The 288,358-nt window shown below is 32.6% G+C and overlaps 1 pseudogene; it reads right to left on the reverse strand.

The window, feature by feature from the left end:
• Positions 1 to 250,628: 250,628 nt before the first annotated feature.
• LOC109445535 (protein BTG4 pseudogene) lies at positions 250,629 to 251,290 on the reverse strand (annotated as a pseudogene).
• Positions 251,291 to 288,358: the final 37,068 nt, after the last annotated feature.

Consider the following 288,358-nt stretch of genomic DNA (forward strand, 5'->3'; position numbering starts at 1 on the left):
GTCTGCATAGCAAACACCATGAAAAATTAAAAAATGGTGTCTCCCCCCAGAGCAGAGGACAGAGCTGTTTGCTGCTGAGATAATAAAGATAATGTCTCCCTCTGGGGTACTTATTGGGCAAGTTTGCCAGTAGTCTCCTTTAAAAGATTGTGCATTCTTGAGCTTGGATTTCTTCAGCTGTGATGCAAATTCACTTCATATGCCCCCATTGAAGCTGGGAGCAACTTCAATGGGGACTTGGCAAACTGATGAGATAAAGAGCTCTGTCTCTGTCATAGGAATCCCTTGTCTTCTACCAGCATCTGTAAAACTGTGGCAGACTAACTAATATCAAGAATTAAAGCGTGGACATCACTACAGATTATAGGCATTATAGGAAGATTTTATGAACAACTTAGGGCCGAAGATTCAAAAATTCACATAAAAAGGAATGGTATTATAAAAGGAAAAAACCAAAACAAAATAAAACAAAACTACCAATTCTCATTCGCGGAAAACTCGATTATCCTAGGATGCTAGATTATCCTAGGTATCTGAATTACTCTATATTTTTAAATAAAAGTAAAATGAAATTTGAAATAAAACACTCCCATAATGACAATCCCCAGCATGCCTAGGTGCTTTCACTAGTGAATTAACTAAACATTTAAGGAAGAAATAATATGATTTTTACACAAACTCTTCTGGAAAATAAAAGAAAGCAAAACATTTTCTCATTCATCTTATGAGTCCAATCCTAAAACCAGACAGACATTAACAACAAAACAAAGCAAAATACCATAAACCAATTTTATTCATGACCATAGGTGTGATAATTCTTAATAATATTTTACCAAATCAAATCCAATAATATATAAAATTGATAAGACATCATGACCAAGTTTGGCTTATTCTAGAATGAAAACTTGCTTAGACATTTAAAAAAACAATATATATAACTTACCATAACAGACTAAAAAAGGAAAATCATATGATATTATCAGATGTAGAAAACTCACATGATAAAATTCAACTTTCCTTCATGATAAAAATTCTGAGCTAATTAAAAATAAATACTAACTTCCCTAGCCTTCTAAAGCAATATATATAAAAAAATTAGGCCTAGCATTCTACTTTATTTTAAAAGGGTGAATGATTTTCCCCTAAGATTGGGACCAAGATGAAAATAATTTCTCTCATCACTTGTATTCAGCATGGACCTGGAGGTTTTACTAAATAGGTGGGATAATGCAAGACACAAAGAGTAGGAACTTGTATTCTAATTTTGTTTAATCAGCTTTCTCAAATTCAACCTTTCCTTCACAAGTGCCATGCTATCCATTGCCCCATTTGCCTCATTGTGTCCATTCTCAGTGGTATCAAAATATATATTGAGAAGTGATTTATAAAATATTTCTATCAGGATAGGCCAGATTATGCTGCACCAATAACAAAGCCCAAAATACCATTGTGTTTAGAATGACAATATTTTATTTCTTTTCAATATATGACAGGGGTGCCAAAAAACGTATCCAAGTAGATACTTTGGTCAATGTTGCTCAAGCAGTAATTCGCTATAATCAGAAGTGTCTGAACGCTTATGGTAACCACTTTGTGCATCTCTTGTAATTGCAGAAGTCAAACGTGACTTGTAGTCATCTTTTGCTATTGGTATATATATTATTAGAATTTTAATATTTTTTTTTCCTTTCTTAAAATGTGTATACATTTTTTTTGGCACCATGTGTACATTCAGATTATCATGTAAAGCAACTTAATAAATAAAAATTTAATATCAAAAAATCTGTAATCTCAATTGGTAAATGCATAATGAATAAACATATTTTAGTTAAACTACCCTTATTTTTTCATAGTTCTATATATTCTAAGTTTAATGTATAATTCCTCATAATTTGCTCACATAAAAAGGACGGGTCTCATAATAAATATTTTAAATTTTGCATGTGAATTTTTGTGATTTCATGTATTCTAAAAGATGGCAAGCAATAGATTAAGGTGAAACTAAATGAATAGTATTAATATTTTTTATTTTATGCTGAAAAATTAATATTCACACACAAATGTATGCATATATACATACACAAATGTATGCATTGGATATATATATATATATACATATATAGATGTATATACAAGTGTGTGTGTACATATATATATATATATATAGAGAGAGAGAGAGAGAGAGAGAGAAAGAGAGAGAGACAGTGAGAGAGAGAAAGAGAGAGAGGAAGAGAGAGTAAATGTTACTACAATTTTTTTCGTTGATTTTTCTCCTGATACTTATTTTCCTTAATTATATCATTAGGGTAATTTTTAGTATATACTAAAATTTGGGGCATATGCAGTGATTAATTTAACTACAATAATTTTCTATTTGGATCATGGATATAAATATACATTAATTAAAGCCTAGTTTATAAAAATATTCATTTATGAATATGTCAGAACTCTGATGTTGCTAAGCTATTCAAGCACCATTTGCAACTACTTTCATGCCAAATGTAACAAATAATTTTCATGGTTAATTTAGTTTCAACTAAGTTTATATACAAAAAAGTCTTGTCTAAGAAAAATACACCAACCATTTCTATCATGTAACACTCAATTTACTTTGTATCTTTATATGCATAACTCTATATATGCATGTTATAGATTAGGTTTCTTCAGAATTAGAAGATTAATACTGTTATCACGTTGTCAATTAATTCTTGTTATTTGTTTTCATGGCAATACTATTTACTCTCTATATATGTATATGAATATATGTGTGTGTGTGTGCGAGCGCGAGCGCGCGTGCGTATGGGTGTGTCTCTTTTATTTTCCACTATTAGAAATGAAAGAGAAACTAGTGAAAAGAGGAATGAGAATTGGGGAAAAATAGATGAAAGTGGTTATAGAAGGAGCAGTTAAAAGAAGAAAGCAGGATAGATTCATATTGTGTCTCACAAAAAATTTTGAAAAATATATGTTTATAAAATTAACTTGTAAACAAAACTTTACAAATTAACATTACAAAATTAAACTTGGTAATACAGTTACGGTTTAATTTTGCTCTACGCAATATGAAATAATGTGTAAACTTTCCATTATTTTTTGATAGCATGAATGTGATTTAAGGTCATTAAGTGATAGATAACTTCTGGCTGATAATCTCTTAATTTATGGGCAATAGACGTAAAGATATATACTTTTTAATCATGTGCATGACATTTTTACTTAATATTTGTAATATGTACTCTGAAATAAAATTAATCTCATATATAAAAATTATATTAATATTTTTGCAATGATATAAATGATTGGATATAAATGGTTCTTCAACTTCATATCACTTATTTGTCTCCTTTCAGCAATGCATATCTGATGGTATCTGCATTTGTGCCCCAGATGCTGTTTTAAGGTATAAACTTATTGTTGGTGTCAAGTGAATTCTCCTCTGTGAAGCTGAGGATGTTACACATATAGTACATGCTCTTTCTTCCCTTCCTTCTTCTCCCAGTATTTAGAGATTCTGTTGGTTCATTTTGCAATTTAAATAATTACATCTATGTTTTAAAATCATAAGTATGATTGGCTGTTTGTGCATGTGCGTGCTAATGTGTCTCTGTATGTATAAAGGAGTCTCAACTGTTTGAAAATTGGAAGCAGATTTCCAAGGTGTTTTATATCCTCAGATGTTAGTAAATGAAGGAATCCATATGGGGTTGTAAAAATCAGCAATGTCAAACATCAGAATATCTGATTGAAAAGAGAAGGAAACTTTAAAAACTTTCCTTGACAAGAAGATGAATTAATGCAGCTCACCCTGCTGTCTAACATATGTGATGAGACCATAACATCTTTTGCTGCTTTTTCAGTGAAACTGAAGGCAGCTTTTCCACACATGAGGGGTAAGAAAATGGACAGGGTCAAGAAAGTATCTGAGCATTTTCACTAGCAAACCAGTGAGGAGGCAATGAAAGATTTTTACTCTAGAGATAATATGCACAGGAAGATTTTACCAGTGTTTCCCAGAAGCATCAGATTTTACCATGAAAGAGGATGGTAATAGATGTATGATATATATGCCATGTTAGTAACTATTTGGGAAAGCATAATCATTTTAATAAATAAAAACATTGATTAATAAATTTGTCTTTTTTTACAAATTTGCTACATGAATATTTTAAAAACGATAAAAATAAATTAGGTTAAAAATTAAACATAATGTTGACTTAGACTAGACTCTGAAAAACATCTGTAATATTAAACTGGAATAACCCCTGCTTGCCATCCCTATTAACCGTGAATTAGATCAACATTATGTGGCTTATCTACAGAGGAAATGCGGTTTACTGTGATATGCTTCCATTATGTGGTATAAATATAACCCATACTATATGTTTTACATATGCATAAAATATGTAGATATGCCTTTATTTTCCTTGACAGAAAATCTATGGGAAAATAGTAGTTCCACCAAATTAGTAAGTTAACAAGACCATTACATCAAAATAGATTTTGCTCATTTACTCTGACAAGTATAGAGGTTTAAATTATTTATAGTTCCACTCTGAATGGGCTTAGCAAATGTCCTATAGTGCATTTTGTAAATTCAGTACATGCTTAGTAACTTTTTATTAATTATGTTTATAAATTACAATTCTTACAAAAGCTTTGGAGCATATAATTAATATATTTATTTAAATATTTAGCAATTCAGAAGATATTATGTTTTATATATAGACCTCTTTGGTGAAGGAGTAATGATATATCAGGAAGGAAGTTATAAAAATTAAAAAAAATACCTTGGGAGTTCTCCCAAAGTTGTAGAAGTTAGTTATTCCTTCTAAGGCTTTATCATTTTCCTTCAGGAAAGATGTGATCACAGATACCATGAACTCAATAATCAATACTTTGTCAACTTCTGAGGAGAATTATTTCTAACTATGGTAATTCTGGTAAGTTATTTCACATTACTATGTATCATTATTATAATAGTTAGCTAGCATTTATTGAGATCTACACATTCAATTAGATAAAAAGATACGAGAAATACTGACAGGCTACCAGAGGGTGGGAGCCCTAAAAATGTATGAGAAGCTCTCTCAGTCTCCTACCTATTCATATTCAGGTACAAATATACAAAGAGAAAATAATTTCTGAATAACTAATGTTATTTAATTTTTTTATCCCCTCTTCTCAGAATCTTTCATGCCATATGCAATCAAAAGATTCTAACTCCCAGTAATGCAAGAAGATCTAAGATGAAAGGCAATGGTGGGTAAGGGATGCAATATGTTTAGATATCAAGTTTGCTATTGATAGTGGAGAGACAGAGAAAATACTGAAATCAGTGCTCTCAAGAGTTTCTGGCTTTTCAGAAATAATTTCCAGATAAATAAAAAAATTGCAAACAACTTTTATTCTTTGGAAACAATTGTGTGACTTGCTCACAGAGAGGCAGGTAATAAGAGTAAAGGATAATTCAGACCCAATTCAATAGAGTGAACAGCTAAACCACCAATGTTTTAACATGGGCTCTGCAAAACAAAATTCACTTGAACATGGGATTTGAAGAAGTCCTACAAAATCAGTGAAAAGTGAAGATATAACTGGAGTAGATACACTATGTTGGCTGTCAATCTCCAAGTCCAAGGAAAATGCTCTTCACTTTTATATATTTTTTAAAATTCTACAATACTCATGTGTTACTTTAAAAAATGTAAGACATAAACATTATTTTAACAAACCTACAGCTAATATCAAACCCAAAGGGGAAAAGCTAAAAGCATTCTCTTTAAGATCAGGAACCACAGAACTCTTAGAAGAAAGCATAGGCGGTAAACTTTCAAGCATTACCCTTAGTAATTTTTATTAATACATCTCCCTGGGCAAGGGAAACAACAACAAAAATAAACAACTGGGACTATATCAAACTAAAAAGTTTTTGCACAACAAAGGAAACCTTTAAAAAAAAACCAAAAAGACATCCTACTGAGTGGGAGAAGATAGTCACAAATGACACATCTGATAAGGGGTTAATTTTGTATTAATAAAATATAAAATTTATTAAAAAAAAATAACTCATGCAACTGAACATCAAAAAAAAAAAAAAAAAATCAATTAACAAATGGACAGGGGACCTGAATAGACATTTCTCCAAACAGGACAAAGAGATGGCCAATAGACATATGAAAAGATGTTCAACATCACTAATCATCAGAGAAATTCCAATAAAACTACAATGAGATACCACCTCACACCTGTCAAAATGGCCATCAATAAATCAACAAATAACAAGTGTAGGTGAGGATGTGGAGAAAAAGGAACTGTTGGTGGGATTGTAAATTTGTTCAGCCACTATGGAAAATCGTATGGAGTGTCCCCAAAAATTTAAAAATAGAACTACCTTATGACCCAGCAATTCTACTTCTGGGTATTTTTCCAAAGAAATACAAAACACTAATTTGAAAAGATATATGCACCCCTGTATTCACTGTAGTACTATTTACAAGAGTCAGGATATGGTAACATCTGAAGTACTCATCAATAGAAGATTAGGTAAAGAAGAAGTGGTACATATTTATATAATGAAATATTAGTCTGCCAAAAAGAAGAATGAAATTTTACCATTGTGACAACATGGATGGACCTAGAGAGTATTGTGCTAAATGAAATAAGCCAGATGGAGGAAGACAAATATCATATAATCTTACTTATATGTGGACTCTAAAAAACAAAATAAACAAACAAACAAAACAGAAACAGGCTGATCCAAGATGTCAGCGTGGAGAAACACTATGCGTGCTTCCTCCCATGAACACATTAAAATGACAACTAAATTTCAATTGTTTCCATGTCTTGGCTATTGTGAATAGCACTGAAATAAGCATAGGGATGCAGATATTTTTTTGAGTTAGTGTTTTCAATTTATTAGGATAGACACCCACGGGTGTAAATGTCTAACTATTACATTGTTTTATACACCTGAAAACAAAACAAAACAAAACAAAACAAAAAAACAAAAACAAAATTACAACTAAATTATAGAATAATCAACCTGGAGAATCAACTGAAGTCTGCCTGAACAGAAGTTTCATAAGTAAGGATATAAGAAAGAAGCCACATTGAGAAAGGTAGGAACCATGTTTAATAGATATGAAATAGGCAGGCCCCAAACTTGTGTGTGGCAGTTGAGAATCAGGAGGGATATCTCAGCTGCAGAGGCTTCTTCCTGGGGGAATGAGGGACCCCAGCCCTACACTAGCCTCCACAGACCACAGTACTTATGCTGGGAAGAGGAACCCCCCACAACATCTGGCTGTGAAAAACAGTAGTGATTCTGACCATCCGAGTGTGACGAAGGTTGAGGGAAACACAGACATACCCTTGAGCAGCGTGCACACAAACTCACTTGCTCACAGGGACTCATCATGGACTCCGGTGGTGGGATGGTGACTAGGGGGGCATCAGAGGCATATGGCATGCAGACTGAGGTATGTGGCTTTGAAGTGAGGGCTGGAGGACAGTCTCTATTTTTCCTGTGAGGGGCCTCCTTCTGTCCATTCTGTCCAGCCAGCAGGTGGGCACCATCTTTCCTGTGTTGAGCTCTCCCCCCACCACCACAAAATCTGAATCTGATTGGCCTGGTGAGCTCCACTGGGACCCTAGTCCACCCAACTCCCCCAAAGCCAGAGGCACTTTCTCATGCAATGAACTGCGAGCCTGCATTGCACTCTTTCGTAGAAAACTATGAGAGCCTATGGGCCCCCAGGTGGCCAGAAACTGGCCTCAGTGTGCTCTGAAACTTTTGCTGAGTAGGTCGGTCCAGGCTCAGCAATGGCACCAAACCAGAGCCTACATTAACCTGATAAACACAACCCTCCCCACTCTAGTGACTGCCTGAGACCCTGCCTCACCCAACTTGCATGCCACACATTTTATCAGTGGCTAAACCTTAAGGAGCCAGTAGGTGGCAGCAGGCCTCAGGATGTCTTCCTTGGCTTTTTGTGGAGCTATTCCAGGCCTGGGACTGGAGGTTGTCATCCTTGTTTTGCAGTTAGCGGTCTCTCCAACATGCCTCTAACTTTAGCACAGGAAGCAAACAATTGTGGATCACTTTGTAGCTCCTACCAAGTAGTTCCTGAATAGTCACAGGCAGTGGGTTACGTGGGTCTGTACCAGAGCCCCTTCCAAGAGGTCCCAAAACCAACATACTCGGAGGTTACTTTAGACCACAGCAGAGCACCACCAAATTAGCCCCACCAGAGGCACACACAAATGGCAGTCTCAACAGGCACCAGAGCCCACTGGGGTAAATCCCACTCAGTGGGGTAAGCCCCCTTGCACAGCAGTCCATACCTGTGGGCATGGCCAAACCCCACAGCCAATCATCTTGACGGCCAATCCCTCCCACTGACATGCCAATAGCAACAAACACTCAACTATAACAGGAGGGCATACACAACCCACCAAGGGACACTCCTGGAACACTCAGAGCAGGTGACTTAAAGAGATGTCACAAATGAAAGAACAGGAGAAAACTCCAGAAAAGAATTCAACAAAATGGAGGTAAGCAACCTACCAGAGACAGAGTTCAAAACAATGGTTATAAGGAAGCTTAAGAAACTTCATGAAAACTTCAATAGAGAGATAGCAAGCATAAAGAAGGACATAGAAACCATAAAAAAACCAGTCAAAAGTGAAGAATACAATAAGTGAAATGAAGAATGTACTAGAAGAAATAACCAGCAGACTAGATGAATTAGAAGATCAAATCAATGATTTAGAAGACAAGGTAGCAGAAAAAACCAATTTGGAACAGCAAAGAGAAAAATGAATCCCAAAAAATGAAGGTAGTTTAAGAGACCTATGGGATAACATCAAGCATAACGGCATTCACATCATAAGCGTACCAGGAAAAGAAGAGAGAAAACAAGGGATTAAGAACGTATTCAAAGAAAGAATGACTGAAAACTTTCCTAACCTGTGAAGGAAAGAGATACAGAAGACCAGGAAGCACAGAGAGTCCCAAACAAAAGGAACCCAAACAGTCCCACACCGAGACACATTATAATTAAAATAGCAAAGTTTAAAGATAAAAAAAAAAAAAAAAATCTTTTAAAAGCAGCATGAGAAAAACAATTAGTTACTTACAAGGGAGCTCCCATAAGATTGTCAACAGAAACTTTGCAGGCCAGAAGGGATTGGCACAACATTTTCAATGTGATGCAAAACCAAGGACCTGCAACCAAAGGTACTCTACCCAGCAAGGCTATCATTTAGAATGGAAGGACAGATAAAGAACTTCCCAGACAAGAAAAAGGTACAGGAGTTCATCATGACTAAATTAGTATTACAAAAAATGTTAGAGGGACTTTGTTAAGACGGAAAGAATTAAGATTATGAATAATAAAATGGCGATAGCTACATATCTATCAATAATTCTTTTCATTGTAAATGGATTAAATGCTCCAGTAAAAAAGACAAAGAAGAGGTGAACTGATTAAAAAAAAAAAAAAAAATCTCTGCTGCCTACGAGAGACCCACTTCAGGTGAAAAAAAACCCCACACATAGACAGAAAGCAAAAAGATGGAAAAAGTAATTTCATGAAACTGGAAACAAAAGAAAACAAAAAAGCTGGGGTGGCATTATTCATACCAGACAAAGTAGACTTTAGAACAAAGACAAAGAGAACAAAAAGAACAAGAGACAAAGAAGGACCCAGTAATCCCACTTCTGGGTATTTATCCAAAGAATCCCAAATCACTACTTCAAGGGGAAATGTACATCCATATGTTCATTGAAGCATTGTTTACAATGGCCAAAATGTGGAGGCAGCCTGACATCAATGGAAGAATGCATAATGAGTAGGTGGTATATATATATATACAATGAGATATAACTTGACCATGGAAGGGAACGGGCTCTTGTCATCTCTGGTGGCCTGGATGGACCTGGAAGGTACTGTGCTGAGTGGAGTGTCAGAAAAAGACAGATGCAATGTGATTTTTCGTATATGTGGAATCTAAAGAAGAAAATACCACCAGATACCCTCCCAAACTCATAGACACAGAAATCATTTTAATTGTTGTGAGATGGGAGAGGGATCGTGGGTGTGAGTGAAAAAAAGGCGAGGCGATTAAGAAGTACAAATTGGTACTTAGAAAATAGTCATGGGGATGTAGGGTATAGCTTGAGGAATATAGTCATTAATATGGTAATAATTACGTATAGAGCTAGGTGGGTACTAGACTACTCAGGGAGGTTACTTCTAAATTATATAAATGTCTAACTACTATGCTATACACCAAGAACTAATATAAAACAATAGTGAATGTAAACTGTAATTTTAAAAATAAACATGGAGATGTAAAGTACAACATAAGGAATAGAGTCAATAATATTGTAATTAAGTATATACAGTGTTGGATAAGAAATACACTTATTGGGGTTATCACTTTTTGAGGTATATAAATGTCTAATCACTATGTTGTTTTATACGCCTAAAACTAGTAAAAATTTTTTAACATTATTTTAAAATAAGACTACACCTTCATGATGTTTCAAATATGCCTGTAAATCATTAGCAAATGCTCTTAAACAGATCTCAGATAATGAACCCTTTCATGTGGAATAAGAGACAGGATGATATTTTAAAAAGGACAAGTACTTTGAAGTCAGGCAATCATGGATCAAAATTTTGAACCTGTCCCTAACTCAAAGGGTGGTTTTGCACAAGATATTTAAACTAAGTTTAATTTTCCTTATTTATGTAATGGGGATAACAATATCTACCCTCATGGATTTGGTTATTGTGGAGATGAAGATAATACAACAGAGAGAATATAATTAAAATAGTTAATACAGTACCTGACATAAAGGAAAATCTCAATAATTTTTTTACTCTAAATATACGATTATTCTTTTACAGTGATTATTTCAATCTATTATTTATGTAGAAATACTTTGCAATAACGTGTTCTCTCTCTCTCTCTCTCTCTCTCTCTCTCTCTCTATATATATATATATATATATATAAAATATATATATAAAACCTATATAGTATGTATAGTATAGCAAAGTACATAGTATATATATGTGTGAGTATATATATATATACACATATATACATACATACATATATATGTATATATATAAATATATACATATATAGTATGTACATAGTATATACATATTTCTTTGTCACTGTTTTTGCTATCTTTTGGAGCCAAAGGGAAAATGAAACCATGAGCTTGTAACGCAACAGGTGAGGCTAGGGGTAAAGTTTAATGCATGAGAGAATCATAAAGAGTAAAACATACTGTTCATGAGTTTTCTATTTGTTTCTCTTTCACATGCTTGGTAGTCATGTTTTAGTAGGTCAAGAGACTGTTTAGTGACTTCTTAAAGTTTTATTTATGAACTCTCACCTTGTGAGGTAAGGAAATTATGGCACATATCAGCCTATCTGTCCCATAGTTATAAAGAGGCTAAGTAGATTTATGCAATTAAAACATTTAGAATCAACCCAATTTTTTTGGGGGGAGGGTGGTGCACATAATCGTTTTATTGCCAATTACGAAGGAATGAGCTATTTTTAGATAATGACTGCTTTAAAAATGATAGATCATTATTGACTTCAGCTTTAAAATATAAAATTATTGTCTGCTTCCAATATTCCTTCTTTCCAGAAATAAAGTGAAATATCTCTATTTTACCTTATCTAGGCTATATACTGGGGAAAAAAAGGTACAAATCTTACATATTCTTTGGCTGTGAGAAGTAGAGTCAGTTGCTGCTCTCCAAGAATGTTAATGTGACATGATCTATCAGCCCATGTCTCTTTCTATCTCACAATATTTCCTTGCATTTGACAGTCATTTGATGAAAAATGGAAATAAAACTTTGTGAAATCAGGATTTATCCAATAGTATTCTTAATGGGAAGGACTGAATTTCACAGAATAAATTTATTCCTTTCTAGTAGATTCTCCAGAGCATAAACCCTTACCCCAGGTCTCCTCTGGTGCTAAAGCACTGATTTCATTTGCCCTTGCACATCGGCAGTGACAAGAAACATACTGCAGAAGTATAGAGAGAGTTACAGATATATTTAATGGAAAGATGAAAGATGAGACAGAGTGAAAATTTGTGCAGAATGTGGAGTCGGAACAGGAGGAGAGTATACTGTGGAAATTGAAGAAAAATAAATCTTCAGTCCAGCTGCTAGGATGACACCTAGAGTGTTGCTTCCTCGACACTCCTTGAGCCCAGAAAGAAAACTAGAACTAAGACTATAAAAATAGAAATACAAAGAATATCTCCTAAACTTGGAGTTGTTACCTTCAAAAGGAAAAATGACAACAACTTATAGCATTTCTCCTATGTAGAACAAAGTGGCGGTAGGGCTGTATGCCCATGTCAGAAAGAAATGGATTATTGATCCAGTTCTGTGAACCCTTTAAACAAGAGGATTAGATCACCACACAAATGATTGTAAAGATGGCTTGCCTGGAGACTCAACCTGTAGCACAGATATTGGGTACTGAAACAGTAAGATGAGGAAAATAACTGTGAACAGAGAATTAAAGGGAGGTAAAGAATGCATAATGTTCAGGGTAGGCTATTAATGTATATTTTATGTGAAGCCAAAGGCCTGCTCTCTGTTAAACTGACTATAAAAAGCATGTGCATTGGTAAATTTTCTGACTTCAAGGTACAAACTATTGCATCAGCTTCCTGTACCTAGTTCATACATATGATTTAACACATAGCAGAAGATTAATTTCTGGGGACAATTCAGAATGAATTTCATTTCTTGGCAGAAAATGAACCCTAAGCCAGAAAGCCAGTAGAAACGTGATACTGGTATCTGTTTATAGTCAGCTCAAGGAATTGGTATTGCATAATGCACATTTTCAGCTGGAGGCTTACTTATTTTTACCTCAGCTGTTTACCTCTCAGTCGTGTTGCTGTACAGCCACTCTGTGTTAGGGAAATCTTCATATGGTGAGTCATCAGTCATTCTCCTTCCTGCCAAGTATACCCATTACCCTAAAGTAAGCAAAACTAATAAATCATACATGACAAATGCAAATTCAAAGTAGCCGAAAGAATTCCTACAATAGTTCAATTAACCTGTGGATGTTTACATCAGGTATTCACTTTTGTTAGGTGAGGCATATAAACCATACTGTTTGAGAGTCATTTAAAGAAGATCAGACAACAGTTTAGTGGTTACCATAGGACAAGGGAGGAGAGGGGTGGTAGAAGTGGGTAAAGAGGGTCAAATATATGGTGATGGAAGGAGAACTAACTCTGGATGGTGAACACACAATCCAATATATAGATGATGTATTATAGAATTGTACACTTGAAACCTGTGTCATTTTACTAAGCAATGTCACCCCAATAAATTTAATGAAAATTTTAACAAAATAAAATAAAACAGATTAATGTGGAGTGAGTTTGCAGGCACTGATTATTTTTCTTTACTGTTGAGTTCTACAACACTTTCCCATTAATTTTAAGCATTGTGGTCTTATCCATGTTATTTTTCAGTAAAAATAATATAATTATATTTAATTTATTTAATTAATGTCCTAATGAGACAGATTCATTTTCTTGAAAATTAACTGTTTGTAGTATAGTACTAACTCTATTATTTATACATCAATTAATGAATCCCTGCACCTTAGTATGTTTATCACATATGCAAGTGCCTCATCTTTTGTAATCAGCTTCTACTGGGCTCATGAAACACTGGGAAAGTTAGTTTTTGAAACCCACACTTCCATCAAATTTAGTTCATGACAGAAAACTAATTTACACAAAAAATATTATTGCTAAGCAGGTCAGAATACATGTTAGTTGCTCACTATATTATCATCCCAGGTGGGAAAGCTACCTCAAAATCACTTTAAAAGCCAAACTTTTTTTTTTTAACATGGTGAATGTGTTAGGAGAGTTGAATGATTCTACAATGCGTTTCAAAAAGGCATGGCAGTTTCCTCAGTCACTAGTCTATAAAGGAATACACTTATCAGGACAACAGGAAGACTTGTGTTTATCAGTATGATAAATACTCTCCTCTAAAATGTGATAAAGATACTATGGCAGTATATTTGATTTTCCGCTTACTCTAATACAAGAGAAATGTTTCACAGAGGGCTCCATTTTGTGGCCTCTGTCACCTTTTAACATTTAACATAACTTCTCCTTTTTAAAAATTTCAATATTCTTTTATAATATAGCGTGATTTCCCATAATATATCATGTTTTACATTGATCAATTTCAGGGCAACTGCTTCTTAACAGCATTTGGAAGAAGACACGAGGCAACTGACTTCATTGAAAACACTAAATGTGATTTTATAGGCCTTTCTGTAGGGAAGCATTCCTGCTGATATGATATAATTATTATGATAAACCTCAAGCTATATCCTTTTACTAAAATTTATCTCTTTTCTTTTTCTCCTTTCTTTTGCAAAGCTCTTTCTCACTTCTCTGCTCTAGCTCGTTCTATTCCCTCTTGTCCTTCTCACTCTTATTCACTCATTTCAAAAAGTGAACTCAATTGGAATATTTATACAGCTTTACATAGCTTAAAACCTGTATATTTTTGTTACCAAATATTTTGGATCCTAAAATGTTCTTTATTCTTGTTCATTTTTTAATGAACTTAGGTGTGAGCATATACACATTGATTATAGCTACAGTCATAATTAATTCCCAATGTTTGATGCCAAAATAAAGAAACTTTACAAAGTAGGTTATGCTATATGAATTCCCAGACCTGTGCCAGATAGAACACAAGTAAGTACTCAGTGTTAGATTACCTTTCTGAGGGTATCAAACTACTATTGCTTGGTAGGAAATATGAGGTAATCAAAATTCTATTCTCCCTGACAAAGTTGGCATTTGGAACCTAATTAAGAAACAGTCAAACAGAATTAACTTTTATAGAAGTAGCATAAATGCCTGGGGATTTCAATGACTCATAATACCCCCTTTGCCTTTCTTGATTCCTAGAATAAGCTCCACTACTATGAGTCCCTTCTCAGATCCAATCTTGTGAGGCTAATCCAATTTCCTGTTGATAGAAATTATATTGAGGCAAAAGTCCTGACCTCACCATTGCTTTTCTCCTTGATAAAAGTGCACTTCGCAGTTGGTCTAAGTAGACTAAGCTTCACATTTATAGTGAAGGCCTTAAGGAGCCCTCTTCTGACCCGACCCAATTGGAAGTTAGCTTATTAGGAGTATTTTTGTGTTAGAGTGACAGAAACTCCAAACAAAGGTTCCTACCATTTGTTGTGTTAAATAATCTAATTAAAGCTATTTGTTGTCTCCTCAGAAGAAAAAGCATGTATGTTGGCACATACCTGCTTTGTTACAGTTTGACTGCCTAAAGACTATTTGGGACCTCACGACATGGATCTTGGATTGAGACTTCCAGCTCCCATAGAGACAACCTAGTCCCCTTGTGGGAAGCAAATGCTTGGTTTATTATCCAGGTAGATATTGTTTTCTTTTAAATTTAGCCTAAAATCCTTACTCTAAAGAGGTTAGTTTTGTTTCTAACAATTCAGAATAATGGCTCATTTTTTCTCACCCAACTTACAAGTTCTGTACATTCTGAAACCTATAAACACAGGTTTCAGACCTGTGTATCCCGTTGTTCACACTAGTAATTTCTATCTGAGAGACCTGTGAGCATTTTAACTAGAGGTGATCTCTTGGCACATAACATCTATCTGAAGCCTGTCTGTATTTCTGCCTATATCACAGAGACTATGAAGTTGTTTTTGTTTGTTTGTTTGTTTGTTTTTTTTCAAATAAAGCTTTAGATTTAATTTTGACTGTGACAATGAGATGATGATGTCCTGGTTTGATATCTGGAAGATATAGATGAGGTGAAGGCTACCTTCCTTCTGCCATGTTTTGTGGGAATCCAGGTGAAACAGAAGTGAGCATTTGCAGCACTGGATACCAATATCCCACCACTTGGTGTCAGGCTTCATGGATGTGAGAGATTGTAGCGTGAACAGTGGAGGTAGATACTGTGACAGCTTCCTGATCTCTAGATCAGAACTACCAGATAATGACCTTGAAACCAAAAGAACATGATCTACCATGACTTTAGGCATCTGTAGCCCTCTCCATGACTTTATAAGGATCTAACTCTGAATTAAATTCCTTTTCATTTGAACTACCAGGAGTAGTTTTTGTTTCCTATTTCCTGAACTAAAACCTGACTGATAAAACATTCTAAAATGTGTCCATCTGTCTGTTTTTTCTTTCTTCCTTTCTTCCTTTCTTCCTTTCTTCCTTTCTTCCTTTCTTCCTTTCTTCCTTTCTTCCTTTCTTCCTTTCTTCCTTTCTTTCTTCCTTTCTTTCTTTCTTTCTTTCTTTCTTTCTTTCTTTCTTTCTTTCTTTCTTTCTTTCTTTCTTTTTCTTTCTTTCTTTCTTTCTTTTTCTTTCTCTCTCTCTCTCTCTCCCTCCCTCCCTCCCTCCTCTCTCTTTCTTTCTATTATCTATCTATCTATCTATCTATCTATCTATCTATCTATCTATCTATCTATCTATCTATCTGTCATCTATCTATCCCCTATCAAATGTTCCTTAGTATTCATTGCTTCAGTAAATGGCACTAGAGTCCTAATAGCAGAAGCTAGAAAACTTGGGGTCATTATCTTCTCTTTTCTTTCCATCACCATCCCCTTCTCCAAATGAACCATATACTACTAAGTCCATATCATTGTCTTCTCTAATATTTATGACAAAGCATTAAGCCATATCTACTGCTACATCTTTGGTCTAAGCCTTCATCGTTTTGGGTGGTATTGACTCCATTTTTGGCATTCTGCTGTTGTTGTCTCAACTTGGCTATAAACTCCAGAAAGAAAGAGGAAAAAAACACACAAATAAACAAACAAACAAACAAACAAAAACATTAAATAGAAAAAGGTCCAGAATACAGTTTCTTTATTTGACTTCTCTGAATTGTGTCATGTGCCTACTTATGAAGTAATACTGTCCAAGAGAATAAGATCTGATGATTGGTTTAAACTAAACTGGTGAACTCTTAATCAAGGATGGCAACAATATAAGCCAAATCATGGAAGCTGGGGTACTTTTCAAAACAGTTAATGAGGGAAATTTTGCCAATGTATCATTTTTATTCAGCCTCCTGAGTGTTACCCCAGTGATATTTATAAAATACCGATATAAGCATGTCACTCCCTTTCTTAATTCTGCCAAGACGTGCACATTCCCCTAAGGATTTTATGTCCAAATTTCCCAGTAAAGCTAGTCCTTGACTACTTACAATTAATTATCAACTATGAAATGATGACACTAATTAACGTAGTTAACACTATATTATGTTTTCACTGCATGTGCTGAAGAGTATGCTAAATATGGTATATATTTAATCACATTTAACTTTCTCCAAAATATTCATATTCATTGTTTGCAAGTGAGGACACTGAGGCTGAGAAACATAAGGCAGTTTGATGAAGGTTACAGAGATAAATGGCAGAGCCAAACCCCTGGGTTTTCCACTCTACTCTTCTGCTCAGCAATTGTTTGTTTTTCCTCAGCAGCATATCAAGAAATGGAAGAATCTTACAAATAATCTAGTACATTTCTTTATATATGAGGAATATATATATATATATATTCCACATGTCTAGAAGATAGCCTAATAAGCTAGTCTAAGCAAAATTTGACTCTGTCTTAAATGATGAAAGTGTTAGAAAATATGGGTGCAAGTTTCTATAATAGAAATTGTTTATAAATAAGACTCAGTACTGTACATATTTATTAGACTGTTGATAAAAACAAAGGAGACAACACAAAAATACTGCTTGGAATCATGCCACTCCTAGTAATTATTTAATGAATTACTTTAAGCTATTATTATAATTTAAATGGAACCAATATAATTATGCATTACTATATTCACAGAGGCAAAAGACTAATTCTAGAAAAGAAGACTTTCTAATGATTATATACCTAATCACTTTTACTGAACACCTTCTTGAACTTTATATTGTTCTGAAAAATTTAAATATCTACAGAAAGTCACTGTGATGTACATGGATTTATATACAATGTGTTCCTGTTATTATTAAAATATTACAGAAAATCAGCCTTTTCCCAAGTAATTAGAAAGGAACATATTCTTTCTGAGTTATTTCTGGAATTGAGGTCAGATAAAATTTTGAATTTGTCTCGGAATATTCTCTGATTATCCAGTAAGGTGACGATATCTGGTTGTTTATTTTCTGGCTTATTGGAGTTATACTTGAATATTATTTTTCTGGAAGCTGATCTTTTTCTTTGTTTCATAAATAAGATGGAAAGAACAGACTGGGATTCTCCCAGAGGTGGTTATATACAAGGTTTCCAATTTCAGCATCTTGGGTGTTCGCAGATCAGATGGTACTATGACACTTGTCCAGCTTTGATTATATCAAGCTAGTTCCCAAATTAATTGTGTTTCCTTATTTGTAAAATCATCACTCTCTTAAGGGGAACATACTTCCCAGGCAATAAGAAATAATATATATATATATATATATATATATATATATATATATATATATATATATGGCATTCTATTTCATTTCTTGAGTAGCACTTTAAATATTATCTACAAGTATTCTTTACATTTTCTTTTTTCTTTTATGTTTGGCTCATATTTCATATACCCATGTCAAGTTAGGAAAAAAATGGATAATTATAACCATACTTTGTGACATACTAAATAGCTGTTAAATATACCTAGGAGAATGGCATAATAATAAACTTTCAATTTATTACAATCATTTCAGTACTTTCTTTTAGAGATATAATCCACCCTGTTTCTAAGCAAATTTAAAATCAAATCAAAAGGATTAACTACTATATATTTAAGTCATTACACTTGCTGTAATATTAAACAACTCTTCAACAAATATATTTCCTATGTATGTGTATGAAATTATAAGATTCAGGAGCTAAGGTACATATAATAATTTGAATCAAATAGAATTTAACATTTCTTAAACGAAAAGGATAATCCAAAAGTGGTGCCAAAATCTCTGTCTAATCTCAAAATATAATATTTTCTTCCTGTGAAACAATGTAGAATAAAGCATAAAACAGTGCTGTGATATAAATCATCCCCAAATATACTAGACTATCTTTTCAAGGACTTTTTAAATAGGGAACATCCTTCAAAGATAGAGACAATGTCTCCCTCTGGAGCAAAAGGCAGACATATCTACTGTGCATTATAAAAACTTTGGCATCTCTCAGCTCATGGTTCCTCCCCTGTAATGATATCCATTGGATACATAGGGGTCCCTGGCTCTCTTTGTATTACCTGTGAGAACAGAGATTTGGAAAAACCATGCATGAAAATGCTATTATTCTTTCTACTATTATTTCTGTGAATAATAAAGTCTTTTTTCTCTGATCCAGGAGGGTCTTCTACCAGCATTCACGAAATGTGGCATGCTCATTTTGTTAGCATTCAAGTAGAGTGATGTTTCAGACCCTTCACAGTTTTTGACAATGCATGTTGATAATTTTATACACACACACACACACACACACACACACACACACAACCGTACACACACGCACACACCAAGTGAGTTTGAATTGGATGCATAGATGCATAGATTACACTAATACTTTTGGGATGGAAGGAGAGGAGAGAAATGGAATCAAGGGAAATTATAAATGAGGCTCTTCAGTAGTATCTTTTTATATATTTTTTACCTTTTTAAAAATTATCTGAGTAAAATGGTAAATTAACTTGGGGGTTGGGTAAGTGGTTATTTATTGTATTATTATTATTATTATTATTATTATTATTATTAATTTACCTTTTACATATACATTTAATCCAAACCAGAAAACATAATGAAATCCCATATAATTACTGAATTCTATGATTGAGCAGAAGGTTCCAGTCACCTAGTATTAGATTCATTTATTATTGTTTTTGTTTTAAGAATGCCCTTCCAAGGGGTTATCACAATTATAATCAAACAACTAGAATTACAAAAACTCTTTTTCTTCTAAGAAAACCCATTTTATCATATTTAGGAAGTATGTATCATTATTAGGAAGGTCCTCCTTATTTTTACCCACAATCTCTCTCTCATAGCTCCCATCCATCATTTTTTACTTTATTCCTGGGTTTACATAGTCAAAATCTTATACATATTTTTATAGAGGTATCTGTGAAAGCCATTTCATATTGAATTAATTTCTTTAAAAATACAAGCAAAAGAATTAGGCTGCAGCTTTATAATATATTTATGATAATTTAGCTATTGTACATGGACACATACATAGAGTTTGAAGTCAGAAAATCTCAGTTCATAAGTAGAATTTTCACTTTGCTAATTGTGTCATATTGCCAAACGACTAGAACTCTTTTGACTCTTGACTCTTTATAACTCCTAGGGTGTTTTGAAGATTAATTATGAAAGTTCATTTATATAAAGATTCTTTGTGAGTGTTATAAAATATGGTGTTTTAAAATACAATAGTCGTGTTCCCTTGTTTTTACCATCTCTCCATTTCTGTTTTACTCAAAACAAACAAACTCAGCTTCACTAACCAGTCAGCATAAAAGCAGCTTTAATATCCTCTCACTGTCCTGATCTTTCTCCTCTGAATATGCTGAGCAAAGGACTGTCTCCTCCCTACTTAAAATACAAACTCAAAGCAATTCAAGGACAGAATAAAAGAAAAGCAACACAGTGTGAATAACTAACTTTGAAACTATGATAATCAATCATCAAAGGACAAATACATTTTACAGCTACTTTTCCAATTACAAAGAATAAAATGTTATTTTAAAACATATCAAAGTGGCTTTAGTCTTGATTTATAGCCAAAAAAAAAAAAAAAAAAATCAAAGACTACAGTCAGGTAGCCTCAGAAGTTATCAAACTATATTTTTAGAATAAAGATAAGATGTAAGGCATAACTATAAATATGAGTTAGCAAAGAAGAGTACAGCTAAGATTCATGGCTTTGGAGTCTGGGTTCAAACTCTGACTCAGCTTATAACCAGTGAAGACCTCAGTTTTCTCTTCTATTAGGGTATTGTAGAATATTTTCATAATTACATGAGATATTTCCAATTGTTAAGCCCAGTGACTTACAAATAAGCAGTCAATAAATGATGGTATCATTCATTATAAATTAATTCATACACTGTGCCCTCATAAAGACATATTTCAAAGTTGTACAACCTCTGGATATTCTTATATCAATGATAAAGAATTAATCCTCTATCTTACTATTGAAAGGTTATGGAGAATTTTAAAATTTATTCACCATTCCAGAAAACTTGTTTTTCAAAATTTTCTCATTTTCCTCCAATTTTGTGTCAAAGAGTTGTCAAAGTGTGCTTCAAAATTTTAGGATTGAAAAGATTTAGTTCTTTCTTTCGAAAGAAATTCTCCTTCCTCACACCAAATCACCAGTTATCAGATTGACCCTTAGCTTTTAGGCTATGATTCAGCAAGCCATTTCATATTGAATTAATTTCTTTAAAAATATGAGCAAAAAAATCAGGCTTCTGCTTTGATAATATATTTATGATAATTTAGCTAGTGAAGTTTGAAAAACATACGATTTCTGTAAATAATTTCCATGAACAGAAATCCCCTTTCCTTTAATATTTTGAAGTATATTCTGTTTCCTCCCTAAAACAAGTTTCAAAACTAGTGCCCCATCAGAGACAATCACTTTTACACTCCAGTATGTTTATGAACACTACATTTCTCTGTCATATCTTAGGTTAAATGTGATCTAGGTTTAAGAATTCTTAAATTCATCTCTTTTTAAATTTTTATTTTGGTAGGCATTTTTTCCTTCTTCATTTTCAGATCAGTTCAAATATTACTGAGTTCTTGTATGTAAAGCAGGCACATGAGTCTACGTAATGATAATAGTTCCTTCTTTATAAAAAATATCTAAACTGTCTAATAGGGTTAGAATGAAAACCTACGAAACATTATTCTCTATAATAAAAACTGGTATGATATTATACACATCAGTAAGTTTTTAAAGTGATTAGGCCTGTATCCTAATCTTAGATAAACCACTTGCTCTTTCAAGGACTCAGATTACCCCTATGTAAAAATAAAGATTTCGGGCTATATTGGTATTTCCCAAACTTAAGTTATTCAAATGCTGCACATATCATCATTGAGATATCCACAAGTTATTTATTAATATTATTAACTTAATATTTTAATTAACTCATTTTTATTACAAATATGACTTTTAAATTGAAAGTATAATATTTTATCACACATGGAAGTCATATGACTTTTTATTAATAGAAGATAACCACACATTGTAATTAAAATAGAGTTGAGTAGTCTTGCACAGGCAAGACTTATTCTGTGGTTTGATCTCTCTTTGGGGAAAAAGAAGATTAGCTCCTGTTAGAGCAATGTCAAAGACAACTTAAATCAAATTATCTATTTCCTAAACATAATCCAAATACTCAAAAGGGAGTTAAAGGGGGATAAACCTCTTTGCATTTATTTAATGCAATATCTATCAGGTGTGGGCACCTCGCCAGGCTCAATGATTTCTCATGATTGCTCTCTCTAATGGCAGATGTTTCTAGGCTTTTTGATTGCAGAGATAATATAGATGTAATAATTATAATGATGTTAATACTGATAATTATTTAGATAAATGTATTGAACTCTTATTATATGCCAGGTAATAACCAAAGCACTTCATATGGTTTTGCCATTTAATCCTGATGACAACTCTATGAAACAGGTGATATTGTGATCCACATAATAAATAAAGAAAGGAAGACAAACTAAGGTTGCAATCCCATTAGAGAGAGAGAGAGAGAGAGAGAGAGAGAGAGAGAGAGAGAGAGAGAGAGAGAGAGAGAGAGAGAGACAAGTTGATAAAAATAAAATTCAAGACAATGAGTAGAATATTAAAAATATAATTTGCTGAGAAAAATTACAAATGAATCTAGTAATAAAGAAACTTCTGAGAATATTTTCAAATGATCTTAGAATTAAGATTTTGTATTTTTTGAGGATATGTGAAAGACGCAAGTATCACAACATCACCAGTGCCTAATATAATGTATGGCACATGGTAGAGAGTAGATAGATGGAAAGGAAGGAAAGAATTAAGAAATGGAAAAGAACATAGAACGACAGGCTAAGTAGATTAGAAAAACTTAAGATGAATTATACAAGTAATGTCAGGACATTTAGAGCACAGAATTTAGTGTGGTAACATCTGGACTATGGTGATCAATTTGGATGATCAGCTTGCCAAGACTTTAAAATCTTTCCCTTAAGCATTAGATCTGCCAAGCCAATGGAGTTCTTTTTATCATTGATATTGGGGGAAAGTTCTAGATAGTTCTGGAGAAGCATGCACAAACCAGCAGTCTACAAGAATGTTTTATTTTACACTACATGTCCACCACCATTTTCCTTATATGGAGCTAAGTTATATTTCAGATTTTCACATTGTGGGTGAATTGTGAACATGAGCATGAAATGAGGTGATTTAATTTTCCTAAAATAAGAATGCTAGGGTAACAATGGAAGTAGGATTTCTGGATCTTAGCCAAACAATAAAATAAATTGATGGAAATCTATTTTTCATTATGTTTTGTATTCATTTATATTGACATGACCATAGATATAGATCTCTGTGAATAGACTAAGCACAATTCAGTGCAAAGCTATTAAATCCAAGAGCAAAAATTAAAATACAGATGAGCTCTGGAATTCCAAATTGCTTTTCAGCTGAAGATTTTAGAAATCTTTTTTCAGTTTTTCAACAATATAAAATAGCATTTGCTTGTTAAGTTTTGCATGTTGAATAAGGAAGAGAGACTCTCAAGTTTTTTCATCTGTAAACTATGAATCATAAGATCCAGGGATAGAATACACCCATTATGTTAAATAACTTGGATTTTTTTTTATCAACTTATGCTAATTATTATTGCTTTAAAAACCAATAAGACAATTTTTCTAGCAATCACTACCCAACATCAAATATCTGGAATTTAGACAAAAACCCAGAGCTAAGATTCAAGTATTTCATGAACTAGAAAGGAAGTATGAAATGAAATCACTAAAAGGCCTTACACATTATTCATAAAATACCCCAAATTTCCTTCTTTATATACAGTCTATTTTCTTATTTTAAATATGAATCTAAAGAGACCATTCATTTGGATTGTTAAGCCACAACAAAAACAATAAATTAGAAGGGGGTAATTTTACAAGAAGCAGGCAAATTGACAGTTGTGAGACATGACAGCTGGAAAATCAGGAGAGAAATTTAGAAAGAAATACTGCTTAAAGTTGACACAAGCTGTCAGAGCATGACAGTCGGGGGTATTTATTGAACAGGTATTCTTTGGACCTCGCTAAAATCAGGGGAGAATACAAGTCCCAATTAATCAAAGCAGACATTTAACAATAGCAAGAGCCAAACCGTTGTATATTTCCTATGTATTTTCACTGTACTTATATTAACTAAATTTAATGTAGTACTTATACTGAGGTAGTGGCTGCTGAGATAGATTTCTTTTTAGAAAAAAATAGATATGGAACATTCATTTTAAAGGTGGCAGTTTGTGACACACAGGTCAAAACCAGGCTACCTCAAAGAAGCAGAAGCCTATTTTTATGACTTTATCTGGAGCAGAAATAGTGGATCATATTTACAACAAATGAAAAATTGTATTATCTTGTTTGAGACAGAATCCGTTGGCAGCTTCCTTTCTTTTCTGCAGTAGCAACATGACATATAATTCTCAAATATCACATGTATAAGTGGTAATAAGTGTACATTATTTGGTAAAATCTTGCTCCATAAAATGTGGTCATTGTATCAGTGGAATGAACAATACCTGAGAGTTTGTTTGAAATGTAGGATCTCTAGCGATAGCTTAAATTTCTTCAATAAGAATCATTTACCAACATTTTAACATGATCCCCAGCTGATTTATACGTGCATTGACTTTAGAGAGACACTATATGAAGAGTGTTATACAGATTTTGTGATAACTTGATTAAAAGTCACTGTTTATTTAAACATTTTCCTAAGAGGTTAATTGTATGGTGCTTCCTTGAAAGCTTCAGGACTACAGAGCAGAACTTTACAATCAATGTTTCAGAACAAAACCACATGTCTTTATAATTTAAGGGATATCATCCTGTCAAAACACAACAATGCAATCAGTGTTCATAGAGTCTATGTTGAGTCACGTGAGCAAATCTTTAGTTAAATTACATGCAGTGTATTTCCTTTAAGATGGCTGAAATATTTATATTGAAATAGATCTATTTAAAATGGTTAAAGTAATAAGGTTCTGGTACCCATATTGTATTGTACTTTGTTTTCTAATTTGCCAAATAAACAAGGTGATACTTTTTTTATGCTATCATTTTGCAATGATAACATAACATAAACTATGCAGTTTCTGAGCACCAAATAGAAGAGACCCTCTGTTTGCTCTTCAAATACCTAGCAAGGATACCAATCTCTAGATAATATTTATATATCTTCAGCTATGACACTGACCATTATACTTTCTTTAAGTTGAGAAAATAAAGCACAGGGAAAGGAGTAGGAAGATATTAGAACTCAGTTACTGAGAAATCTAGCTATAACATTCTTAAGGATATGGAAACTAAAACTTGACAGATCCATATTTGATTTTTTTGACCTTGTAAATACTTACAACTAACAAGTATTTTAACACTAGAATGATGTGATACATGGATTTATGTATCTATATTCTATGTTAATATATATATAAAATAATTGTTAATATAATAGAAATATACTTTAAAAGATGTGATCATAACATTATCAGAGAATTGTGTATTGACTTCTACTTATTTGATTCAAGATACTGTATTTCATTTCTTTATCATTTCTGTAAGGCTTTTTGAACATGTAGAATCAACTAATCAGCAAGTATTTGTTAGGTATTTGCTCTGAGCTGATATTCTGCTGGATCCTGAATAACTAGGTAAAGTTTACAACACATAGATTTCAATGTTTATGTTCTTTCTTGTCAGGTACTGGTAGAATATGTTTTCACTTCTGAAAGCAGGGGTAAATTTATTCATTGACAAAATGAGGTTAATGGTATCTCAATAGATTGATAGAAGGTTAACATGCAAAGGAAACCAATTTTTCATGATGTCATTAGAACTTAATGACATTTCAAAAAAATCCATTGAAATCTCGGTAATGCACAAGATTAACATTCAATATACAAAAATTAAGAAAAGGAAGAATGTATGGTATGTCTATGATCAACAAAAGGTTATTACAAAAAGTATTATGTAAGATTGTATACAAGTATTATAATATATATTATCACACCATTGAACCTAATCTATCAAAACTTGTACCATGTATATCAGCATATAAGACCCTCAGTATTATACGATATACTATTTTAAGTTCTTAGGGTCTCAATAATTACATAGCTTTTTTTTTTTTTTTTTTTTTTTTTTGCAATTAACTTCCATGATTGGTTAAATTGTAATTATTATTAAATTGCACTTCTCATTAAGAGTGTACTAATTTCCAATGAGATGTAGTTTAGATTTGGTTCCACTTGATAAGATTTAATTCAAAAACACTGATTGGTAATTAAAGACATTGCTCTCTATATGGAGCAGAACATTGTAACTGAAGGCTTTCTGTCTTCTTTCACTTTCTAATTTATTTTCCCTATGCTTAGAGCGAATTGTTTTATCTTTATTTAAAACAGAACCACATAGGAGTTCTGGTCAGGATGGTGGAGTAGGTAAATGCTGTGCTTACCTCCCTCACAACCACATCGGAATTACAACTCATTGAGAGTCATCTGAAGTCTTGCTAAACTGAAGCACTATAACTAAGGATGTGCAGAAGAAGCCACCTTGAGACTGGTAGGAGGGGCAGAGAGGTGAAAAGGGCTGGTCCCAATCCCACGTATGACCATTAAAAATCAGGAGGGATATCTCAGCTACAGAGGTCCCTCCTGAGGAGTAAGGGGTCCCAGCCTCTCCCCAGCTCAGTTTCAGTGCCAGGGAGAGAAGAAGTCCCCATAACTTCTGGCTGTAAAAACCAGCAGAGATTGTGGTTTAGTCAGACGGAGGGAGGCTGTACTTCCAGTCACTTAAAGAGACCGTGCAAGGAGGTCTTATTTGCTGACGGACTTAGTCGCTCTGAGCTCCAGTGTGGGGCAGCAACTCAAAATTGCCAGGGACATACAGGGAGGAACTGAGTTGTCTAGCCTCAGAGTGAAGGCTGGAGGGGCAGTTTTTTTCTTGACAGTGGAGCCGGTGGAAGTCATTGTTTCTTTGATGAGCCCTCCCCCTTCCCAGCATGCTGACACCATTTTTTAGCCACACCCTGGTGATTTTGAGACCAAGCCCCACCTAACTTTTGGGCAAACTCAAGCCACTTCCAGTGCTTTTTCATGTAGACTGCCTGCTTTGTCTCATGATGCAGACTTTCCTAGGGTCTCTCAAAGGTTTTCAGAACCCAGACAAATAGCATCTGGCTTGAGTGTGTCCACACTTCTGACTAAGCATCCATAAGCTCAGCACTTACAGCACCCGGCCTGGGTCCTTGGTTTGGCCTCGTGGGACACTGCCAAGCACTGCTCAAGTGGGGACAGTGGCCATCTGCAGATTGCTTTATGGCTCCTGCCAGGTGGCTCCAGGTGGGGCACTTGACCTGCAGTGGGTCCCCTCCCAAGTGGTCCTGGGGCTGGTGTCCCCCAGTGGCCAGCTTCCAAATGAGTTGGAGCATCACCCAGGCACCTCCAAGAATGACACACCCAAGGGGCAGATTAGACAGTTACCAGAGCCCTGCTGAGGTAAATCCTGCTCTGTAGGATCAGCCACTGACTTCACCTCCTCCACTGTACTCATGGCCATTTCTCACAATGAGCTCAAGGGTCAATTCCTTCCATTGTTGAGCAAACAACCAAGGCTCAACTACAAGAGAAGGGCACATACAACCCACACAAGGGACACACCGGGAATGTGTGGTTCATGTGACCAAGAAGATTGCCACTGAGCCCCACAGGACACCTACTACATAAGGCCTCTCTGCTAAGATTGGGAGACATAGCAACCCTACCTAATATATAGAAACAAACACAGGGAGGCAGCCAAAATGGGGCGAGAAAGAAACATGTCCCAAGTAAAAGAACAGAACAGAGTTCCAGAAAAAGAACTAAACATAATGGAGACGAGCAATCTACCCGAAACAGAGTTCCAAACACTGGTTATAAGGATGCTCAATGATCTCAGGGAGAACTTCAGCAAGGAGATAGGAAACAATAAAAACGGAAATCAAAAACATAAAAAAAGAAACAGTCAGAAATAAAGACTGCAATAACAGAAATGAAGAATAGATTACAGGGAATCAACAGTAGATTAGATAAAGCAGAGGATCGAATCAGCAATTTAGAAGATAAGGTAGCATAAAATACCCAATCAAAACAGCACAAAGAAAAAGGAATCCAAAAAAATGAGGATAGTTCAAAGGGCCTTTGAAACAACACCAAGTGTTCCAACATTGACATCGTAGGGGTACCAGAAGGAGAAGAGAAAGAGCAAGGGCTCAAAAACCTAATTCAAAAAATAATGACAGAAAACTTCCCTAACCTGGTGAAGTAAATAGATATACAAGCACAGAAAGCACTGAGAGTCCCAACTAAGATGAACCTAAAGAGTTTAACACCAAGAAACATCATAATTAAAGTGACAAAGGTTAAAGACAATGAGTGAATCTTAACAGTAGCAAGAGAAAGCAGTTAGTTACATACAAGGGAGCTCCCATAAGACCATCAGCTGATTTCCCAACAGAAACTTTGCATTTCAGAAGAGGTTGGTAGGAAATATTCAAAGTGATGAAAAGCAGGGACCTATAATTCAGATTCCCTATCCAGCAAAGCTATCATTTAGTATGGAAAAAGAGATAAAGTGCTTCCTAGACAAGAAAAGGCTAAAGGAGTTCATCATCACCAAACCAGTATTACAAGGAATCTTAGAGGGATTTAAGACAAAATAAATAATAATAATAATAAAATATGAATAATAAAATGGCAACAACTACATTCTATCAACAATTACTTTAAATGTAAATAGATTAAATGCTCCAATCAAAACATAAGGTGCTGAATGGATAAGAAAACAAGACCCTTATATATGCTTCCTGCAAGAAACTCACTTTAGATTGAAAGACACACACAGGTTGAAAGTAAAGGGAAAAGAAAATTCATGAAAACAGGGTGGGGTGGGGGTGTGTGTGGGAAGCAATACTTACACCAGACAAAATAGACTTTATAACAAAGGCTATTAACAAGAGAAAAAGAAGGACCCACAAATTCCACTTCTGAGCATTTAGCTGAAGAAACTCAAAATGCTACTTTGAGGGTACATGCTCATCCATATGTTCATTGCAGCATTGTATACAATAGCCAAGATATGAAGTCTACCTGGGTGTCCCTGAAGGAATGAATGGATAAAGAACAGGTGGCACGTACTCGTAGGTCATGATGTACGCAGACTGAAGGTAGGTACGTATGACATAAAAATATACTAAAATCCTTAATTCATTTCCTTCTATTCCTGAAAGACTGTATGAAGAAAAATAAATGAGAGACAGAAAGTTAGGAAGGCTGATAACAGAGCCTGAAGTAATTTATATATATTTGAATACGTAGAGAGAAATTGAGGACTTCAGGCTAATGGCTTTCTTCCTTGGACTTAATATGGGAAAGAATTGAGCTAGGAGAACTTGAAGATAGAGGTGGTTTCATGTCTCAGGTGATGTGAAAGAAATCACAAAGCACTGATGGTGGGGAGGAAGTAAAAAAAAGGGATGTGGCAGTATTCCTAACTCCTAATATCTTTTTGGGGATACAGTGAATGTCCTCTGTGCTCCAGTGAAGAGATACCTACATATCTCACGTGCTGGTGATCCTGCATGCTAACAGAAAAAGAGCAAATGCTACATAGGGGCACTGAGGCCACATACATTGTTCAGAACAACTAGTGTAATAATGAGGCTATCACACCTGAATGGACACCAGCAACAGTGTCAGCTAAAATGCAAAGGCATGTGGAGCAACATGGTTCCCTCTCATACTTCTTCTTAAAAACACAGCAAGCCAGCCACTGTTCCTCATATTCAGAACGGGACAAAAAGGAGAGGATACAAAATCTGATGATATACTAAGCCATTTAAATATGCCTGATCCAATTTTGACAGAATATTGAGTCCTGAATTGACACAGGTTTTAAAAATGAAAAGACATTTATTTATACCTTACATGAAGGAATATATATATGTGTGTGTGTATATATATATGTATGTATATGTATATATATATTTGGAAAAAGTATATATATATATTTGAAAAAAGTCAGTGTATCAGCTACTCAGGATGGCAAGATCTTAAGAAGAAATCAGATCAGTTAGAGACAAAGAAATTATGTTTTTTCTCTACAAAGTTAGGGTGAGTAAATTTGTGGCTTCATTATTCCTCATTTATGTTACCTTCAGTTCACTCAAGCTCTCCTTTTATTCAAGTCAGCATAATGATATGTCCCGTTAACTTCAATATTTGTAAGCTATACTGTGCTGTTGCCCACCACCCTCTGCCACCCTCTCCAGAGAAAATCTGGTTCAGAAGTACTGTCTGCACTTTGTGGATCCACCATTTCATTTCCCATTTGCTCTTTTTTTTTTTTAAGTTTATTGAGGTGACAATGGTAAGTAAAGTTACATAGGTTTCGAGTGTACAATTCTGTAATACATCATCTATATATCACATTGCATGTTCACTACCCAGTCAATTCTCCTTCCATCACCATATATTTGATTCTTTATACCTTCATCTACCACCCCCTGCCCCATACCCTCTGTAACCACTAAACTATTGTCTATGTTTATCAGTTTTCGTTTCTTTGTTTGTTTGGCTTGCTCCTTTGTTGCTTTCAGTTTTATATCCCACATATCAGTGAAATCATATGGTTCTCTACTTTTTCTGTCTGATTTATTTCCCTTAGCATAATCTCAATATCCATCTATTCTGTCACAAATGGCACTATTTCATTTCACCCATTTTCTCTTTAAATCACTCCACCAACATAACCTAGCTTCTTCTTCAGCACTTTGCTGAAATTTCTCTCGCCATGGTCACAAAGACCTCATATTGCCACATCTACTGGAAGCTTCAGTCCTATGAATTTAGTCGAGAGAGAGAGAGAGAGAGAGAGAGAGAGAGAGAGAGAGAGAGACCAGTTGGCCACTCTTTTGTTCTTAAACATTTTTCTTTTCTGAGCATCCTTTACAATACAGTTTTGCACATGAATCGTTTAGGCAGGATTCCATAAACTCGATTATAGTAGGCCCAATGGTTTGGGGCTCCATTAAAGAGCCTCGCTATTCTCTCCTTTTTCTATTATCTTTCACCCATTCCAGTGGCATTAAATCTCAACTCTAGGTTGATGAATCCCGAATGTTTTCTACATTAAAATCCAGACTTAAATATCTAATTGTTTATATGTCCCTTGTAAACACTATAGGCAAGTTCTACCTCCAGACACTATATTCCTACAGTGCTGTAGGTCTTGCCATTTTTACTGCAACATGTTAAGTCAAATCATATTCACTTTGAATTATCACCTATTTGGTCAAAATTCTTTGGTTAGTTCCCTTTACAAGCCTATGTAGACCTGCTTCCACCTTCCCCTAAGACTCCCAGTCATATATTACTTCTGTATGCCTATCCAGGAATGCAAATGCACCAGAACAAAATGATCTGAACTGTTATTTTAAAAAATAACATACATTAAAATATTATTAGTGATTGGAAGAAAAAAAATTAACTATTTCTTCTTTTGGAAGACACTACTATCGCAATATAATTCTTGTCTACTATTTTTAAACCAAGAAGGAAAACAATTAAAAAAGATAAAAATATTTCAATACTCCAATATAAAATGGTAAAACAAACAAGGTTGAGAAAATAATTTTGAGTTAAAAAATGAGAAATTAAAATAAAACTATGATAACATAATTTTTCAATTAACTTCATTTTATAAATGAAATTTATTGTTAGAAATTTACTAAGGGCAAGTTTGTCTTCTAAGTATTTTATATGTATCTAATTTGATCCTCCACAACAAGGCTAGTCAAATTGGCACAATGTGTATCCTTATTTTACAGGTTAAGAAATTGAAGTAGAGAGTAAAATAAACTGCCCAAGTTTGAACAGCTAATAAGTGGTGGAGCTTTTCTGAAGCCCAGAATCTTGGATACAGGACCTACATGTTAAATTTTTTTCAACATATTATATTATTTGAGTTTTATGATCATTTTAATTATTATTTTTTACTTTTTAATCTTTATTTTTAATATAATATATTATTAACTTCATTTTATCATTTAAATATACATCTTATTTTATCACTTATATTATCATTTAAATATACATCTCTCCTTTTTAAAAACTGTTGTATACCACGTATTTAACTTAAATCATATTATCTCTTAATTTATATTCAGTAAAATTATTGGAATTGCTTATTTTCTCTCACATAAAATAATTTGATGTGAGATGTCTAGGGCTTGTGACAAGTTTCATGCCTATTCAGAGACCTAGACTCATTCCCTCTCTCTGCTCCACCATCTTGGAGCACAGAGGTCACCTCAATGTGGAAAATAATGACCAGAGCATAGGTTCTAAACATCAGGTAGGAGAGAGGTTAGAAAAGCAAAAGGCCATAATTCTAGCAGAATAATTGTTCATGCACTTCTATCATTGCATTGGTCACAAATCAGGCTGGGAAATTTGGCTTTTAGATAAGCCACCCAAAATATAATAAATGCTCTCTAAGGAAGAAGGAAAGAGAGAATAGATTCAGTAGAAAATCAATTGCTGACATATTGTCACTACAGCAGCCTCAAAAACAAGATTGTTTAATAATTCTGCTTTTCAGCTGAGTTAATATTCATTTGAGAAGTGGTTGATTGTCAAGTAGTCATAATGTTAAATATTGGCTATTACAACTAATTTTGTTAAATTATAATATACAACCTATCTTTTATACATAGTGAATTTTCTCTGTTCTCATAGTCTTAAGGTCTTTATTAGATAAATATCAATCTATAGGATAAAATATCTCCCCTAAGGCAGTAGATTCTTTCAAATGTACTTCTGAATCTTTAGAGAACTGTATTTTTTTTTTTAATTTTTATCTCTCATGATCCTTAAGGATGAACAACAGGAATAATTTCAACTACTATGCTTTTAATATTTCATAACAGTTTACTCATTAATTAGACCCAATATCCTCCTTGAAACACACAAAAATCTAGTTTTATAAATGGGATTGCTGAAGTAAAATAGGGGCCTGTCACTCGGGGCGGCCTGCGGGGTCTCAGCTCCCACTCACCACATAAGAATGCAGGACAGGTGAGGCTAGAAAGGAACACCCATGGAGCCATAGATAGGGGAGTCATACCACTATATTCTCGCTAGCAGCTGGGTTGGAGACACAGGAAGCAGGAGCTGCAACCTGCTGTCCACTTCTCTCTGCCAACCCACCTCACTTGCTAGCTGCAATCCGCCGTGCTATCTGCAATCCACTCTTGCTAGCTCAGTCACCATCTTCTTGCTAGCCCCCATTTTATGCTAGCATAGCCACAGCAGTTATATAGGTGGCCAATGGCTCACTGGTTACAGCTGATGGCCAACTAGCCACAGCTGATGGCCATCCAATCACAGTTGATGGCCATTTACTACCCGAGTTAGCACCTTTCCATGTGAGGCTGAGAGCCTGGAAACTGCACTCCTGGCTCTGTCCCCACAAGGCCCCTTCTTTGTTGGAAATTTTATTCCATTATTATTAATCCTGAAGATTTTCTTCTTGTTAGTGGATGAACTGCATAAGAGACTTTCTAATTACCTTAAGTTCCATTAAAGTGTTTTAATGCTTCATTAAAGCTGATGGATGGTACACACCTTTGATTATTCAGGTGCTGATTAGTTGTGAAAAATACTTAAACCACCAGTGTCAGCTAAATAGAGTTCACATGTTATGTTAAGGCTGTGCCTGCAGGGAATAGATAAAGTTGATCTTAGGCCCTCTCTTGGGCATTATTTAAGAATCATTTTTATCATCATATTTTGTTTTAGTATTTCCATTAATGTCTGGAATTTTAAACTAGAGAAACTATAAAAAGGCAATTCTTTAAACTTGTGAAATATTTGAGTAATAAAAAAGATGAAAACAATGAAACAAAGAATCATAGAGTTATTTTTCTACCTGCCATAAGCATTTTTAAATACACATTTGGCAAGCCTCTACCAAAGCATCTATTTTACTATGAAGAGGAAATAATGACTTATGTTAATTGGCAATAAGACTAAAATAAAATGGAAGATGAGAAAAAAACATTATTATGAAATTTAGTTTATAATAACAAAACCTTTTCATAACATGAACTTTTCAAATTACCAGAGTCTGATAATTTGAAGCCGCATCGTAACTAGCAATCAATGAATGATAAACAATTAAGAATCACCTTTGAAATTGCTCTAGCTTCAATGTGCAATAGGCTTCCCTACTATTTTTCTCTTCTTGAAATACACGTATGGCTCCTTTGCTATTTTTCTTTTACACCTTATCAGATTGCTTTTTCCTAATGTGTATTACATAGCTTTAATTGTTCAAAGTTATCAGTGATGTTTATTTTAAATAGATTCATGCATTAAGAAAAGGGTATATTTACATCAGTTTGGGGAGGATTCTGTATCAGAATGGCTCAAACATGCCTTACAGATATAAAGGGTTCCAAGGATTTTTTCTTTTCTTTGTGATTTCATATGGAGCTGGATGTCGCTGCAGTGTTCACGAAGTTTGCTCCATTGAAGCGGTTTGCTCAATCACTCATTAACAGAAGCATAGTATATGTTGGTGTATTGGGAGCTGACTCAGATAAGTTCTACATGGCAAAATTTTCATGAACAGTTGTGGCTCAAACAATGCTTTCATTGCTTTGAAACCCACAGAAGAAGGGATGTCCCTACGCTGTATGTTCTACAGTAGCCTTGAATTTAATTAATGCCCTTACATTATTCTATAAGCATAATACATTGTAAAGCCATTAAGATGTAATTTGTGAGAATAGTTTCTGCCAAGAAGGATTAGTGGTTAAAAGTATGGATTCTGGATCCCAGCTGCCTGGGTTTGAAACCCAGCTCCATCACTTATTAGCTGTATAAAATTTATTTTCTTTTTTCAGGTTTATTAAGGTACAGTTTTTTTGTGTGTGTTTTTTTTTTTTTTTTTTTTTTTTTTTATGTAAGATGTTTAAAGTGTACAGTGTGATGATTTGGTATACATGTATATTGCTAAATGATTTTCCCCATTAAGTTAATCAAAAAATCCATCACCTCATTTTATCTATTTATTTATTTATTTATTTACTTACTTATTTATTATTTGGTAAGAACATTTAAGTTCTACTCTGTTAGCAAATTTCAATTGTACAGTACAGTGTACAACAGTAGACACCATGTTTTACATTACATCCTCAGGCCTTATTCATAACTGGAGTTTGAGCTCTTTTACCAACCTCTCCCTATTTCCACCTCCCTGACAACCACCATTCTACTCTGTTTCTATGAGTTCAAATTTTTTTTAATTCCACACAAACATAAATGATACCGTGCAGTATTTGTCATACTTCATCTTATTACACTTAGCATAATGCTCTCCAGTTCATTCATGTTGCCAGAAACAACAGGGTTGCCTTCCTTTTTAAGGCAGAATGTCATTTCATTGCACATTCAGTATATACCACACTTTCATGATCTACTTATCTGTTGACAGACTCTTAGGTTGTTTCCATAACTTGGCTATTGTGAATAATGCTGCAATGAACATGGGAGTTCAGATATCTCTTTAAGACAATGATTTAGTTCCATATATATATATATATATATATATATATATATATATATATATATCCAGAAGTGAGATTGCTGGATAATATGGTAGTTCTATTTTTAATTTCTTGAAGAACCTCCATACTGCTTTCTGGTTTCTTGAACACTCAGTGGTAGATTCCCTGATAGTTACTTTCCTAACCTTGCCAACATGTTTTAAGCTTCTATTTATTGATATAAAAACTCTTCTTGTTTGCAATACCTACAATGGCTACTGTTTTATTAATTGAATCTTACTTGAAAGCCACAATGTACAATGCTGAGCACACAGACAAAACATGGATATAAAATACTATAATGTGTTGGAGTCATTTGAAATTGAATGACACAAATGGCATTTCAAAGTCAAATAAGACTAAATATTTGACTCCACCACTCATAAAAGGGAAGTTTTTGTTGATATTTCTAGCTACTCACCTTTTATAATAATTGGAAAATTTATACCTAAAATGAGATTGGAACAGATATTCTACTATAGACAGTATTAATTTATAACATATTTTTGAAATAATTCTTATCTGAATTAAGTTTAAAATGGTACCCAGGCTTCTCCCAAGGGGCTGAATATTCATCAGGTGGCTAACACACCACCAAAACTTGGATGACTATAGCAAAAATATTTCACTTCAACCACTGACACCATAATTAATCTAAGAAAAATATATTATATATATTATATTCACATATAATATTGAATATGGAAACCCTAAGTTTTCAAAGAGTGTAACCATGACCAATAAAATGTTGGTCCTTTAGAGAAAGGAATCGAGGGAAGAATGAGGAGATGAGGGAGTGTAAAAAGAGAGGGAGGTACCAATTGTATACAGTATGAATCATCTATGGTGATCCATAAATGTTCATTATATTCTAGTCCAGAGTACTTGGTGTAATTGGACCCTGTGTGAGTGTGTGGGGGTGTGAGTGTGCATTGTGTGTGTCACATGTGCATACATGCCAAAACATACAGAATAAAATTTTGCTTCCAGGCTGATGCTGGCAAAGGAGAATTGCTTGTAACAACACAGACACCAGTAGTAGACAGTAGTTTGAAAACATGTCCCTGAGAATTTGCAAATACTGAGAGCACTTTGGACTTTGTCAGATGATGGGATTAAAGTTCAGGTCAAGTGTACCTAGACTTTTGAAATGACTATTTCACACATTTCTTGGTTACACATCTTTAAGCTAATCCCGAAACTTGTCATAAGGACACAGAGTGAGTAACAATATAATTTTTTTCCATTGTGCATCATGTTAGTTGGCATAAACCTCATTGATACTATTCTTATAAATCATTATAGAAATATAAGTAGTAATATTAACACTGACATTGCTCTTTTAGTTGTTTATAAACTAGTTTTCATATATTTTCCTATAATAAAGTTTAACCTCATTACTTTAACCTTAAAAAGATGACAGTCTTTTAATTGTTGCACTACCTATTTCAGGTTAAAAAAGTAAATACTAGAACTGGAATCACCATGTTCTTTTCACTATAACTCTTTAAGTGATTCATTTTTCTAGGTTAAGAAAAGGTATGGATAGAAGATTTTTTTTTTTTATTCCAAAAAAATATAGTGGGTGTAAACACACAATTTATATTTTCACTCTGCTGTCAAAAAAAAGAAAAGAAAAGAAAAGAAAAAGACGCTTGATAGCAGTAATAAAAGTTACTGACAAAGAAGCTAATGTTTTTTGCAGTATTATATTTTATGGTCAATTAATATTAAAATTGTTTTCTAAGATAGGGTTTCCAATATAATTTAGTTTTTGTCTCATGCAAGAAAAATTTCATCTCAAAATCTGACACAAACATATTTCTTATCTCAAAAGACCAGGAAATCAAACCCCAGAACGTCATACCAAATATGCAGTAATACTTTTGAAATTTGTACGTGGTTAGTTCAATTTTTTTTCCCCTCTATTTTCTGATTTTCAGAGTAAACATTCTGGCAAGGGGATTTTTAAAATAAATTCATAATAGCTACTTTTGTGTTTGTCCTTTCCCAAAATGAAGGTATTTTAGTCAGAAGATTTGTACTTTTGCAAACAATGCTTTTAACATAAATATTAATGAAGGTAACTCAGTATTAAGGCAGTTGGTTTTGATAGTTATTGTTGATTTTAAGCTTTCTATATATATATTTTTTTTATTAAATTTATTGGGGTGACAATTGTTAGTAAAATTACATAGATTTCAGGTGTACAATTCCGTATTACATCATCTATAAATCCCATTGTGTGTTCATCACCCAGAGTCAGTTCTCCTTCCATCACCATATATTCGATCCCCCTTACCCTCATCTCCCACCCCCCACCCCCCGATATTTAAATAATTTTAAATTGAAAAAAGTGTTAAAAAAAACTGATATATCTATATCTATGTCTCTCTCTCTCTCTCTCTCTCTCTCTCTCTCTCTCTCTCTCCATATATATATATATATATATATATATATATATATATATATCCAAATATATGTACACACATTTTAAGAAAGGAAAAAGAAAACTGTATTAAAATTTCACTGATGGTAAACAAACAAAACAGAAACAAACTCATAGATACAGAGAACATTTTGATGGTTGCCAGATGGGAAGGGGTTGGGGGTGTGTGAAAAAGTGGAAGCAATTAGGAAGTACCAATTGGTTGTTACAGAGTAGTCATGGGGGATGTAGAGTATAGCATAAGAATATAGTTAATAATATTGTAACAACTATGTATGGTGTCAGATGGGTACTAGATTTATCAGGGTGATACCATAGATGGGAGGGTGTTTGGGGGCAGGGTAAAAAAGGTGAAGGGATTAAGAAGTACAAATTGGTAGTTAGAAAATAGTCAAGGGGACATAAAGTATAGGGAATATAGTCAATGATATGGTAATAACTATGTATATTGCTAGGTGGGTACAAGACTAGTCAGGGGGACCACTTCTTAAAGTACATAAATGTCTAACCACTATGCTGTATACCTGAAATTAATATAAAATACTAACTCATGTCAGAAAAGAATGACTATGATAAAAAGACAACAAAGAATAAGTACTGGTGAGGATGTGGAGAAAAGGAAACCCTCACGAACTATTGGTGAGATTGTAAACTGGTGCACACTATGAAAAACAGAATGAAGATCCCTCAAAAATTAAAAATCGTACTACTATAAGTCACAGAAATTCTACTTCTGGGTGCTTATCTGGAGAAATCAAAACACTAATTCAAAAAGATAATCTTAATATTTTACTTCTGCCTCTGTTTCCATTTTGGTACCCAGTCTAATCAAGAGCAGACCCCTTTCCTCTCACTCCCCTCTACTTCCAGAAATATAGGACTTGCCCCTGGATGAGATCCTGTTCCACAATGCAATCTGGATAAATCACATTCTCAATTTTCCTACTTTCCCAAATCAAATTATTTATGTCACCAATATGTGTTGATATCACAACTTTTAAAATTTAACATCCAAATTTAAGAACATGTCTTTAGTTTGTTCTGCAAATAAAATTACCATAATACACTGGCATTTAAGGAGCTATCAATAAATTCAATTCTGTCTGTCCTAAATAACATGATTACATTTCAACAGTAATTTTCTAAAGACCTAAGCCCATGGATAATGAAAATTTCAGGCCATGAGTGTGACTTAATTGGAATGACTGAGGGGTAGAGTGCCATAATTAAAATAGAAATGACCTAGGAATACGGAGTCCCAGATATGTATTCTAAATTCTCAAGTATTCTATAAAAGCAAACATACCTTTGCTACCAGGACCCTGGGACTCACATTGACAAAGTGAGGTGGTTTATGGGGAACTTCAATTGTAAATCCATGTCTAGCCTTAATATCCATGTCTGTCTTCAGATAATTCAGAATTGCGAGGGGGTAATTCTCCATTTGCAAAAAAAAAAAAAAAAAAAACAGGCTCTTTTTGCCAAACAGTTAATTTGAAATGAAAATCCTGGGAAGCCTCCGTGGGTCTGTGGAGAATTGCTAGTAACAGATTACAAAAATAGGATCTGGGAGAAAGGAAGAAACTATTGGTTTAGAAGTTATAAAAGTCTAATTCAATTTTGGATTAGACTCTAGTAGTTCTACTTTGAAAATTAGTCATTTCTACTCTGAAAATTCTATATATATGTTATTCAAATTGGTAAGGAATAATTTGTCTGAGAGACAACAATTTATAAAACTTTTAAAAAGTAATAGGAAAAATACCAGTAAGTTGACTAAGGAAATTTGAAGTTATGTCATATCTAGAATAAAAACATTCATAACCCATGATAATATGGTGTTTGTTGAGAATTGTAACAATTATGTATGGTGTCAGATGGGTACTAGATTTATCAGGGTGATACCATAGATGGAAAGGTGTTTGGGTAAAAGAGGTGAAGGGATTAGGAAGTACAAATTGGTAGTTAGAAAATAGTCAAGGGGATGTAAAGCAAAGCATAGGGAATATAGTCAATGATATAGTAATAAATACGTATAGTGCTAGGTGGGTACATCAATATGATCTATGATGATAAGGCTGAAGTTTATACAACTAGGGAACAGATGTAGAATCAGATGGAAAAATACATTTAGGTGAAAAAAAAATATTCAAGGGAAGAAACAAACACAACAGTAAATATGAATGCTCAGGATATTTAGTCTAAACAGTTCAAGAACAATTAAAATCATTGCACACCGTAAATACTTAATAAACATTGGTTGAATATGTTGAGAATGTCATGAGGACCTATAATATTCAAGTAATTATCCTTGTGGTCCCATTATGGAAAAACCAAGGGTAGTATATTGAGAAAACTTATTTGCGTATCTGGCTTGAATCTTTATCATTTGGGATCATCAGTACCAGTGGCTAGTCTATCTCTTGCATGAAGGGGGGGGGCATTCCGTTATCTGTTACCTATCCATATTTTTAAATTCACACACATTCTCTCTCTCTCTCTCTCTCTCTCTCTCTCTCTCTCTCTCTCTCTCTCTCTCTTTTTCTTTTCCACAACCCATGCACACCTTCACCACAAATCAAGGCATGAGTCAAACGTCTGGTGATTTGTCTGAAGTTACCTAACTGGTAAATATGAAGCTAAGATTTGAATTCAGGTTCTTCCACAGTACACTAGTAATAGGAAAATTAGGATACAAATCACATGCTCTTAATCTACTATAATATAATTTTCATTTTAATAAGCTACTTTTCTAATATATATGGCAGTGTCTGTAATTTTATTATTGTCATTTTTGTTAACTCTTGTCATTCTACATAAGTACTACTATTGCATTCTGCATTGAATTTAAACACACACACACACACACACACACACACACACACACTAGGCCAGAAAACTAAGTTTGAGAACTTATTCTAGAAAAAGTACTACATACCTCATTGCTGAGTATCACTATGGTCACCCTTCGAAGTACTCCCCTTGGGAAGCTATGCACCGATTCCAGCACCTAGTCCATTCTTCAAAGCAATTTCGGAACTCTTTTTCTGAAATGGCCCTCAGAGCTGTCATTATATTAACCTTGATGTCCTGAATGTCATCATAATGTCTTCCTTTCAATATTTCTTTTATTTTCATGTAAAGAAAGAAGTCATTGGGGGCCAGATCAGGTGAGCAGGGAGGGTGTTCCAATACAGTTATTTGTTTACTGGGTAAAAACTCCCTCACAGACAGTGCTATGTGAGCTGATGCATTGTCGTGATGCAAGAGCCATGAATTGTTGGCAAAAAGTTCAGGTCGTCTAATTTTCTCACGCAACCTTTTAAGCACTTTCAAATAGTAAACATGGTTAACCGTTTGTCCAGTTGGTACAAATTCATAATGAATAATCTCTCTGATATCAAAAAAGGTTAGCAAGATTGTTGCAGTCCGTCCGCGAACTTAATTGTCCAACCTCATTTATATTTTCATGTGCTTGTATCTGGATAAAGCTGAAAAGAGAAAAAAAAAAGGGGAGGATTTGTGGACAGAATCCAGGCAGAACATTACTATAAAGCAATTACAAAGAAATGCAAATGAGCCAAATACCTGGGTCTACTAGAAGAAAAAATAAAGGGTAGATAAAAAACTAGCCCTGTGTAAAAATGTGTCTATTGGTCTAAGCGACAGGATACCCCACTTTCCTGCAGGTGGTTCTTATAACTTAAGAAGACAGACACATTCCTGGTAATAAGTGCTTTATCATTTTCTCAAAAGTTCAATATTTTTAGCTTCCTATGAGTTTCAGAAATGTACTCCTTAACATAAATCAACGTTTTAACTGGAAAAATCTGCAAAATGCTTTTCTCACCACACAGAAGATAATTTAATTTATAAAAATAAATGATATGTCATCAATAAGGAAGGCTGGCAAAGACAGGCCTCACTCCTGGTACAAAAACATACATAACTGCTTTATTACATGATTCATCAAAATGAATTGATTTTAATTTTTTTTTTCTCCAATCACTGTCTTCTATCATGCTTCACTGAATCTCTTTTTCCTTTTCCTTGACTACAATTTGGGCAGTTTCCATTACTTTGTGTTCATGTTCAAGTATGTTAGAGGCCTAGTCAAATTTAACAATCTAAGTTCAATTAATATGAGCTCTTCTCCCTCCATTTAGCACTGGCAAAGTGTTTACAGGAGGGATTTTGGAGAGGAAAGGTATCATTTCCCTGAGATGACCCCCCCCTCTAGCTCCTTCTCGTCCTTCTTCTCTTTCTTTTCTGGGTTTCCTCTCCTCTGACATGTTCATGTGGGAAGGAAAAATAGATTTGGGAAAAAAGTATCTTTCGTATAAGAATTTGTTTACTGTTGCAGAACCTTGCTTGCTGCTGTTTCTCCATTGGTTAAATCAGGCTTAGTATGTGTTTTCTGTGAGACAGGGAACAAAGTTGTTTATCACATGGATGACATGTGTGACTACTTCAGAGGACCCTGCAGGTAAAGGACTCTCTGCACAATTTCCTGATGTAAGAAAGGTAATCCAGCATGGCCTCTTCAGTTCCACAACTGTCTACACCACAGCATCCTTGCTCAATAGGGGTCTCCAGGGTGGTAGACCATAAGTGATTTCAAAAAAATGGATTCTCTTCACAGGGTCCTCTTAATCACTGGGAGATTTCTTCATTCTTAGCATTCTAAGCAAGTATAATGCTGGCTGTTCTATAGTTTTCCCGTATATACGAGGTGTGATCAACACACACACACACACACACACACACACACACACACGTCTGACAATTAAGTTGTTGCAACGATGTTGCTAACCTTTTTTGATATCAGAGGGATTATTCAGCATGAATTTGTACCAACTGGACAAACCATTAACCAAATCTACTATTTGGAAATACTTAAAAGGCTGCGTGAGAAAATTAGACAACCTGAACTTTTTGTCAACAATTCATGGCTCTTATATCACGACACTGCATCAGCTCACACTGCACTGTCTGTGAGGGAGTTTTTAGCCAGTAAACAAATAACTGTATTGGAACACCCTCCCTACTCACTTGATCTGACCCCCAATCACTTCTTTCTTAACCAGAAGGTAAAAGAAATATTGAAAGGAAGACATTTTGATAACACTCAGGACATCAAAGTTAATACGAGAGCTCTGATGGTCATTCCAGAAAAAGAGTTCCACAATTGCTTTGAAGGGTGAACTAGGGGCAGGCATCAGTGCATAGCTTCCCAAGGGGAGTACTTCGAAAGTGACCATAGTGATACTCAGCAATGAGGCATGTAGCACTTCTTCTAGGATGAATTTCAAACTTAATTGTCCAACCTCATATATTAAAACTCCATGGTCTATAAAGAGATGGTTAGAAACTTACAGACTAGAGTTTTAAATGCTACCTGGAAGAAAAGATGTAGCATTTGGCTCAGTAGTAGCAAGAGGCTACAACAAAAGCCAGCTTTGCTTGAAGACTAGAAAACTGGGAACATTTGATCCACACTTGAAGTCATGGGAGGAATTTATTAAGAAGAAATAGAATATTAGAGTCCATGTCACTCACTGATGTGAGATCTGGAATTATATTTCTTCTTGAGAGTAGACATCCAGCACCAAAATAAAATAATAACCTACAACATGTCCAGACTCAGTTGCTAATTACAGTAATGTAAGCCAGAGTTGAAAAATTATTTTAAAGGAATGTTTCTAGAACCAAGGCATAAGAAACTCCTACAGGATGGGACAAAAAAAGACACAGCCTCTCAAAGACGAGCTCAACAATAAAAAGGCAATGTAATAAGGAAATGAAAGGAAATGAATTATCGTGAAGGAGAGTCAATTGCTAGAAACAAAAGAATTAGCACTTTCAGAAAAGAAATATACCAGAAAATGGAGGGTCAAGAAATATTTTTAAAATTGACCAAAAATATAAAAAAGACATAGAATCATAAATGCTATTTATTCATTCATAGATTATATAAAATTATTTGAAAAATAATATAACTTCTAAAATGAAAAATTGGTGACTAAAACTTTTAAAATACATAGAATTACATAATAGATTTGAGGTAATAACCCAAATAATAGAGTATAGGGATTTTAAAAGATGGAAAATATGGAAGAGATGTTAAAACACTCAGGACATAAGAAAATCCAGGGCAAAATAGAGAAAAAGAAGTGTAAGCAATATTGTAAGAAATAATACTGAATGTTTTTTTAAGTTGAGAGAATTTGAATCCTTACACTGACTGTACACCAATCTCCAAACGTTATAAAAATCCAGTCCTTACCCATGAGTATCATAAAGAGAATGCAGAACATTACATTTAGAGAAAATCCAAACAACTTCAATAGACTAACAGGTTTTCATTAACAAGAATAGATGCCTGAAGATAAGTAATTAAAATGTTCAAATATCTGTTGGGGAAATCTAGCTATCACTAGACTTGTGTGCCCATCTAGATTATCATACAACAATAAGAAAGAAAAATAGCTTTTAGATCACACTCTGAATTTCATAAAGAAAACAAACTGCTATGGGATGATTGTCACTGAAAACAAAAATAAGTCACATGCAAGAAAAATAAATAGTAAGTTAAGGAATCAGTAAATATATTTGCTAATTTATTACTCATTTACTGAAAAATTAATAATGATAAATTTCAGAGAATTTTATAATTAGTCAGGTCAAAGACAATATGGTACACAAATGATAACACTAAATACCAAAGGAGAACATCTGATAAAGATCTTTTTATCTTTTTTATCTTTTTTAAAGGTAAAAAAACATATTTTATGATTTTTTTATCGTTCAGAAGGTGATAAGTGTATAGATTAAATTTCATTTTATCTTAGTCAAATGTACACATTAGTAATTTATAAGAAACAAATAAAAACTGGAAAACAGTGTTTTTAAAAAGAAAATTAATAAAGAAAATCTGAGGAAGATAAGATTGGGAAAAAATACAAACCAAAACAGTATGCAAAATACAAAAAGAACATGGTAAAAATCCAAGTATATCAGAAATAACAATACATATAATTGACTTGAACTTGCCTGTTAATAAACAGTCACAGACTGGATTTTTAAACATTGTACCAATTGACATATTAGGAGAATTTAAGGGCTTGAAAAATAAATGATGTTTAATGAGATTAGTAAGTACGGTATAATGGAAACAAAGAGTGAGAATTGGATGCATAGTTGTACTTATGTAATAAGATGTTTGAATTTAAGATATCAGACTACAACAGTTGCCAATAATGATAATATTCAGATATGGCCTTGGACATAGAAGAAACTGAGGATCAAAGATCTCAAAGGCTAGGCTATAGGGGTCATGGAGTTTTGAATTCACCTAGGTTGATACCAACTATTGGGCTAGTAAGGCAGACTTTAACTTTAGATGATGAAGTAATCACGTAAGAAAATCTAACCAGAATATCAGTAAAGAAAAAGAAGACAGTCTAATAGATGCCATGAATCTTAAGCAGGAACAATTGAAAGTTTTTGAAGCATGAGGTGTACATTATCTTTGTTTTGAAAAGGTTATGCTGGCTTTGGCTGTGAGCAAATGCAGAGTGGCTACTGCAGGACTGTGAAGATACAGAAGAGTCTGCTAACTGAGTTTAGGAAGTGACTGCTGCCATATAAACTTAAGTAAGTTCATTTATGGAGTATTGAGTCTAGCAGGTAAGGGGAGAGATATTTATTTTTATTTTTATGGATTATCTCAAGCTAAAGCACCATCTTATGCCTTATCTGTATATCAGAAGTAATCTGTTCTACTTGCAGACTAGAGCATCAGCTGGTCTATAATGAAAAATGAGGTCAGTAGCTAAATAAATCAATAAATAATAAATAGTCATTTGGTGCTCTAGTAATTTGGAGGCAATAATAAAAATATACATATGCACTATTCTAATTTCAGTGGATTAAAAATATAAATCTCTGTATATGTATTCAAATATATTTGTTATCTGCAGACTTCCAAAATTACTTGTTATATACAGCTGATCATTTCTGCTCATATCACATTGAACTTATCTGAATTTTGTCATGCAAAATTCATGAGGCATATTATAAGTCTTTTAAAAAACTCAGGCATGAAGCACAGCATAATAAGTATGAGTCATACAAGTGTTTTCAAGTTCAAAAACTACACCACTGATTTTGGAGAATATTAATAGATTATTTTTATTTTCCTTCTAGATCATGGACTTCATTTTATATATCCCTATACTTCATAACTGCTTCATTTAATTCAATGTGTTTACCCTTCAAATACTTGAAGGCCTCACATGTGATCTGTCAAGGAAAGAGAAACTTGTCTGTATTGATACATAATTACATTTTATGCAAATTCTTTGATGGTAAGATTTCAATGGTAGTAGATGCAGTGGATATTATTACAAAATGGTAAAAATATATGCGTATCATAAAATGGAGCTTATACTTGATGTCCTGAACGTCTGCCTTATGGAAGTTACTGCAGTATTGATATGATAAATCTTTGATTGAAGAGGTCAGAAAACTTGAGAAAAGCTCAAAAATCTATTTGTCACTGATAGCAAAGATGATGAGAGAGCATGATATAATACTCTTAGGCTGATGTACAAAACTTGAAAACAGTAAGTCAATATTTTTGAATCGTTTCGAAAAATTTTTAAGCTCCCTTTAGAAAAGTATGAAAGATAATAAATGGTGGACAGGTTGGAATTTTGAAAATGCATATAATGGGTATTAGGAAAGCACCATCCATGGGTTTTGGAGGAAAATTCAAATCAACAATCTCTGTGGTGAATCTATAAGCTGCTATTCTCCTCCCACTAAAAAGGAAAGAGAAGGTGAAGGAAATTCCCAGTGTAGAACGAAAAGGGACAATAGGGAAATAGCCTGCAGAAGTGACTAACAATACACTTTAGTTCTAAACCTGGAAAATGATTAAGTATATGCTATTTGACTTCTTTGTTATTGATATTTTTCAATCATTACCTAATATATTCAAACAAAAAAGATGTGTCAGATAATTTTTTCTTCAAATAGTTCCATCACTGATATTAAAAAACAAAAACAAAAACAAAAAGAAAAAGAAAAAGGAGAGCACAAAACTAACAGAACAGAAATAATTCAATACAATTCCATGGTGGGTGGGGGAGAGATGGAAATATGGAGGATATTGAAAAGAAAACTGGTATATAAGAAAATTAGAAAAATCAACACAGTGATGGAATACATAGTTTAAAAATTGAAAAAAGCTCAGAAAAAGGTGACTTTTTAAATCATCTTAATCAGGTATGGTTATATCTTAATTCAATGTGTAACTAACACAGCTCATGTGAATATGTCATTTGGAAACTTATTCACCAAAAATGTTTTTTAAAGCCTCCAAGAAAGCCAATAAAAATGTTTACAAAAGTTGATAATAATTAGTTATATTTAAGATCATTCACCTCTTTCTATGTAAGGGATGGCTAAAAATGGAAGAAAGGAAAATGGCCTGAGTTACTATTCTTTCCTGCCAGACTGAGTTGCATTGTTATAAATTTCTTGCAAGGAAATTAAAATTACACGGACAGGGCAGAATTGTTGTGGTGAGAATATATGTCTTTGGGTTATTTTATTGATCATATGCTACGTTATGTTAAATAAATATGTGCACACATATATATCCATGCATATATGCATTCATGTACATACACACAAGTTAATATAGTCTGGGTCAACAAAATGCCTTTTCTTTAGCAAATTAATTTTATTTATATGTATGTATGTATGTATATATGCATGTATTTTATATTTTATATGTGTATATATGTATTTATTTATATTCTTCCCACATCTATTTAATTATTTAGATGTTTTTCCTCCTTACTTTATTTATGCTATTGGAGGTTCATAGGGAGTTAAAAATGATTCACAGGTCCACAGGGAGTTAAAAGTCACCTGTCTGGCATTTTATAGCATATATAATTAATATGGCTTCCATTAGTAAAAGTTTATTTGAAACAAATATTGTATTTGGAATCAAAATGTTTGAAGGTTTTATTACAGTGGTCTAACGATTGTTGAGTACTTAATGAAGGAATTGCTCAATGGAGTAAATTAAAATTGGAAGTTGAAGTTGCAATTATTCATGAAGGAGATCAGCATATAATTTTAAATTGCCATTTTAACATTTTAATAATCAGTCATCACAGCAGACTCAGACTCCTTCACATTGGTGCTCAGCAGGGGCATTACAAGGACTCTGGAGAAAAGGGCTGGTCGGTATTTCATAGTTTCATCTTCAATTCGTTTACTAGATATAAATGCCATCTGATGTATATGAATAGCACATTTCAAAAACATTGGCTTTCCTAATCACAGGTTTTAATAAAACCATAAAAGTCATAATAATTTCATAGCCTCAAGGTAGAACATCTATTTAAAAGTGATATACTGGATCACGTGGAAAAAAATGGCAGCGTTCGGTGATCCTCTGTAAAGCTCCCCTAGAATATACAACTAATCAAACAACAATAACTCCACAAAGGACTACCTGCACAGCAGACAGGCAAGACGAAGAGGCCCACTACTGAATTCACCTAAAGGTGGGCGAATTGCGCCAGCGGGGTAGGAGGGAAGGGAGAAGTGTGGAGACAGAGGACGCAGACCTAGCTCAGTGCTCCAAGAACTACTGCAGACCTAGCTCAGTGCTCCAAGGGACTACTGCAGCTGCAGGGGAGGGAAGAACTCGGAGTGCTAGGTATCCGCTTATGGCCCACAGAGCTGAGGGGCAGCATATAACACGGCTGAACCCAACACTCAAGGCAGAGACCTCGGAGAAAAGACTGAGGGAAGAAGGCTGAAAACGGTGGTTTGAGCCCTCACTGCCGAGCAGAGAATGTAAGCCTTAGGCACTGAGACAAGCCGCCCCCTCCTTACCCTCCCAGAGCTCACCCCGACCCCCCTCCCACCCCCCGCCCCCCCTCCCACCCCCGCCTCCCCTCCCACCTCCCGCCCGGTGCAAGAAGCGGAACAACAGCAGCATCAGATCAAAAGAACAGAATATTTGCTGTTCTGAGAACTGTGGACCGCAGACACAGATTCACAGCCCAACTAGTTCCGGCAAAAGGGAGGGATCTGTGGAAGCAGGACCAGCTGTGGTGCTGGTCACCGCCATTGATCTGGGCCACCTCTCACAACTCACCCCGCCCCTGGCTCCACCTATCTGGGGGGATCCCTGCAGGAGTAAACAGAACTGCTGAATCTCACGGGATCTGAATCTTGTGCAGGGAGAGATTTGGAACTTCAAAAGCTTTCCGCAAACCCAGATGGACACTGTGCCCTGTGACCCAGGCAAACTATTAACAGAGGAGAAGCCCGTCTCCCAGGATATCCCCCCATTGTGTGAGAAGCTGGAATAGTGCAGAGAAAACATAGCACTAACGTGTGAGAGAGAAAAAAAAGGCTGCAGTCGGAGAGAAAATAAAACATTCTACCAAAATTTACTGGAAAACAAAAGAAAGACCTCTTCCTATCAACCTGTTGCAGAAGCCACTCCTGTACATGTCTAGGAAGAGAAATAATAAATCAGTAATTGCCATGACTAACGAAGGCAACAAGACAGCTCAGAAAGAAAATGAAAAGTCTCCATAAAAGGAACTTAAAGATATGGAAATATGTGACTTAAATGACAGAAAATTCAAGATTGCAGTTTTGAAAAAACTCAATGAGATGCAAGAAAACACAGAAAGACAGTTTAATGAACTCAGAAACACAATCAAAGAACAACATGAGACTTTTACGAAAAGAGATTGAAATTTTAAAAAAGAACCAAATAGAATTTCTGGAGATTAAGAACTCAATAGAAGAAATTAAGAATGAAATAACCAGCTTAGGTAGTAGAGTTGACCAGGTGGAGGAAAGAATCAGTGACATTGAAGATAGAAACCTGAAAATTACACAGATGGAAGAAGAAAGAGACTTGAGACTTAAAATAAATGAAAGAACTCTACAAGAACTTTCTGACTCCATCAGAAAGAGCAATATAAGAATAATGGGCATACCAGAAGTAGAAGAAAGATAGAAGGGAACAGAGAATATATTCAAACAAATTGTTGATGAGAACTTCCCAAACTTGTGGACAGAACTGGATCCTCGAATCCAAGAAGCAAATAGAACACCTAATTACCTCAATCCCAACAGGCCTTCTCCAAGGCATATATTATTGAAACTGTCTAAAATCAACGACAAAGAAAGAATCCTCAGGCAGCCAGGGAAAGGAAGACGATAACCTACAAAGGAAAGCCGATTAGATTATCATCAGATTTTTTCAGCAGAAACCCTACAAGCCAGGAGGGAGTGGGACCAAATATTCCAACTATTGAAAGAGAGAAATTATGAGCCAAGAATAATATATCCAGCAAAGATATCCTTTAGCTATGAAGGAGGAATAAAGACCTTTCCAGACATACAGAAGCTGAGGGAATTTTTTAATACATGACCTGTACTACAAGAAATACTACAGGAGGCTATTCGACCACCATCAACGGGGACAATTTGTGGCAACCAAAACATAAAAAGGGGGAGAGTAAAGGCCTGAACCGGAATATGGAAATGGGGAAAGTAAGCGTGCTGAAGAAAATGGAATACTCTAAATATCAAACTTTCTTTTACATAAACTTAAGGGTAACCACTCAAAGAAAATCCAGAACTGAAATATATACTGTAATAAAAGAAGAAACAGAGGGAAACATCACAGAATACCACCACACAGAAATAATAGACAACAACAAAAAGTCAAAGAGATAATGGAGACACAGCCTTACCAGAAAACTAAAGATAGAATGACAGGAAATCCTCACATATCAATAATCACCCTAAATGTAAATGGACTGAACTCACCAATAAAAAGGCACAGAGTAGAAGATTGTATCAAAAAACTAAACCCAACCATATGCTGCCTCCAAGAGACACATCTCAGCTACAAGGACAAGCATAGACTCAAAGTGAAAGGGAGGAAATTGACACTCCAAGCAAATGGTACCCAAAGAAAATCAGGTGTAGCCATAATGATATCAGATGAAACAGACTTCAGGGTGAAAATGATAACAAGAGACAAAGATGGACATTTCATAATGGTAAAGGAGACTATAGAACAAGAAGACATAACAGTCATCAATATTTATGCCCCCAATCAGGGAGCACTGAAATATACCAAGCAACTACTAACAGAACTAAAGGGAGAAATTGACCAAAACACAATTAAACTAGGAGACTTAAATACATCATCGACAGCTATGGATGGATCATCCAAACAGAAAATAAATAACGAAATAGCAGCCCTAAATGACACATTAGATGAAATGGACATAATTGACATTTATAGAGCACTTCATCCTAAAACATCAGACTGTACATTCTTTTCTAGTGTACATGGAACATTCTCAAGGATAGACCATACATTGGGACAGAAAATCAGCCTCAGCAAATTTAAGAAGATTGAAATCATACCAAGCATATTGTCTGATCACAAGGCTTTGAAATTGGATATCAACTGCAAAAAGAAAGCAGGAAAAAACACAAATACATCGAAACTAAACAACATATTTTTAAAGAATGACTGGGTCAAAGAAGAAATTAGAGGAAAGATCAAAAGATACATATAAACAAATGACAAAGAAAATACATCCTACCAAAATTTTTGGGATGCAGCGAAAGCAGTTTTAAGAGGGAAATTTATATCATTATAGGCCTATCTCAAGAAACAAGAAAAATCCCAAATAAATAACCTCACGTTACACCTTAAAGAAATAGAAAAAGAAGAACAAGTGAAACCCAAGGTCAGCAGAAGAAAGGAAATAAAAATCAGAGCAGAACTAAGTGAAATAGAGAACAAAAAGACAATAGAAAAATAATGTGACAAAGAGCTGGTTCTTTGAAAAGATTAACAAAATTGACAAACCCTTGGCTAGACTCAGTAAGATAAAAAGAGGGAAGACACTAGTTAACAAAATCAGAAATGAAAAAGGGGAAGTTATCATGGACACCACAGAAATACAAAGGATCATCCAAGAATACTATGAAGGACTATATGCCACCAAATTCAATAACCTAGAAGAAATGGACAAGTTCTTAGAAACATATAGCCTTCCAAGGCTGAACCATGAAGCAATGGAAAATCTAAACAGACCGATTACCAGTAACGAAATCGAATGAGTCATCCAAAACCTTCCCAAAACCAAAAGTCCGGGACCAGATGGCTTCACTGGTGAATTCTACCAAACCTTCAAAGAGGATCTAATACCAATCCTGCTCAAACTCTGCCAAAAAGTTGAAGAAGTGACAGTACTCCCTAACTCATTTTATGAGGCCAACATTACCCTGATACCAAAACCTAGTAAGGACAACACAAAAAAAGAAAACTACAGACCAATATCTCTGATGAATACAGATGCAAAAATCCTAAACAAAATTCTAACAAATCGAATACAACAATGCATTAAAAGAGATTATTCATCACGACCAACTGGGGTTGATCCCCGGGGCACAAGGATGGTTCACATCTGCAAATCCATCAATGGGATACATCACATAAACAAAATAAAGGACAAAAATCATATGATTACATCAGTTGATGCAGAAAAAGCATTTGACAAGATACAACATCCATTTATGATTAAAACACTTAATAAAATAGGTATAGAAGGAAAATACCTTAACATAATAAAGGCCATATATGACAAGCCCTCAGTTAATCTCATAACTAATGGTGAAAAACTGAAACCCTTTGCTCTACGTTCAGGAACACGACAGGGCTGTCCCCTAACACCTCTGCTTTTCAACATAGTGTTGGAAGTCCTTGCCAGAGCAATCAGGCAAGAGAAAGAAATAAAAAGCATCCAAATTGGGAATGAAGAAGTTAAATTATCACTCTTTGCAGATGACATGATGCTATATATAGAAAACCCTAAAGACTCCACCAAAAAGCTATTAGAAACAATCAACGAATACAGTAACGTTACTGGCTACAAAATCAACATACAAAAGTCCATTGCTTTCCTATATACTAACAATGAAATCTCAGAAAAAGAAATATAAAAACAATTCCTTTTGCAAATGCAGCAAAAAGAATAAAATACCTAGGAATAAACTTAACCAAGGATGTGAAGGACCTTCATGCTGAAAACCATAAGACATTTTTGAAAGAAATTGAAGGAGACACAAAGAAATGGAAAGATGTTCTATGCTTGTGGATTGGAAGAATCAACATAGTTAAAATGGCCATATTACCCAAAGCAATATACAGATTCAATGCAATCCCCATCAAAATCCCAATAGCATTTTTTTTAAAAAATCGAAAAAAAAAATCATCAGACTTGTTTGGAACCACAAAAGACCTCAAATAGCCAAAGCAATCTTAAAAAAGAACAATACTAGAGGTATCACACTCCCTGACTTTAGCTTGTACTACAGGGCTACAATAATCAAAACACCATGGTATTGGCAGAAAAACAGACACATAGACCAATGGAACAGAATTGAGAACCCAGAAATAAAACCACATAAATATGGACAGATAATTTTTGAAAAAGAAGCTAAAAACATACAATGGAGGAAAGACAGCCTCTTCAATAAATGGTGCTGGGAGAATTGCATAGCCACATGCAAAAGAATGAAACTGGACTGTTATCTGTCACCATGTACCAAAATTAATTCAAAATGGATCAAAGACGTAAGCTAAAGACCTTACACAATAAACTGCATAGAAGAGAACATAGGTACTAAACTTATGGACCTTGGGTTCAAAGAGCATTTTATGAACTTGACTCCAAAGGCAAGGGAAGTAAAAGCTGAAATAAATGAATGGGACTATATGACACTTTAAAGCTTCTGCGCAGCAAAAGAAACCATCGACAAAATAAAGAGGCTACCAACTGAATGGGAGAAGATTTTTGCAAACAGTGCCTTGGATAAGGGGCTATTATACAAAATATACAAGGAAATCATGAAACTCAACAACGAAATAACACACAACCCAATTGAAAAATGGGCAGAGGACCTGAAGAGACATTTCTCCAAACAGGACATACATATGGCAAATAGACATGAAAAAATTCTCAACATCACTAATCATCAGAGAAATGCAAATAAAAACCACAATGAGATATCACCTCACCCAGTCAGAATGGCTATTATTAGCAAGACAAATAGTAACAAGTGTTAGAGAGGCTGTGGAGAAAAAGGACCCCTCATACACTGTTGGTGGGAATGCAGACTGGTGCAGCCGTTATGGAAGGCAGTGTGGAGGTTCCTCAAAAAATTATGAATAGAATTACCATATGACCCAGCAATCCCTCTTCTGGGTATCTACCCAAAAAATCTGAAAACATTTATATATAAAGACACGTGTGCTCCAATATTCATTGCAGCTTTGTTTACGGTGGCCAAGACATGGAAACAACCAAAATGTCCTTCGATAGATGAATGGATAACAAAGTAGTGGTATATATACACAATGGAATACTAAAATGCAGTTAGAAAAGATGATATAGGAACATTTGTGACAACATGGATGGATCTTGAGAGTATAATGCTAAGCAAAATAAGTCAGACAGAAAAAGCAGAGAACCATATGATTTCACTGATATGTGGTGTATAAACCAAAAACAGTAAAAGATCAAGATAAACAAATGAGAAACAAAAACTCATAGAGAGAGACAATAGTTTAGTGGTTACCAGAGGGTAAGGGAGGTGGGAGGTGGGAGATGAGGGCAAGGGAGATCGAATATATGGTGATGGAAGGAGAACTGACTCTGGGTGGTGCACACACAATGGGATTTATAGATGATGTAATACAGAATTATACACCTGAAATCTATCCAATTTCACTAACAATTGTCACCCCAATAAATTAAAAAAAAAAGTGATATGCCTTATTAAAAAATATGAATATTCTTTGATGAAGTTAGAAGTTAAGTTTAGAGGAGTACAGATATTTAGTCAACTATAACACTAACATTTGAATAATTTTAATATAAGTTGACAGTTATAAAATTGAAGCGTAAGAGTAGGTTGTAAGAAGTTTACTAGGTAGTACGTTTTTCTATTTTAAAAATATTTTCTAATAGAAATGAGTAGCCCTACTGTGCCATTTTGAGTAATTATGTGCATACTCATACAAATTTTATAAAGATGAAGGGTATTGGTTCTAGAACTAGACTGTGATTACTATGATTACTGCCTAGAGAACCATTGGTAAGTTATATATCCTCTCTGTGCTCAGATCCCTCACCCATAAATGTGGATAGAAATACACCTTATAAGGATGAAATGAGTTACCTCTCACAATGTCTGGGACAGTAAGTGTTAGCTATTATTGTTATTATTTATCTATTATTATTATTGATATTTCTTATTCAAGAAAGATAAAAGGAAATTACGGGTATAAAATGTTTGCTATTACAAATTGTTCTTTAAGCAGCTTTTAGACCTGCTTAAGAAGTATTGATATTCATTTGTTTATTGTCATGATTCCCTTTCTTGAAAGGGAAAAAAAAATATTTTTAAAGAAAAGAAACAAAAGAGAATATTTTATTTAAATGGTGATATTCAGTTTATAGTCCTTTTTCTCTGTTCTAATTTACTATTTATCAGAGAGTATATGTTAAATACATCTTCATTTTCAATGATAGAGCTCAATAAGCATTGATGGCTAAATAAAAGCCACACTTAAAAAAAGTTTTGCATATAAATAGAAGCTTATAAATCTCTTCCAGATTTCCTTACCTAAGATAAACCAGTTGGGGAAGCTGATGACATTCATACTGCAAGAACAAACTGAAGCCAAGTCAGCACTGTGTATCTCAGAAATTCTTCTCTAAATTTTACAGTACCACCACTTCTCTCATTTCTTGCTCTGTATATTTTCCAGTAAATTCTACTCTGCATCCTTTGGAAAATGTTGGAAGTTACAGAGGTCTACTCAAGTGATTTTGGCATCATCTGTACTCTGAGAAACCAATGCAATCACAGAGGAGATGATTCAAGCTTAAATTCTTTCAAGATGAAAAAGATTGAGTTCATTTAATATGAGTTTCCTATAGTTTCAAAGCTATGCAGTTGACTGAAATGAGCAAAAAGATACAACTCACTGCACTTGTCTTCTGTAGCATAACATTTATTAGGCATTTCTATATTGGTCCTCTTCATAATCAAATATTTGTCCCTATTTTAAAAAATACTTTTCTCAATTTATTGTAAAGTCTTTTATTAGAGGGATACATTATATTTCATATATTGGTAATTGTTATATAACCTATAAACACACTTGCTTGACTGATCAAGTATATTATTATAGGGAAGTCCCTAAAATTGGATGATTTGCCCTAGGAGCAGCAAATTCGTCCACACAAAACCATATTTCTGCTTAGGGATATAATTAAAGAAAATCAAGCTTCAACATCTGAAGGGAAAATTCATATATGTGTACATCTATAGTCTGGCATTTCTTTTTTACTTGGAGGAAAAAAAATCAAACGAAAAACAAAACACTTTCTTATAATGGTGAAAATTAATTTGTTCAAGAAGTGCAGATAGCAATTGCAACCAATTTCTAACAGATCCTATTGTTTTTATCACCACACAGAGAATACATTTGTTTCAGTGTAGCAAAAGCATTTTGCCTCCTCAGTGAAATAATCTTTATAACTCATTTAATAATGACAGATTCTACAAATAAAAGTCAGCTGTATTATTTTATAGAAATGTGTATGATTTTGCATATGTGTGTGTTTGTGTATGTGTTATAGAAAGAGACAGATTTTCTACGTAAATAGTTTAGAAGGCCAAATTTCACCTTTTATACTTCCTACTCTTGGTGGTGTTTTGTTTCCTTCCTGATATTTTGAAGGGCCTTTTCTCCAAAGAACCAAGACCGCATGCTAATTTTAATGAATTCATCAACTTTAGGAAAGTTCTCCAATGTCCTTTATGAAACTAAATTTTTAATACATTGCACTACTTACTTATTTTTATTGTTTCCAATTGTGGAACACAGACATAGAAATAAAGCAAAGATTTCGCTTAGGAAACAGAAAGCTGTAAGATCACATTGCTCCTGTACTAACAATGAAATAGCCAGGTGTTCTAAAAAATATTAAGTTGAGGATTATGGAAATATTCTACATCTTGAATGTGTTGTGGTTACACAACTATCCACACTTGTCAAAACTCATTGATCTGTATAACTAAAATGGGTTACTTTTATTGTATTTAAATTATACTTCAACAAACCTGGATTAAACAAAAGAAGGAAAATGAATAGCAACATCACGACATCTTAGCTTTTCTAATGCTATCTTATTTTAACATTTGTGAAATTAATGAATTCATCAATTATGAATTAATTTTAACATTTGTGAAATTAATAAATACATGAATTCTATATGTATTAGTTTTCTACTGCTACATAACAAATCATCATAAACTTATCAGCTTAAAATAACACACATTTGTTATGTTACAATTTTTGTAGTTCAGTTTCTGTCTGGGCACAGATCACCTGGGTCTTCTGCTCCAGGCTTTCTAACAAGAATGTGACTAAGGATTTAGGTCTGAAGACCTGACTAGGGAGGATCCACTTTCAAGTTTTTGTTGTTGTCAGGATTCAATTTCTCATGGATTGCTAGACCAAAGGCTCTTCAGTTCCTTGCTGGCTGTTGACTAGGGGCAACCCTTAGTTCCTTGCCATGTGGAATTCCCCACTAGAGTTACTTGCTTATGTAAAGTAATGACAGAAGTAATACCCTATCACTTGGCAGTATTGTATTATCTAGAAGCAAGTCACAGGTCCCATACCCCAAGAATGTTAGTGATAGGAAGTGAAGACCAGCAGGGACCATGTTAGAAATACATGTCACACCAAGTTAATAAAAATGCAATTATTATATGTGTATACATTATATTTAGAAATTCAGTTCTAAAGGTACTATGTGAAATAATTGGCGTATTAGATACAAAATAAAACTATTTCATATATTACATATTTTATTTCATATTTTAATTTGTCAAAATAAATGCTGGAAAATCAATTGTTTACCTCTGCATTCCATTACAGTCATTGTGATACTGATTTTTTTTTTTTAAATAAATGTATTCCTTTTTATGGCTCTGCTTCTAGTTATTGAACATAATTGGGCTCTGACTCACAAATACCATATTTTAATAGGTCTTAATTTCTCCCATTATTGTGTACTATATTATTTAAATTTTTATATTGTAGAAAACTATATTTTTGAAGCCAGTAATATCTGTCATTATATTTATATGCTGCTCATGGTGAAGGATTTAGAATATGATTTTAATTAGCATCTGGTTAAGCAAGTTGCCCAGAAATTCACTAGCTAATATCAATATGTATGATAACAACTTAAGCCCACTATAAAACATTACTTCAAATAAAGGCAAAAATGTTGTGACATATACTTAAAGGATTAATGTTTTTATTAATATGCAATAGGTTTTGATATTTTTATTTGATTTACTCTTTCTAGAAGATATAAAGATATAATATCTTTCTTAAAGCCTGATACAGAAACTATATTTTAATTTGTATTTTAACAATTTCATATATTCAATTTTTAATTTATTTTACATTTAATTTTTTTCAATTATAGTTGACATTTAATATTTTTTTATATTAGTTTCAGGTGTATAGGTTAGTGGTTAGGCATTTATATAATTTATGAAGTGATTCACCCAATGTGTCTAGTGCCTACCTGGCACTATACATGGTTACTACAATATTATTAACCATACTCACTATACTGTGTTTTATTTATTTTTGAACTTCCATAAAAATAATTTCATACTTTTATACAAATATCCACAGTTATCCCTATACTGTGCTTTATATCCCTGTGATTATTTTGTAATAACTTTATTGTTTTAACATTAGTCTTTTTATATCATATTTTTAAAAATATTCCTTGCCAGTTACTTCATTTATACATATTGATACTTCTAGATCATTAATGATTCCTGACTACTGCTCATTAATATAGAATTTATTCTGTAAAAAAACAAACAAACAAAAAAACAAATTATAACACCTTTTTCTCCAATTAAAAAAAAGTTTAATGCTTAAGGCTCTTCTAGACTTTTTTTACTATTCCAAATTTAATATTTTATCTTTTAAAATTTGTGTTTTTATAATTTAAAAGATATTTATTGCTTTAACCATATAGTCTACTTTTTAAAAAGCTGGGGAAAAAAACATTTACTCCATTGTATTACTTGAAAATAAGTGTTTATTTTAATATGAATGATCAGTTTACTTCCTATCAACCTCTTTTTTTATCAGGAAAACATAAGCTACCGTAGTGAAACGACATAGTGTATTGTCTGATGTACACTGAATTATTGACTATTTGGACTATACACTATTTATTAATTTTACCTAAATGTGATTGAAATTATATAATAGCAGATTTTTCACTTTTGCAAAAGTTTTTCTGGGATAAAATAGAATGAATCTGTTAGTTTTCTTTTATATACACACATATGTATTTAATTAATGTCATTGGAAGATGTTTACTGATTCAATCATTCACTAAAGGAATGTTTATTGAATGTGTACTGCATGCCAGACATTGAATATGTAACAGTAAATAAATAAAACACCACTGTTATGGAACTTACATTCAGTGGCTGGGAAGTACATAAAATAAATAAATACACACATATCTGTCAATTAATGATACAATGCTACAAAGATGAAGTATAGAAAGTACACAGAAAGTAGAGATTTGAGAGGAGAGGGAGTAACATTTTTACAATTTCTCTCAAGTAATTTTAAAATTGTTACATAATTTTAGGGTATGCAAGGGAGTTCAGCGATAATAAAATCCAAGCTCTTTATTTTACATATTAAGATTTGCTTCCAAAGTGGGGAGGGGAATGAATTAGCCAAGGTCTCATTAGATCATACATTGGCAAATTTGACTTGGAAACCAAATCATGTATTTCCAAATACAGGGCCCATTTTACATTACTAACTTGTTCCAGAATGTTCCAAATTTCCTCCCAAGCATTGTATGTAAAACAAAGACCAGGGCCTTTTTTCTGTATCCTCTCCCCATCTCCATATCTGAAAGAGTATTTCCCACTCTAACTTAGATTTTTTAATATTATTTTTCATATAGTTCTAATGACATTCTTCCTTATTCTATATTTATTCATATGGACTCTCATTACAATTATAGAACACTGGAAAATAAAGCATATGTTCATGTGTGTGCATGTGTGTGTTTATGTGTATATGTGTGTCCCCCACATCAAGTAGATTGGTATATTAGGTATAGTTGACACCTAAACATATTTGTTGCATTTTATGGGGCACCTGGCAACTCAGCCAAGACTATTATTATAAGAAATGTTCCAAATATAAAGTAATTTACATATCTATTTAAACTCTGTGTTTCCTTCAATGCTTTCAATGGGCCCCAAGAAGCACATATTTACAAACCTGGAAAGGGAGAGATGAGTAGAGTTGAGCTTATCTCATTTCTTTGGGTTCTTAAAATATCAAAGTCAGCCTAAGGCAGTAAATGATGCTTGAAATCTCCATTGACTTCAAGGGCACATCTGGTGGTAAGGCCATCAGGCGAGCTCAAATTTATCCTTCTACATTTGAGTACAAATTAGAGCTCCCAGCTATGAGAAAATAACTTTCGGGTTATTTAAGAATATAGTCAGTCAACTGGAAGCTTTTTATTGTGTAGTCAGTAACCATCTGCAGTCAATAAAAAAACAAACTACCAGTTGGCTTAAATATCTAGAAGCACACTGGTCACTTGTGTTTTGGGGTAGATTTGGTCTTGTGCCCAAACGCACCTGTTTATCCATGCCCAGACAACATTGTGTGCAGACTGAAAGAGGCAATAACTGCAGCACTGCTGGTGAGACATGCAATACACCTGCAAGTAAGAGTATTCAGATTTTTATCTACACTTGCTTTCTAAGGAGGCTTCTACTACCAGTCAATGAAGGCATGCCAATAAGTTTACATCTGCAAGTCCAACTTTAGTTACAAAAATGAATAATAGAAAAATACAGATGAATATGGTCTCCGTCTACCTTTATTTCATGAAAGCATAAGTTTAAATGAGGATTGCAAAACAACAACTTCATAAATTGTTTCAGGAATTACAGTGATTCAGTATAAATGAAATCACAGCTGGCATTGATGTAAGACTGCTGTGAGAATAGCTTTGCTTAAAGGTGCTGCTATCACTTGGTCAAGTGTTGTTTAAAAGTAGGAGAAAGGGCTGTGGAATAAAAGTAATGAATAGCAAAAAAAAAATGAATAAAATAGAAAACTATTGGTATAGCATGAAAAATATAAAATCCATTAAAGTAATAACACTCCAATTTACTAAAATTTCTCAAGGCATCTTGTAAAATAGCTCTGCATGATTTCTCTTATTTTCAGTTACAATGCTCTATATAAATGGGTTCAGGTTCTGTTGCTGGGATGGTAAACTTCAACTTGCCATCAGGAAACCTAAAGTCAGAAAACAGGAGTTATCACTCCTTGTATAAATTTGAGGAATATCTGTGCCTCAGTGATCAGTGGTTTCTTAATTAATAAAAATACACAGAATAATGACTCTGATACTGTTTCTTTGTAAATGAAAAGACTTAGCCCACAGGAAGTCATTTGCTTTAGATCATCAAATGATTAATGAGAGAGCTGAGGATAAAGTTTACATTTCTAGATTCTGAGTTTAATGTGATTTTTTTAGAACTTGGCTCCTCCAAGTATGTTCCCTAGAGGAACAATATCAGCATAACTGGGAGCTTGTTAGGTATGCTCTCTAGACCCCAGACCTACTTATTCGGAGTCTGCATTTTAAACAGATCTCCAAGTGATTCTTTTGCACATTCGAATTGGAAGAGCAACACCTTACAATCTGCTGCTGCCTTCTCCCTCCATGGCTGATGTGGGGGACTAATGAGTTAATAATGTAAAACAATCTAGGCCCAACAAATGCAATATAACTACTTCATGATGCCTCTAAAAGTGCTTTTAATTCAAAATTGGGAATTGAATAAGAATGTCCTTGTAATTATTTCACTAACAATAACCCTCACATTTATCAAACCCGCATATTCCAGTAAATTCTAAACACTTCCAAGTCAAACTGAGACTACCTATTTTAATTAAATATTTATATGGTATGATGCGATATTTCATCAACAAAAGATTTTACCAAGGGATGCTAGAAGAGTTTACAGAATTTACAGTTTCTTTGCCTCTCTCAAAGTTTGTTTATGATTAGATGAAAGCAATAATCTAAGATGAGCAGGTAAATTTTCACACACCCATTTCTGATATTTTCACAGGATTTTAGATCTTAAAGTAACATGTGGCATTAATCTTCAATTCTCCCTGTGTAGGTAAAACGCCTTAACTATGGCAATTGCATCTTTTTTAGAAATATGCATCCCCGCTGCTCACATGGACCCAACTTCTGCCAACAACCTGAATGGGATTGGAAGTAGGTTCTCCCCCAGAATTTCCAGTTAAAAATACAGCCCGTCTATATATTTCAATCATTTGAGATCTGGAGAAGAAGAACATGTGAGACATGATGTGCTCAATGTGTTTTGTCTGTCTACTTGCTTTTTTGTCAATTTCCACCTAAACTATAAAATTTAATTAGGAGGCAAGTAACTTAACTTTAATAACTACAGTCAGAAGGTTAAAATGACCTAATTTTCATTTGATAACATTAGCTAGAAGTTATGGCAGTGGCTCTCAAACAGAATTACAGTGGGTATATATTAAATTTCATATTACTAGGCCCTAGTTATACAAACTGAGTTAGTAGATCTAAATGAGAGTAGGAAAGTGGAATTTTGAAATGGGCTGAGTGTTTTCTTATACATGTTCAGTAACACTACATTATAGTTAATATACTAGAACAAATAAATTATCATAGCACTGAATTAGAATTAATTTCATATATTTATATAACTAGTATGGAATATTTTATACTTTTGATTATGAACCATATAGAAAAGAATGACTGAAAGCTTTAATATAAATCAATACATTTTTTTGGGAAGGCTTTTAATGACATCAACAGCATCCATGATAGAACAATGTAGACCAAAGCAAAACAATGGCTATACCCACAAGCTAGTAGAGAATTCAAAAAAAAAAAAAAAAAAAAAATCCAGAACCCCAGTTCTCTATTTAATGGAAATAGAAAAACACAATTCTTCTAATAGAGGAAACAAATTCCTCGAATGGAACATAAGAGAACAGTATCAAAACTATTTTATGAATGGTTTTACAGTGAAATAAAATAAAACTGCATGGTCACTGCTGAATAATCCTACTATTTGGCTGGGAGAATTTGGTTAGTTTATGCCACCCACATGAAAAGATAAAATGAGCCATCATTATTAAGAGTAACTGATCTTGAAAAAATTTCACTTAAGAAATAATAACAGCAAATAAATGTCAGAAGTCACACACACTGTATGTATACCCCTTATCCTAAAGTCTGTGATCCTACACTCATAAACATAGTTTCTCTTTGTTGTTTCTATTTTACTGCAATGTTATAAGAACAAAATACCCATCAATAGGCATAAAAGGTGTGAACAGAAAAGATTATGGTCTTTGATTTACACTGAAACATTTTTACTCAGGGCATTACAGGATGGCAACATTTCCTGCTATCTCCTCATCCTATCACCATCACAAACGAGAAATCAAAATGTCAAGAAATACAAAATTTCAATATAAGTTTATGTTATGTACTTTCCTACTTAGGAACTTTATTTATAGTGATAACTATTTTTGTAACATTAAAATTAGCAGTAATTATATCAAATGTACATAGGAGGCTGTGCTTTTAAAGCACATCAGGGGCTTTTATGTTCTGTGCATTTGAATTTGATTACTTTAAATACTTTTATTTCTCCCACGCCCCTTCAAAGTCACACTTTCTTATTTTGTTTTCTCAACAGTGTTTCAATTTAATGTATTTATTTTTCTTATGCCATTAGCCCTTGTGAAGTAAAGGCACTGACAGCACACTCAACCAGCAATGACTAGAACATACCAAGACTCCACTGAGGTCTATCTTCAACTTCCATTTGGTCCCTTTTGTTTTCAACTTGTGTCATATGATTTTATTTAGGTGTTTCATTAAACATAATGAAAAGGACAAATAATCAAACATAATTCAAAAGCAATTGCCTCCTGTTTCACTTTCTAATATACTTTTATCATATGTTTACTACTGAGTTTTCCTGAATCCTCCTAATAGTTATATTTGTTCTCAGGGCCAGTGTCACCCACACAACAAGTATCAATGGCCCTTTTCTACCGGGTAGATATTTTGCTACTTGATGCAAATTGTCCCACATGAAACTTGATAATGCTGATGATGATGACAAAAGAAGAGGAAGATGAGGGTCATTACAGTGAATACAAAAGGGATGACTATAGCTAATATTTTTTTAATGCTTCTTGCATACTATAAACTTGATAAAGATACATATGTACATGCATACATACATACCTACTTGGGTAATTTATTTTATATTCATTTTTATATGTCATCCTCAGGGCAATCTATACAATACACACTATTAATAACAATTAAGAAACAGATTAGCAATTAATTAGAAATTAAAAATAAATTAGAGATACTTATTAAAGTGTTGACTAATATATTTTTGAGATATTAACTTTTACAAATATTAACTTATAAATCAGTAAAGTACCTTAACAATAAGAATGATGACCATGTCTATGACTAACCATTGTCACCCCAGTAAACTTTAATTAAAAAGAAAAAGAGAGAGAATAGTGACCATACTTGGACTCCCAAGTGCCTGTTTTATGCTCAACACTGCACTAACGTCTTTACAAAATTAATCTCAAATGATCTTCAAAACCTTTCACAGTTGGTATTTTTTTTTCCAATTTAATAGATGACAAAATTACTTGAGAGGTCCTGAAGATCCAATCCAATTCTGACTCTAAAATGTAAGCTCTGTTTACTATTATAGTGTTTCCCAGCATTGTACACTACCTCAATTTCTATAATGAGTATTTCAAGGGATTTAGCTATGTCAAAATATCAGCAAGTTCTGTAATCTACGAAGGACCTTAACAATTAAATTAAGATTTTTTTATCATTTATATGAATAATTGTTAGATTTTTTCATTGAAGGCATTAAATGCAAATATAAGAGCAAAGGATATTTGAGTTGTGATGACAGATTATTCCAACTCCTCTAATATAAACACAGGGATATTTCAGACAAATACTTAAAGATCATATTTTGTGGTGGTAGAAGTTACAGGAAAATGATAACTGTTCTTTAAGTGTGATACTCTCCTACATTATGCTTGATGACCAAATATGATTATAAGTAGCTTTATTTTCCTAGATTAAAAATGTTGTATATAATTGTTGTCAAAATGAATTATCCTGAAAGGCATAATTCTGTATATTCTGCTCAGACCCAAGTGTGGCAACCATGAAAATGCTGTTTGCAGATAGCCTGCTGTAGAGAGCATGGTTCACTGACAGCCCCAGATGCTGCCTATAAGAGCCCACCATCATGTTTGTGCTGAGGCCATATTTCCACCTGCCATTTTCTATGCATAGTGGGGATATCACTATTCTTATAGGAGCTTCTGGCTTGAGGACACCCCATCAGCATAGTCAAAATTTTCTTAGAACTGCCCAGGAGTTTGACTGCCTTTGCAATCCACCTCCCTCTACCCTCTTTTCTCACAGTTGTCAGATCTGCTTGCAGTTAATGCAATCTCCTTGCCTAATCCTGCTTCCCTGCCTCTTTATTCTTCATAGATGTTTATTGTCCTATTCCATATTGGTGTCTGCATTGCAGAGCACTTGAACTAACACACCGAGTCAATAAATCCTTTCCTAGGAGGAGGGCCGAAAATGAGTCAAAAGTAAACTATTGAAGTGTATTTGGAACATCATTTCTAAGACCATTTGTTGAATATAGGCATTTGGAAGTAACTAGAAAAAAGAAATTGCCTGATGAATAAAGTATCATCTCCAACCTTGAAAAAAACATGTTATTCTTACAGGTCAATCCTCTTTAAGGAGAAAAAGTTATACTTTCCAAGTCCATAACTGCTCAGGCTAGGGATGGCAGTAAGGGTTAAGGAGAGAGTGAAATCATTGAAAATGCACTTCACATGATATACTGCACTGTTCACTGGAAAGAGATACTCCTCAAAACTGATTTCACATATAAACTTCGCGAATTAAACTCCTTTTGCCAAGAAAAAGAAAAATATGAAGTGGGAATCTAAGGGAAATAGGTACCTTTTTATGTGCTCCAGTATCAAGAAGGCGACAGGCATATACTTTGGAGAATTTTTTTTACAATCGAATTAATTATCTGTACATGCATTCATTTTCTCATTCAACAATTGTTGAACTCCTAGCTGCGGCTGACAATTCGCTAGAGATTTGAAATACAGATGTGAATAAAACACAACCCTTGCCACAGTCTGATTAAAGAGTCAGGCAACTAAGTGAACATTCAACTATGTTTGAAAATATTTGTGATAAGTACGTGACAATGTAAATGGATCACAAAAGAAGGACATCTAATTTATTGTGAAGGTATCAGGAAAGGTGTACCTTAGGAATAACGCTTCTGATGAGCTCTACAAGATAGAGTTAGTCAAGAAAACAAGGTAGTGAAGACATACCATGGGTGTGACAGAGAGCTTTGGTAGAGGTGGCTTACATCACAAAAACACAAAATAAGTATTGGATCAACTGAGATGAGAATTGGTGATAAGGACAGAATGATACAGATTACTACGAACTTACTTGAGCTGCTAATGTTGCACCTTTGGTCAGTGTAGAGCTATTTATGCACTTTATCTAGGGGCTTTAGAGTAAGTTCACAGACAAAAAAAAAACAGGCTATTACAAGATTCCAGATAATAAAGGGTAAGCATCTGAACCAAAATAACAGGGATAAAGAAAAGTCAATGGCTAAAAGCAATAAATGTTAAGAGAAATTAATGTGGTTTAATGATTGTTAGATTATGGAAAGTAAGAAAGAGAAAACTCAAAGATGTTGTCCAAGTTTCCAGCTAAACAAAGTGGTGTATAGTGATGTTATTAAATGAGATAAAGAATCAGAAAACGAATATAACTAAAAATGAAAGATAAGTGCACTTTTGGAGATAATGAGTTTATCAAATGCACATATATGTAAGAAGTTGTGTGTATATTCAAAACATCACAGACATAGTCTCATCCAATGATACAGGCTGAGGGTCATCAATTATAGTAGATATCTAATATCTAAGGTGTGAATACGATCACTCAGGGAAACAAAACAAAGTAAGAAAACAAAGAAGTCCTGACAAAACCTGGCAAATATTACCATTCCATTTAGCTGAGGAATAATAACATTTTGTACTATACTGAGACTGTAACAAACCAATATTTACAGGAATGATATAAAAGAGACTATCTTATAACTTGTTATACTTTTTAAAAACTGTCTTTTCACCAGTTTTCCAACCGATTCCTTACAGTCATATTGTGAGGCAGTTAGGAAATGTATTATTTTTCTCTTTTTATTCTTTGATACTTGGGAAGGTGACTTTGAATATTGGTGTTTGTGCATTAAATTTAGTGAATTTTCAGTATTTCATATTAGAACTTGTTTAAATACAGCTTAAATTGTCAAAACAATGACAAAAATTCTGAATTCAATGTCCAAATTAAGGCAGGTATGTTGTAGTCATTTTATAAAGATATTTTTAGCCACTATACTGCAGGAACATATATATATATATACTTTGATTTGGAATGTTTGTTATGAGGGATAAAGCTAATAACCATGCCCTTCCCACATGTGTGACCAAAATAGCAATATAATCAATGAACAATCATGAAACTATTTTCCTGAGGTTAGTGAATTACCTTTCTCAATTATCAAAACAGTGCTTGCATATTCACCTGTACGATGCAAAGATGATAAAAAGTGGTATGCAATATGGTGACAATGATTATACAATTCCCCTAGTAGATTAAATCTAATACAGAATCTTGTGAGGCATCTCAGCAGTAGATAATAAACCTTCATAAATAATTAAATGTTCTAATACATCTGCTCAATGTGAAATTTAAGAGTGTGATAATTCAATGAAATTATCCAGAAGTCTCTAAATTATCAATCTGACACCAAAAACTTCTTCAGGTGCAAAAAATTTCATTTAGTTTTTAAAAATTATTTTTAAATTTTGAGACAATTGTATATATTCACATGCAACTTTAAGAAATAGTACACAGATCACATGCACATTTATACATTTTTACACAATAGTAACATCTTACAAAACTATAGTACAATATCATAACCAAGATATGAATGTTGGCAGAGTGAAGATACAGAAGATTTCCATCACCGTAAAGACCAATTAGTTTGCACTTTTATAATCACAACTACTTCATTCTAGTTCCCATGTCTCATTAACACCAGGTAACCACTAATCTGCTGCTCAATTTCATGTTGTAAAAACGAAATTAGACAGTATGTAAACCATTGGGATTTCACTCAGTACAATTATCTAAAAATGTATGCAGCTTATTGTATGTGTCAGTAGATCGTTCCCTTCATTCATGAGTAATGTTCCATGGTAAAAATATACATTTGTTTCACTATTCACCTATTAAATGATACCTGGATTACTTCCTGATTTTAACTATTATGAATGAAGCAGCTATAAATATCTATGTATATAGACATTTGTGTGAACATATATTTTCATTTTTCTAGTGTTATTTCTGGGTTATATAGTAGTTGCATGTTCATTTTTTTGAGAAACTTCCCAAATGTTTTGTAAGTGGCTGTAAAATTTTATATCCTTTCCATCAATGTATGAGCGATCCAGTCCCACATATTGTCATCAGCATTTGGTGTTATCACTTTTTAGTTATCTATCCTGATAGGTGTATATCTCATGGTTATTTAATTTTTATTTACTAATGGCTAAAAATGTTGAAAATCTTACATGTGCTTATTTTCCGTCTGTGTATGTCCAGTCTGTTCATGTCTTTTGCCCGTTTTCTATGCTATTCTTTGTTCTTGTTTTTTTTTTTTTTTTTTTTTTTTTTTTTATTAACATTGTATTGAGAGTTCTTTACATATTGTAGACACTAGTCTTTTGTTGTATACATGGTTTACACATGTTTTCTCCAAGTCTGTAGATGGTATTTTCATGCATTTTAACAGGTTCTTTAATAGAATAAAAGTTCTTAATTTTGATTAAATCTAATTTTCTTTTTTTTTCTTTTATGGATTGTGCTTTTGGTGACACTTCTAAGTACTCTTTGCCCAGTCGTAGACCCCAAAGCTTTTGATATATATATATATATATATATATATATATATATATATATATATATATATATTTTTTTTTTTTTTTTTTTTTTTTTTCCTAAAAATGTTCTAGCTCTATGTCTTACATTTAAGTACAGGCTATTTTGAATTAAATGTTGTAAAACATGTGAGATTTAGGTTGAGGCTTAATTTTTGCCTCTGAATGTCCAACTTTTCCTGCATCATTTATTGAAAAGGCTCTTTCCTACATTAAATTGCTTTTTAATGTTTGTCAAAAAAATCACTCAGGACTATTTGTGTGGGTCAATTTCTGGGTTCTCTGTCTCTATTATATACCATCGATCTTTGTTTCTATCATTCCACTGATGCTGTATATTCTGTAGCTATATAATAATCCTTTAAATTTGGTAGACTGATTTTTCTAACTTTATTCTTTTTTCTAAAAATTGATTTAGCATCCATTTTGTTGATGTGGTATATCACATTGATTGATTTGCAAATGTTGAACTATCTTTGCTTGCCTAAAATAAATCTTGCTTCATCAAGGTATATGCTAGTTTAAATGTATTGCTGTATTTGGTTTGTTCATATTTTGCCATTTAAGGCCACTATTTTCTTGTTGACTTTCTGTCTAGATGATCTATCCATTGTTGTAAGTGGGTTGTTAAAAGTCTTCTACTATTATTGCATTTCTGTCAATTCCTCTCTTTAGCTGTGTTAATTATTGCTTTATATATTGTGGTGCTCCTAGGTTGGAGAATATATATATATATATCAAAAACACGTGTGCATATATACATGTACATGTATAATATATATGTCCTTTTGATGGATTGTTCCCTTTATCATAAAGTTCATCTTTGTCTCTTGTTATCATTTTTGGTTTGAAGTCTACTTTGTCTAATATAAGTATGACATCACCTCTTTCTTTTGGATACCATTTGCTTGGAGTGACGTTGTCCACCCCTTCACTTTGAGCTTACGTTTGTCTTTGCAGCTGAGATTAGTTTCCTAAAGGCAGCATATGGTTGGGTCCTGTTTTTCAATCCACCCAGCTACAATGTGTCTTTTGATTGGTGAGTTCAATACATTTACATTTAGGATGATTACTGATATATGAGGACTTAACTACAGTCATTTTATCTTTTATTTTCTGATTACTCTATATCTTCATTGTTTCTTTTCTGTTGTCAGCTATTTTAGTTCGGTGGTTTTCTATGTCAGGAGGGGGATTCCGTAGGGGGTGGAATTCTGGGTCTACACAGAAATTTTTCTATGATATGTATGTTACATCATGGTAGGGCTGTGCTCTGTTTCCCTTTTTAAAAAAGTATTGTGTCTCTGCTCTAGATTTTTGTTTTGTGGTTACTATGAGGTTTATACAAAATGCCTCATAGATGAAATAATCCTTTTTCTTCTTATAGTATCTTACCTTCATTTACGTATACAAGTTCCGACATTTTCCTCCTCTCTACTTATGCTTTTGTTGTCACGAATTGCCCCTTTTGATGTTGTGTTTGTTAACAAATTGAAGTAATTAGTAGTTATTTTTAATGCTTTTTCCTTTTAACCTTTATTCTACAATTAAGTGTTTGACACCTTATTCTGTAATAAAGTTGTAATTTTCTGATTCTGTCCGTTTATCACGGTACATGAAATTCTGTGTCCTTTTTTCTTTTTGGAAGAAGAGCTCCTTTCAACATTTCTTGTAAGGAAGGTCTTGTGGTGATGAACTCCTTTGGCTTTTGATTGGGAGAAGAAACTGGTATTCCAGCCACTATTTTCTCATATCTAAAGGATAACTTTACTGGATAGATAGTTCTTGTCTGGCGGTATTTATATTTGTTTGACAATGTAATTCCGTTCTCTCTCTCAGCCTATAGTTTCTCCTGAGAAATATCTTGATAACCTGATATGGTGGTTCCTTGTAGGTTACTGTCTTTTCTTTTTCCCTGGATACCTTTAAAATTATTTGTTTATCATTGACTTTTGACAGTTTTTATATAATGTATCTCAGAAAAAGTCTTTTTGCATTGAGATAATTAGGTGTTTTATTTACTTCTTGTACTTGTATGTGCAGCTCCTTTCTGAGGTTTAGGAAGATCTCATGCATTATTTAGGCTCTCTCTCTCTCTCTCTCTCTCTCTCTCTCTCTCTCTCTCTCTCCCTTTTTTCCTTCTGGAATACCTATTATCCTTATGCTGCCCTTTCTAATGGAGTTAGATAGTTTTAGTTCTTTCATTTAAAAAAAAATCTTAATTCTCTCTTCTCTTCCACCTGAATCATTTCTTCATTCCTATCTTCAAGCTCACCAATTCTCTCTTCATGTGGTTTGCTCTATTTCCAATGCTTTCTAATGCATTCTTCATGTCATTTATTGAGTTCTTCAGCTTTAGAATTTCTGTTATGTTCTATTTTAGTGTTTCAATCTCTTTGGTAAAATATACCTTCTATTCATTAATTTCATTTCTGAGCTCATTTAACTATTCCTAAGTTTTCTTATATCTTGTTGAGTTTCTTACTGACAGCTATTTTGAATTCTCTATCATTTAGCCCATAGTTTTCCTGGACTTTCAGCTTGGTTTCTGGAGAATTGTCATTTTATTTTTATAATACCATGTTGCTGTGATTATTGAGAGGTGCTTAATGGGTTGTTCCTCCACTGGTGCTTTTGAAGTAGCTAAGACTTTTCTTATTTTAAGTATAGCTTTGTTTAATTTTAACAATTCAGCAGGATGATAATTAGAGGCCTTTCTTTTGTTTTCCAGTAGGTGGTGATATAGCACAAGTGTTCAGTTTCTCTCACCTGAGCTGACCCCAGTTATATTCAGGAGTCAACATTTTCTACCTTCCACAGCCTCCTCCAGAGGTGTTGCAGGTGCCCTCTTTGCCACTGCTACACTTCTGGATTTGCCAGTGCCTTACTGCTCCTAGTGGTGCTGTAGCAATAGGTTTCACTATGGTCACAGGCACCAGCATCAGACTCACCAGGACAGCACGTGCCCTGACTGCATCAGGGTCTTTCTGGGTTTCGGGCACCACTGCTGTTGTAGGGGATGCCATGTGTTGGAGGGAGCCAGGGTCATACGCCCTGCTGCCACAGCTACCTGGTTACCTGTGGCCACTGGCACCACTGTGGCCAGGAGGCCAGAGTCACTTTCACTGCCTCTGTTGTGGCTACCAAGCTCTTTTGTGGTATAGATACGGTCACGGCCTGAGGAGGGAGCCGGAGTTGTGAGAACCAATGCCACTGCTGCCTTTGTTTTCCTTCACAGAGGCCATAGGACAGGTGAGGGCTGCAGTCTCAGGCCCTGTGTCCACTGCTGCGAAGGCACTCATTGGGGCTGTGGGCTCAGCCACCACCACAGCTGGGAGACTTGTGTTGTCTCCTTATGTATTCAATCTCCCTACCTTCAGATGTACAGATGTGTGGCTCTCTCAGGAGCACTAGTGTGCTGAGCAGAGAAATCTTTGAGTTACAGATGTCCTACTAGTTGTAGAATGAAGGGGAAAGACAAATTCCACCATAATGCTACGTCACTCTCCCTACCTTTATAAATAGGTGCACCTCCGCTAATATTCCTATTTTCCCCTCTATATATTCTCTAGCTCCTAGTTTAATTGATTGATGTATACTATGGCCATCCACCCACCATCTGTGTCAACTAAGTTTTCATTATCCTGATTGAATCACACTCTCTGAGGCCTACAACTTCTCATCATCTTTAAGCACAATAGTTTCATTATTTCAGTGCCAGATTGCTTTTCTCTGTTTCTGCTCATCATATATTTATTTTGTTTTTCATTGTATCTTTTTAATTGTGATAAAATGTATCTCTCATATATTTTATCTATGCTGTTGAAGTAGAAACAGAATTTAAGACCAGTACTGACAGTGCCATTTTGACTAGAATTTTGTTTTACTGCTTTAATCAGGAACAAAGCATAAACTTTTATTTTTTGGGGGAAAAAAATCTAAAATCGTCATCTCATTAGAGATGATGACATAATTATTGTAATTGGACATAAAACTACCTAAATAAATATGCTAAGTAGTTTCCTTTAGTAATATGCTATTGGATGCACTATTTAGTGGAATCCTTTCAAATGTTAAATTGTGTATTTCTGTTTAAAACGGAAACTCAATTTAGAATTATCTATTCAGATGTAAATCCATAAGCAGATATATATATTAATTTTCACATGCCCAGCAGTGTACTAAATGTTTTCAGTGATGAATACACATATATATACACACACATGAATTCCTGTCCTCAAGAAATTTATGAATTATTTATCTTAAAATGTAAATTTTCTGATTATTACATAACAGGCAAATCAGGAAGATGATAATTGTGCATCACTTTTACAGATATTAATGAATCTAATTTTCCCTTTGTCAAAATGTCTCCCATGGTTATAAGACCCATAAAAGTCAGACTAAAATATTTCTAATTCTGGACAGTATGACAGCCAAACATAGATAGAGCCATACAGTTTTTGTATCATTTTGCTAAACAAAAATAACATACTGCAGCAACCTCCCCTTTGAGCCTTTGGTCTCTAGATCCCTCATTATTTTATTTTCCTCTTAAACCTATCAAATTTACTGCATGTTAGCAATTCTCCACAATAGAGCCATGAAAATAATACACAATTATTGAAACAAGTGGCTTTTCCAATGAGCATAAATTTTATTTAAAATATTCTCCTCTAAGGACTTGTTTTCTGTAATACTGCATGAGAATATTTAATTTGTATAATAGGAAAATAAATGATGTGTCTCTTCTACTGAGACTTACATAGAAATACCTATTGCATGTTTTGATATTTACTCTATATGATGTGGGGCTATTATCAATGTAGAAAATCAGGGAAAATATGCCAAATATAATTTCTCAAGCTTTTAGTTTGCTTTCCTTTGTTAGCATCTGTTCACGAAATATCTCAGGCAACCAAACACATTATGTTCCAGAGATAATCAAAGATAATTCAATAGATTAGTTGAACTTAATATAAGTGTGAGTACATCATGAAAAATTCTGCATCATGTCAGATACTACTGTTTGTAAACATTATACTTGAAATCTTGAAATTGTCCTCCATTTATATACGATTTTCATAGTCAAGAAAAATTGGTGTCTTTTAGGGGGAAAAAAACAAAGGAAAGAAAAGGTTTAGATGAGATTGGTATCATTTTTACCTAGAATGATTTGATTACATATGCTCACATATTCTGACAGATTTTATTTAGAGGTACATCAGCATCATTTGACAGTATAAAATTATAAAACAATATAAAGTGCAGACATGTTATTTATATGCAGTGCACACGTGCAGATCTTGTTGGTGTAACACTTTAGGAATCTGAAATCATCAATATATTGTTCTGCTGTCTTACTTTTTGTAAGAATTATATGTGAATCCAAGTCATGTGAAATAGCATTATCTATACAGTCCAAGCATAGTTTTGTAGCTCTTTGTTAGGCCTATTCTACTTGAATAGGTTTTTTCATTGTCTTACAAAATTAAAGACTACAATTGATTGTCTCTATATTAATCAATAAATGGGGCATGGTATTACCTGGATACAAATGAGACTTCTTTTATTATTTGTGTGTGCTTTTAGACACTAAAGTTTAGTAGATAATTGACTGAAATGAAAAATCAAAACCTAAGTATACTTGGTCTGTCTGTGGATTCAATATATAAATGTAAAATTGAATAAAAGAGAAGAAAGCAGAATTGGTCAGAACTGTTATGGCCAGTTCACTTTATTATCCTAATGGACTGTAGCCAAATTAGAAAAATAAAATTCCAGACTAATCATAAAAATAGCAAGTAATAAAAAGTACTTAATGATTTCTCCATGCAGAGTTTGATATAGTATAGGCTGGAATAAAATGAAATGAAAGCAGAAACTATTCACTAATCAAGTTGGGACACGTTCAGATGGATTTCACAATCTAAGGTTTATGACTTTGGCTCTGCACATGTTTTGGAAGCTAATTCTAAACAGTTCTATTAATATTTCTAGGCTTGTAATAATTAAGGAAAGTTAAAGACATCAATTCAATATATTTCTGAAGCCAAATGTCAATTAAATTCTAGATATCATCAAATAGCTATTTACAAACTAAAAAAGCAGCATTACTGTGATGGCTAATAAAGTGTGTCAACATGGCTGGGTCATCATGCCCAAATAGTTGGCCAAATATCATTACGGATATTTCTGTTAAGGTGTTTTTTGGACAAGATTATCATTTAAATTTGTGATGCGTATTACTGTCAGTGATGTGGGTGGGCCTCATCCAATCAATTGAAGGCTGAGAAGAAAGAATTCAGCCAGCCAGCTGCCTTTGGATTCAAACTGCAATTCTTCCCTGGGTCTCCATCTTGCCAACCTGTCCTATAGATTTTGGATTTATTAAGGCTACACAATCTCATGAGTCAATTTCTTAAAATCTGCCCCCTATCCCTCTCTCTCTTTCCCCCATATGTGTGTGTGTATGTGTGTTTATATATATATATATATATATATATATGTGTGTATATATACATATACATATACATATACATATACATAAACACACACACACATATATATATATGTATATATATATATATATATATATATATATATATATATATATATATAGTGTTTCTCTGGAAAACTATAATACATGGGTTCTAGGGGCAAGACTGTCTCCTCTTCTGTTCCAGAGGGCAGGGCCACTTCTTTTGTTTCAGTGGGCCAGGCTGCTACTCCAATGGTCCCCTATGTGAGGGTGTCACTCTGCTGGCTCAGAGAACAGAGCATTGAGACAAGGAGGATTATTCTCCATCCTTAAAATCTTATGAACTCACTCTGCTAGATTTTCAATTTGCTTGGTTCCTATGATCATGTTTTAATTTCCAATTTCTCCCTTTTGAAAGCAGAATGTCTACTTCCAATGTATTATGTCTGGTGTCACAGCTTCACAGTTATTTTCCCTAAGGATGTATCATAACTCCAGTGCCAACCACACTTTGATTTAGATGAGATTTGGGACTTAGCGTTGATGGTGGAATGGGTTAAGATTTTCAGGTTGTTGACATGGGGGTGAATATAATTTGCATGTGAGAAGGACATGGATTTGGGGAGCGTCCAAAGTGTGAAGTGATATGGATTAAATTATATCCCCCAAAATTCAGAGTTGAGACTCTAACCCCAGTGTGTCAGAAGGTAACATTTTTGGAGAAAGGCCCTTTAAAGAAATGATTAAGTCAAAAAGAGGCTCTTAATGTGGGTTCTAATCCAATCTGACTAGTATCCTTCTAAGAAGAAGAAATTTTGACACTCAAAGAGACACCAGAGATGTATATGTGCAGAGAAGAGACCACATGAGGACCTACAAGGAGGCAGCCATATGCAAGCGTAGGAGGGAGACTTCAGAAGAAACCAAATCTGCTGACACCTTGATCTTGGACTTCTGCCTACCAGAACTGTCAAGAAATAAATTTCTGTTGTTTAAGCCACCCAGTCTGTGGTATTTTGTTATGGCAGCCCTAGCTAACTACTATAATGATCTTAACATTGCCAGAATGGATATAATGTAAACTTAGAAACGTTCAAGAGTTTCTTGGTCTCAGGACTCACTTGCTGGAAATGGTCAATGTGAGAGAAAGGGTTCAATTTAAATATAGACTAGAGTTTATTAAAATTCTTCCAGCTGTAGCTTTTTTGAACATTAGTATGTACTCAAATCAGATAGTTCTAAAATTAGCTATGCTCTCTAGGAACCTGAAGTAATGTTACAAAGTACCAATTTACACAATTAGCTGAAAAAGTGAAGTCATAGCCTTGAATAGTAGCCTTCATTGTGGGAGATTATAACAGATTAGTAGCATTGGCATATTTGTAGCACACCCCTAACCTTTGAGACTGGCTTTGCTGAGGACAATGATGCTGTCTAAAGAAGCATTACTTGAGAAGTTTACAAAGAAATTAAAGAGGAGTGCATTAACTTACATAGTGCAGAATTTCTGCGATTATTTTGTACAAGTTTTTCTTTAAAGGAAAATGTTTCCTCTTCCCTCATCCTATGAGTCACATAATTAGGCAAGCTCTATATATAATTCAGAATAAGAATTATCTTCCTGTCGAATTTGCCACTGGATTTTACATATTTCATCAAACATTTAAATTATTTTAGCAGCTGATGGGGACTGTGTAGATCAGAAATCAGATATAAAGTTGAATACATCAAAAGATCAGGTCACCGTAGTAAAAAATGAAAAGAAGAAAATCACAGATACTTAACTGTCTTTGAAGCACTATAATAAATTCAATTAAATAATTCCACTAATCCAGTCTTTTTAATGTTCTTCAAATTCATTTCTTCTTCCTTGTATTGTCATCTGCCTAGTTCATACTTTTATCACCTCATAACTTTATCAATTCCATAGTCTTATCAATTTTATAACATGGTCATGTATTTAAGGCATCTTCATACTTCCTCTATCAAATTTCACATTTATCACCGATAATGTGTTAAGAATTATATATAGTAATTTAAATTAATTTTATGTTTCTCAAACTCGGTCTACTCACTGGATAAAACATGGAAGGAGGAGTAGATGGTGTGAGGCGAATCTAATTCTTGCCAAATAATACTAATACTTGAAAGGAGATTTGTGGCATCTCACAGATGACATTTAAGTGACTAAAAGTATCGGGGCTCAAGACTTGAAGATAAAAGAGATTTCATGGATGATTAATAGAATCACTGATTTATTCTGAAAGGGAAAATATGAGGTGATTTTTTTGGACTACTTGTGGAAATAAAAATATGTATTTGTAGGTTTTTTCCATAGGCAATTAAAATGGAACTTAGAAGGCCTGGTGGTATAAAAGGAGAATAATTCACTTTACATAATAGTTGAAACACAGAGTTAATAAAGTCACCAATAAAATTAGAGAAGAACAGATTTTCTGGACTTAAGAGTACCTATGCATTAATCATGTCAAGGAAAATTGGAAACATAGCCTGTACCTACTGTGGAAACACAACAGAGAAAAAGTCATTGAAATTGCATGACAACAGGATTATTTCCAACCACCAGAGGAGGGTAAACTATTAAGAACTGTGTCTTTAATATAAACTCATATAAAATTGTCTTAAAGAATAAGGGAGGGGGGAAAATCCACTGGATTTTATAATTAAAAGGAAAATGGCAAAGTTCAATAAAACGGAAAATCTGTTTCTTGCCAATGATTTGTGATAGGAAAAAATACAGGGGGACACAAGTTTTATTGAATGTAGACTCTAGTCTAATTTGCCAAAGTAGAAAGGAAAATAAGTTCATAGATGATGATTAAAAAAAAAGTTTTTAGCATTTTCTACTCCTTGGGATATGGATCATGTCCTCGGGGTGCAAAGAAAGAACATCTAATTAATTACAAAAAACAAAACAAAACAAAGCAGTGTTTTATCTACAATTCTAAGGATGCAGTAAATCAAGAGGCACTTAATGTTTCATTTACTGTTATTGCACCATTTTCTAGAATTTTCTTCACAGGCATGTACAATTTAAAAATCATTTTTTTGTTGTTAAAAATATGTTCTCATATAAATCTTTTTGTAAAATAAAAAATAAAGATGTGCAGAACAAATCAATCATTAAGATTTCTTATAATTCATTGAGGACATCCGTTTAAAATAATCAGCAGGAATACGAATTAATGTGGATCTTTGAGTGATTTTTGTATCAGAACCCTAATGATCTGGGTACTCTCTCAACCTATGTGAATAATAAATAGATAAGGTCCTTGTCTAGACAGAAAAGTAAAACCATCAATAGTTGTAAAGTATTAAAGAAGTATTGCCCTTAGTGAGGTCTGTACTAGTCATAATATATTTTGATATAAATATATGAATATGAATAAATTAAATCATGTAGAAGGATAACATAGCAATTTTGGTATTTTAAAATTAACTGATGTAAATAATTCTAAAATTTATTTTATCTATTATATTTTGGTCAATAAATGTATTTGATCAATAAAAGTCTTTAAAAATTTTAAGCCTATTTGTTTGAAACAAAAAGCTTCTATAATCAATTAAGATTATCAAATGTGTTTCATGGAATATTTTTGTTACCTACTTCTGAAAACACTAATGAATACTCTTGGTCTTATTCACATGAAATAACCTTGCGCTCACAATGTAATAATACTGAAAAAGAGCTTTTAAAATAATATCAATTTTCTATAATACATCATGCCTCATGCATGATAATCAGTTGCTCTATAAAACAATTTTTGATGTGATCTTTTCTCTTTTTTTCCATACCTTTGAAAGGATGATGTACTATCAAAACATTGTTTTTTTATAAGTTTCAAAAAAAAAAAGTGTAAAAAAAAGAAATCTTGTGACCTTCTCTGCAATTGGCTGAAACTTACATGCCTTTCATTCAGGTCTCCATTAGTCGAAAGTGGTTTTAGCTAGCTGTACTCAAGCATTTCAGTCAATTACCAGCTTTTATCTTGTTGTTATCATAAAGGGCCATTTCTTTCCTAAAATGGTCAATTAAGTTCATGAAAATAAATGGTGAGGAATATACAATTTGTTAGCCGTCCTGTCAGGAGTACACTGGTCTTGGGGAAAAACATTTTAGAGGATTTCTTAATGAATAGAAATAGCTTTCATCAGACTAGATGTTTGTTCGCATTTCTTTTTTCTCTGGCCACAATTCACAGTTAACAACGCAGCAATTGAGTATTTGAAAGCTCTTAAAATATCTACCGTATACTTAAAGAAGAGTCCCATGTTTTTACCTAACTATTCAATTTGTTTCCATTTGTATAAAGTACAGTTAGAATCAACTGAGGTAGCAGGTTTTACTTGAAAAATATCAGAATTTTTTTCTTTTTTTTTTTTTTTTAATCTGGGAAAAAATAAGATAGAGGAACAGCGTTTGGAGAAAATTAATCAAACAAGGTACCCTTAAGTATACAGAAATGATGACCGTATTTCCCTGAAAATAAGACCTAGCCGGACAATCAGCTCTAATGCATCTTTTGGAGCAAAATTAATATAAGACTCAGTCTTATTTTACTATAAGACCAGGTCATAATATAATATAATATAATATAATATAATATAATATAATATAATATAATATAATATAATATAATATAATATAATATAATATAATACAATACAATATAATACAATACAATATAATACCCGGTCTTATTTTGTTATAAGACTGGGTCTCATATAATACCCGGTCTTGTATTAATTTTTGCTGCAAAAGACTCATTAGAGCTGATTGTCTGGCTAGGTCTTATTTTTGGGGAAACACGGTAGCAAATACGTAAAACATGCAATAGAGAAAAAATAATGGACAGCAGAGTCCTAATTTGCAAAATGATGTGACATTGTGGATGTTCAAAACAAAAATGCAGGGTTGTATAGTGCTACATTCATTTATACTTGAATTACTACTTTTGTTCTTAACACAAATGAAAAGTATTTACTGTTTGTCACACCATACTAGGTCCAATGTACATTCTACTGTTGATAAGCATACCTATCTGGTTATATGTCATCATAAAGTATATCCTGGGAAATACATTCTATAAATGTGAAATTTAACTACTACTTTTTTCTGGATTATGATTAAGTGATAAATGGTTCGTACTCAATCCATCAAGAAAAAACAATCTGTTTATTTTTGCTTTTTTTCACTGTTGCAAATATTTTGTCTACAAATATTCTACAAAAACTGTGACTCAAAAATTATTTCTGCTAGCAAGAGTATCCAATGCAATGGCAAAGATGATGTACTGAATGGATATAATTACTTCACCAAAATGGTTTTTAGTCCTTCTTTACTTTTGAAAACCAGAAGTTAAGAAATTAGCCACTGTGATGGTTAATATTGTCAACTTGGCTAAGCCACCATACCTAGATATTAGGTTAAATACCAGTCTAAATATTATTGTGAAGTTTGTTGTTGTTGTTGTTTTGTTTTTTGTTTTGTTTTTGTTTTTTAGATGAGATTCACATTTAAATCAGTAGATGTGTGAGTAAAGTAGATTATCCTCCATGTCGTAGGTGGGGCTCATCCAATCAGTTGGAGACCTTCATACGTCTCCAATAGGCTGACTTCCTTTGAGAAAGAAGGAATTCTGCTTTTGGAACTGAGCTACATAAACTCTCTAGCCTGCCAGTCTGTCCTAAAAATGTTGGTCTTGCTGGTCCCCACAAACATGTAAGCCAATTCCCTTAATATAAATTTATATATATGCACATATCATATTGGTTCTGCTTCTCTGGAAAGCCCTGACTAATAGAGACTTTTGTACAAATGTGGTGGCACAACAACCAACAAAGTGATTGTGTACCAGAAAGGCACTATTTGCAATTTAGTAGTGGAAAATAATCTAACTCATATGAGTTCAAATACATATCAATACATCTTTGATACTCTTGCATGATACTCTTACAGATACATGTGTATGCATGTTACCATTTTTGTACAGTCTTGAAACACAAACAATCATTAGGTAATGCAACTCTCTGAGTTGGTATAATTAATCTACATGTTTAGAAGCAGGAACACAAAAACAACAGAATGTGAAAATTTTCTCAAAGGAAGTTAACTAACTGCATTTTTCTTCTTATAATTTTATTTTCACTATAGTGACTTGATCTTTTGAATCATTCAACATTGTATCTGATTTTTCATTTATGCATTCTTCTCATCAGCTGCCAAGTAGTTCCCTGAGCAAAAATGTAAAAACTTGTCTCACAATAACTTTCCTTGAATATGAAAAATAACCATAGTCATGACCACTAATACTTTGTAGATTCTAGGCAAAATGCCAAAATTTCAACTATTTATCTTTCTACGCAGTAATGTAGCAAATATTTTATTCCCAGGAGCTACACAAGGTTCCAATAAGTATCAATTGATTGATTAATGATAGATCAGTATAATCAATGTAAATGGCTTCAAAGTCATTCGTTAAAGATTTATATTAAAATATGTGTATAGCCAGCTTACAATGTTATATCAATATTAATTTCCGGTGTACCCAATAGTATTCAACATGTATATACCTAAAGAAGTGATCACTATAAGTCCAGCAACCATCTGACACTGTACCACCTTATCACAATATTATTGACTATATTCCCTATGCTGTACATTACATCCTATGACTTATTTGTTTTTTACCTGGAAATTTGGACCTCTTATTTCCCTTCACCTTCCCTCTCTTTTTAATTTTTCAATTACAGTTGACATTTAAGATTATTTTATATTAATTTCAGTTGTACAGCATAATGGTTAGACATTTATATATTTTAAGAAGTGATCCCCCTGACTAGTCTAGTACCCACCTGGCATTATACATAGTTATTACCATATTATTGACTATATTTCTTATGCTTTATTTTGCATCCCCATGACTATTCTATAACTACCAAATTGTACTTCTTAATGCCTTCACCATTTTCTCCCCTACCCCTCAACCCCCTCCCATCTATCACCCCAAATAAATCTAGTATCCATTGGACACCATACATAGTTATTACAATATTATTGACTATAATCCTTATGCCATACCCTACATTCCCATGACTACTTTGTAACAACAGATGTGTACTTCTTAATCCCTTCCCCACTTTCACCCACCCCAAAACCCCCTCACCTCTGGCAACCATTAAAATGTTGTCTGTATCTATGAATTTGTTTCTGTTTTGTTTATTTATTTTAGTCCTTAAATTCCACATATAAGCAAAATCACTTTGCATCTGTTTGTCTGACACTTCACTCAGCACAATATCCTCCAGGTCCATCCATGCCACTGCAGATGACAAGAACACATTCCGTTTCCTGGCTGAACAATATTCCATTGCATGTACCACCTATTCTTTATCCATTTATCCATCAACGGACACTCAGGCTGCCTCCACATATTGGTCATTGTAAACAATGCTGTAATGAACATATGGATGCATATGTCCCCTCGAAGCAGCATTTTGGGTTTCTTCGGATAAATGCTCAGAAGTGGAATTACTGGGTCCTTCTTTTTCTCTTATTATAGCCTCTGTTTTAAGATCAATTTTGTCTGATATAATTATTGCCCCCCCATTTTTATGAATTATCTTTTTCCCATCCCTTTACTTTCAATATGTATGTCTCTTTGAATCTGAAGTGAGTCTCTTGTAAGCTGCACATTAAGGGTCTTATTTCCTTATCCATTCAGCCACATTGTCTTTGATTGGAGCATTTAATCCATTTACATTTAAAGTAATTGTTGATAGATATTGTCATTTTATCATTCATATTTTTGATTTTTAAAAATTCATTTTCAAGAAGTCCCTGTAAGATTCCTTGTAATACTGGTTTGGTGGTTTGGTGGTGATGAACTCCTTGGGCTTTTTCTTGTCTGAGAAGCTCTTTATGTGTCCTTGAATTCTAAATGACAGCTTTGTGGGGTAGAGTAATTTTGGTAGGACCTTGCTTTTCATTACTGAATATTTCATGCCAATCCATTCTGGCCTACAAAGTTTCTGTTGACAAATCAGCTGATTATCTTATGGGAGTTCCCTTAAAAGTCACTAATTGTTTTTCTCTTGCTGCTTTTAAGATTCTTTCTTTGTATTTAACCTTTGGCATTTTAATTATGATATGTCTTAGTGGGGGCATCTTTGGGTTAATCTTGTTTAGGACTCTCTGTTCTTCCTGGGCTTGTATATCTGTTTCCTTTGCCAGGTTAGGGAAGTTTTATGTCATTATTTCTTCAAATAGGCTTTCAATTCCTGTTCTCACTATTCTCCTTCTCGCACCCATATAATGTGAAAGTTGGTATACTTGGTGTTGTCCCAGAGGCCCCTCCAACAATCCTCATTTTTCAGATTTATTTTTTTTTTAAGTTCTGATTGGGTGTTTTCTGCTGCCTTATCTTCTAAATTGCTGCTTTAATCCTCTGCGTCATCTAATCTATTGTTGATTCTAATGTATTCTTCATTTCAGTTATTGTATTCTTTACTTCTGATTTTTTCTTAATGTTATAAATCTCCATTTTTATGTTTCTTATCTCTTTGTTGAATGTCTCCCTGAGATCATTGAGCATCCTTGTAACCAGTGTTTTGAAATCATCTGGTAGATCGCTTTTCTCAATTTTGTTTAATTCTTTTTCTGGAGCTTTGTTCTGTTCTTTCATTTGGGACATGTTCCTTTGTTTCCCCATTTCGGCTGCCTGCCTGTGCTTATTTCTATGTGTTAGGTAGGGCTGCTTTGTCTCCCAGTTTTAGTAGAGTGGCCTTATGTAGTAGGTGTCCTGTGGGGCTCAGGGTGCATTCTCGCTGTGCATCTGAGCTGGGTATTTCAGATGTGTCCATTGTGTGTGTGTTGTGTGCGCTCTTCCGTTTTAGTTGAACATATGTTGCTGTTGGCACATCAGTGGGAGGGATTGATCCTCGGGCTGATTTGTAAATAATGGCCGTGAGTACAGGGGAGGAGCTGTTGTGGAGCTGACACTACAGAGCAGGATTTGGAGGGGCTGACACTACAGAGCAGGATTTGCTCTAACAGTGCTCTGGTGCCTTCCCAGTGTGCCCTTAGGGTGTGTCATCCCCAGGAGTGTCCAGGTGATGCTCCAGCTGTGTCCAAGGCTGGCCACCAGGTGTACCAGCTCCCAGGCCTCCTGGGAGGGGCTTCACTGCAGGCCAAGTTCAGCTGCAATCTGTGTCCTGTGTGGGGCCACCTGGCATGAGTCACAAAGCAATCCGCAGATGACCACTACCTGTGTTATGCTTCAAGGTGCCAAGTTAGGCCAAGTTGCAAGCCAAGGCTGGTTGCTGCTAGTGCTGGGCTTAGGGCTGCTCAGCCATAGGTATAGGACATACTGAAGCCAGAAGTTGCTGGTCTGGTTTTTGTAAATCTTTGAGAGATTTTAGAAACATCTGCACTATGAACCAAAACAAGCCATTTATACAGAAAAGCCACTGGAAGCAGCTTGCATGGGCCTGAAAGTTGGATGGGGCAGGGTCTCAGGGAATCAGAGTGAACAAATGGCATTAGCCAGGTTGATGGAGATTCAGATATGGTGGCTGCCTGCATCTGCATGCCGGGAGTGTTGAGGCCTCAACAAGGAAAAAATGTCTTTCGCCAGCTACTCTGGCCTGGTAAAAAGCTGCCCCTCCAGCCCTACCCTGAAATCAGACAATTCAGTTCCTCCTCATATGTCCCTGGTGCTTTTGGAGCTGCTGTCCCAGTGCTGGAGCCCAGAGCGAATGAGTTGGTGAGTGAATAATTCCTTGTGCCAGTTCTTTAAGAGGGGCACCCGGGTCTCTAGCACCCTTCATCTCACTTAGCCATATTCTGGTTTTCATAGCCAAATTTATAGGGACTTCTCTCCCTGGCACTGAAACCCTGGGCTGGGAGGGGCTGGGGCCCCTCATGCCTCAAGGGGAACCTCCACAGCTGAGATATCCCTCCTGATTTTTAATGGTCACACTCGGGTGTGGGACCAGTCCGATCTTCATCTCTTTCCCTCCTACTGGTCTTGAGGAGGTTTCTTCTGTATGTCCTGAGTTGTAGGGTTTCAGCTCAGCAAGATTTTAGGTAACTCTCAATGATGGTTGTTTTGTAGTTTAGTTGTAATTTTGATATTGTCATGAGAGGAGGTAAGCACAGCGTTTACTCCACCATCTTGACCAGATCCCCAAAGTCATTTAATTACACTTTTCATTGCAAACTTTGTCTTCATTTCTATTTACTAATTAGTTTCATATTCTGTAATAAAATTTTGCCAGCTAGGAAGGATATTTGTGTGGGAAAGAGAATTGCCTCAAATATAATGGACAATAAATAAACATTTGCTGAACAAATTCATAGAAAAAATAATTAAGATAAATAAATTGTTACTACCTCAACCTAACCCTACTTTCAATTCGGAAGTTATTCTATTTCCATTTTATTTAGCATTTAAATAATCTAAATAAATTTTAATCACAAGTATAAGAGCCTTCCCACTTACAAAAGCATTTTTTCTTCACATATGTATACAAAAAATAAAATATACTATCTTCAATTATCACTCCATAACAACCTTGAATTAGCCTCAATATATTAAAGATATAATATACTAAAGATATCATGGCAGAATCTAGAAAATGCTACAGTTTAGATACATGGTCAGAAAGCATGAAAGGAAGTAATGACATTTCATAAAGTTGACTAGTCATCCAAAACTCAAAAGTATGAAACTCTAAATTCTGGAAATGAGAAAATCTTTCTTTTATTTATTTTTCTTTTATTTCAAGTGGATTTTTATTATTGTCTTCACTTTAGTCCTTCAAAATTAGATGATTCTAAATAAAGTATCCCTAAATCCTAAAAATGAAATGGACTGATTTTTATAAATTTTGCCATAAATGCTAATTATTTAAATATCTAATAATAACTAATTCATGAGTGTTCTTTCTGTTTGATAAATAGATTAAAAACAAAACAAAGCCAAAACAAACAAAGAAATAATTTTATGGAAGACAAGCATACACTTCTGACATTTTTAATTTAGTCGTTTTGACTCAAATTTTTACAAAATTTGGTCTTCCTTCTTTCGTAAACCCAAAGAAGACTTTGAATACGTATAGATGTCTGTGACCTACTGATATTAATTTAACTTGTTTTACAATGTTTCTTTATTGATTTTATTATATTTATTATTCTACCTAAATAAGATTGAAGCTTTGAATTAGATATTTGCAGTATCCAGGTCATATGATCCTGATAGTATATTGGAAGATACCGTATTTCAAAAATATTTAAATAAAAATCTCTCATAGGAGAAATGCATGATATAGTTTTACATACAGCACAGGTTCACTAATTCTATGTCATAAACAATTATGAAATAAAGGAAATGATATGTTTAGCTACAAAGCTGTGACAACTGAAATAATAAATATTTCCTTCTTTGTACTCATTCTTTTCTCCTTAATGATTTTTAAACATAATATAAAAATGTTAATTTATAAAAAGTGATATGTTTTTCAATATGTGCTTTCTGTGAAAATTAACAATATTTTTTACATATAAGGAGTGTTTTCCTCTTTAAACACAGATCCTGAAAAGGCAGTTTAATATATAATTAAAGCCTATTTCCACCACATATTATATTGAGTCTCTAGCTTTCTTTTGTCAAAGTCTCTATCTATCTATCTATCTATCTATCTATCTATCTATCTATCATCTATCTATCTATCTATCTATCTATCTATCTATCTATCTATCTATCTACCTACCTACTTACCTACCTACTTATTGAGTAAAAGTGTTACTAATACTTACGAAGAATAGAATGAGAAGAGATAGAGAAATAGAGAATTCATAGTTACCAAAAAGTAGCAGATTAGAGAAAAGAGTGTGCCCACAGTGTCACATTATATGTGGATGAAGAAAATCTCAGATTTATTAAGTGGAATTATAAAGTCAAGAACGGCCAAGAGGGACTCCAATTATTATTCTATCCCATCACTGGAACCTGATATTTCATTAAGGGGGAAGATCACATTAGAAAATAAGGAAGGAGTTTTGGGAAAAGAACATTGGGAAAAAAATCCTTGTAAATGCAACACCTAGCAATGCAAATTTATGTAATATTTACGATCTCACTTAATTACCTTTTTAAAGGCCCTATCTCAAAAGATAGTCACATTACAAGGTATTGAAGACTTCAACATATGAATTTTAGGGGATACAATCCAGTCCATCACAAATATATACATAGGTGAAGGTTTGAAAGGTTAGACACAGACTTCTCCTTTGCATGAGTTGATTGGATTCACTTTTCCCTCCAGTTGCAGATCTTCCCACCAGGGGAAACCTACCTGGGTCTTAGAGTGCAGAGTTTTTAAAAGATAGCTGGCACTAGGTGCCTTTTATGATCTTTATGATTCCGTTACACAATGCTGAGAGCCTGGGGCAACCTGGCCTACTGCTTCAAATGTACAGAAAAACATCATAATCAGTGACTATGTGAACATTCCAGAAGTTTCATTCTCACAGTTTGGCCAACGGTAATTGTCATAGGTCTAGACATTCCCATTGATAAGCAAGAAGTGAACAAAAACAGACCTTTTCTCACATACACATGCTTAAAAACAGATCTTAAACATATAAAACAAGTTTTAAAATAGAGGATTAGAAAAAGAATTAAAAGAAATATACCAAATGTTCACAAGGTTTTCTATAGGTGACTAAATTACAAGTGATATTTATGCAGCCATAAAATACCTTCTGAATTTTTGATAGAATAAGTCATTTATATATTCAGAGAATATCAACATTTTCCCATGAATATTATGAAAGTTCTTTATTTAGTCTTTATTTAAGCCGGAGAATTTGACATTTGTCTCTTCCATATAAGTCTCTATCAATTTTTTTCTTCAACCTTCTGTATATTGTCCCCAAGCTAATCCTTGCTCTGCCCATCTTCATTCTTTCCCTTCCATATAAATCATAATCACAAGTAGTACCTGATATTATTTATTTGTTTTATATGGATAGCTTTGCCTTCCCTAAAACGACTATTCTTACTAACCTCCCACTAGGCCTGAAATCCGTTTTAAAGATTATTTTATGAGTGAGAATCATTATGAGGAATATAGGTGAAGTCAAAGAGTTAATTAACAAATAACTTTTTAAAAAAATTTCTTATTAAATGCACATTGAAGCATGCATGTTTAAGAAAGTCTACAGTACTACAGGATTGCTTGTACCCTTCATCCTGTCCTCATTCAGTGTAAGTCACTGAGAGAAATTGAGCTGGCTTTCCCTCCTCTATTTACTGTTATTGCTATAAGGACTGATTTTTAGAACAGAAGACTGGAATAAAAATGAATTTTTTTGGCAGTGCTTGAAAATTGATTTGACAATGAGGAAAGCCTTCTGCTTTCACTGAACTGGGGCTAAAAAAGGGTAACATTGCCACAATGTTAAAATACTTTCGTAACTCTCCTGCATATGTGATAAAACAGGAACTCTTCAATATGACATAGAAGTCAGTGTATAACGTGGCTCCTTTTCTATCCATTCCCCATCAGTCTCAATACACATTAATGCTCCAGTCTTGACATATTTTTATTCTTTATGTGTTCCATACTTTTTTCCTATTCCATGCTTTTTGCTCATAATTTTGTCTACAATCTCTTAAAGTTCACCAAGTGAATTCTCCCAAGTGAGGTCAAAGGTTATCTGCTGCATAAAGTTTTCCATGGCATCTCCTATCCCCTGTCACAGTCAGGGACATCATCTTTATGCATCTTCAGAAAGCACTGTTTCATTATAACGTATTGCAAATCTATGCCTATAGCTCCCAGTAATTACTTGAGGCCAAGGACTTTTTTTCATTTTTTCCCTATCTCCAATGCCCAGAACAGAGTTGGCTATATACCCTATGTTCCATAATTTGTTAGCCACTTAATACATATATTAAAGGAGGTGTATTTACAAATAGTCCATCATAACAACTAACAGAGATATCAGGTACTACGCAAATAAAAATTTTAATGGAGAAACAAAGATGGATACATAAGAGGCTCCTGAACTTCCCTCCTCCCATAGACACACCGAATATACAGCTACACATGGCACAACCCTAAGAGAAATCCAGAAATGAAATATGTAAATTGTCATTTCAATCTTAATTCAGAATGGAAATATTCCAGGATGAATTCAATTTTGAATTTGACTTCCAAACAATCATATCAGACACAAAATTCTGTCCCAGAAATTTGGGATTAGAATATATCTTTCTTTTATCATATATTCTTCTAAATCTGAAAGGAGATTCAGGAAAAAGCATGTTCTTAAAACACTAATAGAATAATGTTATATGTTCTGTTATAATATTACTCTTTTATACTATAATGAGTATACTATGTAATCTAAATTCTATACTATGTAATTGGGCAGAGATAATTGGGCAAAGGAGTTTTTAGTATATAATCACACCAAACAATTCTAACAGCTTATGCAAATATAAAATATTTTAAGGATAACTGCATCTGGGCACTCAACTATCTCCTTCAGGCCCTTTTTAAACATAAAATATATCCTGACCAATGAATAATCATAAAATCTTGAAGTTAAAGGACATCTTATTATACTAATTTTTTTCTTGGATGCAAAATATTCATTTTATTATTTATTTATAAAAACAACTTTGTTGAGGTATGATAATTTTATAGATCCATGATTAAAATCCAGATTTCTTTAATCTAAAATAGAGATTATATCTATTATAATTTTATGTAGAATAAAATTTGAGGCAAAATAATTTAATTGGTAAATATATTACTCTCTTCATTTATGTAATTTCTCAAATTATTTTAAGTAATTGTCTCTTACATGCAGACAATTCTACAAATTTTACCTTTAATTTTAATTTTAAACTCAATGTGGTAACCTTCAAATAAGTAAAATTGAGTTATGGAAATAAAAACACAGAATTTAAATTTAGTTACAATGAAAGGTAGAGCTAGATAAACTGCCAATTTTAATTTAGATTTTACAAATTATGGAAAATTAAAGGAATAATAGTTACCACCATATGTGAAATGAAGATACCAAGAACTTATAAAAGTGCAAATTCTAAAATCATAAAAGCAAAATATATACTTGATATATATATATATGTATAAAATAAAGATTGATGACAAAGACGGTAGGGTTTTCTATATTTTTACAGTTTCTACATATAAATCAAAGAGAACCATTTCCTACCTTCTAAATTCTTTAACTATTAGTTACACTACTTGTGAAGAAGATATATATATATTTTTGACGTATCTGTTACCAGATATCTATATAGAAAAGGAAGCTGGGCAAAGATTATATACACAATCCATTTACAAATAATACAAGTCCCTCTTTCATCTCGAAGAATAATAAGACTGGAACATCAATGTTATTTGAGATTGATGCAAGGTTCATATAGAACCGTGATAGGCTTAGGCAAACAAGTTTCAGGAATTGAATTCTAGATACTACACAAATCTAATGAAAGATAACACAATACAAAGCGTGTGGGAATTTTTACAACAGAGAAGGGAAGACAAAATATAAATGTGCTTTAGTTGCATTAAACTTTCTCAAAGTTCATATTCTAGTTTTATCTGTCAGACCATAAGTTTTCCCTTCCAAAACAGAAGTAATTTAAGATTATTTACATTACCTTATCATCAAACATTAAATACATGTACAGACACCCTGAATGTTTCATTTTTTAAAGTAGTTTATGTTCTTACTAGAAAATTCACTGTTTAATTATCTAAAAGAAAATTCACTTTTTCATTATCTAAAAGTTTATTAATAAATATATAAAGAAAAAATAAATTAAGCTTCTCCCTCATTTTGCCATCCTCCAAATCTATTCCATACTAGAAACAACTATAATTGAAACCTCCATCTGGTCCCAAAAAAGCGAAGTTGGTTATTTTTTCCTCATAACCCTTTATTATTATTTGGCAAAGCATGATACTTATGAAGTTATTTAATCAAAACTTAACTGGGTAGACACTATGAAAAGCTGAGTTTAATATTTTCTTCTAGGTTCCTCTTGCAATATTCTCACTCCTAGGTCTGGATCTTCCTTTCTCCTTTTTGAAGATATTCTCACATAATGTTTTGGAAAGGATTTCATAAATTAATATTCCATTATTATTTGTATTTCATTCTTAATAAATTGTAAAATTTAACACAAAGTAATTGATTCATTCATTAAGCAATTTAAAAATTGCTGTCATTTAAAATACCATACTATGTCATATAAATCTACATATATCACAATGCTTGACATATGGTTTTGCCCAATAAATATCCATTAAATGAATGAAGACTATGTAAATAAATATTGCCAATACTGCTTTTCTTGGCGTGTGTGTGTGTGTGTGTGTGTGTGTGTGTGTGTGTGCATGCGCGCATGTGTGTATGTGTGTTTTGCTCTTTGATTTACTTGTTTGGATCTAGAACATTTTGGTGTCTTAAAATGTATAAATACAGTTAGGCTTTGGTCTTCTCTGCTGACGAGCAAGTGGCCTTAATCTTCAGCAATAACCACAGAGACTCAAGTAAAAAAAAACCCAAACAAATCAACCAATAAACAAACAAAAACACACCTTATAAAATCACATATTTCTGAAAAGTCATTGTTAGGTTTTCTAAGAAAACTGTTTACTTTTTATTTCCCCATTGCTCCAAATAATTTGTTCAGTATTTAAGAGAGTTAGAGAAAAATTAAGTTTAGATTTTTGTTTCAAACTGACACAATTGCATGGCATTAAGAATCTAGGATGTGGATAACTGTATTTTAATGAAGAAACTAAAGAACAACAAATGAAAAGCATCAGTCAAAAGTATGTATGTCTCTAAACCATGTAGGAAGTTTTTATAATTCACCTTAACTATGGATATTATATTCCATGAAATGTTTCTTTTTATTTTTCATACACAGGGCTTTTTCAAAATAAGCCCTAGAGAATATATGCATATACACATTTCTTTCCTTTTTCCTATACTTTGTTTCTTTTTTTCTGCATCTAATAGCTTATCCCCCAAAACACAGTTCCAAGAACAAGTCAGTAGAAAATCAGTGAATGATTTCTTCTTTCCTATAAAAAAACTGATGATAAATCATTTATTAAGGAACTATTTTAAAATAAGTTTTTGAATACCTGAAAGCACCCAGAATATATTGAGTCATTAGCTCTTTTATTATATATTCTCTCATTTTAAAGACAAAAAAATAATGTTATTTGTAACAGTTTATACCCTTGTAGCAAAACAGACAGTCACCTAGGACTGCTACCATTTTTATTTTATTTTTTAAATGAAATGATACACAAAGTTTTAATACGTTCTTGCATAGAATAATTTTTTTCCCCCTAAAGTGTCTTCTCACCATCCTTACAGGCTACCTAAAATTGCATTAAAGTCCAGGGACAAAGATAAATGAGCTTCCTGCTCAAGGTATTACAAACCAATTAGCAACATATAAAATATAAATATGATCATAAATACATTAAAATAGAGCCTTTAGGAGAAGTAGGTCAATGGCAAATTTTGCAAATGAATGAGATTTACAAGGTTAAATACCCCAGAGGGCCATGGAATAATAATTTAGAAAAAAGTACCATTATATTTTTTTAAATGATATTTTATTAGAGAATTGACTCAGTTACAAAGAGATGCTCTCCAAATCTTAAAGTTTTTACATTAGGCATATCATCTTTAATTTTATTACACATTACTCCAGTAAAACACAACACCCAACATTCTTTAATCTAAAAAATTTACGTTGCTGAGAGAATGTGTAATGCACTACACTCCCTCCCTCTCAAAAATACTTATTTTGTCACAAATCCCTTTGTTTGTTTTTTCTTAGAAAAAAAAAGGTATATCCTTTCTCCCATGTTGTATTCCTTTATGTACTTTATTGAATTTATATTGTCCCATCTTTTAGAAGAATTAGTTTTTTTTTTATTAACTTGCCCTTTACACTTGTTTTAAATTTTCATTTCTTGTCACTATTAACTCACAATGATAGTCCATACTTAATATTCCCAGCTCCTCATGTTGTTACTATCACATGCATCTGGGCTATCATATCACAGAACTTAAGCTATCACCTCTGCATTGAAATTTTTATGATAAAATTGTAAGTAAGAATTAAAAGTACTCACTGTCTTAGAAAAATATCCATTATCAGAAATACCCATTATCAGAAATACCCATTATCAGAAGTGCTATAAGCACTTCTTTCTATCTTTAAGAGTCAATCAATCCATTTCAGAAACACCCCCATTGAAAGTATATCAATTGCTAAACTCAAAACCTCCTATCACCCTATATAAAAGATCTATGCTTTAGTCAATAAAACTGAGCCACATGATATGACTTGTTTAAGCACGCAATACATTTAGCTTTTACTTTCAGAAGAATGAATATTTTCATTTTTCTTGAATCAATACCTAGGTGTGCAATAGCTAGGGAACATGGTGAGCATGTGGTTAAATTAATAAAATATGTGAACTGGATACAACCATTTCTACCATTACTAACACTGTTCAATATACATGCTTCAACTGGAATGTTTCCATAGCCTCTCAGCTGCTCTATTTCTATGCTGTCTTCCTATTGGCTACCCAAACCACATATGATATTGATATGTGAATCAGATTATGTCATTCCTCTATTCAGGACACTCTAATAAGTTTCTACCACTCTTAGAATAAAATCTAAAGTTTCCATCATAGGTCCTTTGTTATCTCAAAAAATTGATACGTAGTATTCTACAGCCACATTAACTGCTTGCTCTTTCTCAAACCTGTCAAGTGTGCCACAATCTCAGGACCTTTAACTTGCTATCCCCCTGCCTAAAGTATTCTTGCAGATTATTTTTCTCACTTTTTCAAATTGTTTAATTGTCATCTTTTCAGATAGTTTGGTCCAAACAACCCAATTTTAAGAATATACACTTTAGTTTTTAGTTATGTTTATTTTACTTATAGCATTTCCTGCTTGCTAATATATTATACATGGGTTTATTTGCTTATTACCTGTAGCTGGCACTATTATATAAATTGCAGTGATGAGGGATTTTTCTATCTTTATTCTTTTTTATACTGTTTCTTTAGTACCTAAAGTAACACTTGGAAAATAGGAATTAAGTTATTTATTGGGGTAACAAATAACAAATGAAGCATCTTATCTTTGGCCCACTTGCCTCTGAATCACCAGACTTCACTGAAGGAGATAAGAAATGTAAAATTCATCAAATGCAATTATACAACCTAATCCAGCGACCTTAAAATAGTTTTCTATTTTTTTCCCTCATGTTCTCATTTTCTAGCTTATATTCAATGAATGACAATTATAAACACAGTTTTGCAACTGGCTCAAATCCTTAGTCTGTATTTCCTTCAGTTGAACTTGCCTAATGACTCCATAATCATGATAAATTCAATATACCAATTTTCTATACTCACCTCTGATTGGGTGAGCATTGCTTCTGAAAATCATATATTCAGACTCGTGTCCAAAAATTCAAGACCATTAAAATCAAACTGACACTAAAGACTTCCCTTTTAATCTACCATATTTTTCTTTAATGTCTAAATTTTTGTTCGTGAACAGCTATTCTCATAAGAGTTAGAATATTATCTACTAATTTGTTGATATAATAGAAGTCAACACCCTGGAGGGCTTTCACCTTCCCTTCACTATTTATTAAAACCTATCTATCTGTTCATTTTATCCCTCCTATTTCCAAGGAAGACATGAACATACTTCTCTCAAAGCCCAATTCTCTAATTGTTCACTGGATCCCAGCCTCCTCATCTTGTCCTTCAGATGTCCTTCTTTCTCCATCTTGAATGGATTATTCCTATAACTACAAACACGTGTTGTAGTATTTTATATCCTAAAATCAAAACCAATTTGCCTTTAACAACATCCAACTATTGGTTCACATCTCTGCTCCTGTTCATAACCACACTTCTTGAAACAGTAGTCTGCATATACTGATTCCCTAATTATTCTTTGATGTCTTTGAATCTGATTCAAATTGATCTGGATCAGGTCATCAACAATTCCTTGTATAATCCAATAATCTTTTTCTTAACTTATCTCATTCTATGTATTAGTTGATTCTGTTGATGAGTTCGTATTTCATTAAATGTTTTCCTCTTTTTGCATCTATGACAGCACCAATACTAACTTTTCCCCTAATATTTGATCATCTCATCTCATTGTATCTCAGTCTCCAATGCCGTCTCATACCTAACATGCCCAAATGGAAGTATATATTCCCTCAGAAGACACACACACACCCTCAAAGACAGGTGGATTAACACATAAACACAGATATGAATATCTCACATACATATTCCTGTTAATACATGTATATCCACATAAACATGCACTTACAAAGACATGCATATCCCCGCACATACGTACACGCTCACATGCACAGACACTACCACAAAGTACTCATAAATACGAGGTCAGATAATTAAATTTGGGAACTCATCCTAGAAAAAGTACTGCATACTTCATCGCTGAATTTCACTAGAATTACCTTTAAAGTACTCCCTTTGGGAAGCTATACACCGATGCCAGTGCCTAGCTCACCCTTCAAAGCAGTTTTGGAACTCTTTTTTTGGAATGGCCATCAGAGCTGTCGTCATAATACTCTTGATGTCCTGAATGTCATCAAAATATTTTCCTTTCAATATTTCCTTTATCTTTGGGTAAAGAAAGAAGTCATTGAGGGCCAGATCAGGTGAGTAGGGAGGGTGTCCCAATATAGTTATTTGTTCACTGGCTAAACACTCCCTCACAGACAGTGCCATGTGAGCTGGTGCATTGTCGTGATGCAAGAGCCATGAATTGTTGGTGAAAATTTCAGGTTGTTTTCCTCTAACTTTTTCACTCAGCCTTGTCAGCACTTCCAAACAGTAAACTTGGTTAAATGTTTGTCCAGTCGGCACAAATTCATAATGAATAATCCCTTTGATATAAAAAAAAGTTAGCAACATTGTTACAATGAGTTCTCGAACTTAATTGTCAGACCTCATATATGTGTATCCTCAAACATATACATTCATTTATATACTTGAATTTCCTCACCCAAACTGACACACATGCATTCCCCACACACATATAGTTACACACAGACACACACACACAGACACACACACACACACACACACACACACACACACATATGTATGCATATCAGGGTGCCAAAAAATGTATACACCTGACTTGTATTCACCTTTTTTTTAATGGTATATATTGAGTATTACACTTTTAATACAGTTTTTTTTCCTTTCTTAAAATGTGTATACAATTTTTTGGCACCCTCTTTATATGGACAACCACACATTTAAGAGATGCACATCTATACCTACCCCACATACACACACTCACATATACACACATGCAGACCCCACATACAGACACTCATGGCCTCTCATGTATAAATAGCACATACGCCCTCCTTTCAAATTTGGAGTGTGTATATATGTGCATAAAGTTAAATTATTTGGAAACAGCAGACTCAAAACTTACTTTCAGATTCTGGCTCACTTTCTGAAAGTAAGTTTTAAATCTATTATTTCCTCACAATTGTATTATAATTTCATCACCTAAAATTGCCAATTCCTTCTCCAAAATATATTTAGAATTTGCTTATACATTTTCATTTTCTTTCCTATCCACCTAGGCAGACCATCATTGTTTATCTATCTTCTAACATTTTTTGAGCTGCTGATTTTGCCTTCTCTAGTCTATTTTACATAACTTCAACTTCTGTTTCAGAAGACAATTCAGATTAAACAACGCTATCATTTAAATTCATTCACTGACTGTCCATTAACTTCAATTTTCATTATTAAAATTAACCTATATTGAATATATAGTGATAGCAAGAACATGATAAAATAGGTATCAACAATTTTAGGATGCACTTTAAGTGATATAAAAATATATTTGATAAGACTTTTGTAATGCATTTCAAGATGAAAAAAATAGCAATATGCCATTTCACTTATAATTTCATTTCAGAGACAATATAATCAAATTTTATCAAATACTATGAAAGCATCATGCACAAAAATAAATTCAATAGGTGTACTTCTATAGTAGGACTATTCAAAACAACATAAAAATAACACTACAGAAATAAACTATGAAGTATCCATTCAATAGCATATCATACATTAATTAAAACATTTCAGAATAATTTTAGTTACATAAACAATGCACATTATAGGTTGATAGTATGTAAAATATTGGACTGTTAAGGATAAATGGTTATAAATTTATGTCTGCATGTAATCATAACTGAGCTCAACTAAAGTAAAAGACAAAAGAAATATACAAAAACATTAATGGTGGTAATATTTCAGTGATTTAATTATTTTAGCATTCTTCCTGTGTTACCATCTGTGTTTGCCACTATGAGAATATATAAAGGAAAAACCAATTAACAAAAGAATTGTTACCTTCCTCTTTTTTCTACTTTATGACATATGGAATAAAAGTAGCTGTTGTAATCTCTAGGTCATTAAACTTGCAGTCTTTTTATAAACTTCAGGTTATTTATTTATTTTTTAGTTATTAAAATTAATTTTAGATGTATTTATTCATTTATTTGAAAGTATGAAATATTGAAAATATCGCTTATTTATTTGAAAGTACTTTCATTAATAGCCTAACTAGAATCGAAGTTCAAAATAGATGCAATTTAAATAATGGCATAATAGGATAGATGTCTATTTCATAAATCAAATTCAAAGTGGTACTGGCATTAATAAATATAAATAATAAGTATATATGCAAGCCAAAATCTAAATGTACAATCAAACTTTTAATCTGTTTTATTATTTTTCCATTGTTTCATCACATAATACATTATAGGGACATAATCACAGGCTGGGTTACTTGGAAACAGACTCTGGGGTTCTGAAATTTAGGTACAGGAGACTTTTAGGGAAGTGCTCAAAAATACCACCAGTCAGGTATGGAAAAAGCAGAATGTGGCAGAAGAAGACTCTGATCTACAAAACATTTGCAACAGCAGTCTAGGCTACACTAAATGTGGCTCTGGAGCTGGTATGGCTCTTCAGAGTTGTCCCCAGTTGAGGAAAGGGCACTGGCTCTTCATACTCCCATATCCCTGGATATGGGTTACTCTTGAAAATGGGGAATGGGACCTCAATATAGGTAGCTCTTTTTAACCAGGGCAATTAATAGAGAGGTAAACAGATGTCAGCCACCAACACTCCTAGCAAGTAGGAAAAAAGTGCTTCCACCTTGAAAAGTATAGTGGGGGTGACATATAGGAGTGCAGTACAATACTCCTAATATTGATTCAACATTGTTAACTTTATTACTTTCCCCAAATTGCTATGTTAAAAATAGTGACTATTTGCTCAGATTCCCTACGATTATATTCCTACTTCATACATATCACTCCTGTATAAAGAAAAATTAAAAATACATAACATCTTCCTTCTATTAGTATAATGTTCATTGACTATTTTAGGACAATAGTTTTCTACTTTAAGAAGATACAGGAACTCCTTATAGAATATTTGAAAAGTAGATATTCTTTTGTTATACCCCTACGTATTATAATTTAGGTTTTCACAGATAGTAAGACAATATAAAATTTCAAGTAGCATTCTTCTTGTCTTTTGTACTTTTCTTATACTCAAAAGGCATAGATCATGTTTGCAGGAAAAACAAATACAGTGTAGTGGAAATTACATGGAGGCATAGTTGAAAAGTTCTAGAACTGTGGTAGCAACAATAACACCCAGTGACCATGTTTTTATTTCTAAATGTAATTCTCCAATAAAAGAAACTGGCATTTCTTGAGGAAATGACTGTTTTTATGCAGGGGCAAAGAAAACTCAAGGTGATACTAGAGCATCTCATACTGCCAGAAACTAACGAAATGGTAATTAACAATAACAACAACAAAAACAACGATGATGATGTCATGTCCAAAGAAAATGTAGGTCAATCTGAAAGACTTCCCAATGTCCAAAATTATAATAACTTAAGCAAGAAAATGAGTAATATTGATTTATGGGTTTTGCCCCCATTATATAAGGAGCTTAGAAGCTGTCATTCTCATTCTTACAAGGACAAAACGCTGAACAGCCTGAAAATAAATGATTTTTCCTGACACTATATGAGAACTGAGGTTGCAGGACAGTCACCTCTTATTCCCTATGACACCAAAAAAAAATAAATAAATAATAATAATAAAAGAAAAATCTAGAGTTAGCTTATTACAGAGAGTCACAGCTGAGATCAGCTTACATGGCACAGAAGCTATGAACTGGTGTTAACACTTAAATGATAACTTTTGTGAATTGCTGGAGGCTGAGTGTGGATGCAGTTGAGAGTAAAAAACTCTGGATGCTAAAGTCTGGGGAGTGGGGCCCACATTTTCAATGGTTTTAACTCTAGGTATCCCACCAGGTTGTCACAGTGAAGTTCCAAGAAATTACCTCTCAGAACACTGGAAGTGGGAAGGGAATGGTAATTGTTGTGAAATAAACCTATAGTGTTCTTCATACCAAAGTCTGACTCTGCAGGGGAGAATTTACTAGACTCTTACCCCACGTAGAGGACATTCCTTCCATACCAGCATGCTTTAGCTTCCTAACTGACTTAAAGGTGGGAGAAACATGCTTGCCCTAGAATAACACTTGTAAAGGAAATAGCCCAGACAGAGGCCCACTAAAAGACTTGATATCTAACATAAGATTATAGAATGCCTCTTCTATCTAACACCTGAAAAACACATCAAAAGGGCTTTAGTAGTATAATAGTGGATTATAAATGAATGAGCTGCAAGATGCTGACACTCTTTGAGGAAGACTTATGTCAAGAGGAGAAACAGAAACAAGGAAGATGGTTACAGATGACTCCAACGGTAATGGTAGATTTCTTTATTTCTCCTTTCAGTCTGACCCATTTTTTAATCTTATTATGCAATGTCCTTTTTTATTCCACATAATTTTCCTTGTTTTGAAATCTTTTTGTTGAAGAACTATAAACAGGACCCAACTATATGCTGTCTACAAGAAACCCATGTTAATTGTAAGAATCAGATAATTTAAAAGTAGAAGTGGAAAATGTATATCATGATAACACTAGAGAAAGTTGTGTGTCTCTCATTGTAAATCAAAAGCTGGAAATGAGTATGTTTAGAAAGGAAGACATGTCTAAACCTGAGATAGGCTAAAAGCTAGGCCTCTTAGACCAAATAGTTAGCCAAGTTGTGAACGCAAAGGAAGTCTTCAAGAAAATTAAAAGTTCTACTCCTGTGAACACACAAACAATAAGAAAGCAAAACAGCCTTATTGCTGATATGGAGAAAGTTTTAGTGGGCTGGATAGAACATCTAACCAGCCACAACACTTACTTAAGCCAAAGCCTAGTCCAGACCAAGGCCCTAACTCTCTCCAAGTCTATGAAGGATGACAGAGGTGAGGAAGCTGAAGAATAAAATTCTGAAGCTAGTAGAGCTTGGTTCATGATGTTTAAGGAGAGAAACCATTTATACAACATAAAAATGCAAGGTGAAGGAGGAAGTGCTAATGTAGAAACTGCAGCAAGTTATCCAGAAGATCTAGCTAACATAGTTAATAAATGGGGCTACAGTAAACAACTGATTTTCAGTGTAGACAAAACAGGCTTATATTGCAAGAAGGTGGCATCTGGGACTTTCATAGATAGAGAGGACAAATCAATACCTAGTTTCAAAGCTTCGAAGGACAGGCTGACTATCTTGTTAGGAGCTAATGCAGTCAGTGACTTCAAATTGGAGCTTGTTTACCATTAGGAAAATCCTAGGACCCTTAAGAATTATGCTAAGCCTACTCTGCCTGTCCTGTATAAATGGCATAACCAAGCTGGATGACATCACATATCTTTTCAACATTGTTTACTGAATATTTTAAGACCATAGTTGAAACCTGCTACTCACACACACACACAAAAAAATCCCTTCAAAATATTACTGCTCATTGACAATGCACCTGGTCATCCAAGAGCTCTGAGGGAAATGTACAGTATGTTTAATGTTGTTTTCATGCCTGCTAACACAACATCCATTCTGCAGCCCATGGATACAGGAGTAATTTTGACTTTCAAGTCTTATTATTTTAGAAATGCATCGTATAAGGCTAGAGCTCCCATAGATAGCAAATTGAAAACATTCTGGAAAGGATTCATCATTCTAGGTGCCATTAAGAACATTTATGATTCATGGGAGGAGGTCAAAATATCAACATTTAACTGAGTTTGGAAGAAGTTTATTCTAGCCCTCAGGGATGACTTTGAGGGGTTCAAGACTTCAGTGGAGGAAGTAACTGCAGATGTGGTGGAAATAGTAAGAGAACTAGAACTAGAAGTGGAGTGTGAAGGTGTTACTAAATTGTTGCAATCTCATGATAAACTTTGAGGAGTTACTTCTTATGCATGAGCAAAGAAAGTGGTTTCTTGAGATGGTGTCTATGCTTGGTGAAGTTGCTGTGAAGGTTATTGAAATGATAACAAGGATTTACAATATTACATTAATTTAGTTGATAAAGCAGCAGCAAGGTTTGAGAGGACTAATTTTGAAAGAAGTTCTACTCATGGGTAAAATGTTATCAAACATAATTGCCTGCTATAAGGAAATCATTTCCAAAAAAAAACAAAACAAAAAGCCAATCAAATTTTTCCTCTTTCATTTCTAATTTTGTCTATTTGTGTCTGTTCTTTTTTTTCCTTAGTGAGTCTAGCCAGAGTTTTGTCAATTTTATTAATCTTTTCGAAGAACAAGCTCTTTGTTGCATTATTTTTTCTTATTGTTTTTTTGTTTTCTATTTCACTTAATTCTGCTCTAATTTTTATTATTTTCTTCCTTCTGCTGACTTTGGTTTTCCTTTGTTCTCTTTTTCTAATTCTTTAAGATGTAATGTTAGGTTGTTTATTTGGGATTTTTCTTATTTCTTGAGATAGGCCTGCAATGATACAAATTTCCTTCTTAATACTGCTTTCCCAGTATGCCAATAATTTTGATATGATGTATTTTCATTCTCATTTGTTTTACGTCTTTTGATCTCTCCTTTTATTTCTTCTTTTGACCCAGTCGATCTTTGGTAGCATGTTGTTTAATCTCCATGTGTTTGTGTTTTTTCCTGCTTTCTGTTTGTCCATTTGATCTAATGTGTCATTTTAGCCTTATGTTTTCTTATTTTCTGTTTGGATGATCTATTGATAGCTTTCAATGGCATATTTAGGCCCCCTACTAGGATTGTATTTTTTAAGTTTCTTCCTTTAGTTCTGTTAGTAGTTGCTTTATATATTTTGGTGCTCTCTGATTGGGAGCATACATATTGATACGTGTTATGTCTTCTTGTTGTATTATTCCCTATCACAATGAAATTTCTATCTTTGTCTCTTGTTACATTTTTTATCCTGAAGTCAGTTTCATCAGATATAACTATGGATATACCCACTTTTTTCTGGATGCCATTTGCTTGGAGTATCACTTTCCACCCATTCACTTTGAGTCTATATTTGTTCTTGCAACAGAGATACATCTCTTGAAGGCAATATATGGTTGGGTTTTGTTTTTTTTATCTAATCTGCTACTCTGTAACTTTTCATTGGTGAATTCAGCCTATTTACATTTAGAATGATTATTGATATATGAGGATTTCCTATCATTCTATCTTTTGTTTTCTGGTAGATCAGTGTCTCTATTATTTCTTTGCCTTTGCGTTTCTGTCTGTTATTTTAGTTTGGTGATATTCTACAATTTTCCATTCTGTTTCCTTTTTTTATGTTATGTGTTTGACTTCTGGATTTTATTTTTTGAGAGGTTACCTTTAAGTTTATCTAAAAGTTTCATATATACAGGAGTCCTTTTACTTCAACATATGTCTTGTTTTAAATTCCTCTTTGCAAATTCAGACCTTTAAATCCTCCCCTCTTATGTTTTTTGTTGTTGTCACAAATTATCCCTATTTATGCTATGAGTTCATTTTTGAGTTGCAATAGCAAATTGTCTTTTTCTCTTTTTATGATTTTATTTCCTTTACTTGTTATATTATGTCTAGGTGTGTAGTGCCCTAGTCTGTGTAGGGGTTGTCATTTCCTGCTGCTGTCTGTTGGTAATCTTACTCATAGTTTTGTATCCTTTTTGTCTTTTTGATTCAGGTATGACAGATACCACAAAAATACAAAGGATCATACAAGAATACTATGAAGAACTTTATGCTACCAAATTCAACGACTTAAAAAAAATGACAAGTTATTGGAAGTATATAACCTCCCTAGAGTAAATCATGAAGAACTGGAAAATCTAAATAGACCAATAGACAGTAAGGAAATTGAAATAACCATCCAAAACCTCCCCTAAGCAAAATTCCAGGACCAGATGTATTCACTAGTGAATTCTACCAAACATTCAAAGATGATTTAATACCTATCTTTCTCAAACTCTTCAAAAAATTAAAGAAAAGGCAATACTTAGTTATTTTATAAGATTAACTTTACCCTGATACTAAAACCTGGCAAGAATATCACAAGAAAACTACAGATAAATCTCTGATGGATACATACACAAAGATTCTAAACAAAATACTAGCAAATGGAATACCACGATACATTGAAAAGATTACACATCACAATCAAGTGGGGTTCATTCTAGGGTCAAAAGGATGGTTCAATATACACAAATTGATCAATGTGATACATGACATAAACAAAAGAAAGGATTAAAAAGAATGATCATATCAATAGATGCAGAAAAAACATTTGACAAGATACAACATCCATTTATGAATAAAACAGTTAATAAAATCTGTATAGAATGAAAGCACCTCAACATAATAAAGGTGGTATATGACAAACCCGCAGCTAATATCATCCTTATTGGTGAAAAACTGAAAGCTTTCCCTTTACAATCAGGAACAAAACATGGATATCCCACATCACCACTGCTATTCATCATAGCATTGGAAGTCCTAAACAGAGCAATTGGCAAGAGAAAGAAATAAAAGGCATCTAAACTGGGAATAAAGAAGTTAAATAGTCATGTTTTACAGATGACATGATTCTTTATAGAGAAAGCCCTAAAGACTTCACCAAAACACCATTAGAAACAATAAACAAATGCAGTAAAGTTTCAGGATACAAAATCAATATACAAAAATCCATTACATTTCTGTATACTAACAATGAAATTTCAGACAAAGAAAACAAATCCTTTGCAATTGCAACTAAAAGCATAAAATACCTAGGAATAAACTTAACAAAAAATGTGAAGGACCTACACACTGAAAATTATAAGATATTATTAAAAGAAATTGAAGAAGACACAATGAAATGGAAAGATATTTCACGTCCATGGATTGGAAGAATCAACATAGTTAAAATGGCCATACTACTCAAAACAATATACAAATTTAATGTAATCCCCATCAAAATCACAATGGCATTTTAAAGAAATAGAACAATGAACGTTGGAGCATATATGTCTTTATGGATAAATGTTTTTAGATTTTTTGGGTGGATACCCAGGAGAGGGATTTCTGAGTCATATGGTAATTCTACTCTTAATTTTTTGAGGAACCTCCACACTGCCTTCCACAGTGGTTGCACCAATCTGCATTCCTACCAACAGTGTATGAGGGTTCCTTTTTCTCCACAGCCTCTCCAACACTTGTTAGTATTTGTCTTGTTCATGATAGCCATTCTAGCAGCTTTATTTATGGTGACCAAGACATGGAAACAACCAAAGTGTCCTTCAATAGATGAATGGATAAAGAAGTTGTGGTATATATACAATGGAATACTATTCTTCAATAAGTAGAGATGAAATAATGTCATTTGCAACAATATCGATGGATCTCGATATTATTATGCTAAGCAAAATAAGTCAGAACAGAAAAAGTAGAGAACCATATGATTTCACTGGTATGTGTTGTATAAAACTGAAAACAACAAAAGAATAAGACAAACAATGAAGAAACAAAGACTCATAGACACAGACAATAGTTTAGTGGTTACCAGAGGGTAAGGGGGCAAGAGGGTGGTAGATTGGGGTAAAGGTGATCAAGCATATGGTGATGGAAGGAGAACTGACTCTGGGTGGTGAACACACAATATAGATGAATTGTACATCTGAAATCTATGTAACTGTACTAACAATTGTCACCCCAATAAACTTTAATTAAAAAAGAGAAATAGAACAAAAAATCATCAAATATGCTTGTAATAAAAAAAACCCCAAATAGCCAAAGCAATCCTAAGAAAAAAGAATAAGGCTGGAGGTATCACACACCCTGACTTCAACTTATACTACAAAACGATAATAATCAAAACAGTATAGTATTGGCAGGAAAACAGACACAGAACAATGAAACAGAATTGAGAACTCAGAAATCAACCCACATATACAGTTGGCATTCCCACATAATTTTCCCACATTTTTCAACAAATTAGACAAAAATATACAATAGAGAAAAGAAAGCCTCTTCAATAAATGGTGCTGGGAGAATTGGAGCACCATATGCAAAAGAATGAAACCAGACTGCTATCTGTCACCATGTACCAAAATTAACTCAAAATGGACCAAAGAACTAAATATAAGACCTGAAACAATAAACTGCATTAAAAAAAAATGAGGTTGGACAATTAAGTTTGTGAACTAATCCTCGGAAAAATCCTACATACCTCATTGCTGAATATCACTATGGTCACCTTCGTAGTACTCCCCTTGGGAAGCTATGCACCGACACAAGTGCCTAGTCCACCCTCTGAAGCAATTTTGGAACTCTTTTTCTGAATGGCCATTAGAGCTGTTGTATTACCCTTGATGTCCTGAATGTCATCAAAATGTCTTCCTTTCAATATTTCCTTTATCTTCGGGTAAACAAAGAAGGGGGTCAGATCAGGTGAGTAGCGAGGGTGTTACAATAGCACTGTGTTGACATATTTACAGATGCATCCTGTGAGCATTTACTCTTATGGTTATAATCCATAAGGACTTCTGAATCTTGTTAGGATATGTTTATATTCAGTTTTTCAGAATAGTGCTAAGTTTTGCAGTCACTCCATTTAAAAGAACTATAGTAGCTCTAGTTCCTTACCAACACTCAGTATGGTTTGTCTTAATAATTTTAATGTCATGAGAGTTATTAGTGGCATAACATGATGTTTAAATTATGCATTGAATTACAGAATATAGAGGTAACTGCACAAGTTCTATGTGTACAGCAAAAAATTTTTCACAAGTATATGCTAACTTTATCACAACTGAAACAAAGACATGAAACATATTGAGGATCTCAGAAAGTTCCCTAATGCTCACTAAAATAATTATATTTTCAAAGGTAAGTACTATTCTGAATTCCATCAGCATCGATTCATTTTATTTTTCATGAATACTGAGTAGTATGTGATGACTCTCTCTGAACATTGCATATGTATTATTCATCATCATTATTGGAGCTAGCCACAGTTCATTATTTTTCATTGCTATGCACTATTCTATTTCATGACTACAACAATTTATGTGTTTTATCTTTAATGTCGTTTTGAGCTATCATCAGGATGATGTTCTTGGTGGATATGTGGACTAATTTCTATTGGATATTTACTAAAGAATGGGATTGCTAGCATAGTATATGTAGATTTTAAATGTTTGCTTTTAACTTTTTTAAATCCTTATGTTTGTGTTTCTTGTAAAAAGCATTAAGAGTTTTAGTTTTTAAATGAGAAATATTTTCCATTTGTACTGGATATAGTTACGGATGTTCAATTTTGTTTTCCAGTAATATCTTCCTTTGAATTTATCAAGTATTGCTTCTCATTCTACTATATTTTCCTATTGGATTATTATTTTTACATTATTTGTTATTATGTAGTGATCTTGAAGATTATAAATGACATTATTTATTTATTTATGTCTTCTGTAATTTAGCACTTTTGTCACATCCTCAAAATGACAGAATCTTATAAAAATTTAATTACATTTAGCTCTCTTGTCTTTTATATTATTGCTCTCATAAATTTTACTTGTACATTTATATAAAATCCCAGAATAAATTGATATTTCTGTAAACAGTCATTATTCATGTTTCTTATATTAATCCAGTATGTACCCGTTCTCCATTCCTTTCCTTTTTTCCATTGCCATCATATGAGATTGCTTTTCTTCTGCTTGAAAAATCATCTTTAGTATTCAGTTAAGATTGATGATGACAAATTCCCTTAGGTTTTTATTTGCCTGCAAACTTCCCAATTTCATTTTTATTAAGGTTTTTAAATCTAATATAATCTATATAATCATACAGAATGTGAACAAATCTAAAGTATACAGTTCAATCCATTTTGATAATTACATACATTCCTTTTAACTCACAACACTATCAAGACACAGAAACTTTCCATTACCTCAGAAAGTTTCTAAGGTTCTTCATGACCATTTTCTAGTCATCCACTTCCAAACAACCAATAGTCTGATTTCTATAAGAATAGATTAGTTTTGCCTACTCGATAATATAAATAGAATCATGCAATATAAATGTTTCTGTGCTCGATTTCATTTGTTCAGCATAATATTTTTGAGATTTATACTCATTCCTTGTATCAGTAGTTAAATCATAATTATATATATGCAGACAGAGTCAAGTAGTCATAGGATCACAGAATATTCATTTTTAACTTTTAATAAAAACTCCAAACATTTTTTTCCCTGAGTTGTTTTACATTCCCACTGGAAATTTCCCGTTTCTTTCATAGTTTCACCAATATTTATTGTTCCTACTTCTCTTTTTTCCAGATGATTTCTCCATAGTATACTTCTAATTTTTGTGTTCACTATTTCTCTCTCTCTCTCTACACACACACACACAAAACACACACATAAAAGGTGTGGTGAAAAAATACGGTGAATGTCTACATTAAAAAATTATTACAGTAAAAGACACATTCTCATTAATACCTCTGACTATACCCCTCGCTTTGAAAACATGTATCCCATCATTCTTGCCACTTTCTGAAGCAGTTCTGGAAGCCCTCTTTTGTGAGTGTCTTTACTTCATCTTTCATCATGACAGTGCTCCGTGTCACACATCGCTTCTGATATATGGAAATTTCTGTCAAATAAAAATATTATAGTGTGTTCTCATGCACCTTATTCACTTGATCTGGCACCAAGAGACTTCTGGCTTTTCTCCAAAGTCAAAATAATTCAGAATGTTGAGGCAGCCACGACAGCACAACTAAAGACACTCATGAAAGAGGACTTCCAGAAATGCTTCAGAAAGTGGCAAGAACAATGAAATAAGTATGTTCAAAGAGAGGGGGAGTATTTTGAGGGGATTAATAGCAATGTGCCTTTTACTGTAATATTTTTTTATTAAACATTCACTGTATTTTCTATCACATGTTGTGCATATATATACACATATATATGTATATATATATGTGTATATATATGTATGTATATGTATATATATATATATATATATATATATATATATATATATATGTATAATTTTTTTTTCCCAGAGCAGTTTAAGGTACATAGCATAACTGAGCAGAAGGTACAGAGATTTCCCATATGCTCCCTGCCTATACACAAGCATATACTCCCCTATTATTAGAGTCCCTCATCAGAGCAATATATTTTTTGAAACAGAACCCACATTAAGATATCAGTATCAAGCAGAGTCTGTAGTATACATTAGGGTTCACACTTTGTGTTGTGCATTCTTTGGGTTTAGACAGAGAATTTGGTGGGTATGCCTCCACAATTATAGTATCATAGAGAGTATTTTTCACTCTGAAAATTCATCAACTGGTAGAAATTTATGGTTTATGCTTTATACATTTTCAGAAAATGTGAATAAAAATAAGCATATCTAGAACAATTTACAGTAGAACTTCACAGAGACATATTACACATCACATGAAACCTATATTCTTCCAAACCCCAGCATATACACTATTACTTAAATATATGTGCTAAGTCTTTGTATGTTATAGTCTTATAAGTCATGTAAGCTGGTTCCCAACTGTGGGTATTAGAGACTCTACCATGTTTTTGATTCATACTGCACTTTTGTCTAGTTGGAGTTGGTTGGTTTGTTTACTTTTGTTGTTGTTGTTGTTGTTCTTTTTAATGAAAACTTGAGGTTAAAAAATTCTAACATCTCAAATTGTGAAGTAATTAGGTCCAAACAATTCAATAGAAGTACTTTGCATGATATTTAACAGGTGCTACTGTGTTTTCCTGGAAAACTGAAATTTCCCACTGTGCCCCTGTGAATTTGCTCTACCACTTCATAGGACCTTGGCACATGGTTTGGAACACCCAGCTCACATGCTCAAGTCATTTCAGTGTATGAAGAAATTAAAAACAGTCATATCTGAGGTTTGTAGTGTGTTTGCATGTATATGTTTGTGTGCCTGTGTGTATTTTATTGAGATAAAATATGTATATACATAGAGAAGATTGATATCCAAGATTTAAACCTTTTATTTTCCCAAAAATATATAAATATAATGCATTGCTTCATTAAAGTGTTCCCACTGGAATACTGAATATAATGAATATATTCAATCCTCAAGTATCATTTGGAACACTTTTTTTGCAATTACCTTCAGAGGGATATACATATCATCAATGTTGGTAAATAAAATAACACTATTTTATAACTAGGATAATAGACATAAGACAACACTTTCAAAAATTTGGAATAAAATGATTATGAGGAAAATGAAAACACATATACTCTGGTTGATATTAATTGTCTCAGGGTACTTTATTACTAAGTTGTTCATTCTCAGCATACTGCTACTTTTATATACATGCACAATATTTCTAACATGAAGAACAATATTTCAGTTAACTTTCTTATTGTATAGCTTTGTTAGAATTAAGTGACTTGAAAAATCAGTATATCATTTGAAATTTACTTAATTGCTTTTAAACAGTTTCCTTTGGAAAAAAAAACATTAGTAACTTATAATAGCTTTTATATTTTCCCTTTGTAACAATTAATAATGTTGGCCAAAACAGAAACAGAGAGAAAAAATATTGCATTTGTTTTTCTAAATATAGGAAAAGAAATATTGTGTGATTGCAATCAAATCTGTTTTTAGAACAAGTTTGTTTTAAAAAAACATGTCATGCACAGATATGTTCTTTCTATCAGTTACTATATAAATTATTGAGTTATTCTAAGTTTTATTGGTATAATAGCAGTTAATAAATAATTTCTAAGACATAACTATAATTAGATTACAACCATTGTATTTCCAAACTGCATAAATTTTTATTCCCTTGATAAATTTTATCATAATAGTAATGTATTTATGCCCACCATATAGTGAAAAACTAGAGTTTTCACCAAGGATCATGTCTTATCACAAATTTGCTCCATTATTAGCCCCATTAGAATGAACCAAAATGACAAAACTCTAATAAAACAAAAACAAACAATTAAATGTCATCTATAATAATATTTCAAGCCATGGACCAATATTGATAACAATAGTTGTAATTAGATTCTATACCGGAATTTGGTATAAAATAAGTTCCTTTGAGCAAATGTGTATGAAAGATTAAGAATTGTTGGTGACTTTATCTAATGAGTGGTAAATCCTGGAAATGGCAGAGCAACCACTAATAAGAAGATAGGTTGTGTGTGTGTGTGTGTGTGTGTGTGTGTGTGTGTGTGTGTGCGCATGTCTGTGTGATAATATTTTTGTACCTTCCTACTTAATATTTTGTATCAGATTTACAGATTCTGTATCAATTCACAATTAAATTACTTAGTCCTTATATCATATAGTGATTTATCAAGATCATCCTAAGGAATAGATTATGTAGATGCCTGATACTGCATTGTACACCTGAAGATGATGCAGAATAATATTGAATGTCAACTATTATTAAATATATATACCTTAACCTACTATATATATATATATATATATACATATATACATATATATATATATATATATATATATATATATATATAGTAGGTTAAGGTATATATATTTAATAATATATATATATATATATATATATGCCAAAAAATGTATATACATTTTAAGAGATGTTATCTATGCTCAAACAGTAGTTCACCATAATCAGAAGTGTCTGAATGCTGATGGTAACCATTTTGAGCACCTCTTGTAACTGAAGTCAAACGTGACTTGCATTCATCTTTTGTATATAGAGCATTATAACTAACACAATTTTTTCCTTTCTCAAAATGCATACTTTTTTGGCACCAGATAGATAGATAGATAGATAGATAGATAGATAGATAGATAGATGATAGATTTTTTTTTTTTCATAGGATGTAAAGTACAGCATAGGGAGTACAGTCAATGGTATAGTAACAGCTATATACGATGTCCCATGGGTAGTAGATTGGGAGGGAGTTTATCACTTTGTGAGGAGTGTAAATGTCTAATCATTATGTTGTTTTGTAATCCTGAAACTAATACAAAAAAATAAAAAATATATATTTAATAAAAAAACAGATCATCCTAAGGAAGTCTTAGAAGTGGTCTAGTGAGATTAATGCTCAGTGATAACAAAATATTTCTTAGTCAGTGAAAATCTCCTGAAGGAAATTCTCCTTGCATTATTTATACTTCCAAGCCAATTTAAATATCATGTGTTTATTAGTTCCAGTCACAAACTTCCAGTTTCTTTTACTTGCTTGTTTTAAAACTCTAATTTATTTAGAACAAATGTATGTAATGTATGCTATTTTATACTGATGAGTTTTTAGTTCCACTTATTGAAATCATAAAATATTAGCATTATCAATGACTCACTATGTGAAAATCCTTTTATTTATCCCATATTTCTCACGTTTTCCAGTTTATAAATAAAAAATACAGTCCTTACTCATGTCATTTTTCCTAATATAATCATACATAAAATTTATGTATTTTATAGATTCACATCACTTTTGTTAATCAATTCCTTCTGTTAGCAATCAGCTTTGCAAAAACAAAAAAGTAACAATTTGAATATTTACATTGAAACCTTAAAAGTTTCTCGCTGTCCACGCTTTTAAATTTATATTTTACATAATTGGAATTTATTCTGTTGACAACCTTCTGCTAAATTTCCCTTAACTATGACAATGTAAACATTACATCTGAATTAAAAGCTCTTCAGAATCCTTAACTTTTGAAAATTGAAGTCATAGGAAAGATAATACAAACGTTGAAGGAAGAATATTTATTAGTGTTTAAATGTATATAATAAGAATATAGCTAAAGTTCATGTTCCTTTGGTTTACCTCATTAATACAGAAACATAAATCTACATAAATGTATTTTGTTTAGAGCGTACTTAAAATATTTATTAAATTTATTCAGTTGGTTATGTATTCTTTTGGAAACTAAATTATTAGAAATTAGAAAAAAGTGTCATATATTCTGGAAGCATACCTGTAAAAATTATTTTTATAATGCTTATTATTTTGAAGGAATAATGATAAAAATTTTGGAAAAGCGTTACTAAAATCATAAATTTTTAATATTAAGTCAGTAAGGAAATGCATTTGTAACAAATTGGGTGATTGGAGGGAGAGGGGGAAGAAGATAATGAGGTCACAATCATATAATTTGAATATTATTAATAATATTTATATTAATATTTTATATTCCTAAATTTATCATAAAAATTTAATTTAGACATATTTATAAACAATCCTAGACATCAATAAATTTTAATTTTCCTGGAATGGCTGAGATAAACATAAAAAAATTTATAGTAAAGGACAACATGAGTTAAGTCCCCAAAAATAGACAAAGATTATTTCCCATGACATAATAACTATAGCATAGTCATTTGTACATAGTAAAACTCAATATTTCTTGGAATGATCTGGGATTTGATATAATATCTAAGCATAATACTAATTGTAGTGATTTAAATGAATACTTGGCCATTTTCACCTATACATCATAATAACCATGCATGTCATTTCACCTTAGATTAACTTTATAATTAGATTTGATTATGACTTTAAGAACTATTGAAATATATTCAGCCTCTGTCACACTCTGTCAGGAACCACAATGGTAAGCAGATAGAAGACCCTGAAGGATGACAGTGGTGTGAAATGCTGTGAAATCTTTTGGATCCAACATTGTACACTTGCACAGTTGTTTCTTTAAGAGAAACACCTAAAAATGGGGTTGCTACATTCCAAGGTATCCATTTTAAACTTTTGACACACATTGAACAATCTCCCTCTAGTGTCTATTTCCTCACATCACCACTACTAGTTGTCACCAATCTTTTAATGTTTCTCTACTTAAAAGATGGAAATATACCCGTTTTTAGGTGTCTTGATACTAAAGAAAGTCAATACATTTCTAAATCTGTATTGCTTATTTATAGTTCTGTTTGCTATTTTCTTATGCTTTCCTAAATTTTTAAATGATTTTTTAAATCATTACTCACATAAATTAGCAAAATACACTAATATAGTAAGGGCAAACTAAATATAGTTTTATATTCAGTGCTTATGTGCACTGGAAATATTTTTCCAAATTTTTACATGTTTAAAATTTGGGTGGAAATATGCCACAGAGATATTTTAAATAATGTAATGAAATCATGTTTGCTTTTATGGAATTTGCCTAAGTTTTATTTCCTAAAATATCTTTAGCTACTGAAGACAAAGAGGAAAATCTAACCTTATGCTTTTTCAATTTTGTATTTGTATTAATATGAAGTATTAAATTATTCATCTTGCACTAAAAAGTAAAATGCCATCTGCATAGAAATTATATATACATAAGTAATAGCATGTTATTTTATATTATATTGCTATTTTTATATAATACAAAGTGTGACATATAAACATTACACATGAAGTAGAACTACATTAATGTATAATATTGAAAATTAATATTTGGTAGAATGCCAACCATAGACACATGATGATAGTTTAGAACTTAAAAAGACAATAGTCCTTTATTGGGAAAAACATACTGGACCTTCAGAGTCTTCAACTTTTATTCATCCCTAGAGCTGGATATATGTAAAATAAAGTATTCTACTAGTCCAACACTTTCATTTAATGATGGGGAAACTGCATTCTAGAAAGCCTATGTGACATATGTAAGACCTCACAGCTAACAGTGGCAGAACTGGAACATGATTTGAGATCCTCTTATATTCTTTATTTTAGTTCATGGTGTTTTGTAATTTGCTTACAATAGAAAAAAAATCTGAAATAATACTGGTATGACTAGTAAGATGTCAAAGAAATGAACAAAGAACTAAGTGGACTCAAACTGAGTGCTTCCATTTCCCCCAAAATGCCTCTTTAGAATCCCTGAGCAACACTTTTGATGGTATCCTGGATATACATATGAATTTCATTTTGAAATAAAGTGATAAAGCTTTTATTTAACTATTAAACATGTTCTCTTGAATTAATTTACATAAATCTAGAGATCCCGTAAAACTCAATAGAATATTTTAAGATCTTTTAGAGGTAAAGAATTTGAAAATAAAGATGCTTTAGTTTAAAAGAATTAATTCATAAAAAAGATGACTTAGACTTGTGAATATAGTAAAGAGCATCAGGCTTACCTTCTGCAAGTTTTTCAATATTACAGTTAATCCTATATGATTTCACGAAAATTTTACAAGGAAACTCATTCTAAAATCTGAAATTAAATGTACTTAATTTACATGCATAGTCTTACATTCATAGTTCATGGTTTATCAGTGTCATTATGTAAGGCTGTCATAATAGGCATCATTTTACTAAAAACTATAAAAAACAAATGAACATAGAAGAAAAATTTAAGGCACAAACTTGTTTCTGCATGAAATGATCCTCGAAAAACAAGAAACTCTGGAAAGAGAATATTTAAATTGTGTTACAGAATAACCCGATGCATACCCTCATATGTAAAACATAAAAACATCTAAATCTATAGTAAATCATTGATATTTCCACTTAAAGGAATATAGTGGTATATAAAGAAACATATTAGTGTGTGTGTGTGTGTGAAAGAGATAGTATAGAAGTCAGGCTTTGGATCAATTCCCAGACAATTCCTAGAAAATAATTTGTAATTCTTCAAATTATTGCTCAGGAATAGTTAACATTGCCTGACTTAATGCATAGTTTATGATATCCAGGAATAAATATGTATTGTAATCAGAATGCATCAAACCACTGCCAGTTATATGAGTTAAATATCATTGAGATATACTTTGATACATGTAGTCAAACTATATTCACAGCAAAACCATGTCAAAGAAATATCTTTCTTATTATAAGTCCTCCTCTTTCTTCCTCCAAAAGTCTAAATCATACCAACCACTTTCCAAAATGAACTCTTATTGTATTTAAACCTATTTTAAAAACCTGACAAAACTGATATTTTGGAAAAATGATATTTTCTTTGAATGTAAACAATATTTCAATTTTCAAATTAGAAGTCATTACACTGCTGTCTTATTGGCTGTCCTCTGAATATAGTGTATGTTCTTTTTCACTTTTGTCAGCTGTCAATACTCCTGATTTATGAATGTAGAGAATTTGGGGGGTTAGGGAAGGATTTGAAAGAAGCTCAAAGAGTAGTATTTCTATTTCATGCCTTCATTTTTATACTGTTAAATTTATTTATTTATTTATTCCAGGTGTATAAAAACAACATAGTGATTAGATACTTACATATCTTATAAAGTAATAATCCCAATAAATCTAGCACCCATCTGCCACTATGCATAGTATTAGAATATCATTGACTATAACCTCTATGCTGTACTGTCTATGTGCATGACTGTTATTTTTAACTATAGTTGACATTCACTATTATTTCATACGCTTCAGGTGTACAGTGTAGTTGTTAGACATTTATATAATTTATGAAATGCACCCCCTGACTAGTGTAGTACCCACCTGACACTATACATAGTTTTTACATCAAACTATATTCTTCACACTGTCCTCTACATCCCGTGACTCCTTTGTAACTTCCATTTTGTACTTCTTAATCCCTTCATTTTTCTCTCCCACCCCACCAACTCCCTTCCCGTTAGGTAACTGTCAGTTTATTCTCTGTGTCTATGGGTCTGTTTCTGTTTGGTTTGTTCATTTATTTTGTTCTTTAGATTCCACATATAAGTCAGATCACATGGTATTTGTCTTTTTCAGTCGGACTTACTTCGCTTAGCATAAAACCCTTTAAGTCATTCATATTGTCACAAATATTAAGATTTTATTATTTTTTATGGCTGAGTAATATTCCATTGTATATCCAATTGTCTATTTATGGGCACTTAGGTTCCTTCCATATCTTGGCTACTGTAAATAATACTGCAATGAACAGGGGGTGCATATATCTTTCCGAATTAGTGTTTTGAATTTCTTCAGATAAATACCCAGAAGTAGAATTGCTGGGTCATAAGGTAATTCTATTTTTAATTTTTTGAGGAACCTCCATACTGTTTTCCATAGAGGCTGCACCAATTTGCTATCCAACCAACAGTGCACAAGGGTTCCTTTTTTTCCACATCCTCACTAACCATTTATGTTTGTTGATTTATTGATTATGGTCATTCTGACAGATGTGAGATGAAATCTCAATGTGGTTTTTATTTGCATTTCTCTGATGATTAGTGATGTTGAGCATCTTCTCATATGTCTATTGACTGTCTGTATATCCTCTTTGGAAAAATGTCTATTCAGGTCCTCTGGCCATTTGTTAATTGGATTTTTTTTTTTTGATGTTGTGTTGTAAGACTTTTTTTTTTATGTATAAATGTTGGATATTAACCCCTTATCAGATGCATCACTGGTGAATACCTTCTCCCACTGAGTAGGATGTCTTTTCATTTTGTTGATGGTTTCCTTTGCTATGAAATAACTTTTTAGTTTGATATAGTTCCATTTGTTTATTTTTCTTTTGTTTCCCTTGCCCAAGGAGATATATGAGTAAAAATATTCTTAAGTGTAATGTCTGAGAGTTCACTGCCTATGCTTTCTTCTACAGGTTTATGGTTTTAGTTAATACATTTACGTCTTTAATCCATTTTGAGTTTATTTTTGTATATGAAGTAGGAAGGTGGTCCAGTTTCATTTTTTGCATGTATCTGTCCAGTTTTCCCAGCACCATTTTATTGAATATGCTGTCATTACCCCAATGTAAATTCTTGCTTCCTTTGTCATACATTAAATGACCATATAGGCATGGATTTATTTCTGGGGTCTCTATTCTCTTCCATCCATCTGTGTGTATGTTTTTATGCCAATATCACAATTAGGTACATAGTTATTGCCATTTTATTATTTACAACTTTTTTATCTTTTTTGTTTGTTTGTTTCCTCTATTCTTTTATTCCATTGTTTCTTCTTTCTTTTTTTCTTTTTCTTTTTTCTTTTTCAGGGAACAGCTCACAGTGCCCCATGCAGGGATCAAACTGGCAAACTCGGTGCTACCAACACCATGTTCTAACTAACTGAACTAACTGGCCACCCCTCTATTCTTCTTCCTAAAGAAGTTCCTTAAATATTGCCTTCAATACTGGCTTGGTGGTGATGAGTTCTTTAGTTTTTCTTGTCTGGGAAGCTCTTTATCTCTCCTTCAATTTTAAATTAAAGTCTTGATAGGTAGAGTACCTTTGGTTGTAGGACCTCGCTTTTCATTATTTTGAATATTTTTTGCCACTCCCTTCTGGCTTGCAAAGTTTCTATTGAGAAATCTGCTTATAATCTTATGGGAGTTCCTTTATGAGTAACTAGTTGTCTTTCTCTTGCTGCTTTTAGGGTTCTCTCTTTGTCTTTAACCTTTTCCATTTTAATTATAATGTGTCTTGGTCTTCTTGGGCTTCTTTGGATTCATCTTGTTTGGAAATCTCTGCACGTCCTAGCTTTGCATGTCTACTTCCTTCTCCAAGTTAGGAAAGTTTTCAGTCATTATTTCTTCAAATAGGTTCTTGATCCCTTGCTTCCTCGCTTCTCTTTCTGATATACATAAGGTGTGAATGATGTTACATTTGATGTTGTCCTAGAGGTCCTTTAAACTATCTTTGTATTATTATTATTATTATTATTATTTATTTTTGGGTGTTTCTGATTGGGTTTCTTTTTGGGTTGTTCTGATTGGATGTTTCAAATTGCCTTGTCTTCTAAATTGCTGATTTGCTCCTGTGTTTCATTTAATCTCTTGTTGATTTCTTCTAGTGTGTCCTTCATTTCAGATTTCAGTTATTGTATTCTTTATTTTTGACTGGTTCTTATTTATAGTTTCTATGCGCTCCGTTATGCTTCTTATCTCTTTGTTCAAGTTCTCACTAAGTTCCTAAAGTATTTTTATAACTAGTGTTTTAAATTTTGTCTGTATCAGGTTGGTTGCCTCCACTTCATTTAGTTCTTTTTTTTTTTTTTTTTTTTTTTAATTAAATTTATTGGGGTGACAATTGTTAGTAAAATTACATAGATTCCAGGTGTACAATTCTGTATTACATCATCTATAAATCCCATTGTGTGTTCATCACCCAGAGTCAGTTCTCCTTCCATCACCATATATTCGATCCCCCTTACCCTCATCTCCCACCCCCCACCCCCCGCCCCCGTTACCCTCTGGCAACCACTAAACTATTGTCTGTGTCTATGAGTTTCTGTTTCTCATTTGTTTGTCTTGTTCTTTTGTTGTTATTGGTTTATATACCACATATCAGTGAAATCACATGGTTCTCTGCTTTTTCTGTCTGACTTGTTTCGCTCAGCATTACTCTCTCAAGATCCATCCATGTTGTCACAAATGTTCCTATATCATCTTTTCTTACTGCCGAATAGTATTCCATTGTGTATATATACCACAACTTCTTTATCCATTCATCTATCGAAGGACATTTTGGTTGTTTCCATGTCTTGGCCACCGTAAACAAAGCTGCAATGAACATTGGAGCACACGTATCTTTATCTCTAAATGTTTTCAGATCTTTTGTGTAGATACCCAGAAGAGGGATTGCTGGGTCCATTTAGTTCTTTTTCTGGAGTTTTCTCCTGTTCTTTTATTTGGGAAATGTTTCTTTGTTTCCTCATTCTGGCTGCCTCTCTGTGTTTGCTTCTATATATTAGGTAGGTCTCCTATATCTCTTAGTCTTTTCTGGTTGGTCTTATGTAGTATATGCCGGTGTGATCCATTGGTGCAGACTGCCTGATCACCTGTGTGTGTGTTTCAGGAGTGTCCCTTGTGGTGTGTTGTGTGTATTCTCCTGTTATAGTTGAACCTTGACTGCTTTTGCCATATCAGTGGGTGGGTTTGAATCTCATGCTAATTGGCTGTGAGGATTAGTTACTGTGGTCAAAATGTATAAGTTGCTGTGTGGGGGCTGACCCTCAGAGGGGATTTGCCTAAGTGGGGTCTTGTGCTTGGTGACACCACCCTTTCAGTGTGCCACTTGTGGGGCTAATTGGGTAGTGTTCTGGTGTGATCTGAAGCTGGCCACTGTATGTGTTGTTTCTGGTGCCAGTTGGGAGTGGCTCAGTTTCAGCCTTGCCTGTGACGGGACTAGTGCAACCTGGTAGGAGCTACAAAGCTATATGTTATTGGTTGCTGCCTGTATTGGACCTGGAGGTGTGTGGGGATGGCCTTGCTCTGAACTGAGGCCAGCTACCACCAGTATTGAGCCTAGGGCAGCTTAGCAAAAGGCCGAGGATACTCTTAGGCCTGTTGACACCTTCCAGCTGCCTGTAAGGGTCAGCTCCTTCATTTGTATTTATAAGAACTGTTTTTACCTAAATACTTAAGTGGAGATTATACACATGATAAAAATACTTTGATAAATGTTCTAATTTGTTCATACATTTTAATAGCAGTAATGAGTAGTAACAGAATTATCATTGTGCCTATATGACCAAAGAGAGTCCAAATTTGAGATATCAAAATTTTGGTGCCCTAATTAAATAGCTTAAGAATACACCATTTTAAAAAGTATAAGAAACAAAAAAAAAGCAAAAGCTAAGAGTACGTAATAATAAAAAAATAATTTCAGAAGATCAACTGTAGCTTTTTTTTTTTTTCTAAAGAGTTCTCCAATGCCAAGGGTGGTTTTATTGAAAGAGGCCTGTTCTTTACTTTTTAATAACATATTTACTGTAGTCTACAGTTTAATAAAAGTTTTTGGAGTTTCAAATCCTTTAAGCATCCTTAACACTGTCTCAGGAACAAGGTGCACTGTTGGCTAAAATAAGTTCTGATACAAAAATAACACTCTATAGATCTTTTTATTTAGTTATTGACCCATTCCACACCTGCACATTTTTTGTTTCCACAATGTTAAAGGCCCAAACTATTCAGTATATACAACAATTGAAATTGTTTTGTGCCTGCTGAATAAGAATAATACTAACAAAATAAATAATTTTCTAATGTATATTTCATAGGTCATGTTTTCCTTAACAATTGTGTTCAAATTTATATATCAAGTTTTGTTAATTTCATAGGATGACAAAGTTTTGTAATGAGAAGTTCAGCTATCAAATGTTATGAGTATTTATCCAGTGCTCTAATTTCTTGCTTATGAAATATTATAGATAGTAACATTCATTTTTAAGGGTAGCATTTTTTCTAATGTTTCAGTTTGATTCATGTTTAATGGCTCATTTTCATCTGGAGTTGGGTTCAAACCTATGATGCTATAGCAACAATTTATTAGGAACTGGCACAAGGTTCAGAATTGAAAGATTAACAGTAAATTATAGCACTGACTGCACATTAAACTACCATCTTGTGCAACAAATGTTACAGATAATCTGCAAACTGAAATGTTAATATTTTATGGCTTTGTAGTTTACATTAATTACAGTCACTTTAAGAATGCAATAATTAGACTGTTTTATGGTAGCCACTAAGGTCAGTTTATATAAGTAATTATTCACCTGCTACAAAGCATCGTGACTGCAGTAAGCAAATATATATATATATATATATATATATATATATATATATATATATATATATATTCTCTGTGTGTTCATGTGTCTGTCTCACAAGTTGTGATGTTTAGAAGCTATAACACTAGTAAATGGTATTCCTGTGACAAGAAAAGCATTCAAGGTAAAATGAGAAACCTCTGTTATCAAATTTAAGGAATAAAATATAATGCCTATACATGGATTACATAGGCTTGAATGTGAACAATCTACTTAACTGATAAGATTTTACTATATATTAAAAGACATGCTGAGTGGAAAAATCTAATAAAATATTCCTGGAAAATAACCCATTTCTATGATCAAATAAGGGTAAGTTGCTGTAATATTTCTTTTTTTAATTTTATTTTATTAAATGTATTGGGGTGGTATCTAAATAGTTAACCTATCATTTCTACAGAAAAATACCAATATTACTTTTAGCATAGTTAATTAATGTATCACTTTTAATATTATGTTGATCAAATAACTAACATGTGATGTATAGGAGCATTATATATACATATATATGTGTGTGTATATATATATACACACACATATATATGTATATATATGAAAATTTAAAAAAATACTCAATGAATACAATACGAACTACAAATAGGAAGTCGGTACTTGATACGTATAAAATAAAAAATATTGCTGTTGACAGGGGTTGTAACGAGGATTTGAAGCTGAAACGGCAGTAACCATTAAGAAAAAGACCAACATGAGCAATATTACAGCAGTAAACCAGGCTAAATTCTGAAAGAATTATAAAACTGCCCAGATTCTACTATATGTTATATAGTCTGACTACATCTTTCAAGCAATTATCACTAGGGCGCTCAATAGAAAATTGGGGTCTCAGACCTTCATCCACTGATTTGACAAGCAATTAGTAAGTACTTAAGGTATGTCAGGATCTAGATAAAGTATTTCAAATACACAGAAAAGAAAAATGTTGAGACATATTTTCCACATGAACTCCTTCTATTCCTATTTTCTATTTCCTCCCCTGCAAAACTAGGTCTGTACATTTAATGTTTCAACATAGAATACAACAATAGAATATATTACATGTACTATATGTTTATATTATCCACTCCCCTTCCCAACAGATACACATGTGCAACTTTACAATTCTTAACCAGGTCCAACAATCAGAAGTAGCAAAGGCATCTAAACCTAACCTTTCTACATAATTCACCTTCTCTGATACTATGCTCTAATTTTTATACTCTTTCACGATGGATGGTGCTGTCTTTGATTAACTTCTTAACTTATCTGTAAATTTATTCATGTTATACGTTTTTTCAATCCACTCATTTTATTTAACCCCTTTCCTCATGAACAAAAATAGTATATTTGATTCAGTCTGAAGCATTTGGCAAATTCATGCAATACATTAGAACTATCAAGAAAGAAAGATGTGCTCCCAATTTAAATATTTTTTTTTTCAGTGGTCTCATTATGTCTTTATTCAGGATCTCATGTCCTCTTATGCCCATCATGAGCTCTCAAAGGTTTATTGAATAATTTTTCTACTATGGTCTTTTTTTGGGCAAATGTGTATCAAATTAATTTTTTCCTTGTAATTTATGCTAATACCAAATATGTTTCAATGTTTGAAGACAAAGATTCCAGGATTAAAAAAAAAAAATCTACACAATTTAACAGGTAAAAGGAAATATTGAGAGTTGTGATAGCAAGAAATGTCGACAGAAAACAAATTAAATTTGATTGTTTTCACTAACTTGAACAATCCAAATACCTCCTCTCATTCTAAATAAATTAGCTGTAGATAAATGCAATATTAAGTGAAAGAATTGGAAGTATGAAATGGAGGCTCTTCCTACTTCCAATAAGAACATATCTGACCAAGGAGGGTAACATGAATATTGTGTGGAAAGGAAAGAAGAAAAAGAAATAGGAGAAATACTGTGTTATGGAAAGGCTGAAGACATTTTCTGACAAGGTGATAGCACACTATTATGGAAAGATTACTTATTAAAACATGAATTTGTTAACTTAAAGTTATGTGTACAAATAATTTGTCCATTATATTTAATAATTTGGTTACTGAATTTCTGGATTCAATGATGGAAAAGTAACATATATATATATATTTATTTATATATAGCGCTGCCTAATTATAGAGGCTCCATATTACTTTGTGAACATTCACAAAATCTTACAAGGGCAGAAAGATTTTCATATCTGTGAATACTCTCATTACACACACACACATATATATATATATATATATATATGTGTATATATATGTATATATATGTGTATATATACATATATATTTACGGAGTCAAAAATTGTTCCCAAACTCATTCAATTTAACAGTCATTCCATTATATGGTTATTTTCAGAAATGACTGTGGAGATTTCAGATGAAAAGGGAAAATATTGTTCTGTGAACACTGTAACATTCTTTTAAGTTAAAGGAAATAATGTTTTCCTTTTAAAAGGAATACTCTAAAGGCACTATAATTATAATAACAGAATATTATAGATACCCAAGTTTAAGATATTTCAATGAAATAATTATCACTACAAGAGCTTTCACAAGTGTGAAAATGATTTGTGAAAAGACACACTAGCAGCAATCCACATCTTTCACCTTGATCTGGTCAGAACTAACACAGTGTTTTTCTTTTCATATGTCCCTACCTCCAACTTTGTATAGGTTTTTACATTTTATTTAGAGCACTAACTGTCTACCTTTTGTACTGTATCACTGTTTAAATACAAAACGTCACTTTAACAGAGAAGAAGTTTAGGGGAATATATGCTGATTTTTGGATTTGTTTCTTTAAATCATAAGGAACATAGGAAGGATTAACCATAAAAACTGCATTAAACCAATGCTTACGTGTTCTTGAATGTATCATATTTGTGTATCATCTCATTGAAATATATTTCATATAAATTTAACTTGTATTTTGTATTCATATTTAACTTCTTCTCATCAGTAGAGCTGTATATTTTATGCTTAAGAATATACTAAACAACTGCTAACTGACTTTTTAGCTTTCAGTCATTGTTCTCTAATCAATTCAACAGTTCTTCCTAAGCCTTTTTCTAGAAGTACAATTAGATCACATTAATCCCTGGCTCAAAAAATAATCAATAGTGCCCCATTGCCTACAGAATTAGACGCTTACGCCTTATGATCAGATGTCCTTAAAACTGGTCTCAACCTCACTTTATAAAAACATGCCCCATCTCTCATTTGCTGTGATCTCTAGCAGCATAATCAAGAAGGCAAACGTCCACAGATGGTAAAAGATACATTGTTCAGCTTAGTAAATCAGTGTTATTGGTTTTTTCTTGTTTCTTTTTTTTTTTCTTGTTTTGTTTTTTTCATCTTGTGTTTTGAGGAGAATTAGCAACTACTTTTCATTACATGGGGGGATGGGTGTTAGAGAAAAAGTGAATATTGGGAATAATAAAGAAGACACACTAGCAGCAATCCTCATCACTCACCTTGATCTGGTCAGTATTAATTAACACAGTGTTTTTCTTTTCATATGTCCCTACCTCCAACTTTGTGTAGGTTCTTTACATTTTATTTAGAGTACTAACTGTCTACCTTATGCACTATATCACTGTTTATATACAAAATGTCACTTTATCAGAAAAAAAGTTTAGGGGAATACATGTTGATTTTTGGATTTGTTTCTTTAAATCATCAACAGTTTCTCTCTATACAACCTTAAAACTAAGAAGCTAACGTAACTGAAACAGTTGATATCCAGAGGATTGAGCATGACAAATATAAAACTACCCAAATTAACATGTATGCTTTCAAAGCCCAGAGCACGTGGGTATGCCATCATAACTAACACTTTAAAAAAATAGCTGGGTGAGGTTTCTAGTTCACATGTACGGAGCTGGGAAGTCATCACTCCATCCTAACAACAAACAAAAATGCTGAATAAGCTGAAAAAATCAAGAACTCTTCTCGGATCCATAAGAGAGGGAAGGACACAGGGCAAAGAGCTGCCCTCAAGATTGGAGAGACAGATGAATACAAGGAACCATGACTTACCAGAACATAGACTTATAAGCAGAAATAAGAGATGGAAGAGCAAAACCTGAACTGTAATGGCTGAATTACTGGAGGCTCAGTATGGAGAATTCTAAGAGCTAAAAATTCCAGTTATAGACATGTCCCCATGTTTTTCAAACTTGTGTGAGTTTTACCTCCAGGAGCCAGATTAAGTTTTCATAGTAAATAGTGGAGAAAATCACTTCATGCTTCAACAGAGGGTAGAAAAAGGAACCACTATGAAATAATCCAAGGCATTCTGTTTTTCATAACAAGGCCTGCTCTCAGGAGAAAATATTTAACCAGAGTCTAACATACTGAAGATTTATCACAGCCTAACTGACCCGGGAAAGAGAAATACCCAACTCTAGCCAGCTTTTAGCCTTCCCTGTGGAAAAGGGAAGTGCCCAACTCTAGTCCACACTAACCATTATGTCCCATTAAAAGGGGATGAGGGAGAAGTGAGACCCACCTGTGAAGTTCACAGCCCAGAGGCACAGGCTCACTAAAAGACTGAGCCTTAACCATAGGGCTATAAAACACTTCCCTTCCCCTCACCACCTTGCCACCACATTACTGACAACCTACTTACAACAGATTATTCATTACAAATTTGTACCAACTGGACAGTTAACCAAGTTTACTCTTTAGAAGTGCTGAAAGGCTGTGTGAAAAAGTTAGACGACAATGACCTGAACTTTGTGCCAACAATTCATGGTTCTTGCATTATAACAATGCACCAGCTCACATAGCACTGTGAGTAAGGGAGTTTTTAGCCAGTAAACAAAAAACTGTATTGGAATACTTTCACTATTCACCTGATATGGCCCCCAGTGACTTATTTCTTTACCTGCAGATAAAGGAAATATTGAATGGAGGACATTTTGATGACATTCAGGACATCAAGCATAATAAAATGGCAGCTATGAAAAAGAGTTCCAAAATTGCTTTGAAGGGTGGAGTAGGCACTGGTATTGGTGCATAGCTTCCCAAGGGGACTACTTCAGAAGTGACCATAGTGGTATTCAGCAATGAGGTATGTAGCACTTTTTTTGGATGAATTCCCGAACTTAAGTGATAGACCTGGTATATATCCTGAGTGCCAAAAAAATGTATACAAGTGGACAATTGGTCAATGTTGCTCATGCTGTAGTTCATCATAATCAGGAATGTCTGGACATTGATGGTAACCACTTTCAGTACCTCTTGTAATTGCAGAAATCAAATGTGACTTGTATTTATCTTTTGTTATTGGTATGTATTATTACAATTTTAATACAGTTTTCCTTTCTTAAAATGTGTATACATTTTTCTGGCACCCTCTATATATACAAGTATGCTTATATTTAAGTGAAATAATTGCTTATATCTGTATGTGATTTCATAACCTGCATGCTTATATTTGTGTGCATATATATATATGTATATATATATATATATATATATATATATATATATATATATATATATAAACTTGTATGTGTGTGTGTGTGTGTGTAAAATAAATGACTGCATGATACAAGGATGGGAAGGGGAACTCAGGATTATCTCGTTGTTACAAGGTGGTCACACTACCTAAGAGGGTGTTTTGTTGTTGTTCTTGTTTTTAGCTTAAAAAAAAAATCTCATAGCCAGAGATTGAAAACTTCATGTGTTGGTAACCCCATCTGAGTGAAAGTTCAGAAGATGAACTAAAGTGAACAATTTATATTCCGACAGTTAAAAATAATATCATAATATGAAACTGACCCAAAATATATATGCTGTGATATTCCAATATATAAAAAAATGAAACTAATAATTTAAAAAATTGTGTTAAACTATGCACATGGTGAAATACCATTGAGCAATAAAAAGGAATAGCTATCAATATCCAGTACAACCTTGATGGATCTCAATTTAATTATGCTTAGTGATAAAAGGCAATTTCAAAGGTTACATGCCGTCTGATTCCATTTATGTATAATCTTGCAATTACAACTCATAGAGATGGAGGACAGATTAGTTGCTTCCAGGGGTTAGGGTGGGGGATGGAGGGAGATGGCAATAGCAAAAATGAGTAGCACCAGGGATCCATTGTGATAGAACTATTCTATACCTTAACTGTGACAGTTGTGACAGAAATCTATGTGTTATGAAATCATATAGAACTGAATACACACAGCATGCAAAGTTGGTCAAGTCTGAATAAGACTGATGGATTTTATTAATGTGTTTTTGTGATACATACTCGCTGTGATATTATACTATAGCTATGTCAGAAATTAACATTGTTGGGAACTGGGTGAAATGTACATGGGGTTTCTTTGTATTATTTCTTACAACTGCTTGTCAATCTACAATTATTTCAAATAAAATTGTTTTTAGAATCAAGAGGCAAGACAGAGAATGTCTATAAAAAATGTCAAAGTTATTAAATACAAATTCTAAAAATAAAAAATAAATTTAGGAAAACACTTCTTAGATTGATTATAGGTTCTGGATCTGAATCTAACTACTGCTGTTCCTATAAGCCGTATGGAAAACAGTTGAATAGAAAAAAGAATAAACAAACTTACACACTAATTAAAACTATGTGGCAGAAAATACTATGAGATCTTTCTGCTAATAATTAGTCCAACAAATCCAACTTGTTCAACAACTAATAACCTAAAACGAAATTAAGAATGTACATAAAAATTATATAAAGAAAATAATTAAAAAATAAACATCAAATTTTCCCAATAGAAAAGAAAACACATAAAATTCATCCTGAGATATAGGAATATTTTACCACAACAGCTAACATGAATTTGAAAAATTAATGAAACAATTACAGTTACGATGAAACAAAGCAAATACAGAAACTCAGACAGGCAAACAAAAAGAGGTGGTGTCTAGAAACAGGGTGTAAAACATACATTGTAAGAAGTTAGGAAAGCGATTGAAGAGAAAAATTATTTCAGAAATAAAAATTAAATTACAAGACTATAAGAGAGAATAGACTCCATTAAATCTCAATAGGTAATACAGAGTATAGAATGAGAAAACAAATAAAATGAAAAAATAGAGGAATACCTGGAAAGATTCAGAAAGGATATAACTGTAACAGATACTGATGGTGCTTTGCCATTCTGCTTGTGCCTTAGCAGTTCAGAGCATTCTGGCCCCACTTTAAGTACCAATATCCCAATCTCTCCTCCTGGAAGGTTTTCTTTCTTTTCTTTTTTTTCTTTTTCTTTAGCTTCTGAAGCCTTCTTTGCCTATACATATGGTAAACTAGTGTGCAGGAAAAATATAAGCCCAGAGAGCAGATTTTGACCCATACTCGATAGGCGTTAACCTAGCTTTCTTGTTCCTCTACTGGGATCATTCTTAAGCTTATGTTTTTTACTGGTTCTTCAGTGGGTTAAATTCATGTTGCCCATGATGACAATTGGATAATAAGATACCCTCTATTACCTGACTTTCCTTTTCTGTTTTTCTTCCTCTTTCCCTAAAAACTTTTTTTTTTAGAATGATTTCCCATTAAAACAACTCGCATTAAATCCTACTTGCTTAAGGTTCTATGTCTAGCAAAACCCAAACTAGGGCAGATATTAACAGCTGTAGATTTTGGAAACAGTTTTTCAGGATAAGATTTGGAAATTGAATAACTTATTATCCAGATGGCAACAAGGATGACATTGCTGGTGGTAAGAGGGCGGTGATAACCCTTGCTGGGCTGAAGCATCGTAATTACTGCAACTCTCACATGTGATGAATTGAGATTTAACACCTGTGGAAAGGGATCCATTGCTTCTGCAATATCTCTAGCAATGGAGAGATATGGGAGCAATCGTAATGATCAGAAATGTGGAGTTGGTTATTTGTTATTAAGTATCATTGAAGCACTAATAGAAGAAAATAATATGCTCAGATTACACAGCTATTAACTCAAACATGGTGTATAAGTTAAAGAACCTCTATGACATTGTAAAGAAACCCTGATCTCCTACATCAAAAGTAAGTCTGTCTTCAAATTGTTCTAAAGCCCTAATTGTAAGAGGAGAAGTGCTACAACTAAGGATGCATATAGAGAACTGGAAGGTTCTGAGGCTCTTTACTTTAGATAATGATTTGGATGGAGTAGGACCTTGAGATCTGGGGTAAGGATATCTGCATTGACCTACTTAAGAACTGAATCCCCAGGTTTCACTGGAATTTCTGAACTTGCAAAAGTAGTCAAGTACCATGCTCTTGACTATGACCACGCAAATACTTTTACGTGATGTCTTGTAAGATATGCTTGCCCTATTCAAGGTCTGAAATAATTGCCCCTAATTGCTTCTCTATGAATAACTAGGACACAGTTTCAACATGGAATACGGAGAGAAGTACTGTCTGTGAGCCAGGAGGAAAGAAACTAATCATGAAAGGAAACTAAAATAACCAGCTAATAACTACTGGAAAATACTACAGTAACATGTACGGAAAATGACCTTGAGTTGGTAGATCATAAAGGTGGAAAATAAGACTGAATAAAAAGTTTAGTGTCAGTGGAGTCCTTTCCATTCTGTAGTATTTAAAGTCCTAGTAGGGAAATCTGGGTACAATGATGGCCTGTAGTTAGTGGATTCTGTCACTGCCTTGACAAAGTATTGAGGAATATATTCAGAAATACAGGTATGGTAGAACAGAGTCATTGATAACATTAAGACTTAGAAAACCCAACTCATTGCATTTTTTAGGAGGACCCAGAGAGACTCCCTTCACTCAAGCTGAAAGAATGCTCATAGTGAAGGGAGCACTAACATCACTGAGAAGTTCAGCAGTGGCATTCCTCTTTAGGCCAGAGCTGACTGCAGAGAAATCTTCTGTGGAACTTGACTTGATACTGTCAGTGTAAAGATAGGGTTCTGGAATAGCAGAGAGCTATTGGCTGCACTTAACCATCAGAGATAAGGTGGATATTATTAGTGTAAAGAACTTGGCAGAAACTCCATACAGCATATTTTCTACTATTAAGTCCTCTAACACCACACACTTGTTTCACCCATATGGCCTAAGCAGCAGGCTACTAATATCAGATCTTGTGCTTGTTTGAATGCTATGTTTTGATCTGGCTGCCACTGAAGTCTGACAGCTTTCTAAATCACCCAATGAATAAGCTGAAGTAAGATTCTCTTTTGTGCTGGGCACCAACTATAAAACTCAAGCAGGCCAACCAAGTCATGTGCCTCTTTCTTGGTGGTAGGAGTTGGAAAGTATAATAGCTTGTTCTATAGCTTGTTCTTTGAGAGGATGACTCAGTGATTACTTCACTGGATATACTGTGGGTTAGAGAGCTATTCTTCTAGAGGTGGTATATTCTTCAAACTAATTAAATGGTATTATATCCCAGATCAGTGTGATGCTGTGTTATCAACCAAGGAATAGAAAGAAAAGAGTTCTTGCTCATTATCCCTCCCTGTGATTCACCTGAGAAACGTGAGCTTCCCTTCCCACAAATTTTGGCTCTGATGAGCTACAGTTTCTGGTTCTCAGAGAGGGATAATGTTTCTATCAGAAGACATGGTAAGGGATTTCACTAAACTTACACCTAAAGCCATCTCCCAGTCATTTTGTGCTTCTCATACCAGTGGGCAAAGAGGCAAAGAAAGGAGTTACTAGTAAGCTTGTAAGTTTTATTGACCTTGGTTGTCACTAGGGGAATAGGACTGCGGCTACCCAACAAGGCAGAGAGAAGTATGATATTCAGAAGATTCAGAGATATGCTTGTTGGAGCTTTCATGACAAACATTTACTTCTGATCTCCTTAAAATTTTATAAAATTCTTCCAAATAGGTAGTTATTAAAGGAGAAAATAACTGGCACATGTCACTATGTATAGATTACTAACAAGTACACATCAATTAAGATGCATCCAGCTGCAAGTAACAGAATCATCTCACTAGTACTAGCTTAAGCAATAGAGTGATTATACATTTTCTATAACAAAAGCTTAGACGTAGGCAGTTCCAGCATTGTCTTAATAACTCAATAATATCATGTAACTGTAATTGCATCTACATTTTTTCAAATCATCTTTTATCCCCTGTTCATTACAATATAGACACTTTGGGTCCATCACCACATCCTTATTCTAGCACGTGAAGCAACAGAGAAGAGACAAAGTCTAAAGTCCTTCTCAGTGTGAGGTATCATCTTTATACTGCACCACCTCAGCAGACTTTCCTATCTATCTTATTGGCCAGAAAGGTGCCGGTAAGACATATTGCACTTACATTTCATTTTCAAATTAGATCACCTCCTAAGATTGAGTGCCCAAGTAACTCCTGGCTTTGAGTTTGAACACCCAAAGAATCTCTTTGGCAGTTTGAGTAAATATGGCCAAAATTAAGAAACATAAAATAAAATTATTATTTTATGCAATCGGAAATATTTTTAAATATGATTATATCGATAGAAAAATTGTAATACTGATGGAAATATCAACAGTTTAGTAATACAAATTCTAAATGAATGAAGCTAAAAAACGTAAGATGTTCATAGGCAAAAGAAGTTAAACACAGTTTTGCTAATGGATCTCTTTGGTTTATTTATAAATCAAGCAATAAAACTGTCATTTTATTAGCTAAACATCATCACTTGTAAGTAGCACATGGTTGTGAGCCCTGATTATCAAATGCTATTAGATCTTTAAAGATAAAATTATGCACATATCTGTAATTTATGCAGAACAAATATCAAAATAAACCTATAATGAATGTTTACAACATCATCATATTTGATTTATTTAATATACACTTAAAATGAAAGCATTTTAATTGCTTCTTCAAGCAGATTAGCTCTTCAAACAAACTAATGGAAGAAGTCTTAAGATTTTATTTATACATACATTTTTTGTTTAATTAAGACAACCTCTTTCTGAAATTCCTTGTAATAGTTTCCGCAATGTCAAAGCAACAGTCATTTGTTATTAAATGTAAAGTTCCTAACATAAGTATTTGCACAAGTTTACTCTAAACATTAGAAAAATAGCTATCAGCAGCTCTTTGAATCCACAACTGCTTAACTTCAAAATACGTGTTCTGATTTTTGCACTACCTACACAGAACAGTAGATTGCCATCATGCTAAAATGGATCCTAAATGCTGAGACTCTTTATATTACCCGTAAGAGCTGATGGGAATTTATGAAAGATTACAATGATTCAGTTTGTTCACTTATTTAATAAGTGGGTACTGTGGTGTAGATGACAATAAATAATGCATCTACTAAAATGTATAATTTTTCACCATCATATATAGTCGTAGATGGAGTTATATCATTTCTGATGGAAACTATAGGGGTTCTCTGACTTTTCTGAAAATACATGTCTCCTCATTTCACTGGACCTATGTTCATTATAAATCACAGTATTTCTAAATTGCTGGCATCAGACTTAAAAAAAAAATCAGAATATGACTTTAAAACCAACTTAAATACTGTTTAGATGTAGTTGAAGTATTATTTCCTGTAACTATGAAGATGCCCCTCCATGTTGTGTCTGCCTGACACAAAATTATAAAAGAGGAAATTCATGTCACTTCAAAAATGTCAGGGTTTTGGACGTGTCCAGGATAGTACCCAGATTTTGTGAAATTTGGAATTCTGGTGATTTCTCTTTTGAAATTTTCAATCTCTAAGTTTATAGTTCCCTTGAAAGCTGTATTTGCACATCTTCTATTTTTCTTTGCATACTAAAATCTTAACCACCTTAATCGGTCCAATACCATTCCTGATGGATTAATCTACACTGACATATTACTTTTGAAAATTTCTACATGACCTATTTTCCACTTAATCTACTTGCTATTTGCTGAGTCACATATATCAAGGGAGTTGTTTCACAGCCTAAAGACCCTGAGAGAAAACTCTGATAGAGCAGAATTGACTTCTGTCATTATTGGGATTCGTCTAACCACAAAAGACAGAAGAGGCAACATCATGATATGAGAAGTAAAGAGAAGGATCTGGAAAGAGGTAATGAAAGATATTGCACTATGATTTTTCCTTTATAATTACTGAGTCAAGCTTTTCCCATTTAGATTTAGAGTAGCAATAATCTATCTAATGAGGAAAATGTCTATGTTTAGATTATGTCTGAATTTTCTTTCTGGGTGATTCATAAAAAAATATTAAGACAAGGTGAAGTTAGGCATATATTGCTGACACAATTACAGTAGACAGTTAAATCTTTTGAACCATGAAGAAAAAAATCAATCTTTTTAATTACATCACCTACCTAAATACTGAAAATATCAAAGTACTATATGAGAACTTCTGGTTTCAAGGTGAAAATTGAATGAACTCATCCCCAACAAATTTAAATTAAAAAATTAAAATTTGCGATAATGTTATAGTTAAGCTTTCCTGTCTCATGAGATTTTAAATTATTTATCAACGGAAATTATATTTTACTATTTTAATATTTCCCACCAGAAAAACAGTAAACATGCTTTGTAGAAAATAGAAAATAAATATTCATTAAATTTTCTTTTTTTTAAATGATATCTTTACGGAATTTTAACTTTTTTAGATTTCTTAAATTGTTATAGGCTTTATTTGGCATTTAATGTGCTGCTGATGAAAACTGTTTAGTGAATAAATTAATTTTATTCAATTGCAAATTATGAAAACTATTACTTTCTCAGGATAATATAGAAGTAACATCTTTATTATCATTTGCAACAGCACATCAAGTTACAGTGTACTGATAGTTTGTTCTTTACAAATTGTTAAATTCTCAGCTATTTTGTATTTGTAACATTATGACTGAACATTTAAATAATGTCAATATTCACTTTCATTTCTAGAGCTATGTTAAGTCCCTCAAATAATGCAATCTCTGCAATAATGCAATCACACAAATGCATCCCTAGTAAATTTTTTATAGTCAAACTGGATAAAAATTATGTTTAAAGTTATCTAAAATGAGATATTTTTGCAAATAATTAAAACAACCACGTTAGTGGGAACTTAATTAAAATGATTATTTAAAATCAAAATAAAACACTCCCACTCAAACTTAATTATTATTCTGTTGTATTTTTCCCTCAATATATTGTGCTATGAAGGTTTCAATTGATTAATCTTTAATTCACAACGTATTTGATTATTGTTTAAATAGATCTTATTTAAAATAATTACCATGGTAATTGTTCAGAAAAATGGTTAAACTTAGAAAACCACACAGTTAAAATAGAGTAAACCAAAAAAGAACAAGAAATCTATCCACACAGAAGACATTTCCACCCCCAGATTTTTTGTTAGTTGATTTTAGCTTGTGAGATGTCAAACATTTTCTTCCAAATTTAGTCATATTTTGCATACTGTTTTTGCTATGTGCAAAAACCATCATATGCCTGTTTATTTAATATTCTCTTCAATAATGTATCATTTAATGATCAAGAGTATTACTCCCATTCCACATAAGCTTTTCTAAACTTTAAAAGGTACAATTAAAGAATCATTAAAAATGAACAAAAATTAAACAAATACAAGTAAATCAGGAACTCAGGAAAGCAGAAACTGGGAAAAGCAGAGATAAAAATATGATGCTTAGAAAACACATGATAACATTAGAAATAACTCAAAACACAAGAATAATAAGATAAATATAAATTGATTAAACAAAATGAAATTAATTTAAATTGTAAAAATGAAAATGTATAGGGAGATACTCTATATATTTATAAATGAAGATATAATTATAAACAAATTATGTGTTATAGAGGAAATCATAAAGCAACTTATGAAATTTAGAAATGACAAAGCAATAGGAATATCACATATCAAAATCTGTGAGATACAATTAGAGTGATAATTATAGGAATTTTTTCACTCCATTATTGCTGTTGGTAGAGAGAAAATCCAGAAGGAGCTGAGTGCAAACACAAAGTGCTCCAAGAAGGCCCCACCCAGGTCACATTTTACATAACTGCAGTGAATTTAGGAGGTAGACAATTGTGCCTAACTTATCATGTAACAATGAAAACTTGTAATGATGGGGCCAGAAATTGGCTGAGTGGGAGGTTATCTTAATGACAAGAAGAGCACCAGGGAATCACAAGTCAGTCAAAATGAGGAATTCGCATACTGCCTGTTTCTGCTGAAAATTCTCTGAACTGCTCAGCCTGCTGAGTGAACACATTGCTAAGCTGCCAGGGCAGTAACAGGACAAGACAGGCCATAGGAAACAGGGTGTGGTCTCCTCCTACCCTATAGAAATTCATTTAAAAATATATATATTATGAAATAATATAAAATGACTAAAAGTCAAAGACCTAAGGATTCCACTCAAGAAACTATATCATAAGTGAGGTACACCCAAGGTAAGCAGAATAAAGGGACAACAAAACCAAAATTGATTAAAAAAAACGCAATTAGAATATGGTAGTTGAAGTATCCTGTAGGAGAATATTCTGCTAAAAAAAACCACCTAGAAAACCAGAAATTACAGATGAAATGTAATTTCACTAAGAAAGTATCATTTAACTTGTGTAGCTGAGCTTGATTTCTCTCTCTCTCTCTCTGTCACTCTCTCTCTCTCTCTCTCTCTCCACACACACACACACACACACACACACACACACACACACACACACACAGACATATACAGAGGGTGCCAAAAAAATGTATATGCACTTTAAGAAAGGAAAAAAACTGTATTAAAATTACACTGATGGTAACCACTTTGACCACTTCTTGTAATTGCAGAAGTCAAATGTGACTTGTTTTCATCTTTAGTTATTGGTGTATATTGAGTATTATAATTTTAATACAGTTTTTCCTTTGTTTATATATACATATATATACATACATAACAATCACATTAATGTAAACTTCTCTTTTGGGAAAACATCTTTTCATGTTTTCTCCTTATGAATTCTTAAAAATCATAAGCTATTTCAAACTAGTCATCAACATGATGGCTTCACTAGTCATTCATACATTGCTCTAATGTGTGGTGTTGTCATTTACTAACTATGTAAACTTAGTAAATTTGCTTGCATTCTTTAACCCTTCATTGACTCTTCTTTAAAATAGGGAAATAAGAATGACTCCCTCAAAAGACTGGATATAGAATAAGATAATTTATATATAATGCCAAACAGTGTGTAGAGTGTCTAGTATTATTGCATATGATGACTGAGGGACAGCAAAAATTGCATCACGCGGTATGTGTGTAAGGTGAAGTTTTAGCACCAATACCGATGTCCCTCTATTTTGGGCATTTGATTCTCTGAATTAGAGTCTCTAATAACAATCAAAAAGTAATTTTAGGACAGAGGAAATCACGCTCAGGCAGCCTTGAGCAGCAATATTCATTTTAGAAGAACAACTGGTAAGACACTGAAATGGAAAAAGGATGATTTATCTTCTGATTTATCTTCTGGATTTCTTTTCTCTCCAGAGATTTTGCTCAGTTTTAGAAAACAGCTTTGAGGCATTAATTGTGATTCTCAATATCACTTCAAAGGTCTTAGAAATATTGAAAATGCCTCTCAGATTCTGGCAATAAGGAGATCTTCAGTTTTATTTGTAGTGGGGCTGGTGGTGTCTATCTTTTTCTAGTTTGTTATGGGTGTTTCTTTAGGAAGTTAGGAGTGAAAGACAAAGAGATTAGCAGTAGGTGTCATTTAAAGTAGATCTGACAAATTTCTAATAAAGCGCCTGAAATGAAGTGAATTAAATCCCACCTTTCTCTTATACTTCTTATGTAAGAATGAAATATATCACCTGAAATCTTGAGTCTAGGAGACGAGGCCAAAAGATCAATTTTTGCACAACAATAGTAAGTGACACTGGCAAAATGACCTGCACAGTAATGCATTGTTCTTTTTATGCAACAGGTAAACTGATATTAACCCCAAGAATTCACCTAATGCTTAAGATTTTAAAAGAAAATGTAAAATCTTCCTTAGTTTTCTCTCTGGGTATATAAGAACCTAGTAAGTGAAAGGCTCACAGCTATGCTCTCATAAAATTTTAAACTCATCCACTCAGAGTAAAAAAAAAAAACCCAAAACAAAACAAACAAAAAAAAACCCACACTTTTATATTACCAAGTTATACTCAGAAACATATAAAATGTGTTCCTTGATGACAGTTCTCATAGAGTCCGATTTTACACTACTCAGAAGGAGCAATGAGATGAATAATACACATTTATTAGCAAGTTGAAAAGTAGGTTGAGAAAAAAATGGCATGGAACCTATAAAAAGTGTATTTATGGAATAAAATAAAACATTTTCAACAATAATAAAAATACGGACATAAGTATGTGGTAGAGGTGTAACAAAAACAGATCTAAAGTAAGTTCAGCTGAGGTTATCAGATACAAAATGTTAAACCTAATTTTCATATTTGCAAAGCACCTAATTTATATAAAACATGACTCAAACAGAAATATGGCTTAGGTTAGTTATCTATAAATCAATTCCTGAAGCAATTGAATTGTCTGGTTTAAAATATCTTTTGAGAAAAGGTAAAATCTTTCACGTATCCAAGTTCAACAGTCAACATTATCAAAATACTATTATAAATCAAATAAGCTTCAAAACTGGAACTGCAGCAATTCAAAACGTTGTATCAAATGGTCAGAGTATGTTTGGAAAATTAATTCCCTTATAATTATGTCCAAAGTAAAAGAGAAATTGTAAATTATTTATTTTGAAATGTAGAACATACAGCTATTATAGAATTTATGTGCTTATAGTCCCAGTGAAGATTTATTTCAACACCAAGTCTTCGTTACTAATAATGTTATTTATTTTAAATGATTTGCATTATTACATGGTTTTTAATATATAAGGACTAATAAAAATGAACTGAGCAATTAGTCAGTGAATTCAAACAACTAAAACACACTATTTTTTACAGTTTCTAAGAAAGTATTAAGGAAACAAATGCCTTTATTAGAATCTGGTTTGAATTATTTCCACAATAATAATGACTGGCTTTAATGAACTATGAAAATATTCTGTTGAGAAAAGATTAAATGATACATTGGTCTATTAGTCTCAGGTATACAAAATTATTTTTAAAAACTTTCATCCTTCTTACATACTGGTATTAATAAGAAATTACATTAATCAGAATGTTTGGAAACAAATGTGTTAAAGACTGAAAAAAACAATACTAGACCATTTATATAAAAAAATTTTAAAAAACCCATGAATTAGGAAACACAAAATGATCATTTTATTATGATTCCCAAATTTTTCATTAAAAAATGCAAAATATAAAAGCTTTTCAGGAGACGGAGATATTAAAATAATAAAGCGAGACATTAAAGTTAGACATAGAAGCAATTATACAATGAATAATAAAATCACATCAATACATGATGGAAAGAGTAGAAAAACAGAGCAAGAAGAAAACACGACACTCCATTTGTAACTAAAAGCAGATTTCCATGAAGCTTATAAAGCTCCACTTGCATAGGCCTCTTCCCAGGTCTCCTACCTCATTTTGTAATTTGACAGCCTGGGACATACCAAATTGGAAAACTTTAGGTCTGACAAGTAAACTTGGGTCTACTTCTGGATGTCAGTGTACACGTGTGTTTATATACTGAGAGAGAGAGAGGGACAGACAGAGATTTAAAGAGACAGTTGGAGATGGGAAGAGAGTAGGCGTTTGAAGGCATCCTTGTTGCTACTTTCTTTCACCCTTTCTAGCTACATCAGTCTTATCCATTTTACTTCCATTCTAGTACTTATTTAGCAAAGTAGGCAAGTGAAATATTGGGATATGAATTAAAGTGGGTTTTCTTCTCCTTAATTTATAAATCTACAAAAATTTAGTTTTACTTCTCTTTTGAATAGCCAGGAGGATTAGTGAAAAACAGCGTAGAGCTAACTATTCATTTATACAGGCTGTTTACAAGCTAACTTACTCATTAGCCAAATATTCTTACATTGTCTTTAATGAGATTTAAGAGTACCTCTGTGCTTGTGTCAATTAACTTGATGTTTTCTCCTATTACCTGGACGTTCTAACCACTCTCATAGGGCACAACCTCACTCCCCGTGCCTAAAACATTGGAACTTGCATGTCATATCGATACACAGAAATGACTTTCTTAAGTAAGTAGTCATCAAAACTGTGGATGATAAAAATATAGAGAAGTGTGATATTAATATATGCAAGTAACATTCCTTTCTGTGTTTAGGAGAGTGTTTTGCTGATTTTTTTGGAAATAAACATATGATAATGCTATTCATTAATAATTGTGTTAAATTTACACACACATATATATTATACAAAGCTATACCAAATATACCTAGGCTACAAATAAATTAAATTATTCAAAGAACTTGAATTAAAGGAAGTGATGTTATGTGCAATGAAATTGTTTTGACACAGATTTTTGAAGTATCATACTTTTTTTCACTGTTACTGAATGTGAATTAATGTTATTGAAAGCTTTTCCTCCTAGTTTTCTAATAGCTGCATGTGGCATTTTGTACTTATTTGCTAATATCAAAACTTGGGCAGGGTTTAATTCAAGAAAAAAAAAGATAAATACTAATGTTATCCATTGAGGGAAATTTATCCATTCATTCAGTTACTCCAGTTACTACCTGAGAATATTGACATATTTTATCTTCTTTTACACCAAATAGTGAACAAGTTTTTGCAAATTCATAGAAGCATTCAAAAATCTGATCTCTTGCAACATTTCATCGCATAACCCTCTTTCTTGCTACAATACGTATTATGTTCTATGTCACATTATAATACTTATAATTTTTCATATACTCCTTGTATATTCTCAGATCTAGACATTTCTATGAGCTTTTTCCTCAACCTGAAATACTCTCACACACATTGACTTACTGAAGGCCTCTCTTCCGTCTTTGGTCAACTAATATACTACAGCATTTGAGGATTCTTCCAAAAGATTCTTTGGTTGACAGAATTCTTAGGAGGGGGGAGGAGAAAACACAAAAAACAAAAAAGCAAAGAGGTGAATAAGCACAGATACCTGTGAATAGGATGAGATATCACTCTTTTGATAACATGGTTTTATAAGTGTAGTGGACTTTAACTTAAGGATATTATCTAAGTGGGACCAATCTAATCACATAAGACCCTTTAAAAGCATAGAGTTTTCTCCAGTTAGTACAGAGGAGAGGGAGTTAGAAGGATTTGACCCACTCTTTCTAGATGTAAAGGTGGAGGAGGCCACATGCCAAGGAATATGGGCAGCTTATATTTTGTGGGCAAGGTCCCTAGCTGACAGCCAGCAAGGAAATACAGATCTCAGGTCTGCAATTGCAAGGAAAAGTTCTTCCAACAGCATGACTGCATTTGGAAATAAATTCCTCCCCAGGGCCTCTGAATAAGAGCCCATCGAGGCCAACACCTTGATTTTGGTCTTTAGACCCTAACAGAGAAACTAGACAACCCCACCCAGACTTTAGCATACAGAATTGTGATATAAATAAATGGTTATTGTTTAAACTGCTAACTTTGTGGTAAATTGTTATGCTGCAATAGAAAACTAACACACACTCTACAACCCTCCCCCCAGTTAAACTCTTTAATCCTTCCTTTCAATAGAGTTTTGGAATTCTTTACTCATGCTTCCACGTCTCTCTTCCCCACTAGAAAAGCTTAGAGTATAGAGGATATACATTTCTCATATTTATTTATTTATATCTCACATATAAGACATTATCTAAAAGTAAACATTTAATTGATGATATTGTAACAATATTGTATTAATTTCTTCCATATCCAATGTTGCTTCTAAGAGAAAATAGTTTAGTCAGTTCCAAATGCCTGGATTGCCGTCTTCCATCTAATGCATCCAATCTTATAATAATACGGAAAATGTTGACACATAAATACCTATTTCCTAAATGTGCACACTACTCCACAGTACTTGATATTTTCAACTTATATGTCGTATTCTCAGGTTTCAATGAGGTAGAAATATTTTTTCCTATGTAAAAATTCTCCTGGGAAATTTGACAAATAAGGTATAACATTTTTTCATATATCAGGAAGGAAAATTTATAGGATCTTTTTAACTACTATATATTTTTCTGAACCATTTCTTAGTGATTTATCTAGTGTGATTCAAAGCATAAAGTCATCATTTTCTGTTGTACTGCTGTCTATATGTCATGTTTCAGATATTTCATAATTAAATTATAAAAATTATAATCTTCAAACTTTGGTACACTGATAAATCACTACATGTGATAAACTATAATTTTTTTTGGTCCAAAAAAAACCATATTTAGATCATCATGGGTATGAAACACTTGAATGAAATATTTGCACATATATAGCAGAGTTTTCACACTAATAGCGATTGCTAAAAGTGAAAATCTTTTTATCCGTTACATAATGTACGTTACATAATGCACACATGGTTATCCACTCTAAAGACCACTTTTCTCATCCCCCTTTTAGCTTCATAAAAACATCTATATTATCAATAATAGTCAGAACCTCTTTAATGATTCTATATGCCAACATTTTTCTACATTATTGCAGATTGAATTATTTAAGTAATTTCAAAATATTTATGAAGAACATAAACACACAATACAAAATACAGCTTTTGAATTGTTAATATATATAGAAAATATAATCTGAGAGCATGACAGTCTATTGACAGTCTCCCTTCAAGGTCAGCAAAGCTAGGTACTTCTACAGGACTCACTGACTTCTGCAGTCATATTTCAATTTCCAGCTGTCATTTTCTTCTACTTTTTCAAAGTCCTACAGATTTCCTCTTTCAAGACTTACTCCCTACTGTATTTGTATGCTCAAGATGAAGAGTTCAAAAAATACTCCAGTAAGTGTTGCCAAAGTAGGCACTCTAGCTTCACAAGCTCTGTATTTGCATTGCTTGGGTGTCAATCCCCGCTCCGCTAGCTCTTGCCTATGTCAACTTGGTGAAATCACCAAATATCTTTATACCTATGTGTTGGCAAATTTTAAATGGGAACAATGATAATTTTCTTATAGACTTGCTGTGAGGATAAATATATACAAATATTTTGGAATGTTTTATCGGAGCACTATAAGTAAGAGATTTGTTACCTGCAATTATAGAATTGTTATAAAGTGTCCCTAGAGAGTATCTGATACAACTTCATTTTACAGCAGGAGACACCCATGGGCAGGATGGCAGGATGGCTTACTTAACCTTTCTAAATTTCAATTTCATCATCTTTACAGTAATATTTAGAATGTTGATAAAATCAGATCATATAACCTAATTACTTTAGTATCACTAGAATAAAAAGATTTTCAAGAAATTTAGCCCCTTCCCCACAGTCTTTCTGCCACCCATTCTTTAGATATCGGTATCCTCAGAGCATCCAACCTCTTCTTTAATTCTCAATGATACCCTTTCTAGGAAATATCTTGACTTTTAATATAATTTATTCTGTTAAGTAGATAACATCCAAACTTGATTACTTTCCCATCTCCTGACTAACTTCTTGGCATATAGTCACCCATAGTCATTTTCAGATTGACAAAAACAACAACAAAAAATTGTCTTGCTTCCAGGCCCATTATTACCTCCATGCCCTTGTAGTCTTGTTTTAACTCCTGCATTAAAATTGTCATTTAATATTCCTTTTTGTTCTAATTTACACAGTATAATAAATTCTGCTGGATTTTGCTTCAAAAATGAGTTACATATTAAGACCCTTCACTTTATCTGAGTATTATTAGCTCTGACTAGGTCTTTTACCAAACCTTCCCATTTGAGCTGCCTGGCACCAATTTAAATATTTATTGATCACCTAGTAAGTGCTGGGTTTGGGGAATATAGAACTGAAAGTAACCCAGTTCCCGCTCTTGAGATCATTAGTAATTGCAATACGGTATGAAAGTCTTGACAGTAAAGGGAAATATAAGGTAGTGCTTGGTGGCCTAAACCAGTCTGGCAGTAAGAAGAGCTTTCTGAAAAAAAATGAACCTCACTTGATGTTCAAGTGGACAGTTACTTTTGTACGCTAGCCTTACACTATTTTTTTATTTCTTAACTTTTTATTTATTTATTTATTTATTTTTCTTACCATGTGTTTGTAGATGTGCTGGAGACAGGGAACTATGGACATCTTCTAAGCAGACTGCAACACGGCCAGGCCCGCCTCTCAAATAAGATCTTCCTGGCCGCTGCTGGAGTTAGGGTGTGTGGAGGTGTGGCAGCTGGTTAGGAGAGGGAGAGGATGAGGCTGGATCTAGTAGTAGAGGCCAAGGGGAAGGACAGATTTAGAAAGTCACCCAGTACAGAATGTGGTGGGTGGGCACATATGCAGTTGCCTGAAATATTGTTTGTTGCCATCAGAACTCATATTCTTCCTTCAAGATCCACTTCAAAATTCTAATGCACATTGAAATGTTTCCGGTTGTGCCCTCTTTTATTTGCTTACATTATAGCTCACACTCTAGTGTGCTCTTATTTATTTATATAGATTTAAATTCTAACACATTGGGGGTGAGTGTTATGTTAGTTTATATGTACAGAGGTTGCCATATTTTCTCTCACTCAATAAGTAGTTGGTGATATTAATACCAACAATACGAGTACAATCATTATAACAAAAAAATTAATATATTTTGGGCTTAATTTGTGCCAGTTAAAGTGCTAAAGGTCGTATCCTGTTAAGCAAGTTCTATTTTTTATTACCATTCCATAGTTAAAAGAACAGAGGACAGTGAAAGAATGAGAAATTTGTCCAACGTCACAGAGCAGATAAGGATCAATGGGATGGGATCATCCCTCAGGACTGGCTCTGAACCATTATGTTGTGCTTAATGATCTACAAAAAATATTTAGGATCAAGGTAACTTATATAGAAGGAAATATTCCAAACGTATGTGTCTGACCAACCCCTTCTCACTTTTAAACTGCTGAAGATATGGACTCTGAGAAAGTGCCTTAGCCTGACTGTGTCACTTTTTTTTGTGCAAGCAATATTTCTTTCTGGATTTGTAAGAAATCAGACAATCTATATTATATTGTAGACTGAATTTTGAGATAAAGTATGAACATTTTGTGATTTTTTTCCTCCAATTACACCTTGATGGATTATTGAGATCTAGTCTAGTAAATCATTAATTTATTCTATTCATTCACTTATTAATTCTATGAGCATGCATTAAGATCCTACTATGTGTCTAGAATTACCCTATTTGTTGGGGAACTTACAGTCTAACAAGAGGATATTATTACATATAAGTTTCCACTTGCAATACAATCCTGTGATGCTATGATGGAGGTATACACAGGTATAAAGAGATTTTTATTTTTAATGTTATCTACTTTTGCCTGTGAAAGAAGTGAGAAAAACCTTCATGAAACATTAGCCAGGAAGGGAAGGAGAAAAAGGTCAACATGATGATTCAGAAGTATGGTAATGATGGTGGTCACATCAAAGAACTGCAAATGAATCAATATAACTAGAGCACAGTGTGCACCTTGGAGAGCAAAGAGGGTGTAGGCTGGAGAGACAACAGTTGGGTAACAAAGAATCTTTTTTTCTGAAGATTGTGTGCAGAGGAAAAATTAAAGAGAGTGAAGTAGGGGGATAATTAGATATGTATTTTAAATGAAATATACTGGCCACCGAGAATGGAGAATATGTGAACAAAACATTTTGGCTGGAACAACTATGTGAATGATGTTACTGATGATCAAGAAAAGGACTAGAAAGGAGGAACAGGTTGACGTGTCTGTTGGACATCCTGATGTTCATTACTCTGGCCCCAAGCAATAACCTATGACACACTCGAAGGAAGGAGTCAGCAAACTATGGCCTACAGACCAATTCAGGCCTGCTGTCTATTTTTTAGGAACCATGAGTTAAGAATCATTTTTATAGATGAACATTTCCATTTAATTTGATGATTGAGAATACTAACTATAAAATTCAATTAAGCAATATGTTATCCACTCCTACTTCCCCCAAAAACAAACAAAAAATAATTTTTCATTTCTCATTAGTACACAATTATTTTTTAAATTGTACTCAATTACTATTATGGTTTGAACATTGTCAAAAATATGGAATCTTTTTGACATAAAAGTACACACACCATTTTTTGACGTTTGGTTTGCAAAGCCTCAGATAATTATTATCTGGCCCTTTACAGAAAATAAAATGCTGATACCTTCTCTAAGGAATAATTAAAATATTTAATTAAGAGATTATTAACAAAGTTATAGGCAAGATTAATAGAAGTAACAGGGAAGGTAAAGCACCCAAGGATTAAGAAGCAAAGGAAGTCATTATCATCTCAGAGACCAAAAGTACAAGTGGATGGACACTTCACTTGGTGATACAGTCTCAGAAGGGAGCCTGCTTCACAGAAGCCATGACCTTCATGAACCCAGCTACTGGCAAACCTCTTCACAGAAGGGAGAAATAAATACCCTGACATGTCTGTAGAAATGATACCCGGATCTCTCTCTCCTACCTTCTTTGATTTCTCACAATGCCTCCCATTTCTTTAACATATCAGAAAGTCAGTGGGCAAAGGAACCCAGAGTGTTTGAGTCCATACAGTCCAGCTATCTAGGTCACATGTATGATGGGAAAGAACGGGAACCACACTGGAATGGCAAATAGAAATTGGCTACGTAAAATGCAAAACACTAATAGATATTTGGATGTAAACATATGAAATGTGAAAAAGAAACAGATTTTAGAAGTTGTAGGAACTTCAGTCATTGTAGAATTTATCAGTCTATAGAAGATTATTTCCAGTTAAAAAGAGGATATGGGCTCAAAAAATTAACTATTAGGTTGGTGCAAAAGGAATTGCGTTTTTTTGCAATTTTTTAACCTTTTCAACAGCAATTACTTTTCACCAACCTATATAAGAAACACAGGCATTCAATAAATAAAGAAGAATAGCTTGCAAAGAATACAAAGAAAAAATAGTAAAAGCTAAAAGGAATGTCTCCCAAAATTATTACAGGGATTTAATAAAGATGTATGAATTGATTGCTATCTAATTGCTATGGTTAGAAAAGGAAGAACAATAATTTATGAATTCAACCTCTTTGGCTCAAAATGTGTATGGTATGAATACAGGTTCTAATTTCAAAATAATTCTAAAATTCTCCAATTTTCTACCACCAATGCAGGTACCATCCTATCTGAGTTCACAAGAATTCTACGCTGAGCTACTGCCATAGTGTCCAAACTGATTCTCCATTTCCACATGTGTTCTACAATCTATTTATTCATCACACAGCATCCTGAATGGATTTTTAATATACCTCACTTCACTCTACTGCTCAAATCTATTTGAAACTCTCTCATCACACTTAAAATATAATCCAAAGTTCTTATTACGGCTCTTTCTCAGAGAAGAGTGCTCCTGAATTTTGACTATGAAGACTTCTTTCCATGTTATGACCCTTACCCTGTTTCATTCTCTTTCATAGAATTTACCACCACATTAAATTGTATTATTTATTCATGTGTGTTCATGTTGATTTTCTACATTCCATTGGAAAGGAGGATTGTTGAAATAATACAAATCTCTTTCTAATCCTTTGTTCTATTGGCAGTGCTTATATCTTGAGTGGAAGAATGAATTCTATAACTGACAAGTCGCCAGATTAGAACTCCCACCATTCCTGACTCTCAAATATCTGCAACTATGCAGATAGATTATTAGAAGTACAGCTATACACATTTATTAGTAGAGTTTAAATATAAGCAATCAGTGAGAAGAGGTTGGCGATAAGCCTGATCAAACCATAAAGACCTGTGCCTACATATTTTTATTGGCAGAAGATGTATTTCTTCTTCAAAGGTTCCCATCCTCTCACAATTAATTTTTAGTAGTTCTCTGGCATGCTTCCATTATTTGCAGACCCAAACTTAAAGCACTCTCAGTACTGACCACTGTGCATCTTTACTGTTTTTAATGAAACTTCAAATCATCTCATCCAGTTATTGGGTTTTGTATCTAGTCCAAGTGTGGACACAAACCACTCCCTTAATTTTCCAAAGGTCAGCAAAGGTCAAGACTGTAGTTATTAATGAATCGCCGCTAATGCTGTATTCAGGGCCCCCTGCAATTAACAAGTCCTAATAAGTGAACCTCAGGGCTCCTTTATAAGTCCAGTTAGATTCCTATATGACAGGAGGCCAATATAAATTTCCATATCTTTACTTTCAAAGTCCAAGCTTCTAAATTATTTGGACCTCAAAGCAAGAGCGTCCTCTCTTTCTTAGATAAAGTGTTCATATTCTACAGCAGAAGGTCCTCAAGTGAGGAAACTCGTGTTCTCCAGAGGACATATCACACATCCATGCAGTGCTTGAGAGAAAAATAGAATTGATAGTGCCACTGCCCAAAGTCTAGATTTTTTACATCTTAGAGTCATTCACATCAATTATTTTAAATAATACCTGGCCTAATGCATTGTTATGAAAAACACATGTCTAATTCTTCAAGGGCACAGATTGGCTAAAGACAATATATGTTTCTTAACAATGCACGTTAATATCTCTCAGTCTTCAATTTCTGAATTCAGATTTATAGTGACATCTCACTTTCCTCCAAGAATAACAGGCAGGCACTTGCTTTAAATTAGTCTAAAAAAAAGGCCCATTTTTCCAAAACCCAGGAATCCTCTTCCAGAAGTAATTTATTATCTTCCTCCAGATGCTGAAACTGCCAACAATCCATAAATGCCATTTCCCTTAATTTGAACATACAAAGAAGTTAATAAATTGATATATTTTTCTCACCAGCCAGCCATGTATATATATATATATATATATATATATATATATATATATATATATATAATAGAATTACTTCCTAACAATCTTGCAAGTCCTCCTTTGCCTACTAAATAAAGTCTAAAGTCCTCAACTTATTTCACAAGGCATAACATTTATGCAACCTACCTTTCCTTTTCTATCTCTTGCTATCATGGACCATTCTGTACCTTAGTCTCTTGCCATCCAGAAAAAAAAAAAAAAAAAAAAAAAAAAACACAAAAAAATAAACAACAACAAACAAACAAACAAAAAAACTCATTTACCCATGCATATATTTAATTAACAATTATATCGTAAGTGGAGAGAATGAAGCAAACCCTGATGATTGAGGTCTGGGGATCCAGTAAATGTAAATCCCATCATGCCTTTAAAGAGTTTATGGTCTAATAAATAAATCAGACACTAAAACATACATATACATGAGAGTGTTTGAAAAAAGGAAGAATGTGTTGTCTCAAAAATGTTAACATGGGAACACAAACTACTTTTGGACATCAGGGAAAGTGTCAATGTAGAAATTTTCTTATCACGAGAGTTAGAGAATGAGTAAAAATTTCCCATATTCAATGCTTAGGGAATAGGAGGCAATTGTTCAGAGAGAGAAGGAATTTTTCCTGCTGTTACATACTTTTTACTGGTCTGCTCACCTGTCTATGTAGTTAGTTCTTTCTCAAATGTCTTTTTGACCTTTTACAAAAAATAACCCCCACTGTAAAACCTTCCCAAAATCTCAGCCTGAATTTGTCATCCTTACCAGCTTGTATTTCTATTAATATAATCATTAATTACATATCCCCGTGACCACGTTACCGTCATGATAGTAATTTCTTCAGAATGGAGACTCTTAATGGATATTTTAACCTGTCCAACATTCTTCCAGGTCTTGGCAGAACCTAATAGGTGACAGTAATATGAGTTGAATCATGAGTTATTTTAGGCCTAAATAGATGGAGTTACCTGTCTAGGTCAAACAGAAATTTCATACAATGTTACGATGAAACATAATTTTTAAAATTTTGAATCCTGTGTTTTTTCAGCAAGAGTTCAGAAGTTTATTAGTTTTGATACTATTGCCCTAATTTGAAAAGCTTCTGATTCTGTGGAAGAAATGGAAAGGGAGCAAAGAGTTCCTGATGAGTATGTGTGTTTGTGGGGAGTCATCCTGAGGAAAGAAAACACTGGAGTGAAATGCTCATTTTCTCTACTCCTGCATCTCTACTACAGACAGCAGTAAAGCTTTCTGTATGCTATAGTAGGTCTTTGTGAAAGGTACTTGAATTCCCTCAGCTTTGTTCCACTCTCCTACTATTCAAAGACAATAATTAAAAAGCATTCCAGATGAATTTGTAGCTAGGATAATACATGTGAAGTAAGATTTGCCAGTTTGGTGTATTTGTATGCAAAGTAGATATTGCAGTATCTGATAGCGTCTTTCAGATGCTGCAGGAAAACAAATGCTCTGGGAGACGTGAGTGGTGACCAGATTGGCCCACACTTCTGACTTCCCAGTCACCAGTTTCATGAGTGCGGCATGTGCATCCCTGACCTTTTCCTGATCTTTGGACAATCGCAGTCATGGTGTGGTGTAATCTAAAAGCCAAAGGCCTAATGTCCTAGCTTGCTCTCTCTGATCCCTGCTAAAGATTGGATAAGCACCCTAGTCCCTGGGTTCAATCATTTTCTGCTAGAAGTACTTTGGGAAGTTTCTGTCCTTTGAGCAGTCCTGACATGATAGAGTGTTCAAGAACATTTACCAGCAGATTCACCTTTTGAAAATCTTAAGTGATATTTGTGTCACTGTTTACCTCCTTGTATATTGCCTGTAGCTTCATGGCCCCGTGTTAAAATAGATAAGATGACATGGATATTGTTAGATAGTCCTCAGGGGCTGACACTAGGGAGTAAACTAAATCTGAACATATTTTTTGATGAAGAGGACTTCTGTGGATTTAAGAGTAATTTTCAAATGCATAAATAACAGTGATTAATCAAAATCCATTTCATAATTGCTCAAATTGCTTCTAGTTAAGCTCTTCACATACTTCAGTATTTTAGAATCTTAAGTATGACTCACAATTATTATGCACTTTTTTGACTTCTAAATATAATACTTAAATGACATTGAACACTGTCAGAAAATAATCTCCTATTGTTTCCTAAATGCTGAGTCAAAGGCAGAGAAGTTATGAAAAATAAATGAGGTAAGGCTGAGATGTTTACTCTCAAAGCAGGAGGCACTAATCTTGTAACAATGCTCTGTTCCACTGGCATTGTTATTGCTTCCACATGGAGTGATTGATGGGGACTTAATCATTTTATCTAATAGCTTTGGGTATCAGAGAAGGATATGCGCTACATTACAGATTTTAGAACACTCCCAAGTTTTCCAAGGGTAAATAATCAAGTATGGAGCTGCAAATCTTTTATTTTTTCTTTCCTCTGTCTAAAGTAATTTTGCTGTCCTCTGATACTAATAACACTGAATTTAAGATTATATGCCTTTATTATAAATGATAAAAATAGTCATTGAGTCCATGTTAGATTACTCCTACTGACATATGAAATTAACACACTGCTAACTTTTAAGTAATGAGCATTTCAGATAAATAAGATAATTTTACTCATCTGACAGCATATAGTTTAATACAAACTCTTGTAAAAATAGGCAATATTTAAATGACACTGGCCGTATTCCTCTTTTTGTTTTTTTTAGAGAACCGTTTTTTATTATTATAGAATGTCTTTAGAGTTAGATAGCTTGTTACCTTATACTCTGTGTACTTGATGCCAAACAAGCAACATACCTAATTGTTATGCTAATATTCAATGTCAATTTATTTATCCAATGCAATAGGAGAGAAAGATTGAATTTAATTCTGTTAAAACAGAAGTGGGAGAGTTTTTAAGTACTGTGGTAAGCTACTGGGAAGTAGCAGATGACATTGGGAGATGTTGGTCAATTCAGTTAGGAAATCTGTATTTGCAAATTGACCTTTATTGAATTAAGGTTTTACCCTCCCACATTGACTGGGAGTTAGAGGTTCTATCTTTTTGTTCATTATATTTCAAAGTGATGGGTCCCGTGTCTTTGAGAAATACAGGAGTTGTAAAACTGGCAAGTGACGGGGATATTTACATCTCAATGGGGCGAAGATAGAGTTTACATTTGCAAGTTCTCTAAAGTAAATACTCTAAGGAGAGGGAGGTCAGAGGCCTGGAAGAAACCTGTGTAACTTTTAGTCCAATTGAGGGGAACACTAAGACCAGACCGTCTAGAGCCCTAATCATGTGGAAATTTATCAACACTTGACTGGAAAATTCTTACTTGATTAGAAAGCTAATCAACTATTAAATAAAATTAAGACTTTTAGAATATTATTTTGACTATTTCTTTGTTAAAAAAGCAAATGGATAATACAGTATCCTATGTTATGCTAACCTATTAAGAATTTAAGGCATATACTAAATATCTTTAAATTCCTCCCACATTCTGTAAATTACTAATTTATTTAAAGTCCATTCAAGAAATTTCATATTTTTATATTTGAATATAGGAAAAATATATTCTATATATTTATCCCTGGTAAGCTATTTTATTTGTTCTAAAATTGTTTCTACTTAAATAGATAAATAAACAAAACTCTTTTTTCCAGAGTTCTGATTATTTCCTGGTAATGAAACTCCTTGATTTACCAGTATATCTTAAATTATATGCCCATTGAGTTTTCATCTTTATTGGCTATATGGTCTTAATGAACTGAGATTTTGTCATTTGAAAACATAACTATATCTGTATCACTTTTGTTTATTTTGTGTACCTTCTCCACTTCTGTTTCCTCTTCCTTAAATATTCTACTAAAAAGTTTCAGGCTAATCAATACTTTAACAAGGATCAGAATGTATTTATTTTTACTTAAAAAAATTACATTTCCTATTAATGCCCTCTATAATACTTAATCTCCCAGCTCTACATTTTGAGGTATTTTTAAAAAATGGGTTTGCAGTGTAAGTTTTCCCATCTCCATAATTAAAGAATTATGTGGTTTTTCTATTAATTTGACTGACAAAATCTACTGTTTATGTCTGACTCTTCAATTAAAGTACTTAATCTCTAATATTTTTCAGAACAATTTTAATACTTTTGAGAACACTATATTTCAGGAGAACACATTTTTTAAGTACCCACTAATGGTCAAGGACTACCATAAGCAATATTCATGCATTACCTCATTCAATTCTCAGAATTGAGACATTATATTATTAGTTTATAGTATCATGATATATTCCAATTTAGGATTAGTCTATGGCAGTAATTCTTATACTTCAGAATGTAAAAAAAAAAAAATCACATTTGAGGCTTGATAAAATACACGTTTTCTAAATCTAACAAAACAGATATAGTTCAATATCGCTGGAACTTATATATATGCTTTTTTTTTTTTTTTACTTTAGATATATGTATTTTTTTACTTGACCTCAGGTGATTCTAAACCAGATGAATTTCTAATCAGATTTTAAGAAAAAGAGTTCTACAGAAGATTATTTTACATAAGATTAGTTTATCAGCTCTCTGTAGGATTTAAATTAAGTATAAAGAATAGTATAGAAGTAATACCATAACCTTATATTACTTCTCAATATTCTCTGTTGTATTTATTCATTAAAGTTACAAGTATTTTGACAAAATTCTTTTTTAATTCATTTCAAATTAAGTATACACATGCAAATGTGACTATTATTACCTACTAGTCTTTTTGCTTTAGGATTATGTGGTATTAAATACTACGCTTTTAAATTTCACCTTTCATCAATCAAAATCAAGATATTAACTTTTTATATTAATTTGTAATTTAATTTCTTCATATGCATCATAAAAAACCTTCATTAGATTGATATTACATTCTTTGAAGTTCTCATGTGTTCATCTTAGATGATTCGAAAGTTGTGTGGCTTACTGGGGGTGTGTGTCTATGAATAAAGTCTTTATTTGAGCAACAGAAATAAAAATTTTTCGGTTACTCAATTCAATTATTTTCATATCTCTTCCAAACATATTTAATTGACATTCATTGAATATCTTTTAAAAGTCATATATTCTGCTCATATTTTTCTTTCTTAATGTGAAGGAAATCATTATGCAAGTGGTCAGTAAACCATTCTTTTCCGTTACTGGGGACTTGCCTCTGGGAAAGATGATGACATAGCATGTTTACAAATCTGTACAAGATAGACGTACTGGTAGACGCACTGATGATATTTGCTGGTAGGAGAGGTTTTCTATGGAATGCTTCTATTAGCATATACCTAGTCTAAGATTGCTTATGATAACTTGAAATGGACAGATTTATGGAGCATCGTTCTCTAGAAAATGTCATAAAATCTATGTTTATAAAATGCAGAGGTTGCAAGATCAAAATAGCCCTGTCCTCTAAAGTAATGTAGATGCATGCACTAGTTAGAGAACTAACACATAAATCTTGGCCAGAATACATTGAAATGTAGCAAAGCGTATTGTGCAGAGCTAAGGATGGTGGTACTTGCTTTCTCCCTGCTTCATTAATGACTTGTAATTAGTTGTATACTTGATATATAAGATCATTGATTTGTGTCAGTTAGATTTGAAAATTTACTTATTTGTGTTTTCTTACTCATCATACATGATTTCTACACCAAAGAGGCATGCGTCTTAATGATCTTGATATGCATCACGATCAAAATTATACCTTATTATACTAGGGTAAGAAAATTTATCAGGTCAAATATCAACACTTATTCAAATTTATTAGATTTGTATCTATTTCTATATACTTTTGTCTATGTCTAAACTGTGTCTATATGTGTATATGTATGTGTGTATAGATATAGATATGCATGTATGTATATATAATGAGTATATATGTGTTTTATTAGTGAAGATCAAATACAATAAATAAGTAGTTTGCTTAATAATGTACATTCAGACAATAATTGAGCAAACATTTCTGAAGATTTTTACATATGTGCAACCTAAAAATGAAGTGAGTCAGGGATATTTTTGGAGCCTGACTCACTAAATCATCAATCTCATCCTCTTACTAATAGGATGTAAATGAACAAAACCACATGCAAGGACATAATTGGGGCTAAAAGTGCTTTGCCCTGATAAAACATTGGGGTGAAGATTTATTTGATTAGTGATTAAGGAATAAGGTTATATTGGGGTGGGCATTATAAACAAAGAGTGCATGCTTATCTTACATAATTGATGGTATCTTGTGTGCCTCACATACCTGCCAACCTCCTGACATCCTTGCAACCAGCATTAACAAAAAAAAAGTCTCCATAAATCCTCATTTAATTATCTTAACTATCCTATCTATTGCCTTCACCATATAAAACGGAACCTGAACATGGTAAAGTCAGAGTCCATTCTTTAGATGTATTCTATTTAATTAACATAAGATGTTAATGATTTTAACTTATTTGTTCCTTAATTCCTGTCCACCCTCCTTGTTGAAGAGGGTTGATAACATAAAGATACAAATAATAACACTTTTTTTTTCATTTTTACCCTAGCAAAGTGAGTTAATAAACTTAGACAAACTTAGAAAGTAGCATTTCAAACAGTACTATTGTGAATTCAACCTAGATTAGATACATAAGCAAGCTAAAATTTTAAAATATTCTATAAACAGATATATACGTACATATATATGTATACATATATACATATACACACACACACACAAATATATATATATATATATATATATATATATATATATATGTGTGTAATTTTTGAGGCACATAAAGATCATAAGAATCTTTTTATATTGATCATAGAAGAGTAATATTTTAAACTTGTGATTCTCCGAAAATTTATAGATCTAGATCTAGGCCTAGATCAATATTTTAAGACCTATTTCTTCCTAGAATGCTGGTACACAAATTGCCATTCAGGATTGTCTACAGTGACCATGAACTGTTTGTTTTTTGCCCATAAGAATTTAAACACAGAAATTGAAAGTAAATATTTAGAAACTTTTATTGCAATTTGACATTGCTGCAACAACCTAGAATGGGATTAGTGGACCTGTCTTATTGAACAAGGCATAGACCAGTGATTATGCTGTCAAAGTCGTGGAAGACATGTGTTAGAACCATTTTAAAACATGCGATGCTTTAGGTTAGTTTGCCAGATTTAAAATAAATAAAATATGAAAATTATTTATTTCGTTGAAAGATAATTTAAACTTAATTATAAGTTTAGTGAATGATGCAAAATTGAAGATGGATGTGTAAAATGTAACATCACTGAGTTCTTTTTGAATAAAAACTGAAGTGAATACTCTCTGCTTCCTTTATTTATTTCTTATTACAGTTGACAAATATTATTTTACATTAGTTTCAGGTATATAGCATAGTGGTTAGACATTTCCATAACTTACAAACTTATCCACCTGATCATACTAGTACCCACATAGAACAATACATAGTTATTACAACATTATACATAGTTATTACAACATTATTGACTATATTCCTAGTACTGCACTAATGCATCCCCATGACCATCGTGTAACTTTTGCCTTACAGCTGCCAAACCATTTGTTCCCCCACGCTCTTCCCAGGATTTCACAAAGGAGTGCCTCAGCAAACTGAGGCCTGATGGAGAGATATCGGAAAAGCTCCTTTGAGGGGAAGTCTCAGCAAACTGAGACCCGATAGAATTATATCGGTCCCTCCCCTTCAATGAATTCCTTGCAGATGTGCATGTGTGTGAAGGCAAAGTACAAGTTGGAACACAATGGGAACTTTTGGAAAGACAGCCAGCAGGCTACGAACACACAGATCTTGAGATTAACAATCTTTTATCTCTTTGGAAGGTTACCAATAAAAACTACACGTTGGCCTGATTCAGAGTTCAGTCCCTGAGGCTGATCCCCTTGGCTCCGCACTTGCAATCTGTTCATGGCTACTGTCTTTTCTTAATCCTGTGCCACCCTTCTTCCTTCCCCAAACCCTGGTCGTGCTGGATGCGACAGTGTAACTACCAATTTGTACTTTTCAATCTTTTCACTTTTTTCTCCCAGGCCCCCCACCCTTCCTTAACTTGGCAACCATCAGTTTGTTCTCTATATGTATGAGTCTGTTGCAGTTTGTTTGATCATTTGTTTTGTACTTAGGTTCCATATACAAGTGAAATCACATGATATTTATGTTTCTCTGTCTGACTTATTTCACACAGCACAATACCCTCTAAATCCAACCACCACCTCTTCTTTATCCATTCATCCATTTATGGGCACTTAATTCCCTTCTATATCTTGGTTATTGTAAATATTTCTGCAGTGAACATAGGGGTGCATATACGAGTATCTTTCCAAATTAGTATTTTGGATTTCTTCAGATAAATACCCAGGAGTGGAATTTTTGGGTCATAGGATAGTTCTATTTTTAATTTTTTTAGGTAAACTCCATGTTTTCCATAGTGGCTGAAGCAATTTGCAGTCCCACCAACAGTGCACAAGGGTTCTCTTTTCTCCACATCCTTGCCAATACTGGTTGTCGGTTTATTGATGGTAGTCATTCGGACAGGTGTGAGATGATAACTCATTGTGATTTCATTTTGCATTTTTCTGACGATTAGTGACATTGAGCATATTTTCACATGTCTGTTGGTCATCTGTGTGTCTTCTTTAGAAAATGTCTGTTCACGTCCTCTACCTCCTTTTTAACTGTATTTTTTGTGTTGTATGAGTTCTTTATAAATTTTGGATATTGACCCCTTATTGGATGTATCATTGGTGAATATCTTCTCCCATTCAGTAGGCTGTCCTGTTATTTTGATGGTTTCTTTTGCTGTGCAAAAATTTTTAGTTTGATGTCGTCCCATTTGCTTATTTTTTCTTTTGTTTCTCTTATCCAAGAAGATACATCAGGAAAAAGATACTATTAGGAGCAATGACAGAGAGTTTACCGCCAATGTTTTCTTCTAGGAGTTTCATGGTTTCAGATCTTACATTTAAGTCTTTAATCTATTTTGAGTTTATTCTTCTTTATGCTGTAACAAGGTTGTCTAGTTTCATCTTTCTGCATATATCTGTCCAGTTTTCCCAATCCCGTTTATTGAAGACACTGTCTTTACGCCATTGTGTATTCTTACCTCCTTTGTCATAGATTAATGGAACAGATAGGTTTATTTCTGGGCTCTTTTGCTCAGTTAATCTATGTGTTTGTTTCTATGCCAGTAGCATGCTGTTTTGATTACTATAGACTTGTAGCATATTTTGATATCAGGTAGCATGAAAGCCCCAATTTTATTCTTCTTTCTCAAGATTGCTGTGGCTATCTGGAATCTTTTGTGGTTCCATATAAATTTTAGGATTTTTTGTTCTACTTCTGTGAAAAATGCCATTGGTGTTTTGATAGTGATTGTATTGAATCTATAGATTGCTTTGGGTAGTGTGGATATTTTAATAATGTTAATCTTTCTATACACGAGGATGTATCTGCTTCCATTTATTTGTATTTTCTTCAATTTATTTCTTCAGTGTCTTATAATTTTCTAAGTACAGGTCTCTCATTTCCTTGGTAATTTATTCCTAGATATATTTTTTGACACAATTAGAAATGGAGTGTTTTCTTTTTTTTTTAATTAAAATTTATCGGAGTGACAATGATTAGTCAAGTTGCATAGGTTTCATGTGGTTTTATACACAATGGAATACTATTCTGCCATAAGAAAAGATGAAATAGTGTCATTTGTGACAACATGGATGGGTCTTGAGATTATTATGCTAAGTGAAATAAGTTAGACAGAAAAAGTCAAGAACCATATGATTTTACTCATATGTGGGATATAAAACGGAAAGCAACAAAGGAACAAGACAAACAAACAAAGAAACAGAAACCGATAGACATACACAATAGTTTAGTGGTTACCAGAGGGTAAGGGAGCAAGGGGTGGTAGATGAGAGTAAACGGGATCAAATGGGATGTTTTCTTAATTTCTCTATTCTATAGGTCATTAATGGTGTATAAAAGTTCAACCAATTTCTGAATATTCACTTTGTAGCCTGCTATTTTACTGAATTCACTTATCAGTTCTAATAGTTTTTTGGTGGAATCTTTAGGGTTCTCTATATCTTGCTTGTTGAGGTAGATCTGCATTACCCTTGTTTGTTGAGGTAGGCCTGAATTTCCCTCTGAGGACTGCTTTTGCTGTGTACCATAGATTTTTTGGGTCACTGTGTTTTCGTTTTCATTGTTTCAAGGTATTTTTTGATTTCTTCCTTGATCTCATCATTAACCCCTTGATTGTTTAGTAGCATGTTATTTAGACTCTATGTATTTGTGTGATTTTCAGGTTTTTTTTCTTTCTTTCTTTTTCTTTCTTTCTTTCTTTCTTTCTTTCTTTCTTTCTTTCTTTCTTTCTTTCTTTCTTTCTTTTTCTTTCTTTCTTTCTTTGTGTGTGTACGTGTGTGTGTGTGTGTGTGTGTGTAACTGATTTCTAGCTTCACACCACTGTGGTTATAAAAGATGTTTGATATGATTTCAATTGTCTTAAATTTAATTGAGACTTGTTTTGTGGTATAACAAAGGGTCTATCTTGGAAAATGTTCCATCATGTACACTTGAAAAGAATGTATATCCTGCTGCTTTGGAGTGAAATATTAAAAAAATATCAATTAAATCCATCTAGTCTAATGTGTCATGTATGGCTGCAGTTTTATTGCATTCTGTCTGGGAGATTTATCCATTGGTGTCAAAGGGGTGTTAAAGTCCTCTATTATGACTGTATTACTGTTGATCTACATCTTTGTGTCCATCAATATTTGTTATACATGTATATATTTCTATGTTGGGTGCATATGAATGCATGTTTAGAAGGATTATATCCTCTTGTTGGATTGATCCCTTTATCATAATGAAATATCCTCTGTGTCTCTTATTATAGTCTTTTTATAATGTCTATTTTGTCTGACATAGGTATTGCTATCCCAGTTTTTTTCATTTCTATTTGCCTGAAATATCTCTTATATAAAATTGATTTTATTTAAATGAAATAAATATGAATTAATGTACTTCCCTTTTTGTAGTACAAATCTAAATAAATAAATAAATAAATAAATAAATAAAAAGTACTTGAGGTAGAAACTTATTTCCCAGGCACCTTGTGGTTATATTGACACACCAACAAGATATGAAAATATCTTTTTAAAGTGTATTATTATATAATATTTTTCATCCTTAATGTAATATATTTAAAATAAAAGTTGTACATATAAAATTCTAACTTTTTAAAGATTCTTCTTCTTCTTCTTCTTCTTCTCCTCCTGTTCTTCTTCTTCTTCATCTCCCCTCCTCCTCCTCCTCCTCCTCCTTCTTCTTCTCATTTTTGGAATTACTTGTATGTGTTTCAAGACTGAGATGCTGTTCATATATTGAAAGTAGCTGGGCTTCAAGGTGAACCCTCAGTGTTAATATGAATCCCATTATATCCTTTATTCTTAAATTCCTGAAATATTGTACTGTTCTAGTTCTCTCTCTTCTAAATAGATCACAGTCATAAAGTTATTCACTGTTTTCCAATTACGCTAATCTGTATCTTAATTCTCTGTCAGGGATACCTCCATTTTGTTTCCTAATTTTCTTTCATAATCCAACTCATGTTAGCTATTATGTAAAGTTTTTGTAGCAACCCATTTTGTACAGGAGTATATACTAGTAGTCATAGCATTTTAAATCTTATACCTATTTTTCATATGAAAATAAATTCAGCAGTCATGGAATTTGTACAGTGTCAGGGCCAGAAATAAAATTTAAAAATCACTTGTTTATCATGCAAGAGTTCTGGTGTGTTTTTTGTTGTTGTTATTGTTTATTTCCTTTTTTTTCCCTAATAAATGAGTGGCACTGGGCTTGGTAGAAAAATAGTTCCAACTGGTTGAAGTTTATAGGCCAAAAGTTTTTATCTTACAAAGATGGTACAAAGTTGTGAAAAGCAAATCAGAACGTTAGCAAAGTTGTATAAAAAGGATATTGATTAAATTTAAACTAAGGACCACAATACAATGAAATAATATTAATGTGTCAGTATTTCAGTACATTTTACCAAAGAGGAATACCAGGTTTTTCGTCAATAGTCAATATTTCTAATAATTATTAATCTTATGACAAAATCAAATTCTGAATAATACACTAAGGACTTTTGCTTTCAGCCAATATGGAGTAAGTAGTACAGGACTCCCCCTCACAATGAAAATTACCAAAAATTCAAGACAAAGAAGGAGAATGATTACTGAGAGATGGGAAGGAAACAGGTGATTACTATGATTTCCCCAACTTACAGTCTTGAGAGAATTTCCAGGTACAGGAAAAGGAAACTCATATGAAGCTGGAAACATTTTCTAAGATGAAGAGATGAAGTTGAGAACCTGGGAGAAGGTAACAATAATTTTCAGAACAAAGTATAGAAGAATAAAGCGATGTGCAGATAGAGACCTCTAGATAAATATGAAGGGCTTCCCTCAACTCTATAGCAGAGCACTGGTAGTTGGGTCTTATCTCAAGGATGGAAAGTAATTAGTAGTAGGTTAAACACAGCTCTGGTACTGCCCTCAAGAACTTAAAGCAAGAATCACAAACATTAAACCGTTTTCAGGTAATTTAACTGTATCTCAGAACAAAACTCATGAAGCTTCATTGGGGAAAATAATCAGGAAACAAAAGGGTTAAAATCCACAAGGTACAATATCTAATAAAACAATTGCCAGTGAAGCAAATTATTAGGAACATTTCTCCAATACTGAGGAAGAAAATCAACCAAGTGAAACTGACCCCGAAATGTACCAGATGTTACAAATTAGCAGACAGGATATTAAAACAGTTGTTGAAAGTGTATTCCCTATATTCAAAACTTATAGAGACAAGGAAAAATGTTTAAAATATCCAAATTAAACATCCATAGAGTAAAATTACAATTTCTTGGAAGAGGAAAAAACTAGATGCTATTAATGGCAGATTAGACACTCTAAAAGAAAAAAACAAATTGTGAACTTGAAGATATAGCACTAGAAATTTTGAAAATGAATCTAGAAAAAAGGGAAAATAAATCATTAATGAGTAATAGCATAACATTGAGTACCCTAGTGACCTAACATATATGTAATTCCAGACCCCAAAGGAGAGAAAGAGAATAACAGAAAAATAAATTGAACAAAAAATGATGAAAATTCTTCCCAATTTGATGTAAAGTTTAAACCTACAAATCCAAGAAATGCAGCAAACTTAGATCACAAAAAAAATGAAGAAAACTACACCCATGTGAAATAAATCAAAGTACCCAAAACATATGACAAATATTAACATTATAAAAGCACCCAGAGAAAAAAGAAAAAAAAGACATAGTAAGTCCAAAAGACCAAAAGGTAAGGATGCCTGTGGAATCTTTCTTGAAAGCTATGCAAGCAAAAAGACTACAGTGAAACATCTTTAAAGAACTGAAAAAAATAAAAAAGTAAACATGTCAATCATGAACTCTATGCCCAATAAAATCTTTCAAAACTGAAGACAAAATGGAAAGTTTTTCAGACATACAAAAGCTGAAAAATTCATTACCATCAAACTCACACTTCAAGAAGTGTTAGAAAAAAGTCTTTCAGGCAGAAAGAAAATGACAGCAGATAGAAATATAAATCAACACAAAAGAATAAAGAGGATTTGAAATAGTAGTAAATACATGAGTAAATAAGTGATTTTTTACTATTCAAATAAATACCTGTATAAAGGTAATAATTTATGGTGGGGTATAACATATAAATAAGTAAAGTATATGAAAACATCACAACAGGTGGAAGAGATAAATGGAATTATAATACTGTAAAATATTTATATTATAGGTGAAATGGGATAATACAACCTGAAAATAGCCAAGTTAAAAATATACACTGTAAATTCTAAAGTAGCTACTAACATAGCAAACACAATTGTATCTCAGATGCCAACAAAGGAGATAAAACTGAACCATAAAAATACAAAAGATGGCAGGAAAAAAAAAATAGAACAGATGGATAAATATCTTTTAGAACAGCAAGATGATAACCTAAATCTGACCGTATCAATGCTCACATTGATTTAAATGGACTAAACATATTAATTAAAAGTCGTATATTGTTAATTTGGGTTAAAAACAAGACCTATTATATGCTGCTGTAAGAAATATACTTCAATATAAAGAAACAAATAGATTAAATGTAAAATGTTAAGAAAAGATATTTCATGCTACCAATAGTCAAAAGGAAGCTAGAGTGGCTATGTTAAAATCAGATAAAATTGATTTCAGAGCAAAGATTATTTCCAGGGATACAAAACTTTATTTCATAACGATAAAAATTCATTTCCTCAAGATAATAAATAAATCCTAAAATGTATGAACTTTGTAACAGATTTAAAATACATGAAGAAAAAATTAATAGAACTAAAAGAAAAGTAGACAAATACAAAATGTTGTTGATGATGTTAATATCCCACTATTAAAAATTGGTAGAACATGTACATAAAATATGTGCAAAGATAGGAGACTTAAAAAACATTATGAAGCAAAATGATATAATTGACATTTTAAAATACCCCATTTGACAACTATAGATGATATATTATTTCTAAGTGCAAACAAAACATTTTCAAATATAGAACACAAATACTCAATAATTTTGGAAGCTTTCAAAATATTCAAAGGTTTTTCTTGACTTGAAATGGCATAAAGTCAAAATCAATAACAGAGAGCTATATAAAAATTACCAAATATATCCAAACCATATAATACACTTTAAAATAAGCCATGGATCAAAACAGATATCAAAGATATTACCAAAGGTTTTTGAACTAAATGACAAATAAAAACAACATAAATTAATGGGATGTCACTAAAGCAATACTTATGCAGAAATTTATTCCCTTAATAATCTATAGTAGTAGAAGAAAGATCTCAAATTAACAACCTTTGATTTCACCTTAAAAACTAGAAAATTGCGAGCAAATTAAGCCCAAAATAAGTGGAAGAAAATAAAAGTCAAAGCAGAAGTCATGGAAATAGAAATGGAAAACAAAGAGAAAATAATTAAAGTCATCTGTTTCTTTAAGATCAATAAAACTTGATTCACTTCTAGGCAGACTAATGAGCAAAAAGAAAATAGATAAAAGGAACTGTTAATTAATTACAGGAAAAGGTTATATCAAAATACTTAGAAGGTTATATTAAGAACAGTGTTATGCCACTAAATTTGAGAATTTATGAGAATTAATTCCTAGAAAGACACGAATTAGCAAAGTTTACCCAAGAAAAAATAAATAACCTGAGTAGCTTGATTTCTATTAAAGAAAATATATTTTATAATTATAAACTTCCCTACAAAGAAAACTTTAGGCTCAGATTGCCTCGCTGGTGAATTATACCAAACACATAAGGAGAACTATTATATCAAAAAACTCATCCAGAAATTGAAAATGAGGAAAATATTACCACTTAAAAATTATTTAAATCCAGCAGTTGCCTCATACCAAACAAGACAAAGAGGAAACAAAAAACTTAAAAAGATTAAAAGTGGGGTTTACACCAGTAATAAAATTGGGGTTAGCCTTAGGAAAATCAATTAAATTCATCACATGAATACACAAAAAAAATAAAAATCATATAATGATCTTGATAGACGAAAAAAGAGCAATAACAAAATCTAATGTCCATTTATAAACAAGCAAACAAACAAACAAACAAAAACTCTCAGAAAACTGGTAATAGAAGGGATATTCCTCAACCTGAAAAAGTTCATCTATAAAAAAGTTACAACTAACATCTGATTTAATGAGAAGGATTGAATGCTTTAGTCCTAACTTCAGGAACAATCCTACCAAAAACAAACGGATGTTCACTCTCACCATTTCTATCAAACATTGTATAGGAGGTTCCAGCTAGCACAGTGAGGTAAAAAAATAAAATAAAAAAGTAAAGGCATCAGATTGAAAAGAAAGAAGTAAAACTGCCTTTATTCACAGATGATACCATCATCATCTATGTAGATAGTTCAATGGAATCTACAAAAAAACCTACTATCAGTAAATGAATTTAGCAAAGTTACAAGATAACATATAAATATACAAGTATCAATTATATTTTTATGCATTAGAAATGAACAACTGGAAAGCTAAATTAAAAGTATAATTTATAATAACATTAAAAAATGTGAAATAATTAGGGGTAGATTTGACAAAAGTTGTATTAAGACTTGAACACTCAAAACCATGTAACTGTACTGAGATAAATTAGAAGTGATATAAATAAACAGGGTTCATACCTTGTGCTGTTTAAAACACACTATTAGAGAATAAAAAGACAAATCATACAGTAGAGAAAACATGTACAGTACATGTATCTCATAAAGGAATTGTGTCTAGAATAAAGAACTCAAAATTAAATAATAAGAAAGCAAACAACCCAATTATAGTGGACAAAGATATAAACTAAAATGTGTGTGTGTGTGTGTGTGTGTGTGTGTGTGTATTTATGGATTGCATATCAACACAGGAAATAATGCTTATTATTCATTAGTTTAGGGATAGGCAAATTAAAATCAAAATGAGACACTACTACACAATGATAAAAATAACTAAAATTAAAAATCTGAACATATCACTGCTACTGAGAATGTAAATTGCACAAACTGAAGAAGATTGGCAGTTTCTCTAAAAATGTAAACATGCACCTACCAGATCAGCCATTCCACTTGTAGGTATTTACCGAAAAGAATACATCCATACAAAAACATGTAAACAGATGTTTATAACAGCTTTATTAATAATAGCCCCAAACTAGAAATAGGAAACAATACAAATGTTCATCAACAGATGAACAGGTAGATAACAAATTGTGTTATATCTATACAGTGGAAGACTACTGGGCACTAATAATATACACAACAACATGGATCAATCTTAAAGTCATTCTACTCACTTTAAATTCATGAAACCAGCCAGACGAAAAAAAGAATATATACTGTATTTTTCCATTTATATATACTGTATTATTCCACTTATACAAAACACAAGAATACACAAACTAATCTATAGGTTGGAAAGCAGATCAGCAGATGCCTGATCTGTGTATGGTTGGGGGTATAAGTAGCAGGGAAGAAGGGATTAAAAAGGGCATGAGGAAAATTTGGGGGATTATGAGTATGTTCATTATGTTGATTGTGATGATGGTTTCACAGATGTAAACATACGTTAAAACTTACCAAACAATATATTTTAAATATTTGAGATTTAGTTGTATGTAAATTTAAACTCAATAGACGTGCTAAAAATAGCAATACACTAAAAATTACTTGCTAACTGCACTGAAAGCAAAGAGCTGGGAAATCTCAGTCACATGTGACTATGTTGCATTATCTGTGAATTTGATTTGGTTTTCTAATTTGAATTTGAATTTGATTTGATTTTCTAAACAACTGCCTCCTAGTTGCTACTGAAAAAGTAAACCGAGGTCAATGCACGTGGGAAGCACCTTCTCTAGTGAGCCAATTTACATTTATGAACATAAACCTATAACAACATGTTCACTGAAGGACACTTTAATCCTAGCACTGGGATTCTGGCTGAGTGTACTGGACAAGGTTAAACTGCAAATAGAAGTGGTAGGTCAAACCATTCAAAGTTTAGAATCAGAAAGCACCAAGGCATTTTGCATTTAAGGTACAGCATGTCAGAGGAGAGGCAACAAAAGGTAAATTTGACTTCCTAATCAACTGAAGAAAGGAACTATTAATATTTTTAATGATATACATGAATTTATTTAAAGAAACATCAGCATGTGGAAGCCGGTAGAGTATAGTGATTAAACAATTTTGAAGTCAGCAGATCTAAATTAAAATACTGAGCTTAAACTGGTGAATTTGAGTAAGCTAATTAACATCTTTGAAACTAGATTCTCTTGTCTACAAAAGGAGTTAGAAAAACCATAAATATGTTATCAGAAATAAATGATATACTTCTATAAAATATTGAAATACATATACTGCCACTCAATAAACATTTAAGAAAAGGTTGTTACAATTATCATTTTCCTGGTATTGTTTAATTTAAAGATTTGTGGGATCTCCAGAATTACATTTTTAAATAGATTTGTCAAAAAGAAAAATATGGTGGTACTGTTTTTTATACAAATATGATAAAACATAAACTCAATTTATATAATATTTTTTAAACAATATTTTAAAATTCTATTTTATTTTTACCCCTTTAGAAACTCAATAATTCAGCTCATTAGGAGTTAATAGGCTTGCAAATTACATAGGTAGTTTTATGAATAATATATCCTTTTCATCTAATTCCACTTTGCAAGTTGGATGCCTATTTTTTTTTTTTATTCTCTGATGTTCACACTTAACCTTCTGAAGGCAAAATCACCTTATTATTTAAAAACAGAACACTCTGTGCTTACTATATTAGCCTAAGAAATATTTCTTATTTTGGATTCACTTTAAAAATCAAGTTAGGTTTTTATGATTTTTAGCTTTTATCTGGCCTTTAAAATTTTACATCTCTTTCAGTGAAGAAGTAGAATATATAACACAGACCATTGTTAATAAGTGTATTTAAATATGTGAACATACATTTTATTTTTATGGATGTTAAAACATGCATGTAAAGCAGAATCAATTTTTTAAATATATTTTAAAGTCAATTGTTTCTTTTAACTAATTTTTCTTTAGTAGAAATACTGTTATAAATTAATTTTCAAGCATGTTTTTACCATATTACTCTCAGGCATATTCCTCTCAGTGTAGTTTACACTGAGAGGAATCTCTGATTGTGATAAAATCCCTCACTTAAATATTTACCTATTCACAGTGATAGACAAATTATCTTTTGATCAATACTCGAGCAAATATTCAAAAAGAAATGAAATTGACCTAATTATAATCAAAATTATGAAGTGTGGAAAGAATTCCTAAGTTATACTTAGTTTGAATAGCAAATGACACCCTAGCTTTTAATTTAAAAAAGTTTTAATAAACTTTGTGTTTATTAGTTGTATAGCTGATTTCAAAGTAATTGTTAAGAGCTTAAACATGCTGTTTGAAGTATTAGTTACTACTCATATTTGTTATTTTTATTTTATTTTGCATTATAAAAACTAAAAAACTAAGAGAAAGATAATTCTATACACACTGCCTTTGGTTTTCTTTATTCATTTCACAATATCATATGAGGAAAAGTATAAAACAGTTGACTGTACTATTATAAATAGCAGACTACTTTTAGAAATGAAGCAAACAACATCATATGTGTGCAAAGCTACACTGGTGTATTTCAATAGTTGCTTCTCCATACTTACAGTATGCCTCATTCATTCATGACTTAGCCCAATTTGTTTTCCAACACCATTAAGATATAACGTATCCTCCACCAGGAAGAGAATTATAATAAGTATAATTTGTTGAAAAGTAGTATTCTCAATAGTAGAAGAAATAGAGCAAAAATACACCTAAATAGAAACTCTCTATTCAATAAATTGTGTCTACAGTATAAATAGATCAAATAAGGACTCAAGAGCAGATTACACACAGTAAACATTAAGTAAATATGGAGGTCAATCAATATAAAAATTATTGAAACTGAAACATTTAAAAAAAAAAGAAAAAGAAAAGAAGAGTGTGTTCAAGATCTGTGGGACAAGCTTACATGGTCCAAAAGATATATCGACCACAGATTTCCCTAATTTGATGATATAGACATACAGAGTTGTGAAGTTCAATGAAACAAAAGCACAATGAATCATTAAAAAAAAATCGCATCCTAGCCTATTGTAACTCAAAAAATAAAAATCAAATCAAAATACAAAGTGCCTATCTTTATAAGCAGCCAAGAAAGAAAGAAACAATACATAAAAGGAACAAGGAAACAAATAAAGGCCAACTATTAATAGAAATAAATAGAACACAGAAAATAGAGTATTTTGAAAGTTCTAGAAAATAAAAACTGTGTATTTAAAGTTATATATTTAACTAAAATTTCTTAATAAAAGAGAAATAAAGATGTTTTCAGACAGACATGCACTGAGAGAATGTGTCATCAGAAACACTAAACTGCAATGAAAGCTGAAAGAAATTATTCAGGCTGATGTAAAATGATATCACATAAATCATAACACTGAAAGAAGGAGTAAAATGCACTGGAAAGATGAAATATTTGTACATCTTTAAAACCACTTTTTAGCATCTTTAGAGGAGAAATGATAACCATTTACTTTCAGTTTATAGAAGAAAAATATAAAAGAAGTTCATAAAGGTGAAAAGTGGAGTAAATAGAATTATAGTTTGGTAAAGTTACATTGCTTGTAAAGTACTGTTATCATTTGAAGGGAGATAGTAAAAAATAACATACATATTTTAGCGAGCACTAAAATATTACATATGTACTTAATAAATGAGATAAAATGAAATATTAAAAATGCATACAACTCATGCCAAAGAAGATAGGCCATGAAAAAACAAAAAAAAGCAAGTGGTAGACTTAAATCCAACATTATTAAAAATGGTAAAAAATACATATGGACTAAACACACCATTTGAAAGCCAAAAATTGTCAAACTAGATATAAAAGTGTTCAGACACAACTCTATTAAGTAGGTATTTAAAAGATACTTACTTTAAATATAAAAAAAATCATTGTAATGGAAAGTGAAAAGAAGGAAATAATATAACAAACACTCAAGAAGTTTTGGAAAGGCTGTGGAGTAAAAGGAACCCTCACACACTGTTGGTGGGAATGCAGACTGGTGCAGCTGCTATGGAAGGCATTGTGGAGGCTCCTCAAAAATTAAGAATAGAATTACCATATGACCCAGCAATCCGTCTCCTGGGGATCTACACAAAAAATCTGAAAACATTTATCCCTAAAGATATATATGCTCTGATGTTCATTGTAGCTTTATTTATTTACAGTGGCCAAGGCATGGAAACAACCAAAGTGTCATTCGATAGATGATTGGATAAAGATGTGGTATATATACACAATGTTATACTACCCTGCCATAAGAAAAGATGAAATAATGCTATTTGCAACAACATGGATGGGTCTTGAGATTATAATGCTAAGCGAAATAAGTCAGACTGAAAAAGTGAAGAAGCAATGATTTCACTGATATGTAATATATAAAACTGAAAACAACAAAAGGAACAAGACAAACAAATGAAAAAGCAAAAACTCTCATAGACACAGACAATAGTTTAGTGGCTACCAGAGGGTAAGGGGGGAGGGGTGGTAAATGAGGGTAAACACTATCAAATATATGGTGATGGAAGGAGAACTGACTCTGGGTAGTGAACATAAAATGTGATATATAGATGAAGTATTACAGAATTGTATACCAGAAACATATGTGACTTTACTAACATTTGTTACCCCAGTAAACGTAAAAAAAAGCTTGCATAGCTATATTAATGTCTAACAAAGTTGTGTTTGATTCATTTCAAAGACGAGTATTTCTAGAGAAGGGGCATATCATAGTGATGAAAATGAGTCAATCAAGGAGGCATGAAAATCCTGTATGTGTACCTAATAACGGAAGGTCAAAACACCTATAATGAATATTGACAGAACATAAAGAAGATAAAAAAGAACTTCACAATAATAGTAGGACATTTTATTTAATGTTTAATATAGATGTGGAATTCTATAAGCTCTGTGATTATTTGACTTTTTTTTTTTTTTTTAGTTTTTAAATTTTTTTTATTAAAAAGTAAGACAGAAACACACACATTAGCCTAGGTCTACACAGGGTCAGGAGCATCAATATCACAGTTTCCCACTTCACATCATGGCCCAGTGGAAGGTTTTTCAAGTGCAATAACATGCAGGGAGCTAGCATCTCCAATGATAACAACGCCTTCTTCCAGAATACCTCCTGACGGACCTGTTCAAGGCTCTTTTTGAGGAGGTGTCACTCTTTTTAGAAACATGAGGTCAGACACTTCAGTTCTTGAATTTGTTTTCAATGATGTTACTAACCTTGTTAGATACCAGAGAGATTATTCATTATGAATTTATACCAACTGAACAAACAGCTAACCAAGTTTACTATTTGGAAGTGCTTAAAAGGCTGTGTGAAAAAGTTAGACAAAATTAACCTGAGCTTTTAGCCAACAATTCATGTCTCTTGCATTACAACAATGCACAAGCTCACACAGCACTGTCTATGAGGGAGTTTTTAGCCAGTAAACAAATAACTGTATTGGAACACCCTCCATACTCACTCAATCTGGTCCCCAATCACTTCTTTCTTTACCTGAAGGTAAAGGAACGATTGAAAGGAAAACATTTTGATGACATTCAGGACATCAAGGTTCATACGACAACAGTTCTGACGGCCATTCCAGAAAAGGAGTTCCAAAATTGCCTTGAAGGTTGGACTAAGCACTGGCATGGGTGCATAGCTTCCCAAAGGAAGTACTTCAACAGTGACCATAGTGATATTCAGCAATGAGGCATGTAGCACTTTTTCTAAGATGAATTTGTGACCTTAATTGTCAGACCTCATATGTCCATGGTTGTTTGCTTGGTTTGTTTCTTTTTTTCATCATAGATGTGCATTTAAGCAGATAATGCACCATGAACATTTCTATTAATGAAAAACCTTTCAGTGTCAGGATCTATGTTTTCAAACTTTTTCAAGATCTCGTTGAGGTCTGCAAAAGCTTCTGCTAAACCTTTCACTGAATTTTCCTGAGGGTTCTTCTGTTTCTTCTCCTGCAGTTGCCTTTTCTCTCATTTCTTCCTTAGCTATGCGTTCTTGTTCCAGTTACAACAACTCCTCATTAGTCAATTCTTCAGGAACCACCTCTAGGAGCTTCTCAATGTCATCCTCATTTTCACCAAGGTTAAAGTTGTTTTTCATCTCAACCACAGCCTTATTGATTTTTACAACATTTTCATCTTTGAAAAATCCTTAAAATTCATGGACAAACCTCTTGAGTGGTTTCTTCCAGGTGCCATTCGTACACTTTTTGGTGACATCACCACAAGCACAGTTCTTGATGCAGTCACAGATGTAATCCCTCCAGAATTGCATCAGTGTATTCTCAATGTCTTCCCCAGTTGCAAGAATAGCCTGGGCTAAGGTTCTCCTCAGGTGGTAGGCCTCAAAAGCTGCTATACTTCCTTATCCATTGGTGGGATCATAGGAGTGGTGTTTAAAGGGAGGTTTCTTCCCACTTTGATATTGGGATGAAGATCACCAATAAAAGGAGGTTGTGTAGAAGCATTGCCAACAATAAGCAAAATCTTGAAAGGTATGCTATTCTCTAAACAGTACTTCTCCATTTCATTGGCATGGCGGTTCAAGAGGTCATCTAGGAAGAGGAGCTGGATCACCCATGACTTCTTATTGCTCCTGTAGCACACTGGCAGTGTGTGCTTAGCTATATGCTTGGAGACCCTGGGGTTCTCACTGTGCCAGATCACAAAGGGTTTCAATTTGTAGCCTGTAACATTGCCCCAAATCAAAACTATTATCCTGTCATTAAAAGCCTTGAAATCTTGCATTGAGTTTGTCTTCTTATGGATGAAAGTGCTTTCAGCCATTGTTTCCAGAATAGGGAGGTTTCATGTATATTGAATATTTGCTTAGGCAAGTAATTATCCTCCATAGTAAGCTTATTTAGAGTTTCCAAAAACTCTTCCACTGCCTTCTCATCAGCCCTCCAGGCTTACCACTCACTTTCATATTAGGTAACGAATAACAATTCTTGATTAATTTAAACCACCCAGAGCTAGCAATAAATTCGACATCATAGTCTGGTTCAGCCTTTTTATTCAACATTGCAAACAAACTTTTGGTTTTGTCTCTGATTGTCAGGGTGCTTTGAGGGATAAGCTTCTGTGTCTGGTCTTCAATCGTACTCATTACAAGTTTCTCAATGTCAGATATAGGCCCTTCTTGCATTTTTGTTAATTCCATTTCCTTCAATGAAACATTCATTTTATCTATGTTTGTATGTATCTAACTATCTGTCTATCTACTTCCTGTACTAGTACAACTGAATCCATGACTAATGTACCTACCTCCCAATACATGATATGCAACACAATAGCATCCAGAGACATTAGAGAAGAAAAATATTTGACTTATAAATATCAGAACTATGATGTACTAAGTACTTCTGTATAGACGAAGATATCAGAGGGTACCAACAACTCCATGAAATAGTATTGGCTTACTTAAATAAGCCATTGATTCATTCAATTATTTATCAAATTTCTATTATTTGCCAGACAAAAAAATAAAATTAAACAAAACAAGACAATGTAATGACTTCATGCAATGTACATCTTACTGAATACAGCAGATAATATGAAAATAAAGAGACACATAATTTTTAAAAAGTAAAAATTGTTATAAAGTCAAATATATCAGGACATGGGTATAGAATGTTATGCGAGTTCTGTTTCAGGTAAAGCAAAGAAAAAGGAAGACCTGATATTTGGTCAGAGGGCTTAATTATATGTAACAGTGGGTTATCATATATCTGTTGAAGAATAGTCCAGACCGAAGAGAAAACAAAGACAAAGACTGAAGAGGAAATAGTGAAAGGACCGCAAACAAAAAGAGTGAAAGAGAAGATGCCATCAGGTGGCTAAGTATCACATTGGGTAGAAGACCATAGACCAGGGCTCTGTAATTTTACTTCACAATTGATGATATTCCATTAGGGAAATTTAGTGAAGGAAGCAACAAACTCTGATTTATATATCAAAAGGATTATCAGGACTATTGTAGAAAAAGAATGGAAGCAGAGAGAGCAGTAAGGAAGCTTTGATGATGACTGTGATGAGAAGTGATGGTGGTAGATGAGGGTAAAAGGGATAAAATTTCATGTTTCCCCAAAAATAAGACCTAGCCGGACAATCAGCTTTAATGTGTCTTTTGAAGCAAAAATTAATATGAGAACCGGTCTTATTTTACTTTACTTTGCTTCAACAATGCATTAGAGCTCATTTTCCAGCTAGGTCTTATTTTCAGGGAAATAGGGTATATAGTGATGGAAAGAGAACTGACTCTGGGTGGTGAACATACAGTATAAAATATATAGATGATGTATTACAGAATTATATACCTGAAATCTATGTAACTTTACTAACAATTGTCACCCTAATAAACTTTAATTTAAAAAGAAAGAAAGAAATAGTGAAATTATTGAAACAAACAAACAAAAAGAACGAAAACAATACAAAGAAATGATGGTGGCTTGGAGCAATGTGGTAGCAGTGAAAGTGCTAGAAATGTTTAGGTTGGAAAACATTTCAAAGTTAGAGGTGACCAGAATTTCTGATGTTTTGAATATGTGATGTAAAACAAAGAGAGGAATCAAAGACTTGATTGTTTTTTAAAAAGACAGAGTTTATGGAGAACCAATTTACTGCAATGAGGAACACTAGGGAAAAATCTGATTTAAGATGGTGTTTCCATTAAAAATCAGTACAAAAGCTGAAAACGCCACTGTACGATTTCTCTCTCTCTCTCTCTCTCTCTCTCTCTCTCTCTCTCTCTCTCTCTCTCTCTCTCTCATTATTGTACAGGGACTTTTAATGCTGGGAATTGTTTACAAAGGTGTTGGCTGTATGGGTTCATATGGTGGAAGGTAAGTGTACTGCTTATTAATGCTGTTACCAAAAAAACTCCATGTTACAGGCAATTTGGGAGATAGGAATGGCCAGGTGATATTCTTTGGCTAATGAAATGTGAAAAGAAGCTCTTTACCTCTGCCATAGCAGTTAGCAATATTCCAGATGGTGGGTGTGCTATAATTTTGAATCTCTGGGTTAGGTTGACAAGGAACAGAATCCTCAAATTACCCAGAGGTGGACATGTGGTCGGAATAATAAACAAGCCAGTGAGGTTTTGGAGTTGTTTGTTATGGCAGTTTAAACTATCACTTCCTGACTAATAATTTATAACTAGTCAAAGATTAGTTATTACTTCATTAAGTTAGAAAAATAGATTGATTCTTTCCTTTCTTCCTGCATTCAAATCCCTTGCCTGTGTCTTCCATTGGAAGAATGCAGTAGGATCGCCAGCTGGCAAAGCAGATGGGGAAATGTAATTTATGTTTTTTAACTTGAAGGTAGAAATGAGGTATGAAAGGGTGGGTGTGGAGCTGACAGACAAGACACAACTTGGCACTGTCCCCTATGCTGGCTGCTCAACAAAAGGCAATAACCATGTTTCTTCTTAATAGATGTAACCATCCTTTGTCCAAAGGAAGACTTTCATTATTTCATAAAAGGAAGACCAAAGTCATCAGTCACTGTGTTTATCTCTGAGTAATGTCAATTCTCCTTCTAGTTTATTTTCTGCTTATAAGGATATCATCACTTTTTTCAGGCCTAATTATGTTAGATAACTATTCCCCAAAACTGCATTTCCCCAAAGTCCTTCTGGCGCAATACTTTATCAGTCATTCTTCAAACATGTAAACAGAAACTACTCCAGGAATTTAGGTGGAGGTAATGTAGAGAATTTGCTTTTTAAAAGTATGATTGAAGAACTGTAGGAGCAAAAAGGGATAGGTAAGATTACCAAAATAATCTTTGTGCAGCTGCTACTGGTGCCATAAGTGCTGTTACCACAGTCCTATTGCTGTTTCCATTGTTACTCCCACTCCCTAAGTTTTCCTCAGTACTGCCATCTCCACCAGCAATGCTGGAACAATCATTGCCAGAACACTTGGAAGCCATAAAATTATGTTATAATTCATACCACCTTCCAATCTCCTGCCAGAGTCTTACATCAGCAGAACCTAACAGGAAGCCATCTGGTAAGACAGTCTGGGAAATACACTTTGTACGAATCCAGGCAAAATGGCAACTGGTTTAGATGAATTCCTAGGATGCTAACAGGAATCAGAGACTACCCTACAGAGGAAGGCAATAAAGAGAATAGCTTAAGACGTGCCACATTGGAGATGCCAGTGGATATAAATGTCTAACATTCAGGGGAAAGGCATGGGGTGGAGATAACATTTTGAAATTATTTCTCTATAAGTGACATGATCACTTGGATATGATCACCCAGAAATTGACTGCAAATAGAGAAGAAAATTTTGGGAGGACACAAGCCAAGGTTGCCCTTTAAAATGCATGTCAGCAAGAAGAAGAAAAACAATACATTACAGGAGATAAAGAAGGACTGAGAAGAAAAATAAGGAGATTTTCCTACTGCAAAATTTAATGAAAGCAATGTTTCAATAAGGGAGCAATCATGTCAAATGCTGCTGATCAATCAAATAAAACAAGGTCTCAGAGCTACCCATAACTTGGAAAATATGGAGGCCATTAGTGACTTTGATGGTAGCTGCTGTGTGGAATGCTAAGAACAACTCGATGAAATTTAAGGAGAATAGAAGGAGATGAAACAATGACGTGGAGTATGTGCAGTAATTAAGTAATTTATTTGAAATGAGAGAAATGCTATAAAATCCAGAGGAGGATGGAGGATCAAAGGAAAGTTTTGTTTTTTCTTATTCTTTATTTTTAAGTTGGGAGACAATTCAGAATATATTTGTGCTGATGGGAATGATACAATATAAAGGGAAAAGTAATGTTTTAGAAGAGAGAGAAGAAAACTGTAGAAGAAATAACCTTCATTTAGTGATGTGGGGTGAAATCCAATACACAGGGTGAAGGGTTTGCCTTGTATAAAAATAGAGACATTTTATCTATGTAGCAGAAACTAACTGAAAGTATAATTATTCCAGTATTAGATATGTATATTTGGTACTGGGAAGACGTAAAAGTCATCTTCTGATTAAAGCTTTGTTCTTAGTTAAAAGAGTACTGTGAAAGAGAAAACAATCTCCTGATATTCAGAACCAGCCGACAGGGTTGTTAGAAGCTGGCTGGCATTTACAGTTAGGTCAAGATGTTCTCTTATTGAACATAAGAAATTTCACAGAATAATATTATAAAAGGTCACCCTGGTGATGGGAATTTTTTATATCTTGATTGTGGTGGAAGTTCTGCAACTATATTCAATTACCAAAATTCATCAAACTTAAACTTAATACTTAAAATGAATAGGTTTTATTATATGTAAATGGTACTTTAATAAAAGTAAGTTAGTGAAATTGAAAAAAAAAAAAAAAGAGTCTTCGGGTATACTTCAGAGACCATAAATCCAGATGATTAGCACTGGGTGTGAGGTCAGGTAAGCAGTTCAAAACAAAATGAATTATTACTCCAAATATTCCACCCTCATCCCATCAATATATAATACTGGGTTGTCTTAGTTGTATAGCTCTTACCTCACAACTTAGTAAAAGCCATAAACACATCTATGCAGTAAGGTCCAATTAATGTCAAAAGCATAATTCCTTGGGAAAAAAACAAATTTTATATTATATGGTAATTTAAAATTGAGATTACTAAAAATACATAGGTGTTAACTCAAAATTGGCTAAACCCTAAATTGTGGTAACTTTACCAAGGAAATGCCTCCGTTTGTAGCCATATTGACAATTTTTAAATCACATTTTCTGAGTAAGTTTGTTATTTTCATATGTACAGTTATTTATAACTAAAAAAACAAACAAACAAAAAAAACCAAACAAAGGGTATTTTGGGGAAAGAAAAAAAAGTCACTATAAGACTATGATGAAGTGAGAGTAAAACACAAAAGGAAACAAAGATCATCTAATAAACGTGTCTAAGTATAGACAGAATTTAAAACCCTGAAAATTACAAAAATACTAATAACCCCTAGTAATTTTTGGCTACACGGAGTTGCCATAGAAAGGTTATCGGTTAAGAAGAAAGTGGATTTTGGAAGTCTGAGGACATAGAAATTAACCTTTGAAATAGTCATCTAGGAAAATAGGATTATTAATTAACTTCAGTTCCAGAAAGAGTAAGTTTTAAATGTTGCAGGTAGTGCTTAAGGTAGGGTAATTGAAATTGAGATTTTGAGATGTACTGCATTTATTATAATGACAACTTTTAGGGTATCATCTTAACAGTATAAGATGATGGAATAATCAATAAAAATGAAGATGGAGAACTAAATGGTCAGGATGCTAGATGGATTATTCTAATGGCAATGCAATTTTGAACAATATTGGCCAGGACAGTGAAAGAAAAGAGTCAGTAAGGCAGATGCAAAAATCGTCCCTGAACAAGAAGAGCTGACTAGAAAGACTGATCAAGGACTGATGATAGAGGTACAGAGTGGTAACACAAATGTCAATGGAGTTAAGTGTGTGTGTGTGGGGGGGGTGGGGGTGGGGGATATAGATCCATGATAGTCTGAAAGTAGTAATTAAGAGTAAAAGGAATCATTTACTCTAAAGGGGAGACTATCCATCTGCAAGCAGTGATCTCAGATGAAAGCCAAGGTCAAATTAAAGGAAGTAGGTGAAGGGATGGTTCGGAGAAAATTTTGTGGATACAGTATGCGACATACCATGATGACTGCCCAGGAATTCCAGGGGTACAATGAAAGGATTGGTGGATTGGGATTGACATGAAATACAAATCAGATTTGGGGATATACAGAATAACCTGAGGATTAGACTCTAGGTATTATTTGTCTTGCTGAAGATAGACATTCTAACTTGTGTGAGGTGATATCTCATTTGACCCAGGAATCCCTTTTCTGGGTATATACCCAAAAAAGCTGAAAATATTTATCTGTAAAGATGTATGTGCTCCACTATTCATTGCAGCTTTATTTACTGTGTCCAAGACATGGAAACAATCAAAGTGTCCTTCGATAAATGATTGGATAAAGAAGATATGGTATATATACACAATGGAATACTACTCTGACGTAAGAAAAGATGAAATAGTGTCATTTGTGATAACATGGATGGATCTTGAGATTATTAAGCTAAGGGAATTAAGTCACACAGTAAAGGTCAGAACCATATGATTTCACTGATATGGGGGATATAAAACTGAAAACAACAAAGGAATAAGACAAACAAATAAACAAAAACTCATAGACACAGACACATAGTTTAGTGGTTACCAGAGGGTAAAGGGGGAGGGGGATGGTAAATGAGGGTAAACAGTATTAAATATATTGTGATGGAAGGAGAACTGACTCTGGGTGGTGAACACATAATGTGATGTATAGATGATGTATTACAGAATTGCTCACCTGAAACCTATGTAATTTTACTAACCATTGTCGACCCCAATACATTTTAATTAAAGAAAGAATCTAGGTTTTAGAGAATAGCAAGACAGAATTAGATTTCTGCTGATACTAGAAATATCGATCATAATATTACAAGTCCACTTGACCACTACAGGGAAGCAGATGACCAGTTCCCACTAAAGTTTCTTATCGGAACTCGTGTCCTCAGAATTTGAAGTAGTGTGGTAAAAAATGTTAGGAAAGAAGAACAAAGTTTTGATGTTACAAGGAACATGGCTCAAGTCCCTTTTGGGAGTTAACCATATACATAAACAAATCACTCCGTTTATTTGGCAAAAAGCGTAGGAAACATCTTCCAGCATCAGGATATTGTTAAAGCAAGGGAGATATGATAAGACTCAGGGTACAGACACTCTAGTATAAATTTCAAGCCAATAAAGATTCTAGTTTTTTTGTTGTTTGTTTTGTTTTGTTTTTTGTTTGTTTCTGTACATTGCTCCTTTCAGAAAAAAAATATGCATTGGGACTAATAAATCCACACAACATAAAAATAGCATGCTTATATTTGACCCCCTTTTCCGTCTTCTACTATCCCCTCTTCCACCTTACCCTCTGGTAACCACTAAACTATTGTCTGTGTCTATGATTTTTTTTTCTCTGTCTTGTTCCTTTGTTGCTTTCAGTTTTAAATCCCAAATATCAGTGAAGTCAAATGGTCAAATATATGGTAATGGAAGAACTGACTTTGGGTGGTGAACACACGATGTGATATACAGATGATGTATTACAGAACTGTACACTTGAAACCTATGCAACTTTACTAACCATTGTCACCTCAATAAATTTTAATAAAAAATATCACATCCACACAATATAAAATAACAGGAGGTTAGAATGCTAAAAACCTATATTGCATACATCTTTTTTAAATAAATACTATATAAAGAGTCTATCCCAAAACTGTTTAAACTTATTTTATGTGTACTTTCATTAGATTAGCTATGACGTTTGTAAAATAGTAAATATAATGAAGTCATCTCAGCACTTGACTTCCCCAATGCACTTTAACATTAAAAAAAAAAAAAAAATAGTTACAGGCAACTTTTCAAACATTACCCCTATCAAAATCATTTAGAGAAAACCAAAATTAGATAGTTACTTGAAGCCTAAGTTAACTAAAATAATTCAGGTAATTTTCACTATTTAGAACAGAACTTATAGTAGAGCAAATTTTCAACTGTTAAAAATATATTCTTTTTGTGAGTGTGTGTGTGTGTGTGTGTATGTGTGTGTGTATGCATGCGTGGATCTGCTTACTTGTCTGTCCTTGTGGGCACACACCCATGCACATGAATGTGCCTGATGTGTGGATATAACAATGTTTACTAAAGGTTCGAAACATGTTTTTAAGCTTCTGAACAGCAGTTCATATTTCTTCGACACTGTATCTATGATATATTTTTAGAAGCTAAGCGCTTCTTCATAGTAGCTGATATACCTTAATAATATTGATACAGAGAAGGGAGGTTACACTGAGGCAGAAATAGATTAAGTGGCATGCTTTATAGCATTTTAAATTATCCCTGTTACCCGAACAGTGAGCTTTTTTCCCCCCTCCCTTGCAGTAATTTTCCTTCATTTCTTGTATAATAGTGTACCGTAAAGTGACTTCCAGGAACGTGTCACAGATTCAATCCATTTGAATGACACAGCACCGTCATTCTCATCAATGTTGCAGCACTTCCGGGAATGATTAAAAAGCATGGCATTACCCACTGACTGTTGGGGTGATATGTATAGTATGGAGAAGACAGCCCTATTGAGCAGTTGTCAATTATTAAAATGTTTGAAAATAGTGACTTTTCTATTTTTTAGGATAATTCAAATACATGGCTGTTATATCTGATATGCTCCTATTATAGGCTTGTAATTTCCTCTATAAACCTCAAATGCAAAGCTATGAGACAGGGTCAGATCAAGTTGATGTATACACTATCTGAGGTGTCTAATGACTTTTAATTAAAATGTATTTCGATTTGAGGAAATTAATTTTCTTCTGTTAACAATACCAAATGTCAGATGAGCAAAGCTAAGAAAATCATTAGCTGCCTTTTTGAGACTATTGTTAACCCATTTTAATTACCATTTCTATGAACTTTTATCTTTACATAACCTTATATTTAAAGACATACCTAAGCTGTTCTTGAGGGGGAAAGTTAATATCGAGTTTCACTTAAATAACATTTGCAATGAATTCACATTAAAACTGTTCGGTTATGTTATATGTAAAATCTTTTCTTTGGTTTCTTTCAATCTGAAAACAAAAAACAAAACAAAAAACAAACAAACAAACAAAAAAACACCTAAAGAAACAAGAAAAAACCTCAACTGCAACCATGTGTCCACAAACAAATTTCATTTGGCTTTAATTCTTGCTATTTGGGTAGCTTTTTGCAGACAATTTTTAGAGCAAAAGGAGATTTTTGTCTGAATGGGACATGTGGCTTGCATTTATTCTACTAAAATAATTAAGAAAACTGGAAATGTATTCCAATTTCATAATTGAAATATGTAGCAAAGTTCCAAAAGTTGATTACTCACTGGTTAGGTATGCTCTAAAATTTTATCTTCAGTTGAAACTATTTCGCTAATTCCAAAAAAATGAAACATACATTCAGGGTGAAGAGGATGGTTTGTAATTGCATTTTATTTGGCTGGTGAAAGATTAAGATACCTATAGGAATTACAATTGAATGGGTAATAGTGAGATTTGTAACTTTTATTTTTCATGTATACTTTAGAATAAGTTTTCCAATAAACAATGAGAAATTATGTCAGAGAATAAATAAATAAACATGCATTATAACCATTGCAAGTGTCTAGCCTAAGAGTTTAAGAAAAATGTTATTTCCCAGAGGCATCTGGCAAAGTTCTTTTCTAGTCTTAGAAATAGAAATGTATTCCCTGACATCTTTGAACTGGTGCATGTTCCACGGGCCATCTTGTGCTTACTAAGGAGACCTATGATCTCCTTAGTAAGAGAGACAGTCTTGCCATTACTCCAATCAGTTTCACCCCTTCAGTTAGGGGTTGTCAATCTCCAGGAGTGTTTGGGCTACAACTGGAAAGAATGGACACTAGGTCACCTATTCAAAAACCATCATTTATTTTTAAAAACTAAACTGAAATATCAAGGAAATTCAGTGGCTTTGCCAAGATGATGCAATTAGTCTTATGAGTCTGAAGTGAATTAAGTTGTGCAAAATACCTTGGTACGAGTAAAGAGTATCTATGCCTCCCTCGCCTCAGTATCGTTGCTACGAATGTCCACAGAAATCAGTCCCCACATGGAGCGTATGACTCAATATTTCCTGAATCCTGTACGAGGCAAGGTATTCCCAAAAAACTTATATTAACATCTCTTAAGACTTAAAAAAGTTTTATTTTAAAACAAGTTATTAGAAAATATTTTAAAAAATAATAACATATCGGCATATATATAAGGCTTAAATCTGTCAATGAGAGACATATCAAGGGGAAGACAAAGCTCAATGTAGTTTATCTTGGGCCTTGTTACTTGTCACTGCTCACCTCTCTGCTCTTCCTACCTCATAGATTAGATTCTGTTATCCCAGTGCCCTATATTCTTGCCATCATTATTTTTTTCAATCATAGCTATTAATAGGTGAAACTAACCTTACATAAAATTCAAATGATTGAATAAAATGTCTGTAAATTAGGTTTATAATATACATACTAATACACTAAAGACATTTGGAATGAAAGATATTTTCTAATCTACCTACACATAAATGAAAGCTATCAGATAAGATCTAAGCATCTAAGACCATTATTTAGCAAAGTTACAAAATCTGTAACATAAAAGAAGCAAAGAGTGGGAGAATACTTTTAAGTCTTCAGCATATGGAGTTAGTTCAATGTTGGAAATGGCGTAGAATAATTCTGAATTACGATTGGAGAGAATTCAAAATATAAGTTAATAATAAGCATATATTAGTTTACCTGCCTAGAAAAATAACTGAGCTATGAAATATAATGAGGACATTAATGGAACATTTTAATTAGTGACATTATTATACATACTTGGGATAAACTGTTTGGAGAGGGCATGTGCTTAATGATCCCTGGGAGGATCTGGCAGTAGATGATCAAACTACATGTTACTATTGCCAGGAACATGTTTGCGTATTTGCCAAGTTCAGCACTTTCTCCAATGTTTTAGAGCCTAACTTACGTTTTAAATTTTGATTCATGCTCTTTCTTTTTCCAATGATTCTAGCTATTCAAAGTTTCAGGAATAAAGATCCTTGGAAATTAAATAGTCATAACCTGAAAATTATATTTTTTTGAAACCAAAAATATTTACTTAATCACATTTTATACCTTTATTTTAAGAGAAAATTCTTGTGCAGTGTAGGCTGAATCCTAAACTGTGTTCTGCACCACTTACGCTTATCTTCTTAAAAACTGGAATCAAACTTCTTTTTCAAATAGTACAATAAAACTCATTTTAATGTAATTTATTTTTAACAGGAATTCTAGTTTTGTAAAATTAAAATGACTGATAAGAAAGATGTTAATGATGCTTATGAGCCTTCTTACTCAATTACTTTTAGGGTTTTGTGTATTCTAACTTATTAATAAATGGGAGGAGAGAGAAGGCATGTTTTACTGCTTATCATTACACTAATCAAATGGCATTTTTTATTAGTTTTTTTTTTTTTTTTTAATGAGAGTATTAAGGGAAATTACCAATGTCCATTTTTCCAGAAAATCATTTCTACAATGTGACCTTGGTTTTGACCCATTCTGAAAGAAAAAAAAAGAAATCCTGTAGGTTTCATACCCATCTTCCTCATTTTATGTATTCAACTCTAGCAAAAACCATAAGATTAAGCAGAGGTTCATTCTTCCCCTGGAAAATATTCTGAAACCATGATCTGTTATTGTTTGAATATGTTATCATCCATTATCTTTCCAAAGTACCTAATCACCAACAGGATCATCCCTGGATTTTACAGTGTTGTATATTATAAGCATAGATTCAACTAATATTTATTTACTTGGCACTACCGTGTTTCGCTGAAACACGTGTTTCCCCGAAAATAAGACCTAACCGGAAAATAAGCCTTAGTATGATTTTTCAGGATGACGTCCCCTGAACATAAGCCCTCTGGTGTGTTTTGTAGCAAAAATTAGTATAAGACCCGGTCTTATTTTCAGGGAAACACGGTAGTCACCGGCATCTCAACATTTTTCTTTCCTACTGAATGTACTATCTTAATTTCTATCTCTATGGTTTTATTTTATTTTTGTTGTTGTTGCTGCTGCTGTTCTAGCCACTTAACATTAAATTGCTCTCTCTGTGAAATTACAGCATCAGTATCTCTCCCCTACCCAGTTTTCTCATGTTAGATCCCACTGCATTATCTCATCCAGATTTCCTTATTGTTGTCTTTGCAAGCAAATTTAAACTAAAAAATCTATTATTTTACTTATGCAATTCTAAGGTCCCCAAACCACAATGATTTTTAAATTTTTGCGTTTTACAGACAAATTACCTTAAACCAGTACACCTTGCAGTATGCATCAATTATTTTAACATCAATTTCCTTTGAATTTCCTTGGGAGAAGTAATTAATCCCAATCTCACTGTCTGTAATTATACATGGGAGACCACACCTCTGGATGTTCTTGGCCACAGTGAATGATTTAAAGTTGATTATGTGATTCAAGCCAAATGAGAGACTCAATCCAAATATTTGGGTTGAAACTATAATGAATGAAACACTCTCATTTAGGTTTGCCACACCAGTAGAAACAAGTAATCATCTCTCTGCCAGGAATAGCCTCCTTAAAAATAAAGCCAACATGGAAGAAATCAGCAATGAGTGACATGGAGATTTCTCATGTAATCTTTGATTACATAAATGTTATGCCTGGACACAACTCAACTACTGAAATGTTTTGTTATGTGAACAAGAGATAACTTTTCTTATTTATTTGTTCTATTTGATTTGGGTTTATATCACTTGTAAGCAAAAGAGTCCTAAATTATCTCCATGACTCTGTAGTCCTTCATGCATACTTTTAATAAATGCTCATTTTCCCTCATAAACTGGTAACAATCCAGATACAATGCAAGCATTCACAGACCCTGACTGTTGCTTAGTATTTGTACTAATTTATTTTCTACTCCCAGGCTCAGTCTTCTAAATAGTTCTCATATGTCTCTCTTTGTAGGGCCTCTAACCCATTCTTGACCCATCCTAGCTTAGATGACTATTTCATACTTCTGTGATTATTGTCATAATCACTATTTACTATTCCCTTCACATTTCATTATCCCAGTATCCACATTCCTTCTTTTATCCTTTTCTTCCCTCAGTGGTATTTCTGCCCTGTGCTGTGTATTTCAATTTCCCTTCACAACTTACTCACCAAATACTTCAATATTATCTTCTGCTTGTCTCATTACAGGTTTGGCCTCAAGTATAAATTAAGTCTAAAGAAAATTTAACTTGATATACATTCTCCCATAATTGTTTTAATTATAAATTAATTTCTAATTTGTGTCAACTGTCTGCTTATAATTACTACCAATTTTCACTTAAGTCTGACTACCTGTAGAAATGGAAGTAAGTATCTTCACCTCTATGAGACTCCATATTCTGCCTTAAAAACTCAAGATACTCTCTAAATTTTCATTCGGGTATTATTTTTTAAATTGATATAGTTCTGATAAATAATGTTGCAATGATTCTTTAGAACACTTATTTTTTCTAGTATTTTGATATTCCCATAAATTCTGTTTGATTATGTATCTAAAAACAAGAACCAAAAAATAAGAGCAAACAATTCAGTAATGAATGACTGAAGTATTCAAATCTTTCTGAGAACAGAATAAAACAGGAATGCTCAATAAAACACACCATCCAAGATTATGTTGGATATCTTGTCAGTAAAACCAGGCAAAAAATAGTAATTTGTTGTTTGTAAATGATATAATTTTGTAAATAAAAAAACCTCAACTATCAAAACTTAAGCTTATATATAGTAAAGAAATTTAGCAAGCTTAGTGTATAAAAGATATATGAATATATATCTATACTTACCTTGCTAGCTATTAATGCGTCTTTTTGTATTTCTATATACCTACAAAAATATTGGATATGTAATGTAAAAATTATACCATTTAATATCATAAAAAATCAAATACTAAGCAAAAATATGAATGATGTACAAAACCTCTAATAGGATAACTATAAAACATGTTGAGAAGCATTAAAAACAAAATTAGATAAATGTTGGGATACAAGATGAGCGAATTGGAAGACTAATTACCATAAATATATTATTTCTTTAGTCTATAGAGTCATTGTATTAAATCAAAGGGACATGTTCTTTGTAAGAAAAAATGAGAAGTTGATTATTAAATATATATGGCAAAGCAAAAAAATGTAAAGATTTAAAATACATTGAAATTTAAGTTGTTATCCACTTAAAGTAGACTGTTATAAGTTGTTTCACATAAGTCTCATGGTAACCACATATCAAAAACCTATAGCACACACAGGATATAAAGAAAAAACGTATAAGCGTAGCACTACAAAATATCATGAAATCAAAATGAGAAAGAGCACAAACAGGAAAAAGAAAAAAACAGAGGAATTGAAAAACAGCCAGAAAACAATTAAGAAACAGCAATTATTACATATCCATCAAACTAACTTTAAATGTAAATGGAATATATTATCTAATCAAAAGACGACATGGCTAAATGGATAAAAAATAAAACATACCAATATGCTGCCTATGAGAGACTCACTTCAGATGTAATGACACATACAGACTGAAAGTTAAGGGAAGAAAATAGGTATTCCACAAAAATGAAAACCAAAAGAAAACTGATGAGGTTATACTTTGCTTATATATCAGAAAAAAAACACACACAAAAACTTTAAGACAAAGATTATAATAAAAGACAAACAAGGTCATTACATAATGATAAAGGGGTCAATCAAACAAAAAGGTATAACATTTGTAAATATTCATGCACTTAATATAGGAGCACCTAAATACATAAAGCAAATATTAACAGTCTTAAAGAGAGAAATAAACAGCTGTACAATAATGGTAGTGAACTTTAATTCTCCACTAATATTGATACAGAAAATCAATGATAAAACATTGGCCTTAAACAACATGGTATAACACATGTATAGAACATTCCATCAAGAGCATCAGAATACATACTCTATTAAGCACAAATGGAACATTCTCCAGGATAAATCATATGTTAGACACAAGTCTTAATAAATTGAAGAAGATTGAAATCTTTTCCAACTATAATGGTATGACACTAGATACCAATTACAAAACAAAAACTGGAAATTTCACAAATATGTAGAGTTTAAACAACATGCTACTGAATGACCAATGGGTCAAGAAGAAAGCAAAAGATAAATCAAAATATACCTTGAGTTAAATGCAAATGCAAATGCATCCTACTAAAACTTACGGGATTCAGCAAAAACAGTTCTGAGAGTTTCATAGTGATAAATGTGCACACCAACAAATAAATAAACTATCAAATAAACAACCTAATTTAACTCTTCATGAAATTACCAATAGTGAACAAATTAAGTTCCAAGTTAGCAGTGGAAAGGAAATAAATATTAGTGCAGAAATAAATAGAATAGAGACTACAAAGTCAACAGAAAAGGTCAATATAAGAGATGGTTTTTTAAAAAAATAAATATTATTGACAAACCTTTAACTAAATTCATTAAGAAAAAAGAGACAAGACACACATAAATAAAATCAGAAATAAAGAGAAGACTTTACCATTGGTACCATAGAAAAGGAACACAAGAGTCTACTATGAAAATTTATACACCAACAAATTAGAAAACCTAGAAGAAACAGATAAAGTACTAGAAATATACATTGAACCAATAATGAATTATGAAGTTATAGAAAATCTGAACATGACAATTAGGCGTAAAGATATTTAGTTTGTAATAAGAACCTCCCTGCAAACAAAGTCCAAGACTGGATGGCTTTCCTGGTGAATTCTAACAAACATTCAAAGGAAAATTAGTATCAATCCTTCTCAAATGCTTCCAAAAAGTAGAAAAAGAGTAAACACTTCCAAACTCATTTTACAAAACCAGCATTATCTGAATACCAAAATCAGACAAGGATATCGCAAGAAAAGAAAATCACAGGCCAAAGTCCCTGATGAACATAGATCAAAAATTTTTCAAAATATTACCAATCTGAATTTAAAAATACATTAAAAGTATTATACGTCAAGATCATTGGTATTTATTCCAGGGATGCAAGGATAATTCAACATTCACAAATCAATGTGATATGCCACATTAAAAAAATTTAAAAAAATGTTTTGCAAACAGCGCCTCCGATAAGGGTCTAATATCCAAAATATACAAGGAACTCATACAACTCAACAACAAAAAACAAACAACTCAATTGAAAAATGGCAGAGGACCTGAAGAGACATTTCTACAAAGAGGACATACAAATGGCAAACAGACATATGAGAAAATGCTCAACACTAATCATCAGAGAAATGCAAATAAAAACCACAATGAGCTATCACCTCACCCCTGTTAGAATGGCTATCATCAACAAGACAAATAGTAACAAGTGTTGGAAAGGCTGTGGTGGAAAAGGAACCCTCATACACTGTTGGTGGGAATGCAGATTGGTGCTGCTGCTATGAAAGGTAGTTAGGATATTATCAAAATGATAAGAGATAACAAATGTTGTTGAGCATGTAGAAAAAGGGAACCCTGTTCACTGCTGGTGGGAATGTAAATGGTTGCAGCCACCATGGAAAACATATACAGATTCCTCAAAAAATTAAATAGAACTACCATATGATCCAGCAATTCCACTTCTGGATGTACCCCACAAAAATCAATTACTAACTTGAACATGGGGTGCAGATACCTTTTCATTTCAACATTATTTTCAATAGCCAAGATATGGAAGCACACAAATGACCATCAATGAATGAATGGATGAAGAAATTATGGTATCTATACATACACTGGAATATTATTCAGCCTTAAAAAATGAAATCTTGACATTTGCAACAACATGGATGGGTCTTGGGGGCATTATACTAAGTTAAATAAGTTAGACAGGAAGACAAATACCATATGAATTCACTTAGATATAGAATCTAAAAACTAAACACAAAAAATAGAACTCATAGATATAGAGAGCAGAGTGGTGGTTTCCAGAGTTGGAGGATAGGGGTGTCCCAAATGTGTGACGGTGGTCAAAAGGTAAAATCTTTCAATTATACAATAAATAAATCACGGGAATGTAATGTACAGCATGGTGACTACAGTTAATAATCCTCTACTGTATATTCGAAAGTTACTAGGAGATTAGGTCTTAAAAGTTCTCATCACAAGAAAAAAAAAATTTTAACTGTGCATGGTAATGGATGTTAACTAGATTTATTGTGGTGATCATTTTTCAATTCATACAAATATTGAGTCATTATATTGTACATATTAAACTAATACATTATATATCGATTATATCTCAATTAAAATGTATATGTGTCAATGCAATAATATAGGAAACATCTAGACAACTTTGACTTTAAAATGAGCTGGAAACTTACCCTATGTATTTATTATGAAGTTGCATTAATTAACATAAGTATTTGGTAAGGAAAATAAAACAGGCTAATGGAACAAAATAAAGATTAAATAAAGAATCCCATAGATATTTCCTCACTGGATTTATGAAATGATGATTCTACAGTGCTTTGAAGAAATGACAGGCTTTATATAAAGAGTGCTGGAAAATTTTGGTGTCCATTTCGGAAACTCTACCCTTATTTCATACTACATAAAAATCAATCCCAGATGAAGTGTAAAGACACATTTCAAAAACAAAACAGTACAATCTAGATGAAAACAGAAGAGTATCTTCATAACCTTGGGCTGGCAAAAGATTTCTTCAACAGGTCACAAAAATTATTAACTATAAAAAAGATTAAGTGGCAAGGGTCTTCTAGTAATCTGCTCAAGATAGATATTCCCAGCAGGATCGTTTTGCCCTCTAATCATGTAGTCAAGCCAGGATGTCTGCCCAGTTGTGCCAGATGAAACCATCAGTAAAACTGCCCTGGGGATTACCAGGGGATATTTGGACATGAAGCAGCAGCACATCATCAATTCCACTCCCCTTATTTTAGCCACAAATTAAACCATACATCCCCAGAAATAAGAATAGAGATTTCCAAGTCCAGCTATAAATTAACTCTATCCTACGCAGTTCACCCTCTGACTCTTGGTCAAATCATTTACAAACTCACTTGCTCACTATGATTCCTTCTCTTGCATCTTTTGCACCATTGAAAGAACATAAAAACAACTGCCACAATGTTATTTGTGTCATTAAGTAGCATGTATTTACTATTTAAAAAAAAATTAATTTCACCAAATAAGCTAGCACAAACTTTTTCATAATTATGCACAAACCTGGCAAGTCTTTTAGCTCCTTCTATCCCTGAAATTTGAACTTTAAGAAAAGGATCAATAGACATTTCTCTCTCAACTATAGCCATAACCTCATGGGAGGTTCCCTATGACCAATTGATAGAGAAAGGCTTGAACTTGGTTCCTGAATAAATGAACTTGATGAATTGGTAAGAACTGAAAATGGACAGCTGTAGAACTGCAATACAATTCATGTGTAGCCCTTAAAAAAAACTAAAAAAAACACAACAATATTAAGGGGAAATCTCCACAGTTGGGAGAGCCTCAAGTGGTATATTTGATAATCTCCTTTGTGTAGAGGAACAAGTGATATGGTAAGGCTATAACATACTCATGGACAGTGGCAAATGCTGTGGTTTGTTGGTCAGAGATAGAAATTTGAATATCAGAAACAATGATTTTGGGATATGAGTAATGAGGATGGCCTCTATGGAGTGTTGGAAAAATATAAGAAATGGCCTTATCTTCTTTTTCTCTTTACTGGTATTTCTTCATAAACTAGACTCCCAGAGTTAGAGTTTATCAGGTGCTATTCTTATATGTAAGTTTTGGCAAATACTATCTGCACTAAGTTGAATGGTGGCCCTAAATTCTCTTCAATAAATGTTGCTAGGAAAAATTGGAAAGCCCGGGCAAAAGCCCGGGCAGATCTAGACTGCTATCTGTCACTATACACCACAATGGATCAAAGACCGAAACAATCAATTGCTTAGAAGAAAGAATAGGTACTAAGCTTATGGACCTTGGTTCAGAAACGATTTATAAATTTGACCTCAAAGGCAAGAGAAGTAAAAAGAAAAATAAATAAATGGGACTGTATCAAACTAAAAAGCTTCTGCACAGCAAAAGATAATATCAACAAAACAAAGAGGCAACCAACCAAATGGGAAAAATATATTTGATATTTGCAAACAATACCTCTGATGGGGATTAATATTCAAAAAACATAAAGAATCCATAGAACTCAACAACCAAAACACAAACAATCCAATTAAAAAATGGGCAGAGGAATTGAACAGACACTTCTCACAAGAAGACATACACATGGCCAACACATATATGTAGAGATGCTCAACTTTACCAGCTATTAGGGAAATGCAAATCAAAACCACAATGTGACACCACCTCAAAACAGTTAGAACGGTTAGTATCAACAAGACAAGTAATAACAAGTGTTGGAGAGGCTGTGAAGAAAAAGGAACTTTCATACACTGCTGGTAGGAATGTAAATTGGTACAGCCACTATAGAAAACAGTATGAAGTTTCCTCAAAGAAACAAGAATAGAATTACCATATGACCCAGCAATCCCTCTTCTGGGTATCTACCCCCAAAATCTGAAAACATTATTCATAAAGATATATGTACCCTATGTTCACTGCAGCATTATTCATGGTGGCCAAGACAAGGAAATGACCAAAAGTTACTTTGACAGATGATTGGATAAAGAAGATATGGTATGTATACACAATGGAATTACTCTGCATAAGAAAAAATGAAATACTGCCATTTGTGACAACATGGGTGGATGTTGAGATTATTATGCTAAGCGAAATAAGTCAGACTGAAAAGTCAAGAATGATATGACTTCTCTCATGTTTGGGACAAAAAACTGAAACCAACAAGCAAACAAACAAAAAATCATACACAGACAACAGTTTAGTGGTCAGTAGAGGGTAAGAGGGGAGAGAAGGAGATAGAAGAGGGTAAGGGGATCAAATACATGGAGATGAAAGGAGAACTGATTCTGGGTTGTGAACACACAATATGATATATAGATGATGAATTATAGAATCGTACACTTGAAACCTATGTAATTTTATTAAGAAATGTCACCCCAATACATTCAATTAAAAAAAAAAAATTGTCCATATCCTAATGTCTAAAACCTGTTAATACCACCTTATTTGCAAAAAGGGTCTTTGCAGATATAATTAGTAAAGGATTTTGAAATGATATCTTCCTGCATAGGCCCTAAATCTATTAAAATTACTCTTTAAAGAAACAGAAGAGGAACAGACACAGACAGAAACAATAAGTCCAGGTAAAGACAGAGGCATCGATTGGACTGATTCAACCACAAACCAATGAATGTGACAGTCACCAAAAGCTAGAAGAGGGAAGGCATGTAATCTCCCCTCCAACTTCTCTAGTAGTATGGTCCTGAAGACACCATGATTTCTGACTTCTGGCCTACATACAGAACCTTGGGAAAATAAATTTGTTGTTTCAAGCCACCAGTTTTTGATAATTCATTACAATAGCCACAGGAAACTAATGCAATATTTTTAATTTTTTTATTATGATGGCAGGAAATATTAATTTTCTAACTTTTAAATAAGTGTAAATAAATCCATTTAGAATTGATTAAAGTACTCTGATTTCTAATGGCATTTTAAAAATTAAATAACTATACCTTACTAACCTTTTTTTTTTTTTTTTAAAGGTGCATTTTTCTTCCCTTCCTCTTTTCTTTGATCTAATGCTAAATGGTTTCGATATCTGGAAGTATCTTGGAGATGATTTACTGTGAAAACTTGAATTCATCTGTTCAGAAATAATGAGATAAGCATCAAATACAAGAGAAAGGTAACATCTACCTCAACTTCTGTCCGCAGTGAATGTTGTTGCAATGTAATTTGTGTGTATTTCCACCGTGACAATGAATTTTTACAACACTGTCTAGAGTACTAAATAAGACCATGACTTACTTTTTCACTAAGCCATTGTTCATATGCCCCCCAAAAATGTGAAATAGCCAAAACAGATGGCAGTTATAGTAGCTCCTCTGCTTAGAATAAATTATATAAAGAAAAAAAGCACCGCATATACCTACAATTTGGACCAACAGGATGGGCATATTTGCAAAGCAGTCTTGTTGAGATTATTTACATTTTCACAATAGAAAATATTGTGATGTCTTGGAAAGCTGAGAATTATTCTTATGTTTTCTCAGTTACATAATAGTGATTCTAAATTATTGGTCATTAATCCTGTGTTGCAATAGCTGTACATTGTGAAGAACATATTCTTTCTCAAATAAATTAAATAAGGAGATACTGCAATAGTCCATGTTCATTGCACAGTGAATAATACATTATAATGTGCATTCGAACTCCATATGTGTAAATATCATCTGTAAGGTCTTTGTTAAAATTCCACCTAGGCTTCTGGACTCCTTTATCTTTGATAATAGTATTTATTCCAACTTTTCCTCAAAACTCAAATCCCAGATTTTTCTTTCACAACAAGGAAACTATGTCAAAGATAGCTTCAACTATTTATGCCATTGTATACCAGTTAAGTATTTTATTTAATAAGAATTGATTAAACAATTAGGAAGTGAGGAAGGATCTTGTCAGAACATTTAAAGTTCTCCATAAAACAGCAGTGCACTCACACTGCCTTATGGATGATTGGATAACAGGGTGTCTCCTCCTTTTAGCTTATGATTCAAATTTACCATTTGGCTTTACAAGTCCTTCCCTGGCAATTGGCCCATAGTCAATCTGAGTAATCACGTGGATAAGTACTCTGAAGTTGGTATATTTAGCTTCCTCGTAAGGAGTTTCAATACCACTTCATGATGGTAATAGTGTTAATAATTGTTTCATTCTGGATGGGTTATATTGAGTTAGAATTGTTTTATATCAGAAAAATACCTGTTTCCTAGAGGACAGAAAGTATGTCATCCTGTGTCTGCATGTGCAGCTCCGAGAAAAACTTAAGACTGTCCAGAATAATTACCATAATTCAGTATTGCTAACATGATGTTTTACAAAGAAAATGAGTTTTTCTGTGTTTGACATAAATACATACACGTCATTAGTTACCAAGGATTTCAAAAAGTGTTTTAGCAAAGGCTAAAGCTTTATTCTAAGCATGCTAAAGCTATGAACTATAAAGCAAGGCATATTATAGGTGTGAGATGATAATATTCTTCCCTCATTTTGTCAGTTAATTTTATGAAATGAAATGGACAATCTACTATACTGTGCTTTTTTAACCAAGTGTGATTAAGCTAAATATGACAGTAAGCTAGACATGGGAGAGTTCATTAACTCTTTCAGGGACTCACAATCCCATCAGAGTGCTGTAAGGCTCGCCGGTAATGTGAGAGATGATCAACAACAAAAGAAAATATAAAGAATCTTTCACAGTCAATTATTTATGATTCAAAGACACTTGTTAAAATTAGATTTCTAATTTATAAATGGTACACAATTCTTTAAAGGTCATTGAGATTAAATAAATTTGCTTTCAAGCATACAGAGTAGAATCCAATTTCAGTCATCTCTTGCACATCAGGGGATGTTTTCTTGGATAGAAAGCTTCTTCCTGTCACTTTCCTGGCCCACCTACTGTCCTGATTCTAAGATAGCCCAGAATTTAGATACCTAAAGAGGATATGATGGGGTGAGGTCTCCATATATAAAGAGATTATGAAAAATCATAGCTTTGAGCGCCGTATTTAATTCTTTGGAAAAGATTTATCTACTTCCAGTTTGTTAAAAATGTAAGAATGTTTTTCTCCTTTGCAAAGTAACATTGATTGCTATTATCCTTCCTGTTGTTAGATAACTATGTTGCACAATCCTTGCATTGATTTTATAATACCAATGGCTTTCTAAAATGCCAGTTTGAATATTAGAAAACACTTCAAATTTAAATTTGCTAAGGAAAACAATTACAGATTTTTTTTTACATCACTTGTTAATTCTAGAGCAATAGTTTTAAACCCTGGCTATGCACAAAGCTTAACTTTGATAGTTATAAGATCTTGGTTTCTAAAACTACAGACGTCTGCTATTGAGACTTATAAAAGTCATATTATATTGTATTAACTCTTTTGTGATACGTTTTCAATCCACATTTTGCTTTCACATTTCATCCATTATTTTAATTCCGTTGTGGTTTGTTTTTCATTCTTGAATAGTAATTTTTGTGTGTATAAATATACCACAGTATAATTATCTACTTACTGCTGAATAGATTTTTTGATTGATCTCAATTCCTGTGTTTTGCTATTACAATATTTCTATGTACATCCTTGTATGTGTCGCTGGTATGTACACATGAAAGCTGGAATAATGACCCACAGAGTTTCTGCACATTTCACCACATAAGGTAACCCAAGACTATTTTTAAAGAGGTTGTTTCAGTATAACTTCCTACAGCAATTGTGTCTGGTGCTCTAATTCCTCAACAACATATGAATAGTTACACTTTTTATTTATTTTTTGTAATTTAAGTGTGTATAATATAATAATTCTCTAATAATAATTGTCTTCTAATAGTCTATAACAGTCTTATTTTTCATTTCCTCAATGAGTTATGAAAGTATACTTCTTTTCTTTGCTTAAATGCATTCAGTACTGTTTTATGCTGAGTGGCAAATTCAGCATACATTTTTGTGTGTTATTATGCCACACAGACCTTATATTATCTCCAAACTACATTAAGATGATTCAATACTGACAATAGGAAATTTATGTGTGTTGTTCACTTTCATTGAATTATTAAGGTATAATTTGTACAATTAAATGCATCCATTATTATTACACTTTGATGAGTTTGATTACATGTATACATTAGTGTAACCATTATAACCAAGATACAGAACATTTTAATAACTCTAAGAAAGCTTCCTTGTGATCCAATCTATTAAATCCCTGCTTATTACTGGTTTCAGGCACTAAAATAGACCATATATTATGCCATAATAAAAATCTCAATCATGCAGAGTATATTTTCTGACAGTATGGAACTCAATTAGGCATAAATAACAGAGATATCTGAAAACTCTACAAATATTTGGAAACTGAGTAACAAACATAATTGCTATTTGTCCGTGAAGCATTTATCAAAGAAACAAAATGTTTGGAGCTATATGCCCTTGAAAAGATGTGTATTCTCTTTTATTGCTGTTGAGGGCATTGATCTAGAAATGTCAAACAGGATAAGTTGGTTCTAATATTGACATCTTCCTTACCCATAGTGATTTTCTATTGTTCAATTACTAAGAGAGAAGTGTTGGCTATTTCTTCTTTTATTTCTGTATAATCTTCGGTCATGTATTATAAAGCTTCGTTTCTGTTTTCACAGATATTTTAAGCAGTTATATATTCTTGATGAATCAAACCCATTTATCATAAACTTTCTCCAGTAACATTTCTTTTCTCAAGTCTAGTTTGTATGATATTATACTCATTCAAGCTTTCTCATACTTAATGTTTTCAGGGTATATATCCTGCTACTTTTTAAAATTTATAGCCTGCTACTTTAATCTATGCAATTGTATTTTTTTAATTTTTTGTTTGTTTTTGAAGATTCCAAATAGTCCTGGCTTCCTTTATATGCAATATGGCAATCTCTGTCTCTAACTTGGAGTGTTAATGGTTAATTGGATCATTTTGCAATTAATAAAACTTTGGATTTGATAGAATTTACGCCTATTACATTGCTGATTGCTTTCTATTTGTTCTTTGTCCTCTTAACCTCCTTTTTTAAAATAGGGAATTATTATTGTCTACTTTTAATTTTTATAGTCAGTTTTAAAATGCATTTTAACTTGTAAAATTCTTCTTTGACATATTATATTAATTCACACTAATATTATAAACTTAAAATAGTATCATTCTACTTACCTCCCTTTATTTACAATATGGTCATGATTTGTTTTTACTACTTCATATTTTAGATATATCTCACAATATATCATTAATGTTTTGTTTTAGCAATTAGGTTTTAATAAAATTGAACAATAGAAAAATATAATTTATATTTACTACATATTTATGATCCCTATCAGCCATCATCTCTTCATATATGCTAACTTCCATCCATAATTCTGTTGGGTGTCTTTATTTCATCTTTATTTATGAACATCATTTTTTTCTTGGTATAGAATTCTAATTTGACTACCCTCCCTTCCAACCACAGTAGCTTAACACTTTAAAGGTGTTATTATCTTCATGTTTGCATATTTTCAGAGAAATCTGCTATTTCGCATATCTGTGTCCCTCATGGTTACACTTTTAACATTTTCTTGATTACATGTTTGTACCAGTGTGATTATAGTGTATCTTGGTTTACTGTTCTTTGTTGTAGTTTCTATGATATTCTTGAATGTGTAGTATTTTAAATTTTAATTAAACTTGGAATACAATTTGTCACTGTTTTATTGAAATATTTTTCTGTAGTCTCTCCTTGTGAAGCTCCAATTACACATAATATTAAACAGCTTGAAATAGTTCTATAGGCAGTAAATCTCTGTTATTTTGTGTTTTTAGTTTTTTTTTCCCCTCTCAATTCATTCATTTGGAAAACTTATATTGTTATGCATTCATTTTAATTGTATTTGCTACTAAAGTGCTAAACCATCCAGTAAAATTTTAATTTGATATATTTAATTTTTAATACTTTGAAATTCCAATAGGTTCTACCTTATATCTTTCATTCTGTCCTCAGTATGTTTAGACTTCCCTTCAAATAATTCAATATTTTATAATTTCTATTTTAAGGTCCTTGTTAAATAATTCCATAATTTCTGTTTTTAATGATAGATTTTTTTTTGCCCTATTTTTAGATCACATATCCCTGTTTCTTGGGAAGTTTAATATTTTTTATTACATGCTAGACAATGTGAAACTAGCTAGAGGTTATGAATATTTGTTCTTCATGTTCTCTGTTTTGCTGTCCTTCTTTAAAGAATTTAAGACTTTATTCCAGCAAGTAGTTGAGTTGGTTTCTACAAAGCTTTATCTTTAATTTTATTAATGATTCAATCTTTCAACTAAGGCATGACCCCTCTGAAATCTCCACTGCATACCTAAAGTGCTAAACATGAACTCTGTACTCTGGATAATTAGAATTAGAAACTTCCTGCTGTGTGTGAGCTATAGAAATTGCTTCTTTTAAAATTCTGCAACCCTTCTAAGTTCTGTGCTGTGGAGTTTAACCATAAGCATGGCTAACCTTCTACCTCACAAAGACTCAAAGCAACTGCTATGTAGAATTCTAGGGATTTCTGCATAACTCCCCTCTCATGAAAAATTTCTCAAAATTTTTGGTTTCCTCAGCTTCTACAATCTTCAAAATTCCTTTCCCTAAATCATCCAGACTTTCCAGGTTTAGTATTGCTTTACTCCCTCTAATCATAGCTACAAAATTACCTCCATGCAGAATTCCAAGTTTATTGTAGAGCTCGCCTTGTTTGTTTCACTTCTCACAGGGGTCACAGTTCTTCACTGCTCTTTGACTTTTGTTTGAAAACTAGTGTTTCCTTTCCCCCTCATTTTTTTTTTTTTTTTTTTTTTTTTTTTTTGGTAGTGTACAGTGGGGTTTAATTCATTTTTTGTTGCTTCATCAATGGTCAGTGGTGAAAGTCTGTTTACTTTTGTTTTAATTTATACCCTAGATTATTGAAGTATACAACTCATCAATACACACAACAGAGGTGGTTAGTAGCATTAAAGAGACCCTAAGCTATGGGTCCAAATAGCAGATTGAAGTACCACTGCTCAAAACATTCATTAATTTGCAAAAAGTCTGGTAATTTTTTTTTCATTTTGAAATAACTAGTATTTATATTATGTGTATTGTACAGGGACACTTAACTCTGCATGTAGTGTTCTGTAGTGGCTATAGGCCAGTAGATTAATGTTTGAGTGCCTTTCTCTGCCCAACCTCTTTTCATTCCTATATTCTCCCATGGAACATAAAACAAAAGATTTTATAGCATTCTCAAACTACAAGTTTTGTTAGTCAAGCTGTTGGTAAATTGTTGCTGCTTATTTCAATGTAGTTTTCTTTTGGCATGCTTAACTGGCAGACAGATGGTGTATCATTGACTATATAGAATATACACTGTTCTTGGGACTGTTTGCCAATGAATATTTGGATATGTGGAAGAATCAAATATTGGGCATATTTGATTACAAGCAACCACCTGGTAGCAAAGAAATGAGAAACTACAAGTGCTTTTAAATATTATTTCTTATATAAATAACATGACAATTACAAATGGCTAAATTGCATAAACAACATCTTTATGATTGATAGGTAGGTGATAGATGATAGATAGATAGATAGATAGATAGATAGATAGATAGATAGATAACTCTCTCCATATAAGATACACAAACATATATAGAGAGAGTAAGTCCTCACCATTGCCAATAGATTCCATGACTTTAAGTGAAGTGACATATAATGAAACCAGTTTTACAATAGGTTAACTAACATAAACAAGAGATAAGTTCCTATGGCATCTTATCCCATTATAATGAAACAACATTGAATAAAATGACTTTATTTGAGGACCAGCCATTTGTGTAAATCAATTATGAGAAATACAATGCCTATACCTGATCACTAAAGCTCCCAATTTTTTGGAGAAGCATACACATCTTGATTTTGTAAATCTCTACAAGTTATTCTGTTACACAGCTGAGCCTGAAGATAAGATAATCTTTTCAAGGGACATAACAAATAACACAATTTGATACAATTTTTTTAACATAAGAACATGAGTCAACAGGATTTTTAAAAGTTACTCAGCCAGACAGTGTCAGATTTGGAATCTAAAGTCTTCCAACCCATTTTCTTTTTTCCTACACCATGATATTCTCATCCTTATTTTTTTTAGATTCATTACTAAGGAAATTGATTAGATAGAATGCTTCACAGAATACAATTCTATTTCTGTATGCATTTGGTTTCCTTTGAATCCAGTCTTAGTGTCCTCATCTTTTTAAGAGTTTTCATTTTATCTGCAGAGTAAGAGTAACAGAAAGAACAACAACAAAAAGTTTCCTTTGGTTTTAAATGCCATTTTTGAGACACAATTTCAGTTATATCTTGCTGCTTATTTTCAATTTACATAACAAGAATACATGAGTTTATATTGTGACTCATTGTCATGTAAATGTATGAAGAGTTCATAAATTTAAATGTTTTTCATGCATCTGTTTGACCTGTTCTGGGAAGTTTTTCCTCAAGGGAACACATCTATTTCACATTTGATAGAATGACACTTTCTGCATTTTATTGTCATATTATAGAAAAGAAAACAGCATGCCATCATTATGAGAACAAAATGTCAAAGTGGTAAAACTCTAAATCAAGTTTTAAAAATGATTTGGGTTGGGCATATCATTCAAAGTTCTAGCTTAACAAAATGTGATTTTAAAAAATAAATTTGCTGTATGATAAAAATGATAAGCCTGAATTCTAAACAAAAGGTACAGAAATGTTTAGTGTTTTGTTTTAGTTTAACATGTTAATTAGGATTTTTGGAAATGTGCTTACTATTTGCTTGTGAATTTTAAATCAATAGAAAGACCACTTCATGTTAAATCCTCAAAATATGATAAATACTCAGAAGGTATTGACAAGCAGATGGTTATTCTGTGTATTTTAGACAACATTCTTGACTATAAGACTTTTCCTTCATGGTTCAGAAAAAAATATTTTAATGGGTGAATATATAAATATCAGATAGAGTGTTGATGGAAATTCAGTTTATATTTCTGGGCTTGCCTGCCATTCATGTCCTTGGGCAGGTGATTTCTGGACATTACTAGCAGACCCAGCCAGAAACCCAAACTGAGCTGACTGGTGAATATCTGTCTCTACCAAAGCAAACCTGTAAAGTCTGGAAGAGGAGCCAGATTATTTAGATACACAGATACTAATGTCAGGAATCAAGGATCACAAAACAAGCAAACACAAACAAAACAGGTAATTGTGATACCACTAAAGAAACTCTAATAATTGATTCTAAAAATATGAAATCTATGAACTGTCAGACAAAAATTTCAGAATAATCCTCTTAATGAATTTTAGTGAGCTATAAGAACACAGAGACAACTGAAAAATTAGAAAAATAATACATAAACAAAATGGGAAGTTCAACAAAGAAAAAAAATAATAAAGAAAATCCCAAGAATCCTAGAGTTGAAAAATACAATAACTGAACTGATGAATTCTATACAGAGTTTCAAAAACAGACTAAAAATACAAGATCCATGCAGAAGAAAGAATCAGCTACCTGGATGACAGGACATTCGAAAGTATCCAATCAGAGGAACTAAAAGAAGAAAGAGTGAAGAAAGCTTATAAGACTTATGGGACGTAATGAAAAGAAAAAAATATTCATATTACGGGAATTTCAGAAGGAGAAAACAATGAGAAAGGGATAAAAAGTACATTTGAAGCAATAATGACTAAAATCTTCCTGAACCTGGGGAGAAAAATGGATATCAGATCTATGAGGTCCCTAAAATATCTCAACTAGATTGAACCCAAATGTGGGTTACAATAAGATACATTATCATTAAATTGTCAAAAGTCAAAGAAAAATAAATAATTTTAAAAGCAGCAACAGTAAAGAGAGAAGTTATATAAAAGAAGTTATACCTGCCATAGGACTACTTGTAGAATTTTCAACAGAAACTTTTCAGGCCAGGAGTGAATGGGATGACACATTCAAAATATTGAAAGGAAAACCTGTCAACCAAGAATTCTATACAATGTGAAGCTGTCATTAGGAAATTAAGGATAGATAAAGACTTTCTTTGAAAAAAAAAAACACAAACGCTGAGGAAGTTCATTAACACTAGACAAACTTTACAAGAAATGCTAAAGGGAGTTCTTTGACTGAGATAAAAGGATGATAATTAGCATCATACAAACATAAAAGGTGACATAAAACTCACTGGTATAGTTAATGTAAAGTGAAAGGTGTATTCTGTAATTTGTTAATGATGATGCATATTCACTTATAACTCTAATTTAAAATTTATAAAATGAACAGAGTAAAAATAGCCATGACTACATTAATCTGTTATTATCTACATGATGTAAATTGTATATAAATTGTATCAATAACCAACATGTGAGGGAAAGGAGAAGTAAAAGTGTAAAGTTTAAAAATTCTGTTAAAGTTAAGTTGCCATCAGCTTAAAATACAGTGTTATAAATTTAAAATATTTTATGAAAGCCTCATGGTAACCAGAAGGGGAAAACCTGTATCAATTACACAAAAGATATGATACAGAAGTCAAAACATACTGATACCAAAAGACAACAAATGCAAAAAAGATAGCAGGATAAAGCACAAGAAACAATCGGTCTATGTAAAAAACAAGAAAACAATAAAATGGCAATAGTAACTTCTTATCTATTAGTAATTACTTTAAACATAAACAGATTAAATTATCCAATCAAAAGACACAGAATGGCTGAATGGCTAAAAATACAAGATCCAATAATATGTTGCCTACAAGAGACTGATCTTAAAGGCATACATAGACTGAGATGAAGGAATGAGAAAAGCCATTTCAAGCAATGGTAGGTCATTAAAAAAATAAAAAATAAAAAAAGCAGCAGGGGTAGTATGCTTTATCAGACAAAAATGGATTTTTAAAATGGTAAAAGGGACAATCTAGCAAGAAGGTATTCTACTTATAAATATTTGAGCACCCAACCATTATATATATATATATATATATATATATATATATATATATATATATATATACACACACACACACACATACATATGGCAAAAAATAACAGCTAAAGCAGAAATGCACAGCAATATAATAATAGTTGGGGACTTTAATACCTAACTCACTGCAATAGAGAGATTACCCACACATAGAGAATTAATAAGAAACAATGGATCTGAAAACTATAGAACAATAAACTAACAGATATTTACAGAACATTTTGCTCAATAACAGCAAACTACACATTCTTCTCAAGTGCACATAAAACATTTCCTAAAATAGACCATATGTTAGGTCACAATACAAGTCTTAGAAAATTCAAGAAGAGTAAAATCACACTAAGTACCTTGTCTGACCACAATGACATGAAACTAGCAATTAACACAAAAGGAAAACTGGAAAACGTGTGAATACATAAAAATTAAATACTTTTGCGAACAACCAATGGATTAATGAAAAAAAATAAAGGGGGGAAAAGAATACTTGAGACAGATGAAAATGAAAACATAAATATCAGAACTTAGACAGCAGAAGGAGTTCTTAGAGGAAAGTTCATAGTAATAAATATCTATATTAAAAAATAAGAATGATCCTAAATAAACAACCTAACTATGTGCCTTAAGAAAATAGAAATAAAAAGAACAAACTGAGAACAAAGTTAGCAGAAAGAAATGAATAATAAAAATTAGAGCAAAAATAACAAAATAGAGAACAGAAAAACAATACAGAAGATTTACCAAATTAAGAGTTGGTTCTTTGAAAAGATAAAGAAAATTGACAAATGCTTAGGTAGACTAATCAAGGGAAAAGAAAGAGGATAAAAATCAACAAAATTATAAATATAAAAGGAGACATTACATCTGATATCACAGAAATAAAATAATCATTAAAGGCTGCTATAAAGAACTATAGATAAACTGGACAACCTAGAAAAAATGGAAAAAAATTCTTAGAAATATATGACCTACCAAGATTGAATCAGAAAATAAGAGTATCTGAATAGACCAATTAGTAAGTAAGCCTATTGAATCTGTAATCAAACTTTTCAATGAAGAAAAGGCCAGGACTAGATGGTTTCACTGGTGAATTTTACCAAACTTTTAAAGAATTAACACCAACTCTTCTCAACTCTTACAAAAAAATTGAAGAGGAGTGAATACTCCCAAACTCATTTTACAAGGCCAGCATCACTCTGATACCAAAGCCAAACAAGGATACTACTAGAAAAGAAAATTATAGCCAAAATCCCTGATGAATATAAATATAAAATTTAAACAAAATACAAGCAAACGAAATTAATAGCACATTTAAAGGATCATTCACCATGATCAAATGGGATTTATTCTTAAAATGCAAGGATAATTCAATATACACATTTCAATCATGATACTTCACATTAATAGAATAAAAGCAAAGAATCATATGATCATCTCAATAGATGCAGAAAAAGCATTTGGCAAAATTCAGTGTCTCATTATGATTAAACAAAAAACAACGTTTAACAAATTAGGCATAGAGGGAACATATTTTAACATAATAAATGCTATATATGACTAGCTCACAGCTAACGTCATAATGGTAAAGGGTTATAAGCTTTTCCTCTAAGATCAGGAACAAGATGAGAGTGTTTTCTCCCACTACTCATATTCAACATAGTATTGGAAGTGCTCGCTAGATAAATCAGATAAGATAAAAAATAAAAGGCATCTGAATCGGAAAGGAAGAAGTAAAATTTTCTCTATTTGCAGATGACATGATTTTATGTATAGAAAATCCTAAAGACTCAACTAAAAAAAAAAAAAATGAGAGAACTCATCAACAAATTCAGTAAAGTTGCAGGATACAAAATTAACATACAAAAATAAATAGTGTTTCTATACCATCAAAATAAATTTTCTGAAAAAGAAATAAACAAATTAATCCAATTTACAAACCATCAAGAATGATAAAACATGTAGAAGTAAATTTAACCAAGAGGTGAAAGATCTCTACTCTGAAGATTATAAGACACTGATGAAAGATATCAAAGACACAAATAAATGGGAAGGTATCTCAGGATCATGGACTGGAAGAATTAATGTTGTTAAAATTTGAATACTACCAAGATCCATCTACATACTCAATGTAATTTCTATCAAGATTACAAAGACATTTTTTACAGAAGTAGAAAAAATGCTTCTGAAATTTATATGGGACCAAAATGTACCCTGAATAGGCAAAGAAATTATGACAAAAAAGAATAAAGTAGGAGGCATCATACCAGTTTTCTAGCTATACTATAAAGCTATAGTAATAAAAACAGTATGTTAGTAGCATAAAAACAGACAAATAAACCAATGAAACAACCAGGAAAGAAACCCAGCATATATAGTCAACCAATATTTGACAAGGGAGCTAAGAATACTCAATGGAGAAGAGACAGTCTCTTCAATAAGTGATGCTGGGAAAATTGGATATTCACATGTAAAAGAATAAAACTTGACCCCTATCTACAACACTCACCAAAAATAACTCAAAATGGATTAAAGACTTAAATCTAGGACCTCAAACCTTGAAACTCCTAGAAGATAACATGCATAGCAATAAAGCTCCTTGACATGAGTCTTGATAATGACTTTTTGGAAACCACACGTAAAACAGAAGCAACAAATTGATATTAATAGTCTGTGCTACTGATGCCATTATAATATATTTTCTTCATTGACTGTATTATGTACTTTATTTTTGGAGAGCTAAGAAAGAAACTCAAGAAGGGATCTCTGGAGCAGGCCCATGCATTCCTGTAATGAATCCAAAAGAAATGATTGTTAACATGGGAGCATGCAAGCAAAAGGTCTTATTTCCCATGTCACTAAATAAATCAATTAAAAAATAAGCTCCTTATGGATAAATGTTTTCAGATTTTTTGGGTAGATACCGAGGAGAGGGATTGCTGGGTCATACGGAAATTCTATTCATAATTTTTTGAGGAACTTCCACACTGCCTTCCATAGAGGCTGCACCAGTCTGCATTCCCACCAACAGTGTATGAGGGTGCCTTTTTCTCCACAGCCTCTCCAATACTTGTTACTATTTGTCTTGTTGATGATAGCCATTCTAACCGGGGAGAGGTGATATCTCGTGGTTTTTATTTGCATTTCTCTGACGATTAGTGATATTGAGCATTTTTTCATTTGTCTATTTGCCATTTGTATGTCCTCTTTGGAGAAATGTCTCTTCAGGTCCTCTGCTCATTTTTCAATAGGGTATTTTTTTTATTTTTTTTATTGTTGAGTTGCATTAGTTCCTTGTATATTTTGGATACTAGCCTCTTATCAGAGGCATGGTCTGCAGAAATCTTCTCCCATTCAGTTGGTTGACTCTTCATTTTGTCGGTGGTTTCTTTTGCTGTGCAGAAGCTTTTAAGTTTGATATAGTCCCATTCATTTATTTTAGTTTTTACTTCCCTTGCCTTTGGAGTCAAATTCTTAAAATGCTCTTTGAACCGAAGGTCCATAAGTTTAATACCTATGTTTTCTTCTATGCAGTTTATTGTTTCAGGTCTTATGCTTAAGTCTTTGATCCACTTTGAATTAATGTTCGCACATGGATCCATAAAGACATATGTGCTCCAATGTTCATTGCAGCTTTATTTATGGTGGCCAAGACATGGAAGCAACCAAAATGTCCTTTGATAGATGAATGGATAAAGTTATGGTATATATACACAATGGAATACTATTCGGTGGTAAGAAAAGATGAAATAGGACCATTGGTGACAACATGGATGGATCTTGAGATTATAATGCTAAGCGAAATAAGTCAGACAGAAAAAGCAGAGAACCGTATGATTTCACTGATATGTGGTATATAAACCAAAAACAACAAAATAACAAGAAAAACAAATGAGAAACAAAAACTCATAGACACAGACAATAGTTTAGTGGTTACCAGAGGGTAGGGGGGGAGAGGGTGGTAGATGAGGGTAAAGGGGATGAAATATATGGTGATGGAAGGAGAACTGACTCTGGGTGGTGAACACACAATGGGATTTATAGATGATGTAATACAGAATTGTACACCTGAAATCTATGTAACTTTACTAACAATTGTCACCCCAATAAAATTTAATTTAAAAAAATAAGGAAAAAAAATAATCTCCTATTCTGTTGTGGAGTTTTTGCTTATATGTATATTGTCTATAAGACTGTGTAGATTGTTTGTTTGTCTCCTTCTCATATCTTAAATTTTTTTTTTTTAGCCAAGAGCAGACAACTAGTAGAATTTAATATCAGGTATGTTCTGACATTTTGTTTAACTATATCCATGTTTCTTTGAGGTGTGAATACTTTACTTACCATTAAGTTTAGAAAAGCTCAGCACTTACAATATTATAAGATTGCTCGGAAAACAAGTTGAAGAGAAAAAGTAAGATGAATATGAAGAGATAAGCTATAGTTATTTTATGAAGTATATGTATATGTATATAATCATGAATCATACTAAAGATGAGGCAGGTGAATGAAGATCCAAATGGAAAAATCAAATCTCTGTAGTTTAATTCTCTCCCCTACCCCCAGTATATCCAAAAGAACACGGGAGTGAAAATAGGTAAAATAGTATAAAAGTATGCCAGTATTTCATGGAAATAGCCAGGAAAATTAATAAAGGCATCTCCATAAATTTGAGATGATGTTGCATCTTTGAACTTGTATTGAGGAAATTGATTTGAGATGTGTGAGCAAAAATTGTCTGATTTTAAAATGAAGCAATGTAGTGTGCTTTAATAAATGCCAGTTTATTTTTTTAATTAAATTTCAGATGATTTAAACCAGCCAAAATGTTAACTTTTGTGACACCAATTCAAACCATTCAATTATGTTTTAAAAAATTCAGAAACATAGGCACACACACTAACAACAGGGAGTTATAGCAACATTATTAATTGTATTCTCTATGTTGTACTTTGCATCCCTGTGACTATTTTGTAACTACCAATTTGGACTTCCTAATACCTTACACTTTTTCACCCAGCTCCCTAACACCCATCCCCTCTTTTTGTTCTCTATGAGTCTGTTTCTGTTTTGTTTGTTTATTTTTTCTTTAGATTCCACATATAAGTGAGATCATATAGTATTTGTCTTTCTCAGTCTGACTTATTTCACTTAGCATAATATTCTCTAAGTCCATCCATGTTATCCAAATATTTTCATTCTTTTTTATGGCCAGGTAATATTCCATTGTATATCTGTACCACTTTTCTTTATCCACTCATTTACTGATGGGCATTTAAGTTGCTTTCATATCTTAGCTATTGTAAATAATTCTCCAATGAACATAGGGGTACATATGTCTTTTTGATTTAGTGTTTTGGATTTTTTTGGATATATACCCAGAAGTAGAAATGTTGGGTCATAAGGTAGCTGTAATTTTAATTTTTTGAGCCACCTCCAAACCATTTTCTGTAGTGGCTACACTGATTTGCAATCCCACCAATATTGCATGAGGGTTCCCTTTTCTCTTCACCATCTCCAACATTTGTTGTTTGTTGATTTATTCATAGCCATCCTGATAGGTGTGAGGTAATAACTTTTTGTGATTTTAATTTGCATTTCTCTAATGATTAGTGACATTGAAAATCTTTTCATACGGATGACTCACTATTTTTTGACAAAGGTGTAAAACCAATTCAGTGGAGGAAGGATAGTATTTTTAATAAGTGGTGCTGGAGCAACTGAATATCCATGGGCTAAAATACAAATCTCAATGCAAACCTCACAGCCTGGTTCAAAAATAAAATGGAAATAGATTTAAATATAAAACTATAAAACATTTATAACATAGGCAATGAACTTCTGGAATTAAGGCATGGTGAATAATTCTTAGATATGACACCAAATGCACAATTCATTAAAAAAACAAATTGATAAATTGGACTTCATCACAATGAAAGCTTTTTGCTATATACCATTAAGAGATAGGCTATAGATGAGGAGAATATATTTGGAAGCTAAATATCTGACAAAGGATACATATCTAAATTATATATGGATATACCACAGGTGCCAAAAATATGTATACAAGAGGACACCTTGGTCAGCGTTGCTCAAGAAGTAGTTTGCCATAATCAGAAGTGTCTGGATGCTAATGGTAGCTACTTTGAGCACTTGTAATTGCAGAATTCAAATGTGACTTGTATTCATCTTTTGTTATTGGTATGTATTGATTATTATAATTTTAATATAGTTTTCCTTTCTTAAAATGTGAATACATTTTTGTACACTCTGTAAAATTCAAAACTGAATAATAAAAAGTAAAAAAAAAAAAAAAAAATACCCAGAAAATGGTCAAAAGCCATAAAGGGCCATTTACTGAAAATACATAATATTAAAAAATAAGCACATGAAAATAGGTTTTACATCATTCACCATTCACCATTGGGGAAATGCAAATTAAGGTCATTATGAGATATGCTTACACATCTATTGAAGAGTTGAAATAAAAAATAGTGATAATACCAAATGTTGGTAAAAATGTGGAGAAACTGGATCCCTCATAGATTTTGATGGTACAGTCACTTTAGAAAAGATTTTGGCAATTTCTTTTAAAAACTAAAAAGATCTTAATATAAATGCCAGGTATTGCATTCCTGGACTAAACTGAGGACTTATGTCTACTCAAAAATCTTTACATAATTGTTTATAGCAGTTTGATTTATAACAGCCCCAAACTGGAAGCAGCCCAAACACCAAAATTACCCTCAATAGTTTAATGTTTAACAGTGGTGCATCGATGCCATGGAACACTACTCAACAATCAAAAGGATGGACTATTGATACACACACAGCTTTGATGAACCACAAAGGTATTTGCGGAGTGGAAAATTAAAAGCAAAAAAAAAAAAAAAAAAAAAACCTCAAAAATTCATGTATTACATGATTCCATTTATACAACATTCTCAAAAATGATATGATTATAGACAGGAAAGACAAATAAGTGATTTCCAAGATTCAAATATAGTAGAGAGATTGGAGTGATACTATAAGGAGATCTCCATGATGATAGAAGAGATTTTTTTTTCATTTTGATTGCAATGTTGATTACATGAAGCTATATGCTGTGATAAAAGACATGTAAAACCACATACACATATTTGATCAATAGTCACTGCTCTGGTTCCTATATTGCACTTTACATAGTATGTAGGATGTAACCAACGGGGAAACCATGTATAGAATACAAGAGAACTCTGCACTATCTTTGAAATTTCCTGTCAATCTATGATTATTTCAAAATATAAGATTTTTTTAAATAATGAAGAAAATGTAACCAAAATATATTATGATACTCATATGTCAGGATTTGCAAGAGTATGCTATTTAATAATAATTTAGCCCACCAGAAACATATCCTGACATCCCAAAATGGAAAGTCAATATATGATGACCAAAATTAGTGAATAAGAAGGTAGCACTGGATTTGAATGTTATTATACACCATGTAGAAATGTAAATCCCATAGAAAATAATGACCAAAATGGTGTTTCTAAGGCTGAGTATAGAAGAAAATGTGGAAATGTGAAGTAAAGAACACCTGATTTTTTTTAAAAAATTAAATGTTCAGTATTATTTAACATTTAAACCATGAATATGTTACTTTTTTTTTTTTAAAGGGAAAATAAGAAAAGTAAGGACATGTTTAGTATATGTACTTGGAGCAATTAGACAGGTTTCCTGATTTATAATAGAAATCTAAAAATATGTATCCATAAAGATACATATACATTGCAGCATTATTCATGGTGGCCATGATAAAAAAATAAATAAATAAAGTGTCCTTCAATAGATGATTGGATAAAGAAAATATGGTACCTATATACAATGTAATATTACTTGGCCATAAGAAAAGATGAAATACTGTCATTTGCAACAAGATGGATGAATCTTGAAATTATCATGCTAAGTGAAATAAGTCAGATAGAAAAAGTAGAGAACCATATGATATCATTCAGATGTGGGATATAAAACTGAAAAGCAATGAAAAAAACAAGAAAAGAAACAAAAAGTCATAGACCGAGAACAGTTTAATGGTTACCAGAGGGCAAGGGGTTGGCGGGTTGTACAAAATGGTAAAGGGGGTCAAATTTATGGTGATGGAAGGAGAACTGACTCTGGGTGTTCAACATACAATGTAATATATAGATAATGTATTATAGAATTATACACTTGAAACCTATACAATTTTACTTACCAATATCACCCCAACAAATTTAATAACAATTTTAAAAGAGCAATACGATTGGACAAACTGTACTAGGAATTATTAATGATAAAAAAAATGGAAAGGAGCATTTTATTTGGATTTTTTTCCAAACATTTTTTCTGGGTAAATACATACTATTAAATATAGGGATTTCTAAAAGAAAAAAGAAAGAAAACCTATCTAAGAGGTCACCACAAAATGTAATTGAAAATTAGTTCTAGTTGGTGGCTTCTCTTTACTTATTTGTGTTCATTTTGAACATTTTAACATAATTACACTTATCCTTGCGTTTTTTTATACATCTTGAATCTGAATGTAAACCTATTCTCAATGTATATTTTGACATTAAAAATAAAAATAAAAACCACTTTTATATTTAAATGACTAACATGTCCAGAAGTCTCCATAACTTCTGGTTGTAAAAAGCAGCAGGGACTGTAGCTAAATGAGACAAGGGCAGCTGCACTCCCAGGTACTCCTATTAAAGGGCCCACACAGAGAAAGATGGATACAAGGTGATTTCACTTATATATGGAATCTAAAGAACAGAACAAACAAACCAGAAATAAACTTATAGATATAGAGAATATTTTCATAGTTGCCAGAGAGGATGTGTTGAGGTGTAGAGTAAGAAAGATGACGGCATTAAGAAGTACAAATTGGTACTCACTAAACAGTTATGGGGATGTAAGGTAAAGCATAGGGAATATAGTCAATAATATGTTAATAGCTACGTATAGTGCCAGATGGGTCCTAAACTAGTCAAGGGATCACTTCTTAAATTATATAGGGGTGGAAGATGAGGATAAGGGGATCAAATATATGGTGATGGGAGAAGAACTGACTCTGGATGGTGAACACACAATGGGATTTATAGATGATGTAATACAGAATTGTACACCTGAAATGTATGTAATTTTACTAACAATTGTCACCCCAATAAATTAAAATATATATATATGTATACATATACATATATACATATATATATATATATATATATATATATATATATATATATATATACATATATATATATGTATGTATAAATGTCTAACCACTATTCTTTACACCTGAAGTTAATACAAAATGATAATGAATGTCAACTATAATTGAAAAATTAAAAATTAAGGAAAAAGTAAAGGGGAATGAAAAGTTCAAATTTCCAGGTATAAAACAAATCAGTCATGGGTATGTAATGCACAACATAGGGAATATAGTGAACAATATTGTGATAGCGTTGTATAGTGTCAGATGGTTGCTGTAGTTATCATGGTAATCACTTCTTTAGGTATATAAATTTTGAGTAACTATCATGTAAACCTGAAACTAATAAAATATTGTATGTTAGTTATATTTTAATAAAAATCTTAAAAAATATTTACTCTTACTCAAAATACTTTTGATTGACCCAGGTGTGTAGGTATGTGTGAGTATGAATATGAGTGTGAGTGTGTCTGTATATATATATATATAGACAAAAAATGTATACACATTTTAAGAAAGGAAAAAACTATTAAAATTGTAATACTCAATATATATCAAAAACAAAAGATGAATACAAGTCATATTTGACTTCTGCAATTACGAGAGGTGTTCCTAGTGATTATGATCAAGGTCCAGACACTTCTGATTAGTTGACCAAAGTGTCCACTTTTATATACTCTTTTGGCACCCCCATATATATGATATATATACACATTATATATAATATATATGTTATATATTATAATATATATAATATAACATATATTATATATTATATATTATATACATATATAGAAATATGTATATATAAACACACACACGGAGGTCTGACAATTAAGTTCACAAACTTGTCGCAATGATGTTGCTAACCTTTTTGATATCAGAGGGATTATTCATTATGAATTTGTACCAATTGGACAAACATTTAACCAAGTTTACTATTTGGAAGTGCTGAAAAAGGCTGCATGAAAAGTTAGACGACCTGAACTTTTTGCCAACAATTCATGGCTCTTGTATCACGACAATGTATCAGCTCACATGGCACTGTCTGTTGAGGGGATTTTTAGTCAGTAAATAAATAACTGTATTGGAACACCTTCCCTACTCACTTGACTTGGCCCCAAATGACTTGTTTCTTTACCTGAAGATAAAGAAAATATTGAAAGGAAGACATTTTGAGACATTCAGGACATCAAGGTCCTGAATGGCTCTGATTGCCATTCCAGAGGAAGAGTTCCAAAATTGTTTTTAAGGGCAGACTAGGCACTGGCATTTGTGCATAGCTTCTCAAGGGGAGTATTTCGAAGGTGACCATAGTGATATTCAGCAATGAGGTATGTAGCACTTTTTCTAGGATGAGTTCTTGAATTTCATTGTCAGACCTCATGTGTGTGTGATATTATATATATATATATATATATATATATATATATAACATATATATCACATATATATATAATATGCAATATTATATATACTAGTTTTTATATATGTACATATATATACTATCATAGGCACTAAGGATAAAAGTGTAATAAAATAGTCACATTTCATTGGGAAATGTCAAAGTATAACCAGAAAAACAAATCACCAAAACAACCATGTGAAATGTGGATGAGTTACATGATCTTTAACATAATATTATCTCTATATAAACAAAATTGTTGTTGCTAACTTTTTCAGAGAAACATTTTCTCAAATTAATTTTAAATAGCTTTAATTGAAATTAAATGTTTGTCAATACACATTTGTATATTCCACAATGGTTTTCTAACTAAACAATGGGTGCAAGAAGACCTTAAATAAACCCAGAACTCACTTAGAATGATTTTGTATTTACACAGTGACTGCTTATTTATTCTCCTCTTAATATCCATAAGTCCCTCATTAATTTTCCTTAAGCTTCCAGTTTGAAGTGGTGTTGTAATACCTTAAATTCATCTCCAAAAAGGGCACCAAGATTTTAATATAGTATACTTTGCCCCAAGGCTATATTCTAGGACTATTAAGCACATTATTCCAATATTGCTAAAGCACATAATGAACTGTGTGAAACACTACTCAAATATTTAAATAAATGAGTTTCACTGGATGATGGTATTGCTAAGAACTTTGCTTAATTTGTGAATCCATTGATTAAATCCACTAATTATTTTAATTGAGCTATTTGATAGATTCTTTAACCACAAAGTACGTGTTAAAAAAAATCTATTTAGGGATTATAAAACAATTTTCTACTACTTTACATGCAATCTCAGATAAAAAGTTTTCTGATTAAAATGTTTAAAACTTCAAAAGTAGAGTTATTTGTATTAATAACTTGTATATTTTGTGATAAAACATATAAGACCCAAAACAACAATATACTCTAAAAATATTCAGTTAAGGTCATTACACATATTAGTTTATTATATATATATATATGTATATATAAAAGCAAATACATAAAAATTGCAATAGTCACTACACTAACTGCTTGAATGAAAAGAAATCTTATATATATTTTAACCGGCCTGTGGAAAGTTACAGATGTATATTGAATTCTTTATGATAAAGTATTAGAGAACAAGAAGTATGTACCCACAAAGAATGACTTTTATATGTTCAGTGTTCGATTAAGGAATTCCATACATAACTCATTTAACTAGTTCCTTAAAATTTTACATTTTCCCCCATCCGTTCTATACATATTTCTTAAGGATTTCAACTGTTCTAGGCACTGGAATATGTGTTCAGAATAAAGACTTTTATCTTCCATTTCAGATTTCGAGTGTGTGAAATGAGAACTGGTTTGCATTTTCTTGCTTATCATGCAGACTATACTTATAATTATTACATATTTTTACATTATAAGGTTTCCCTCTGAAAAATTATACTGAGAAAGAGCACAAAACAGATGAGACAAATCATCTAAATAAAACATGTATTTTTTTCATTTATTTGACCAAGGCAATATGGAAATATTCATCATGATTGCCATTTTTATGTTCTTATACAGGAACCATAAGAACTATGTTATATCTCTGGCTTAGCACAACTCATTTTACCAAAAATAATAAAAATTATTTTGAGCTATATTATCAGTTATCTGAGTACAGATGTATCTGCCCCTTGCACAATATCTGATATACAATGTGTGACAACTAGATTATTATAATTTCCTTGGTTTTCACATGAGTTGAGGTAGTAGGAGGTAGCCTTGGAAATTTTTTTTCTTTTTTTTAATTAACATTTTATTCCACGGTTTGCTTCTCTTTGAAATCAGCTATTTATAAAATATTATTTTCTATTTGTTTTTCAAAACAAAATTTGCAGAATCACGTTTTAGTTATAATCAAACAAAAAATAAAACATTATATCATATTTGGTCCAAAAACATTTTCCTGGATAAAATATATGCAATTATGTAATATTTTATTTAATCTTTTTTATACATTATTATTTATAATATATAAATTGCCCCCAAAGTATTTGATCATTCAATTCTTTCCTACTAAGGTTAGATAGTCTTTAGATTAATAGACTGTATAGTTAGTGTATTAAGGTCTGTAGCTCTTTGTACAACCTAAACATATGTTTTAGGGAGTACAGATATAAACACTTTGCTTACATAGAAGACATTTCTCATCACTGGAGAGCAATGTAATATGCACTGAATAGAAGCCCTGTATCACATTCTTGTTTAGGGGATATTGCCAGGACTCGAACCATAATTTATTTTCATTCATTCTAACAAGCTACGTATAATACTTTATGAAAATTCAATCTATAGCCTGAATTGCTAGGTTCAATCAGCTTACTTTGTGTATCATTAGTTATACTTTGTCTTATATTTAAATACAGTATTGAAATTTATCTCAACATTTGCATTTATATTTAAAAGAAATAAGAATCTATTTTTCTAACAGTATATTTTAAGTGAACTTCTATTTCATTCATTAATTAGGGCTATTTACTTTCCTTCCTGACCATAACTTTGAAAAGTTGAATTTAAAATGACAGAGACAAAGAACTAAAACATCATGTGGTAAACATATAATAGATGTAAATCTAAAGGAGAGAATGACAGTTACTATTCAAAAGCAATCTTTAAAGAAAACAAAAGCAGGAATTTCTGAAAACTGTTCTCCAATGAAGACCTTTTAATAACCTTCTTTCCAACAACCAGTGTAACATAATGTTGGAAATGCATTCATCAAAAACTAAAAACTCCTAAAATAGTCTGCTTGCACTTCAAGACAGAAATGAAGTGGCAAAATATGCCTGCACACCTGGTCATTACCCCCTGTGGCTTAGACACTTCACAAAAGATTGGCATTGATGTGTCAAAGTAAGTAGCAGGTGGTCTCAAAGTCTTAATTCCCTTTGGTGATGGATGTCAGTCAGTTCTTAATTTGTCCAAAGAAGGTGCCCTAAGCAAATTAGCAAGCAAAACCTACAAACCCTTTGACCATGTTCATGCAAAAGAAAGACAAGAGAGCAATTTCACTCATCATAAGAAGATGTATCAACCTGCTAAATGTACATTGTATTAGGCAGTACAAATAATCTAGAGATGATTTAAAACATGGGAGGATGTATATAGGTTATATGCAAATATGCCATTTTATATAAGGCACTTGAGCATCCACAGATTTTGGTATCTATGGGATTCCTGGAACAAATACTCCACAGATACAGAGGGATGAATGTATGGTGTCCAATAAGTCATATCAGTGGAATGAGACATCTGAAGGAAGTGATTAAATGTGTGGCTATTCCACTAAAATGTTAAAAACAGTTATGATTAAGTGAAGAGAAAGTGACCTATGATGAGGGTGCAGAGAAGAAAGGGAATATAGTAAATCTAATACAATTATCTCAAAAATAATTTTCGGTTTATCTATGGATACATCGCACTGATTGAATTAATTTGAAACAAATAATTAAATGGGTTACATTTGCAGTGGGTTATAATACTTATGTATTTGCTTTATCTTGATAATACATTAATTCATAATTCTCACATTGTTACAGATATTGTGGTATATGAAAAATATATAAATATTCCTGATCAGACAAAGACTGAGGAGATTTATGCAGCAATGGGAAGAATATTAAAGTACAAAAATGAAATAAGAAATCTTTATAAAGAAGAATATTGGTAATAATGTGCCCCAAATAATTTAACATGCAAGTACATAGCAATGCTTTGAAAATGAAAGGTACTACTTAGAATATTCTTTCACCAAAATCTTTTGCTAACATTCAGAATGAATTTTTCTTTATCTAAGTATGTTGCCAATCATAACATAAATATTAGTTTTCTATACTGTGACCTCCCTTGGTAAGAGAGCAAGATGAATGTGAGCAATGTACAGTAAAACAGTTCTGATGGGAAGAGCAGCTACTGATAACATGTCAACCTGATTTTATACTATCTAATATATCTACCAATGTAACACAAAATCTAATTCAGGGTTTGATTATCATATTTAGGTTCTAAAGTTTGATATTGAGAACTTGAAATATCATCTTTCAATTTCTACCTAAAGTTAATTATAATCCAATAGCTGTCCATTCCTTCAAAGTAATAGAGAAATTTTTGCAAAGTTCTCTAGGGCTGAAAGTCTGTGGCAGGAGTCCTGATTGTGTTCTGTATATGAAAGAATAATGCAAAGTCCATTGCATTGTGAAAAGAACCAATGAAAAATACACTAATAAGTGTGAGTTTAACACTATGTATGTATTGTTTATATGTTTTTTTATGATATATGTATCTATCTATACATGCGTGTATATATGCATATATATGTGTGTGTATATGCATATATACACATGCTTATTCATTTTATTCTTAAACAAACTAGGTAGTTTTATTCTTATTATAATAGATTATAGTCTGTTAGTTTGACATTGTCTAAGTGGCCTCTCGAGTGTTAGATGACAATAAATACAATTATATAAATAGGTATAAAAATGCCATAAATTATGCAAAGATCTCTAAGTGGAAAGAGAATCATATCAAAGGAAAATAAGAGAGGTTTCCTTTATTCATTCCCCTACATTTCATGCAATTAAGAAAATGGAAAACCACTAAGCTTTTTAAAACCTTTCAAGAGCACAAAGTAGTTAGTTTTCAAGACATGGTAATTTCTAAGTATTTTAAATTGAAGTAAAAATCTTGGAAGGAGATGTAAAGATGAAAGGAATGTTATCAGACTCAGAGTCAGTTATAAGGAATAAACAACCTGTTAGAGACACAATTTCTTTTAAATTACCCTTAAAATATTTGAGCACAAAATGATGTAAAAGTTTCCCATTACTTACTTTTCTGTCTTTTTTTGTTTGTTTGTTTTTAGTGTTTTTTTTTTTTTTTTAAATTTATTACTTTCAGGTGACAAAACAATGCAATAGTTAGACATTTCACTCCTCACAAAGTGATAACCCCCCCTGGACTGACACGTGCAAAAAAATGAAACTGGACCACCTCCTTACGCCATATACAAGAACAAATTCAAAATGTATTGAAGACTTAAATGTAAGAACCAAAACCATAAAACTCCTAGAAGAAAATATAGGGAGTATATTTGCAGACATTACCCTGAATGATATTTTTACTGATATATCCCCTCGGGCAAGGGAAGTAAAAGAAAATAATAAACATTGGACTACATCAAACTTAAATGTTTTTTTCACAGCAAACTATCAATAAAAGAAGAAGGCAGCCTACTGAATAGGAGAAGATATTTGTCAACGATACATCTGATAAGCTGTTAATTTCCAAAATTTATAAAACACTCATTCAGCTCAACACCAAAAAAAAAAAAAAAAAAAAAAAAAGAACAACAACAAAAAAACAAGCAACCCAATTGAAAAATGGGCAGAGGATATGGAGAGACATTTCTCCAAAGAGGACATACAGATGGCCAACAGACATATGAAAAAATGCTCAACCATACTTCTCATTAGAGAAATGCAAATAAAAAGCACAATGAGATACCACCTCACTCAGGTCAGAATGACTATTATCAATAAGTCAACAAAAAGCAAGTGCTGGCAAGGATGTGGAGGAAAGGGAACCCTCATGCACTGCTGGTGGGATTGTAGACTGGTGCAGCCACTATGGAACTCAGTATAAAGGTATGTCTCAAAAAACTGGAAATGGAACTACCTTATGACCCAGCAATTCCACTCTTAAGTGCCTATCCATTGAAATCCATGACACTGTTCGAAAAAAATGCATGCACCCTTATGTTTATTGCAGAACTATTTACAATTGCCAAGACTTGGGAAGTCTTCTGGCTTTTGAGCCCCCATTTCTTGCAGTCGCTGACAATTTAGCTCACAGAAAGAAATCCTGCTTTAGGTCTAAAGAAGGGTCAAGAAATTTATGACTTTAAAATCTGATTAGGCTCTCAAGTGTTTTATGTAATTTAGATTGGGAGCACCATGACTGATCTAAAAAAGTTGTAAGAGGAAATAGGGAGTCCCAGAATTTGAAACATGGTATTCATAGAATGAGTGAACAAAAATGAGCTAAATCTACTAGTGAACAAGGGCTCCCAAAATGCAATTTAAATCTAGTTTATTTTTGCCTTTAAAGATATATTTTATGTTTATAAATAAATGAGAATTGAGATAATATGTATCTAGTTGAAATCATAAAACCTGATGTATATGTCATCTCCCTGTATTCTAACAGCCAAGAGGATATCATTAATTATTGATCATGATGCTTTGAGGTTGACAGCAGCCACAGAATCCATTCCCCCACCATTTTTTAAAAATAAACAAACAAACAAAACTACAAGTTAATTGAATTTACAAAGAAAATAAAAAAGAAAAATTTCTTGTTTTTACACTCAAGGAAAGAGACATAAATCAATATTACATGCTCATGGTCACATTACAAATTAACGACAAAGCAAGATCTAGAATGGAACTAACTTTAATGTTATATAAATATATAAGGTGAGCCCCAAATAAAAGGCTCTATGATTAGGCATTTGGCACTGTAATTGGAACAATCAACACATATCAAACAAAAGATAGAAGAAAATATTTTGATATATCAAAATTTGGTACCTGCAATAAGTTCATTTTATCTTTCCTCCCTCTCTTAATCCACTTCTCACACACACTCCTCTCTCATTCTGAGTGTGTGTGTGTGTGTGTGTGTGTGTGCAAGAGAGAGAAACCAAATAAATATAATTCAAGTAGTTCTCCATATCATGTTACAGAAAAACTTTCAAACTTCAAACACAATTTCAACAGTTACTGTAAGTTACCTTACTGAAGCAGGAATTTAGCTCACATTTTATACATCTTTGGACAGCTATATAAAGAAACAAATGACTAGCAATATCATATAGAGCTGTTGTATACTTTTGTAATTAGCTGAAATGTATTTGGTTTTATCAGAAAATCTATTCAAAATATTTTAACGAATAGACAGGTCAACAAGAGGCATTTATTTTGTGCTTAGATAAATCATCTCTAGAATTTATATTATATAGTACTTCACTTGGCATTGGTAGAGGAGGGGCAGTGATAAAAATTAGGAGAAAGATCTCATTCTACATCTGCCTATGTTATTTAAGGCTTTGTATATAGGGAACTTTGATTCTCCTATGAAAGGAGCAGTTTTGTTTTGTAGATCTTTAAAAATATGTCTAAGCCTATGTTTCATCAATTGTGAATTTACAATATGTCTAAAATATGATTGTATTTATTATAATATTCACTATAGAAAGTATTATTTAAGTGAAGTTAATAATTTTTAAAAGAGCACATTTCATCTATAATGTTTAAAATATATAATCTCTAAATTAATTCCCTTCTTTTATTTTCTAAACACTTTATTTTATTACATTATAAAACATTTTAATAAATCTATCAAAGTAAGAGCTTAAAAATGCAAAGGAAAAATTCATCAAAATAAGTTTAATTAAATGCCAGTAGGGAATTGGGTGTTAAAAGTGGTTAAAACATTTTTCCATCTCTGATATGACACAGTTCAAATTATGCATTGTGAAGGAAAGTGTCCATGAGACATGTTCACCATAGTGGAACAAGAAAGTATGCTTAAGGACAGTGGAGTGAAAAATAAAGGGCACAGGAGTGTGGAGACCAGACAAAAATGACAGTCTTTGGTGGATTAGTAAATAAAGGCAGTGGGAAAAAAATAGAAAGTAAACCATAAATTTTAATTCCTTATTTTAAAAACATACGTATGGAAAAAAAAAATTCATGATGCCACTATTCCAATGTTATAAAGAGTCTTTGTAAAGTTGTATTACAAGCAAACATTAGCTGTACACTCAAATTATGTACTAACTGGAAAAATATTTCTTGGCATCCACTTAGTGTAAATATCTTGACCAAATGAACCGGGAAAAACACATATACTGATTTCTGATTTTATTATTCCTCTCATAGTATTCTTCATTTCCCACTGGAAATACTTTATTTTGATTAATTTTGTTGATGCCAATATGGAAACACATAATTAAATTATAAGTTTCAAGATTAAAGAACTAGGAGTCTTCTGAATTTTCGTTGTGACGATTTACTTCCATGTTTTCTCTTGTGAGTTTACAGTGTTAGCTATACATTTATGTCTTTGGTCCATTTTGAGCTAATTTTTGTATTTGGTGTTTAGTAAGGATCTAACTTCATTCTTTTGCATGTAGATATTCAATTTTCCCAGCATCGTTTGTTGAAGAGACTAAATATATGATTTCTCTTCTGTTCTCTGAATTATGTTTTCTCTGTGCTGAGTTGTTCTGATAGCATTCATGCATCTCTTTTAGTGTTAGTTTTTCTAATTTGCTTTGAGACCTTGATTGTTTACTTATAGTCTTGAATCAAAGACACCGTTAATTAAATAAAGTAACGTTTTTTCCTCTTTAATCACATATAAAGATACTGAAATGTTTACTCCTTTTGAGGGATGGATATATCTACTGCAGCTTTCTCCTGTGTTTGCTTAAAACAATCAGGAATTTCTGTCAACTCCACTATCATTAGCAATCATTATGAATTTATATCAACTTCACTATCATTATCAACTACCATTAGCAATACCAATACAAGAATGATCTAGTCTATCTCAAGTCTTTATTCAGGAAGACTCAGACCCACCTAGCCAAGTGAATGCAGTTTTCTTTCTAGGCTAGTTCTCCAGCTTCAAGCTGGTGGTAAACACCTCAGCTATGAGTGTAATGTGGGAAAGTAGAGGAGGTGTGCAAACCTGAGCCACAGTTTTGCTGATAGTATTTTAATCTGCCATGTACATTTTAGTCCCTTTCCTCAACTTTGCATATGACACCTGAGGAATTCCAGAGCTTCTGCAATGCTTCCTGCTACTGTCCATCTTTCTTTCTTATAATGTGAGAATTCTTTATTTTTTAATATTTTGTGATTATTCTGATATGTTACTTCCCCCTCAAAACTTTTCTGAATGTATTCTTTATTACATATATTTAACACAATTTTAATAGATTTGGGAAGGAAGAATAATTATCTAAATGAACCCAATCTACAGTTATTTACGTACTGGCACGTGTTTGTTTCTTCATTTCAATGTGGAAGCTATTTTGAAAAAAAAAAAAATGAAATGAATGAATTATCAGCTAGCAAATAATGCTATTTTTAAATAGCTCTAGAAACAAAAATTTGTTATATTATACTGCAATCTAGGTTCAGATTCTTCTTGTGGCTCAATGATGTTCTTAAATAATGTAATTGACTTATTTTCTCCTTACAGCAATCAGAAATGATGTTTTTAGATAATTTCTCATATTAGTCATTCAAACAGATGGATCATCCCTATTTATTTTAATAACGTTCGTTATCTGATGGTTAGTCCATAATGGAGAAAGTTGATTTAGGGTGGAAAGCTTAGAAAATAAATTGGCAATTTCTATGATTTATACACAAATGCATCTAAAATATGCACTATACTTTACTTATAATTTTAGGAACATGAAAACTAAGAAACACATTTAGCGAATGAGATCACTGAGGGAATGACTGCAAAGAAACGAGAAGACAATAACATCAAACATTGTTAAACTCAAAGAGTGAGGGGCTATATATTAAACAATCTAAGTGCAGTCAAGAAATGAGAGTAGGGAATATATTCAGGAATGTTCATGTTACTTGATTTTCTTCATACAAATAGGTAAACATATTTTGGACTAGGGAGCTCAACTCTAAAATGTGTGTTGTAAATTATTTTTCAAAGGATACCAGATATGTGAAACAAAATTTAGTAATAAAATATACATAAAAATAAATCTTATTAAATAATAATAATGCATGCATACCTATACAAACAAGACCTATTAATACTGACCCCAGTAAAAAGTACTGACTGCAGAATGAGGCATTCTGTGTTATTGTTCTAGTACTCTGCCACTTATTAGCTGTAGCATCTTGGACATATAAATTATTTATATTAAAACTTGATTTCCTAATGTTTAAAATGGAGAACATAATTATCCCTCTCATAAGGGATGTGTTTAATTAAATTTGATAATGCAACTGAAGTATTTAGCATCATCTCTGGAATATTGTAATTCCTCAATGAATGTTACCTATGTTTTTCGGTCTTAATAATACTAACTACTTGTGGGGTCTCATTTTGCTATAGGTTGTCACTATTATACTATTTTACAGATTAATAACCTGAGACTTAGGATAAGTATTATAGACAATTCAACATGTAGCATAAAGATGCATCTCTACCTACATTGGGGTTATGTCCCAATAAACCCATTGTAAGTTGAAAATATTGTACATTGAAAATGCACTTAATATTACAGTATAGAGTATCTATTTAATCTCGTGACTGCATGGCTGACTAGGAGCTGAAGCTCACTTTCACTGCCCAGCATCACTAGAGAGTATTATAACACAAGAGAGTATCGATAGTCCAGGGACAGATAAAAATTCAAAATTCGAAGTATGTTTCCTACAGAATGCATATCACTTTTTTACCATTATAAAGTCAAAAAATCATTAAGTCGGGGACCCTCTGTATATCATAGCAAATCCAATAACCAAGTAGTATTTTATTCCAAAATTCAGTCAACGAGCTATGGAGATAGTTCTCTATAATAGATAAAACAAGTCATCTATATTATTTTAGAACACTGGTTATGATTATATGAAAGAAGTACTAATTAAAAAACAGTTAAATATTGGTGTATTAGAGGCATTAATCTAGGTTTTGTGGGATAAGCAAGTATAAAAACTGACAAAATATTTGCCCTCAAAGAAGTTACATTCTAGAAAGACTAGCAGTATCATAACACACTATGAGCAGTTTCCTGTTTGGGTAGGCTACGTTACTTGGATTAATCCTCTCACTGAATATACCAGACAATGATAAACAAAATGTACTTCAGTGTTGTTGTTTTTTTTTCCTTTTTCTTTTCTTTTTTAATCAGAAACATCAAAAAGTTTTCAAGTCCTAATATTTAGTGAAATAAGCTTTCCGACATGCAGACAAACATGAGGACCCCCCTTGCCCTAAGGGTGTTTCTCTTCTCCATACATTAAAAGCTTGTGTTTTTTTTGGACTTCTAGGAAAAGGAAAATATCAAAGTTCAGGATACATCCAAGGGTATGAATAAAACCTTTTCCCTCAAGTGTACCTGATCAAATGGACATAACTTCAGGGTAAAGGTAGCCCATGCAAAATCGTAATCCAGTTCAAAATCCTAGGTAATACAAAAGAATGTCAAGTTTTGAAATGGGCTTAATGTGATGCCTATTTGGAAAAGACACCAGATGCCTCACAAAACAAATGCAAATCTCTTTGAATAGAAACAACTTTACTGTATTCTTCAAAGTATCCACATAAATATATTATTTTTGAAATATTATGTTCAGCAAATGGCCAAAAATAAGCATGAGAGGAAAACAGATTTCAAAGCCAAGAGCAAGCCAAAACAAACACTAGGGACACTCAATTTCTAATAGTTCTAGAAAAAGAATACATAAAATGCTAAAATACATTGAAATAAATATTAAATGAATGGGTGTAAGAACAGAAGAAATGGCAGGAGAAGGTGAGTGATGTGGAAGATATCAGAAGAAATGCTTGAGAATGCACTGGACAAACACAAAGAGATGGAAAATACATAAATACCTGAAGTTTTTGCATAGGGAAAATGAGCTCTATGATGAAGAAATAATAAGGTTTTATTTCGTTGTTGTTATTTTGTTTTGTTTTGTTTATGTTTATACAGGTCTAGGTGAAGGAACATCAGAATTTTAATATAATAACTTGATTAGGGATTAAACGAAGGGACAGATGAATGTAAATGACGATGGAGAAGAATAAATTAAGTATCACTCTCAGATTTCCAGGGAAAGCTTGGAAGATTGGACAATCTCCAAAGGAGGGAAAGTCTACCTCTTACATTGTATTAAATGTAAAGTGTCTGGGTATCCGAATAGAGATTTTGAACAATAAGGCAATACAAATCTGGGAATAAAATTCAGATTTAGGTATTTTTATACAGACAATTGTTGAAGTGATGAGAGTAAATAAAGCAATTGAGACGAGAACAATAGTGAATAGAATACATAAGGGGTGTGAAGATGACTGTAAATGGGGTATCAGAGAGGTAAAGAGAGACCCATGAGGGTGTTGCCCCAAAATCAAAGCAAAAAAGGATGAATGGGTTTAACAGCAGAAGAGACAGAGCAGAATGTTTGTGATATGGAAGATATAAGATATTGGGAGAAAAAATTAATAGGTGCAAAATACTTAATTTCAGAGAAAAGGAAAAATACAAAACTTGTTCTTTGTATTTCAGAAGAGTTATAGGAGAATTATAGAATTCTTGAAGACAGTTATTCCAGAATATCTTTAAAAAGAGAAAAACAGAGAGGCACAGATACAATTAATAGAGATTGAACGCACAAACAATAAAAGATTCAAGGGAAAGTTAAAAAGCAGGGTGCTTCTGAACAGTCCAGTGACCTTTACTTTTCCTTATATGTCAGAGGAATGAATGATGGAAACATTTGATTCCCCCAAAACAAAAATAATAAGCCTATAATTCTTCTTTGTAAAATTTAGAAAATTTCCTTCATTGACTTGTTTTCCATTAAGTTCTTTGATTCTTCAGATATTCATTTTTCTGCATTTGATTTTCTCTGAAATGTAGGTTCACCTTACCATCAATTTGGTAAAATCCTCATATCCCAGTTTGATAAGCAGGTTGCCTCTTTTTCTTCCTTGATGGTACATAAGATAATGATGCATTTTACAACAAATTAAACTTTGGATTCAATGAAACACAGATAATAAATGTAAGTGACTACTAAACAATAAATTATTCTTGAATAACTTTAAATATGCCAAATTAATAATGCTGCTGATATATTACACACATTAATCTATTTAGATACCAAATTCCTGATTAAGAAAGTAGTTCTGTTTATTTTAAATAAGAAAACTATACTGCAGAGCCTATAACTTATCATTAATTAAATATTACAAGCGTTTTACTTTAAAAATGCATTTCATATTAAAATTCAAAGCCTGATTTGATTCAAATATTACAGAAACATAAAGAGAAATATAAAAATCAGAAATGTATCAATACCATGTACTATGAAAATTTCATGTATATACAAATTCTATTATATGTTTCACTTATTCCCTCTATGTCTGAAAACATATAGAAAAAATAACTTTGTTATCGATTACGGGTTCTTGTTCCCCTCGTTGAATTAGTGTATGGCTTAAACTTCAATACTCACCTGGTAATTATACTTTCTAATTTATTTGTTACATTTCAGGTTTTTACAGTTTATTGTAAGTAGATTAAGCTCACATTCTTTGTGAAAACATAGGATTTGGTGCTATGTGCATTATCAATGTCAGATATGTCCTTTTTAGCTTTAAGAACAACAGTTGGCTAAAAACTGATCTTACCAAGTTGTGTTTGATTGTTTACTAAATTAGATACTTTGATTAATTTAAATAGAATTCAAATGTGAAGGGGCATTACATTTTTATTGAGCACCAGGGAAGTATTTCATTATGGAGCATATGCAATATCACTGGCACCATAAACTGTTCTGCAAAACCTGAAACATCCTTCAGTGACCTCGAACCAAGGAGTATTAATCTTAGAAAATTTAAAAAACAGTTTCATTAATGCTTGATGTTTTATTATTTTGGAGATTTATAAAATAATACTGATGATTTTTAGTACTTGCCCAAATGGCTCTTGTATTACATTTTCCAAGTGCTAAATTTAACATTTCAAATAAAAGAGTTTAAGTAAATTTGAGAAAGTGTAACTCAGCTGATATCAAGAGTCTTAAAAAATTTAAAACATATGCTAAATTAAACTTGAATATAAAAAGGATTGATGATTTTTGTTATTTTGAGGCTTAACATATCCTAGACATATATTTCCCCAATATGCTGATTTCAAGAAAAGGATCTTAACCAAACATAATACCAAACATATAAGGAAAACAAAATAATTCATCTACTAGTTTATTCATCTTAAAGAATAGAGAAGTAATTCTTTTAAAATATACTTTGAAGTAAGAAGTGAAACATGTTGATGTCAGCTAGTTACTGATTGAGTGTGTAAAAAGCAGACTGGTACTACAGAAAAAAATGAAGTGATGCAAATACTAGTTTAGTGGTTATTAAACATGCCTAAAATGAAAATTCTCTGTTATGGCAGTGTTTAAAAAGGAAAGTGTCATCAGCCATTACAGAACCCCTACATAACAATCAATCATTTGTTTCATTTAAAAATTATTCTTGATGGGTTTCCTAACCACAGTTCAGCTAATCACTATAAAAACAAAAGGAAAAAGAGTAAGTCCTACCAAGATATTATTGTTTTATCGTCTCTTTCCAATAAGTCATTTATACTCATATTTATACTTTAAAGGGAATACAGAAACTCCAAATTCAGGAAGAATGAAAAACACATAATTAGGCAGTATAATTATGCATTTGTTCTTTCTGGTTTGATGAAATGTTGTATAGTCTGTGCATTTAAGAACATCAGTACTTATATTGTATAAAATGAACAGCTACTGAACTCTAGTGGGCTTCATTCTGTTTTAAAATTCCTCAAAATAATTTTGAGATCATTACCTCCATAAGCACTAATGCATGCTACTACTTGTAAAGGAGTGCAATAAAGAAAAATATGAGCAGCTAACCTTAAAACTGCCTTCATTTTAAAAAGAAATGTGCACACATATTTTCCCAATCAAAGTAAGGAATATAAACGTATGATATATTATCCCTTTTTTATATTTAAAAATGCAATTAAAAAAAAGATAATGGATGCATAACAAGCAGAATTTTGCCTGGGTAAGTTCAAGGAAATTCTCCTTGTGGCTTTTTAGCTTGAATTTCTCCATTTGAACCGCAGTTGAAGTTACGTATCCCGAATCAGGGTGATCATCATCTCTAGTGATCGGACACTAGTTCACTCCCTATTTTTATACATCAGTTTATACACATTTTTTATTCATAAAAAAATGAGGGTAAGAGGGATCAAATATATGGTGATGGAAGGAGAACTGACTCTGGGTGGTGAACACACAATGGGATTTATAGATGATGTAATACAGAATTGTACACCTGAAATCTATGTAATTTTACTAACAATTGTCACCCCAATAAATTTTAAAAATAAATTAAAAAAAAAATAGTGTTTGGGGGAAACTTGCGTTTACTGATACTACTTTGATAAGTAGCAAAAGAGCCCCCCTTCTCCTTCCTTAGCAATATATTAAGTTTTGTGTGTGGCCTTGAAAGTCTTACTCAGTTTATTTAAATTTTCATATCACACCTAATGAAACAGAATATCTGCATGATGTACATAATATTTACATTCCTTACAGCTTGCCAAACAGTAGATATTCCAAAAGAAAAGAAATAAAGTCCCTTCAACATTAGATCCAGATGATTATGCTAACTGCTTCCACAGATTGCCACACATAGCCATGAATTACTGCATAAAACATAAATGACTAATGAGTCATTAACTATATAGGCCTCGATTAAGTGATGTTCTGTTTTACTGAATAACACAACAGAATTAAAATGGCAAATTACTTCAGTATGAACTCTTTTTAAATTAGAACAAATATGATTTTCTACAATGGGCATGGACAAGTATAAAATTTCCAAATATCTCTGACAATGAAGGCAAGTATAAAATTGTGATATTAATGACACAAAAGCAAAATTTATCTTCAAATTAATTAGAGCTTTCTTTTGTAAGAGTTCAATTTTCTGATTTTTTGGGGACTGCGGTATACTGCATGCACATGGTGGCATCATTAAAAGAAGAAACAGTAGTCAATATTATAATCTAAGTTAAATAATTGCATTAAAATATATTATATGTTTAAATTAAAAATGTGTCAGTGTTTCATTAGTGTTCAATTCAGATGAGTACAAGTTTACAGAATTTATTCTCCCACCTCTTCCCCAACAAATTATTCCCCTGCCGCTGACCAAACGGTAATATTTTAAAATGTGCTTCAGTATAGAAAGCCAGAAGAGAGTATTATCAATACCTAATAAGCTTCAAGATATTTCTACTAGATCAATCAGACACCTGATATATTTTTATTAGGAGAGAACTAAATAATACATTCTATTCCTGAAATAAAAGAGTTTAGTGGGATTAAGTAAAAGATATCAGAATCTTTCTATATACTCTAATTTGTAGGAGTGAAGCTTGGAAAGAATGAGAGAGATAGAGATATAGTCTTCTATAACATTTTTCACACAATTCAAATCCATGTTAAATGAGAATTCTGAGGACTATTTAAATGAACTCACATCAAGCTGAAAGCAATTAGGTAACACAAGTTATTCCTCATGTAAATTCTTCCTAAAGCAATGTGTTCTTTTTAATGTCATATGGAACCACGTCAGGAAGACAGTAGAACACACCACAAGGGGAACCTAGAGTGAAGGCAGAACTATAGAAAGCACGAAGAGCCAAGATGCCCCTCTCTTTCAGTTTTCACTGTCTATTCCTAAAATATGCACCGCTAAAATGAGATATTTTGAGCAGAGAGAATGGTAATTTTTGAAGCACTTTGCTCCTACAGCCATAGTGAAAGTAGCATTACTAAGTTAATTTTAACAGTTTTGAAAGTTAAATAAATTGGTAAATCTAATCCATATATATATGATGTCATTGGAGTGCTAACAGATGATTTCTTCATGCATTCTTTTGGAACTCACTACATAAAGCTCATTTTGTAAAAAGAAAGTTAATTTAATGCTATAGATTTGAATATTGACCTACTTATTCATCTACTTATTATTCCTTTGGTTATTATTTAGTCACATTTGGATAATAGTTACAGAAAAAAATAAGATAAATGAAGCATAATAGCTTTCTTTTTCAGGTACTCAGACAATAACATAGAATACTGACATTGTGATTTCATAAATATGAGTGAAAATGTTCCCTTTTCAGAATGTTGTATGGAAAATGCAGTACAAATACAGAGGTCAAGGTTCACATTTTTCCATAAGGATACATAAATCACTAGGACTATACATATTTTTTTTTTTTTAAGAAAAAGCCATTGTATCTTTACTGAACTGTGTCACCTTGGCATAATGCAAGTGAGTTTGTATGTATGTGTGGGTTTATTATTAGACTTCCTGTTCCATTTTCAATGATGTTTTTATTGTTGTGTCAATATCACACTGTCTTAACTACTGAAATGGTATAATTAACATTTGTTTAATAAAGTTAAAATCAAATGGTCAAACCTAGAAAATTTTAATCCTAGATTTCCTTGCAGAGACTGAGAATTTTAGTTATTGTACGCAGAAGATATATGACTATTCATATTTTCATTTTCTTTCTGAGTTTTTTTTTTTTTTTTTTTTTTTTGACAAGAAAACAAGAAGCACTTGGTTGTGATTGGAGTTGCCTTAAACCTAAGAAAACGTTATAATCATTTTCCAATTCACATATTTTTTAAAAAAATTCTCTTTATCATTTTGCAATTTGAGATAGATATCTTGCATATCATCTGATAGCCTTAATTCATAGGTATTTACATATATTTATGTTATAAATTGTTCTCCCTAATAAGACAAGTGTCCAGACTGTGAAGATCCCTGGCCATTGTGCTGTACACCTGAAGCCGAAGCTGAATGATATTGAATGTCAAATATATATATATATATATATATATATATATATATATATATATATATATGGTCATGGGATGTGGCGTGCAGCATAAAGAATAGAATCAATGGAATTGTAACAGCTATATGCAATGTCAGAGGAGTAGTAGATTGGGGGAAAGTGGTTAACACTTTGTGAGGGATGTAAATGTCTATCTATTATATTGTTTTGTGCACCTAAAACTAATTTAAAAAATGTATTGATGCTATTGTAAATGGCAACATTTGTTAAATGCAATTTTCTAGTTGTTTATTTCTGATTAATGGACTAGGATTATTTTTCTCTCTATTGATCTTGTAACCAGTGTGCTTGCTAATTTATTAATTATTATGGGACAACCTGATTTTCAGACTCACTACATTAAAATATTAAAATCTCCAGTTTTCAACAACAAAAACATCATAAGAAATTAAAAGAATCAGCACAGTATGTCCCCTTAAAGAAACAGAACAAATTTTACAGAAACTATCCCTGAGGAATATTAAACGTTGCGTTTACCAACAAGAGACTTTTTAAATCAACTCTCTTAAAAATTCTCAAAGAGCTTAAGAAAACCATGGACAAAGAACTAAAGGAAACCAGAAAAGCAATTTATGTGCTGAATGAGAATATTAATAAAGAGATAAAAATTATATAAAAACATAGAAATTCTGGAGCAGAAAAGTACAAAATTGAAATGAAAATTTCATGAAGGGATCCAGCAGTAGATTTGAATAGCACAAGAAAGAATTAGTGAACTTGAATATAGGACAATTAAAGTAATCTAGTCTGAGGAAAGAAGGAGAAAAAAGAAAACTGAACAGAAAACAGCGTCTAAGAAATCCATGGGATATGATCAAAAGGACCTATAATACAATGGGAGTTTCAGGAGAGACAGAGATGAAAGAATATAAAGAATATTTGTAGAAATAATAACAAAAAAGTCCCAAATTAGATGACACACATGAATCTAACCATATCAGATGCTCAAAAAATGTCAAGTAGGATTAAAAATTCAAAGAGATACACACTAATACATAGTATAAACAAACTGCTGAGAGTCAAAGAGAGACTCTTGAATGCAGGAAAAAGAGAAAACACTGCCAACCAAGATTTCTATATATGGAAGAAGTGTCCCTCAAAATGAGTGATAAATTAAGACATTTTCATATAAATGAAAGCAGAAGGACTTAGACTTTACTTACAAGAAATATTAAAGGGAGTCATTCATGTTAAAATAAAACATATGTGTGTAGTTATGTGCCTCCATTAAAATTTATATGCTATTTTCCTCATGATTATAACAGGTTATGTTTTATTGGTAGGTAAAGTTCCACTTTCATTACATCATAACAAGGATATAATAATGTCCATATAAAAAAAAATCTATCCATTTTATTTCAAATAGTTTTGCATGTTATATATTTTCTATGATTTTACTTTAAATGCTTTATATCCTTATATTTAAGGTGTGTCTGTTGTAGATAGCATATTTTTAAAAATCTATTAGTTTGTCTTGTTCTTTTATTGTTTTTGGTTAATATACCACATATCAGTGAAAAGTGGTATATAAACCAAAAACAACAAAAGAACAAGACAAACAAATGAGAAACAGAAACTCATAGACACAGACAATAGTTTAGTGGTTACCAGAGGGTAAGGGGGTGGGGGGTGGGAGATGAGGGTAAGGGGGATCAAATATATGGTGATGGAAGGAGAACTGACTCTGGGTGGTGAACACACAATGGGATTTATAGATGATGTAATACAGAACTATACACCTGAAATCTATGTAATTTTACTAACAATTGTCACCCCAATAAATTTAAATAATAAATTAAAAAAAAAAATCTGCTAGGATAGTCTTATTTGTATGTAGGTTTTGTTCACTTACATTTAATTTCTAATGAAGTTTTATCTACCATACGACTATTTACTTTTCTAACATCAATTTGTTCCTTTTTTCTTTCATTTTATTCAATGTTTATTTAAGAGTATACATTAGACTAAAGAAAAGTCTCCCAAAATTAATCTCAGGTTCCTCACTGAGAATGTAGAATAAAAAGACCAATATAAGCACAAAAAAAGGCATGGAAAGAAAGATAGCAGAAATACATGGAATTTAAGAGATTAAAGATTTAGAAAAATCAATGAAACAAAATTTTGTGTTTTTTTGACAGAACGATGAAATTGACAAACTTGTAGAAAGACCGACAAAGACACAAATTATCAATATCAGGTCTGAGGTAGGAAATATCACTAGACTCTATAGACATCAAGGTATCATAACAGAATATTATAAACAAGTCTACACACTGACATTTGACAGCTTAGATGGAATGAACCACTTCCTTGAAAAATAGAAAACTACCATAACATATCTAATAAAAATTATAAAATGTGATAAGCCTGTAACGCTAAGGAATTTGAATTCATTATGTAAAATTTCCCCCAAATAAATTATCAGGTCCACATAAATTCACTGAAGAATTCTATCAAACATTTAAAGAAAAATTAGCACAAATTCTACACAGTTATCACATAGAAAATGAAAAGAAGGAAACACTTCCAATTCATTTGAAGAGCCGATTATTTTCCGGATTCCAAACTAGATAAAGACAGTGCAAAAAGGAAAAATACAGGGTGATATCCATAATAAATAAAGGCAAAAAAATCCTTAGACAATATTATCAAATAAAATTTGACAATATACAAAAAGAATTATACACCATGACCAAGTGGGTCTTATTCTAGAAATGTAACACTGGTGCAACATTTGAAAATCAGTGTAATCCAATGTATTAACTATCAAAAGTATCCACTGTCAGCACTCTTATTCAACACAGTGCTGAAAATTCTAACTCATAACTCAGTAAGTTCATTCAAGTCACAGAATACATAATATATAATTAAAAAATATTTTGAAATGCCAGCAATGGACACGAGCATACCAAAATTAAATATATAATGTCATTTGCAGTTGCTCAAGAAAATACTTTTGTGGAGTTGTAACAAAACATGTATAGAACTTGTAGGCTGAAAATTCACAACGCTGATGAATGAATCCAAAAATATCAATAAATAAAGAGGCATCCTATTTTCAAAGATGGGAAAACTCAATATATTAAACATGTCAATTTTCTCCAAAAAATATAAAAGTTTAACACAATTGCTCTCAAAATCACAAGTTCTTCTTCTTTTTTTTTAATAGACATAGACAATATTATTCTAAAATTATATGGGATAGAAAATAGAACTAGAATAGCTCCTAGAAGTCTATGTAAATTCAAAATATTATGTGGCCACAATAATCAAGGTTTTGCAGTATTGGTGGAGGGACAGACATATAGAGCAATAGAATTAAATAAAAAACAAAAACTAGAAATACACTGAAACAAGTATGCCCAAATATGTAAAAGCAATTAAACAGAAGGAAGATAGCCTTCATGAAGAAAGAAAGAAAGAAAGAAAGAAAGAAAGAAAGAAAGAGAGAGAGAGAGAGAGAGAGAAAGACAGAAAGAAAGAAAGAAAGAAAGAAAGAAAGAAAGAAAGAAAGAAAGAAAGAAAGAAAGAAAGAAAGAAAGAGAAAAATGAAAAAAAATGGTGCTGGAGGAATTGGATGGACTTCCACAGGTTAATAAGAAATAAACCTCGACCTAGGTCCCATGCCTTACAAAAACTACTCAAAGTTAATAATGAAATAAAGTGTAAAACATAAGACTCTAAAAATATCAGGGAAATAAAAAGGATAAAATATTTCAAATCTAGGGATAGGCAAAGGTTCTTAGCCATGGAATCAAAATAAAAAACATAAAAGGAAAAACTGATAAGTTAGATTTCAAAAATTAAAAACTTTTTTTCTGTGAAAGATCCTATTAAGAAGTTGGGGAAAAAAGCTACAAAGTTGGAGAACACATTTCGAACTACATATTTGACAAAGACTAGTATCTGCATTGTGTCACTAATATATGAACAAAACTCAATAATATAAAACCAAGAAATCCAATTAGAAACTGATCAAAATACATAAAGAGACTTTTCACAAAAAAAGAACATACAGATGACAAATAAGCACATGGAAAGGTCTTTGACATCATAGCCATTTGGGAAATGCAAGTTAATATTGCAATAAGATATAATTATACACCTATCTGAATAGTTAAATTTTAAAAAAGTAAACAATAGTGGCAAAACAAAGTGCTGGCAAGGATGTGTAAAGAACCATCACTTTATAATACCAGTAGGGAGGTAGGATAACAGATCCACTCTGGAAAGGAGTTTGTTTCTTTAAGTTAAACATGAAATGACCGTAAAACCAGCAATTATACTCTCTTGGGTATTTATTCCAGAGAAATGAATAATTATATTAGCACTAAAACCTGTACCCAAATGTTTTTAGCTGCTTTATTTATAACGACCAACACTGGAAACAACACAGCTGCCTTTCAATGGATAAATGAATGGTTAAACAAACTCACACATCCATACCATGATATACTTTTCAGAAATAAAGACGCAGATTATTAATATGCACAACAAATTTGGCTTCATTTCCAGAGAATTATACCACGTAAAAAATGTGAATCCTAAAATGTTAGAGAGTATATGATTCCATTTTTTAATTTTAAAGATTGCTGAAGTGACAAAATCATAGAAATGGAGAACAGATTAATGGTTGCCCGATGAGGCTTAAAAGAGAAACATGAGGGATCCTTGAAAGAAAAAAAAAAATTGTATTCTAACCATATTGATGCTAAAATCCTGGCTGTGATATTATGCTAAGTTTTGCAGGATGTTTTTTATTGGGCAAAAAATGCACGGGTCTCTGTATCATTTCTCACGACTGCTTGTGAATATATAATTATCTTAAATTAAAAAAAAAAAAAACTTTAAATAAAAAAATTGAGGCAAAATCAATTGTAGTTTTTCACTCATTGATATACACTCTGATTGGACATAAGTTTCAAGCAGCAAGATGGGATTTAGTTTCCCATCTCATGTGCAACAACACTTCTTTCCATTTATCAATAACTGAACTTCCAGCCGCCACTGCCTACTTCCACACCTAGAGCACAGAAAGCTCATGTTTTGCCACTGTTCGTTGTGTCTGAATTTCTCTTTCTATATGATGATTGCTTTTGAGCCCTGCTATCTTTCATTTTATGTTTCTTAAAAATTAGTACCTTGTCTACATCTGTTTCTACATCTATATTTACATGTATACTTATGTCTGTTTACCTATCTAAATTTATTTAGAGAATATTTACTTATGATGTGATCTGTATGGGAAGTACCTCAATCAAAATATGAATGTTTAGAAAATTTTCTGGTCCAACATCCTTTCTTAACGTGGAATATAATGAAATATATGGCATGGCTAATAACAGTCAGAATAGAAAATTTGTTTTGAATCTAGGGTTTAGAAGCTTAAAATTTAGGTTCTTGAAATAAATGGTGGCTAATTGAGATACTGAAATGTTTCTTATCTGTTTTCAATGTTTCCTCAACGTGGGGGAAGTGGATACAGAAATTTCCTCCCCAAAGGATAATAATAGATCAGGCTGGAAGGTAGGTGAGCACAATATCAGCAAAACATAGGTAAGCATCACTTGAAAGAATGAGGAAACCAGCAGTTTTCAACGATACAGCTGAGAAAACTCTTAGTGATGATCTAGTATGGATCATCTCTGTTGGCACTGGAACAAAGCTTTGTTTCTGATGAAATACAACTAGACAAGGTGAGGGCAGGGTACACTAGCAGCATGATTGATATTGGACTTGGTATCCATTTGATGATATTTATATAATAATTAAAATGTATTCAGAAAACAAGACCACTACATATTTTGCCTACAAGAGATTCACTTCAGATAAAAAGACACACAGACTGAAAGTAAAGGGATGAAAAAAGATATTTCATAAAAATAGAAGTGGAAAAAAAAGCTGAGGTAGCAATACTTATATCAGATAAAAGAAATAAAGTTTAAAACAAAGACTATAACAAGAGACAAAGAAGGACCCAGTAATCCCACTTCTGGGTATTTAGTCAAGGAAACACAAAACACTACTTCATATGTTCTTTGCAGTATTATTTACAATAGCCAGAATATAGAGGCAACCTGGGTGTCCATCAATGGCTGGATGGATAAAGCAGAGGTGGTACATGTACATGATGGACTATTACTCAGTCATAAAAAAGAATGAAATCTATCTGCAACAACATGGTTGGGCCTAGAGAGTATTGTGCAGAGTGGAAGAAATCAGACAAAGAAAGACAAATGCCATGTGATTTCACTCATATGTGCAATCTAAAAAAACAAAATAAATAAACAAATCAGAAACAAACTCATACACACGGAGAACATTTTGATGATTGCCAGATGTGAGGTGGGTTGGAGGGGAGGTGGCTGAAAAAGGGAGAGGGATTAAGAAGTACAAATTGGTAGTTGAAAAATAGTCATGGGGAATGTAAAGTATAGCATAAAGAATATAGTCAACAATATTGTACTATGTATGGTGCCTGGTGGATACTAGATTTATAGGGTGATCACTTTGTAAGTTATATGTATAAATGTCTACTCACTATATTGTATACCTGAAACTAACATAATATTGTGCATTGACTGTAATTAAAAAATAATATATGTATAGGGTAGCTACTTGATATTAGGTATTGTTTAGATAATGGAGACATAGGAATAAGCAGCATTTTTTATGGTTTTTTTTTTTACTATTATGGTCCTTAAACATTAAGAAACAGGAAGTACTCAAGTAAACAAAGGTGCCAAGGAGATAATGGAACAGTGGTAAGAGTTTTTAAGGACTTAGAAAAAGATAATGTGATAAATAGTGTCATGGAATGGAGAGGGATACTTTATATAGATTTTAAGGGTAGAATTTTCTGAAGAGTTGGCAGTTAACTGAGATCTGAATAAGAAGAATGATCTGTGAAAAAGCTCATTTGTACAGAGGTATTTTCAAGCAGAAGCAGGAAGTAAAAAAATTCTGAAAACAAAAATTGTTATTATATTTGCATTCAAAATGTATTTTCATAGGGTAAATACAAAAATACATTATTGTTTTCATTGAGTTACTAAGAAAGATTAACTCATGTTCCCTTTATATTAGTACCTCAGATGTATGTTCAAATATGAGAATTCCTAATTGTACCTGAGGAAAGTTGTACATTTTTGACTTGTCAGCTCACAGTGCATAAATGCACATTAACTATAAATGCTGCTATGTATAAATGCTGCTATGTTTATTTCTGCTAAACGCATGTCCTAAATGCTTGAAACATTTGATCTTAACAAAAGATGTGGAAACTTGGAAGCCTATGTAATATCTATAAACAAACCATTTTTATTTTGCATATTCTAAAATATGTTAACACCTACTAACACCTACTAACATAAAATACAGGGCTGTCTAATGAATAAAGCTCTATTTCATTGGCAATTTTCAGAAAGCAAGAATGTGAGCCAATCCATGAATGAACTAAGTAATGACATGGATACCTTTCATAAGGCTAATGTGTCAAACAGATTTTTACAGGTTATAGCTTACTGCAGTATTTTCTACCATATTCTAAAGATATAGCTCACATCTTAGAATCAATTGACATTATAAATGTGTCAGATGGATAACAATAGAGGACTGGGTAGTCTGAAACTGAGGTGAGTAATTCAATCCAAAAAAGCCAGGAAGAGAGGAAAGGAAAGAAACTTGAGTTGCTAATGTTAAGTTGAAAAATATTAAAAATTAAGTGCTGCAAACATGAATGAACACATTCTAGCTGTAAAAATAAATTAAACACAAAACTATATAAAATTAAAATGTAAAAAATGCCGTGATTGCTATGATTGCTGTTATTTTCCTGGACATTTATGTTTCATATTTTATATTTTTAAACTAAGAAGAAATACATAAATGTATTCTAAGTATAAAATTATTCAAACAGCAAAGATAAGAATCAAAACCAAACATTGCCATAAACCTTAGATCACCATCCTTAATTCAGTTTCCTCACAGAAGTTAACAATTAATAGTAGTTTGGATATGTCTCTTACAAGCTTTTGTATTCAACCTGTCAAGAAATTTCAGATTTGGGGAATGTATAATTCCATGTATTTTACCTTTCCTTTCATACTTTGTTTCTGGAGGTTGATTTCCCCCTCTCCCCCAAACCCAGGATTTATAATAGTACTAGTCTAGGTGTAAACTCTCACACATACGGTCTGTGGAAAAAAAAAATTATTCTGTATTAACTTCATTTCATTACACCTCTTAGGAAGTGAAAACAGAAACAAAAAAAAGAAAAAAAGAAAAAAAAGCCAAAATCACTTATGTAGACATTTTTGTACAGATAAATGAAGTGTTAGATAATTAACATATTTAGAGAGCCAGGAATACCTGAGTCTTGACTCTAAATATATCTCCCACTCCCTGACTCTATGCCCTTAAGGAATATAAATATTCACAAGGAATAACACAAAATCATAACATTTTTGGAACTATGTGGTAACCTCACAGCCAACAGTTGATATCTCCACTGAGCTAGGGTAGATATGTAAAGCTCCGTTTTCACTAAGTCAATTAGTGATTTTTTTTTAGATCATCATACTCCTTTCTTCTTCATATCTAAAACCTAAACTTGAAATTCTTTACTTATATTTCATTCTTGCTACATGAAAGGAACTATGGAGACAAAATGACCAGCTAAATAAGCTGGCCCTGTGTGGGCAACTTTGGGCCTAATGGTTAAATCTCTGAATGATTCAAAAAAGGCCTTTTGTGAAAGAGGAAAAAACCTGCACATATATAGGAAAGGCCTGCACAAATTCTGGATTGGCCACTTTCTAGGTACTTGTTACACCAGTTTTGAAAACCTTTACACAAAGACTTAGGTAGTATAGGTGTTGCTTCTAGAAGCATATGCAATAGGTAAAAATATGACTTTGTCATATAGTAATTCTATTCTTACTTTTTTAAGGAAACCCCCCCCCCCCCACTGCCTTCCATAGTGGCTGCACCAATCCACATTCCCACAAACAGTGTATGAGGGTTCCTTTTTCTCCATAGCCTCTCCAACACTTGTTAGTATTTGTCTTGTTGATGATAGCCATTCTAACTAGGGTGAAGTGATATCTCATTGTGGTTTTTATTTGCATTTCTCTGATGATTAGAGTTGTTAAGCATCTTTTCATATGTCTATTAGCCATTTGTATGTTCTCTTTGGAGAAATCTCTCTTCAGGTCCTTTGCCCATTTTTTAATGGGATTATTTGTCTTTTTGTTGTTGAGTTGTATGAGTTCCTTATATATTTTGGATATTAGCCCCTTATCGGAGGCGTTGTTTTCAAATACCTTCTCCCGTTCGGTTGGCTGCCTCTTTGTTTCGTTGATGGTTTCTTTTGCTGCACAGGCACTGTTTACTTTGATATAGTCCCATTCATTTATTTTAGTTTTAACTTCCCTTGCCTTTGAGGTCAAATTTATAAAATCTTTGAACCCAAGAACGATAAGTTTAGTACCTATATTTTCTACTAGGTCTTTGATCCATTTTGAGTTAATTTTGGTACATGGTGACAGATAGAAGTCTAGTTTCATTCTTTTACACATGGCTTTCCAATTCTCCCAGCACCACTTATTGAAGAGGCTGTCTTTTCTCCATTGTATGTTTTTGGTTCCTTTGTGGAAAATTATCTGTCCATATTTATGTGGGTTTGTTTCTGGGCTTTCAATTCTATTCCACTGGTCTGTGTGTCTTTTTTCTGCCCATACCATGTTCTTTTGATTATTGTTTCTCTGTAATGACCCAGCAATCCCTCTCCTAGGAATACATCCAAAAAAATCTGAAAACATTTATCCATAAAGATATACGATGTTGGACAATTAAGTTTGCAAACTTGTTGCACCGATGTTGCTAAACTTTTTTGATATCAGAAGGATTTTTCATTATGAATTTGTACCAACTGGACAAACACTTAATGAACTTTACTATTTGAAAGTGCTGAAAAGGGTGTGTGAAAAGGTTACATAACCTGAACTTTTTGCGAACAATTCATGGCTCTTGCATCATGACAATGCATCAGCTCACAGGGCACTGTCTGTGAGAGAGATTTTAGTCAGTAAACAACTGTATTGGAATACCCTTCCTACTCACCTGATCTGGCCCCCAATGACTTTTTTCTATACCCGAAGATAAAGGAACTATTGAAGGGAAGACATTTTGATGACATTCAGGACATCAAGGGTAATACGATGGCAGCTCTGATGGCCATTCCAGAAAAAGAGTTCCAAACTTGCCTTGAAGGGTGGACTAGGTGCTGGCTTGGGTGTATAGCTTCCCAAGGGGAGTACTTCGAATGTTACCATAGTGATATTCATTAGTGAGGTTTGTAGCACTTTTTCTAGGATGAATTTGTGAACTTAATTGTCAGAACTCACATGTGCTCTGATGTTCACAGCAGCTTTATTTATGGTGGCCAAGACATGGAAACAACCAAAGTGTTCTTCAGTAGATGACTGGATAAAGAAGATGTGGTATATATACACAATGGAATACTACTCTGTCATAACAAAAAATGAAATAGTGCCATTTGCGACAACATGGATGGATCTTGAGATGATGCTAAGCAAAATAAGTCACACAAAAAAAAGTCAAGAACCATATGATTTCACTGGTATGTGGGATATAATCTTGAAAACAACAACAACAAAAACCAATTCAAACAAATAAAGAAACGAAAACTCATAGAGACAATAGTTTAGTGCTTACCAGGGGTAAGGTGGGAGGGGTGTGGTAGAAGAGGGTAAAGGGGGTCAAATATATGGTGATGGAAGGAGAACTGACTCTGGGTGGTGAACACACAATGCGATATATAGATTATGTATGACAGAATTGTACACTTGAAACCTATATAATTTTATTAACCATCATCATCCTGTAAATTTTAATTTAAGAAAAAAGAAAAATAATGTGGCTTTAACTATATTAACTTAAAAGATTACTCTACAGGTACTCTAATTTACTGTCTTAAATTACAGCCAACTAAATTATTCAATGTGTATAACTTTATAAGATAAATGCAACGCCGAAAATTGAAAAATGACAATTTAGGAACAAATCAAACTCCTATGGAATGTTTAAAAATGGAATCTGATATACTCTCATTCATTTTAGGTAATTGAATCTACAGATCCTTATTAAATATTTTCTTATTCTACTCATAGTCAGACAAGTCTTAATCAGGGTTATAGTTTTTCTCAGTAGCTGCATCGTCAACCATCTCCAAATGGAAGTTATATGGTTACTTTGATATCCCTAAGGATTATCTTGACCTCAGTATCTTGACTTTTGAGAGGCATAATGTAGAAAATTTGAAGTTATATTCTCTGAAAAGTACCTACATGTATTTTATAAATAGATTCATATTTTAATATTAATTTGAGCTATTTAATAAGCAATGGAATTTGCCTATACAAGTTTAGAAATCTATAATAAGAACTTGCTTATACAAGGTACAGAACTAATGAAGTATCCCTGAATAGAAGACACTTATCAGAAAATTATTTTGTGCTTATTTCAAAATGCAGAAAAGACAAACACATTTGTCATTGAGTATGGCTATAATATTTTTCTCTTGGAGAAAATTTTGGATTAACTAATAAATATATTTACCATTAAAAAAATCACACTTCCAACCTTAATAATATATTCAGTAAAGTATAACTTTAACTAATATAAACTCCTGTAAATTATCAAAGGCTCTGCAATCACAAAATACTTCCCTGCATAAGCAATTGAGTTGCTTTAAGAGTTTTTAGCTAAAGAGTTTTAGCATTCAGTTTTCAAGACTACATAAAATATATTCAGATTCCTTTTGAAATAGTGGGTTCATTGTCTTCCTAGCAATAGTGAGATGGCAGAACCAGTGGTTGGTCCATCAGTGATACTTCTTATTCACAACACTGTGTAATGGAGTTTACAGAAGAATGCTTCGCTCTCCTTTAAAGGGGAAGGCAATGCATCCATGATATAAAACTTGAAAACATAAGATTAAAGTACCATTTAAAGGGAAGGGTTTGTTTAAATGCATCACTGGAATAGCCTGAAAATCATTGTCTGAACATAAAGGCCATGACTCTTTACGGCCTTGAACTGGCTGTGACTTCAATACATATTTGCCTCAACTCGCCTGAAACAAATGAGCCCAGGTTTCTTAAGTGCAAGTTTTCAGTACCTTGAGATGAATAACAATAAGGTGGCTATTGATTATTTACAGTTGAAGCTCCAACACTGTAGAACCAAGCAAAGCCATCCTGATAAGCTGTATTCAAATGCCTGACTTAAAAAAAAAAATCCAAATGTATGAAATGTTTTATAGCACCATAATTTGTTGTGTAATGATAATGATGGTATATAGAACAAAAATGTTCCAAGTATGAAGAAAAGCACCATGAGATAAATTCAGGGTTACATTATAAACCAGGGGCAAACAGGGCAGGATTTATATAATTGCCTGTCTCACATGTCTTCACACTGGTTGTCAGATTAAAATGCCTGTGATGTTATACATTTTTAGAAATCACGCTTAGACATTTAACATTTTGAGTATTTCTCCTGTTCAATATAGAGTTATCCAGGTAATTAGACATACATGTTTTAGGCTAAAGCTAAGAAGATATTATGCATTTCTGTCTCCTTTTATAGGTACTGAAATAAAAGAGTCAATTTCAATTTGACTTCTTCCATCAGCATGTCCAACCAAGAAAGAGGAGCCAGTAAGGAGTTCTTTTAATAGATGACCAGGTAATTCAGACCAGTTGTTCTGCTAAGGACAATTAGAAAAGTTCTGGGGCTGGCATTTAAAGGAATCAGAAAATAACAATACAGTGAAGAATTACCATGACAAGATCAGGGAGAAGAGAGAAATTTTGGATATGATCTTATCATCGGGGGGCCATTTGTGCCCTGGAAACTTTAGCGTCTCTGGACTCATAGAGTTGGCACATCAGTAGACATAAAAACTATAGGATAAACTTTGTTTTTGTACACAATCAGAAAAGATTAGAAAAGGATTATATACCTGATAGCTATGAGACAAGCCCTAAAAACTTTCATAAACTGGTATCATAAAGACTATGTGAGTTAAGTTGGTATTTAATTACATTAAAGAATAATTAGATTTTTAGTGGAATAAAATAGAATTTAATCTCATACTTCTGGTATGCCATGAAATCCTTTCACCCATTGATTTGTCTTTCTGTTCATCCACCCATTCACCCATCCATTGTCTATCTATCTATCTATCTGTCTGTCTGTCTGTCTATCTATCTATCTATCATCTATCTATCCATCTTTCTGTCTATCACAGTACTGCCCTAAACAATCACACCATCTCCTGATTTAGTGATTCCCGACACCCTCTAAATTGATTTCTAAGAGCTGTTTCTTGGACCCCAAATTTACATTCTCAGAGGCCACACATTTTCAGGTAAATGTGTGATAAGTATTGGCTAACTGTTACAGTACTACTATGAAAGGATAGCAGTTATAGTTCTCGATAGCTGTGACTTATGACAAATTTCTTAAACATATTGCCATAACCTGATTAAATTTAAATAAACTATCCCAATAAGTAATACTGAAATAAATTTCCCCAAAAAACCTGCATCAGTGAAAACTTAGGTCATAAACCCGTTCTTTGCATCTGAGGTCCTGTGATTGGTAGATAATAAAAAACATGTGTATTAGAACAGGAACAGTTTCTCAGATAAATTGATGCTAAGCAGGCAAATATGAGATGCTCAGTCCATTAGGGGATAAAGAAACATGTCATGTATTCAAGCTCCAATTTTTTCTGTAGTTGGTTGTTTTTTTTGTGTCAGTAAACCACTGAGGATGATAGTACCCAAACCCATAATACAGAGACAAGTTGTACAGATTGATATGTATGCTTACTTCAGCCTTAAGATTCTGTTAGGTTTAATGATAAGTAATTAACATTAACATATATTGATGGAACTAATTTTCCTAGATCAGCCTAGATCATCTTTATTTGCTTTAAAGATGAGCAAATGCTATTTCTCCTTTCATCACCTTTTCTTCTACTTTCATTGCAGAAAGCATGTAATTCTGCAATGAAACTGAGCTGGAAAAATTTGGATTTACTATATTATAGTCCAAAGTTGACCTTGTGACACACCTAAAATTGCTTTCTCTGACAGTACTGAGGCTGCATAGACTAGGAAGACGTTTAGCTCTCCTAATCCTAACTCTTTGCGGGGCAAAAAAAAAAAAAAAAAAAAAAAAAAAAAAAAAATATATATATATATATATATATATATAGCTTTAAAAATATTTCCCCTTTAGTTTTCAGAGAAAAGTTTTACTAGAAATGGGATTACATATATACAATGTTATATAGATTTTCCTTGTTGTGGTATTCTATTGTTTTTCACAGCAATATTCAATCATAGCACTTGTAATCATATGGCAAGAATTTCAAGAGCTATAAAAGTACTTTGACTTAGTATATTTGCATCAGTGAATCTCAATCTTTATTAATTAAAGTGTATATAGATGTTTATGCACCATCCAAACATTTCTACATGATTCTAAGCGCCTTATACTGCATTGTATCTTTTTAAAAATAATTTTAAGAGACAGTATGCTTATTTAAACTATTACTTTTTATAATCCATCAAATCATATCACATGTCAATATCTTAATTTTATTATCTTACTGGGTACATTCCTCAGTGTTACATAAGACTTCATATAAATTTAGATAAGTATTAAAAGTACAGTTAAGAATTTCCAGTCAAGATGGCAGAGTGAGTGAATATTGTGCTCACCTCCTCTAAGGACTCCATCAATTACAGCTAAACTACAGAACAATCATCATTGAGAATTACCTGAAATCTAGGTGAACAGAAGCCCTACAACTATGGACATGTAGAAGATGCTACCTCAACACTGGTAGAATGGGCAGAGAGATGGAACAGGCTGGTCTCACACCCACTCGTGACCATTAAAAATTGGGAGAAACATCTTGTCTGTGGAGGTACCCCCTGGAGGATCAAAGGTTCCCAGCCCCACACCAGGCTTCCCAGCCCAGAGTTCCAGTGCTGGGGAGGGAAGTCTCCATAACTTCTGGCTGTGAAAACTAGTGGACATTATGAGACAGAAGTCAGCTGGAGTCCCAGGCACTTCTCTTAAAGGACATGCATATGGACTTATTTGCTGACAGAACCACTAGCTCTGAGCTCCAGTGCTGAGGCAGCAGCTCTAAACATGACAGAGATATATGGGGAAAAACTGAATGGTCTGGCTTGAGGGTGAGAGCTGGAGGGGAAGCTTTCTCCAAGATGGAGAAGCTGGCAGAAGTCATTGTTTCTTTGTTGAGCCCTCCCACATCCCTGCATGCGGAGGAGGCAGACACCATATTTGAGTCTCTGTCATACTGGCTATCACCTTTCATCTGCCCCGCCCTAGGGATTTAGCGATTTTCGGACACCCTGCTCCACCTAATTTTTGGGCACACCCAAACCAATTTCAGTGGCTTTTCCATACAAACAATCTGTCTTACCTCAAAGCTGAGGACTTTCATAAAAATCCCTCAAAGGTACACAAAACCCAAACAAGAAGCATTTGGCTTCAGTGTGTCCTATACCTCTGGCTGAGCAGTACAGAACATGGCACTAGAAACAGCCAGTCTCGGTTTGCATATTGGCCTCTCAAGGGACCTCTAAGCCCATTGCAGGTGGCGGCCATCTATGGATTGCTTTGTGGCTGACACCAAATGGGCAAAGGCAGAGCACAGGCTGTGGCTAAACTTGGTCTGCAGCAGGATTCCTCTCAGCTGGCCCCATGGCTGGCAAACCTGGTGGCCAGCTTTGGACCAAGCCAGAGCATCACCTGGTGCCTCCACGGATGACACACACAAAGGGCAGACTGGGCAGGCACCAGGCCCTGCTAAAGTGAACCATGCTCTGTAGGGTCATCCCTTGCACCATAGCTTCTCCACTGTAATCATGGCCAGTCTGCACAACCAATCAGCCTGAAGGTCAATCTCTTCCACTGATGTGCAAACAGCAACCAAGGCTCAACTACAACAAGAGGAGGGCACATACAACCCACACAATGGACACACATGTAGAACCCGGTTCTGGTGACCAGGGAGACTGCACCACTGGGTCCCACAGGACACCTACTACATAAGGTCACTCTACTAAGACCAAGATGTATAGCATTTTTACATAGAAACAAACACGGGAAAGCAACCAACATAGGGAGGCAAAGAAACATCCCAAATAAAAAAATAGAACAATCTCCAGAAAAAGAACAACAAACAAACAAAGAAAAAACAAAATGGAGACGAGCAATCTACCAGACGCAGAGTTCCAAACACTGTTATAAAAATTCTCAATGATCTCAGGAAGAACTTCAACAAAAAGATAGAAAACATAAAAATGGAGATAGAAAATAAAAACACAAAAAAAACAAGTTATAAATAAAGAATATAATAACTGAAATGAAGAATACATTACAGGGAATCAACAATAGATTAGATGAAACAGAGGCTTGGACAGCAATTTGAAAAATAAGGTAGCAGAAAACACCCAATCACAATAGCAAAAAGAAAATAGAATAAAAAAAAAAAAAAAAATGAGGAGCCTCTGGGACAACATCAAGTTTCCAACATTCGCATCATAAGGATACCAGAAGGAGAAGAGAGCAAGGAATTGAAAACTTGTTTGAAGAAATAATGGCAGAAAAATCCCCTAACCTGGTGAAGGAAATAGATATACAAGTCCAGAAAGCACAGAGTCCCAAACAAGATGAACCCAGAGAGACCCACACCAAGAGACAGCATAATTAAAATTCCAAAGGTTAAAGAGAAATAAAGAATCTTAAAGACAGCAAGAGGAAAGCAGTTAGTTACCTACAAGGGCACTCCCATAAGATAATCAACTGATATCTCAACAGAAATTTTACAGTCCAGAAAGCGTTGGCAGGAAATGTTCAAACTGATGATTAGCTAGGACCTACAATCAAGATTACTCTACCTAGCAAATTTATCATTTACAATTGAAGGGCAGGTAAAGAGTGTCCCAGACAAGAAAAAACTTAAGGAGTTCATCACCACCAAACCAATATTACAAGAAATGTTTAAGAGATTCTTTAATAATAATAATAATAATAATAATAATAATAATAGTAATAATGATAATGATAATAAGAATAAGAATAAGAAGAAGAGAAATAGGATAAAAAATATGAATAATAAAATGGCAACAACTACATATCTGTCAACAATTACTTTAAGTGTAAATGGATTAAATGTTCCAATCAAAAATACAGGGTGGCTGAATGGATAAGAAAACAAAAACCTTGCATATACTGCCTACAAGAGACTCATTTCAGATCAAAAGGCACACGAGGAATGGGAAAAATAAATGGGGCAAAGATATTTCATGAAAATGGATACAAACAACAACAACAACAAATAGCTGAGGTATCAACACTTATACCGGGCAAAATAGACTTTAAAACAAAGGATATTACAAAAGACAAAGAAGGACCCAGTATTCCCACTTTTGGCATATATCTGAAGAAACCCAGAACGCTGCTTTGAGGGGAGGTTTGTATTCATATATTCATTGCAGCACTGTTTACAATGGCCAAGATGGAGTCAGCTTTGGTGTCTGTCGATGAAAGAATGGGTACATATATACAGTAAAATATTGCTTGGCCTTGGAAGAGAATGCGTTCATGCCAGCTGCGATAGCATGGATGGACCTGAAGGTATTATGCTTAGTGGAGTATATCAGACAGAAAAAGACAGATGCAATGTGATTTTGCTTATATGTGAAATATAAAGAACAAAACAAACACAAACAAGCAGAAACAAACTCGTAGAGACAAAGAACATTTTGATGGTTGCCAGATGGGAAGGGAATTGGGGAGGAGTGAGAAAGGTGAAGGGATTAAGAAGTATAAATTGGTTGTTATACAGTAGTCATGAAGATATAGGATATAATGTAAGGAATATAGTAAATAATATTACAGTAACTATGTCTGCTGTCAGATACATACTAGATTTATAGGGGTGATAGATGGAAGAATGGTTGGGGAGCAGGGTGAAAAAGTGAAGGGATTAATAGGTAGAAATCGGTAATTACAATATAATCATGGGATGTCAAACAAAGCATAGAGAATATAGTCAATAACATGGTAATAACTATATATAGTGCTAGGTAAGTACTAGACTAGTCAGGGGGATCATTCTTAAATTATATAAATGTCTGACCACTAAGCTGTATACCTGAAATTAACATAAAATACTATTGAAGCTCTAAATAAATAAATAAATAAAGTGTAAAGAAATAAATAAAAGTACAGCTAAGAACACAGTCATAATCTGTATAAGGATTCACCATCATGTACCCTAGGCCCTATTGTGGCTCTTTTTTCTGTTTTATGAACCTCTCAAACCATCTCATTTTCATTTTAGAAAAAATAAAGCCACTCCTCTGAGCTCTATGTAACCAAGTGCCCAGCCTCTGTGTATTACTGATTTGTCTTGACCCAGTGGTATCTGTCCACCCTGTGTACAGCAGCAGGCCGAGGACACTTAGGGTTCTTATGAAACACATTCCCTAGGAGGCCTATATGGCCATCGACATATTCTTTTTGTCAGGGATTTGGAAACAAAATTGAATGGGTTGTTTCAAGTTTTCAACCTAATAAAGTATCTTTGGATTGCTGTCTTTAGGAATTATCTGAGGTTGTCTGTTACAACTGTCTTCTCAGGAGGAGGTGCCAAAAGGAGTAGTCTAATGTGGCTCTACTACCAGTATAACTGATTTGTTGGGAGAGTTCCCACTCCTCCCATCTGCCTTTAAAGAAGCAATTGTAAATGGATGATTTATCCTCCATACCTACATCACAATTCAAAATGATAAAACAACATCTCCTTTGGAAATCCCAGGCGAGAAAAATCCACTTCACTTGCAGCAGAAGCCCTTTTTTAGAATGGCAACTTTATTTTAACTGTTTTTCGTAATGCACACAAAGTCTTGACCATTGGAAGGGTAATCAGAGTACCAGTCACTTCTGTATATTTCAAACAAGATTATCATCAGCTGTTTTACAATGTCTTCCATTAGCTATTTACTCAATTTATCATGTTATTTTACTAATCTTGTGACAAAGAGCACTGTTGTTGCAATTGAGATTCAATGTCTTGAATCTCATGATCAAGAAAAATCTCTGAAGTGGCCACCAAAAAGCTCTTTAGCCCCAACTACAAGTAGGTCAGAGTTAGAAGACCACCTATACTTTAAGTTTCCAACTCTTACCCACATGTTTTACAAATCATCATCCATTATCCCTGAAATTTATGAGACAATATCATTGATTTTTAAATTCACCAACCCATTTCTAATAAGTTGTTTATGCACAATGGTACATATTCAAATTTGCAGAAATGTATACTTTTGAAGATGATTAACCTGTAGCTCAGTCTCCATATGCCAAGATGTCTGTCTTTGAAGCTATAGCCATTATAGTCTATGAAAGCAATATTCTCACACAGACAAAAAGGCACATAAAGCAATTATCTCTTAATTTATATTTAGTTATTTCAAAATTTAAAATATTTTCTTAAATCAGTATTTTTGTGCACATATCATTTTCTATACATGTAAATATTACTTTAGAATAAACCCCCAAAAATAGTAATAAAGAGACAAATGGCATACAAATTTTGAACAGTATTATCAAATTAACTTCAGTTTTTGTGAATTCTTGTTATCTTTTATATATTCTCTCTCTCTCTCTCTCTCTCTCTCTCTCTCTCTCTCTCTATATATATATATATATATATATATATATATATATATATATATACACACACATATATGTATAGTATTATACAGTGCTTTCTCTTTTTTTTGCTATGATAAAAAAGCATGATGTATCGCATTAGTTTTCTATTGATGTTTTTACAAATTTGCATACAATTAGTGGTTTAAAACAACAAAAATGTATTACCTTATATTTCTGTACAGAAGTCCAAGTTGGGTCTCACTGGGCTAAATTAAGATGCCAGCAGAGCTGCGTTCCTTTGTGGAGTTTCTAGGGCATAGTCTGCTTCCTTGTCCTTTCCAGCTTCTAAATGATGTCCACATTCCTTGATTCATGGCCCCCTTGCTCCATTTTCGGTGACAGCAATGCTACATCTCTGTGCCTTTCTACAGTAGTCACATCTTCCTTTGACTCACGCTTCTGCCTCCCTCTTATACTTTGAAGTGCTCTTGCAATTGCATTGGATACATCTGGATAATACTGGGTAATCTGCCTATCTTAAGGTCAGCTGAGTAGCAACCTTAATTTTAGCTGCAATCTTAAATACCTTTTGTTAGAAAACGGAATATATTTACAGGTTCTGCTGATTAAGATATGGAAATTTCTGGGGTAGAAGGCATTATTCCACTTACCACATTATATAATAGCTTTACTTTCCAACTATCTTATTTTAAATGAGATTAATCACCACATTTTTAAGAAACATTTTTACTCTTATTGATTCATTAAGTAAAAAAAGTGCCCCATATACTTAATGTGTTTTATTTTGAATGTTATATAAAGGTGGGAGTATAAGATTATTCACTAAAGTAAAAATTTATCCTTCCAGAGGCAATATATTATTTATTCAAATATCACTATGAAGAGTCATTTTGGTGGATTTCTTTCATGTTTTTTCAATAAAACTATTTTGTCTAACCATTTATTAGCTTTTCAAAGTTGGTTTAAGTCCCTAATTTAAAGAGGAAAAAAAAAAGATACTTGCTGTTGCCCTCCATAAGATTTGATAAAGGAAAAATCAACTTCAGCTGAACTTTATCAAATTCAGCTCAATTCCTCCATCCTGACAGGGAATGATGGAGGAGGGGCTGAATATAACAGCTATCCCCACAGTGATCTTTAACATTTCCTTTAAATAAACCATCTGAGAATGAATTCAAATGCAACACGGAGATATACTTTGAAGACAAAACATTAAGATTTACTGTTTGTGTTATCTGTATTTCAATATGTCAGAATATTAAAATACTAACAACTGGTAATATGGCTTATGTTAGGTCCATACTTGGTAAATATGAAAGGTTCATTTATAAATTACAAAGAAAATATATGCATGTTAAAATTAATCTAATCTCCTTAAAATTACAAGTCCACAATTTGTCTAATGAAAAACATTTGTCGGGAAAATTTTAAGGGTAAAAAGATGTATGTTAGCATCAGCTTAGAGAATATAAGTGTATGACCATTTCATAGCTTATGAAAACAAAATCAAACAGACACACAAACAAAAACATGGTGTAGAAAACAGTAGTAAGGGCATATTTCATCCATATAAGTACTTTCATACTGTATGTTCTGTGCAGTTCTCGTCTATTCTTCAGAGTAAACCTGAAAATTGCATACATATTTTGTAATGTATAATGTCTTCATAAGTGTAAGTATTTTAAACGAGGATAAAATATTCCTTTTGTTATTGGATTGATAACTTTCTGTTCTCTTTAATTTGAAGACATTTATAATAAAATATCACAATTTCATTGATATCAAATTCAGGAGATTCTTACACTAGCCAAACAAATCTGTTATTCTCTTGGCTTATAAGTAGAACATTTCCCTTTGGTTTATAACTCTAATAGAAAATTGCAATGTTTTTGAGTTATAACAAGTAGAATGTAAAGTCACATTATTGAATACAGCTATAAAAGGGATTAACAGTATTATGGTTTTTGATTAAGTGTGATTAATTTTATGTACTTTAAAACAGTTTACCGATATTGACTGGTTTTAATTTCTTGGACTAGAAACATTATATCTTAAGTTTATTTTCTTTATTTTTTTCTGATAGAAAATCAAGGTTTAAAAACAAAAATTATAAAAAACATGATTACTTCACCATCTAAGCTAATCTTTGGTTCATGTGAAGTTGCATTAATTCAGACAATCAGAAACTAGTATGTATATTGTAAGATTAACACAATGAATAGTACCAGAAGCAGTTAATATGTACAGTTTATTTTACCCATAAAACTCCATAGAAAAGATTGGTTATATATTCTAATGTGTCTGTCAAGTTTTTACTAATACCTTTATCAATTTTAATAATAAACATAGTCTATATTCACTTATTATTAATTATTTTCATAATACAAAGAGGGGAATTTCCAAATACTTGATGTACAACATTGGATATAAGGGTGACAAACGCATTGTCATGCTATTATTGTGTCCTTGCAAGACATACTTAAAATTCTGGCAGAACTCTGAAACAGTGAGATGACAGGCAGTACACATGAAGCACAGTATTTTCAATTAGTATTTTAATTATGCTTTGCAAAATCTAGGGATATGTTTTTATTTCCTAAAAATAAATAAGGAAAATCTCATCAGAATTATCTATTCCTATGGGTAGCAATTTAAATGATAAACCGCTTTGATCTACAACTGCATTACAAAAACCCAATTGTCTCATGCTGTTCAAGGAAGTCACTAAGAGGACACAGACTGTGATGCTATTAAAGCAATTCAATAACAGAATATTAGGATGTCTATTAGAATAGCACAGATGAGTACCAGAATTGTATATGATACTGGTGAACTGTTACAATATTGTGGTGTTTCCTTTTGTTTCACAATTTAGGTGTAAATAACATCACTAATGTGATTATATTTCTTATCCATAATCCGAATTCATCCCCAAATCATAGTATTGATTTCATCATACTAAAATGAAAAATTTTCCTATTCTAGAAATAGCCTGATACTTCTGCATGTAAACTTTCAAACTGTAAAAGTTTTGTTAAGTTTGCATTTTTTATATCTTGACAATCTAAGGACTAAGTATTAAGTCTTAGCAAATTTTGTTAAACTACTTCAAAATATGTTATGACTCAAAGCAGCAATTTTATTTCCATTCTTAAAAAATTAAGTAGAGCAAAATTAATGTCAGAAGATGATGCTATTACTTTACATGGCCATGTAAATATTTTCTCTGTAAACAAGTCATCTACCATCTTCTTATCAAAAAGTTCTTGTTCACATTTCAAGTTCAACACCAGTTAAAGTCATTTAACCACAGTAAAATTGTGTTCTGATTTAAAACTTGAAGAGACTGAGCCACTAATATTCAACAATTTTTCAAAAATCAAACTCGGTTATTGAGCCTCTATTAAGAATAAATACTAAACTATTGTTTAATCATTAGGTCAAAACTACAATTTCTTTTTGGTGCAGAAATATTTCTGGGATGCTTAGATTATGAAATATAATCTGGTTTATGGATTTGGGAATTGATCAAATGCATGATCAAAATCATTATTATGGATTATGGGGTGAGTATGAGAAACCAAATAATTGTAGGGTTTTTTTTTCTTTTCGGAAGGAGTAGCCAAAGAAAAACACGAATAATTTGAAAAATACTTAAATATGTGTAAACGAGGTCCAGTACATTGTGGAACACATTGCATTCCATTGGAAGAAGTTAATAAAATGTAGCTCGATAAGCATGGTAGAAACTTGTCACTATTGATATCCACAATCTTCTACAGAATAATAGCCTCTGGGCATTTTGAATAGCACTTTTGAATCAGCACTTTTCCTGTGATAAAATTCATGAGCAACTGGGCAGTCAAGCTTCTGAAAAATAGACTGGGACAGTTGTCTTAATTCTAATAAAAGCTTAATGAAACTTAAAACTACCTCATAAGACCAGATGGACTAGGGTTATATTAATACTTGCTGTTTCTGTAGTTACCTCAGTCAATGCTGCTGGCTTCTGCAGAAACATTATGTCAATGTGACATGCCTTGTGGCAATGTAAGGCTTCTGTCTAAATGAAGAGTTTACCAATGAATCTTCTGGACTTCTCAAAAATAGATGTGGATAATTATCCAAAGTGATTTTTATCACTCATAAAATAATCAAAAACGTCCTTTCTCATGGCAGTATCTACAGCTGCTTGCCCCCTCCCCTCTACAACACACATTTCCTGTGTATGTAATATATTATGTTCTTGCTTAGCATTAGACCATGTACCAGAGCAATATAAGCCACACTCGCAGAATTTGCAAGGCCTTTTTTTCGTATAAGAGTATATCTTAAAAGTCTAAGATAAATTTTCTATTCTATATACATAGTGATAAATCTGCACTCCTGCTGGGGGCCATTTTCACAGCTTCCTCTCTAATAATTAAATGACCACCAGAAAGCGTATTGCCCAAGGACTTTAGAGAATCAAAACATTTTTCTTTAATACCCCTTTTAGCAAAAATGATTTTATCATTTCCCTTCCTTTCCTTAACTTTTAAAATAAATGTACTACTGATTAAGGCAAAGGTTATTTCTTAGCACTGTTTAATCCTCTTTACATAGTTAATTAGCATCAAGTGTTTTTATTGTGCAAATTCATTGCACTATAAAGCTCTGTGTGTGTATCTTAAATGCATATGATAAAGTTTAGGTAATATACTATACAGCATTAACAAAATAAGTGTCTGTTATGTAAATCATTTTTGAATATGAAAAAGAGTCTGAATCAATTTACTAATCTAAAATAAACACATTTTAAGAATTAACAGATTATATTTTATATTTTTCTTAATGTAATAGCACATGGTGTGCTATTACATTATAAATAGAAATTATATTTTCCATATTCTATCTTGACAAAGAGTTATATTTATACATCCAGGGATTTTGTACACATCCATATGTGATGAACCTAAGAAATATTGTGACACAGCTATTAAACAAACGGAAGGCTTTGTCTCAGACACTTAGGAGGGAAAGGATATTTAAACAAAATTTAAACTAAAAATTCAGTAAGGACAGGAGAAAATGGGAAGTCCTGAGGAGATTTAAACATTCATAGAAGAAAAACACATAGGATCCAGAAAGAGTCAGATACTGTGTGGTAAATGTTTACTTGATATGTGCTTAACTGTAAACAGTTTGAATAATGGATTCTTCCAAGGGAATCAAATAAACGCTTTGCATCATCAAGAACAAGAGAGACAGCAAAGATATAGAACTTGGTAAAGAAATCTCATTTCTCAGGAAGGAGGGTAGCTTGACTTAAGGAAGGATTATAGGTTCAAGCAACATAATTTACATTTAACTTACCAATGTTTATACAATGTCCATAGTGTAATATCTTTTAAAAAGTATTTTCCAATCTGTATAACTCTTTGAGTACTAAAATGATAGAAAATTGCATCAAAGCAGTAGAAATAGAATAACATAAAGAAGCAAAGAGGTCACAAAGAGGAACTCATTCTCTTTAAATTTAGAATAGGTGGAAGGATCAGGAAACAAAACAAAACAAAGCAAAAACCATGGGCCTCCTGTGAAGCTATCATAGGTATTGTACTTCCCAATACAGATAAAATAGCCAGTGTTTTACTTGATAACCCTATACTCTTATTTTTGCAATCTAAAAACTAAGTTCTAAGAAACAAAGGAATGTATTATTTTAACTTACCAAATTCAAATATGAATCACTGCTATCTCAGATGATTTTATCATTAAGTAGATGTTTAATTTAAAAATTCCTAGCAAAAACATACTATATTAATTCCAAATTCTAGAAAACAAACTTAGAGTATCTTTGTTTTCTTTATTAAGATAATCTGGTAAATAATGATGAAAGACTTGAAACAAGATCTTTTAAAAAAAAAAAATTATAGACCTTTGTATTTACTGATCCTTTAATTTTATTTTTTTTCAATTATTTTCTACACAATTTAACATGTTTACAATTCTACTGTAATATTTTAACAATAGGTTGTACCAAACCTGACTGTTAGGCTTTGTTGGGAAATTACAAAGTATATATCATAAAGTAAAGATGAGGCCATATTCAAGGACATTATTACATATCCCAAGAGCAACATTCTAGACATAGCTATGGGAAGGCAAATCTACCCATACTTAACTTACACAGTTTCATTTTCTTAACATAATTATAAAATTATCTGAGCAATATCTTTTTTTCCTGGCAATCCTGTAAAATGCTTTTATTGAAGATTCTACAGGTTCTGGCTATCTTCATGTAGTTGAGAAATGTTTTTCTCACTCTCTATTTTTTTTTAATTTGGTGGAATTCTCATCATTTCTTAAAACAAAAAGAAAGTAAAATGTTCATTCGGAGTGTGACTTTTTAGTTGATACTCTACTTTCTTTACTTTCTTCTTAATTACTAAAAGGTTGAAAAATAGGAAATTTCAAAGTTGCCCAGGCATATGAATCAAATCTTTAACTTAATGGTGAAATAACATTGTGTATGAATCTAGGTGCTCTGATGAAGGGTTATTTTCAGTAAACGTTGAAAGGTTGACAGTAGTTGCTTTTGCAGATGTGGCAAAAAACAAGTTGATACAAATCATATAAAATTGCTCATTTAATGGGAGGAATTTTTTAAAAAGAATTTATCTGGAGTACTGATTTTAAGCCGGGGAATTACAGTTCCTGGAAACTTCTTACAAAGTTATAATTGACTCAAATTTAAAATGTCAGAAAGAAAATAAAGTAATACAAAATTTGCTCTCCTTATCTATATTATTGTATATTTTTCCTTCAATTTGTTACTCTATATTGCTCCTATGATAAAGATAATAGTTTGAGAATTAAGTAGTTGAACATCAGTTATGTTTATACACTTTTGGTTTGCTGCATCGAAAGGGGTCAGATTGACAAATTAATCTTCGACTATAAATTTGCTGAGATTATGATACCAAATGAGACTCATTTTCTGAAAAGACAGCATTAAAAGCATTGTTATTTTCAGAGAAAAATAGATGAGATTTGTAACCAAATGTTATATTCTCCAGGAGATAGAATGAATTCACTAGAAGAAGTACCACTGGTTTATTTGAGAATGATCAGTTATTCTAACATTGTGTGGTCTGAGTGTTCCTATTTGTTTTCCATCTTCACTCAGAACAGAGCTTTGGTGATCAGATGAAGTCATAAAAGATGGAAATAAAAGAGAAAGAGGATATTGAAAGTTAAGAAGTGATACAGAATCCTAAAGTGTTGTCTTTAAGGCTTACTTGAATGACTACTACAAAAAATCTTTGAAATAAACCAGTTGGAATACTTTGTGGGTTTTTTTTGTTGTTGTTGTTTTGTTTTGCCTTCATATTTACCCACTTCTCAAACTATTATACTTAGTGTTTTTAATGTTTTTGTATCTTTTCCTTTCAAATAAATATTTTTGCTGAAGCAAATTATATTCCATTTATTTTTAAAGAAAATAAGATACATATTCAATTAATAGTGAAGGTTCTCTTTAGCCATTTTATATTTTAATTTAACAATATTTCATTTTTAAAAACTTAGAGAAAATAATAGCTAACAATTCTGTATTTTTTCTTCTTCAATCATCTAGCATAATATAAATACAGGTAATTTAGGTTTGGATCCTGGCTTTTTGTCCTTAGACTCATAATGAGTCATTCTTCAATCACCTTTAATCACATAATGCAAAATCCTGGAAATTTTCCCATGTCCATAATTGTAATTTACATCCTTCTTTGTAATTTCTGATTGACTTCAAATTTTTTTTTTTTCAAATTGATATTTCAAGTTAGTTAATGTCTGACAAACCTATTTATCTCCCTGCTTATTGACCTTCTGCACTTGGATATCCTATAGGCTATTCAATTTCAACGTCAAGATGTTCCTCAACCCTCTACTTTCCCATGTGTTTCTGTAATAATTCACAAGGTCCTACTCAGTTGCTCACGACTAAAATCTTGCTGTCTTCCCTAATATACCTATCAATATTTTTTCTCAATTACCATCACTTGGCAATATTTAACCTGTCACATAATAATTGCAAAAAACCCTAAACTATTATCAGAGAAGAGGAGATCGATCAAGAAGGACTTTTGTGGTATGCTGGGGAATTTGCTTTGTAGGCACAATGTACTATCAAACCCTTATAATGTTGGTCAGTTGAATATTAGAGGCATAATTATATTTTCCACTAGCTGAAGAGATGTTCCATTTCTCTTTCACTGATTTGAAACTATTTTCCAATTATTGTAGTTTGAATCAGAGCAAAAGGTGTAATTGTTTTTAAAGAGGCTATTTTTTTAACTGATAAACTAGATGGTGGTCCAAACATATTAAATTGAAAATTACAGAAATAAACAACCCATAAATGTAAAATTGCATGCCATTCTGAGTAGCATGATTAAATATCACACCATCCCACTCCATTCCATTCAGGACATGAATCATCCCTTTTTCCAGCATATTCACAGTTCTAGACATCCACTGGGAATCTTGAAATATATCCCCCATGGATAAGGAGAGGGAACTACTTACTATATAGCCATAACATACATTTCAAAATTCTAGAAAGAAAAGCAAAAGAGATTTGAGCTTCTGTTTTGGTCAAGATAAAGTAACAGAACCCAATTAAAAAAGTAAGAAAGATACTATATATGTATATATATACAATTTCATATATAAAATGTATATGTATATAAAACACACATATATATGTATACATATGTATACATATACTATCTATAACCATTTTTATATATGTGCATATACTGTATACATATATATATATCACCATATATATATATATACACACACACATACAGATATACATATACATATACATATACATATACATATACATATACATATATATATATATATATATACATATATATATATATATATATGTATATATATATATATATATATCCATGTATATATATAAATGGTTTCAGCACACTGGACATTAAAGCCATAATGCAGGACACTGACTTCAGGGAGGCAAAAACTAACAAGGAAAGTCCTAAAATTATCTCAACTTATTTCCTGAAAACAGTTTCCAGTACCCAGTGCAGGGTGAGGGAACTCAAGTGAAGCTCCATGATAATAGGAGTTAAGGAGATGTAGGTATTTGTTCAGGCAAGCCAAGGTGGCACAAGTTCACAGGACAATGTACCATAGGGAATAGAGCTGCACAGATAGAGATCACTCAGTATTTCATAGAACTCTTCCTTAAGGCATCCACTAAATAATACCAGTGTGTATGTAGTAGGAAACTATACATCCCTGAGTAAAGAACTGCCTGAATGATTAAAGGTAACAATTACATATATCACACAGAATCATGAAGAATCCCTGTTTCTAAACACCATAGTGGAAAACCTCATAATTCATTGAGAAGTATATAGAAAACTCAGATGATTCTGTCTTAACAGTATGGAAAAATATCCCTAGAAGAAATGTTGCTTTGGTTCAACTTAATAAAATTTAAAACCAGGCATGAAAAATCAAACTTTAAGACTATTCAGAGGATTACAAAAATATCCAGTTTCCCAGAGAAAACATAAGAATATTTAATAATACAAAAATAATCAGTACCTAAAACTGTAAAAATGAAATACCTTATATCCCAACAAAAAAATGTCAGGCTTGTAAGGCAGCCATAAAAGCTAACTTATAATTTAAAAAAACACAAACAAACAAACAAACAAAAAAGACAATCAGTTAAAACTAACCCAGAAATTACAGAGGATAGAATAAGAAGACAAGGAAATTTAAAAAGCTACTGTAACCTCATTCTATAATTACAGGAAGCTAAAGGAAAGGTTGACTATGTTAAATAAAGACATGGAAATTATTTAAAAAGTATCAAACTTTCAGAGATGAAAATGACAATAAGGAATAAGAACAAATTAGACAAAATTAATAAGCTTGAAGATATGGCAAAAAAACAAAACAAACAAGCAATAAAATAAAAAAATAAAAAAAGAAACAAAAATAATTATCCAAAAGAAACTCAGTGGATGAAAAAGGAATGGAAAAAGAGAGAGAGAGAGAGACAGAGAGAGAGAGACAGAGAGAGAGAGAGAACCAATGACCTGTTTCTAGTGACATAATATACATGTAATGTTATAATCCCCCTTTCCCTGAGGAAAAGGGAGTTATAAAAACTTTGATACAACAATTTTAAAACATCAAAGTTGTTTCATTTATTTTTTAAAAAATTTGAAAAAAACAAATTTAATGCAAACTATAAGTCCATAGACCCATGAAGCTCAATGAAACACAGCCTATTAAATATGAAAAAAATTACTACAAGGTACATCATAATCAAATTATTTAAAACCAATGATAAAAAGTAAAATCTGAAAAACATGTGTAGAAAATCAATACATATGTATTGCAGAACTTGAGTAAGCATGACAGCAAAGATTTTGTTACAAATAATACAAACCAGAATACAGTAGAGAAGTATCTTTAAACACGCGAAACAAAAATAGAAAGGAACTACCTACCTAAAATTCTCGGATTTTTCCTAGATTCCCAAATTCAATTAAGCTATGATTCAAACTGAAAGCAAATTAAAAGCTTTGAGACACACAAAGCCTGAGATAGCTGATTAACAGAAGACCTGCATTATAAGAAATACTGAATGAAGCTCTTGAGGAAAAATAAATATGCCTCAATTGGTAATTGCCTGGTAAAATACAAAATACATTCACTCTTATTATTTATATCAGTTTATGGCTAAATTAGTGTTAAAAAAAACAATAACTATGCATTAAGAAATTCATAAAGTATATAGAAGTAAAATGTGTAATAACTATAACACAAAAGTCAAGGTGGGAGAAATGGAAGTATATACTTGTAAGGTTCTTATACTATACATGAAATGATATAATATTACTTGAAACTAAAATTGGTAGGGTCAAGAAGATAGAGGGCTGGTGAAATTAATACACTGCTCCTGTCACTGAAATTCTTGATATTACAAAGAATCAACTGAATTAAGCAGTGACGTAGTAAATTTACATTATGGAGCAACTCATCTCATCACATGCTAGCCTTCTGAGTATTATTGGTACAATTAGTAGAGTTAATAAAGAAGGAATTTTAAATAAATATAACCAATATGTTCAAGGAAATAAAGAAAAAGGTATAAAATAATAGTTGACCACCAGGAGTCCTTACTTTGCATGACACTGTACTAACTGAAACATGTGCATGTTAAAACAGGTGTTTGCTTTGCCTAGTTCTACTGATTAGAGAGCTGTCAAAGCAAAGACACAGTTCTGATATGCCACATTCCCAGTTAACAATACTGTCTAAAATGAGGAACGCCTGCAGATAAAAACATTCAAAGGGAAGTTCTCAAAGTGGACAATGTAAATCATAAGATTATGAACTCAACAGATGTATATAAAAACAGACTACACAGCCAAAGATAAAGTTGCTGAAATGGAAGATAAGTCAATAGAAAAAATATAAACTAAAGCAGAGAGACAAAAAAAAAAAGTAGAATATATTTTTTTAGACAAGCACAGTAGACATGTAGAACAAAGTAAAAACGTTTAACATATGTTTAACTGGAATTACAGAAAGAGATGAAAGAGAATTGAGCAGAACATTATTAGAATAGCTAATGTCTATGAAGTTTCCAAAACAGATGAACAATGTCACAAAGCTCTGTGGATCCCAATCAAGACACATACAAAAAAAACCCACAAACAAACAAACAAACAAACAAAAAAACCATGTAGGCACATCTAAAAGAGTATTTTTCAAGCTTTACATTTTAAAAATATTGAAGTCCACAATGTGTTTTTGTGTGAATTGTATATATATATATATATATATATATATATATATATATATATATGTATATGCATATGTATATGTATATGTATATGTATATGTATATGTATATATTTTAATGCATTAGAAATTAAAACAGAAATATTCAGAACATGCATTCAATTCATGTTTAAAATACCAATAATACGTCCATTATGTTAATGTAACATAACATGGATTTACAAAATATAACTGTTCCAAAATAAAATATAATTAATGTTATAATTAATTGTTTAACATTTTTGTAAATATCTTTCATATCTAGTTTACTAGAAGACAAGAAGTGGAACCTATATATTAAATAATGATGACATTTATTTTGTGTCTTGTTCTTTTTTCTTCCAAAAGTAGGCTTATTCGTTATTTTGTTCCTTCCATATACAAATTTTAATGCATATTAGAAGAATTATAAAGCTATTTATAATATAATAATTATATACTTAAAATGTCATGGGAGGTAATTGGAGAATAATGCATAACAAAAATAACTATGATAATACGGGCAGAATTTGTTAGATGCACTAAAGTTTGAATCAATGTTTTTACTACATACTGTAGAGTTTGAGACAAAAGGCAGCCTATACAAAAAAAGCTGGTGAGGTTAAAGATACAATATTGCCTTGACCCAGTGTTCGCTTTTATACAAGAAATGTTCAGGTTGATTTGGAAGCTGAAATTTTCATCTCTAAAAATGTTTTCAACTAAGTGAACTAATGAAATTCGTGTGTGTTTCAGAAGAGCATCAAATTTTGCTGCAAAGCCTAATCATGCACTTTAATGAGCTCTTTCCTTTCGTTATATTTTCACATGTGTTTATTGTCATACATTTCAGTAGCCAATTCCTTATTCATCCTGATTATTTTATCCTCCTCTGGTACTAAATCTGAAATGACACATGGTCGGTCGAATTTTCTATTTCAGTTGCAAAGTTGCTCAGTTGCTCACAGGAACAAAAAAAAAAAAAAAAAGAAAAGAAAACACCTATGAATCTTTCAGAGCAAATTAGAGTCAAGAAAAGCTTTACCAAAGCGGCTGCTCCTAGTAAAAAGTCACTTATAGAGATATCTCACTGCACTCACGGCAGATATACAGATAAAGAAGATCCCTTATTATGTCAGGACTCAATAATAATTTACGAATTTCCTTTCACATCTAACAGTATAAACCTTCAATTAAATTAATTTTGAAATGTCTTTATTTTGATACTTATTATTAATAGTAAAAAGCCAATATTTACTAAGCACTTGTCAAAAATAACAAAAAATCAATTTTTTACATTATCATAATTATTTTTATGCCATTGTAAGGAAGGTATCATTATCATAATTTTATAAATGAGGAAGCTAGGGCTTATACATGGTAAGCAGCTATGTAAGCTTTCTAATATATAATGAGTGAAAATTAAAATTTGGAGAATCTAAGTCCACGGTGGAGGTAATTTTAACTTTCAATTAATTAAATTATGAATAATAAAAATCTGGAGCCAAAAATATTAGAATTATCAAATTAATTTCTAATTAATTTCAATGATGAAGAGAATGTGAAGTATCTAAAATAAAACCAAATTGTTACTCAATCAGTGTTATAGGAATTCAATTAAATGGGAAAACTAACAAGATTGGAACACATAACATTTATTTTTTCAATAAAAGTAAGGAAATAAATTTATAGTTTCCTCATGCTGAAGGTCACAGCTTTTGGGAAGCCAATGGTTGGGCATTCAATATATTTGTCATCTTAAAAATAAAAAGGAAATAAAAATAGAAATTCCAGGTAATAAGTAGAGAACAAAAAGAATCCTTTTTCTGTAGTTCAGTGATAATCCTAGTGAAAAGTAGATACATATGATCATAGTAGGTGATGAAAAGGTTTAGGAATTAGAGACGGCAAACTCAAGGATCCAGATACAGCCTCAGGGATTTCTGGCATATCTAATAACCATCATGATCACAAAAATAGTGATAAATATAACTACTATTATGATGGATACCTAGCATTGAAACCAGATTTATGCAGTATTAAGAATAAGGTTTTTTGAGTTAGTCAGGCCTGGTTTTGAATAAAGCTGTGACATGATATTTCTGTGACACTGTCCAAGTCACTTTACCTTTTCTTTCTCCACTTCCTAATGCTTGAAAGCATTAACACAGCCGGAGTACTCAGATGACTTGTCTGAGCCTCACTGAACACCACAAAACTCGGTAAACATTTACAATTAATTCACTGTCTTCAAGACTTCAGCCTAACATAAAAGTAAGAAAGCTTGAATAATCATTTTTAAATTTAGCCTATAAAAATATGTTAATACTATGAGTAACTGTGGTACACTGCAAAAGTGGGCCAGTACCTAAGTAAAAGAAGGCCCATTTTCCAGACTTTCTACTTCTAGTCAATATCTCTGAATCATTGATGAAATAATCTTACTTGAAATGTTAAAAAAGTCTTTACTTCTTCCTCTCTGATATGCATGTTTGTCTTCCTTTTCTTCTCTCCTATTTGAGAAGGGCAGGAAGAGAGTGATGTTTTACCTGTGCTCTGTGATTTTTATTTCTGTAAACATCTACGGAGGTGGCAGACATTGATTTGTTTCCATCTCTGAAATTAGAAATATAGCTTTCCTCCGATCAACTGCACTAAAAATAAAAAAAGGGAATAAGACATTCACAGTGATACCTGCTGGCTCTGACTCCAAATTATTCATGCAGAAGAAAAGTATTAAAAAGTTCAGATAATTTGAAGATTACTTAATCTGAAACTTTCACATTTTAAATGAGAAAGATTAAGCAACTACAGTTTCTGAATGGTTAGTGAGAAATCAAGGCCACAGCTACTGAATGAAAAGTCTGGAAATGGGTCTCCTGAGTTTTAGTTAATAATTGTTCCAATTTTCCCAGTGTATCCTAGTTACTGTTAATACAAGCAGAATGTCCCAGATTAATTTTCAAAGTAACTCAAATACATATGTGTATGTGTATTTTGTACAATGATGGCATAAAATCTAAATTGGACATTTTTGAATTCTAAAAATCCATACTATTTGAATTCATAACATTGAAAAAGCTACCTAATAAATATTTGTTACATGAATGGAGGCAACAAGTGCCAATGCTTATTAGTAGTGTTGTATGCGATATACAGAGAAATTTGGAAATTTATCAAGATTTCATAAAAAGTGAATTATAGACAAATGTTCAAACAGCATTACATTTAAACATGAATAGAGAAGCTTTATAAAATTCAAAACAAACTTACATTTTTGGGGAAAACTTCACATTTGTCTTAAGTGGAATATTAAAAGCTAAATTATAAAAATTTAAAACCAGCAATTTAACTGATAATTTAAAAAAATATATCAATGTACAGATATATCTAACCTGTGGAGTTGCATATATTTTGGCTTTATAGAAATAGCAAGTAAATATGTTCCGTTATAGCCTCTTGATTTAAAATAATAATCAACAATATGGATGTTTGTATTTTCAAACGAACTTCTTAGTAATTAAGATACAAGTTTCTAAATTACAAAACTCTTCTATTTGTATTTTTGGTATTGTCACTATATTTTCTTTATTATAGTTGACATACAATATTATATTAGTTTCAGGTGTACAACATAGTGACTCTATATTCATATACCTTATGATGTGATCACCACAATGTCTAGTAATCTTTTGTCACTGTACAATGTTGTTACAATATTGACTGTATTCCCTATGCCGTTCATCACATCCAGTTATTTACTTTATAAATGGAAGTTTGTACCTCTTATTACCCTTCACTTTTTTCACCCATTCCCCCTACCCCACCCCACCCCTCTGGCAACCATCTTCTATTTGAATCATCACAAAAATCACTGAATGATAAAACTACATTTTAAAACGTATTTTTAGTATTCCACCACTTGATAGCATACTATATTGTCTCTAATATACTTCAGAATCTCCTGTCCACATATCTTTTCCATATATCATTTAAATTAGGTAAACCAAATTTCACGTAAAATTGTGTGCTATAGATTCTTTCACTTCTTATTGAAATGATTTTGAAGGATATAATGTGATGGAAATTTAAACACCTTTGAAAAATAGGAATAACAATACAAATCTTCCTGATTTTGTGTGGATTTTCTACCTTCCAAGGAAAGATGGTGCCTTGCCATTTAGAGGTGAACAGGCAAGGAAAAATAAGGATTTCTGTCTCCATATATGTTACATATTATTCATAGATTGTACGAAACCACATAATCTCCCATAATGTTCAAGAGATTGGATCTTAAAAGTCACAAGAGTTTACCCCAAATATAACAAAGTGTTTTTATTCTTAACTTAAAACAAAACAAAACAAAACAAAACAAAATAATAAAAGGCTTTAACATAAAAAAAACAGGCAAAGAGCATTGTCAGATGATAATCTGAATACAAATGCAAATTGTTAGAGAACATGAAATATTCAACCAGGTACTATTCGAATCACTTAAAAGTATGGCAACACGAAGGTTAACTTTTTTTAGGGACTCATTTTTACTGTTTTTCATGAAAGTGCTTTTCATTACAGAAGGTATGATGAAACATATACGCTTACATGCAGATACTGAGATTCTAAAACTGTAACCTTCTGAATGGCAATTAGACATGGTATATCAAGAATCTTGAATTAGCTATACTTTTTTTGGTTCCATAACTTCCACACTATAATTGATTTTAAAAAGTTGTTTAAAGAAACTGAAAGGGATTTATATTCCAGAATGCTCCTATAATGTTGGTAAAATATCTAAATGTACCATAAATGAATTAATGAGTGAATGAATACATGAAAGAAAATTAAAAAATGGTTATGCATAATTAATAAAATCAATATTTTCAAAGAATTTGGATTTGTACTAGTGAATTTATTTAAAAATGTAGACAAGAGAAGAAAGACAAGGAATAGTATTTCAGATTGGACACCAAGTTCTTTAAAATGCAAATTTTCTTGTAAAATATTTAAGCACAAGAATGATAACATTGCTCAAAACAGTATGATATTGGCATGAAAAAAAAAGACATCTAGATCAATGGAACAGAATAGAGAGCCCAGAAATAAACCTACACATCCATGGCCTATTAATTTATGATAAAGGAGCCAAGAATATAGACAGAATGGGGAAAGAACTGTCTCTTCAATAAATGGTGTTGGGAAAACTGGACAACCACATGCAAAATAATGCAACTGGACTACTGTCTTATACCACACACACAAATTAACTCAAATGGATTAAAGATTTGTACGTGAGATGATGTATTACAGAATTATACATTGAAACCTATGTAATTTTACTAACAATTGTCACCTCAATAAATTTTAATTAAAAAAATAAAATATGAAATCCGAAACCATAAAAAGATGAAAGGAAACAAAAGAGCAAGAGACAGAGGAAGAGAGAATAATGAAGTATGAAGAGAACATAAAACAAGGTATCAGAAACAAAAACAAACATATCAATTAATAAAAGAAATATACACTGAAAAATAATTACATTGAAATGCCATCTGATTACTCATGAGTGAGTTTCCTCTTCCTACCCATATAACTAAATATCAAAGAAAAGAAAAAATGTGAAGAATCATATCAAAAATCAAAATGAAGACTTAGAAAACTTAAATGCCAGATGTGAGGGTGTGTGGAATAACTAACCACATGTCTTTTGAGGGCACAACTAGGAATTACAATCAGGGACTAACATTTTACTGCTTGCAATGAAATAACATACCAGTCTATTATTTTTGTTGTTCTAGTCTTAGTTTTCGGTGTTTTCCAAAGTTTTAGTAATGAGCATATGCCACGATAAAAATCAGAACAAAACAATCCAGTAAGTATAAATTTGTACAGTAGCACTTGGTATAAAAAATTGATAACGTTTCCCAAATCAAATTAAATCTAACCCTAGCTTCTCATTCATACAATAGAAATATATTCAATATCAATTAATATTTGGGAGAACTGTTGACTCTGAAGTCTAGTCAAGATGAGAGAAAATTTGGAAAGGGTATTCTGCTATTCAGCTTTTCTTGTTAACTACAGAGATTCCTTATCTAAGATTCCATGGTCCCTTTTGAAAAAGGGTAGCTGCACTCCCTTATCCTAAACTGGGACTGGGAGGTATTTTGCTATATATCCAGCCTCCTTACACAAAACACACAGTTGTACTGTGAGAATGAGGCTTAAATGTCCCTAGTCCAAACTTTTTATCTTTGTCTCAAGGAAGCTAAAGTTTTCTTCCCTAACCAAGGGCCACTTTACCCTTATTCAAAGCACAATACCACTTACCATTCAGTCCCTAACCCCAGAATTAGGAATGTTTATAATCTTAGGACAGAAGATTGCCCTGTCAGATGGAAGAAGGCTACAATACGGTGCAGTCCTACAAGTCACCTGCAGTGCCAGAGCCCTGTAAGACCTCTCTATTTGATGGAATATACGGAGGTCCCAGGGATCCTGGGAAAATGGGGCAGGGGAGATGCACTCAGGGTATTTGGAGTAGTGACTATTGACAACACGTATGGAAATATTTCCATAATTTAATGCCCAGCATTCTCATGTACTTGTTGAACAAATTTTGTCCATTGTTCTATCTTAGACTGAGAAACTCAATTCCCTTGAAAGAGTTTGAAGAACACAGCCAACCACTGAAATAAAAGGCAAAATCACAGTACCAAATAGTTTTTTTTTAAAAAAATTGTGCTAGCCTACTCTGATATACATTTCCTTTGCAAATAATTAATTAAATAACTTAGATGTCATTAATAATAACTCCCTAACTTTGTTAAAAACTTAGATGTAGTCTACATGGTGATACGATTACAGCATCTGATTTTTCTGTTGTATGTTGGGTAAAATTAGAACACTCATATAGATTATCTCAATTATAGATTATTTCTATGTTCAATTGAAAATTATATTTCCATTCAAATTTTTTTCTGGGTTTCCCTGCTGACGTACAGATACAATCTAAAACTCAAACATGAAAGTATTTTTAAAACATAATTTTTAATATTGATTTTATGTCAAATTAAGTGTTTTTTAAAAATAGAATATTTTTGAGACATTGATTGTTTATCCCTCAGTGTTTATGTTGTTCAGATGAATGATGAAAATGTCTGTTGGCACTTTTGTACACCCTAAATTCAAAATGGAACAAGTTCAAATAACTGAACATAATGTTTCTCTACCCATGGAGAATCTAGAGTGAGTTATGATATAGGATCCTAAACAGGATCAGAAAAGTTATTAATAAGGATCAGAATCTTATTAATAGTTTTTCTCCTGACATTGGGCTGTCTGTTAACTTCACTGCTCCTTAGTATTGGGATCAAAGGATGAGTAACACAAGACTTGTTATTATCTAGATGTATCAGCAAATAAATATATACATAATAGATTTAATATCGGAATTTTATAGAAAAATTATCTTAAATACAAATTTGCAGTTACCTACCTAGGTCAAAATTGGGAAAAACGTAGACTATGTGTTTAAATATAAAACAGATTTTCCTTTTTGAATATTTTACTTCTCTTTTCACTTGCTGTTCTAAATACATTCTTTGAATTTTATTTTGTTGTTGATAACCAATTAGAAAAATAACTACTGACTCTATGCCCACTCATTAAGGCAAACTCTAGCGAACTTGATTCTTTGGTTCATGTTCATTAAAAACATAATTTAGGAAAGCAAATCAGGCTGAAGTTAATAGAATAGACATGTAATTTTCTTAAATATTCCATATATCTAAAGCCTATAAATAGGTTGCATGCAAAATGTGTACTAAAATAATGTGGCTCAAAAACAACATAGCTTTAGCTTTACTATCTACCATTAATCATGGCAATGATAGAATAGCCAAAACCAGAAAAAGAAATGATTTATGTAAACTTTGGGGATTTTTTAATGCTTCATTTTGCATCAAAGCATCAGAAGTACACACAACAAAATGAATACTAGTTACATTTTAGTGTTGTTAAATAAAAATACATGTGTCTAGGAAATAGATGCAAATAAGTCAATTTGCCCTGGCAATATGCTCTACTTCTGTCTTAGTGTCTAGAATCTGGTTTTATAATCTCGATCTAATCCACAGAGAATCTACAGGAGAACTTTTCAAATCTTGATGTATAAAAGTGTGCTTTGTTATTGGGGTGTAGAGTCCATTGAGATATTTTTTAGTGTGCATTTCCTGGTCTCAATACTAAAGATTCTGCCTAAGTAGCTTGTGAATGTAGCCTACAAATAGCTCTTTTAATAAATGAATTTCTGATTCTGATGTAACCTGTCTAGCCACCAAACTAGGTATCCTCTGCTCTTGAGTCCTCTGCCTTTGCTGGCCTGAAGGTTTTAAGATGCAAGATCTACTGTGAATAAATTACCAGACTCGGCCAGTTAAACTCAACAACTCATAAGCTTGCTATCTTTAGTCATTGCCCAAGACATAAAACCCTCGAGTATCAATTCTCTATGCTAGTTTACTGCCCATGTTGTGCATACTTCCTCCCACTCAGTTACGATTTATACTTTACATCCCCGGTGTCTTGATATACTGATGGGTAGAATGTGAGTAAGAAGAAACCATGCAAATGACAAATTAATTACCAGCTGCATTTCTCTCTCCACCTCTTAACCTTATGCTTAACTTGGGTCAAGAAAGAACTAAAGACACAAAACAGCTGACAGGGGAAAATCATAACACAGCACTTTCTGACATGCTAAAGATTTCTCACTCTGCATATGTTCATCATTACTTTTAGCTCTCTCACAGGGACCTCAAATGCATTTCTTCAACTACCTCACTGAAGCTTCCTGTCGACTTCTACTCACCCTTCCATCCACTGCTTCTATATGGTAGTTCTTTCAGTCTCTGTCCATCAAACTCAAATTTTTGTCTTCTTTGTCTTTTAACATGTGATCTTTTGGTCCCTTTCTCCTCGTACCCATAATAGAATAAAATTTTACCTTGGTTGTGGTGGAAAGAGCAGGATCATTTGAAAGTAACCTAGAGAACTTGCTTTTAATTACCTGGACAACGAGATTGTATTTACTGGGGATTCTCCTCCCAACATGAAGGACTAAGTCCATTTTTAGTTTCTCTACCAGTTTTTCTCAACATTTTTAGTTCAGTATTTTTTTTTTTTTTTTTAATTGGTTTTCTCATCAGCAGAAGGCAAAAGCAGATGGCCTCCAGGTGTCTCCCAAGTCAGCCTGCCTGCCTCCTCAATGCCAGCAGTGCCGCCTAACGTGTGATGGGCCCAGTCCTTCCTCCACTTCTTCATGCTGGCCAAGATGGCCTTCAAACTGCAGGAGGCCACACCTGGGTTGGGGGCAAGTCCATGGGATTTATAAACCTCAACCAGAGCAACATATGCTGGGTGCAGGGCTTCTACTTCAAGGCCTAGGCTAGCCCCTTGCACTCAGTCTGTCCAATCCGCCCATGACCATGACCTCCTGATTCCCAGCTGTGCTAGGTCCTGGGTGACCTGGCCAGCAGAGGCTCCCTGGCCAGCATTTTGTAGCACCAACCCTCCCCAGAGCAAGCCCATGTGGGTTGTTGGCCACATGGTCACTGCTGTCTGCTGTGCCGCCAAACAGAACAGATCCTAGGTGTTCCAAAGCTATAGTGCGACAGAGTCCTGTATGTGTTGGACTAATATGGCTGGGTCTTTACCTGCTTGTGTCTGTGGTGGAGCACTTTGTGAAGGACCCAGGCTCCAGTTTCAGTGATAATGAACCTGACTCCGTGCATGTCGTACTGGACTTTCACTTCATCACTTCCTTATTCTGAGTGGAATAACTATGCTTTTCATGGGCTCAAGATACCAGGTGCTGAGCAACTAATATTCTATCATCAGCTGCTAGTGAAACTCAAACTGCGTGGCACATAAACCCTAGTTGCTTATTCCCCACCAACAAGGTGTTCTCATGGTCTAAGTACAGACTTCAGTTGTCTCACATTCTCTCTCTCTCTCTCTCTCTCTCTCTCTCTCTCTCTCTCTCTCTCTCTCTCTCTCTCTCTCTCTCTCTCTTTCATAGTTCCTTGTCATTAATTTCTGGAATACAAAGAAATTCTACAAAAACTTCCTTTTAGCCTACATAATCTTCAAATAAAGGCATTTTTTACAGGTTACCTCTTTCTATTTTCCAACCTTCCTTTTATTCTTCATATACTACTCACTTCATACTTTCTTGGTCTATAGAAACTAGTCTATCCAAGGCATCAGTCACTCTTTACTAGTTCTCAGTTTATACCTCATTTGACTTTTGGCAGTGTTTGACAGCATTGACCATTCTTCTTCTATAAGTCACTATAGATCCTTTTCTCCTATATTACCACATGCGCCTATTTTTCTTACTAGATATTTGACCCCCTTTATCATTTTATCTTCTGATCTCTTTTTTCCTTTGCCATTTTATTTTAGGAGCACCTTAGAATTCAATTCTAAGTGCTCTTCAGAGCTTACACATTCTCCATATGTAATCTCATCAATCATGTATATGGCTGTAGTTATCAACTATAGCTAGGGTCAACAAACATCTTCAGATAGTAAATGTTTTAGGTTTGTAAGCCATATCTCTATCTCACTTATTCAACTCTACTCTTGTAGTATGAAGCAGCCTCAGACAATACATAAACAAATGGCTGTGATGTGTTCTAGTAAAGCTTTATTTCCAAGCAACTGACAGATCAAATTTGTTCTAGGCAGTAGTTTGCAAACCAGTGTACTATAATATTGTCATTCACAAAATTTATGATCTTCATAATTGAATTACTGAAATAGCTGCATTCAGATCAAACTGACTCAAGTTAGACCCTTCTGTTTCATTCATTATGCTGAAAGAAGTGATCTTATTACTTCTTCCTTGCTTAACAGCCTTAACTTCCAATTTGACCAAACACTAAACATAGTAGCTCACAAGTCTATTCATTAGGAATCACTGTTCCCCTTTGACCTAATCTGTTGCCATTTTTATGTGTTAACTTGCTTGAGAATAACAGTGGAAATCTTTTTTGTCCATAGATTATTTGTATGGATTTCTATTCTTTTTCATTAAGGTATTCTGCTTTATTTTTTATTCTTTTTTGGTTTGTTTTTCACTCTTAAATTTGTTTTTGTTTTCTTAATTCCTAACACCTAACTTGGCATGTAATGACTATTTAATAATTTCTTTGCAAATGAAAAAATTTAGTTATATATTTTATAAAAATAATGAACTTTCACTAATTCATCAAATCTAATAAATTCACATGAAACACAATAAGCTGCAATACTTACCTTGTAATTAATTAAAGATGACACTGGAAGGTCAAGGTCCTAGAGAAACTTACATAATTTTTCACTACTCTATGTTAATCAGAATATACTTCTTCTTACAAAAATATATTGTCACACTATTTAAAACTGTTTGTAACACACTGGTCAGAATACCATTTAAAAATACTTATAATTCTTCTGAAATTTTTAACTGACAAATATATTAGGAAGAAATTTGGCACTTATTCATTAATTATATGGAATTAATTTTAATTATATAAGATTTATTTCCATTTCTATACAGCCAAAATGGAATACCAAAAAAGCATTTTTTGTAAAATATTTTTCTCTTTATTACGTTCAGGACATCTTAGTCTTGTATAATATCAGTTACTTGAATGCTCAATAAAATAAAATGTGTTAATTTGTTTTACTTCACAATCATTTAAAATGTATTATTTGGAAGTTCTAACTAGTGTTATTATTACAGTTCTTCCAAGAATTTATAAAATTTTATACATGCTGATACAATAAATAATTACTGTGTGTTCAGAATATCCTAAGTTCCTATTTGACTTTTTTCTAGTACTTTGTTTTAAAATGTATTTCAAAAGTGGCTAACACAAAGAGTCTATAAAACCTGAGTATTGCTGGCTGTCTAACTAGGCAGGTAATTCCCGATAAAATGAAATTTAAAGTGATCAATTCAACATCATTTAGGCTTTGGTTCCCAGAATTGTTCCATAAATTTAATTTGGTCATTATTATGAAGTTGATTAGAATTGAGTATGCTAACATATGCTAGCACAGTTACAGAGAATTATGTTAAAAAACATTATATCCACTTATTAATTTACCATGAGAATCATAACCATGAAGTAAACTGGTTAATCTGCTTATCTCACTCTCTCTCGGACGAAGAAACTTCATGAGAATAATACTTGGTGAGCTTAAAAATAGAATATGGGGAATTCTTTATATGAGCTGAATGTTCAATAGGGTTAGGGCATCATGTACTTATGTGTTAATACTCACAAGAAGGTAAGAAGGTAGCCAGCCTCCAGGGAAGAATATGTTGCTTTCTTATGACAGTACATAACTTTAAAAAAAAAAAAAAAAATGTTAGACTATATTAAGACTCTCACTTTTATGGAAGGAGAACTGAGTCTGTGTGGTGAACACACAATGTGATATAAAGATGATGTATTACAGAATGGTACACCTGAAACCTATGTAACTTTACTAACAATTGTCACCCCAATACATTTTAATAACACACACACACACACACACACACACACACACACACACACACACACACACCAAGAATCTCCCATTAGACACATGCCCTTCCTATTTTTTTGTCTGCAGGTTCCTGAGGCACTTTTATAAATCTGTCTGCAAAATTGGAAAACATGAATGTTTTTACTATAGTAGCCAGTCAATAAATGTTGAACTAAGCTTGATAGTTCTAAAATGGGCTCACAAATGTTAGCCTACTGAATTTTCTATACATGATCTTTTTTTTTTTAGGATTCGCAATTCTGTTTAAATATTTTATACTCTAAAGTCTTGGAGCAAATAAATCATTTTCACATTGATTATGCCAAAATTCCCAAAACGTATTTAATCATGGAAACAATTTTTGGTTGCCCATTTATTAAAAAGAGCTCACAAAGTGATAATTAATTTGTTGGATCTACCCCGGAGATGTGCTTTTTAAAGATATACCTGCTAATATTTGAAAATCAGGACATTTCCATAAATTTAAAATGTTTATCTTCCTTTACAAATGTTGACTGAAAATATGGAGTCCAAATCCAGCATCAGAACAATCAGATGGGGCTGAACATTAGCCAATTTTTAAAAAAAGAGAATGCAGAGAATAAATATACTTCCATATTCTCCAGAGTTCCCAGCACTCCTAATTATATAGTATTTATGTACTCACTTATGATATTGTCTGGCACTTGTGTCTGTGACCCCTATAATTTAATAATATCACATAATAAAGTTTTTCTCAGTGCTTGATGTGTGAAACAATGCAGTAGATAATCCCTAAGATTCCTGAAAGCACTGTGATCTATGACTACATAACGCTTGAGCTTCCTTTAATTAGAAATATGGCATACTCTCTTAGTCTGATATGTACTTACGTTGCCTGGTTTACAAAGTCAGGTTGACCTTCTTTTCATAAACACTGTGAAATAGTTTTTAATTAGAAAATCAAAGAGGATAGAATTCAGCATGGAGGCGAAGATAAAACATGTTCTACAGTGATCGAGGGTCCCAGAGTAGCTGCCCAAGACAATTGCTCAGTGTTCTTTAATCAAGGAAGATCTTCTAATCTCAGTTAAGTACTTTGCTCTAAACTACCAGAAGGTAGTGGTAAATGATAAAATCGACTTGGGTACCCAGCGTCCCCTGTGTTACTTAAGGTTGAAAACAGAGGCCCCAAGTATAGAACGTGGATCTTTGGCTTTCTGCTTTATTCTTGATTATGATCCTGTCATGTGGGACTTTGAGAATCTTAGCAACGTTCACTAAAACATGTCATATCTAAGAGTATAATGAAATGTGAAAAAAATAAAATGAATGTAGGCATGGAAAGGAACTGAATAGATAATAATCACTTTCTAAATCAAAATATATAGTGAGGCAAGTGGAATTGATTTCCTTATTATCCTCTTTTCTTACCTCAAACTAAACTTCCTTAAAAATCAGATAAGTGTTGCAGGATTAATTTGTTCTCTGTTGGAGAACATGCTGCCCTAATTATGGAAATATTTTTCATAGTTTAGCAGCTGATATATGAGAAAAGACAGACTAAAAGATAACAAAAGACCAGTCAGGTATTCTGGGGATAAATCTAGTAGACCAGTCTTACATTTTTCATCCTTCTTGCTTTCTTTTCTTGTCCTCTTCCTCTGTCCTACCTTCTTTGCTCCTGTTTTTACTTCCTTTTTCCCTCTCCTTCTTTCCTGTCCTTTATTTTGTTGCATTAGTTAAGACTACATGTTTCCTGTATGCCAGAACTGGTTTAGGGCGTTGACAGTAAGATTGTGCCTTGCAGGCATTTAAGAAAGTATTACAAATGGCACATTTAAGGCAGACCAACTGCTGCGTATCTCACCTGGGATTTAGCACATACAGAAAAGCCTTTGGTTTCTAGAATCCAGGGACTGTGTTTCTCCATTTTATCTTTGGCTGTTATGAATGAACCAGAATTGTTTTTGAAGACTGACATTTCCTGTTGGGATGCCCACTACCCATTAATCACCCAGAAAACTGATGTTTTCTATAATATTAATCTTTGTTAATTATATATCTTCTCATAACTTTGAGTTCCTGTTGTGGTTAAAAAAGGAGGCTGAAATCTGCATATCTTCAATATTTTCAGGAATGGGACAATTATACTTAATTCAAGTAGTGCTGTTTATAAATTCAGCAATTTAGTTTTGAACTGTGGCTTTTGGAAAGAATTTATTTACAACACAATTGGACTATAAATTTAGAGAAACAAATGTCATAAAAATAGGAGGAATATTAGCCCTATTTTACCTTTGAGTTATATAGATAAGCACTCAAAAAATAACAAGACAGTTATCAGCATAACAGTACATGATGCAAGGTTATGGATAATAGGAGGAGCTAGAGGGAACATTCTTGAATGATAGAGATAGTTGCTTACATGACAATCACAAATTTGTCACTCCTTACTTAACAAGAGTTAAAGGCTGAGTTATTGCTATTTAAAATTGGACTCTTTTTCCAATACTGATCCTATACTTCACAAACTACTGAGACAATAAGCAACTTTGATTGTATGAGATTTTATAACTGACCCTATTGTAACATAAACAATTGATACATAATTAAATATAAATAATTGATGAAAGGCAATAATAGTGGCTTGCCACATAATTAGGATATAATTATTTTCATATATATATATATATATATATATATATATATATATATATATATATATTTATACATGTACATAAGCCTGGAATTATTTGTTTTATATTTAAGACAAATTATTGTTTAATATTTTCCTCTTATCTTTTACAAAATATATCTATATATCTGAAAATTTATTTCTATCTATATATAGAACTAAATTAGATTTATTTTTATACCACAAGAGTTCTTGCATTCTGCAGATATAGGCCTTCACTAAGAAAGGTTTGCATTTATTCTGTCTTTAAATAGTTCTTTACTCTTCTATTGCATTTTAGAATTTTTTTCATTTTCTTCCTATATGTTTTTTTCTCAACTATACCAATTTTTTTCTTATATTACATTCTTAGTTATCATTAATAAGATTTACTTATTTATCTTTGTTCTTTTATACTCAATTTGCTTGATTTGATATTTTTTTACAAGCTGGCCTTCTTGTCACTAATTTCATTTTGTACATGATCTATTTTGCATTCCATTGTTTCCCACAGAGTTCTTTCTTAAGTGTTTATTATAATATTCAGTTTAACTCTTAAGCTGTTTCACCTCACTATTCTTCAGTTCTTGATTTATTGTGGTCTTCTTCTACAGAGTTTTGTAGCCATATTGTGCTTTATATGTTTCCGATATAGAACTATTTTTAAATATATTTGTTTACAGTTATGTATTCTATGTAAATTCTTCAACTGTCTTCTCCATGATATGTTTCTTTTATTTTGTGTGTGTGTTTGTCTCTGGAGGGGATTTATAATTTCCATGCATTCTCTTTGGATCATATTTTTTTATTATTGGTTATCTTTTAATGTAGATCGTTTCATTCAGATCTGCAACTTTTCTTTTTTTAGTTATTATAGAAGGGATATTCTATGAACATATTAAGTGGTAGACATGATAGCTTAGATATGTTATTTTATGTCATTTTCTCACAAATTCTATCACCTTTATCTTCAGCTTCTTTCAGATTTTAGTTTTTCTCACTTCAGGTAAAAATATGTCCTAGGTAGTTAGTAAGACATTTAGTTATCTTCCTCACCCTCATCATTATGTCAGCAAGAACTGCTGATATGCAAATAGAAACTTCCAGTAGTATTATGAGTTTCAACCTTGTATAAATCTAGAATAGTTTAGTTTGATATAGCATACAAGTACATACAAACAGATCCACTGTTTAAAATAGGTGCATAGTATAATGTGTCTCACTAATTCCCTGTAGTCTATAATTCTTGTCATACAATTGGAATAATATATGAAATAAAGTTCAACAATAAAAGAAATCTGATAAGTATCCTTTAAAACTGTGGAAATACTTAGCATAGCTCTTATAACTCTTTGTTTGTGTTGATTGAGGAGCCTAAAATTAGCCTTTAATATACCTGGAACTAAAAACAAGAGTTACTGAATCTCTAGGAACTGAATAACCTATGTCAGCCAAGATATGAGACAAAATAGATGATACATTGAAAATGAAGAGCAAAGAGAGGGTTTAAAGTTGTAGGCAGGATTAAGGGAAAGCAAGGAGATGTGTAGCTACTAGCAATGGCAGCCTTTATCAATCCTGGGCCTGAGGATCTTGGAGAGGAAGCTGTTATCTGCATAGAAAGAAACCCAACTGATGCATACCATAGCCTTCAGGGAACAGAATATTTTCAAGAATGTAATTAGAAATTTGGAGGGACAAATGGAGAATATGTCACATAATCCATTTTACTTAACTCTTTAATTTATTTAGTGAGTCAACACGAGGGAGAAGTGTGAAGGCTCCAAAACCTGAATCAGTATTGTTGATGATCAAATAGATAAACTCAGTGTACATTTTTTGGTAAGAGCAGACGTGTATGAACTTCTGGTTTTAGACAACATACTGTGTTTCCATGAAACTACAACCTAGCCAGACAATCAGCTCTAATGTATTTTTGGAGCAAAAATTAATATAAAACCCGGTATTATATTATATTATATTATATTATATTATATTATATTATATTATATTATATTATATTATATTATATTATAGACTGGGTCTTATAGTAAAATAAGACCGGTCTTATATTAATTTTTTTCTCTAAAAGATGCATTAGAGCTCATTGTTTGGCTAGGTCTTATTTTTGGGGAAACACAGTACTGACCTTTCTCATTTGGACAATTTCTGCATTTAAGTTTTTAGACAATCACATTAGTATGTTAGACAATTTGGCATATATGTGCATTTCACATATGAAAGAAAATGCTACCTATGCAAACATTTACTATGTGATCAAGAGTACTGGTAAGCAATATGACTTAGTGGAAAGAAGAGCTAGGAAACCAAAAGTCCTGGTTTAAAGTCAGAGCTCTGTGATTAACTAACTCATACAGGCACATTTATTTCACGTTGTTGAGCCTCAATTTTGTCATTTGCTAAAAGGAGAATTTACTACCTCTACTGCCTACTTCATAAAGATTATTTTTGGATAGAATTATTATGATATTAGCTAAAGTCTTAAACCAAAACTCATCCAAATAAGATCGGATGACTAATACATGAGAAATAATAAGATGAACAATTCAACTGTAAAATAATATCCTATAGGAATTTAATCTAATTTACTAGACAAATTTAAAATTGTCCTGGATAAAGCAAACTCACTTGTTCTACAGGATACATTTTGTAAGAGAAGAGAACTATCAAATAATGTATATATTTTATATTTCTTATATTTGTGTCTTTAAATTCATATTTTTTTGTGTGTTTTTTATTTTTTCTCAGCCGTATCCATACAAAAAGAGGACTACTTAAAAAGTGCAGTATGTGTTTCTGATGAAGTTATTTTAGATTCATGTAATTATAATTTATTTCAAAAGACTACTCAGTGCTAGAGTCGCTTTTATTTTATGTTCGACTTCAGAAAAATCTATTAGTCTGAGGACAATAGCAAAAGTGTAATTCAGAAGACCATAATACATTTTTGTAATATTTTAACTAGGTAATTTCCACAAATTGGTTTATTGCAACATTATTTGCAAAAGTAAAATACTAAAAACATTTTGAAAGTCCACAAATAGAGAAATGGTTGACTAAATCATGGTTCCTAAAGTATGTGAAATAAAGAAAAATGAGATGTATAGGTACTGACTTGAAAAGTTACGTATGATGAAGTGGTGAAAAAAAAAAAATAGAGCAGAATAATCCCTGTCATGGAACTCAATTTTTATCAAAGATTAAGTAAAAGAAAAAAAACAAACTAAATTAACTTGTTGTACATTTATACAAAAATGAATAAATAACCATATTGTAGAGCATTGTTTAACTTTTATGATTGGAAAAATTAATGGGAGAGGAAAGAGTATTTTTCTTCACATCTGCATTGTTTGGAATTATTTCAAATGGCATATAGTATTGTATAATTTTGAACATACAAAATTACCATATATATTAAAAACTAATATAATGGTAATTCAAGAAAGTACCTGAATATTTTGTAATGTCTGACTAGTGTGTTTGTTAAGTAACAAATAGAAAGACGATGCTATTTGTTGGAGTGACTACAGATAATGATGAAATTTGAATACCTTGAGAAATGATATGTATGTTTATATGTATGTGCACATGTATATTTAAATAAAAAAGATCCACCAATATTTAGATTCAGAAATACAGAGTAAGAAGTGATATCCAAGATCCATGGGTAGTTGTTCACTCTCCATCATCACTGTGACCAGGAAAATAATAATAAGTTTAAATGAAAAATACTAATTCTTTCTTTATTTACATATAAGCTTTGAAATCCATATAAAATATGACATCACTACAACCAGAAATATCTAGCGGTGCTCAGAAGAAGCAAGGTAATTTTCTTTGCCTTATAGAATTCAAGGAGCCTCTGAATAACCTAGGAACTATTACATTTTAATACAACAAATTTAATGTCATTAGAATATTTCCTATTACTTTAAATAATTCAAGCAGAACTCCAAAATAATGTAAAGATTTCATTACTATGCTGAAGATATTTTACAAGAGTAGAAGAAAGATCTCATGATGTCTGATCAGCCCTATGCTTTGCCCTGGACTAGCATCAACTGCACACTTGAACATGTTGGATATTCACGCTAATGTATTTAAGTGTATATGTTGCAAAGTTAGCCAAGATATGCATTAAAGGAAAATTTACCTTATAGCTTAATTAGCATTCTGAAAATTAACTTAGTGGGAAGTAGAATCTTGAGGACCTCTATTATTAGTGAATGGGTTTTTCTTTATTATCTTCAGGTAGTGGCATATCTCTTTAAAAATCAAGAATGTAAATAAAACACAGTGAAAGGGTATAGAGGATAGTCTTTTAGATCTCAGTACTTTGTTTTTTCATAGCTTATAATAGAAATTCTCAACTGGATAGCCAAAGATAGTCAATGACAGATGCCTATAAAAAAGTTTAGACAGAAAGTTACAAGTTCCCCATTTATTCATACAGCACTCTGAAATTAACTAGATATTAGGGCATTCCATCAACAACTACTTCTGAGTTCTCATTTGACCCTTCCGTGTTTCTGTTCACTACAGAAACACTAATCAATCTGCTCATCTTGTTTAGTCAGGAGAGCTCTATGCAAACTGGAGTGAAGATATAATTTGCATCAGAATCGGATTCACATTTTAGTTATATTATTGCTAGTCTCTTTGTGTCTTGACTTCTGTATTCTACGTCAATCCTTGCTAGTTTAAACTGTGATATTTCTTGCACTCTCATCTATTCAAGAAGTACCCATTGTTGGTGGTAATAACAACCTCCTCCTCTAAGGTGATCATTAATAATGAATAATAGAAAACTAAATTATTATATTAAATTCAACTCTGGATTAATGATGAATGAAATTGTCAAAATGCATTTACTCACTTGTGTACTTATTCAACAACTATTTATGAATGCTTGCTATATATCCCAGTCCCGAGTTTAGGAAGAGAAGAATAAAGAAGTATAGAACTTAAACCAAGCTACTAGGAAGCTTCCATATCAGTGATAGCAGAGAAGTCAAGTAGTCAAACAAACAGTCAAACAAGAAAAGTGTAAGAACAAAGACTTAAGGTAGAAAGTGACTTACAATATGGGTAGAAAGGAGGGTGATATTAATGAAACATAATGATTAAGAGAGAATGTGGTACAAAGTAAGAGAGTCAGGCAGGGGCCAGGCCATGAAATACATTCATTATAGGCTATAAAGAAAGACTCGGTGCTTTTACAAAGACATTGGGAAAATACCGAAAAGTTTTTAGCAGGAAAATGTCAATACCTGCACTACATTTTAAAAGCTGCTGGATAAACTACTGTGGATATGGTGGGGAGTGAAATTTGAAAGCATAAACTTAAGAAGGTATTGTGATTATGAAGAAAAGAAATTAAAAAGCTGCTAGGTCAAGAGTGATTATAGTAAGAATGTAAAGAAGTGGACATTTTTTTTAGGTAAATTTGGAAGTGGAACTAGGAGAATCAAGAATATTGCCTTAAAATAATTTTCAACAAAGGAGACAAAAACATGCAATAGATAAAAGAAAGTCTCTATGACAAATGGTGCTGGAAAAATTGGAAAGCCATGTACAAAAGAATGAAACTAAACTGCTGTCTGTTACCATATACCAAAATGAACTCAAAATGGAACAAATACCTAAATATAAGACCTGAAACAATGAAGTGCATAGAAGAAAGCACAGGTACTAAACTTATGGACCTTGGGTTCAGAGAGGATTTTATGAATTTGATCTCTAAGGCTAGGGAAGTAAAAACAAAAATAAATGAAAGGGACTATGTCAAACTAAAAACCTTCTGCACAGAAAAAGAAACCATCAACAACAACAAAAGGGAGGCAACCAACCAAATGGGAAAAGATATTTTCAAACAACACCTCCAATAAGGGGCTAATATTCAAAACATGTAAAAACTCTGGGTGTTGAACAAACAAAGTGATATATAGATGATGTATTACAGAATTGTACACTTGAAACCTATGCAACTTTACTAACCATTGTCACTCCAATAAACTTTAATTAAAAAAGAAAATAATTCATTCAACTCAGCAAGAACAAAAAAACCCAAAAAATCCAATTGGAAAAATGGGCAGAGGACCAGAAGAGACAATTCTTCTAAGAAGATATGCAAATGGACAACAGATACATGAAACAATGCTCAATGTCACTAGCTATTAGGGAAAATGTAAATCAAACCACAGTGAGATACCACCTCACACCTGTTAGAAACACTATCATCAACAAGACAAGTAATAAAAGGTGCTGGAGAGGCTGTGGAGAAAAAAGAACCCTCATACACTGCTGGTGGGAATGTAAACTGGTACAGCCACTATGGAAAACAGTATGGAGGTTCCTCAAAAAATTAAGAATAGAATTACTATAAGTCTCAGCAATCTCTCTCCTGGGTGTCTACCCCAAAAATCTGAAAACATTCATCTGTAAAGATATATGTATCCCTTTGTTCACTGCAGCATTACTCATGGTGGCCAAGATATGGAAACAATGAAAGTGTCCTTCAACAGATGACTGGATAAAGAAGATGTGGTACATATACTCAATGGAATATTACTTGGCCATAAGAAAAGATGAAGTATTGTCATTTGCGACAACATGAATGGATCTTGAGATTATCAAGCTAAGAAAAATAATTCAGACAGAAAAAGTTGAGAACACTATGATTTCACTCATATGTGAGACATAAAACTGAAAGCAACAAACAAGACAAACAAACAAGCAAAAACTCATTGACACAGACAATAGTTTAGTGGTTACCAGTGAGTAAGGGGAGAGAGGGGGAGGTAGGAGAAGGTAAAGGGGATCAAATATATGGTGATGGAAGGAAAACTGACTCTGGGTGGTGAACACACAATGCAATATACACACATATATATATTACATATGATGTATTATAGAAATGTGCACTTGAAACCTATATACTTTTACCGTCACCCCAATTAATTTAATTAAAATTTTAAAAAGAGATTATTGCCTTTGACTTTATCAAAGTTCAAAATGTCACTCTTCAAAGGACATTATTGAGAGAATGAAAAGCAAATAACTTTCAAATGATATACTTGATAAGGACTTATACTGAAATACTTAAAATACAATCAAAACTCATAAGAAAATAAGCAATTCAATTAACAAAATTGGTCATAATTTAATTTATAAATGACTGTAGTAACTTCATCAAAGAATATGTATGAATCACAAATATGCACCTGAAAATGCCAAACATCTTTGTCATTAGGAAAATGCAAAAGAAAACCATTTGAGAAACCATGATACACCTATAAAAGTGGCTTATATTAAAAAGTCTGAACTTATCAAGTGCTGGCAAGGTTGTGGAGAAACAGAACTTCTGGTAAGACTGTAGCGAGTAATGTGAAATATTATAACCAATCTGGAAAATAATTTGACAGTTTTAAAAATATTTAAAAATATGCCTTCCTTATATTCTATTTTACTTTCAGTTATCACTCCCCAGAATGAAAGACACACACACAAATGTGCACAGCAGCTTTTTTGAGTAATAATCCCAAATTTTGAACAACTCAAACATTTATCAACAAGTAAATATATAAACAAATTGTGCTATGCTCACATATGTAATAATACTCATGAAAACAAAAGATGAGCCATGTGAACCATTGATGCATGCGCAACGTGGATACATTTTAGAATAGTAATGCAATATGAAAGGAGTTCAACATACAAGAGTTCCTACTGTATGATTTATATAAATTCTAGAAAATGCAAAGCAATTTATATAGAGAGAAGCAGATCAGCAGTTGCCTGGAGACAGAAATGAAATTTGGGGGAGAGGAATTGGGAAGGAGTGGGAGAGAGATTGTGAAGGGGCATGAGAAGTTTTTGGGGTTATGTATGTGTTCACTATCTTGGTTTAGTGACGATTTAAGGTGTATTCTTATGTCAAAACCTGTCAAAATGTATACTTTATATATGCCCATTTTATTGCATATCATGAATACTCAAAGAAAAAATGAACAATGCCTGCTTTTTGCCTTTAGCAAATGAGTAGATTATGCTGGCAGTTTCTGAGTTGAAATAGAAATATATTTGGCAGTGAGAATCATGAATTACTTTAATAGCCATAGAAATAAGACTTCTTGGCAAGATCTTCCTAAGTAAGACCATACCTTCTCCTGGAAGTCAAACTTTGGAAACTCTATATTCCTTTGCTCTTGTTTTAACTGATGGATTCTTGACAACTTGACCTTTGATAACCATTCTCTCCCAAATTATTACCTAGCATCCCTTATTATAAAAGATTCACAGATTATTTTGATGGCAGGACACAACACACTGACATTCAGAAAGATGAAAGACAAAGGTCCAGAAAAGAGAAGGCTGCCAGGCAGGGCCACACAGAGAGTTACAGCAGAGAAGAGTAACAGCACGTTGGAGCTGTAGGGCACTGCTTATGTATGGCAAGTCAGGTGGGGTTAGCTAGCTTTGGACTGGCTTATTTGAAAGTCTGAGGGTTAGGTAGGGGATGTCCCTTCTTGTCTGATACTTGGTCCTAGGGGCAACTATGGCTGGGACGTAGTGGTCCTGGAGAAAGATAACTTGATAAGGAAAGTGATTGGAGTGTGAACTTACTTTACTGCTCAAAAAGGGCAACTGATCAGCCTCTAGTAAGGGTCTAAAATCTGGGTCAAGAAAGTATTTTCCTCTAAAAATTATATCATACCCTTGCTTTTTCAAGGGTATGCTCTGCGACTTATCTTTTCCAAGTGCCCATGATTTCTAGTTCTTAATTTCAGTTTTAACCAGATTCCGTCCTTCAGACTCAGTTCCTTAATGCTCATCCTTTTTCAAAGTTTACCCATCCATTGCACATCCTTTCCTTCTATAACCTAGAAATGGAATGTACGTTTGGAAGTTATATTAAAATGCTTCACAAATTACATATAAAGAAAACTCAAGTCACACAAATTAATTATAGCTTTTAACTTAAAAAATGTTACGTTATAGATATGTAACTTTGAAAAACTAAAATGAAATACATAACTTAAGGCATGCCTCGTGCCCTTTTATTGCAGCAGCCAATAACAGCTCTGCTTTATAAGGTAGTATCTGTATAAATCAGTTGATGAGCATCTTAATATATGCACTAGACATTGCATTTTAGTGCAGCTCTCATGTATACACACACTACCTCCTTCCACTGTTAACGAGCCCCAGACAACTGCAACCACAAGAAGTGTACCTGGCCATTTTTTCCTCGATCAAAATTAAATTCCAGAGGTGTGCATTTCTTTTGTCAGCTAATCTTGAAAACATTCTTTTCAGATCCTTATTC

The sequence above is a fragment of the Rhinolophus sinicus genome, chromosome 3 (assembly GCF_057876585.1).
Source record: "Rhinolophus sinicus isolate RSI-liver-muscle chromosome 3, RSI-T2T, whole genome shotgun sequence".
In the NCBI taxonomy this organism is placed as follows: Eukaryota; Metazoa; Chordata; class Mammalia; order Chiroptera; family Rhinolophidae; genus Rhinolophus; species Rhinolophus sinicus.